Below are 252,624 nucleotides of genomic sequence, written 5' to 3'. Positions count from 1 at the left end.
CAACTCTCAGACTTGTGATAAAGAGTTAGCTTCTTCTAAAAATAATTAAATAATGAAACAAAAAGTACAGTGAACAACAAGAACAATTCAGAGAAGGAAAAATGGTGAGGGGATCTTGAAACCAAGCCTTCTTGTAACCAAAGTGTAACAGAATAACTGAGTTGAAAGGGATCATGGAGATTTTCCAGTCCAAACACAAGCAGGAGACTATATACCATTCCAGATAAGTGGTTGTCCAGCCTCTTTTGAAAGCCTCCAGTGATGTGGCACCCACAACTTCTGAAGGCAAGCCTTTCTACTCGTTAATTGTTCACACTATTCAGCAATTTCTCCTTAATTTCTAGGTCGCTTTTCTTCTTGATGATTTTCTTGTCTTGCTTTCTGATGCTTTGGAAAATAGGCTAGACCCCTTCTTTGGGCAGCCTCTTAAATATTGGAACACTGTTATACTGTCTCCCTAGTTCTTCTTTTCACTAAACTAGACGTACCCAATTCCTGCAACTGTTCTTCATATGTATTAGTCTCCAGCCCCCTAATCATATCTGACATTCTTCTCTGCACTTTTTCCAGATTCTCAACATGTTTTTTATAATACGGTGACCAAAACTGGATGCAGTATTCCAAGTGTAGCCTTACTAAGGCTTTATAAAGTGGTACTAATATTTCACATGATCTTCATTCTATCCTCTGTTATGGAACCCAAGATTGCATTGGCATTTTTGACTGCTGCCACACACCACTAACTCTTATTTAAATGATTGTCCACTAGGACTCCAAGATCCTTCTCTCTGTTACTGGTGTTGAACCAGGTTTCACCTTATCTGTAGCTATACATTTGGTTCTTCTTGCCTAAGTGTAAACCCTTACTTTTCTCTACATTGAATTTCATTTTGTTAAATAGGGCCCAGTGCTTATGTCTGTCAAGATCCATCTGGATCTTGAGCCTATCTTCTGGGGTGTTGGTTATTCTTGACAGTTTAGTGTCATCTGCAAATTTGATGAATTCCCCTTCTCTTCCCTTATCTAAATCCTTTATGAAAATATTTAACATTAAATATTTTTAATGTTACTGAACACCTTACTGAAATCCAGGTACAGTACAGTATGTCCACTACATTTCGCTGGTCCACTAATTTAGTCACTTTATTTATTTATTTATTTATTTATTTATTTATTTATTTATTTATTTATTTATTTATTTATTTATTTATTAATTATTTGGATTAATATACCGCCCATTTCCTGAAGGACTCAGGGCAGTTTACAGGGCAATTAAAACAATACAGTATACAAAGTTAAAATAGAATTAAATTAAATAGCCCCCAAAATTAAAAACTAAAAACCCAAACCCTCAGTCCAGACCGGCAAGCTCGAATAGCCAGGTTTTTAGGTCCTGGCGAAATAAGCGAAGGTCGGGGGCCATCCGGAGTTCCACAGGCAGCTGATTTCAAAGGGTAGGTGCGCCCACCGAGAATGCCCTCCCCCTGGGGGCCGCCAGCTGGCACTCCCTGACTGGCGGCACTCTGAGAAGGCCCTCCCTGTGGGAGCGCACAGGATGATGGGAAGTTGATGCTGGCAGCAGGTACTCCCGAAGATAATCCGGACCCATGCCATTAAGGGCTCTATAGGTCATCACCAACACCTTGAATCTCACCCAGAGGGCAACTGGAAGCCAATGCAGCTCGCGGAGAAGAGGTGTTACATGGGAGTATCGGGAAACCCCCATCACAACTCGCGTGGCCGCATTCTGCACCAGTTGAAGCCTCCAAGTGGTCTTCAAGGGCAGCCCCATGTAGAGAGCATTGCAGTAGTCTAACCGGGAGGTCACAAGCGCATGAGTGACTGTATGTAGGGTGTCTCGGTCCAGGTAGCGCCGCAACTGGTGCACCAGGCGAACCTGGGCAAAAGCCCCCCTGGCCACGGCTCCTATATGATCTTCCAAACTGAGCCGTGAGTCCAGGAGGATGCCCAAATTGCAGGCCCTATCTACGGGGGGGTAACACCTTACCCCCCATAATTAACTTTGTAAGAGAGTCCAACTATTTTAACTAAAGTGTTGTCCCATAGAAAACACAGAATCTTATTTTGTATTCTGCAGAAAGCAGGACCAAAACCAGTAAGTTAAATTACCAAGGTCAGATATTAGGCAGAATTTCCCAACTGTATGACATGCAAAGCAATGGAACATACTGCCACATGTAGTGATGAGTTCTCTTTTGCTCTTTTGAAAAACAGAAGCTAGATAATCCTGTTAGAAAGGGCTTAGTGGATACTACTGCTACTAATAATTGCTTACATCTCAGAATATGATTTATATATGTCCCTAGAGAGCAGACAAGTTATAAACATCTTTAAGTGGCACCAATGATAGATTAATGGTTCTTTTTGAATGAATATTTGAGTCTGTTTTGGTATATTTCACTCACAATGTTCTTTTATTCAAAAGATACTAGTAATCACTTCTATATAGGTTCTCCTGCTTGTGCAGGGGGCTGGACTAGAAGATGTCCAAGGTACCATTCTATTCTATTCTATTCTATTCTATTCTATTCTATTCTATTCTATTCTATTCTATTCTATTCTATTCTATTCTATTCTATTCTATTCTATTCTATTCTATTCTATTCTATTCTATTCTATTCTACTCTACTCTACTCTACTCTATTCTATTCTATTCTATTCTATTCTATTCTATTCTATTCTATTCTATTCTATTCTATTCTATTCTATTCTTTACTAATCAGAACCATCTGCTGAAAAGTGCAAACTATGTCTAAGCTGGCAGACAGTGGGGTTATTTTTTTATATAATGGATTCCAAGGTTTGGATGCTTCCTTTATACCCCCGGCAATATCCAGGCTTGAAAATGTTCAGATTTAGCCAAGTTTTAAGAACTGAGTATATTTTAAAACAGATTTTAATAATGATTCAATTTGTTTTTAGATTATTATCTAGTCCTAAATGTTAAAATTTCACATATATTTACCCCTGAGCAAGAAGTGTAAAGTTAAATAAATTTTAATTGTAACTAATAGCAAGCATGGAAAACTGCTGGATTAGGATTGAGCAACCAATGAACTCAAATATAAAATTTACTAGAAAATTGTAGGCAGACACATTTCTCAACCTTTAGGCTTGTAATGCAGAAAATATCATGGGATGTTCATGCTGGCATAAATACTTTGGATGAAAACTATACATTCATTTAAAACCAAATCAGATTTACAGAAATTCCAGTATCTATACGTTGTCCTAATCTTAAAACTTTGCCAGATTAACCCTGTCCAAGGTCAGTAGCCATCTTTCAATTTCTTACCTTTAACTGTACATTTTCTTCCTAACATTTCCTAACTTTGGACAAATAATGCCTTACTGTATTTTTCCTCTTGCTGAAATGTTCTCTTGCAATACACACAAAGTATCTTCTCAGATATCTTCAGTCCATTAAAATATCTAAAACATCACAAATTGTGAGTTTGGGCATGAAGCCAGATCGATGACTTTGGATCAGTCCCTCCTGCTCAACCCTAAAAAGAAGAAGGCAAGGACAACCCATTTCTGAAATTCTTGCTAAGGACAGAAGTCAACACTCACTTGAAGACATAAATAAGCCTACCCATCCCTCACCATGAATGGATTATACTTTTGATTTTTTGGCAAAGGTTTGATGGGTTAGTTTGTTTTACATATGAATTGTACCAAGGGATAGAATTTTACAATTCACTGAATCCCTGATACTAAGATTTGGAATATAACAGATTATAATTGTCATTTTATCTAACAATTTCTTACCCCAAACATTTTTCGGTGAATGTGTTGTTCCTTTTTTATGATAGCAGTAGACAAAATGAAGTATTTTCATAAGCTTCATCACTCTCCTCTGAAGTTTATGGAAACTTTATAGAAATTTCAATGTAGGTTGCTTCTAATTTGCTATATAATTCACATTTGGTTTTCCTCCCCCAGTTCACAGAATTAAGCAAGCCATAAAGTTTTGAAGAAAGGGACATTAGGGTAGTATTGCTATACTAGACTGCTGAAAAGGAAAAAAAATAATATGTTTTTAAAAGGAAAACTTCAGAAAAGACTTCTTGTCATTTTTGGCTGTTTAATATCTTCATACTATTTTGTGATTAGTTCAGAATCTTTCCTCTGCATTTTGATTTTTACTACATTAAGCATGGGTGAGAAAACATGAAACAGTACTGCCTCTACCTAAGGCTTGGGATAATTAAATGTTAGTTTTAAAGAATTTTACCATACAAAATGCATCTTGTTGTCATAAAAATGTTTTTGCTATATATTTTGTTTTCATTTTGTTACCAAGCCTTAAAAATATACTGGCTAAAAGAGTCACGATTAAGGAAACAATTCCTGTTCTTTCTGAACCATACTACTGATATGACTGTGGAATTTTTTTCCCCTCTGAAAAAGTAAATATAGCCTTTTGCTTGTTTAGAGGAATTACAGAACTTTAGCAACAAATTATTTTTAGAAGGAAACATAAAAGAAACTGCTAGGAGAAGAATGGAATAAATAAAGTGACAAGTTATTGAGTGAAGGAAAACAGAGTGTAGTATTAGTAATAGCAACAAAACTTTATCAGGATTTCTCAGCAAAGGTATTGAAATAGGTAGCCAGTATGAACAGGAAAGAATCGGGATATTCTGCAAGTTTCTGTGTATCTGTTGGATTTGTGTATGTTTAAATTCCCAGTCCCATTGTACAACTAGAGGAAAACAAAAAAAAGGGGGGGGGGATATCCTGCCCATAGAGTCAAACCAGTGAAAAAACAATGAACCAAGAAACATTATAGCAGCAAAAGCAAAAGAATCAGCATGTATGGACAGAAGCAAAAGACATAAAAATCTTCTCTTTTGCATAGAATTGTTTTTCTTTCAATTTTTTCAATTTTTCATTCCCTGCCTGATTAATTTTTATATTATCTTAACAAGATGAAGTGGCAAATCACTTTTGGGAGATGTTGGATGTTTTGGGGCAAAAGGCCTTAACAGGTTGGGTTGTCTCCACAGATTCTGAATTTGTGCTGTGCTTTATTGAACACAGGGTTTTGTCAGTGAGCACAATGAGATTCAAGCAGTACAGATAATGCATTCCTTATTTACATGATGAGGTGAGCCTGTTTCAACCACTAGCATAATAAAGATGTAGAATGGGCTTATATACAAGAGGAATTGCCTTCACATTACACACATCATCTTTCTACAAAGCAGTAATTCCCCCCCGATAAATAATAAAATATTAAATAATTGATCATTTTTTTGCATTTCCTGCATAGTCCATTCCAATGGAATCTATATGACTAACATTGTTTTTTGTATAATATCATCGCATAAATCCCCATTTCAGTTCCTAATTGTAACTATAACTCTGCTTTACAATGCAATCTTTAACTGGAATTCAAAACAACCAGGGTCCAACATAGAAATTCTTTGGCAAATGTAATGCACACATTCGCAGATGGCTCTTGAGAAAAGCTAGTAGATAGACGAAGGTACAACCTGGGCCTTTGCATAGGATGTTCCAAATTCATCTGCTTACTCTTCTAGTGATCATGGCAGGCCAAATCAAAGGTTGTGTAATGTTATCTGTGTCAATGGCCTGAAATTAAGCCAAAGGTTATGAACAAGTACACATTCACCTTTTTTCTATCAATATTTTTTTTAAATATGAATATCAGATCAGATTATTCCAGTTACTAATTTTCTAACGATTTCCTGGGTTAGAGGTTTTAAAAAGATGAGATTATCCTTTCATTTTGGCATAATCAAGTTGAGGGAATACATGAATAATCTTCAGAGATATGTTGGAACCTAACTGGTTTTTAGAATGGCTCAAATAGCTATTCCCAATTGTTTGGGAATCTATATTTTATGCTATTGTATGGGTAATTTAAAATATTACAATAACCAGTGTATTAACTATGTATGGTAATGATAATTGATTTTTGTTGCCATAAATCTTAAAATTAATTTGGGATAAGATGCTTAAAGGTGTAATTGAAATGATTTTTGATTGCACATTTTAGTAGGCTGTAGAAAATATAAAAGAACAAGTGCATTTCCAGATCTTTTAATTTGGGGCCATCAATAAAAATTCTTTTATTATTTTTTTAAAAAAAAACACAGCCTAAAATGTAGATGATTTTTGTGGTCCAACAATATCAACACATTTCAATGGTATTATGGAGAACAACAAAGAGTTTCTGGCTCATGGCAATGGTCATTTTTGATAATCTTACGAAAAGGCTCTATAAAGCAAAATACAACCATTTGTTATATCCACCCAATATTGACAATTCGTTGATTTGTAAAACCTCCTGCTTTAAGTTTGCTTGAAAGTGGATCAAGTGCCTCTTGATCTTCATCAAGATGTACCAAATGGGAGGCAGCAAGTATATCTAGCTCTCTATGAACACTTGTTCCTCTTTTATCTCAAAAGCTCCTAAGGAGAAGACCTTGCTTCTCTACAGAGGGTTAACATTAGATGTACACGATACATATGAGCATCTTATGCTCCCTACAATCTTTTATGTAAATTATATCTCCTTTCTTCTCCAGATCCGACAGAACATCTCTACTAGTAGAAAAGAGAAGTAATAATTTTTCTCTCTCTTTGCTTAGAGGAGGGAGGGAAAATGTTTTTGAATATTTTGGGAGATAGTGCTCAAGGATGTAGGGAAGAAGGACATTGACAAAGATTACTTCTTCCCCCTTCCCTGTATAGATTAGGACATTCTAGACTGGATTATATTGAGACACTACACTAACCTGCTGAAGGAAAAGCTAGATTTTAATAAGTCTGAAATTCACCATGAGCATGCATAATGTTCCATTCATGTTTTTATATGATTTACAATATTCTTACATTATGACATGAAACTTGCATAAATAAGGTATTTTAATAATGGAATATTTTATATTGTTAAGGCAAGAAGAGGTAAGATAGTTATGGAACTTAAGTGGATACCATCATCAGGAGATGGGGAATAAACACATTTATTCCTCCAAGTTAGCAACCTTTTCTAGAATATTAATTGAATGAATTAAGCTAAATTCTCAAGATTCCAAATGCAACAAGGGAATTGCTGTGGTAACTCAGGAAAAAAAACCTGATTAAAAAGTCCACTTTATTTGCATGCCATTCGCTAAGGGAGAATTATATGGGAATTAGAACACATAAGAAGAGACTTTGGAAATGAATCCTTTTGCTATAGAAGGCATTCTATGCTGTCACTTTTGTGGATGGGAATGAATTTCTTCATGATTCTCACTCTGGTAAAAGGGGAGTAGGTTTTTCTTCTCCCTCCTCTGAGGACAAGACCCTGCTAGACGTAGTCAAGTTTTCACAAATCTGAGTTTTAAAATTTCTTTTATTATGTATCTTATAACTTTTTATTTCAATAAAAGGGAAGGAAGGCAAGAAGCAGAGCAGAAGGAAGGTCATGATATTAGCACTTGAGATGCAATGGGCCCAAGCGAAGCCCTCAACAGATTTGGGCAACTGCAAGGAATCAGACAACATATGGTCAATAGGATGGGGGTGGGGAATCTTCAAATTATTTCACACAGAATAGCAGGCTTAAGAATTGGTGAGAGTATTATGACATAGCAAAAAACAAAAACAAAAACCCAACCCAACAAGATAGGTAATAAGATTGACCAAGATAGGTGATAGGCCTTGTGTGTGATTTTTACATAACAAATATATTGTCTTGCATTAGATGGCAAGTTTAAAAGTGATTTTGAAATTTTAGACTTGGCATGAATTGGCAATGGCACGATCGCTTATCTGTCCATTCTCAAATCAAGTTGTGACCACATTGTAAACCTGCTGGTAGTGTGTGCCCTTTCTTTCATCACTGTAAATAAGAAAAGAAGGCATAACATTCTGGAAGTGAAATCTATTTTTCTGTATTTCAACATTTCTTTTGCACTGTATCACTTCTCATACATTTATTCCATCCTGATGTTTCTATATGAGTGGCAGAAACTAAAAGGTAGAGAACCAAAAAAATAATCTCTGTTCTAAATGGAATTATTTGGATTCATTGTCAGTTGCCCAAACTGTTATATCCCCCAGCAAAAAGCAATACATTTTGGCTGGCAACTAAACAAATGCATGTTACACATAAAGAATGGAACTTTAAACTGTTTTCTGAATTGTTGCCAAATTTGTGCATTGTGCAGACAGCTGCACAAAAAGTATGCAGGTAGTCCTCAACTTGCAACCACAACTGAGCCCAAATTGATGTTGCTAAGTGAGAAATTTGTTAAGTGAGTTTTGCCCCATTTTATGACTTTTCTTGCTGTGTTTGTTAAGTGAATCACTGCAGTTGTCAAATTAGTAACATGGTTCTAGTTCTAGTTCAAGTGAATCTGGCTTTTCCATTGGGTTTGCTTGTCAGAGGTCGCAAAAGGGAATTGCATAAACCTGGGACACTGAAACCATCATAAATATGAACCAGTTGCCGAGCATCTGAATGTAAATCACATGACCATAGGAATGCTGCACAGGTCATAAGTGTGAAAAATGGGCATAAGTCTTTTTTCAGTGCTGTTGTAACTTCAAACAGTCACTAAGCAAATTGTTGTAAATCGAGGACTACCTGTACTTTATCGTTTTTTTCCTTTTTTTCGGGTCAAGTTTTTGACACCTTGCTGGGCAACTGGTGGTACTTGGATAGTGCCTTATCCTAAAAGTGGTACAATGGGTGAAAAGGTTGAAAAGCCCTACTATAGCAGATCTCCCTCTCTTACTGAAGAGAATCAGCAATTGGCAGATGATCCAAATGTGTTCTACTATAGGATTGAGAGATTACTGTCACTGTTTTCTCTCTATACCAATGGCTGCATCTGTAAACCATCATAAATATGAACCAGTTGCCGAGCATCTGAATGTAAATCACATGACCATAGGAATGCTGCACAGGTCATAAGTGTGAAAAATGGGCATAAGTCACTTTTTTCAGTGCCATTGTAACTTTGAATGGTCGATAAATGAACTATTGTAAGTCGAGGACTACCTGTACTCACTCTCCTTTCTGCCATACATGAATATTCCTGTGTGCATAATAGGAAGAGAATGAAACCCAGGAAAATGTGTTGGGTGGTATTTCAGCTTATTCTGTCATAACTTTACTTAAAAAAAAACTGGGGTTTTATTTATTTCCCTCATCTATGTATAGACTTTCAGGGCAAAGCATTAAAAGCAGTTATATTTATATATCCACTTGTATCATTCATTTTGATGATTGGTTGACATCACTCCATCCTTCTTTCTGACTTGACTCTGAATATTTTTTTACTTGTGTGATTACTTGTTCACCTTCAGCTTGTAAGATTTTGACAAATACGATGGAAATGGTCAATCTTCAAATGAGAAGAAAGCAAGACCTAATTATTTCAACCAATCTATATAGGAATGAGAGGGAACATATCACACGAGGAAACTTTTGTGAAATACAGTGAATGATGCACAGTCTTTCCCCCTTCATTAGGCTGAGCCGCATGGTTCTCTCAGGCTTCTGGAAATTTAACTGTTGGTCATTCTGAGTCCTTTTTCATAGATGATCATTTTAGCGGGCAACAATTAATTTATAAGCAGCATTCTCCTCTGCTACTGACTGCCCATACCCCTCTCCATTCTTCTTTCAGTTAGAGAAGACTCATGTGGAAGAAACTGAAGAATTCACCAAGGAGGAGTCTGAAATATTGCAGTGGTATTAGCAACAGAGACAGCAGAACCACTGGCCACAAACTTGATTTTGCCACTACCCAATGGAGTAGCTTGGCTAGATTGCAAGGGATATGGCATTTTCAATCTTGTGATGTCAGTAAATTCTGCAATCTGAAAGAACACTGAGGAATAGAAGGTGGAGGGAAGAGATGTTGTTTTCTTCCAGGTGGTGCAGAATGTCCATCAGACAGGTACAATATGGAGGCCTAGGCTGTCACCCTGCAGTTTCATGTGGTTTCCATGGTAGCTAGTGGCGGTCATAGGCAGCGGCAGCAGTGGGAGGTGCGGAGCCCCGGGATGTGGCACTATAATAATAAGGGGAACCTGAAAGTTAACACAGGAGAAGAATGGACTGATTGAAAGGACATACAGTAAAATAAAATAAGAAAAAAGAAAGGAAGAAAAGAAAGAAAGCATATTAAAAGGAACTGGAAATGAGGATCTCTTTATGGCCTAGATATAAAATAGGAAAACATATGTAGTATATCATGCACAGCTAAATTACTTGGATTATCTAGTCTAGTGCTTGTCTTCAGAGTCCCAGAAGAGGGAAACAAGAACCTGGCAGGTGTACTTAGATTCATCTGTGGTCCTATTAACTACCAGCAACAATTGAATATATCTAATTTGTTCTTGCCAGCTTGGCTGTTTTTTAAATATTGGAAATTTCTTTTTACTTTGTCATCCCTCTATAAGCCTGTAAGAGTTGTTAATAAATGGGTGGTCTTAAAAACTCAGTAAATAAAAATTATTCTTTTCATTTCCAGTAAAATCTCCAAAACCATTCTGGACGATACTCAGTCCTCATGTAGAAATTTAGAAACTTGGAAAGGAAGAAGGGAATCTAACAATACTACTCTTTTTCTAATTCCAGTTGCAGAAATGCCCACCTTAGCATAAGCATGCAGGAAATATAAGCAACTTTATTATTTGGAATACTTTCCATTCTGAGGAAGTATATGAAACACTAAAGTACTTTTTTATATAAAAAATCTGCCAGATCTGTGCAAAGTAGTCTCTCAGTGTATAATATTAAATATTTAGCAAAATCAGGCTTAGAACAGATCTGAAAATCAAGCTTAAAAACTGGTGATAGAATTGTTGATTGAGCTGAAGGTATCTCTGAATAAAGTGTAAGATGTATAAGAATAAATGTATGAGTCAAGATGAGACAGATTTATTCAAAGAACTTTAGTAGCTGATCTTAAGAACTGAATTTTATGAAGCTTTAATTTGTTAAATAAATAGAAGGCACACGATATACAAAATTACACATATGTAATAACAAGATTGCACTAAATGCAATAGCAGATCATATGACACATAATATATTTTATTAGTAGGTGTACACAGTCCCAATAATTTTCAAGAGATCTATGCTTTGTGGCTTCTACTCTTCAGGTATGCACATAATGGTCATATATTAGCAATTACTACAGAAATATGATTAACAAAAATATTTGTATATAATTTTAAATATTTATCTATTTAAAACATATACAATTGCCCATTTTAAATCTGAACAGCTCCCACTCAGAAATATGTAATTCTTAATTCATTACGTTAATGAATTAAGTTGGAAGTGGTCATTTAAACTATCAAGCCCAACCTCCTGTTCACTGCGAGTGTACTGTGAGGGAGCTCATTAACATTAGTGTTTTAAAGATGGGCAAACTGGGAAATAAAAGTATATCCCAGAAGGAAAACTTTGTTAGATTCTTGTAGCAAAAACAAGAATTGATTTTGTGATATCTTAAAAAATGAAAGAAGCGGGTGGACTGGTAAAAGAGTAGATGGGATGGATAGGATGGACCATAAACAAAACAGTAATTAAATGTGACATTTTGCACCAATGAGCTAGTTATTACATGCAATATCATATGATATCCTGGTCTCTGTTTAATCTGGGAGAAATAAAGTTAAATCTCATTGCTTTGAGGTGAAATATTTCTTTAGGATGGCCACTTTGAGGTAAGAAATAGTGTATCATGTCTAGATGTTTTTGTTTTGGTATGTATTTAAATAAATCAGGCAAATGCTGCCATTTTCCTTTTTATAGGAGACTGTGGCTCTAGCTTCCTTGACATTTCTTTTATCGTTTGCTCTATGTAGGTTTTTTTCAGCTTTTTTGTAATTTTTTAAAGAAAAATATTGCAAATGCTCAATGGTTTTATATAAATGTGTTAAAATGTTAGCAGTTTTATTTCGCAACAATTAAGATAAGATTATTTTCCCTCAGTATCCATTACTTTATATGGGAATTATCCAACTTGGTGTGAAACTCAAATTCAGAATAAATCAGAAGAATTCAGAATAGACTCTTGTCTGAAGTAGAGACGACAGCTCCAGTATGCCCTGTCCTAATTCAAAATTATAGGAAACAGCTACCACCCTCTAACACCCACCACCACCACACATAAAAATTGTGGGCAAAATGTAAATGTAAACACTTTGCCTAGATAAAACATCTTGATGAAAAGGGGAATACTGGATTCAGTGACAGGACTAGCCCAAAGTTAGTTCATTTTCAGTTTTTTGGGTTGGTGGCAAAATCATAATATATTTTAGAGTCCCCAGTAAGATAGAAATAAATAGGAAAAAGAAAGCAAAGAAACAAGTAGAAGGGCAACAGAAAAGGATGGAAAAGGGTAGAGAAAACCTGAGGGAATACTCACTTAGTAATGCAGGATTGCTGAACCTCCAGGCCTCATTGTAGGTTGTGTATTGAGGGTGGCTGTAAGGATTGCCTGAGAATTCACTCCCTGGAAAGAACACAGGAGGATGTCATTCATACCATAATTCAGACAGAGAGGAAAAAACAAAAACAAAATTGCATTAGTACCTGACAAAAGAAGAAGAAAGTCATTAGAAGAAACATTGTGGCAAACAGGAAAGTCTTAAGAGTGGATTGGCAAAGGAGACAAAATGGGAAACTGGGAAAAATGAAGTTTAGTCTAATACATAAACGTAATAAAGAGTTTTCAGGTGCAATTTCATCTGGAATTTCTGTTGAGAATCCTCTAAGAAAGACCAGAGCATGTCAAGGGACAAATTGTAGCCAGCAGAGTGGGAAGTTGTAAAAGCTTTCTCACTTTCAGATGGCTGAATCTAAGCAGAACTTCCAATAAGAAGGCAACAGGCATTTTTCCAATAAAAGTCAGGTGGAAGGTTCTTGACAAGGCCCATTTATGTAAAAAAGGGGCTTAAATGCATCCTTTATTTTTCTATATTGTCACTCAATTTGTTTCTACCTTTATTCTGAAGTGCAGGTTAAGTAAAGAACTTCTCACTCACTCTTCCTCTCTCTCCAGATCAGTCAAGGGAAGGCAGAAGCACCATATGTGCACAATGTTTATTGACAAGGAGTTAAAGGAAATGGGCTGCAGGATAATGAGCTTTTGAGCTCAATTGCGACCAAGAGGAACCAGTTATCTCCTTTTGTGATCACTAATGAAACATGTAATTTTCTCATCAATGCTAGATTCTGTTTAACTCATCTCTTTGGAGAAGGCCAGGGCTGTGACTTGTTCACGGCAGTCCTAGAGCTTTTCTATTGAAGCAGAAAATGCTCCAGAAAAAAAGCTTTAGAGGAAGAAATTAGGAAAGGCCAGTTACTAGTAGGATAACTGAAAAAGCAAATGCTCCCAGAACATTACAAGTCTGCTCACTTAGTCACTTATCTCATTAGCAATAATGCAAAAACAGGTTTTGTATAGTATAAGAGTTCCAGTATCTATAAACCAAGAGACATTACAATCATAGGTCTGGAAGGAATCTCGGAGGTCTTCTAGTTCAGCCTCCTGTTCAAGGAGACTTTATAGCAGAGGTCTTCAAACTTGGTCCTTTTATCACTTGTGGACTTCAACTTCCAGAATTCCTCAGCCAGCGTGCTTGACTGACACTGCTTTATAGCAATGTTTCCCAACCTTTTGGGCACCAGGGACTGGTTCCGTAGAGAGTGTTTTTTCTGCGGACTAGGGGAGGGCTGGTTCCACATACTTCCTGGATCCTGCATGTGTGGGATGGGGCTTTGCTTGCTTGCATGACGTAGTTCCTGGCGGGCTGCAGACTGATGCTGGTCCGTGGCCCAGGGATTGAAGACCTCTGCCTTATACCAACCCAATTAAATGGCTGTTGAGTCTGCATGATTATGGAGCACCCACGACCCCAGGAAGCAAGCTATTCCATTCATTAATTGCTCTCATTGTCAGAAAATTTCTCCTTCTAGGTTGAATCTCTCTTTAACAAGCTCCCACCCATTACTTCTTGACCTGCCCTCTGGTGCTCTAGAGAATAGGTCAATCTCCTCTTCTTTGTGTCAGCCTCTTAGGTACTGGAAGATAGCTATCATGACCCCTCCAGTCCTTCTCTTTGATAGGCTATACATACCTAGCTTCCTCATTTGTCATATGATTTAGCTACCAGACCCTTTATCATCTTCTCTGAAAACTTTCTAGGGTCTCAATATCTTTTCTATATTGTGATGACCAGAACTGAGTGCAATATTGCAAGTGTGGTCTCAGTAGTGCAGTGTAAAGCAGTACTATTACTTCTTGGTTTTTTTTTTTGTTTTTTAACTCTATCCTTCTGATGATACAGCCTAGGACTGCACTGGCTTTTTTGGCAGCTGCAGGACATTGCTGGCTCTTACTTAAGTAGTGGGCCACTAGAACACCTAGAGCCCTCTCAGTTTCTACTGTTAAGCCAGTTACGACTGTTGAGCCATTTGGTTTTTCCTGCCTAAGTGCAGGACCTTACTTTTCTCACCACTGAATTGCATCTTTTTGGATAGGCCCAATGCTCAAGTCTATCAAGATGCTTCTGAATCTTGACCCTATCTTGGTGTCATTCAAAAATTTGATAAATTTTGATAAATTTGATAAATTTTCCTTCTATCCCTTCATTTAATTTATGAAGATTTTGAAGAGTACTAGGCCCAAGACTGAAACTTGAGGTACCCCACTGCATGCTTCCCTCCATGTCGATGTAAGTTATATTGAGAAGTACTAGCTGAGTGCAGTTTGTCAGCCAATTGCAAATCCCCCTGGTGGTGATACTGTCTATTCCACATTGTTTTATCTCACCAAGAATTACGTTGTGGTCTACCTTGTCCAATGCAGCAAGTTTATTATGTCCACAGCACTTCACTGATCCACTAATTTATACCGGTAGGTACTTTATCAAAAAAAGCAATAAGGTTTGTTTGGCATCATCTGTTTTTAACAAACCTATGCAGTCTTCTAATAATCATATTTTTTTTCTAGGTGCTCACAAATCTTCTGCTTGATTTCCAAGATTTTCCCAGGTACTGCTTGGACTATAATTTCCTGGATCCATTTTTCCCCTTTTTGTAGATTGGAATCACATCAGCTCTTTTCTAGTCTTCTGGTATTTCCCTGGCACTACGGGAGCTTTGAAAGATTACATTCAATGGCTCCAAATTGCATCTGCCAGCTCCTTCAGAAGCCTGGGATGTAAACCATCTGATCCAGATGATTTCTACTCATCCAGGATGGATAGATATTCTTTTACTAATTCCTTGCCTATTTTGACTTATATACTTATTCCATCTCCCTCAGTGCTGCTTTAAATAGATTGGGCTGTTTCTTCATTTTGCATAAAAACAGATACAAAGAAGTAATCAGTTCTGCTTTCTCCCTGCTGCCTTTCATCTTCTTGCCATCTGCTCCCATTAGTGGACCTATTGTTTCCTAGACTTACTTCCTTACATATTGAATGAACTGTTTTATTTATCAGTTTTGATATTGGTTGCTAGTTTTAACTCATTCTGGCCCTTAGCCTTCCTGGCTCCCTCCTTGCACATTTGGGCTATTCGTTGGTATTCTGCTTTAGTTATATGCTTCTCTTTCCTTTTTTTTACATTTAAACTTTTTGTCCCTCAATTTGTCAAAAAACTCTTCATGCAACCATGCTGGTCTCATCTGGTCTTTTGTTAGGGGATTGCTCTATCAGCTTTTAGTGTTTTTGAGTGAAGGAGTATTGGACACATAATAATTTTTAATAACAATACATATAGAACTTAAGCAACAATAAACAATAAATTTTTTCATGCAATAGACTACCACAAATCACTGGAAACAGGGTCTGAACTTCACAGTGTCTTTAGACAATCCTCTTCACTTTATTTACTCTCTCTCTCTCTTCCAAATTATAAATTTCTAGTTATTTAGTTTCATCCTTGCTGCTTGAAGCTCTCATGGATGTTTGATTCAAATACACAGTGATCTGCCAGCTATCTACCAACCACCAACAGCTATCAAGCAGTCATTTCTCCACTAACCTTTGGTGATTCCTAAGTTATCCAACTATAGTTGTGTTGCTATGGCCTCCATGATATCTGGGTGATGTCAGAAGCTAGCAGTGTCTATGTCTGTGTCCAGAAATATATTTGTTCATGATCAAACAATGAGCAAATAGTGAAGTCAGAGCTGCTTTGGAAGGCTATTTCAAATCTTGCATGCCACTTAAAAAATTTGCCACATTACACATTTTATGGCAGAGGGCTTGAAGAAATTATTTTGTAGTGATTGGCAAGTTCATAACAAGGGTTCTCTCTGTGTGTATTGGTAGGGGGAAAAGATACAGTTGAAATATTTTAGATTCAGGGCATTTAGGATTTCAGTTATTTAACCTACTGATTTATATACCCCATCCCTATTATCTCTGCTACTCTTATACATCATACTAATTGCCACTAGAATTTTTAATTACCCCATCCAGTGAAATGTTGAAAATATTGGAAGCAGAAGTCCTTGCAATACACTATATATTAAAGACCCAAGGCAGTATGTTACCCATTAGCCCTGTCTTTGCCAAATATCATGTTATTGGTGTCCATGATATTGAAAACCATGAAAGGCGGATCCACCAAAAAGAAAGAATTTTGCAACTTAGCCATCCACTTGGCAGCTTTTCTAGAAAGGGGTGTAAATGCATCACAGCAGCAAAATGATTCCTCCCACTCAACAGCCCATGTTACTATTATTGGATATAAGTGAACATGAGAGTGAGGTCTAGTGGTTAAGGCACCAGACTAAAATGCAGGAGACCATGGTTTCTAGTTCTGCCCTAGCCATGAAAGCTGCCTGAATTGGACCAGTCTCTTTCACCCAACTCACCTCACTCTATTGTTGTGGGGAAAATAGGAGGATGTGTTGGATATGTTTGCCACCTTGAGTTATTTGTAAAAATAACAAAGGCAGGATACAAATAAATAAATAAAACATCCACTCCCAATTTTTCTTGCTTCAGGCTGAGACATGCGCATGTAGTCAATCTTGCTATAGGAGCACAAGGCAGTCCTGGGAAGTCATCTCACTCTATTGATAGAATTATATTTCCATATATTGCTTGGTTGCAAACAAAACTGATTTCCCTAATACAGTGGAAATCAGAACTGAAAATAAATAGCATTAGGAAAAAAAACCACACAACCCTCTGGAATTGGAGTTGATCAAACTTATTGAAATGCCCTTCCAAGTAAGGCATTTTAAAAAAACAAAACAAAACCCTATTCACTTATGTAAATAAAACTGATGGGAAGCAAGGAACCTTACCAGGCACCATTCCTGCAAGAGTTGAGGTTGGGTAACTGCCTTGTCCAGTTGGTGGAACATGTGGTGGGTAGCCAGGCAAGGTTGTGCTGGTCATATCACGACCTAAGAAGAAAAAAGGAGGAAGAACTGATTTCATTGTGGTAGCTGGAGATGATGAGCATGAAGCAGGGAAATCCTACTTTGTTACCTCTACCCTAAAACCAGGGCTTTTCAACCAGTGGTATCGGTACCACCTGTGGTACATTGGCACTTGGCAGGTGGTATGCGACCTTCCTAGAAAAGTGGTAGCGGGGGAGGGGAATGAACTGAACCGGTGGCAGCACCGCACAAGCCTGAGCGAGAGATGGCTGGAGCTGCAGGGCTGTCAGGGCTCAGTGGACGTGCCAGGATCAGCGCCAGGCTGCAACTGGAGCTCAGCACTGATCCTGGTGCTTCTGCTGAGCCCAGAAGCGCCGATCAGCTGGAATGTTGCAGCATCTCCAGGGTCTTGTGATTTACATTCAGATGCTTGGCAACTGATTCATATTTATGACAGTCACAGTGTCCCAGGGTCATGTGAAGTGACCAAAACCTGCTGCAACCACCCAGCAGACGGGGGGAGGGGAATAAAACCCAAATACCCCCCACCCCACCCCGACTGCCAATCCTCAACAGAAATGCTCACAACAATGAAAACCTCGGACAGGAGGAAGAGCGCAGCCGGGCAGGCAGGCAGCTGTCTTGCTTGGCTGTGGCTTGGGGGGCACCTTTTTCAGTGCCATTGTAACTTCAAACAGTCACTAAGCAAACTGTTGTAAGTCAAGGACTACCTGTACTTCATCCCTTTTTTTTGGTCATCAAGTTTTTGACACCTTCCTAGGCGACTGGTGGTACTCAGATGTTACCATATCCTAAAAGTGGTACAATGGATGAAAAGGTTGAAAAGCCCTGCTCTAGACCATGTTAAAATATATCTCAATGAAAAGTTGTAGCCACAGAGCATCTGCTATTCAAAGCACCTATCTATTCTTGACCAACCCCATTCCACCCAATCACTGTGATTGTTTTTCCATGAGAGAGGAAGCAGCACTAGAATCTAGTAATCATTCCCCTTGACTTTCTTACATGAAAACGTTAAGAAATATATTATTTTCTAGCCTCATTTTTCTAGGTAGAATAGAGTTTGGCCCTCAGACCAAATTTGCTGGCCAGCAAATTTTATGTCAACATATTTTTTTAAGTTAAGGAGTGGACAGCTGTAGTTCAATGAGGTTGTCTGGCTGTATCCTCAGTTGTGCAGATGTAGTAGAATAATAGCAGATCACATTGTGAGTCATTCTAGACAAGAAGGTGCCTTTTAATTCCTTTGTTTATTTATGTCTATCGTGTGTATCTCCACAGAGACCAAGACAATTTAGGATACATATCCATCAAGAAAAAAGGGGGGATTTTATTTTGACCAGCAAATCCTCAATTCTGAGATTTCATTGTAAATAGATGGCTGTAAATCTAATATTGTTGTTGTTGTTAGCTGCGAAGTCGTGTCTGACCCATCGCGACCCTATGGACAACGTTCCTCCATGCCTTCCTGTCCTCTACCATCTTCTGGAGTCCATTTAAGCTCACGCCTACTGCTTCAGTGACTCCATCCAGCCACCTCATTCTCTGTCGTCCCCTTCTTCTATTGCCCTCAATCTTTCCCAGCATTAGGCTCTTCTCCAGTGAGTCCTTTCTTCTAATCAGGTGGCCAAAGTATTCGAGTTTTAGCTTCAGGATCTGGCCTTCTAAAGAGCAGTCAGGGTTGATCTCCTCTAGGACTGACCGGTTTGATCGCTTTGCAGTCCAAGGGACTCGCAGGAGTCTTCTCCAGCACCATAGTTCAAAGGCCTCGATTCTTTGACGCTCAGCCTTTTTTATGGTCCAACTTTCACTGCCATACATTGCAACTGGGAAGACCATAGCCTTGACTATACGCACTTTTGTTGACAGGGTGATATCTCTGCTTTTTAGTGTGCTGTCTATGTTTGCCATGGCTTTCCTCCCCGGGAGCAAGCATCTTTTAATTTCTTGGCTACAGTCCCCATCTGCAGTGATCTTGGAGCCCAGGAAAATAAAATCTGTCAGTACCTCCATTTCTTCTCCATCTATTTTCCAGGAAATCAGAGGGCCGGAGTCCATGATCTTGGTTTTCTTAATGTTAAGTTTCAACCCAACTTTTGCACTCTCCTTCTTCACCTGCAACAAGAGGCTCTTTAGTTCTTCTTCACTTTCTGCCATTAGAGTGGTATCATCTGCATATCTTAGGTTGTTGATATTTCTCCCGGCAATCTTAATTCCAAGTTTTGATTCATCTTTCTCATGATGTGCTCTGCATATAAGTTAAATAGGCAGGGCAACAGTATACAGCCTTGCCAGACTCCTTTCCCAATTTTGAACCAATCAGTGGTTCCGTGTCCAGTTCTCACTGTTGCTTCTTGGCCCACATATAGGTTTCTCAAGAGACAAATAAGATGGTCTGGTATGCCCATCTCTTTAAGAACTTGCCACAGTTTGTTATGATCCACACAATCAAAGGCTTTAGCATAGTCAATGAAGCAGAAGTAGATGTTTTTCTGGAACTCTCTAGCTTTCTCCATGATCCTGCATATGTTGGCAATTTGATCTCTAGTTCCTCTGCCTCTTTGAAATCCTGTCTGTACTTCTGGTAGTTCTCGATCCACATACTGCTGGAGTCTAGCTTGTAGGATTTTAAGCATAACTTTACTAGCATGAGAAATGAGTGCAATGGTGCACTCATTCTTTGGCACTGCCTTTCTTTGGAATTGGAATGTAAACTGATCTTTTCCAATCCTGTGGCCACTGTTGAGTTTTCCAAATTTGCTGGCAAATTGAGTGTAGCACTTTTACTGCATCGTCGTTTAAGATTTTGAATAGCTCAGCTGGAATACTGTCACCTCCACTAGCTTTGTTGTTGCTCAGCTTTTCTAAGGCCCACTTCACTTCACATTCTAGGATGTCTGACTCGAGGTCAGTGGCCACCTCATTGTGATTATCAGGGACGTTAAGCTCATTCTTGTATAGTTCTTCTGTGTAATTTTGCCACCTCTTCTTAATCTGTTTTGCCTCTGTTAGGTCCCTGCCATTTTGGTCCTTTATCATGCCCATTTTTGCATTAAACATTCCCTTCATCTCTCCAATTTTCTTGAAAAGATCTCTTGTCCTCCCTATTCTATTGTTTTCTTCTATTTCTTTGCACTGTTCATTTAAGAAGGCATTCTTATCTCTTCTAACTATTCTCTGGAATTCTGCATTCAATTGAGCGTATCTTTCTTTTTCTCCCTTGCCTTTTGCTTCCCTCCTTTCCTCAGCTATTTGCAAAGCTTCCTCAGACAGCCATTTTGCTTTTTTGCATTTCTTTTTCTTTGGGATGGTTTTGGTTGCTACCTGTTGTACAATGTTGCGAACCTCTGTCCATAGTTCTTCAGGCACTCTGTCTATCAGATCTAATTCCTTAAATCTATTTGTGAACTCTACTGTATATTCAACAGGGATATGATTTAATTCATACCTGAGTGGCCTAGTGCTTTTCCCTACTTTCTTCAGTTTAAGCCTAAACTTTGCAAGGAGAAGCTCATGGTCTGAGCCACAGTCAGCTCCTGGTCTTGTTTTTACTGACTGTATAGAGCTTCTCCATCTTTGGTTGCAGAGCACATAGTCAATCTGATTTTTGTGTTGACTGTCTGGTGATGTCCATGTGTAGAGCCGTCTCTTGGGTTGTTGGAAAAAAGTGTAGTATACCTGGTGGTCATCTGAATTAAATTCACCCATTCCTGTCCATTTTAGCTCGCTGATACCTAAGATGTCGATGTTCAGTCTTGTCATCTCTTGTTTGACCACGTCCAGTTTGCCTTGATTCATGGATCTTACATTCCAGGTTCCTATGGAGAAAAAACTTTACAGCATTGGACTTTCCTTTCACCACCAGACACATCCACAGCTGAGCGTCCTTTCGGCTTTGGCCCAGTCGTTTCATTCTTTCTGGCCCTACTAGTACTAGCCCTCTGCTCTTCCCCATTAGCATGTTGGACGCCTTCTGACCTGAGGGGCTCAGTGTCATATCTTTTTGCCTTTTGGAACTGTCCATAGGGTTTTCATGGCAAAGATACTGGAGTGGGTTGCCATTTTCTTCTCCAGTGGATCACGTTTTGTCAGAAGTCTCTGCTATGACCTGTCCATCTTGGGTGGCCCTGCACGGCATAGTTCATAGCTTCATTGAATTATGCAAGCCCCTTCGCCATGACAAGGCAGTAATCCATGAAGGGGAAATCAAATATTAAAAATACTCAAAAACAAGCAGAAACTATCCAGTATAATTCAAGTTAAATAATATTTTGAAAATCTATTTTAAATCTATTTTATTTTTGTATTTTTAAAATTGGATCAAGTCAGACTTTTCCAACTCCACAGTTCTTTGCTTTACAGAAACTTGGCTAAATGAAACAACAGAAGATAGTAGTCTGCAGCTCCCAGGATTTCAGTTTCAAAGGGCAGACCGAGTTGTAGAAACATCCAGGGAAAAAGAGAGGAGGTAACTGCTTCTATATTAATAACCACTGATGCAATGATGTTACTTAGAAGTGGACATGTGGACTTAAAACACAATTCATCAATTGCAAATCCTTTTATGCCCCATGAGGGCTCTTTTCATTCACCTTAGTTGGGGTTTATATACCACCTCATGCTTGCATAAACAGTGCATTGCAAACCCTAGCTGACCAAATCTTGTGTATAGAATAGAGATATCCAAACTCACAACTCGCTTTAGGGGATTTTAACAGTGGTAATCTAAGTCAGTGGTTGCCCAGATACGCTCAGAATGTCACCTGTCTCACTAGAGACAAAAATATTTTAGAACAGGGCTTTTCAACCCGTGGTACGTGTACCACTAGTGGTACGTGAGCACATGGCTGGTGGTTCACGTAGGACCAGTTGAACAGCACTGTAAAAAAAAAAGTAAAAATAAAAAATAAAACGTTTTTTTTACTAACCTGCTTTCAGCTGCATTCTGTTTCTCCATTCGCTTCTTTTTGCGTGTTTGTGGGGGGAAAAAAGTTCCATGAGACTTCTAACTTCTCACGAGATCTTGCGAGAAGTTAAAAAGTCTCATGGAACTTTTTTTGTCCCACAAACACGTGAAAAGAAGCGAATGGAATAACGGAATGAAGCTGAAAGCAGGTTAGTAAAAAAAAAAGCTTGGGGGTGGTGAGGGGATCTGGGTGGGGGTGGGGGCTGGCAGAATCTGGCGAGGCTTGTTCCATCCAGATGTCTTTTATGCTCGCTGAAAGGGAGGGAGCCCCACTTTTCCTCCCATACTCTCAAGCAGGGTTTCTGCGGGGTCTCCACTGCAGGGAAGTCCATGCCTGCAGCCACGAGGACACCACTGGGATTCCCCTCCCCACAGTGTGATGCCAGATCGGCCCTCTGCAGAAAGCTCCCAGTGGTCTCCTGGCTCCCCGCTGGCGACCTCAGCCAGTGAGGAGAACAAGGGAAAGGTGGCGAGTCTGGAACTGGCCCCGACCGCTCTGGAGGGCTCCTGGCATTCCACTGGCCTCCTGGAGTGGTCAGGGCTGGTTCCAGGCTTGCTGCCCTCCTCCTGCTCTCTTTGCTGGCTGAAGCCACTGCTGGGAGGCCAGTGGAACGCCAGGAGCCTTTCCCCCATTCTCTTCACCAGTGACCCCCTGTAGAGCTCTGACAGCGACATGGCCGAGCAGGCGGGGTGCACCGCCGAAGGTGCGCAAAGTGGTGGAGGTTAGTCTGCGGGCAGCCCAGAGCTGGGGGGAGGCACAGGCGGAGCAATTTCGACAGCTGGTGGGCCCCATGAACTGCCCATGACCTTTGCCTGGCCTTTGCCTGACTTCTCTACCCGGTGGCCGGCAAAGGGTGGCGGGTGGGAAGGGAGGGAGCTGCTCCCTCGTGGCCAGGTAGGTGAGGCGCCGGGCCCAGCGGGGGAAGGTGGCCACCTGGCTCCGCTTCCCTGCACTCGCCTGGTTGGCACACTGCTTGCCCTCTGCCAGCCAAGCCCAGAAAGCCAGAGCACGCTGCCCCCGATGGGACCTCACAGGAACAGTAAGCAGCTCTGACAAGACCAGGAGGTCCTCCAGGTCACCCAATTCCCACAATTCTTCTTGACAAGAGAGGACACCAAGTCCCCCACCCGCTGGAGGGTGCCCGGTTGAGAAAGCTGCCTTGTCTCTCCTTTTTTTCTTTTTCTTTTAACTACCCTGGAGGGATCTGTCAGACAATTTTACTGGCTGACCAAATGGGGAGGGAGGGAAAGTGAAAGTACATGGATGGGGAAGGGAAGGAAAAGAAAAAAATGGATGAAAAAGGGAAGGAAAGGAAAGGGAAGGGAAGAGAAATGTGAGAGAAAGCAAGGAAGAAGAGCGAGTAGGGAAAAGAGAGGGAGAAAGGTGAAGAAAGAAGAAAAGAGAAAGGAAAAGATGAAAGGAAGGAAAAGGAAGGAAGAAAGAAAGGAAGGGACAATGGGAGAGAGGGAGGGACAGAAGACACCCACCTCAGTCCCACCCCCTCTACCAGAGACCCACGGATTTCCTCCCCACAGGCACCCTGCAACCTGAGTTATGAGCTGGCCATGCCCCGCCCCCCCAGCCATTGACTTTGCTTGTCAAAAGGTTGCAAAACGTGATCACATGACCCTGGGACACTGAACGTCATAAGTATGAATCAGTTGCCAAGCATCCAAATGTAAATCACATGACCCTGGGGATGCTGCAACAGTCATAAGTGTGAAAAATGGTCATAAGTCTTTTTTCAGTGCTGTTGTAACTTCAAACAGTCACTAAGCAAATTGTTGTAAATCGAGGACTACCTGTACTTTATCGTTTTTTTCCTTTTTTTCGGGTCAAGTTTTTGACACCTTGCTGGGCAACTGGTGGTACTTGGATAGTGCCTTATCCTAAAAGTGGTACAATGGGTGAAAAGGTTGAAAAGCCCTACTATAGCAGATCTCCCTCTCTTACTGAAGAGAATCGGCAATTGGCAGATGATCCAAATGTGTTCTACTATAGGATTGAGAGATTACTGTCACTGTTTTCTCTCTATACCAATGGCTGCATCTGTAAAGATCCCTCTGTTAAAGTATTGAAGTTTGCAGGTGATGCAACAGTCATTGGCCTCATTCAAGATGGTGATGAGCCTGCATATAGGTGGGAGGTTAAACAACTGGCCCTGTGGTTCAGCCAGAGAAAACTGTAGGGATGAGAGTGGATTTTAGGAGGAGATTTCCTATTCTACCATCTCTTCCTATATTAGACAACACAGTATCAACAGTAGAGTCTTCAAGTTTTGGAGTTCTATAATCTTCCAGGATTTGAAATAGACACCTAACATCAGAACCACCATTAAAAAGGCACAACAAAGAATATTCCTCCTGCATCAACTCAGAAAGTTCAGACTGTCTCAGGAGCTGTTGACACAGTTCTCCAGTGTAATTATTGAATCTATCATTTGTTCTTCTATAACTGTCTGGTTTGGTATAGCAACCAGACAGGACACTTATACAGTACAGAGTTCAACAGATAGTTAGTACTGCAGAAAAAAAACACCAATTGCAACCAGCCTACCTTCCACTGAGAACCTGTATATTGCACAAATCAGAAGGAGGGCTGAGAAAGTATCTACAGATCCCTCCCATCCTGGACCTAAACTGTTTCAACTCCTCCCCTCAGGACACTGCTACTGAGCATTGCATGTCGAAATAACCAGACTTAGAGACAATTTTTTTTCCTCATGCCTTCACTCTGCTGAACACCTAATTCCCACAGTACTGTCTTATGTCTAAGCATATTTACCAATGTAGTATGGCTGTAGTACTATTTTCCTTCTCATCTTTTCTACTACCTTTTCTTATTGGTATCATTATTATGATTATTATCTGTTGTTTTGCATATACACTGAGCATTTATACACCAGAGACAAATTTCTTGTGTGTCTAATCACACTTGGCCTATTCTAGTCTAGTCTAGTCTAGTCTACACTTTTTCTTATACAATAAAGTACAATGTTCCGGTAGGCCCACACCAAAGTCTATTTGAGGAATAGCGTCCACTGGACTGGAACTCAGGGCCGCTTGCTGGACCTGCTCAGAGGGTGCAGCCTCAGTGTCCAGAGAAAATCCACATATAGCCAACCCTCCATCTCCTCGGCTGAGAGTTCTGTCAGAGCATGCAGACTACATCATCGGCCCACTGTCGCAATGACCCTGTGATTGGCCCTCATGAGGGTCTTGAGCCAGTGACTGGTTTGCTAGCCTCCAATGCAGTTGGTCGATGTGCTGTCGAATGACTCAACCATCTTCCAGGACCACTTCATACAAAAATGCCCCTTGACCATCATTCCAGGCCCAAACCCGGTCACCAACTGTCAGCCCCATCTAAGTAGCGTTGGGCTTCTGCCCATGAAGTGCAGGGAGTTGTGCATTGGCAAAGTAAGACGTCTGCCAGCCTGTGGTGCCAGTCCCCTGTGATGATCCTCTTTAAGGATTCTTTGGTCGTTCAGACAATGCCATTTGTCACCTTGGCCATTCGTGTCCAGGTGAAAATGGGCTGAAGTGGCATGCCTTATTAAGTTAGCCCTGAGAAAGGACTGAAATTCTGCAGCGGTAAACTGAGCCCCATTGTCTGAGACCAGCAAGTCTGACAACCCGTGCATTGCAAAGATTCTGCACAATTCCTGGATGGTCCTGGCAGTAGTCATAGTTGAGACTGGTGCGATCTCTAACCATTTGGAGTGACTGTCCACAATAATGAGGAACAGCTGTCTCTGAAATGGCCCTGCAAAGTCAATGTGGATTCTTGACCATGGTGAATGTGTGGCTTCCCATCAGTGGACAGGAGCTTGAGGCATCTCGGGCCTGGATTGTTGGCAAGTGTAACAGCCATGTACTTGGGCCTCAATATTTTTATCTAGTCCAGGCCACCATAGGTAGCTCCTTGCCAGTGGCGTAGCGTGGGGGGTGCAGGGGGGGCAGGCTGCACCGGGCGCAACATCTGGGGGGGGCGCGCTCGCACTGAGCTGCTCAGGGAGCCCCAAGGGCTGCACAGAGTTGGCTTGGCTCTGCTCTCGAGCTGCTCTTTCTTGCAAAGCGAAATGAGTCCGACAGGTGAGATGGGCGGCCACATAAACTGAATAAAATAAATAGAAGTGCCCAACTCTCCGCCCAGGCTCAGGCCAACCGCAAGCGCCCCGCAGGCGCCCTGGCAGGTTTGGCCGAGCGAAGACGGACCTGCTGGCCGGCTGGCCTAGCTTCGTGCGCATGCGTGGCTTTATTTAGCGGGGCTCACGTGCGAGCTTGAATGCAGCAGCTCTTGCAGGTCGGAGCCCCGCCCAGCCGCCCTCGAGAGGGACCCGGAAGCATCCCGCATGCGCGCGACTCTTCTTGGAAAGTCTACGCCGCTGCGGGGCGCGTCTTTTCAGCAGTGCCGTGACGTCACCGCCCACCCGCCCCTCTATTTCCGCTTCCGGTTGCCTTGTCCCGGGTGCTGACAACCCACGCTACGCCATTGCTCCTTGCGAGTCCCTTCATCTGGACTATTCCTGGATGTCCATCATGCAGAGACTCTAAGACCCTGGGCCTCAATGAGCTTGGGACTATGACCCAACTCCCCCAAAGAATGCACCCCTTATAAGCTGAGAGCTCATCTTTCCTCATGTGGAAATTCTGGAATTCTGCCTCTGGACATTTTTCTGGCCATCCTGTGTGTACCCAATTCAACATGCGGCTAAGCGTCTTGTCAGTGGCTGTCTCAGCAGCCATGTCCCCAGCATGAAGGGGTGACTCTGGCAAATCCTGGATAGCCAGGATGCATGCAGCCAGAGTGGGATCTGGCTCTACATGTGGCAGGGGCAACCGGCTAAGGCCATCTCCCTGCCCAGTTTGTGAATCAGTCTGTAGCTGTAGGCTGAAAGGAAGATAGACCACCTCAGCATTCGTGGAGGTAGAATCTGAGGTGTCTGCTTGTTTATGGTGAACAAGCCCAGAAGTGGCTTGTGGTCTGTGAAGACCATGAACTGGCAGCCATACAAGTAGTCATGAAATTTTTTTATGCTGGCCACAATGGCTAGTGCCTCATCTATTTGTGCATAATTACGTTCTGCTGAAGTCCTAGAGTAGTAAGCGATGGGAGTCTGTCTCCTGTCAGCCATCAAGTGGCTCAACACGGCCCCAACCCCATACAGAGATGCATCACATGCGATGCAGACAGGCAAATTTTCATTAAAATGGGTGAGGACTGAGTTCAAAGACAGCAGTGATTTGACTGCCGTGAAGCTTTTCTCATGGATACTCGTCCACTGCCCCTGTGCCATTTTGTCCAAGAGTTGGTGTAACAGCTCTGCTACTGCGGCCTTGCATGGAAGAAAGGCCCCCAAAAGGCCTGAAGCTCCCCCTTAGATTTCGGACTGGCAGCCTGTTGAATTGCTTTGAGCTTGGAGTCCACTGGATGAATGCCTGTGGCATCGATGCGGAAACTAAGGAACTCTGTTGAATCTACCCCAATCTTGTATTTCTCCCTTTTTAGTTTCAGCTCCACTTCACAAAAATGCTGAAGGATGGCTTTGAGCCATTCTGCCAAAATCTCCGCTGATTCCCCTGCTATGAGGACATCATCAAAATAGGGGACACCCCTGGAATGCCCTTGAGCATGTGCTCCATCACTCCCTGAAAAAGCCCTGGGGCTACAGTAACCCCGAACTGTAGGTGCTTAATCCTGAAAGCCCCCCTGTGGGTGACAATGGTCTGAGCTTCTGCTCTGGCCTCTGCCCATGGGCAGCTGATGATAGGCTTGCGCCAAATCTAATTTGGCAAATACGTGACCTCCCTGTAGTGACTCCAAGATATAGCTGACTACAGGCACTGGATATGCATGTTGCTGAAGTGCCCTGTTGATAGTGAACTTATAATCCACACATATGCACACCTCACCATTGGCCTTAAGTGGTGTGACTATGGGTGTCTCCCACACCCCACTGTCTATGGGCTGCAATACCCCTTGTTGCACCAGCTTGTCCAGCTCTACATCGATTTTGGGTTTGAGGGCGAAAGGCACTCTATGAGGCTTGATCCATATTGGGGTTGCTGTAGGATCAAGGTGAAGGGCAATAGGAGGACCTTTGTACTTCCCTAAACCTGAACTGAAGACATCAGCAAACTCTTGGCAGACTGCAGACAGGTCTGCCACTACTGTCCTGTGAATGCCAGCTACTTGGATGCCCAAGGCATCAAACCAGTCGAGGCCGATGAGATTTATGTGTTGGCCCTTCACTATAATGTCTAGTGGACCCTCAAACCCCTTGGAGCATGGCTTCTCCTTTGACCGCTATGCGGGAGTTTTGGAAGTCCATCAGCAAAAGGTTAGATGGCCTGAGTTTAGCTCATCTTCCACTGTGATTGCAAACATGCTTGGATGTCCCTTGGAAAATTATGGATAGGGCTGATCCTGTGTCCAGTTACCTGTTGCATGGAACTCCATGAAGCTTGACCTTGATTCTAAGCTTCTCTTTAAGAGGGTGATGGGCACCAGTTCTGAACACACTTCTCCGGCTGGAGCAAAAGCCTATTCTGTGTTGCTCCAGGGCCCTGGTACCTCTCCTGAATGTGTCTTCTTGTGGTCCATTCCTCTGGTGACCTCTGCAGATGGTGGCAATGTGGCCTGGTTTGCCACATGCCTGGCACGCTGCTGCTTGGAACTGGCACTCCGAGTATCTATGGCAGCCTCTGCAGCCCATGCATCGAGGGAAGGAAACTGCCTTGTCAGCTGGCCTCTGTCCCCTCTCTGGTTGCTTCTGCAGCTGATCGACCTCAAAGTCCAAGTCGGAATCTTCTGTTCATTCAGTGTCCTCGTGGTGAATGGTTTCTGGGCTGGGCATGTTCTTGGAGGGCCACAACACTTTAACGGCCCCTCCAGTGGCTTCAGTGGCCATCACCTCTTTCAAAGCATCTTGTAATGAGAGGGTCTCCTCTATGAACAACTTCTGCTAGAGCTCTCGGCTTCTCAGTCCACAGACTAAAAGGTCCCTCAGTCTTTCTTCCAAGTCTGCAAAGTTGCAAAGCCAAGATGCCTGTCAGAGGGCAGCTATGAACTCGGTTGCAGACTTGCCTGGCTATTGCTCCTGCTGCTCAAATGTGTGTCTGCTGCTGCTGCTCAAATGCTATGATGGAGAGCTTCGGCTCGAAGTGGTCCTTGAGCTTCTTTTTGAGATCTGCATAGGAGACTGACTCGAGCAGAGCACCCCAGGTTCTCGGCTATGTCGAAAGTAGCTGGTCCACACATGCACAGAAACGTCGCGGCCTTCAAACCATCTTCGCTAACCTGGTTAGTGCACAGATAGTTCTCGACACAAGAGATGTAAGAACTCCAGCTCTCGGGATGTGCCATGTCAAATTCTTCCACTTTGCCGACCTTGGCCTTGGTGAGTTGCTTTCATGCTCACAATGCCTTGTGCTGCAAGGCTTCTGTGCTGGCCCTAGGACAGATCCTTAGGGCGAGGTGGTCTCCAGCGTGGCTTGCTGGCAGACTGAGGGGGGGAATGTAGTTCCTGTCAGGCTCTGGTGCTGGCCTCACCCCCTAGTGACTTCTGGCTCTCTTCGTTAAGCAGCACATTCCACCCTTGTTGCCACTGTTATGTTCTTGGTTTGGTTAGGCATTGACGAGGCAGAGCGGTGAAACAGCAAGCATGTTTATTCAGTAACAACAGAAGCAGCCCTAACAGCTGCTGAACAGCTATCTATACGGATCACCTCTAGACAGCAACCAATAGATTTAAAGTAACAATTCCCGCCCAAGACACAGTTAGCAGTCCTGGAGACAAGCAGTCTGCGTTTCAAACAATACAGCTGTTAAAGCAATCATTCAACTGATTGCAGCAATTAAGGCCAATATATTACAGGTGATTAAAGCCTCATGCATAGAAGTAGCAGGGTAGGTCTTACCTTTTCATGTTAGGTTAGGTTTAAAAGACCCAAAATCATTTGTTCCAGCAAGTCTGATCTTTCCTGTCAGTTTTCAGGAAAGATCAACCTGTGCCACCTGTTTTCTTCTTCTAGCATTCATCAGATTTCACATTCCCCAAAGGCTTAAAATGGGGAAGGAGTAAGAAACAGAAATAAAAACTAATAATAAAACAGGGAAAAGGAATATCACAATATGTCGCAGACAACTATCATGATACATGCCTATTTTGGTCAGACAAATACTGGGGGAAAATCTATTTGCAGTCCTTTGTTAGAAATGTTAACCAGGTGATCCAAATGTTTCACAAATAACTGCTTTTTATAACTTCTTTAGAGATATTTTTACCTTTACTGTATAAATTGAGGAGAAGGGGAGTGAAAAATCAGAAAGTCCCGGAGGCTCATATTCCAGTATAGTATTCTAATTAAGAAATGCAGACTTCAGAAGTGAGGAGAAATGAAAGGATGAACATTTTGCTATTTTTCTTCAAATGTTTCATGTGAGCATTAAACCAAAACTTAACATCCTTTCATTTGTCAATTATACTATTTTCATTTTAGTTGAGCACTGTATTTACATCCATATCTACTATCTATATATGATAGTATATTCCTACAGATTGATTCCTGGTGCCAGGCAAAGTTGCCAAAGTACTACTTTATGGCTTTTCATGGGAAGCCAACATCCTGATAAGTTGTGAATGTGCACTAGTTAATGTCAAGCAGTGGGTTATTGATTTAGAGCTGCAACCAGATTTACCAGTTCTACCTAGAAATATCTTTCTGAGCCACTCTGCGCATCTTCTCCAACCTTAGTTGCATAATGATTCCAGACTTTAGAAGGGCTTTATTTTTGGCCAGATTCAATGCCCTCCCAATAGCCATTACTGAAGCGAGATACTAAAAGACCTCTTTGAACAAAGACCGTGTCCATGCAGTGGAGGAATAATCTATGGAACATGTTATTTTGTATTGTCTTCTCTGTATAGTACTTGCCAAGAAATATTATCTCCATTCTTTACCAAACATTCTCATTTGTTGGTATACAATACCTGGGGCTGAGAGCAATGAGGCAAAAGGTGGAATACAAATGAAGGAAATTTACACTGTATTTGATGGAACATAAGAATTACAGAATGGAGGGAAGGAATTTGGAGTTCATCTAGCCCAACTTTTTTATTTTTTTATTTTAATTCCATTTATATCCCAACTTCATGCCCATTGATAAAAACAAATACTTTGATGCTTTGGGCAATAAAGAAGTAGTCCTTTTTCTCCTCTATTTCATTTTTGTAGCAATGGGAATTTAAAGTTAGGTTTGGATTTTGAAAGAGATCAGATTATATCCCCAACAGCCTTTAGTGATAAATTTGCATGATACTTTGAAGATAATATTATGTCTATTTGGCATAACTTTGATTACATGATTATCATAGTTACACGCAGATCATTGTTTCATCCAGTTGTATTGGGGAGTTCTAGTTGTTGAGACTGTGGATGCAAAGAAAGTCCTTAAATAAGATTGACAAACCTATGGAGTTCAATCCTACCTAGTAAAGAGAAGATGGCTAGTGGGGTCCAGGAGATGGTTAATTCTTCCTTAATTAGAAAGCTACTGATATCAACCTCTTTGAAAGTCTGTCATCAAGACTTCTCTTGAAGAAGTTTTCCTTGGCCCTAAAACTAGTGAATAATTATGGGCCCCATTGCTAATATTCTGTTCTTCAACAGGGTGTTGAAGCAAATGGTTGCTGTCAAAATTCAAACACCTTGGGTGAAAACTAATTAATTAAAATTAATTCAATCTTAATTTGGGTTCAGTTTGGAAGAGAAAACACCTTTGTCATTTGGAGGGATGACCTTTCCAATGAGAAATATTAGAGAAATGGACCTTGAATCCCCCATCATGAATAATCGAGTTTTTCAGCACCAACTTGAAAAAAGTAATCCAGAAAATTATTTCATAAATAGAACTGAAAATGAATTTGGCCACCCTGCTTAAAATTCTTCTTTGCTTTGGACTTCCGGTGGCGACGCGACGCTGAAGACAGCCATCTCCGGGCTGTCCGCTCCGCAGCTTTGTTTATTCACCGAAAACAGCGCCGATCAGCTGTTTAGGTGGATCGGAAGCCCCCTCCTCGGGAGAAGAGGAGGGGGTGAGGCCCCAGGTAGGGGTTGAGCTCTCCGGGGCCGCCTGAGCTTAAAGTTTGGGCGGTTGAAGGATTGAGCCCCCCCGAAGCCTGGGTTAGCTCCGGGCTGCGCAGCGTCTCTGCTCCGTGATTTTTGGAGCAGAGCCAAGTGTTAGCAACCACCCCTGCCAGAAGGAAAGACTCTTGAGTAACAAGGTGCAGGCAGAGTGGTACAGGAGGTCAAGGTGAAGTGGACTTTTATCTCTACTCTCTAGTTCAATGGATTTTATAGTTTTAAAGTGAAAGTGCGCAACAAGTGAAAGTGGGGGAAGATGGCGACTAAAACTTCCAAAACTCTCCGGAGTGCGGGGGCTTCCCCGGTGCAACAGACCTCATTGCAAGCTTTGCTCCCTCCTGCACCTGCTCCGGCATTGACGCTTAAGGATTTATAGGATGCCTTTGAAAAGCATTCACAATTAATGTCAGATATGATGGATGAAAAGATGGAAAAGCTGGAGGAGAAACTGGAGGAGAAGATGGAAGAGAAGTTTAGAGCAATGAGGGCAGACATTTTGTCTACAATTGAAAGTGTGGCTGTATGTGTGCAACGTTTGGATGAAAAAGTGGAGGATCTTAGTCAAAAGAACTCTATATTAGAAGTAAAGGTATTAGAGAATGAAAATATAAGGGATAAGATGGATGGAGACTTGAGCCTTGTTCAGTACCATCAGATGGAGTTTGCTATCAGAATCAGGGGCTTAAAAGAGAATCCTAAAGAAGATTTAAAGCAGCTGGTCTCCAAGGCTTTGGAAGTGGTACTGGGCCAGTCAGCATCTGAAATTGAGGGAAGTATAGATAAAATCTTTCGTGTGAACTCATGGATTGCAAGGCAGAGGAAGCTACCTAGAGATGTGGTGGTTTATTTTACAAAGAGAGCAATTAGGGATGAAGTTATTCAAGTTGCTTATGATACTAAGTTTGTGGTTGCTGAGCAAGAAGTTCTGGTCTTAAAAGAGATTCCTCCAAAGATTTTAAGAAGAAGGAAAGATTTTGCCTTTCTTGCACAGGAACTTAAGAAATGTGATATCAAGTTTAGATGGGAGATTCCAGTCGGCATGGTGGTGATGCACGAAGGTAAAAGACATCGTCTGGTTACAGTGACTCAGGCACGTGATTTTTACAGTAAAGTTTTAAAAGCAACCCCCCTACCACTTCTGGAAGCTGTAAAGGGATACGGCGAGGGAAAGCCACAAGATGCTGAAGGAATACAGACAGAGGAGAATGGTGCTGGAGGGGATCAAACTACAGTTTCATCGACAGCAGCTGGAGAGCAGAGGATGACGCGTGCCGCCTTAAGACGAGTGAGACAAGAGCAAGAGCAAGATCAGCAGAAAGTTATGGAACCTCCAAAGCGTACGTACAGTGAAGCTGTGGGAGGGGCGCGGCCTAAGGAAGTTACAGGGGTCCTGGCAGACGTGCTCCAGAAGCTTCGGGACGCCAAGAATGGCGACTAAGTTTCTAACCTGGAATGTTAATGGATTAAATTCACCACAGAAGAGAAAGAATGTTTTTCAATATTTAAAACAATTTAAGACTGATGTTATTTGTTTGCAAGAAACGCATATTAGGGTTATGGACCAAAAGTATTTGTTGAACTCAAGGCTGGGCACCCAATTTATTTCTTCTGCAATGAATAAGAAAAATGGAGTGGTTATCTATGTTAAGAATACTTTTACAGCGGAACTAATCGAAGCAGATAAGCAAGGAAGATATGTTATGATAGATCTACTGTTAGAAGCAATGGCGTAGCGTGGGTTGTCAGCACCCGGGGCAAGGCAACCGGAAGTGGAAATAGAGGGGCGGGCGGGCGGTGACATCACGGCACTGCTGAAAAGACGCGCCCCGCAGCGGCGTAGACTTTCCAAGAAGAGTCGCGTGCATGCGGGATGCTTCCGGGTCCCTCTCGAGGGCGGCTGGGCGGGGCTCCGACCTGCAAGAGCTGCTGCATTCAAGCTCGCACGTGAGCCCCGCTAAATAAAGCCACGCATGCGCACGAAGCTAGGCCAGCCAGCCAGCGGGTCCGTCTTCGCTCGGCCAAACCTGCCAGGGCGCCTGCGGGGCGCTTGCGGTTGGCCTGAGCCTGGGCGGAGAGTTGGGCACTTCTATTTATTTTATTCAGTTTATGTGGCCACCCATCTCACCTGTCGGACTCATTTCGCTTTGCAAGAAAGAGCAGCTCGAGAGCGGAGCCAAGCCAACTCTGTGCAGCCCTTGGGGCTCCCTGAGCAGCTCAGTGCGAGCGCACCCCCCCCAGATGTTGCGCCCGGTGCGGCCTGCCCCCCCTGCACCCCCCACGCTACGCCACTGGTTAGAAGGCAAAAAAATGCTTTTAGTTGGATTGTATGCTCCTAATCAACAACAAGCTGATTTTTTTAATTTACTACATACAAAGATTACCCAGATGGATTATAAATCTTTTATTTTTATGGGAGATTGGAATGGTGTCCTAGATGTACAGCTGGACAAAGCTGGTTTTTTTAAGCGTGCCCCGAGTCATGCTAGATTGCCTAAATCTTTTTTTGAAATGAAGGATGATCTGGAATTGCGAGGTATTTGGCGAGATACACATCTACATGAAAAGGATTATACTTTTTTTTCTGATAGACATCAATCTTTTTCTAGGATTGACTTTATATTACTGACTAATGACTTTTTTCTAGGGTTAAGAAGGTAAAGATTTGTGCAAGAACTATATCTGACCATAGTCCAGTTTGGTTAGAGATTAACAAGGACAATAGAGATAGGCGCTCCTGGCGCGTAAATGAGAATTTGTTTAGAAACCAGAGAAATGTGGAAGAATGTAAAAAGCAAATGAAGGATTTTTTTGAAATTAATATGAATAAGTATACCTCTATGGATATGGTTTGGGATGCTAGCAAAGCCTATATGAGAGGGGTGTTGATATATATGAACAATAAATACAGACGTAATTTGGAAGTTAGAAGGAAAGAACTGGAGAATGAAATTAGGGAAAAAGAAAAGGCCCTAATTTTGAACCCATCGGATGTGAAGATTAAGGAGATCATTAACCTGCTAAGAGGACAATTTGATAAGTTGATGGCTGATCAGGTGGCAACTAATCTACGGTTTGCTAGGCATAATACTTTTTGCAATGCCAATAAACCAGGTAGGCGGTTAGCCTACAGGTTAAGGAAAAAAACAAAGGGCTTCTAATATAGATAAAATTGAATACAAAGGAAAGGTTGTGTTTCAACAGGATCTTATTAAGGAAGCCTTTGTGGATTTTTATTCTAAACTATATGCTAAGGAGAAGATTAATGAAACAGATATTGATGTATATTTGAAGAATGCTAGCATCCCGGTTCTCACACAAGAACAGAAGGAGGAGATTAATCAATTGATAACAGAAGAAGAAATTCTTATAGCAATTAAGGAACTGAAGGTGGATAAAGCGCCAGGCACGGATGGCTTGACTGCGGTCTACTACAAAAATTTACAATTGGAGCTGATAAAGCCATTAAGGGAATTGTTTCAGACAATTCAGAGGGGGGGAAGGGTGCCCCCGTCTTGGAGAACTGCTTTTATTTCTTTGATTCCGAAGGAAGATCAAGATGCTACTCAAGTTAAAAATTACAGACCAATATCACTTTTAAATACGGATTACAAGATATTTGTTAAGGTGTTAGCTAACAGATTGATGAGGGTTTTGCAACAGATGATTCATGGGGATCAAACTGGGTTTATTAGTGGTAGACAAATGAAAAATAATGTGAGGCATATAGTTGATGTGGTGGAGTTTTTGGAAAGGAACAACCAGATCCCTGCGGCGTTAATCTTCCTAGATGCTGAAAAAGCTTTTGATCAACTGGACTGGCAATTTCTGATGAAAGTTTTAGATAAAATGAATTTTGGGGATAAATTCTTACAACCAATTAGGGCATTATATCAAAAACAAACTGCCCGAATAATAGTAAATAATAGCCTGACGGAAGTATGTAATATTGAGAAGGGCACAAGACAAGGGTGTCCGTTATCACCTTTATTATTTGTTTTAACATTGGAGATATTATTGATAAAAATACGGAACTCAGAAAAAATTAAGGGTATTCAAATTAGAGATCAGGATTATAGATTGAGGGCGTTTGCAGACGATCTGGTTGTTACGGTGACTCAGCCAGAAAACTCTGTTGTGGACCTGATGGAGATAATAATGCAATATGGGAAGGTTTCTGGATTTAAGGTTAATGTGCAAAAAACAAAAATTTTAGCCAAAAACATGACAGCATCACAAAAGGCCCTTTTAGAAGGATTAACTGGATTTGAGATTGTTAAAAGGGTCAAATATTTGGGGGTGTATTTGTCACCCTCAAATACAAAGTTATATAAAAATAATTATGAAAAGTTATGGGGAAAAATTCAAAAAGAATTAGAGAGTTGGGAAAAATTGCAATTGTCTTTACTGGGAAGAATTGCAGCAGTGAAAATGAATGTCCTGCCTAAATTTTTATTTTTATTCCAAATGATACCGATTCTTAAAAAAGACTCTAACTTGGAAGATTGGCAACGGGGTATCAATAAATTTGTGTGGGCAGGGAAAAGGCCACGAGTTAAACTTAAGATTATGCAGGATACTCGTGAAAGAGGTGGTCTTAAAATGCCTAATCTTAAATTATATTATGAAGCTGCTGCGTTGTCAGGAATAAGTGATTGGATTAATTTGACACAAGGGAGATTATTAAATCTTGAGGGCCACGACTTGTTATTTGGCTGGCATGCATATTTGTTGTATGATAAGAAGGTAGATAATGTGTTTAAAGTGCATATTTTAAGACAGGCATTGTTGAGAGTCTGGAAGAAGTATAGACATAAGTTAGACCATAAGATGCCGTTGTGGGCAATCCCGAAACATGCAATAGAAAACATAAATGTTGGCTTCAAACATGATGTGACTACGTATAAGGAGATCCTAAGCTTGGAAAGGAACGTCTGGTGTTTGAAGCCGTACAATTTCTTGCGAGATGAGAAGATCGTTCAAACTTGGTTCCAATATACTCAATTACGTGCCAGGTGGAAAGAAGATCAGAAAATTGGTTTCTCAATGACTGATGAAAATTTGATAAAGCAAATTAGAAATCAGGGTCCAGCTCATATCAAACGGATATATCTTGCATTGATAGAAATTGACTCAGAAACAGAACTTGTTAAAGATTGTATGATAAAATGGGCCCAGAATATTCAAGAAGTTATTACAATGGACACGTGGGAAAAGATCTGGGTGAGGAACGTAAAATTCACGCAAGCCCAAAACCTAAGAGAGAACTTTTATAAAATGTTTTATAGATGGCATTTAGATCCTAAAAAGCTCGCAAGTATGTATCCGAACTATCAGCCAAAATATTGGAGATGTGGTGGCGAAGATGCAACGTATTTTCATATATGGTGGACCTGCAAAAAGGTTAAGGCTTTTTGGATAAAAATTTGGTGGAATATGCAGAAGATCTTCAAGCAAAGGATAAAGTTTTGTCCGCAATTGTTTTTGCTGGGCATAATTACAGATGCTACTGTTGTGGACACTAAGCTGATGTTGAACTTAACTACAGCAGCAAGACTCTTAATAGGTCAATATTGGAAAAAGGAGGAACTGCCAACTATAGAAGAATGGACTCTAAAGGTTTCTGACCTGGCAGAAATGGCAAAGATCTCGGCTTACTTGAAAGATCATTCGCAAGAACGTTATATTATGGAGTGGAAAAAGTGGATTGATTATATCCAGAACAAATATGGGACTAAAAAGTTTCATTTAGCATTTGAATAAGTTTTCTTTTCTTTCTTCTTTTCTTTTTCTTTTTATATATAATATTAATATTGCTTGTAGTCATTTTATATGAGCTAGAGGGCGATAGAATTAATAGTTTATTGTTGTTAGCATATGGATGTTTATGATTGTTCTTTGTTTCTATACCTTGAACTTAGCTCTGGGAAGTCAGGGGGGAGGGGGGAATGGGGGGGAGGGATAGGGAGGGTTACGTAGGGGTGGGGGGAGGGGGGATTGTTAAGGATAAAATGTACTGTAAAACTTTTCAATAAAAAAAATTCTTCTTTGCTTCCTCTTTAAAATGAAAAGAATAATAGAATAAAATAGAGCTGGAAGGGACCTTGGAGGTCTTCTAGTCCAGCCCCCTGCTCAAGCAGGAGAACCTATACCATCTCAGACAGGTGATTGTCTAGTCTCTTCTTAAAAATTTCCAGTAATGGGGCACCCACAATTTCTGGGGGTAAGCTGTTCCACTGGTTGATGGTCCTTACTGTCAGGAAGTTTCTCCTTAATTCCAGGTTGCTTCTCTATTTCCAACCATTGTCGTCCTTTCCTCTGGTGTTCTGGTGAACAACCTTATCCCCTCTGCCTTGTGGCAGCCCCTCAGATACTGGAACACTGCTAATCTGCTATAATGTCTCCCCTATTTCTTCTTTTCTTTAGACTAGCCAAACCCAAGTCCCGCAGCCATTCTTTGTATGTTTTAGCCTCCAGGCCTTTGATCATCTTAGTTGACTCTTCTCTGAATTTTTTCCAAACTCTCAACATCTTTTTTGTGATATGGTGAGCAAAATTGGCTGCAGTATTCCAGATGTGGTCTTACTAGGGCTTTGTAAAGCAGTACTAGTACTTCACATGATCTTGAATCTATGCCTCTGTTTATATAACCCAGGATTTTAATCCTGGGTTATATAAACAGAGGCATAGATTCAAGATTTGGTTGCTGCTGCACACTGCTGGCTCATAGTCAAGTGATCATCCACTAGGAATCCAAAGTCCCTCTCACAGTTACTGTTTATCACCCAATCTGTACTTGTACCTCTGATTTTTCCTGCCTAAATGTAAGACTTTGCTTTTCTCCACATTGAAACTCATTTTGTTGGACAGGGCCCATTGTTCATTTGTCAAGATCTTTTTGGATCCTGAGTTTGTCTTCTGAGGTGTTGGCTACTCCTGCTAGTTTGGTGTCATCTGCAAATTTGATAGGTTGACTATGTAGTCACATCAACAATCAAGTGTAGATGTCACCTTCATTGCCCCCATTGTCTTCAATAAATTATGCGGATTGTAAGTTCATAAAATCAATAGTAACCTGTAACAAATATGATTTTAAATATAAACAACAAATTTGGTTTTTTTAATAAACATTACCTGCCACCTTGCTTTGAGCAATGGTGTGGAATAGTTGTATTTGTAATATTTTTCAAATACCAATATTAGATTCCCATTCAAATCCAGTAATTATCCTCTTATCTTTTCTCTTCCACCATACCTCACATCTCTCCGTAAACATTCTTGATATCGCTCTGCCTGCCTTTCCTCTCTTTCCTGCTGGCATGCAACTTTGAATGTTAATGATTTCTTTTTTATTGTTGTTGCTGTTGTTGTTGCTCTGATTGAATGAGTCACACTCTGATTGAGATGTTAGTGTTAAACTGCCACTTGGGAGCATCAAACTGAGCCTGAAATGAACTTAAGTGGGGGGGAAATCCTTGTGAAACCAGATGGATCAGCTAGGGCAGTGAAGTGGGAGGTATAAGAGAAGAATTTCAGTGTCAGTTTTTGAGGGAAAACTAGATCTCATTCCCATGAGGTTTTAATCTGTATTTCACCTACTGCTACTCATCATTCAGCACCTTTTCCAGGACTCTCATGGCCCTATAACTCCTGAGATTAACATGAAGTTAGGAGGATTAGAATATGTAACTGCATGTATGCATCATACCTACACAGCTTTCAGACATAGGAATGCAATGGCTCACAAGTTTAGAATGTTGGGCTACTGACTGGCAGGCTTGCATTTGAGACCCATTGCTGCCACAGGGTGGGATGAGTTCCCATCACATGCTCCAGCTCTTTCCAATCCAGCAGTTCGAAAGCTGGAAACTGCAAGTAGATTAATGGATACCACTTCAGTGGGCAACTTCATGGAAACATGAAAGGAGCCCCCAACTGGGCATTCCCCAGGCAACGATGAAATTTCACTGGTAAATCCTTTCACCATGGATGTACTGAAGTGCTTCCGACACAGGAAAATTAAAACATTCAGACATAAATCTGATTTCTGAAAACATTTTGTTATTGATAATCCAAAGCATATGAAAAACTAATATAAATTTAGATACATTTACATCTTGTCTAGGTAAGAAAGAAGGGGATAAATTTTATGTGATTCTCTCCTGCTTTCTACTGCCTTGCGAAGCTTTTCCTGAAAGAGAAGCCAGTGAGATGCCTCTTTTTCAAGCCTACAGGCAAAATCAGTTTTGTATCTTAGTGCTGCTCTGCAAAAAGATTTTGTAGCACTTTGAATTAGCCCTGGAAATGTATGGGTAACTAGTGCCAACAGAAATCTTAGAATTGTTGTTGTCTTGCAATGGTAGCAAATCATTGCATTCTGAAGCAATTGCAAGATTGTGTTGCAGTAATTCAGCCATATGGTGATCAAGGCATTAGTTACCATTGCCATGACGCCTGTTCCAGGTAAAGTCACAATTGATTTACTTTCTCATTTTCTAAGACCTTCTAAGAAGCCACTACCTGATTTTTAAGCAGGAACTATGAAGTCAAGAAGATTGGCAAGTCTTGAGCCAATCCCTTTGCCTATAAAAAAAACCCTGTTTTGTAACTACCACAATCAACACTGATCTGGGTAGATTTTAATATGAACTGGTTTTGCCCCAAGAATCTCCAGTTCAACCTTTCCACAGCATTTGTAGCTTTTCCTTGGAAGGTAATAAAATTGGATATTGTCAGCAAGTTCAATGCAAATAATGGTTGACCTCTATGAAGTGGCTTCATATGGATGTTAAATAACATAGGGGAAAGCACTGGATCAATTATGGAGTCAAGCACTGGAACAAGTCCAATGGAACTCATATAAAACAGTGACCCTGACTTCCAATTCTTGCAGATGGTCCAGCAATATACCATACTAACAAAGACAATACATGAAAGAGGGGTACATTTAAACCTGACAAAGGTAATCCACCAATTACCTAATTATTACTGCTTCTGTCCCACAACCTTACCTAAATTCTGACTGGCAGGGATCCAAATAGTCTGTTTCACCTTGGATTCTCTGTAGCTGAATTGCCAAGAAAGAGAGATTGGAGATGGGTGCAAGTTGTAGAAAAACTGTATGGAACAAGGGAGGGGTATTTTTTAGGAGAGGTTGCACTACTGCCTCCTTAAGACATGCAACCCATATCTCAACCTTCCAGATTTAGCTGTTCATACCCTATCAAGAAGGTATGCCAAGAGGGACATGAATCCAGCTGATTGGTGGCAGGATTCCTATGACACAGCATCCTATCCACTTCCTTGGGCTCTATAAAATCAAATGAATCCCAGATAATAGGATTCACAACCATGTCTTGCTCATCACTGCAGACTCTGCCCAACTGATGTTGAAATCAGAATAGACATGTCTGACAAATTAATCTGGAATGCTTGCAGACACCTTGTCACACCCATTTTTCTGAATGGATGTGACTTCTACCTCCTGAGACCTACAACTAGACATAATGAAAAGAATAAATTCTTCCCCTGAGAATTGAAAGGTGTCTTCAGAAAACTTAACAATGTTGACTAGGGATGAATAGACAACTGTAATAATGCAAAACACAGTACAGGATGTACAAGTCACTACAGAGCAGTAGTGGAAGAAGACCCTGAATTTCTACAAGATATCAAAATGACCCTGGGAAAAAGCAGATTTCTTTACATGGCTGGAGAAAAAAATGTCTTATGACTGTGGACTGTTTTTCCAATTTGGGGAAAATACATTCACTTCCTGAAAACAAATCTAGAGAAGTCATAAGAAAGCTAATAGTTGATACACCATTCTTCAGCCACATTTTGCATCAGAAGGCAGGGACTTTTTTAAAAAAAAGGTGAACCTGAAAAAAGTGAGAAAATGGAATCTCCTATAACAGGAGTGTCAAACTGCCGCCCTGCAGGCTGGACACGTCACCAGTTTGACATGCCTGTCCTATATGATGACCAAGCAGATATTGGAAAAAGTCAAGAAAGATGGATCTGGACTTCCGGGTGGCAAGGCTCCGTCGATGGCGGCTGTTTCAACCGTCAGCCCCGTTGTTCTCCGTTGAACTGCGAAAACAGCGACAACCAGCTGTTTTGCGGTTTGGAAACCCCCCTTGGGAAAAGAGGGGAGGGGGAGCATTCAGGTAGGGGTAGAGCTCCCCTAGACCCCTAGAATTGTTATTCTGGGGGTTGAAGGGTGAGAGCCCCCCCGTAGCCTGAATTAGCTCCGGACTCGGGGACTCCTCTGTTCCAAGGCTTTGGAACCGAGCAGGATGCTGCAACCATCCCTGCAATCAACATTGTATTTTGGATTACTTGGATGCAGGCAGAGCTGTGCAGGAGAATTTTGAAACAGCAAGTATATGATCTTTAACTCCGGTTTATACTAAAAGAAAGGAAGAAAGATGGTGCAGGAGTGAAGTTAGTGAAAAATAAAAGGACAAGGAATATATTATAAAATATAAAGACTGAGAAGGAAGAAATCATTTTTTTTAAAGTCACTCTGTGGAAAATATTTGAAATTGGTTTAAAAGTGAACTTAAGGATTTGTATATTTAATAGGGGAGAAACAAAGTTGCAAGCTGAGTGGAAAAGTGAAAGTGCGCAACAAAGATTAATTGGGTGTTAAAATGGCCTCTAAATCAGCTAAAGCTTCTGCTCCTAGAAGTACTGGTGCATCACCAGTTCAACATTCTTCATTACAGGCACTGATGCCACCCCCTGCGGTACCTGCACCAGCATTAACATTAAAAGATTTACAAGATGCTTTAAAAAATCAATCTCAGCAAATATCTGAACTTATTAATGAGAAGAATAAAGAAATATGAGAGGACATTTTAGTGGCCTTTCAGGGGCTGGCAGTTTGCATTGAGCATTTGGATGAACGTGTGGAAGAGGTGTATCAAAATAATTTGAGATTGGATGCTAAAATATCAGAAGCTGAGAATAAAATAGATAAGACTGAGGACGAGGTGGTTATGATACAATATAGAGATATGGAGTTTGTTTTGAGGATAAGAGGATTGTAAGAGGATCCAAAGGAAAACTTGAAAGTGTTGCTGGCAGAAGTCCTGGAACCGATTTTGGGCTGTCAAGCGGAAGAAATTATAAGGGATATAGATAAAATATTTTGTGTTAACTCTTGGATTGCCAGGCAAAGGAAACTACCTAGAGATGTGGTTGTTTATTTTACAAAGAGATCGATCAGAAATGTGATTATTCAAGCTTTTTATCACAATAGATTTAAAGTTGGTGATCAAGAAGTTTTAATTTTGAGACAAATTCCACCGAGAATTTTAAGGAGAAGGAAAGAATTTACTTTTTTGGCAGATGAATTAAAGAAACGTCAGCTTCAGTTCAGATGGGAGATCCCATTAGGTTTGGTGGTGAATTATTCAGGCATAAGATACTGTCTCAACACAGTTTTGAAGGCACAAGACTTTTATTCTAATATATTGAAAGCAGGTTCTCTGCCATCCCCAGAATTTAAAGGAAGGAAGGAAGATGGAGGGTGACAGACACAAATGGAGAGTATACAGGGAAATGAAGAAGTCATCTCGTGGATGGTTAAAGAACTTCAGCAAACTTCGGAAACTGTGCAGCCCCAGGCATCGTTAGAAGAGGTTAAGGAACAAAGAATGATGCGGGCTGGAACCAGATGAATAAGACAAGAACAAGAACAGAAATCCACAATTATATCTCAAGAATCTACTTATAGTGAAGCAGTGGGAGAACGAGACCGAAGAGGCAGGTGCTTGTGGTTTTGCAAGACGTGCTCCGAAAGCTTCAGGTCACAAAAGATGGTGACACAGTTTCTAACCTGGAATGTTAATGGCTTAAACTCCCCACAAAAGAGAAGTAAAGTATTTCAGTATTTGAAACAATTTAAAAATGATGTTGTATGCTTACAGGAAACACACATTCGTGTATCAGACCAAAAATATTTGATAAATTCCAGACTGGGTGTACAGTTTAGTGCGTCTCCTTTTGATAAGAAAAATGGAGTAGTTATTTATGTAAAGAAGAATTTAACAGCCAATTTAATTGAAGCTGATAAACAAGGAAGATATGTTATAATTGAACTTTTAATAGAAGGCAAGAAAATACTTTGAGTTGGACTATATGCACCTAATCAACAACAAGGAGAATTTTATAAATTTTTACACATTAAAATAATTCAATGGGATTATAAATTGTGTATTTTGATGGGAGATTGGAATGGAGTCCTGGATGCACAGAAAGACAAAAAAGGTCTTTTTAACAGTACTCTGAATTATGCCAGATTGCCTAAATCTTTTTTTTTTTTGAGATGAAAGATGATTTGGAATTGAGAGATGTTTGGAGAGAATGAAATCTAGAAGAAAAAGATTTTACCTTTTTTTCTGATCGACATCAATCCTTTTCTAGGATTGATTTTGTATTAACTACTAATGATTTTTTTCTAGGGTTAAGAAGATCAAGATATGTCCAAGAACTTTATCAGATCATAGTCCAGTATGGTTGGAATTGGATAAGGAGAGGAAAGATAGAAGATCTTGGAGATTAAATGAAAATTTGTTTAGATATCAAGAGAATGTGGATGAATGTAAAAAACAGATGACAGAATTTTTTAATATAAATATGCATAAGGGAACTCCTATTGAAATGGTTTGGGATGCAAGTAAAGCCTATATGACAGGAGTGTTAATATATTCGAACAATAAATATAGACGTAGATTGGAATACAAGCGTAAAGAGTTAGAGGAGGAAATCAAGAGGAAAGAGAAGGCTCTAATTTTGAACCCATCTGATAAGAGGGTGAAGGAAGCAATTACTTTGATAAGAGGTCAGTTTAATATGTTGATGGCAGATCAAGTGGCATCTAACCTGCGGTATGTTAAACACAATACTTTTTGTAATGCTAATAAGCCGGGTAGGTGGCTAGCTTATTTGTTAAGGTAAAAACAAAGGTCATGTAACATAGATAAGATAGAATATAAGGGTAAAGAGATGTTTCAGCAAAATTATATTAAAAAGGCTTTTGTTGAATTTTATTCTAAGTTATATGCCGGGGATAGAATTCAAAGTTTAGATATAGATAGATATTTACAAGAAGTGAATATCCCTGTACTTACACAAGAGCAAAGGGACGGGATGAATCAATTGATAAATGCTGAAGAAATTATTTTGGCAATTAAACAATTAAAAGTGGGTAAAGCACCAGGAACAGATGACTGCCATTTATTATAAACATTTACAGTTAGAAATGGTGGAACCTCTAAAAGAGTTATTTAGAACAATTCAATCTAGAGGAGAAGTGCCTCCATCGTGGAAAACAGCTTTTATATCGTTGTTTCCAAAAGAAGATCAAGATCTTACCCAAACCCAAAATTATAGACCAATATCGCTTTTAAATACTGATTATAAGATATTTGCAAAAATTTTAGCGAATAGATTAATGAAGGTTATGCAGCAAATGATTCATAGTGATCAAATAGGATTTATAAGTGGTAGACAAATGAAAAATAATGTGAGACATATTGTAGATTTATTGGAATTTTTGGAGAGAAATAACCAGGTCTCTGCAGCGCTGATCTTTTTGGATGCTGAAAAGGCTTTTGATCAATTGAATTGGCAATTTTTATTTAAAGTATTAGAGAAGATGGAGTTTGGGGATGAGTTTTTACAACCTATTACAGCAATATATCAGAAGCAAACAGCTCAAATAATAGTTAATGGTAGTTTGACAGAAGCATGTAATATTGAAAAGGGTACACGACAGGGGTGCCCGTTGTCACCTTTGTTGTTTGTTTTAACACTGGAAATATTATTGATTAAGATACGTGATTCAAATAAAATTAAGGGAATTAATATAAGAGATCAAGATTATAGATTGAGAACGTTTGCGGATGACCTGGTTATTACATTAAGTCAGCCGACTCAGTCGGTTGTAGACCTGAAGGAGATATTGTTATATGGAAAAGTTTTTGGATTTAAGATAAATACGCAAAAAACTAAAATATTGCCTAAAAATATGACCACAGAACAAAAGGTAGTCTTAGAAAAATTAACAGGATTTGAAATAGTTAAAAAGATTAAATATTTAGGGGTATATCTTTCAGTTTCAAATATGAAATTATATAAAAATAATTATGAATTGTTATGGTTAAAAATACAAAAAGAGTTAGATAGTTGGAAAAAATTACATTTGTCTTTATTGGGAAGAATCGCAGCAGTGAAAATGAAGGTTTTACCAAAAAAATTATTTTTGTTTCAAATGATACCTATACTCAAAAAAGATTCAAATTTGGAAGAATGGCAGAAAGGTATTAATAAATTTGTTTGGGCAGGGAAAAGACCGAGAGTAAAATTTAAGATAATGCAAGATGTACGTGAAAGAGGTGGTCTTAAAATGCCCAATTTTAAACTATATTATGAGGCTGCGGCTTTATCATCAATTAGTGATTGGTTTAATCTAACACAAGGGAGATTACTGAATATTGAGGGATCTGATTTATTATTTGGTTGGTACGCATATTTATTGTATGATAAGAAGGTGGGATAATATCTTTAAGACAAATATATTAAGGTATGCCCTGTTGCGAGTTTGGAAAAAATATCGACATAAGCTAAATTATAAAATACCAATTTGGGCAATACCTAAACATGCAATAGAAAATATAAGTCTGGGATTCAAACATGATGTGACTACATATAAAGAAATTCTCAGAATGGAAAGGAATGTATGGCAATTAAAGCCATTCAATATTTTAAAAGAAGAAAGAATAGTGTGGACTTGGTTTCAGTATGGTCAGTTACAAGCTAGATGGAAGGAGGATCAGAAAGTTGGTATTTCGACAACCGATGAAAATGATATATAATGCATCAATAGAATTAGATTCAGAAACGGAACTAGTTAAAGATTGTATGATAAAATGGGCCCAGAATTTTCAGGAGCCCATAGCGATGGATATCTGGGAAAAGATATGGGTCAGAAATGTGAAATTTACACAAGTACAAAATTTAAGAGAAAATTTTTATAAGTTGTTTTATAGATGGCATTTAGATCCAAAAAAATTAGCATGTATGTATCTGAATTATCAGCCTAAATGTTGGAGGTGTGGTTGTGATGATGCAACCTATTATCATATATGGTGGACTTGTAAAAAAGTTAAAGCTTTTTGGATTAAAATTTGGTGGAATATGCAGAAGATATTTAAGAAAAAGATAAGGTTTTCTCCACAGATATTTCTGTTGGGTATTATTACAGATTGTACTGTTATAGATACTAAATTGATGTTAAATTTAATTACAGCAGCAAGACTCTTGGTAGCGCAATATTGGAAGAAGGAGGAACTGCCTACTATAGAAGAGTGGACTTTGAAAGTTTCAAACCTGGCAGAAATGGCAAAGATTTCAGCATATTTGAAAGAACACTCACAACAGAGATATATTTTGGAATGGAGAAGATGGATCGATTATATTCAGAATAAATATGGGACTAGAAAGTTTCATTTAGTATATGAATAAGTATTAGTATTATATGATGTATTATTAATTAGTTATTATTATTTAGTTATTTAGTTATGTTAAGAGGAGTTAAAGTGCGATAGAATCTAAAGTGTCTTCTTTTAGTTGGTTAGCATATTTTAGCTTAAGTTGGTTAAAGTTTATACCCTATATTCAGCTCTGGGAAGTCGGGGGGGAGGGGAAGGGAGGGGAAGTGGGGGGAGGGGGAGGGAGGGAGTTTATGTTTTTAAAAATGTATTTTAAAACTTTTCAATAAAAAAGAAAAGAAAGAAAGATGGATCTGATCCATATCTCATCACTGGAGATGGATTATTGAAGCACCCCTTAGGCTTTGGTTTGGAGTTCAAGGCCTAGTCCCAACTGATGGAAAAACATATTATTACCCATAAAATATTGTTTATTATTGCCTGAAAGCCACAGCTGCACTAATGACAAAGAATAAAAAGAATACATATTCTAGATTAAATAAAGAATTAAAAACTTCAGAATACATTTCTATCAGTATGCTGATGATAACCAGCTTTATATGATACTCTATGACATTGGACCCCAACCTTTGCAGCTTGGTGGCTCAGCTGGGAGTGGAGGAGAGGAACCAGGCTGCATGAGTGGTGGGCCAACGTGCACACACACATATGCAGCTTGACTCACATGAAAGGCGGGCCAGTGCGCACAAGCATGCACTCGCAGCTTGGCTGTGCTGGCCCTCCACTCATGCAAGTCGAGCTGTGCACATACAAGTGGCAGCCCGCGTCCTGGTTGCTTATTTACTGTGGGTGACTAAATGAGTGCTTCCTGCAGAATAAGCAGACTGCCAGAAAAAAAATAAGGCAGCCAGATTCTAGGGAGAAAGCTTATGGTACTGAAAAGGTGATCCGAGAGTATTGGTGGGGAATTTGCTAGATAGTTTGGTGCGATAATGTCTAACAAATTTTCACTATAAAAGTTTGTTCTTGGCTAGCCTGGGAGCCTGAGAAGGGAAAAAGAGGAAATATAGGCATTTTTTGCTGCTATTGCCCTAAGAAACAAAAGTGAAAATAATGGACAAGAGTTCACAACTGTGACCTGAATTATTATGTCTATGTTTATGTTCCTGCCTGAAATATACATAGCATATATTTATAAGATATGTTACAGGGAGTGCCTGCTTGTAACATTCATTTAAAAAAAATCAAGGTACTTTTATTTTTTTCAGGATGATGGTTTTCACAGCAGACAGACTGATCCTCTACAAATAATATAAGGAATACTATTTGGCTAATAAATGCCAAAGGTTTCTATTTTCTCAGCTTGGTGGCCAAGCTGAGTGGTGACCCAGTGAAAAGGTGGCCCAGCAACCCATCTAAGAGAAAGAGAGACAGCCAAGCTTTGAGATGGAGAGGCAGCCTGGTGACCCAGCCTGACACCTTAGCAGAGCCAGTGCAGTGCAAACGGAGGTCATTGAGCAGTGGTGAAAAGGAGCTAGGTGGCAGCATGGCAGACCTTGAGCAGAAGAGGTGCAGAGCTATGTGGCAGAGGAGTGAAGTGCCCCAAGCAGTGACTAAGAGCAGTGTTGTGGACTAGCAGTGGCTGAGAGCAGCACAGAGGAGCAACTGAGCAATGGCACCCACAGCAGCAGCTGAGAGCAGCATGGCAGACCAGCAGGAGCTGAGAACAGCACGGTGGACCAGCAGTGGCTGAGAGCAGTGCAGAGGACCAGCTGAGCAGCAGTGCCCACAGCAGTGGCTGAGAGTAGCGTAACAGACCAGCAGCAGCTGAGAGAAGTGTGGTGGACCAGCTAAGCAGAGTGCCCACATTAGCACATTGTACCTGAAAACTCCGGCAGTGGCCAGGCAACCAAACAGCAAGAAAGCAAAGAAAAGAGGATAAGTACAGAAAACTTGTGGACAGGGAAGAAAGGGATAAACTTGCAAGTCAGAGGGTTAAGAGCAAAGCATCTCTTTAAAAATAGCCTGAGACTTCCAACAACAACAAAAACAGCATATTACTTCATAAAGGGCTGAAAACTCACAAATTTTTAAGATCTCTGAATTCCCTTTCTTAAGAAAAATTCCTTTTCAATTTTTTTCAATTCCTTTTTTCAACTAAACATCTAAAAAAACAGTTTACTTATTTTAATTCTTTACAAATTTAAAAATTCTAAATGATCTAAAAGAAAAAAAATAGAAAAAAGACAGAAAAAGAGACAGACACTTAAAAGAGGGTAAACTGACAATTGTAAAGTTATTACTAGAAGCCCACACAGGTTTGTTAAAAACAGATTGCCAAGCCAAACTTATTTCATTCTTTGACAAAGTGACTAAATTAGTAGACCAGCGAAATGCTGTGGACATATTATGTTTAGATTTCAGCAAGACATTTGACAAAGTAGACCACAACCTACTGCTTGGTAAACTAGAAAAAGGTGAAATAGACAGTATCATCACCAGATGGATTTGTAACTGGCTGACAAACCGTACTCAATCAGTAGTCTTTAATGGTACTATATCTACATGGAGCGAAGTAAGCAGTGGGGTACCACAAGGCTCTGTCTTAGGCCCAGTACTCTTCAATATCTTCATAAATGACTTAGATGAGGGAATAGAAGGGAAACTCGTCAAATTTGCAGATGACACTAAACTGGCAGGAATATCTAACACACCAGAAGACAAGCTCAGAATCCAAACAGACTTGAACAATGGGCCCTATCCAACAAAATGATATTTATACCTGGGCAGGAAAAACCAAAGGTATAAGTATAGATTAGGTGAAACCTGACTCAAAAACAATAACTATGAGAGGGACCTTGGAGTCCTAGTGGATGATCACTTAAACATGAGTCAACACTCTGCAGCATCAGCCAAAAAAGCTAATGCAATCCTTGTTTGTATAAATAGAGGCATAGAATTAAAATCATTAGTACTGCTTTATAAAGTCTTAGTAAGACCATCCCTGGAGTACTCCATCCAGTTTTGGTCACCACATCACAAATAAGATATTGAGACTTTGAAAAAAGTACAAAGAAGAGCAATAAGAGATTATTAAAGGCCTGGAGACTAAAACATATGAAGAACGGTTGCAGGATTTGGGTTTGGCTAGTCTAGAGAAAAGAAGGACTAGGGGGACATGATAGCAGTATTCAAGTATTTGAGAGGCTGCCACAAGGAGGAGGGGGTCAATTTATTTTCCAAAGCACCAGAGGGCAGGACAAGAAACAATGGTTGGAAACTGACCAAAGAGAGAAGCAACCTGGAATTAAGGAGAAACTTCCTAACAGTGAGCAGAATTAACCAGTGGAACAGCTTGCCTTTAGACATTGTGGGTGCTTTATCACTGGAGATTTTTAAGAAGAGACTGGATAGTACCTTTTCTGAAATGATATAGTATCTCCTGCTTGACCAGCGGGCTGGACTAGAAGACCTTCAAGGTCCCTTCCAGGTCTATTCTGATTCTGATTCCTTTGAGGGATGCTCCCAAGTGGTGAATTCAGAGGATTATAATTCTTCAGGAGATTTATATTCATCAGAGCAATCTGACATAGAATTGAGCTGAACATAAAACTACCGTATTTTACAGCGTATAAGACGACTGGGCGTATAAGACGACCCCCCAACTTTTGAGATGATTTTCAAGATTTTTCATCTTATACACCGGAAAATCAGCGAGCCCGGGAAGGCACGCCCTCCCCTCTCACTGTGGAGGAAGCAGGGCAGGCTGGCATCTGGCGGGAGCCAGCAGGGCAGTCCTGTGCACACGCGCGCTCCCCGGCTGTTAAGGAGCACTCCTTAGCAGCTGGGGAGTGCGCGCGTGTGCAGGACTGCCCTGCCAGCTCCTGCCCGACGCTCTTCCCTCTTGAGGCAGCATCGCTCCCCGGCTCCTAAGGAGTCCTCGGGGATGCTGCCTCAAGAGGGAAGAGCATCGGGCGGGAGCCGGCAGGGCAGTCCTGCATCCGCGCGCACTCCCCGGCTGCTAAGGAGTGCTCCTTAACAGCCGGGGAGCACGCGTGTGCGCAGGACTGCCCTGCCGGCTCCCGCCAGATGCCAGCCTGCCCTGCTTCCTCCACAGTGAGAGGGGAGGGCGTGCCTTCCCGGGCTCACTGATTTTCCAGCGTATAAGATGACTGGGCGTATAAGACGACCCCCCAAATTTTGAGATGATTTTCATGGGTTAAAAAGTCGTCTTATACGCCGGAAAATACGGTATACCTAAACTACGACTTAGTACATGGATTTGTACCATATCCCAAATTTCCATTTCTCTATGCATGGAACACATTTTTTTCAACCTCAAACATATCAAAACATAAATGGCTTAAAAAGAACAAAAATTGACAAGAAGCAGTTTATATCTTTTAAGTATCTTGATAAAGGCTGTTTATAATAGAATAGAATAGAATAATAGAATAATAACTTTATTGTCACTTTGAATGTACACTAATTGGCATAGATTAAAATGAAATTTTGTTGCATTCAGCTCTCAAAGAGTATAACTCCGATATACACTACATAAATATGAATGAATGAATAAATAAATAAACAAATACAGAATTATGCATATACTCACATATATGACACAGAGAAACATCACAGTCTAGTTCAGATTATGTATGTATGTGCATTGCAAGAAAAATGAATCTTGCAAGTTTACCAGACGGATCACATAGGGAACAAAGCTATCACAGAATCAGGTAATCCTGCTACAAATACTTTGAAATCTCCTCCCAGAGGGGAGCAACAGAAACAGACTGTAAAGTGGGTGTGTGGGGTCTCTAACAATGCTTTGAGCTCTAAGCACATAGCGCTTATAAGCAGCATCCTGAATACCAGGGAGCAAGCTTCCTATGATCTTCTCAACTGTCCTTACCACTCTCTGTATGGATTTTCTATCTGAGGCACAGCTGCTACCAAACCCAACAGTGATGCAGTTTGTTAAAATGCTCTCAATCGTGCCTCTGTAAAAAGTGGCCAGGACAGAAGGAGAGAGATGTGCTCTCCTCATCCGACACAGGAAATGCAAATGCTGGTTTGCACGCTTCACTAAGGATGACACGTGGAGAGACCAATTGAGATTGTTAGTTATCTCCACCCCCAAATACTTAATACTGTTGCCACCTCTACAGCTGCATCCTTGATACTGAGTGGAGAATGACTATGCCAGCTCTTTCTAAAATCTACAGTGATCTCCTTTGTTTTATCAACATTTAGAACCAGGTTACTTTTATTGCACCAGTCCACCAGAACCTTTGCCTCTTCCCTATAAACATCTTCATAGTCATCCCAGAAAGACCCACCACTGCCATGTCATCCGCATACTTCACAATATGATTCGTAGCAGATTTGCACAGCAGTTGTGAGTCATCAAGGTGAACTGTAGTGGATTCAGGACACAGCCCTGTGGAGAACCTGTACTCAAGGAGATGGAATTGGAAACTTTCTTTCCAACTCCAACCTGGGGCCTATCTCTAAGGAAATCAAATATTCAGTTACATAAAGGAGTATTAAAACTTAATAGGCCCAGGTTGTTCACCAGATGCTGAGGGATGATTGTGTTGAATGCTGAATGAAAATCCACAAACAGCATTCACACTTTTATATATTATATATTTAGTTTAATGTAAAAATTATGACAAAAGGCAGGGTATCTTTAAAAATCTCTAGCTACATCTCAGAGATGTTTGAGTAGATACTGCACTTGCTAATATAGATCAGGGCTTTTCAACCAGTGGTACGGGTAGCACCTGTGGTACATTGGCACCTGGCAGGTGGTAAGTGACCATCCTAGAAAAGTGGTAGCGGAGGAGGGGAATGAGCTGAACTGGTGGCAGCACCGCACAAGCCTGAGCGAGAGACGGCTGAAGCTACAGGGCTGTCAGGGCTCAGTGGAAGCACCAGGATTAGCTGGAGCTTGGCGCTGATCCTGGTGCTTCTGCTGAGCCCAGAAGAAGCACTGATCAGCTGGAATGTTGCAGCATCTCCAGGGTCTTGTGATTTACATTCAGATATTTGGCAACTGATTCATATTTATGACGGTCACAGTGTCCCAGGGTCATGTGAAGTAACCAAAACCTGCTGCAACCACCCAGCAGACGGGGGGAATAAAAACCAAACACCCCCACCCCCGCTGCCAATCCTCAACAGAAATGCTCACAACAATGAAAACCTTGGACAGGAGGAAGAGTGCCACCGGGTGGGCAGGCAGGTGTCTTGCTGTGGCTTGGGGGCACTTTTTTCAGTGCCACTGTAACTTTGAACAGTCACTAAGAAAACTGCTGTAAGTCGAGGACCACCTGTACTTTATCACTTTTTTCCTTTTTTTTTTTTTGGCCATCAAGTTTTTGACACCTTGCTAGGTGACTGGTGGTACTTGGATGTTGCCATATCCTAAAAGTGGTACCATGGGTGAAAAGGTTGAAAAGTCCTGATATAGATGACCATGCATCCATTTAGGAAATATGAGAATATGTAACTCCTAGCTAAAATCCAATACTTTTTCTATATACTTGAATGCATTGTAGGGGGGGAAAGGGGGGGAGAATCATACTATGCTTGCATAAATATTGTTCCTCACATACCTTTTAGTGCATTCTCTCTTTCTCTCTCTCCATCCACACACTCTCTGTGTGTGTTTGTGTGATGCCTATTCCTTTTCATATCTGATTGTCCTTAATCAATATGAAACCATATGGAGATACTGTCAGTGTATTTATGATGATGTACTCTAAATATGCTGGTGACAGTCAGGCATAAACCAAGTATGCTTCTTCTAACTCACAAAACCTTTAAACAAACTGGAGCACTCATTCTATTCTCTAACTAAATTGAGAATATATGAAAGTTTAAAATATGTTACTCAAATGCTAAATTATTAGTAGCCATTAAATAATACGTCATAGTTTTAATAAAAGAATGCATAGTGGTAATACATGTTTTGGCCAGAATTGATGTAAAGTCATGTAAATTCCATTGAAAAGTTAGACAAATACTTTTGGGACCATGTATCCCAGTGAAGCCCCTCCCATTAATATTATATAGATCAGACTAGGCAGGGATCCAAGTACTCTACCATCTGAAACAAAGCTAGTCACTCTACAGAATGTGGCTTTTTCAGTTATAATCCCTGGACCTTTTTCCTAGGGAATTGTTTTAGGTCCATGGATTATCATATTTTGATGCACATTAAGACTTTGCTTTGTATAAGTTATGCCTTGAATAAGTTGTGCTAACATATGATTTAAGGTTGATTTCATTGATGGTTCATTATGGTATCAAACAATATTTAAAATATTCAAATATTTTAATAAAACATTTCTCAGGAGATTCATCTTTTCGGTTCAGAACAAACCAAGGTGCTGTACTCCCAGTTTGCCAAATGTTTTAAAACAGGAAATTATTGATTATAATTTTGCCTACCTCCTCCCTACTCCTTCCCTTCCCTTCCCTTCCCTTCCCTTCCCTTCCCTTCCCTTCTTTTGTGTTTGGGTAACATGCTTATCAAGCAACTGGGAATAATGATAAAGCAAAAGTACAGGCTCTCATCAGTGGGCACATCACTTACCAGTCACTACAGGATATGTCTGGGGTCCTGACACGTTGTTCCCCAGGTCTGGATTAGCAGAGGTGGATAGACTTGACTTGACTTCATCAAGACCAGGGGTCAGAGCAGGGAGGGAATACTCATTACCCTAGGGAGGAGAGAAAAGAAAGCTTTCTAACTGATGGGTTGGAAGAAAGGGAAGAGCAGGCAGATGGAGGGGAGTGAAGGTTGGGAAGAGGCACAATGCAGTCCCTGCGCAGATGGAAGCAAAGATGAGATAAATAAAGCAAATGAAGAGCAAGATTTGGCCAGAGATGGCAACTTCCCAATGAATACAAGTTCTCTCCCTCAGGAGCCAGATTCATCCTGAGGGAGGGTGGCTTCCTAGGGCGGCTTCCTTTATTCCTAGCAGGCAGCCACCCTAGATAAAACCAGAGCAAAACATGGGAGATCAGATTCAAAGACTGTATTTTAAAGAAGATGTGAAAATCATGATCCTTTTCTCCACAGAATGAAAGATGATTTCATATGGTGGGTTAAAGTTCTTGTCTGAACAGAAATGATTATCTGTTTGCATTGTGAAAAGCATTGTCCAATCCACTCTTGGGATTCTTTTTAAAAACCCTCTCCTCTTTTCTCCCCAACCCTTGTGCATTGGGGTATGAAATTGGGGTGGGGGCAGGCCACATGGCTAACAGAAGGATGGGAGGGGGAAAATTCATTGCATCTGAAAGGATGTCCTGTCCAAGAGGCATTGGGTAATTGCCTTTTTATTGTGGTAGCCTCCAAACCAGACGCAAGAAGCACAGAGACAATTTAAAAAAGCAGGAAAAGTTGTTCTGATTAATATTACATTAAATTAAAACTGATTTTCTGCTCTTTCTCTCTCTCTCTTTGCTTTGTGGTGGCTTCCCCCCCCCCCGTGTGCCCCTACTCCTCACGCTATTTCCTTATGATCTACTTTCCTCCTGCTTCCCTCCTCCTTGGCCAGCCACGACTGCCTAGTCGTTTCCAATTCCTTTTTGTATTGATCTTTCTGTAGAAATCAGTTTTGTAATTAGCTGCAAATTAGGCTTTCTGTTGGGGGTAAGGCTAGCCTCTGATTTATCACTGGAGTAATTCTCTGTGATTGGAGAGAAATTAAAATGAACTCAATTAGGCTTTGGATTTGTTTTATGGGCCCCATTCAAAGTTTCTGGGGGAAGAATGACTGGGCTGGTGTTTAATAGTCTAATGAAAGTAAATAAAGGTTATTCATTGTAATAAACTCAGACACTCAGGGATAGCAGAAACCCAAAGCTGGCTTCAACTTTAGTAGTTGGTTTACTGCTTGAGGTAGGATTTAAAGCTTTTTATTTTTGTGTAAAGACAAATCACTTTGGATATAAATTGCAAGTCAGGGAGATAGGAAATGCAGGCGTCCTTTTCAGAGCAAAGCTTGTGTTTGATATCTAGCAATAGGAAAAGACCTGATTCCTTCTGGATGAGGCTTCCATGGCTTGGGCTGACCAGAAAAAAGGTAAAATGCATAACAATAGTATATAGTGCATTATAATAATTATAGTACATAATAGTGTATTATGATTAGTTTCTCCCTGTATTCCTTTCTGTTATGAGGGAAGGTATGTCATGCAACTGCTTGGCACAACACAAAATATATTTCAGTAGAAAAATTAGATTTGTTTTTAGTAAACTTCAGGGTTTGTTAAAATAATGTATGCAGTTCAGCTTCAGGATCCTTTCTGTTCAAAGTTCAAACTTTGTTTCTTCTTTTATTGTACGTTTTATTTCAAATAAATCATACATATTTTTTATTGTTGTATACAGGAACAATAAGAGAAGTAAGACTCATAGCTGCTTGATGTGCAATTCTAAGGTAAATTTTAAATTTTAAAAAGGCTAAATTATAGAATATAGGAAATATTAAAATAGTAATGTATTAAATATTGTTTTACTATAACATTTTATACAAATGCTCTTTGAATAGCACTACATAAATATATGAACTTTTTTTAAGGACCAATTTTCAAACTTTTCCTTCCCTTCCATATGTACACTGCCTATTCTCATGATTTTAGGAGGTTTACAATAAATAAAGCTAAGACTATCCATAAAATAATGAAAACAGTTAGCAATTACAGTGTTTAAATATAGTTAGCAGAAACTACTGCTACCATTAAGAGGATCTCCTACTACATGAATGGACTCTTTTAGTAGACTTTGGGGCAAGTTGCTCCAGGGAGAGGAGACTGTCACTGAGAAAGTATTTCTTTTTGAAGTTCTGTGAAACTGTGAAACCTACTGTATTTTGGGAAACCATATAATAACAAGTACATTGTCTTGTAGGTGTAGCAATGTAATTTAATCCACTTCATCACATACTTATGTCAGTGTCTTTTGTAAATAATTGTTTACAGTAAAATACAGACTACTGGGGCATATTTCTATGGATATATATTAGGTAAATATTTTCAAATTCTTAAAGAATGACATAGATGTTGTGTCTGTATAGAAATATTAGTAGCATATGACAGTTGGTGTATTTGCCTACAGTGGTTTAAATCTGTATATGTGATCTGTATCTGTATATAGTGTACTGTTATATGTGTGGATGTGGATTGTAGTCAACTGTTGATGTATTCTGCAAAAGTTTTTAAGGTTTAAAACTGGGCTGAGCCAAACATTTTTTCCACCTTTTTTTCAATAATGCTTATTCAACTGGATAGAAAACAAACTCCATTCAAAAGGCTTTTGATTGGAGTTCAGTGTTACCAGCATTTATCTACCGGTAGGTAATAAAGTGCTAAAAAGCTCTATGAGTGTCCTGCCTTTCATTATGAAATCCTCTCTCCAAAGATCTGCAGCCTCCCTGCCTAAATGATGTTACTCTGAGTGAGCTCCTCTTAGGAAAGCCAGCTAGGAAGGCTACAGAATGACAAGAAACTGAAAAAAATCTTATAGCAGCACCTTCTGGTCAATAACTTTCAACAACAACAAAATGAAATAAGAAAGAAATGCATTCTAAAATACTCTCATGGTATATGGTCCACGTGCAGATGTGTTTTACACAAATGTGTGGAAAGAATCAAGAAAACAATGATATATAAAAACAGCAAATTTGGCAAATATTCATGTTATGAATTATCTTTGTCTTACAGTGATTGGTAAGTGCTGAAGATACTGATTTCTATATGATTTTCCAAAATATGTCAAAATTACAAATAAAAATGTGCTGTATGCCATATAAAAGTGGGCAACCTTTTGCAGTACAACAGAGAACACATTTACATTACAAATTAGTTCTCTGGCAATTTGATCACCATAGTTGTCACCCCAGTTCTTGGAATGGTAATTTCATTTTAAGAATTATTTTAAGAATTTGCCCCATCAAGTGCTGTGGCCCTGGAAGGCATGATCATTAAAATTTGTAAGAGAAGTAAATCAACCATTATCTGTTGCACTTGTCAGGATCCCATCAACTTTGTTTTTCCAAGCAGGTCCCACCTGCTCAGATTTGATGTGCTCTGATGCCTGAAAGACGTCAGGGTAAGAAGGCCGCTCAAAGACACGATCTAATGCTTCCAGTTGCTGTTGTGTGAAAGTATCAGCACGAAGATGCTTCCGCAAACTATCCACACTGTTCTGAGAATCACCATTGGGGACCGAGCCCTCCGTTACTTCTGTGAGACAGAGGAAGAGATAAGGACATTAGTGTGGCTTTTATTTGCTAAAGCATCATAGAATCATAGGGCTGGAAGACACCTTGGAGGTCCTCTAGTCCTCCATAGCAGGAGACCTTAATCCATAACAGACAAATGGTAGTCCAATCTTTTCTTGAACACCTCCAGCGATGAAGCACCCACAACTCCAGGAGGCAAACTCTTCTATTGGTTAATCATTCTCACTGTCAGGAAATTTCTCCTTAGTTCCAAGTTAGATCACTCTTTCACAATCTTCCACCCATTGCTTCTTGTCCTGCCCTCAGGTGGTTTGGAGAATAGGTTGACCCCCTCATCTCTGTGACTACTCCTCAAGTACTGCTCAGCCAGGTACCACCTATTCTATAGATATGCATTTGGGTTTCCTTGCCTAGGTGCAGGACCTTACTTTTCTCACCACTGAACTGCATCTTATGGATAGGACGCAATGCTCAAGTCTGAATGTTGATTTTATTTTCCAGAGTATTAGCAATTCCCACCAGCTTGGTGTCATTTGCAAATCTGATGGGTACTCCTTCAATCCCCTCATCTAGGTTATTTATAAAGATGTTAAAGAGCACTGGTCCCAAGACAAAACCTTTAGGTACCCCACTGCATGCTTCTCTCCATTTGGAATAGAATAGAATAGAATAGAATAGAATAGAATAGAATAGAATAGAATAGAATAGAATAGAATAGAATAGAATAGAATAGAATAGAATAGAATAGAATAGAATAGAATAGAATTAGAAGGGGCCTTTGAGGTCTTCTAATCCAGCCCCCTGCTCAAGCAGGAGAACCTGTACCATTTCAGACAAGTGACTGTCTAGCTTCTTCTTAAAAATCTCCAGTGATGGAGCACCCACAATTTCTAAAGGCAAGCTGTTTCCTCAGTTAGGAAGTTTCTCCTTAATTCCAGGTTGCTTCTCTCTTTGGTCAGTTTCCAACCATTGTTTCTTGTCCTGCCCTCTGGTGCTTTGGAGAACAATTCGACCCCCTCTTCTTTGTGGCAGCCCCTCAAATACTGGAATACTGCTATCATGTCACCCCTGTTTCTTCTTTTCTTTAGACTAGCCAAACCCAAGTCCTGCAGCCATTCTTCAGATGTTTTAGTCTCCAGGCCTTTGATCACTTTAGTTCCTCTTCTCTGAACTTTTTCCAAAGTCTCAACATGTTTTTTGTAGTATGGTAACCAAAATTGGTTGCAGTATTCCAGGTATGGTCTTACTAGGGTTTTATACAGCGATACTAATACCTCCCACGATCTTGATTCTATGTCTCTGTTTATACAACCCAGGATTGTATTAGCTTTTTTGGCTGCTGCTCCACATTGTTGGCTCATACTCAAGTGATCGTCTACTAGGACTCCAAGGTCTCTCTCACAGTTACTGTTTTTGAGCCAGGTCTCACCTAATCCATACCTTTGATTTTTCCTGCTAAATGTAAAACTTTGCTTTTCTCCACATTAAAACTCATTTTGTTCAATAGGGCCCATTGTTCCAGTTTGTCAAGATCTTTTTGGATCCTGAGCTTGTCCTCTGGGGTGTTGGCTATTCCTGCCAGTTTAGTGTCATCATACATGTAGATGTAGTTCCATTGAGAATTACACACTGAGTGCAGTTGGTCAGCCAAATCCATCTTGTGTTGGTACTCACTGTTCCACATTGTTCTATTTTACCACATCCCATGACCTCTTTTAATCCCTGCAAGTCTAGAAATTAACTGAACCTTTCTTCCATCTCAGACTCTTACCATATTTTCTGGCGTATAAGACGACCCCCTACTTTTTCTGTTAAATTATAGGGTTTGGGCTAATAACTCAATATTTCACTTCCTGGCACAAAATCTGCATATTAACAACTCATTTAGTGTTATTACCCTTTTTTTATAAGTGCCACAATGTTGCTAAAATAAAAGAGGTAAACTTCGTGACCCTCCCAGCCCGTGCATAAAACAGAAATGAAAAGTCTTAAGCCTTTCCATTCCCAAATACCAAGGTTTCCCCTGAGTTTTGTGCAGTTAAACAAATGGCATTTGCGTATTAATGTTTCTCCACGGAGCACAAAATTTGCCCGAATTAAGGAAAGTGGGGAGCTAAAGAATCTGGGGCTACAGGGAATACCTCTGGCAGGACAGGCAACCCTGGGAAACATGAGGACTGTAGCGGCACCCTCAGTTCGCACAATCCGATCCAGAAAGTGCCCGGAGGCTCCTTCGTTACTTCTAACAGAACATCTCCAGGCCCACGTCCCGCCCGCCTCACCTTTTAAACCCCACCCACTTTTCCCCTGTAACATTTCCCTGCTCCGCCTGCTCTCTGATTTGCCCAGCTTTGCTCCTTCCCTGCCAAAGGGAGGCCTCGCCTTCTTTCCTCTGAGCTCTCTCGCTTGGTGCACTGCTGCTCTCAGTTCCGCACTCCGTGACCGGGCAAGCGATTCTTCTGGTCGGCGCGGGTCAGGCGGTGCCTCGGCGGGAGCAAAGGTGCTCCCTTCCTACTGTTGAGCGGCGCGCCGCTGGAGACCGCCTGCCCCTCCTCTCGTCGGGGACCTGAAAGCCAGTATTGGAAGCGCCAGCATGGCCAGTCCTAGAGAGAGCAATGGCGGCGGCTGCAGCAGCCGCCCCATGATCTGACAAGAGTTTGCCCTCCATCACCCGTTCGCTGTTGGCCGCTTAACCACGGGTCGCCATCGCCTACCTCCATTCACCCAGCGATCCCGCCATCCAGCAGAAAAGATCAGAGAGGTGAATAGTATTTTCCGGCGTATAAGACGACTTGGTGTATAAGACGACCCCCAACTTTTGAGAAGATTTTCATGGGTTAAAAAGTCATCTTATACGCCGGAAAATACGGTATTTATTTATTTAGCCTGTATGCCACACATCTCACTTTGAGGTGGCTTAAAATTGTTAAAGATTGTATTCTATAATATTTATGCAACATTTCTCTGTTAGAGAAAATATGCCAGCTTTAAAACCATACTTAACCCTTGGCAGAGATATTTAGCTTAGAGTTTGTCCTCTACATCAGTTGGTATATCTTGGCTGCATGGAATTATAATCTAATGGTGAATATTTGAAAGTTTGCCAATGTTAAAAAAAACAAATCTACTATTGGCAACATAAGCAAGTGTAGAAAGAAACTTTTATGTGAATTGCAAACAATTTGTTCATTTTAAAAGAAACCATCTTGACAGTGCTCACACTATCCCCATGCCATTGCTTTCATTACTCTTTGAAAGAAAAAAAATATCTCCATCTTTCAACAGGAGCAGCTCTTATGCAACAGTTGCAAAACCGTACCACCTAAGATAAGATATACTCAAAGTGATTCAAAAAAATTATTTGAGTTAACTCAAAATGTGATCCTTCTTATATGCCATACAAGTACATGTGCAGCCTCACTAGGTAAAATGATCTGTGTATGCAACACCATAGTACCTTTTGTTACAGACTTCAAGTATAAGACTTCTTGATAACATTTTTAGCAACACAAAGAAAAACTTTTCCAGGGCAGAAATTATTTAGCATACATCCCACCTAATTTGCCCTATTCTTGCCTTGAGCTAAAAGTATTGCAGTCTCTCACTTTTATCAGAAAAATATGGCACATCTGTAAAAGAGAAGAGACTTCCATATTCTCTTAATAGTGAATATGAAAATAAATTTAGAATAACAGTGTTGGCAGGAACCTAGTAGGTCATCTAGTCCAACCCCTCCGCCCAAGCAGGAGACGCTACACCATTTCTGACAGATGGCAATCCAGTGTCTTCTTGAAAGCTTCCAGTGATGAAATTCCCACAACATCTGAAGGCAGTCTGTTCCATTGGTTGATTGTTCTCACTGTCAGAAAATTTCTCCTTATTTCCAGGTTGAATCTCTCCTTGATCAGTTTCCATCCATTATTCCTTTGTCTGGACTTCAGGTCCTTTGGAAAATAGGTTGATCCCCTCCTCTCTGTGACAGGCCCTCAAATATTGAAACACTGCTATCTTGTCTCCCCTAGTCCTTCTCCTTACTAGACTAGCCATGCCCAGTTCCTGTAGCCATTCTTCATATGTTTTAGCTTCCAGTCCCCTAATCATCTTTGTGGCTCTTCTCCACACTTTTTCTAGAGTCTCAACTTCTTTTTTACAGCGTGGAGACCAAAACTAGATGCAGTATTCTAGGTGTAGTCTTACTGAGGCTTTATAGAATGGCATTAGCACCTCAAGCGATCTTGATCAAATCCCTCTGTTAATGCAGGCTTTCGGTTTGCGCGCGCAGTGCCAGCGGACTTACGGGAAGAACACTCTTACCGCCGTCCGATCTTTCTTCCTCGGAAGACCCTGAAAAGGGTCAAAAGTCGCCCTGGAGGGGCGACCACCATGAGGAGGCCCTGCCTGTGATCGTGGAATGATGGCAGCCCTCCGCTTGATCCGGAGCATCTCCTCTGGCCTGAAGAAGAAGAGATCAGCCATTAACATGGCCGATCATAAAGCCGTTCCCTGCTGAAAGCCAAAAGCACCGTCAAGCACAACGAAGCAATCTGGAGGATCTGGGTGAGATCTTACCTTTCTTACTCCCCTAATTACTTTCCTGTGGGACTTTCCTGAAAATTGTCTCCTCCCCCCTTTTGAAAGAACGGTGACTACTTACTTGGGGAATTAAAATCTTAAAGCCTTAAAAGAAACAGAAATTATTAACTGAATAATTACGCAATTGTATTTGTACTTTTGGAACTCTTGGGCTATTAAAAAATCCTTACTTTTACAGGAACCTACTATCTTATCTACCTTTTAAGCTGTGAAAGAAGGGCAGAAAGGAAAAAAACCTGGATTTTTTAAAAGTTTGGAAAAGATTTTACAGGCTAGTGAGAACATCTTGTGGTGAAACATGATACAGCAAGTAAACCTCCTCTCTGTCCTGAGATTTGGCACAATTTCAGATTTGACCTTGACATTATCTTTAAAAATAAGAATTGGCAACACCTGGCAAAACAACTTTTAGGAATAATGGAGGTGGACATTTATTGGCTTTTATTAAAAAACATCCTCCACGAAACACCTATCTGTAAACACCAAAGAAATGGAAGAATTTTATCCACCACTTGACTATAAACTCATACTTGAAACAATCCTGGCAGTGGCTAAGCAAATGAAAGCCAGACTACAAAATAAATCTGACAGCTTAAATCTACCAAACCAAAATGTGACTTCAATTGATGAATTGACAATTCAAAAACCAAATGAAGAAGAGGAAATTAACATTAAAACAGGGAATGCTAAAAAACAGCAAATACAATCTACTGAGGACCTTGATGCCCAAATCTTGATTCCAACTACAAAATCTACAATCCAAAAAACAACAGAAGCCAAAGAAAGCAACACTAAGATGGAGGATGCCAAAGGCCTTCAAATACAGCACATTGAGAATCTAGCCAACCAAACAACAACCAAAACACCAGACATGACTTCTTACCTGAGCCAGATGGAACTGGAAAAAGAAGATCAGACTGAACTAATGACAGCTATAATACATCAAACATCGAGAATTTAATGATTATAAAGGGGATATTTCTTTTGAAAAACTGGCAATTAGATGGTCTCTCTGGACTCAAACAATATGTGTAGGAAGAAAGGGAGACACACTTGAGAATTTAAAGGCACTGATATGGAAGCCTGTCTGGCACAAAAGAAGGCTAGACTTAGATTTTAAAAATGGGGTCTTTTTTTCTTTTTTCTTTTTTTTCTATTTGCTGGGATTTCTAATGACAGAGCTTAAAAGTTTCTTTAAATGGACCAAGGGAAATCTTCAAAAGATATAAACTGATTTTATATTTAGATTTTATATTTCTAAGGGAAGGAAAACTAGCTATTAGAACATAACTCTGAATTATATCGTAGAATTTGGAATGATATAACAAAAGATATTTTTTCCAATAAGTGATGAACTATTAAGATGATAAACAGAATATATTTGTATAAAATAAGAATGCACTGAAATGAACAGTGTTTGTATTTTAGACAATGATAATTACTATATAATCAAATAGGGGAAATGTGGGTTACCAGAAAATTAAGTTTTCTAGATACTATAGGCTATTTTGGAACACTGTATTGCAATTAGGTAAAATTTTAAAACAGGACTTGGATATGTATAAGTGAAAATATATTGAATATTGTTCTAATTGCTTGTGTCACAATTAGAAATGTATTAATTTGATTATGTTATTATAATTAAGGGAACTGGAGAGGGAACTCTTGTTGATGTAACCTTAGCTGATCACAAAAGATTATACAGTATTTGTTATTGTTAAATTTTGATCACCCAACCACCACATTGCTTCATAAAAATTTGGATGTAAAATTAGAAAATTAATAAAACTTGTTGTTTTAAAAATTCCTCTGTTAATGCAACTTAGGATTGCATTGGCTTTCTTGGCTGCTGCTGCACACTTTGGCCTCATATTTAATTGATTGTCCACTAAGACTCCAAGATCCCTCTCACAGTTACTGCTATTAAGCCTGGTTTCACCCAATCTATATCTGTACTTTTGGTTTTTCTTGCCTAAGTGTAAGACTTTACTTTTCTCTACATTGAATTTCATTTTGTTAGGCAGGGCCCAGTGTTCAAGTTTGTCAAGATCCATCTGGATCTTGAGCCTATCATCTAGGGTGTTGGCTATTCCTGCCAGCTTAGTATTAAATTTGATATGTTCCCCTTCTATTCCCTCATCTAGGTTGTTTATGAAGATCTTGAAGGATACTGGGCCTAAAATGGAACCTTGGGGTACCCCACTGCTTACTTCCCTCCATGTAGACATAGTACTACTTGTTGAGTATGGTTTGTCAACCAGTTACAGCTATTCCACTTTTTCTAGCTTTCCAAGAAGTACAGTAGGTTGTGGTCTCCTTTGTCAAATGCCTTGCTGAAGTCTAAATATACCATGTCCACAGCATTTCGCTGCTCTACTAATTTAGTCACTTTCTCAAAGAATGAAGTAAGATTGGTTTGGCATGATCTAGTTATAACTTTATTTGTTTCTATATGTTTGCATATCTGCTTTTTGATCATCTTTTCCAGTATCTTCCCAGGTGTTGATGTTAGACTGTTTGGTCTATAGTTTCCTGGGTCTGTTTTTTTCTCCTTTTTTGAAGATGGGAACCACATCGGCATTTTTCCAATCCTCTGGTAGTTCCCCAGTGCTCTTGGATTTTTGAAAGACATAGTACAGTGGTTCTGAGATGACATCTGCCAGCTCCTTCAGTACTCTGGGATGTGATCCATCAGGTCCCGGTGATTTATGTTTATCAAGATCAGACAGGTGTTCTCTTATCATTTTTTTTCATTTATTTTAACTTTTATTTCTAGTCTGTCTTTTTCAGTTATGTTTTTGGTAGGTTGTGCTATAATTTCTTTTTCCGTAAAGATCAATGCAAAAAATGAGTTAAGCAGCTCTGCTTTCTCTCTGCTGCCTGTTACTTCCTTGCCATCTTCTCTCTTTAGTTGATGTTGAAAGAAACTTTTTAAAAATTATCTTTGACTTTTGTTGCAAGTCTATGTTCATTCTGAGTCTTTGCTTTCCTGACTTCATCTTTGCAGATTCTGGCTAACTGCTGACATTCTGCCTTAGTTATGTGTCCCTCTTTCCATTTTTTGTACTTGTCCTTTTTGTCTTTGAATTTGTCAGAGAGATAAATTGTGCAGCCATGCTGGTTTCTTCTAGGTTTTTTGTTTTTCAGTGGTATTGTGCTGGATTGGGGTTTTATGATCACATTTCAGAGTTTCCCAAGCTTCTTGAAGTTTTCCCCTTTAGGATTTTCCTTCAAGGAATCTTTCCCAAGCTCTCTCAAAGTTTGTTAAAATCACCTCCTTTAAAATCTAAGGCTCTGGTATCATTGTTTTCTATTGCTTCTATTTGCATTATATTGAATTCCAGTGTGACATAGTCACTCTCACTCAAGGTTCCTGCAGTTTCAACTTCCTCTATCACTTCTCTGTTTGTGAGAATTAAGTCCAGTATGGCTGTCTTTCTAGTTCCCTCCTCTACCTTTTGGACAACAAAGTTGTCATCTAGGTTGGTCAGGAATCTGTTTGATTTATCATTTGGTGCAGAATTAGTTTTCCAGTTGATGTCAGGGTAATTGAAGTCCCCCATTACTATTGTAGTGTGTTTCTTACATATATTTTTAATTGTTTAACAAAAAGCACTTTTTTCTGCTTCATTGGGTGGTCTGTAGTATATATACCTATGGCAATATCATTTTGTTAAATTGACCCATATTCATTCTAGGAGGTTTTCTTCTTTGATCTTATGCATTTCTGTAGCAATATAGTAGTCTTTTACATACAGTAGTGGCCAAAATTGTGGAAACCTTTTGGGAAAAGTGTACAGTAGAAATGCCACCTTTGGTTAAGTTTCCACCAATTTTTCTTCTAATTTCTTTATAACTGTAGCTTTGTTCACTTAATAATACTATTTTACATCACTTTCTGGGCAACCAGTTAACTCTATGCACTATTACTTAAATTTTATTACATTTTACAAGCTCACTAAATGAAAGAAAAAAACACCAACCAACTTGATAGCGATCACATAACATACTGACAAATGTCATCCTCTCCGCTTCAATACATGACATCAACAACTGAATCCTACTGTGATCTGATTGGCTCATTGCCAAAACAAGATGACACCTGATTGGCTCTCTAAACTCATGCTCATTGGCTATAATCAGATGAAGGAAAGTTACCTGATATCAACTTAAGCAAGTTGTGCTTTCTTTTTCTGGTTATTTGGCTATAGCTTTTCATAGAATACAGTACAGATAATTGAACAAACTTTGTTGCATTACATTCTTGATTAAATTATCTTTCCATTGATATATAATTTTATGGTATTACTTCCAAAAAAACTGCTATTAACCATCAAACTTCAAAAATAAACTTTTCCCAAAAGGTTTCCACAATTTTGGCTACTAGTGTATAGTGCAATTCCACCTCCTCTTTCTGGGGGTCTATTTTTTTTAACAGTTTGTATCCTTCTATCTGTATGTTCCAGTCATGGGTTTCATCCCACCAAGTTTCAGTAATTTCAATTGTGTCATATATACCTCCATGTATTAATAATTCTAGTTCATCCTGTTTGTTCCCCAAACTTTGAACATTTGTATATAGGCATTTGAGATCTTTATGTCTGACTGTGGGTATGCTTTCTATGTCTCCTATTTGGTGTTTGATTTTGTCTTCCATCCCATCCCTCCTTACCTCATTAATTGATTTGTTTTCTAGAGGTTTTGCTTGTAATTTTGGTCCTGGAGATCCTAAAGATTGCTCACCCTCCCCTCTCAGTTTTAGTTTAAAGCCCTTCTGTTAGGCATATGGTGTTAGCCTACAATGTTGGGTTGAAAATATATTAACCATAATGCTATGTCTTTAAGAAGTTAATTGGCCAATGGGTGTGTAAGTGTTCTCATGGCCATAAGAGGAAGCTAGGAACATAGCTTCTCTCTCTCTCTCTCTGAATTCACTGATCTCTACTGTTACTGTTTTTGCTCTGCTGTTGGTTTACTACTGTTGTAAACCTAAACTGTGTATTGACCTCTGGACCGGTAAGAAGACTTTGTAGTTTTGGATTACTCTTTGGACTGTTGCTATTGTTTATGACCTGGACTGTTTATTTTTTGACTGTGCATTTTTGTTCTTACACCACCTCAAAAGTAAACTACTTTTTGTTTTTATAACTCAGTGTATTCTTGTGTGACTTTACTGCTCTCAGTACCCTTCCTTGTCTGTGCAACTCTTTGGTAGCACAAGGAGACCTCTGCACACTAAATTCCTTAACACTGGTTATGGGCCCAGGCCTGTACTGAGAGTTAGTACACATAGCATTCCTAGCTGAGTTTGTGTTAGCTATTTGGTGTAAAATGGCACAGGAACTGTTGTCAGGCATCTCCTGGATAACCCGGTTGGATGGGACAAACTATGTTTCCTGGTCCACGAAATGCTGCTTGCTTTTGCGCAAGGAAGGACTATGGACTGTTGTAAATAGCCCACCAGATACTACTGCTTGGGATCCAGATAATGAAGAGGATGCAAAGAAGTTAGACAACTTTAAACGTAGCAATGAGAAAGCTCTTTGCATTATTGGACTAACACTGAATGACCAGCAGCTTGTCCATATTCGTGGTGAGGAGTCTGCTGCTAGGTGTTGGGATGTTTTGCGAAGGCTTTATGTTCGAGACAGTGTGGGTGCACATATACACCTTAAACGTAAGCTGTTTAGGGCTCGTCTGCAGAAGAATGGAGATATGCTGACCCATTTAAATTACATGAAGGCAGCTTTTCAAGAGCTTCATGAAAAGGAGCTGATTTTTTCAGAGTTGCATCAGGTCTACATTATTCTGTCATCTTTGGATGAGAGTTATGATGGGTATGTTTCTTCTTTGGAAGTCCTGACCAGAGAGGAACTGACATTGACTAACATTACTGGGAGACTGCTGGAAGAGTCCAGAAGAAGGCATGACAGAGACCAGCTGAGAGAGACACAGCTACAAGAGGAGCAGCCATTCACCACTGCTTACAATGTCAAAAAATGTTATTCTTGTGGGGCTAGAGGGCATATAGCCAAATTCTGTAGGAAGGGTAAAAAACAGAATGTAAATAGCAGTGGGAAGGCTAAGAAGAGCATTGGTTTAGCTATTTCAGGTGAATCAACATCCAGAAATAATGAATTGTGGGTTGTTGATAGTGGGGCTTCACAATGCATTACTAAAGTGAAAAAGAGGTTTGTTAATATGAAAAACAGCAACCAATATGTTTCACTAGCCAACGGTTGGAGGATGAAGGCCTCTGGTGAAGGTAATTCCTATTGTCCATGCATTGATGAACAGTTACCTATGTTATATATACCTAAACTAAGATTCAACCTGTTATCTGTAAGGGAATTGGTTAAGGTTGGGTTTGTGGTAACATTCAGAGGGGAGCAATGCACTATTGAGAGGAATGGAACCTGTGTAACTGCTAATTTGAAAAATGGTTTATTCGTTCTCACAAGTAACCAGGTTAGTACAGTTAAAGCTAACTCAATATGTGAGAATAAGAAGCCACATGATGAATGTATACATTTATTGCATAGGCGGTTAGGGCATGTAAACTTTAACTCACTATGTAAAACAGTTGAATTAGTAGACGGAATTAAACTGAAGCCATGTAGTAAGTATTTGAATTGCAATGCCTGTAATCAGGAAAAGAGTAAGGAAAGTCCGGCAAACAGGATAAACAGCTTCAAAACAACTGTTCCTTTGGAAGTTGTGTTTGCTGACTTAATTGGACCCATGAAGCCAAGTTTAGGAGGGTCATGTTATTTTTTAAGTATATTGGACCACTACTCTCGTTATGGTTTTTGTTATCTGCTTAAGTCAAAGGCAGACACTTTCCAACAATTTGCAAACTGGCTGAAGTTCGTGGAGAGAAAAACAAAGAGAAAAGTTCAGTGCATAATTACTGATAATGGTACTGAATTTACAAATAAGCGTTTTGTTGATATGTTAGAATCTGCTGGCATTGAGCATAAACGTTCAGCCCCTTATAGGCCTCAACATAATGCATTTGTTGAGAGACGTGGGCAAACGTTACAAGCCATGATGAGAACTATGTTAAGAGATTCAGGCTTAACAGATAGACTGTGGGGGGAGGCAGCAAAATGTGCAAACCATGTTCTGAATTTAGTTGTTAATACTTCTACTGGTAAAATACCATATACAATATGGCATGGTAGAAGACCAAACCTTGATTATCTGCACACGTTTGGCACCCCAGCTTGGGTCCACATTCCTGCACAACTCAGGAGTAAAGGCCAACATAGGGCTAGGCAATTATACTTTGTAGGTTATGAAGCTAACCATAGATCCTATCGTTTCTGGGAACGAGGCACAACTAATGTATATAACAGTGCGTGTGCAAAATTCCTTGAGCACGTTGGTTGGGATAGGCTAGAGCAAGAAACTGTTAATACTGATCCTCTAGTATTTGAGGACTCCCATGATAACGTAACTAGTAATGATAATACATCTCCTGTAAATATAAAAGATGAAGAGGAGATAGGGGAGATAATAGATGAATCAGAGGAAGGAGAGGAGTCAGAAACTCAAAGCCCTGTAATTCCTTGGCGTTCAACGCGCATCAGACGTCCACCTGATCGCTATGTACAGAACTGCTAGTGTACAAACAATTATTGTTAGATAATGGGTTTAAATGTAAATGATCCATTCATTGTGTATGAGGACAATCAAGCTGCGATAAAGATGGCTAATAGTGCTGCAGTAAGAACAAGATCTAAACATACTGATCTTCGTTATTTAAATGTCAGACAATGTGTCAAGGATAAATTAATACAGCTAGAGTATTGTTCATCTGATGTAAATATTGCAGACCATTTTACAAAGGTACAAAGTGCTGTGAAACACAATGCTAATTGTGAAAGAATGTGCATAAGATTGTAAGAGTTATATATTATTCTACCCAAAGGGGAGAATGTTAGGCATATGGTGTTAGCCTACAATGTTGGGTTGAAAATATATTAACCATAATGCTATGTCTTTAAGAAGTTAATTGGCCAATGGGTGTGTAAGTGTTCTCATGGCCATAAGAGGAAGCTAGGAACATAGCTTCTCTCTCTCTCTGAATTCACTGATCTCTACTGTTACTGTTTTTGCTCTGCTGTTGGTTTACTACTGTTGTAAACCTAAACTGTGTATTGACCTCTGGACCGGTAAGACTTTGTAGTTTTGGATTACTCTTTGGACTGTTGCTATTGTTTATGACCTGGACTGTTTATTTTTTGACTGTGCATTTTTGTTCTTACACCACCTCAAAAGTAAACTACTTTTTGTTTTTATAACTCAGTGTATTCTTGTGTGACTTTACTGCTCTCAGTACCATTCCTTGTCTGTGCAACTCTTTGGTAGCACAAGGAGACCTCTGCACACTAAATTCCTTAACATAGGTTGAGCTAGGCATTTTCCAAAAACATACTTCCCAGTCTTTGTGAGGTGCAGCTCGTCCCTTGCCAAATGTCCTTCATGGAGGAGGTGCAGGAATCCAAAGTTCTTTTGGTGACACAAACCCTTTAGCCAATGGTTCACTTCTAGAATCCTTTGTTCTCTTACTGCATGTTGACCTTTTGTTGGCAGTACAGATGAAAAAACTATATGTGCATCTAACTCCTTGATCTTCTTGCCTAGCTGTTCATAACCACTCAATATTGTTTTCAGGTCCATTTTTGTCTCATCAGTCCCTACGTGTAGTATAGAAAAGTGTAGTAATCTGTGGGTTTTATTATTTTGATTAGATTCTCAGCCACATCTTTGATTTTTGCTCCAGGGAGACAACATACCTCTCTGGATTGACTGGTCTATACTGTAGATGGCTGATTCTATTCCCTTGAGAATTGAATCTCCTATCACCAACACTCGCCTTTTTTTCCTAGGGAGTTTTGGAGTATTTTTCTCTCTATCATATAAGCACTTGATGTTGCTACTATTTTAAGGATGCTTGATGATACTTCTTTTCTAGGTGTATGTTTTCTTCCATGGACAGTCTATGAAATCAATTGCTCAGCACTAGTAGGGCTGCATCAGAGTGGGTTGGGTTGGACAGGGGTTTTGTTTTAGGTTTGTGTTTTTTTCTATGAGTGACATGTTTCCATCTCTTTTCTTCTTTTAAGGCAGGGGTGTCGAGCTGCTGGCCTGTTGCATCATGCAGAAGCCGCACCCACCCCAGCTCCAGAAATGCAAAAAAAGTTGTGATATGTCACAACACGTCACATGACATGGCGAGCTTGACACCTATGTTCTAAGGGATCAATTTTTTTAGAAGTTGTTTGATTATTATTATGTTCAATTTGGGCACATTCTTCTTGCAAGGTTTGGGGATTCTCATTTAAAATATTAAGTGTCTACAGCATATTCTTGCTGTGCCCATTATGTAGCTGGAATCCAGAGATTTAAAAGTTAAGTCCTGACTTTAACCTGAGAGGTAGAAGAAGCTAATTGCATTATGAAGGTAATATCCATCTTCTCCTATAAAGAGCAGATTGTTTTTTTCTATTATAACCAAAGGAAATTCTTGGGATGGAGATTATATATCCCTCAACTATACTACTCTGTCTTGATCTTCCTGGCTATTCTACATTACTGTTTATATGTGGTTATGCAATATGATATAATCAATACTGCATTATATACAGTAACCTAATACCATAAGACCATAGACAATATTACATATTGATTAGTACAAGCCTGCAGTCTTCTCTTTTTTTTCCTTTTCCAACACTCATATGGAAGGGGAGAGAGGGAGGGGGAAGCTGTTTGCTGTGATCACTGATTCAAAATGTTCAAAATCCAAGAGTTCTACTAAATCTAAAGCTCAAGGATACAAACTTCAGCTCACTGGATAAATGAAACCTTTATCCCAGGGACAAATCCTGTGAGAACCACTGAACAGTTTTTCTGCCATAATTGCTGAATCATATATTTCTGTAGGATTTTTTTCTGAACAGTGCCCCAGGTTGCTCTTCCAGCATCCAGATACTTTCTTTTTACAAGATGGAAAAATTGGACCAAGGATCAGAGTGGAAATAGCTGACCTCTACCAAAATTTCATTTTGGGGAACTTTTCCTGTGTCTTCCTGTCTTGCTATTCTTCCCTTTGGTGGTGCTGCCTGATTTCCTGCTCTGAGCCTTTCCCTGCTTGCATTGAACAACAGTATGTATATGCCCCATTATCAATTTTTCTGCTTTACTTCCATACAGTTGTTTTCATCTACTCTTCAGCCCATCATTGAAACAAGCATAAATTGTGCTTAATTGTTTAAAGTTGCATTTCTCCCTTAGCTCATAGTAGTTTTAGGATGTGGGCTGCTTTGATTGATATTCTACTGGCAGCTTAGTCCAGTGTCCCTTAACTGATGGAAACAGTCCAGCACCCATTGGGCACCTCATCCAATTTACCTGGGTCCCATTACTGTATCAATTTCCTGGACAGTGGATGAAAATACTTGCTTGTAATTTTAACTTCTTTGTTCTAGGACAATCAAGAATGAGTCCATTCTGTTTTCTATGTAACAATCCTTCAGATATTAAAAAAAACTTATGTAATATCTCAGTTGCCTCTTTGTTAGGCTAAACATACTTAAATAGTTTACCCATCCTTTAGAAATATAGGTTTCCAGATCCCTCACCATCCTGTCCCCTTTTTTAAAATTTGCCCAAATTTGTCACTGTCCTTTTTGAACTGTGGTGCAAGAATTTGGTATTTAAAGTAGAATTGATATTTCTGAAGAGAGTGGAACAATTTATTTCTGTCACCTGGCTGTTATGCACTTGTTAATGTACCCTAAAATATAATTTACTTTTTTTGCATATCACACTCCTGGCTCATACAGTATTTAACTTGTTCTTTCCAAGACACCTGGCTCCTTTACATATACATTTCAGCCAAGCCATGGCCAGCCTACACTTGTGTTTTCCAGTTTTCCTACCCAGGTATAGAACTCTATAATTCTTTTGGTTAAATTCCATCATATTAATTTCAAGCCTGCCTAAAAGTAAAGGTAAAGGTTCCCCCGCACATGTTTGCTAGTCGTTTCCAACTCTAGGGGCCGGTGCTCATCTCTGTTTCAAAGCCAAAGAGCCAGCACTTGTCTGAGGACATCTCCGTGGTCATGTGGCCGGCATGACTAGACGCCAAAGGCACATGGAACGTGTACCTATCCACATGATTCCTACAATCCTTACAACCCTCAAAAAAGTTAGGCCCAAAATACATAGGACCTTTCCCCATAAAATGAATTATAATTCAGTTACAGTGGGATTAGAATTGCCAAAGTTGCTGCAAAAAGTCCACACCATTTTCCACTGCAGTCTCCTAAATCAGAGGTGGTTTCACCACTATGGGCAGCACCCCCTCCAATTCCCAAACCACTTATGGTAGAAGGGAACAACACTTTGAACTCAAAGATATCCTTGACACATGCAAGCAGAGGGGCCACTCAATATTTAGTGGCCTGGGAAAAAAAATCCACTGGGGTTCAGAATGAATGGGTACAAAAGTAACATGTTAAAGCCCCTAGACTGCTTAAATGCATCCATGACCACTACCAAGATAAACCTAATTAAATATGTAATCATTATTTTCTTGTTCCCTCTTCTTTTAAGGGGGCAGCATGTCAGGTCCCTACCAGAATGCTGCCATTCTGGAAGGAGGGGGGAGTACGATTTGGGGATTGAGGATGTTTCTACTTTCACTTTGATGTATCTACATGGTAATTGGAGAAGAGGGAATGAACCCTCAGGGCCATCTGGTTTGACTCCTTTCCGGCTAACTCCTGCCTACTAGCAAGGTCGTGGCACCAGAAAATAACTCGTTATCACCTTTTCGACTCAGAGTTCTCACAACATCTTCACACCAGTGGATTGGCTACTGATGAACTGGGGCATAGGAGTGGGTTTTGAATAGTGGAAAATTTAGCTTAACATTTCACATGGGAACTTCAGATTCCACTTGACCTCTCTGCAATCACTTTCCTTCAGTAAAAGATCCTTTTGAAATAACGCTTGTTTCAAGAGTCATGCTTTCCTGAGGAGACAGCTGAGACAGGACTTTACATGACGTTTCCCTTTCTCCACTGGTAGTAACAATTCTGAAAATCAGATTTATTCCTGAATTTAGTAGTGAGATAATTCAGCATTATGATGGATTGCCTACACAAACTGCCAAAGTGCCTTAGCTATCTGACAAAATGTTCATGTGCCAATCAACACCTCATGTGCAAGCTTTTCTCACATAAAATCATCTTATATTTAAAATTCAACATGTTATGAAAAAGTTAAACTAGCGTTTTAGACTTTAAGAGAGCTAACGTCAACAAACTAAGAGAGAGATTAGAAAACATTCCATGTGGAAATCCTAAAAGAAAAAAATAATGTTGGAAACTCTAAAACATAAGATACCACAGAGAAAGGAGGGTGGGGGAAGACACCTCAGATGAAACCAGCATGGCTGCATAAAGAACCCTCTGAGAGAAAAAAAAAGAACAAGAATACAACTGGACAAAAAGACGTCCTGTTTTCCAGCGAGCAGTCTGAAGATTCGGAATGCTGAACTCTTCGGCTGGAATTTCTTTTTGTTGGGGACCTTAAGAGGCCAGAACCCACCCTGAAGGGGTGGAATGAAGGAAGGAAATCCCAGGGACTTAGGAGAGATGGCGGTCTCTCCGAATGGTCCAGGAGAAGCCTCCCAGAAACCAACAGGCTGACTAACTGCATGTTCAGCCATAGTTGGAGACAATAGAAGTCATAAGCTTTTAAATTAAGCAGATTTAAAACAGCATGCTTGAATCTGAGTAAGAATATTGATTTTCTCTATCCTTTCTGAAGAAGAAAGTCTCCAAAATAAGAGATCACCGAAGAAGGAAAGGGGGAGGGGGATGCTGCTCCCTCCTTTTGGTTATCGGAAGCGGTAAAACTTACCCTTTAGAGAGAGAAGAAAAGACTAGAAAGACCTGAAAAATGAGCAAACACTGACACCTGCTGGTGAGTGAAGATTCTTTTTTCTCTGACCCTCAAAGTTTTTAGAAAATGCAGCTGTGTAAACAAAGTGAGAGTAACAAAGCTGAAGCAATGAATACTTCACAAAAGGAAACATACAATAAGCAGCAACAATTTAAAAGGACAATGACTTTAAACTACAAAGAAATGCAGAATAACCTTGAGAGCATGAATCAATTTATTTCCAACTTAATTTCACTCCAAGAAATTTCCCAGGAAAATACAGTAGAGATGACTGAACATAATTCTGAGGATAGAGACTTAAAGATGGAACCGTATAAAATAAAAAAATCATGATTTAATCCAAATGGGAAATATTTCAACATGTCTAAACAGCTTTGAAGATAAGGAAAAGAATGAGAAAAAAATCTTTACAGGGAAACAAATGATGCAGCAAAACATACTGATTAAGAAAGGCAATGGTCAGATTAAAAAGACTAAAAAGGAAATCAAGAAAATAGATGATAGAACTTACCAGAGAGAATACTGAAACATTTGTTTGAATATGGCTAAAGAAATGGAAAAACTCTGAAGTATATTACTCTTAGAGGAATGATTTTTTTCTTTTTTTTCTTAATTAATATGTTTTTTTCTTCTTTCTGTTTAAAAAAAGTTGAAATGATTTAAACAAAGCAAATGTTTTAGTTATTTAAATGTGACGATAAGAAAAGCATTAAATGTGTTTGAATGAAAGTTAAAGGATTAGATGATTAGAACTATTGAATGGAATGCTTAAAGTTTAAATAGATTAAATACTTTCCTAGCTATGGTAAAAAAGTATAAGAAATTGAGGGAATAAATACATATTAAATTAGGAGAGATACATATTTTAAGTTGTATGTTATTTTTGTGTTTTTTTTCTTTTTTCCCTTTTCTTTCTTCTTTTTCTTTTCTTTTTCTTTTTTTGTCTCTCTCCTGTTTTCTTTTCTCTTTCTACTTTTTTACTTATTTATTAAGAAATATAAAATTATGAGAGGGCTTATATGGAAAAAACATATGTCAATCTGTCTGTCAATCTCACCTCACACTTCTGCATAAAATGCTGCTAGCTTTTCCCACTGGAGTGGTACCTATTTATCTACTTGCATTTTACATGCTTTTGAACTACTAGGTAGGCAAATGACAAGAGATCACTCCACCATATAATGTAATGGGCTGGAACTACCACAGCGCTGACCATCTCTGGCTGAAAAATCCAGTGTCTTTAAGTCACTGCACCACCCTGCCCCCATCTTGACATCAATAACTGAGAAAATCCTGGAAAAGAAAATCAAGCAGATTTGAGAGCATCTAGAAATGAACAAAGCAATTACCAGAAGCCAGCATGGTTTTGTTAAAAACTGACCATGTCATACAAACCTCTACTAACTTTTGATAAAGTGATTAAATTTACATGGGGCTGCCCTTGAGAACCACTCGGAAGCTTCAGCTGGTGCAGAGTGCAGCTGCACGAGTGCTTTTGGGGGTCTCCCGATACTCCCATATTACACCTCTGCTCCGTGAGCTGCACTGGCTCCAGTTGCCTTCCGGGTGAAATTCAAGGTGCTAGTGATGACATACAAAGCCCTACATGGCATGGGTCCGGATTACCTACGGGAGCACCTACTGCCAGCGTCAACATCCCTCCGTCCTGTGCGCTCCCACAGAGAGGGCCTCCTCAGGGTGCCACCGGTCAGAGAATGTCGGCTGGTGACCCCCAGGGGGAGAACATTCTCGGGGGGTGCGCCAATCCTTTGGAACCACTTACCAGCTGAAATCCGGATGGCCCCCGACCTTCGCTCCTTCCTGCGTGATCTAAAAACTTATCTATTCCAACAAGCCGGCCTGGCCTGATGGATTTGGGTTTTAAAATTTTCTCACTTTATTGCTTTATTGTATTCTTACTTTATTGCTCTGTACACCGCCCTGAGTCCTCCGGGAGAAGGGCGGTATATAAAACAAACAAACAAACAAATAAATAAATAAATAAATAAATAAATAAATAAATAAATAAATAAATTTGTTGATCAGGGAAACACTGTGGATACTGTATACTTAAGTTTCTTTAAGTAATTTAGCAAAATAGGCCACAGCCTACTTCTTGATAAGACAGAATAATATGGGATAAACAGTACCACTACCAGATGGATTTGCAGTTAGCTGACCAATCGTACTCAATCTGTAGTTCTCAATGGAATCTTAAAGTTCTATCTTGGGCCCAGTGCTCTTCAACATCTTCATAAATTTTCTAGATGAGGGAATAGAAGGAAAGCTCATCAGATTTGCAGATGACATCAAGTTGGGGGGAATTGCCAACACTTTGGAGGATAGACTCAAGATTTAAAAGGATCTTGACAGAGCCCTATCCAATAAGTGTCATGGTTCCGACAAATGAAACTCTTCAAAGAACTTCAAGGCATTGTTTACCTTAAAGAATCTTTAATAGAAAAGCACAGCTACAGCACATACATGGTTGAAGCTGCAATCTGAATTCCCCTCCCCTAAACACATAGTATCAAGCACAATTCACTCCCCTAATTTACAGTCATAAATCACATTCTCCAATTAATTTGAAATGCAAGCTTTCCCTCCTGTTTCCAACCCATTTCTTATCATCTCTTTATTTCAAAAGCTCCAGAATTGTTATGTCTAATTAACTCCCATCACATTCTAAGAGTAAAGCATAGAAAGAAAAAAGGTTGCATCTCCCTATGTTGTCAAAGCAAGAACATCCGATCTTAGCAGCATTGACAATAAGATACAATTCAGTGGTGGGAAAAGTAAGGTCCTGCAACCACAGCAAGAAAAATCAAATGCACAGATATAGAATAAATTATACCTGGCTCAACTGTCAGAGGGATTTAGGTGTCCTAGTGGACCACCACTTAAGTATGAGCCAGCAGTGTGCTATAGCAATCACAAAGGTCGATACAGACGTAGGCTACATCAACAGAGGCATAGCATAAAAATCCTGAGAAGTGAAGTACTTGGAATATTGCATACAACTGTATCACCATGATACAAAAAAAGATGTTTGAGATCCTAGAAAGACTGCAGAAATATCAGCTAAGATGCTCAGGAAACTGCAGGATAAATCATATGAGGAATGGTTAAGGGAACTAGATATGTCTAGCCTAACGAAGAGAAGAATTAGGGGTGACATGATAGCAGTCTTACGGTATATGAAGGACTGCCAAAGAGAGGTGGATGGCAACTTAATCTCCAAAGGTTCTGAAGGCAGAACAAGAACCAATGGGTGGAAAGTCATGAAAGTAAGCTCCAACATGGAACTAAGAAGGAATTTCCTGACAGTGAGAATGATTTACCAATAGAACAGCTTCCCTCCTAAGAGTGTCTCCGTCACTGGAGGTTTTCAAGAAAAGATAGAACTACCATTTGTTTGTGATAGAATAATGTCTCCTGCTAAGGGTAGAGGGTTGGGCTAGAAGACTTCCAAAGTTCCTCCCAGCCTTATGATTCTATGACAGTGCCAGTCTTTTGGGAAGAGTGAAAACAGTTTCTGCCTGATCTTCAAATCCATCAAAATTTAAATGGCACTGGAGATAATGCAATAATGGAAATTTAGCTTCTCAATTTTTTGTACTAAAATCTAAATGATCTTCACTTTAGGTACTGCAAACTGAACTGTGAATTAATTAACACACATTTTCCAGTAACTACCTTACTATTTATAACACTGATATCTGTGCATAAATATCCATTTATACAGAGTGATTCAATTTGTAAGAGAAATCTGAGCTTTCTCAAGCCAGTGCAAGCTCCCTTTTCCTTCATTTATTCTGGTTCCTGCAGATCTTGACAAGACTGTCACTCTAAATTTGCAAGAGATTATGGTGCTCTCCCTAGGATGGAGAGAAGTGATATATGATAACTGCTCCCCTATTGATTGCCTGATCTTGTGGCAGAAGACTAGCAAGATGAACTTGAAATAAACATCAAGTCTCAACTCATTGTATGTATAATACGCTATTTAATCCCACATTTTTCAGCTGTTAGGGAATTCAATCATATCCCACTGATAGTTCTGCTCAAGGATTATGGCTGGCATGTGCACAAACTCTGGATTTCAAAGATGACAGGCCTCACAGAGAGAAAGATGGCAAACCAATGAAAGAAGAAGCAAGGAAAAGATAAGCCTGCATATGACATACTTGCACAGGTTTACCTCTGGGTCAATATATACAGGACAGCAATATAAATAAATCAAAAGAAGGGTCAAACATAAGACCATGAGACTAAGGTATAAGAGCAAATGTATTCAGATTCTTTATCAAGTAACATTCTGTGTTAGGATGCTACTGTTTTAATTCTGCAATAAAATTAATGGCAATGACTAGTACATGGATTTTTCTGCTTAGCAAATGATGCACAATTTTCCATTTCAAGGCTATAGCCATCATTCAGAAAGTGGCTTGAGTTAATTTATGGCAATCAGGAATAACTAATTTTGTCTCCTTCCTAAATCTTATTCAGGAAACATGGGGCTTTGCTGCTATCATTTAAGATATATACCCTAAAGGGTGTGAATGGGGCTAAAACCTCAGGGTGGGGTGATAGAAGTGTATTTATAGTTGTTAGATATCCAAAAGCAAAGCAGTGAGTGGTGGCTATATACTGTACATTTGTGTATTATTTTTATATAATAAATAATAGTGTTGAGACACACATCTGTCAGTAGAGCTCTTTTGATTGGGGAGAGGGGTGTTGCTTAAAAAGACAAAAGGTAAAATGCTAATATACAATGATATACAACATATGTAATATTATTGACACTGTGAAAAGTAGATGTGAGTACAAAGAACAGTTCATTGATATCAGTAGATTAAAAAATAGAGAAATGGAAAGAATGATATAGGGAGAAAAAAACTGTGTCATTGCATTGGCCCACTATTTTTGTTTCTGTGACAGTGGTGTTAGTGTATGTAAGTAAATAAGATAAACTAAGAAAGAGAAAGGAGTTGATAAAAATGCACAATAAATCTGTCCAGTTACTTAACAAAGCTCATGCAAGAGATTTTGACCAATAGGGGTTTGGTTTACAGATCTGTCTGTCTACCCATCTAGCTGATATTCAGGTAGAAAGCAAGCAAATGGAAAGAGCAAGGATTTGTTCATGCAAACCTGGACTACTAAATTACCTCATTTGCTAGTTCATGAAATGAACCTACCAACTAATCATGCTGATTTGGAAAGCATGTTGAACCATAAAGTAGTTAACTCTCTCTTAGCCTAGCATGTTATCAGCTAAAATCTTCACTAATGAATGAATCTTCTAAGTTGGCATCCACTTTTTTGGGGGAATATAAGGGTACCCTTTATTTCAGTGATCACATCAAATCATCTTCTATTTTTGAAATTGCCTGATCTTTCAGTCTGCCTCAGCTCTTGCCTTCTTCCTTTTGCCCTCTCCTCCTTGGATATGTTCCTGTGTGTGTCCCCAGGCAGAAGCCAGTCACCTGCTTTTCACAATATCTCCCTCAGGGAGCTTTCACATCACTGTCAGTTGTTCCCATTTCAAACTCAATTGTTCTTGTTGATACAGAGGCAAATGGAGTCATTAATTACCTTCTATCGGCTGGGCCGAGTTTGGAAAATAATCAATACGTTGTGCTTGTCATTCATAGTAGCTCCTCCAGCTTGCCTAGATACTGTAGACCATTGTACCCCCTGCAGACTCAGCACACCTTAGGCCAAGCAAGAGGCTGAACAATTCTAGCCATGCAAACTTCAGGCAGCTTGCAAATTGACCTCAGGAGAAAGAGACCTTTGTCACCATTATCTCAGAAGCTTTCCCAAAAAGAATAAGTAAGAAACACCAGTGCATAGCACTTGCTTTCTGAACAGAGCCCCCCTCAGACTATGTGGGGCACAGTCAAATGACAGATGTGTCTTATCTTGGGCCATAAAAATGAGCTTTATCATGCTGGGGTCATACAACATTCTAGCTAAGATATACTTGGCTCAGTACAGTAAACTCAGCTTGACTGTTTGGTGAATGTTATTTGAAGCCAGGCAGTATATATAAAAATTAATACAGATTAATACAAATTGATATGCTAAGTTAAATTAAACTATACAAATTATCTTCCTGAATCTTATTTTAAAAGGCTGCAAATCAGAGCTATCCAGAGAAAATACAGAGAATTTAAGAAGTATAACTGAGTGGCAACCCATCCATTTCAGGTCCCTAGAGAAAAGATAGATAGAAGAAGTTCTTGCTTTTTTATATTCAGGTTTTATTTCAGTTAGTGTGATGTACTGGAATAGAAGTGGGGAACCCTAGATTTAAATTTATATATCATTGGTTGACTTTGGACTTCTTAGCCTAAATACTTCAGATAACTGCGGGAAGAAGAATGCTATTTATGTTGCCTTTTGCTTCTAGAAGAAAAGCTGAATATAAATCTAGCAAATAAATATGTAGAAAAATGCCAGCCCAGTCAATTTCTAATGACATACTATTAAGAAGGTGGCTTAGAGGATGTTTTTGCAATTTACTTGTTCTTTAGCATTCAGTTTAGAAATGGGATTAGCATATGTTTCAATTTCCAGGGAAAAACCTTCTAATTCAAACTGCGGCAAAACTCAATCCACATAAATTCTCTTGAATCTTTCCATGACAAAATCAGAATTACAACTGATGTAAGACATGGCCAACTAAGAACTGCTGAATATTGTGTGTTTGTTCAGATGTTTTCCGTATATTTTAATAACAAAAAACAACAACAATTAGCCTGTAAAATTAAGGTCTCTCTGATATTTACTGAAAATACCACAATGATGAAAAAGTTACAAATGCAAGCCTGATCCTGTTTTCCTCATTTTAAGAAAAAAATAAAGTGTGAAAAGACACTCCCTATTATTCTTTTAAATTGACCTTATTTATATCATTTGCTGTTTGGATTATTCTTTAAAAAAGGTAAAGGTTCCCCCACACATGCGTGCTAGTTGTTTCCAACTCTAGGGGCTGGTGCTCATCTCCGTTTCAAACCGAAGAGCCAGTGCTTGTCCAAGGACGTCTCCGTGGTCATGTGGCCGGCATGACTAGATGCCAAAGGCGCATGGAATGCTGTCATTTTTAATTGGAAAAAATACATCCCATGTTGAATTTATAACAACAATGATGGTTAGCCCAGGAGGTACAAATCTCCTGGATAACCAAAGTAACAAATTTTGTAAGAAGCTGTGGCCTTCCTGTTTCTTGCATAACAGGAGAACAACCCAAAAAAAGAGTTGCCCAAAGAATTAAGGATATAGAAGCACAAAATGATATAGCTATCCTTGGTAAGGTGGGCAACTTGAAATGGCTGAGTAAATTCAAATGTACTTTTCAAGTAGAGAGTTATTTGAAGTTACAACTGCCAAAACATCTTAGGGAGATATTTATGTGATCGAGATTCGAACAACTTGACACAATGGTCAGATATGGGAGATTTTATGCTATACCCTACAATGAGCATCTCTGCATTTGCAGAGCGGCAGAGGTAGAAGACCTGGCTCACATCCTGTTTGACTGTTGCCTGTATAAGAGGTGAGAGACAGGTATCTTGGTCTATATACAAAACGAATGACCCATTGGGATCCCCATATCAAAACAATTTATCTTATGTCCGGCCAGAACTTGAAAATAACAGTACTTAAACAAAATGATTCAGTTGAGATCTGCATATGTGGGACTGATTGGGATAGATTGCAAGGGTGACTCCAAAATATAATTTTATCATATTTTATCTATATCTTATTGTACACTATTACAATTTCATTTTAGATTGTATTTTATTCCCATTTCATTTTAAATCATATTTTATTCTAATTCCATTTTAAATTGTATTTTATCAAATTCCATTTTAAATTGCTTTTATCAAATTTTAGTAACAATTTGTTGCTGGAACTTTGCATTTTGATATGGCCCAAGGGCTAATCAATAAAGATTTATTATTATTAGCCCAGGAGGACTACTGTAAGATGTAGGCTTTATGACTGAAGTTACTGTGTCTACCAGCCAATAGGAATGATAGAATTCCGATTCATTTTGAGGTACCCTCCCATATTTCTTTTTGAAATGCATTATTTGCAATTATAAGAATAAATATTACAGTGAGAAAAATAGCTAAATATGTAACAAATATGTCAGTAAGCACATTAGCATCTGTGTATCAGACAATGGATTGATCATGCCACAAAGTAGTGTAAAGATTAGTGAGCAAATGTCTATAATTAGGCTGATACTAATGATAGGGTTACTTACATAAATTTAGTATAGCTTGGTAATTATAATCCCTGACCTATAATTGATAAATATTATTAGTTGGATTAGGCTAATTATGGAGGGGTTTTGTATGGCTGCTTTTATGCTTCTTAGGTTTCATTTGGTATTGTTATCTTGAAATCAGCATAGTTAAAATTAAGAATAGAAATGCAATTATATTTTATTTTTATGTTTGCATTGAAACTGATACATATTTTGAAAACTATGTTGTTTTCATTCAGAAATTTTACCTAAACTGATCATCTAATGGTTGCTCTCCAGGATCTTTCTGTTATGATTGTAGTGGTTTTATTTTTTTCCCAATTTCCACCAATGCTATTAGGCTTAAAGCATTTGTTTCTTTTCATGTGTTGGAATGAAATACTTCTATGTAATCAATGTGAGTCCAACTTAAAAGCTATTATTTGGTATGCTTGAAATCTTAGCAAGTTCTTTGTTACAGTAGAAATTGGTTGCTTTTCCATCATTGAAGACAGTTACCTAATTTGGTAATGCACAAAAACAACTGAGCTCAGAGAGCAGCAAGAACGCCCCCGCACCAAAAAAAAAAAAAAAAAAAATTGGGCAGAAAATTTTGATTTTTTTTTCTATGAACCAATTCTATTTTTAAATTACTGGTAATAAATTTTTAAAAGTTAGGTTTGGTTCATAAATCATTACTTTTCATCATCTTTTAAATTATTATATTTTAAACCTTTAAGATTGTACAAAAGGGATCGTTTATATAAAGAGTTGAACACAGTACTTACATTTAAAACACAATAGGAAAAATAACTAAAAATAACTATTTAAGAATATTTTAAAAATTGAATTAAAAATATTTTTAAAATAACTATTGTTTGACCCCAATGGCCTCCTTGCCTCTGAAACTCAGTGAGTGTGATAGAGAAGGACTTTATTAGAAAAAAAATAAATAGAATATTTTGGAATATTACCCAATCAAAAGTTTCAGGAATATTAAATATGTTTCTTGTGATAAAAAACCCTTCATTTAGTTCAGCAAAAACACTGGTTTATTTAATCAAGGTTAAGATAGATATATTGTTATCTGATAATCTTTGGTAGACTTTTCTAAAACTATGAGTTTTTAAGGATTTTTTTATAGATAAGGGATTGGATATGGGAAGAGATCATGTGTTGCATTTTAATAGAATGTGATAAGTTACTAAAATCGTTCATCACTTTTTATGATGAAGGGGAAAGTCATTCCTTTATATATTTTTACTATATTCTTATTTCTTTTCTATTTTATTCTGTTTTATTTTTCGTTCCTGTACCTTCTATTGGTTATTTTCATATTTTTAGTTTGCATAAGATTTTATCATTGTAGTATTTTTAAAAAAAAATAGAGGTGAAACTCAAAAAATTAGAATATCGTGCAAAAGTTCATTTATTTCAGTAATGCAACTTAAAAGGGGAAACTACTATATGAGATAGACTCATTACATGCAAAGCAAGATAGTTCAAGCCGTGATTTGTCATAATTGTGATGATTATGGCTTACAGCTCATGAAAACCCCAAATCCACAATCTCAGAAAATTAGAATATTGTGAAAATATTCTAGGCTCAAAGTGTCCCACTCTAATCAGCTAATTAAGACATAACACCTGCAAAGGGTTCCTGAGCCTTTTAGCCTTTTAGCCATTTAGTCTCTCAGTCTGGTTCAGTAGGAATCACAATCATGGGGAAGACTGCTGACCTGACAGTTGTGCAGAAAACCATCATTGACACCCTCCGTAAGGAGGGAAAGCCTCAAAAGGTAATTGCAAAAGAAGTTGGATGTTCCCAAAGTGCTGTATCAAAGCACATTAATAGAAAGTTATGTAGAAGGGAAAAGTGTGGAAGAAAAAGGTGCACAAGCAGCAGGGATGACCGCAGCCTGGAGAGGATTGTCAGGAAAAGGCCATTCAAAAGTGTTGGGGACTTTCACAAGGAGTGGACTGAGGCTGGAGTCAATGCATCAAGAGCCACCACACACAACAAACGTCAGAAGCGTCTTACCTGGCTTAAAGAAAAACAGACCTGGTCTGTTGCTCAGTGGTCCAAAGTCCTCTTTTCTGATGAGAGCAACTTTTGCATCTCATTTGGAAACCAAGGACCCAGAGTCTAGAGGAAGAATGGAGAGGCACACACTGCAAGATGCTTGAAGTCCAGTGTGAAGTTTCCACAGTCTGTGTTGATTTGGGGAACCATGTCATCTGCTGGTGTTGGTCCACTGTGCTTCATTAAGTCCAGGGTCAACACAGCTGTCTACCAGGAGATTTTGGAGCACTTCATGCTTCCTTCTGCAGACAAGCTTTATGGGGATGCTGACTTCATTTTCCAGCAGGACTTGGCACCTGCTCACACTGCCAAAAGCACCAAAACCTGGTTCAATGACCGTGGGATTACTGTGCTTGATTGGCCAGCAAACTCGCCTGACCTGAACCCCATAGAGAATCTGTGGGGCATTGCCAAGAGAAAGATGAGAGACATGAGACCGAACAATGCAGAAGAGCTGAAGGCCGCTATTGAAGCATCCTGGTCTTCCATAACACCTCAGCAGTGCCACAGGCTGATAGCTTCCATGCCATGCCACATTGAGGCAGTAATTGCTACAAAAGGGGCCCAAACCAAGTACTGAGTACATACACATGCTTATACTTTTCAGAGGTCCGATATTGTTCTATGTACACTCCTTGTTTTATTGATTGCATGTAATATTCTAATTTTCTGAGATTGTGGATTTGGGGTTTTCATGAGCTGTAAGCCATAATCATCACAATTGTGACAAATCACAGCTTGAACTATCTTGCTTTGCATGTAATGAGTCTATCTCATATATTAGTTTCCCCTTTTAAGTTGCATTACTGAAATAAATGAACTTTTGCATGATATTCTAATTTTTCGAGTTTCACCTGTATTTAACATGACAGTTGTTCCTTTGTATTGTTTTGAATTGATGACTGCCCTCTGCATTTTTTAGAAATGGCTTGCCACCTACTTCTTCTTAGGATTGAGGGAAACATCTAGCTCAAAGTCACTCAGCTCATGGTTTTCTGGATTCTAACCTGGTGCCTACCCTTGCAGTCTTCAAACTGTGTTCCTTGAAACCCCAGGGTTCTCTCAGAATCACCCAGAAGTTCCACATGATAGTTTCTGTTTATATTGTATGAAATTTATTATTGCAACATTAATTGTAATATTTTGTTAAAATAAAATATATTAAACAAAACTTACTTATGAATGGGTTCTGCTCTGATATTTTACCCTCAAATTTAAAGACCTCTGCTCTGCACCAAACTGGATGTATACATATGTGATAGCTGAAAATTACTATCAATATTTTGTAAGCATTTAAAATTGTTTCTTTCTTTTGGATGGGGTTGAGTTTGAAAATGTTATGAAACTGGGGGGGAAATGAAAATTGAAAAGAATTGACCAATCTGGAAGGCTATAGCTGAACAATTACAAAACAGGAGAAGGAGCAAACAAAAGTAACGCTCTCAGCCAGAAAATTTCTACAAACTATGATAAATAAAAGTTGTCAAGGATTCTCTGTAGAGAAAACAATGAACAAATACATAGCTCAAGGAATCCATTATGCCATCTCCACAAGCATAGACACGTTAAGGAAAGGGAATCTTTTTGTAGCACTCCAGCAGTGAAGCTAACAGAATAACTGATAAAAACAGTCCCTTCAATCAAACAGCACCATCTATTGGAGCCCAGGAAACATGCCTGCTCTTTGAATGATATCCCAGATACTCTGCAAGCCTACAATTTGGCTTGTTCTCCCAGACCTTGGAGAACCATACCTGTGGAGCCATGTTGGTGATATATGGACATTTAGATGCAACAGATTTTCTTTTGTTTTTCTATTTTAAACCATATGCCAGAGTCATTTTGGAATTGGAGGCCACAAAATCTAAATAATAATAATCTGTCTTTTGGCAGGACCCAATACATGGATAAAAATGCCAAATTCAGTTCGAACATCTGGCTGACTATGCAACAAACCAAGATAATAATAATGGGATTGGCAACTCAGCATAAGTAAACAGATGATTAGGGACCATTGGGATACTAGGAATGAATTTAAATTTCAATGGATAGTTCAATACCACTAAAAAAGAAAAACAAGAAAACCAAGAAAAAACCAGCATGGTTGCACAAAGAACTCTCAGACCACATGAGAGAAAAAAAGGACAAGTACAAAAAATGGAAAGAGGGACACATAACTAAGGCAAACGCCAACAAATAGCTTGAACCTGCACAGATGAAGTTACAAAATGAAGTAAATTTGAATGAAGTAAAATTGGCAACAAATGTCAAAAATAATTTTAAAAAGTTTCTTTCAACACATAAAAAACAAGAGAAAAGTTGAAGAAACAATTGGTCCACTAATGGGAGAAGACAGCAAAGCAGTAAGAGATAGTAGAGAGAAAGCAGAACTGCTTAATTCATGCTTCACATTTGTCTTCACGAAAAAGAAAACACTACTCTAATTACCAAAAACAGAACAATTAATGACAGGTTAGGAATCCAAATTAAAATATGCAAAAATAATGTAAGAGAACACCTGTCACCTCTGGATAGATTCAAATCACCCAGGCCTGATAGACTACATCCCAGAGTTCTGAAGGAACTGGCAGTCTTGATTTCAGAACCATTGAAACATACTTTCAAACTTCTTGGATCAACGAGGAAGTACTTGCGGACTGGAAAAGAGCTGTTGTGGTCCCCATCTTCAAAAAAGGGGGAAAAACAGATCCAGGAAGTTACAGAACAATCAGCCTGATATCAATACCTGGAAAGATCTTGAAAAAGACAATCAAGCAACAAACATGTGAACACCTAGAAGCAAACAAGGTTATAACCAGTAGCCAACATGGCTTCATGAAAAACAGATCATGTCAAACAAATCTTATTTCATTTTTTGATGACGTGACCATATTAGTAGATCAGCAAAATACTGTGGACATAGTATACTTAGATGTCAGTAAAGCATTTGATAAAGTAGACCACAACCTATTTCTTGGCAAGCTAGTAAAATGTGGGATAGACAGCACCACCACCAGGTGGGTGTGCAACTGGCTGACAAATTGTACTCAACATGTAGTCCTCAACAGAACTATATCCACAAGGAAGGAAGGAAGCAGTGGGATACCCCAAGGTTCCATTTTAGGCCCAGTACTCTTCAATATCTTCATAAACAATCTAGACGAGGGAATTGAAGAGGAACTCATCAAATTTGTGGACGATATTAAGCTGGCATGAATAGCTAACATCTTGGCAGACATACACTGGGCCCTATCTAACAAAATGAAATTCAATGTAGATAAAACTAAGGTTTTACATTTAGGCAAGAAAAAAACAACTTTATAAGTATACAGTAGGTGAAACTTGGCTTAATGCCAGTAACTGTGAGAAGGATCTTAGAGTCCTAGTGGATAATCATTTAAATATGAGCCAATACACTATGGGTGTAAACACACTGGAGACATTCCAATATCTAATGCATAACTTCATTGGGCTAAGCATTCCAGCACTTATTGAGAAGAAAAAATGCTGTGGCGTTTTGGTTCCAGAACAGTAAATTAAAAGTATAGAAACCTACCTTCCCCCTGACAGTGGAAGTCACATTCCCCAATTAAGCACCAGATAATTCTTATGAGAAAACTCCTTCATTTACTAATAACCTTCTAGCATGATCTTGGTCTCCATACTAATTACTCTAAACAAATTCCAGTCATACCTCTCCCATCTGTGTCTGCTGGCAAGCAAATAAATAATACCTGCTAAAACCAAATAAGAAATTTTGAAGCAGTGGGACAGCAGCCAAAACAGCCAATGGCAGTCCTAGGCTACATTAATAGAGGGATAGAATCAAGATCACATGAAGTTCTAGTACCACTTCACAATGTCTTATTAAGACAACACTTGGAATATTGCATCCAGTTCTGTCACCATAATACAAAAAAGATGTTGAGATTTTGGAAAGAGTGCAGAGAAGAGCAATAAAAATGATTAGGGGGCTGGAAGCAAAAATATATGAAGAATGGTTACAAGAATTCAGTATGAAAAGAAGGATTGGGATGGCAAGATAGCAATATTCCAATATTTGAGGTGCTTCTACAAAGACGAGGGGATGAAATTGATTTCCAAAGCACCAAAAGGCAAGATAAGAAACAATGGTTGAAAACTAACCAAGGAGAAAAGCAACCTAGAAATTTTGTAATGGTGAGAGCAATCAACCAATGGAATAGCTTGCCTTCAGAAGTTGTGGGTGCTCCATCACTGGAAGCTTTCAAAAAGAGATAGACAACCATTTATCTGAAATGATATAGGGTCTCCTGCTGGAGCAGGCAATTGGACTAGAAGATCTCCAAGGTCCCTTCCAACTCTATTATTCTATGTGCAATGCCTCTAGGTAATATTTGTCCTATAAGAGCGGCCTCCTGCAACATTAATGTTGACTATAAAATTTTATAGTTTATTTTATATTGTCTCAAAAAATCTACAAAATATTTTGTTTACTCAAAGGACATACAGAAGGAAATTACTTTGCTTTCAGTTCTTAACTATACTTGTTTAAAGAAACTGCTTCCATTGATGAAGTCTTCAGTGAGAAAAGCTGGGTTGCAAATGACTGCATCAAAATGACAGCAGAAGCCATTAATTTTCTGTTATGTTTTCTGGTGTTAAGAGCTTTATTAATTTAATTGACAACACTGCATTCAGTTTTCCCCCATTTCATACCAAGACTTGTCTCATATGCAGACCAAAGCTATCATCCATTGAACAATAGGCAAAACCTGGCAAATTGGAAAGACCATTCCTTGAATTCCATCTCTTATTTAGACAGCAATAATGTGGGCAAATCCCCTCTGTTTTTCACAATATCACTTCCCCTTTATTTGTTGCTCCATCTTCCCATAACCACAATGAGTTACTGTCACTTGTCGCAGCTCTGCCACCCTAGCAGTTTGAAAGCATGGAAATGCAAGTAGATGAATAGGTACCCCATATAAGCAGACCTTCATGGATTACTGCCTTGTCGTGGCTTGCGTAATTCAATGAAGCTATGAGCTATGCCGTGCAGGGCCACCCAAGACGGAAAGGTCATAGCAGAGAGTTCTGACAAAACGTGATCCACTGGAGAAGGAAATGGCAACCCACTCCAGTATCTTTGCCATGAAAACTCTATGGACAGTACCAAAAGGCAAAACAATATGATGCTGGAAGATGAGCCCCTCAGGTCAGAAGGCGTCCAATATGCTACTGGGGAAGAGCAGAGGGCTAGTACTAGTAGTGCCAGAAAGAATGAAGCGACTGGGCCAAAGCCGAAAGGACGCTCAGCTGTGGATGTGTGTGGTGGTGAAAGGAAACTCCAATGCTGTAAAGATTTTTTCTCCATAGGAACCTGGAATGTAAGATCCATGAATCAAGGAAAGCTGGACGTGGTCAAACAAGAGATGACAAGACTGAACATCGACATCTTAGGTATCAGCGAACTAAAATGGACAGGAATGGGTGAATTTAATTCAGATGACCATCAGGTATACTACTGTGGGCAAGAATCCCTCAGAAGAAATGGAGTAGCCTTCATGGTCAATAAAAGAGTAGGAAAAGCAATACTGGGATACAATCCTCAAAATGACAGAATGATCTCAGTTCGAATCCAAGGCAAACCATTCAATATCACAGTAGTCCAAGTCTATGCCCCAACCACCAGTGCTGAAGAGGATGAAATTGACCAGTTCTATGAAGCCCTACAGCAGCTTATAGAACTAACACCAAAAAATGATGTCCTTATCGTCATGGGGGATTGGAATGCTAAAGTAGGAAGCCAAAAGATAACCGGAATAACAGGCAAGTTTGGCCTTGGAGTAAAAAATGAGTAAAAAATGAAGCAGGGCACAGGCTGATAGAATTTTGTCAAGAGAATACGATGGTCATAGCAAACACTCTTTTCCAACAACCTAAGAGACGGCTCTACACATGGACATCACCAGACGGTCAACACAGAAATCAGATTGACTATATGCTCTGCAGCCAAAGATGGAGAAGCTCTATACAGTCAGTAAAAACAAGACCAGGAGCTGACTGTGGCTCAGACCATGAGCTTCTCATTGCAAAGTTTAGGCTTAAACTGAAGAAAGTAGGGAAAAGCACTAGGCCACTCAGGTATGAATTAAATCATATCCCTGTTGAATATACAGTAGAGGTGACAAATAGATTTAAGGAATTATATCTGATAGACAGAGTGCCAGAAGAACTATGGACAGAGGTTCGCGACATTGTACAAGAGGTAGCAACTAAAACCATCCCAAAGAAAAAGAAATGCAAGAAAGCAAAATGGCTGTCTGAGGAAGCTTTGCAAATAGCTGAGGAAAGAAGGGAAGCAAAAGGCAAGGGAGAAAAAGAAAGATATGCCCAATTGAATGCAGAATTCCAGAGAATAGCTAGAAGAGATAAGAATGCCTTCTTAAATGAACAGTGCAAAGAAATAGAAGAAAACAATAGAATAGGGAGGACCAGAGATGTTTTCAAGAAAATTGGAGAGATGAAGGGAACGTTTCATGCAAAAATGGGCATGATAAAGGACCAAAATGGCAGGGACCTAACAGAGGCAGAAGAGATTAAGAAGAAATGGCAAAATTACACAGAGGAACTATACAAGAATGAGCTTAACGTCCCTGATAATCACAATGAGGTGGTCACTGACCTCGAGCCAGACATCCTAGAATGTGAAGTGAAGTGGGCCTTAGAAAAACTGACAACAACAAAGCTAGTGGAGGTGACAGTATTCCAGCTGAGCTATTCAAAATCTTAAAAGATGATGCAGTAAAAGTGCTACACTCAATTTGCCAGCAAATTTGGAAAACTCAACAGTGGCCACAGGATTGGAAAAGGTCAGTTTACATTCCAATTCCAAAGAAAGGCAGTGCCAAAGAATGTTCAAACTATTGCACCATTGCACTCATTTCACATGCTAGTAAAGTTATGCTTAAAATCCTACAAGCTAGACTTCAGCAGTATGTGGATCGAGAACTACCAGAAGTGCAGGCAGGATTTCGAAGAGGCAGAGGAACTAGAGATCAAATTGCCAATATACGCTGGATCATGGAGAAAGCTAGAGAGTTCCAGAAAAACATCTACTTTTGCTTCATTGACTATGCTAAAGCCTTTGATTGTGTGGATCATAACAAACTGTGGCAAGTTCTTAAAGAGATGGGAGTACCAGACCATCTTATTTGTCTCTTGAGAAACCTATATGTGGGCCAAGAAGCAACAGTGAGAACTGGACACGGAACCACTGCTTGGTTCAAAATTGGGAAAGGAGTCCGGCAAGGCTGTATACTGTCGCCCTGCCTATTTAACTTATATGCAGAGCATATCATGAGAAAGGCAGGGCTAGATGAATCAAAAGTTGGAATTAAGATTGCCGGAAGAAATATCAACAGCCTAAGATATGCAGATGATACTACTCTAATGGCAGAAAGTGAAGAAGAACTAAAGAGCCTTGTGTTACATGTGAAGAAGGAGAGTGCAAAAGTTGGGTTGAAACTTAACATTAAGAAAACCAAGATCATGGCATCCGGCCCTTTCAATTCCTGGCAAATAGATGGGGAAGAAATGGAGGTAGTGACAGATTTTATTTTCCTGGGCTCCAAGATCACTGCAGATGGGGACTGTAGCCAAGAAATTAAAATACGCTTGCTCCTTGGGAGGAAAGCCATGGCAAATCTAGACAGCACACTAAAAAGCAGAGACATCACTCTGTCAACAAAAGTGCGTATAGTCAAGGCTATGGTCTTCCCAGTTGCAATGTATGGCAGTGAAAGTTGGACCATAAAAAAGGCTGAGCGTCAAAGAATGGAGGCCTTTGAACTATGGTGCTGGAGAAGACTCCTGCGAGTCCCTTGGACTGCAAGGCGATCAAACCGGTCAGTCCTAGAGGAGATCAACCCTTACTGCTCTTTAGAAGGCCAGATCCTGAAGCTAAAACTCGAATACTTTGGCCACCTGATTAGAAGGAAGGACTCACTGGAGAAGAGCCTAATGCTGGGAAAGATTGAGGGCAATAGAAGAAGGGGACGACAGAGAATGAGGTGGCTGGATGGAGTCACTGAAGCAGTAGGCGTGAGCTTAAATGGACTTCAGAAGATGGTAGAGGACAGGAAGGCCTGGAGGAACATTGTCCATAGGGTCGCGATGGGTCGGACACGACTTTGCAGCTAACAACAAATAAGCAGACACGAAAGTAAAAGTGATCCATGTTTCTTTCTTTTTCCCCCACTTCCCTTAGTCCACTTTTTGTACTTCATGTTTGCATTGTTCTGACAATGTCTGACAAGTTTTCAGACATTTTTACATTATTTCTTCTTTTACTTCCTGAGCTTTCTGAACAGTGTGAAGATGAGTCATGATCATCTTTCTCTCTCTGCTCTTAAAATGCACATCAAAGAGCACTGCATGATTATTTATTCTAAAAAAGTCTATAATGAGCAGAACAGAGCATCAGCACTCATGGATGGATACCAGAATCTAAATTCTCCTCCCCTTGACACACCACATCATACATAATTTCCCTCCCTTATTTACACATCATGAATCACATTTACCAATTAATTTAACACATAAAGTTTCACTTCCCTTCTGAAGCGGCTATCCCTTATCTTGTCAAAACATCTGGGTTGCATTCCACCCACGCTTTAGTGATTCAAAACCAGTTAAAGCAAAAGGCTGCCTCTTATATTGTCAGTGCAAAAACATGTCAATGTTTGCAGCATTGACATAGAGAATGCTACTGCACTGCCATCATGGACTAAAACCAATAAAGGGCTCTCAGGATTTACTGGATGACACCTGCACCACCCCCAAGTGCTAAGTAGTCAGTGGAGAAACTCATAGTGCACTTCCTTTCTAATGGCTGGGATTTCTAAGCAAGGAGTTGTAGAGTGCTGTCAAGGTCAGCAGATTTGGGTTCACTGAAAGGTCAGGATGATTTGAATTACTAGTGCTGTCTGCTGTTTCTCCTACTGATTGATCTCTGCTCTAGAGCACCAGCAGGACATGATGTTGTTCTTGTTGTGTGCTTAAGCAGCATTGTGTCCCTAGAAGCACTTTTTTTGTGTGCATGTGGCCCTTATGTGATGGGGTCTTGAATGCTCTAAAGAAAAGCAGGGTAGGTAGTAAACATATAAAATGGCAACCAGTGAAATATACTTGTCCCTTGATTTGCCCTGTGAATAGGAAAATGTGCCAACATGCTATAGCTTCTACAAATAGAAAGCATATCTGCTTTTACTAATTACAATGCTGCTATCCTATATTCATGCCAACTTGACTCTAAGTTGGTTTAAGAAAATCCTGTCCAGGATTTTGGAACAGCTTCAGTCCAACTACTGCACTCTCCAATTGGACAATTGCCTGATTTTGTGCCATTCTACCTTTCTCTCCCATGTTGGTGGCTCTTCCTGGATATATACTATATAACTTTACATGCAGTAAGTATACCACAAACATACATACAGTAAGTATACCACAAACTTTACATACAGTAAGTATACCACAAACATAAACTGATATCAAAATATCTTTAAAACTCTTTTCACCATGAGTGCTATAGCATTACAGTGATGACTACTCTTGCCCTGTAATTAAAATTTGCAGGTTCAAAATTGGTAGGTGTGTTTATTTTTTTCTTTCCTTGAGTTTCCACTTTTTCCTGTATGTTTTTTTTAAAAAAAAAACTCCTGTGGTACACTGTTTTATCTTTTTTTTTAGTCACCAGAATTAGAACAGTTTCACCTGCTGTACTGCAATAACCTGTAAGTTGGTGACCGAACTTTTATTGGTCAAGCTGGCTGAAACTGGTGGAAACTGTAGTTCAGCTACATTCAAGGGCTTTACATTGCCCACCACAGTTTTACATGTATTTCAACAATCTTCTCTCTTCTACAGGAAATCCTCTGTAAACTTGGAGAAGGTTTGTGCACTAAAGCTGAATAGTGTTTGGCCTATGACTATAATCTTATATTTTAATAAACTTAAAATTTCAATGTAGAATTTTCATTAAATCTGAATTGTCATTTAATCTGGCATTGGAGCAAATCTGAACTGGAGCAAAAGGGCAAATGGGATTTAATTGTGTATAAAAAGATAAGAAGATAATGGGATTTTATGCATGTGCAAATGATCTACTGCTTTACTTAACATTTGTTAGAATGGATTTTCTGGAAATTTTGAAGGAAGTAATAAAAATCATTTCTGCTGTGGAGAAGCATTGAGAAAAAGGAAGATTTATGGGGAAAAATGAAATATATTCACTACTTATTTTAGTACTTTAGTATTTATAAAGATTAAAAGTATAGTTTGTTTAATCATAATTATTTATTTCTTCATTGACTTTACTTTTAATTTTTTTAATTTATGTTGCAGTGGAGCTAAATCCTAATGAACACAAAAGGAATGGAGCATCTCTTATTTTTTGCCTTTTAAAAGCAGGCACTTTTAACCATCAATGCTGTATTGAAGTTCAACAACAATAGTAGTTTATGTATTTTGGAATTTATCTCCCTAGATGGTAATAATTTTCAGAAAAAAAGCTAAGAAAAAAGGGGAACCAAAGCTAAGATTAGACATGTTACCATATGAAACAGTCTTTAAAGCCTCATTTTATTAATCTGAACTTCTAGAAGTAGTTTCTATTTCTCCTGCTTCTTGTCATTTATCATTTATAATTTTCATGAACTCATTCATGCTTTCATATATTAATTATTTATGGTTTAAAATGCCTATTGCTAAATGTAGATGCACTTATTTCAGATTATAAACATTTAAGCATGATTTACAGTATTTGCATAACAACAGATGGAATAGGATATAAAAGAAAAAGAAAAGGGAATCCTGGTTTTGAAAATATTAATGGTTTACAAATAATGTTCAAATTTAACTATTTTTCATTTGAAAAAGAAATCAATGCAAAACAAAACCCAATCTCCTTAAAAATACTTGTTGTGTCTCCTATTCCCCCAACCCTATCTCTTCCCATTATTTTCTGTGTCTCTATTGCCTTAAATTTGTAAGAAGTGATGCTATCAAACTTCAGCAACAGTGATTCTGGGTGGTGCAAAAACAGGTTTGGTGGGATGAGCTTCAAGTTGCCCATCTTCCATGTTAAAAGAAAAGATGGTTGCAAAACCATCATATTTTTTGTCATGTCTAAAAATAAAAACAGCACAAGACCAAACTCTGTACAATATCTTGAAACAGCTTAAGGAAAAATGTTCCTTCCTTCCAATGGTTTTGCTATCTTTGGCATTTTCCCAGTGGTGGGATTCAAATATGTGAACAACTGGTTGTCTGTATGGATGCCTCTTCCGCATGTCCATTCTGGGCTTGGGCAACAAAAAATTAGCTATTGCTTCTGCCAAACTGGTGCAAACTGGCTGAATCCCACCACTGCATTTTCTTGATTTCTTTGCTCTCACCCTGCCACCATGATCACTGTTGTGCTATTCTTGTGGGAAAATGGGGGGAGAAAAGCAGCTATGGATTAAAATGTTGGTGATTTTTTGATCATAAAATTGATGTGTCTCTCTGAAGGCATTTTCCAGAGAAACCAGTCTTCGCTGTAATTCTTTCGCATTTTTTTCTTACCTTGAAAAATGTGCAGGACAGAAGGAGCACAGAATCCTATTTTTGACATCTCCCTCAAGTAACAACTGTCAAAGTCATGGGCTGGTTTAGCTAGTAAATATATGTGGCCAGATTAGTTCCCTTCTATGTAAATGAAATATAATTTTTAGTAGGTTTTGATGCACCTCAGGTTCTGCACGCTTGCATCACACCCAGTAGTAATACCCCAAAGCAAGAGGATTCCAACTTCAGCCATATTCTTTACCATTCCCTCTCTTTCTCCCATTTAGCCTTCTTGAAAAACACACTGGATGAGGGGGCCTGGTCAGTTCCTTACCAGCATACATTAATGAGATACATAAAGATTAATCCAGCCATGGTCCAAGCAGTTCTACAAAAGAAGGCAATAGCAGTCTGCCATGAGCAGTCGCTCAGGTAATTGGTTTAGCTACCTGGAAGCAATCTCTACCCAGACAGACAAGTAGTAAAGTCTCTTCCTTGAGGCTATTTCCTTTGTCTTTTCAATTGCTTTGCACATCCACGTAAGAGGGAGAAAAAGAGAAGGGGGGGATGTTAATTTGTGAATTAATAGCTTTTCTCACCAGAATTGTAAATTCAAATGTCATCTCACATGATGATACAGCGCATGGGCTTCTGAGAAAGAAATGATAAATCCTCCTTCTTCCCCCTCCCCAACATACACGCTGACATACATTTGGCTTCTCTGCTCAAGAGACAGTCATGTAGGACAAAACATGCTCCTTTTAATTTGTAGTAACAGTACAACAGAGACTATAGTGATGGCTGCTATCCACTCATCCTCCCTAACAGAACATGGATCACTTTAAAGTTGTACCTTTGTTTGTTCATTTCATATATCCCTGAGAATGCAAAAGCTTCTCTTTCAGTTCAATTCTTTCTATGTTCACCTACAATAACGGTATATTTGAGGAATGGAAAGAGAAGGTCTCTTTCAAAATGGTACTACTGCATCTGGTAATCAGGTGAATTAATGATCCTGAATTTGAAGTGAATGCTGATGTCCTGGACTTCTAGTCTGTCTTGCAAACGGGAGAGAGCCTTTATTGTTTCTGAGAAGGAGGTGGGCAACCTTAGGAAAGATTCATGGATGGAGACTGAATATGCAATTTTCTTTCACCAAGAGCTGTGCCTGGCCTAAATTTTCTCCTGTTTCCCCATCTCTGTCTTATCTAGCCGTCCTACCATCCTTCCAATTCTTTCCAGAAAATTACCTTCAAAATTGAATTATACTTTTACAAACAAATATAATGGGAACATGAAAAGAAAAAGGTAAGCCAGCACAATGATGAATTAAGGTTGTCAGAAGCTCTTCTAGTCATCTTTGTTTTCTTTTACATACCAATCAGGCCTTTGCTGCTGTTGTGGTGCTTATAGTTCACTTGTTTGAATCCCTGTATTGAGAACATATTACCACTGGGTTATGAATCTAAAATACCACCGACTTTTCTTCACAATCTCATAATGGAATTTAGGATGCAAGTTTTCATTCTGAATTTTAGTAACCTGCGGCATCCCTTTCTACCTTGTTTATATTACCTGGATGGCAATTTTGCTTCCTTGATAAGATGTGCTCTATATATGTGCTCTAGAGAGCAAAGGGTAACGCGTGCTGCTTTAAAACGATCAAAGAAAATAAAAGAACAAGACCAGCAAAAGTCTTTGGAACTTCCACAACGTACGTACAGCCAAGCAGTGGGAGGAGCATGGCCTAAAGAAGATAGTCCTATCAAAGCAGTGCTCCAAGAGCTTTGGGAGGATATGCATGGCAACTAAATTTTTAACTTGGAACGTTAATGGACTAAATTCACCACAGAAGAGGAAGAAAATTTTTCAATATTTAAAACAATTCAAGATAGATGTTATATGTTTGCAAGAAACGCATATTAGAGTTGTGGATCAAAAGTATTTATCGAACTCAAGGTTGGGTACGCAATTTGTTGCTTCTGCAATGAATAAGAAAAATGGAGTGGTTGTTTATGTTAAAAGTGCCTTAACAGCAGACTTAATTGAAGCAGATAAGCATGGAAGATACGTTATGATAGAGCTGCTGCTAGAAGGTAAAAAGACGCTTTTAGTTGGATTATATGCACCTAATCAACAACAAGCTGACTTTTTTAGTTTACTTCACACAAAGCTTACCCAGTTGGATTATAAATCTTTTATTTTTATGGGGGACTGGAATGGTGTTTTGGATGTACAGATGGACAAGGCTGGAGCTTTTAAGCGCATTCCAAGTCATGCTAGACTGCCTAAATCTTTTTTTGAAATGAAGGATGACTTGGAATTGCGAGATATTTGGCGTGAGAGACATTTGCAGGAAAAGGATTACACTTTTTATTCTGACAGACATCAATCTTTTTCTAGGATTGATTTTATTTTGTTGACTAATGATTTTTTTTTGAGGACTAAAAAGGTGAAGATTTGTGCAAGAACTATCTCTGATCATAGTCCAGTTTGGTTAGAGATTGATAAGGAGAAAAGAGACAGGCGCTCGTGGTGCGTAAATGAGAATTTGTTTAGAAATCAGAGAAATGTGGAAGAATGCAAACAGTGGATGAAGGATTTTTTTGAAATTAATATGAACAAGGGTACCTCTATGGATATGGTTTGGGATGCTAGCAAGGCCTACATGAGAGGGGTGTTGATATATATGAATAATAAACATAGATGTGCTGTGGAAGCTAGGAGGAAAGAACTGGAGAATGAAATAAAGGAAAAAGAAAAGGCTTTGATTTTGAACTCAGAGGATGTGAAGACTAAGGAGGCTATTAAACTGTTAAGAGGACAATTTGATAAATTAATGGCTGACCAAGTGGCAACCAATCTGCGGTTTGCCAGGCATAATACCTTTTGCAACGCTAATAAACCAGGTAGATGGTTAGCTTATAGATTGAGGAAAAAACAAAGGGCTTCTAATATAGATAAAATTGAGCATAAAGGAAGGGTTGTGTTTCAACAGGACCTTATCAAGGATGCTTTTGTGGATTTTTATTCTAAATTATATGCTAAGGAGAAGATTAATGAAAAAGACATTGATATATATTTGGAGAATGCTAGCATCCCGGTTCTTACGCAAGTACAAAAAGAGGGGATTAATCAATTGATTACAGAAGAAGAAATTTTTACAGCAATTAAGGAATTGAAGGTGGATAAAGCACCAGGTACGGATGGTTTGACTGCGGCCTATTACAAAAATTTACAATTAGAGATGATAAAACCGTTAAAGGAACTGTTCCAGACAATCCAGAGGGGGGGAAAGGTGCCACCGTCTTGGAGAACAGCTTTTATTTCCTTGATTCCGAAGGAAGACCAAGATGCTACTCAAGTTAAAAATTATAGACCGATATCGCTTTTAAATACAGATTACAAGATATTTGCTAAGGTTTTGGCTAATAGACTGATGAGGGTTCTGCAACAGGTGATTCATGGGGATCAAATGGGGTTTATTAGTGGTAGGCAAATGAAAAATAATGTGAGGCATATAGTTGATGTGTTAGAGTTTTTGGAAAGGAACAACCAGATCTCTGCGGCGCTAATTTTTCTAGATGCTGGAAAAGCTTTTGATCAATTGAATTGGCAATTTTTGTTGAAAGTTTTAGACAAAATGGATTTTGGGGAAAAATTTTTGCAACCGATTAGGGCATTATATCAAAAACAAACTGCCCGAATTATAGTTAATAATAGCCTGACAGAAGCATGTAATATTGAGAAGGGCACAAGGCAAGGGTGTCCGTTATCGCCCTTGTTATTTGTGTTAACATTAGAGATATTATTGGTTAAAATACGGAATTCGGAAAAAATTAAGGGGATACAAATTAGAGATCAGGATTATAGATTGAGAGCATTCGCAGATGATCTGGTTGTTACAGTGACCCAGCCAGAGAACTCTGTTGTGGACCTGATGGAGATAATAACACAATATGGGAAGGTTTCTGGGTTTAAAGTTAATACACAGAAAACCAAAATTTTGGCCAGAAATATGACAGTTTCGCAAAAGGCTCTCTTAGAAGGACTAACTGGATTTGAGATTGTTAAAAGGGTTAAATATTTGGGGGTGCTTTTGTCGCCCTCTAATACAAAGTTATATAAAAATAATTATGAAAAACTATGGGGGAAAATTCAAAAAGAATTGGAGAGTTGGGAAAAATTGCAATTGTCTTTGTTGGGACGGATTGCAGCAGTGAAAATGAATGTCCTGCCTAAATTTTTATTTTTATTTCAAATGATACCGATTCTTAAGAAAGATTCTAATTTGGAGGAATGGCAGCGAGGTATCAATAAATTTGTGTGGGCAGGGAAAAAGCCACGAGTTAAACTTAAGATTATGCAGGATACTCGTGAGAGAGGTGGTCTTAAAATGCCCAATTTTAAACTATATTATGAAGCTGCTGCATTAGTAGGAATAAGTGATTGGATTAATTTGACACAAGAGAGATTATTAAATCTTGAGGGCCATGATTTGTTGTTTGGCTGGCATGCATATTTGTTGTATGACAAGAAGGTAGACAATGTGTTTAGAGTGCATATTTTAAGACAGGCATTGCTGAGAGTTTGGAAGAAGTATAGACATAAGTTAGATTGCAAGATACCACTGTGGGCAATTCCAAAACACGCAATAGAAAATATACATGCTGGTTTCAAACATGATGTGACTACGTACAAGGAGATCCTAAGCTTGGAAAGAAATGTCTGGTGTTTGAAATCATATAGCCTCTTGCGAGAAGAGAAGGTTGTTCAAAACTGGTTTCAATATACTCAGTTACGGGCCAGGTGGAAAGAAGACCAGAAAAATGGTTTTACAATGACTGATGAAAATTTGATAAAGCAAATTAGAAATCAGGGACCAGCACATATTAAACGGATATATCTTGCGTTGATAGAGATTGATTCAGAAACAGAACTTGTTAAGGATTGTATGATAAAATGGGCCCAAAACATCCAGGAAGTTATCACAATGGACACGTGGGAAAAGATTTGGGTGAGGAACGTAAAATTTACACAAGCTCAAAATCTAAGAGAGAATTTTTACAAAATGTTTTATAGATGGCATTTAGATCCTAAAAAGCTTGCAAGTATGTATCCGAATTATCAGCCTAAATGTTGGAGGTGCGGTGATGAAGATGCAACATATTTTCACATATGGTGGACATGTAAAAAGGTTAAGGCTTTTTGGATAAAAGTCTGGTGGAACATGCAGAAGATTTTTAAACAGAGGATAAAGTTTTGTCCGCAACTTTTTTTGTTGGGAATAATTACAGATGCTACAGTTGTGGACACCAAGTTGATGTTGAATTTAATTACGGCAGCAAGACTTTTGATAGGTCAGTATTGGAAGAAAGAGGAACTGCCGACCATAGAAGAGTGGACTTTAAAGGTTTCCGACCTGGCAGAGATGGCGAAGATTTCGGCCTATTTGAAAGATCACTCACAAGAACGCTATATTATGGAATGGAGAAAATGGATTGAGTTTATCCAGAACAAGTATAGGGTTAAGAAGTTTTATGTAGCATTTGAATAAGTCTTCTTTCTTTTTTTTTCTTTTTTTCTTTTAGTTTTTTTTATATATATTTAATATTACTAAGGCTTGTTTTATCCTATATAAGCTAGAGAGTGATGGATTTTAGAGTTTATAGTTGTTAGTATATGATTGTTTATGATTGTTTTTTTATATATACCTTGTATTTAGCTCTGGGAAGTCGGGGGGGAGGGGGGGAGGGGGGAGAGGTAGGGGGGAGGGAGAAGGGAGGGGGAGGGGGGATTTTTAAAGAAAAATTGTATGTTAAAACTTTTCAATAAAAAAAAAAGATGTGCTCTATATAGATTCTTATAACTTAAATAATCTTCCTTATCCTGGGGTCTTCCAAATGAGTTGGGGCTGCAGTTCCAATATTACCTGGCAATTCTGGGAGTTGGATGAGATCAAATTGGGAGGGAAAATCAAAAACCTTCCCTCCTTCAAATACAACAGGATCAAATCAAAGGAAATTGTTGACAGCAGTTTTTAAAAGATTGCCTGAGAACATCTTCATTTAAATGGTTCAGTCATTTGAGTTTATTCATCAAATTTGATTATTGGTAATCAATTCCAGGGCTTGAGAATTATCACCCAAAATACAAATATGGAGTGTGATAAAGCTGTTACAGGATAGATCTACTTCAATCTCAAAAAGAAGGAAGAAAAAGAAGATGTGTTTTCAAGAAGACACAGTGTTGGTAAAATACAGAGATTGCTGGGGTATGCACTGCGGTGTTTAGATCTATTTCTTTCCCTAGGGGACAGTGTAACCGGCAAATCAGCCAAAACTGATAACATATATTTCTAATCTCAGCTCTAATGGCCATTCAAGAGGATATTAGTATTCATAAGTATCTGAAAATAATAAATATAAGCCCCCTCCAAGATACTTTTCCTTCACTCACCTGAAATTAGGATTACGTACTATAGACTGAATTTTAGTTTAGTTACATTCTTCCAGATACATTACCCAGAATTGGGTGTCATCTGAGTAGTAGCATCAACAGTAGTAAAAAGTGAGGGCAGGTTCACCTAGATTTGATCCTATCAATCAGAATAGAGCTGGAAGGGACCTTGGAGGTCTTCTAGTTCAGCTCTCTGCTCAAGACCCTACATCATTTCAGACAAGTGACTGTTCAGCCTCTTCTTAAAACCTCCAGTGAGGAAGCACCCACAATTTATGACAGCAAGCTGTTCCACTGGTTAATTCCACTGTTAGGAAGTCTCTCCTTAATTCCAGGTTGCTTCCCTCCTTGATTAGTTTCCATCCATTGTTTCTTGTCCTTGCCCTCTGGCACTTTGGAAAATAAATTGACCCCCTCCTCTTTGTGGCAGCCTCTCAAATATTGGAATACTGCTATCATGTCCCCCTAGTCCTTCTTTTTTCTAGACTAGACAAACCCAAACTCTACAACCGTTCTCCATATGTTTTTAGTCTTCCAGACCTTTAATCATCTTAATTGCTCTTCTTTGCACTTTTTCCAAAGTCTCAACATCTTTTTGTTATGTGGTGGCCAAAATAGTAAGTGTGGTCTTACTAAGGATTTATAAAGTGATACTAATAATTCATGTGATTTTGATTATATGTCTCTGTTTAAACAACCAAGGATTGTATTAACTTTTTTTGTCTGCCACTGCATATTGCTAGCTGATATTTAAGTGATCGTCCATTAGAACGCCAAGGTCCCTCTCACAGTTATTGTTTTTGAGCCAGGTTTTGGCTAATCTTTACTTGTACCTTTGGTTTTTCCTGCCTAAATGTAAAACCTTGCTTTTCTACACATTAAATTTCATTTTGTTGGATAGGGCCCATTGTTCAAGTATGTCGAGATCTTTTTGGATTCTGAGCTTGTTGGCTATTCCTGCCAGGTTAGTGTCATCTGCAAATTGGATGAGTCCCCCTTCTATTGCCTAAGATGGAACTTTGTGGTACCCACTGCTGACTTCCCTCCATGTAGATGTAGAACCATTAAGGACTACTCGCCAGTTACAAATCCATCTGGTGGTGATGCTGTCTATCCCACATTTTTCTAGCTTAGTAGGTTGTGGTCTACTTTGTCCAATGCCTTGCTGAAATCTAAATATACTATGTTCACAGCATTTTGCTGGTCTACTAATTTAGTCACTTTGTCAAAGAATGAAATAAGATTGGTTTGGCATGATCTGTTTTTAACAAACATGTGCTGGCTACTAGTTATAACTTTGTTTGTTTCTAGATGTTCACAGATCTGTTTTTTGATTATCTTTTCCAATATATTCCCAGTAATGTTAGGCTGATTGGTGTGTAGCTTCCTGGGTCTGTTTTTTTTCTTTTTTCCTGTTTTGAAGATGGGAACCACATCAGCTCTTTTCCAATCTTCAGGTAATTGCCCAGTGTTCCAGGATTGTTGAAAGATATTTGTACAATGGTTTTGAAATAACATCTGTCAGCTCCTTCAGAACTCTAGGATATAATCTGTCAGGTCCTGGTGATTTATATTCATGAAGGCCAGATAAGTGTTATCTAGCCAGTTATCTGTATATGTATAGGCATTTTCTTGCTTATTTTATTTTTTTCTTTCTAGTCTGTCTTTTACATTTAGGCTTTTTGTAGGTTTGGCTATAGTTTCTTTTTGCGTGAAGATTGATGCAAAGAATGAGTTATGCTGCTTTGTTTTCTTTCCTTGCCATCTTCTCTCTTTAGTAGACCTACTGTTTCCTTGATTTTTTTCTTGTTATTTATAACTTTTTGGTATTATCTTTGACTTTTGTTGCAAGTCTTTATTCATTCTGAGCCTTTGCTTTCCTGACCTCATCTTTGAAGTTTCAGGCTCCCTGCTGATACTCTACCGTAGTTTTGTGTCCCTCTTTCCATTTTTCTGTACTTGTCCATTTGTCTTTCAGTTTATCAGATCTTTGTGCAACCATGCTGGTTTCTTCTTGGATTTCTTGTTTTTCTTTTTCAGTGTATTGTGCTGGACTGGACTTTTAGAATCTTCTTGAGTTGTTTTACCCTTTAGGATTTTCATCCATGGAATGTTTCTTAGGCTCTTTCTGAGTTTGTTAAAATCAGCTCTTTTAAAGTTTAAGACTGGCTGGATTATGTTCTATTGCTTGTGTTTGCATTATATTGAATTCCAATATGATGTAGTCACTCTCACCCAAAGTTCCAGCAACTTCAGCTCCCTCTTATATCTTTTTCTCTAGTTCCTTTCTCTACCTTTTGGATGACAAAGTTGTTAACTAGGATGGTTAGGAATCTGTTTGATTTCCCACTTGCTGCAAATTTTGTCTCCCAGCTGATATCAGGATAGTTAAAGTCTCCCATTACTACTGTGGTATGTTTCCTTCATACATTTGTAGTTGTTAGCAAAACATTCATCTTTTTCTTCTGCTTGGTTGGGTGGTCTGTAGTATAACCTATAGCAATGTCATTCTTTTTTCCTTTTATATTGACCCGCATAGATTCTAGGAGGTTTTCATCCTTGAATTTCTGTAAAGATGTAGTGATCTTTTATATATAATGCAACTCCATCCCCTCTTTTGTTAGGTCTGTTTATTTTGAACAGTTTGTATCCTTCCATCAGTACATTCCAATCATGAATTTCATCCCACCGTGTTTCTGTAATGGCAGCTATATCATATCTACCTTCATCTACTAGTACTTCAAGTTCACCCTGTTAGTTCCCTAAACATTGAGCATTAGTGTATAGGCATTTGAATCCTTTATGGGTTTTGAGTATGTTTTTTATATCTGCTACTTTGTAATTGGGTTTTCCATCCTTTCCATCTCTCTTCTTCCTCCTCCTCCTCCTCCTCCTCCTCTTCTTCTTCTTCTTCTTCTTCTTCTTCTTCTTCTTCTTCTTCTTCTTCTTCTTCTTCTTCTTCTTCTTCTTCTTCTTCTTCTTCTTCTTCTTCTTCTTCTTCTTCTTCTTCTTCCTGAATCCTACTGAATCCTAATCGTAATGCTAATGAACAAGGAAGATAAGGCTGAAGAGATAAAACTCCTGGAAATTTTGGGAAGAAGTGGACTCATCAGTTTGGGGATTCGAGATAATATAGGTAGAAATGTTAGCACAGTGGAGAAATTGGAGCATAATGGAATAATGGGCAGAAATCCTCAGGTCAAGGAAGTCTAAGAATTTCTCAGTGTGCAAGCAATCATCATTATGCTGACAAAAAAGATGGAAAGCAGTTTAAAAAACATTTTCAGGTGCACAGGAAGCTTTTGACTGAGTTAAGAGCAAACTGTGACTATATCAGAAATAAAAGATTCACCAAAGAGGTACCCCACCAAGGAGCTAATATTTTGTGAAGAAGCTAGAAAGGTCCAAAAGGAAATTATACTTATAAATAAATCTAAAAGCAAAAAAAACAACTGCTACTGGTTAAAGGGAAAGGGCAGTCCTGAGACACTGAGAACATAGTAGTATATTAACATCATGAAGACTGATGTTTTTAACTTTGCTTGACAGTACTACCATTAGATGGATTCAGAGTTGGTTGGACAGTTATATACTAAACTATATGCTAACAAGTACATGTCAGTGGCTCCTGATCAAGGGGTATACACAGTACTTCATTATCTGCCTTTGTGCTATTTAGAAATGACTTGGCTATTTTAAAAAGTATAGTTATCATATCTGGGGTCAGCACACCTTGCAGAACAATATCAAGAAAATCCTGATAGGCTGGAGCAGTGGTCAGCAAGATTAATTTTACTAAGGGTAAATGTAAACTTCTACATAGAAAAAAAAATCAAATATGATGGTGGATCACAGACTAAATATGAGCTAACTACACAAAGCTGCTGAATACACACACACACACACATATATATATATGGAAGACATATGTATTCTCTTAATTTTAAAAACAATGATGCTATGATAATTTTATTGAATTTTAATCCTTTATTGTCCTGTTAATGCATTGCATATTTCAAATAATATTTTATTATATGATTATATTACTGTTTAATTAAACAATTTAATTGAAAATTTAATGTACAGTGCTTTGGGATTTTTAAAGATAATCACAATGGAAATGCCCTTGTACATCATCTAATCAAACACCCCATCCAGTGAAGGAATTTATTAGAACAGCAGTGCATTTATATCAGTGGGAATGAACACAATTATTTCATTTTAATGTACACAACTAACAGTGTAAAAGAGTTTCTGACTGAAATAATGATCCAGTACATGCATTTATTTATAGTAAATAAATTATATAAATATAGTAGATATTTATAAATATATTTATACATATATGTTTATAAATATATTTACTATATAAATATAGTAAACAAATTAGTTGAAGATACGACATTCAATTCTTAGGAGAACAGAAACTATAGTCTGCAGACTGGAGAGTCAATCTAAGCAAGTATGTCATCTCCCTGGAGCAAAAATCAAAGATGTAATTGAAAACCTTATTAAAATAATCAGTGCTGTCTATTTCTACCCCTTTCTTTTCCTACATGTGAGGACAAATGACATAACAATGTATCTGGAAACAATATCAAGAGATTATGAATAGTTAGGGAAGAATGTTAAAGAATTAGGACCATAGTGGTGTTTTCATCTATACTTCCAACAAAAGGCCAACATCCAATGAGGGAGCCAAGGATTTTAGAAACAAACCACTGGCTTAAAAACTAATGTCATCAAGAGAAGTTCAGTTTCCTAGACTATGGTCTGCATTACCTACATAAGGGGTTTCCCTGGCAAGGACTAGACTGCACTTCAGAAAAACTGGAAAGAATATATTCAGAACATGACTGGCTCATCTTATCACAAGGGCTTTAAACTAAAACTGAAGTGGGAGTGTGGCCAATCTTCACAACCTTTAGAACCTAGGCAAAACCCACTAGATAACCAATCATGTAAGGATGTAGGAAATAAAGAGAAAGAAGAAAAACTCTGGTGCAAAGTAGAGATATAGGAAATATACCCAGGGTCAGCCATAAAGAACTTAAATGCCTCTACATTAACTCTCAACGTCTAGTGAAAAAATAGGGTGAACTTGCAATACTAGTACACAAGGGCAAGTGTGATATAATTGCCATTACAGAAACTTGGCAGGATGCAACTCATGACTGGAATGTACTGATAGAAGGATACAAACTATTTAAAAAACACCAGACCTAACTAAACAGGAGGTGGAGTTGCATTATATGTTAGAGATCATTTCCTCTCTACAGAGATGCACACAACAAAAGTCAAAAATCTTCTAGAATGCATATGTGTCAACATACAAGGAAAAAAGAATGACGTTGCCATAGGTATACACTAGAGTCATCCAACCAAGCAGAAGAAATACATGAACTTTTTGCTAACCAATTAACCAACATATGTGGGAAACACACCACAATAGCAATGGGAGCCTTTAACTACCCTGACATGGGAGACTGGGAGACAACTGGGAAACAAACTCTGCAATAAATGGGAGATCAAACACATTCCTGACTAAGTCAGCTGACAACTTCATCACCCAAAATGTAGAGATGGCAACTAGAGGGACATCGATACTGGACCTTATTCTTACCAACACAGAAGAAATGATAGAGGGAATTGAAGTTGCAAGAACTTTAGGGGAGAGTGACTATGTCACACAAAATTCAACATAAAACAGACACAAGCAATAGTACATAAGCAAACCAGTTTTAGACTTTAAAAGAGCTGATTTTAACAAATTCAGAGAGAGATTGGGAAGGATCCCGTGGATGAAAAACTTAAAAGGGGAAATCAACTCAAGAATCATGGGAAACTCTGAAAAAAAGGTTATAAAAACCCAGTCCATTCAAAAAGCACTAAAAAAGAAAAACAGGAAAACCAAGAAGAAACCAGCATGGTTGAACAAAGAACTCTCAAACCACTAAGAGAGAAAAAGGACAAGTACAAAAAATGAAAAGAGGGATGTGTAACTAAGGCAGAATACCAACAAACAGCTCGAACCTGCAAAGATGAAGTTAGGCTTTGAGCAAAGTAAAACTTGCAACAAATGTCCAAAACAACAAAAAAAAGTTTCTTTCAACACATAAAAAACAAGAAAAAAATTAAAAGAAAAGGTTCAATAAGGGGAGATGATGGCAAAGCAATAACTGACAGTAGAGAGAAAGCATAACTCTTTAATTCATTCATCGCATCTATCTTCACATAAAAAGAAAACACTACTCAACTTACTAAAAACAGAACCATAAATGAAAGGATAGGAATGCAAATTAAAATATGCAAAAAATAAGGTAACAGAACACCTGTCAGCTCTAGATGGATTAAAATCACCAGGTCCTGATGAACTATATCCCAGAGTTCTGAAGGAATTGACAGATATGATTTCAGAACCATTGAAACATATCTTTTAAAGTTCTTGGATCCAGTTCTGAGGACGGGAAAAGAGCTGATGTGGTCCACATCTTCAAAAAAGGAAAAAAGGGGCGGGGGAACAGATCCAAGAAATTACAGACCAATTAGCCTGACATCAATATCTGGGAAGATCTTGGAAAATATAATCAAGCAACAAATCTGCAAACACCTAAAAGCAAACAAGGTTATAACCAGTAGCCAACATGGGTTCATCAAAAATAAATCATGCCAAACAAATCATATTTCATTCTTTGATAAAGTGACCAATTTAACAGATCAGTGAAATCCTGTGGACATAGTATACTTTGATTTCAGTAAAGCATTTGATAAAGTAGACCACAATCTAGTTCTTGGCGAGCTAGTAAAATGTGGGATAGACAGCACCACCACCAGGTGGGTTTGTAACTGGCTAACAAATCATATTCAACATGTAGTCCTTAATGGAACTACATCCACATGGAAGGAAATAAGCTGACAGGAATAGCCAACACCTCAGAAGACAAGCTCAAGATCCAAAAAGATCTTGGCAGACTTGAACAATGGGCCCTGTCTAACAAAATGAGATTCAACATAGATAAAAGTAAGGTTCTACACTTGTTACCTTCTGGGAGGAGGCTCCATTGGTATCCAAAGCAGAACATCCAGATTCAGTCACAGTTTTGTTCCATAAAGTATTAACTCTGTGAACTCTAAAGCTTCCTCCTTCTGTTATGTATTTAAGATGGACAGTGAATAATTTTTAGATGTTACTTATATGTAAAGGTGTAGGTCTATATATATGTTGTATATAGTATGTTTTAAATGTGTATTATGTATGTCTACACTTTGAGAGGAAGCAACTAAATTTCATTTTTAATGTATGCCATTGTGCCCAGAGGAAAAAAATGACAATAAATTTTATCTAATCTAAAATCTAATCTAATCTAATCTTAGGCAAAAAGCCAACTGTATAGGTATAGGCTAGGTGAAACTTGGCTTAATGCCAGTAACTATGAGAGGGATGTTGGAGTCCTAGTGAACAATCACTTAAATATGAACCAACAGTGTGGGTAAGCAGCCACAAAAGCCAATGCAATCCTAGGCTGCATTAATAGAGAGGTAGAATCAAGATCACATGAAATTCTAATAGTACTTAGTAAGACCACACTTGGAATACTGCAGCCAGTTCTGGTCACTACAATATAAAAAAAGATGTAGAGGCTCTGGAAAGAGTGCAAGAAGAACACCAAAATTGATTAGGGGACTGGAGGCTAAAACATATGAAGAATGGTGGGCAGGAATTGGATATGTCTACTCTAGAGAAAAGGAGGAGTACGGGTGACATTATAGCACTGTTCCAATATTTGAGGGGGTCAAACTATTTTCCAAAGCACCAAAAGGCAAGACAACAAACAATAAATGGAAACTAATCAAGGAGAGAAGGACCTAGAACTTAGGAGAAATTTCCTGAACGTATGAACAAATAACCAGTGGAATGGCTTGCTGTCAGAAGTTGTAGATGCTCCATCACTGGAGGCTTTCAAAAGAGACTGGACAACCATTTGTCTGAAATGGTATAGAGTCTCCTGCTTGAGCAGGGGGTTGGACTAGAAGACCTCCAAGGTGCCTTCCAACTCTAGTATTCTAGGTTCTATTTCTGAAGGTAAATTGCCCCTACTATTCAGTCTATTCAGTTTCATTTATAAGATTGCCAGGAGAAAAAAATTCCAAAATGTATCCTTGTAGAACTTGTCCTCCCCATAATCTCACTAACAACTCCCTCTATCTTTTGCATATGCTTTCTAAGATGGGTTTTCAAATATTTTCAAATCACAGAATCTGTTAGTTTAAAAGAAATAAAAAAATGGAACCTGATCACGAAGCAACCTTTTAAGAATAAAAACTTGGCTGCATCCAGATACTGTTTGTGCCCAGAACTCCATTGACTTCCCACTGAAGTGAAGAGTGTTGTTTGAAAACCCCATACTGAGCAACCCAGAGGCTGAGTCTGCACAATTTGTTGGAATAGGGAAGGTTGTTTCTGATACAGCAGCTGAGGTGAATCAAGCCCTTGGGTCAGCAGGTTATATCAGGCTATTGGGTTTAGCTGAATAGACTTATTTGCTTGGGCACAACATGTGCACAACAAGCACACAAAAGTCATGTTTTGTTAACTTGGATTTAGAGTATTTTACATAATGTGAATTGAACCAGGGAATATCAAAGACATACATAATTAAGAATAGAGCTGCATTGGAGGTAGAATAGAATGGAAGTCACTGAAATAATGAGGCCATTTAGAATCCTACTAAATTTCTCCTTTTCACACTATTTTTTTGCTCTTTTTTGGATTCTTTTTCACACTTACATCTTTTGCTGCTACCAAGATTCTGGTCTTCTATGATTACAGGTAGTCCTCAACTTACAACCAATTGTTAAGTGACCCCTCAAAATTACAGTGGCACTAAAAAGGGTCTTATGACCATTTTTCATACTTCCAACAGTTGCAGCATCCCCATGGTCATGTGATCAAAATCCAGTTGCTTGGCAACTGGCATGCACTTAGGACAGCTGCAGTGTCCTGGGCTCATGTGATCACCTTTTGAGACCTTCTGACAAACCAAGTCAATGAGGAAGTCAGATTCACTTAACAATTGTGTTATTGATTTAACAACTGCAGTGATTCACTTAACAACTGTGGCAAGAAAGGTCATAAAATGGGGTAAAACTCACTTAACAAATGTCTTGCTTAGCAATGGAAATTTGGGCTCAGTTGTGGTCATAGTCCAGGGCTACCTGTAGTTCCAGCAGAATTAAAATTGCTTCAGTACAGCATTTAACAAAATGTACGGTCATCCTGCTATGGCATATACTGTAGGTGAACTCTATCTGCTCAATTTAGTGAGAGTTGCTTTCAAAAGGTATTCTGGATTATAATATTCAACTGCTTTCCTACCTTATTTTAAATAGTTTCTCAGCTTATTAGGGTTCCAACTAGTTTCCCAAAGGAGTGAAGTGAACCAATAAAGGAGAAAAAGCTTTCCCCTACCTTCATCACGTTTCCTCTTCTCACCATTTGATCGAGGAATCCCCAGAATCCCATTAATGGAGTAGGAGCCCACTGGATCATTGGAGGCACTGGAGACAGGAGGGGAAGCTGTACTGGGAACTGGACAAAATGAGAAAGGAAGAGGGCTCAGAAGAACAGGACCCAGCAGCTAGGAAGTGGCATATACCCCCAGACTTATTTGAAGACCTTGCCAAGAGACCAGTTCCAGGTAACCAAGATCCCAAAATATGTGTTTAAGAGTGTCACCAATTGTGAATCACTTTAAAAAATGTCTTACATTTCCTATCTTAATATATCCAAGTCTAACTAGATTTTGGTAATGGGAAACTCCATTACCAAACTTGGGTATCTGATGTGGGTGCAGCAGCGGGAGCAGAAATCTGGTAGCTGGTGGAATGGTGCTCCTTCCAGCTATATGTTCCAGCTATTATATTTGGCATTGGGGGTGGAGGAGAGAGATACAAAAAGGCATAGGGCTATTTGAGGCCCAAAATTGTGGGAGAGCATGGGTAAACATGTACTTACTCTGTATTCCTAATTGGCTTTTTATTGTAGCTTCCACTGTAATATTATAGTCCATTTATTGTAATGGAGTTCTTTTTCAAGCAAATCATAGAATCACAGAATCATATGGCTTGAAGGACCCTTGAAGTTCTTCTAATCCAACCCCCTGCCCAGGGCAGGATATCTTATTCCATGTGTGGGCAAACATTGTCCTATGTTTTCTTGAAAACCTCCAGCAAGAAAAGATTGGACAGCCATTTGCCTGGAATGGAATTAAATCTTTTGCCTTGGGCAAGGGGTTGGACTATAAGAGATCCAATGTCTTCATTAGAAATGAAATTCTGTTTAAGGAATCCTAAATTAGTCTATCAAATCTTCAGAGGTTTTTTGCAGAAACCAAATCATATATATCAGAGATGAATATTAGATATTTCTTTCTCTCTCTCTCTCTCTCAATTTTTGTTTTGTTTTAAGAACTGCATAAAGGGGTTCCCTGATAATCCACTCCTTCTCTCAAGCAGTTTTGGTGATGGGATATAGAGTTCTTTTTACCAGAGGTCTCTCTAGCACAGGGTTGCACAAAATTAGCTTGAGAACTGCAGTTTGTTCAATCCAATATTGACCAGCCATTTTGGGGGAATTGGAGATTTTTCCACAAAAATTTGAATCTCATTTAACCAGCACATTATAAGTCAAGTGTGTATATATATTATGGTTCAAGGCTATAAATATAAGCACTTTAAATTTTATTAGTGTCATACTAATAAAAGTTGTGAGTTGTGAGCCCTGCATTGGTTGCCAAAAGATTCCCAATTAGTGCTTAAAGTGCTACTTTGACCTACTAAGCCTTTGGGACAATATTCTCCAACTGAAATTGATGTAAGTGAACATCCCAGGGAAAATTAATGGTTATCACTCATTATGTTTCCCTAGTCAGACTTCTCTACCATCTCTACCCTATGAGGTTTATCACCTATTGGAAGTTGGTGACAGAATTCCTCCAGAGGGCCTTTAGTTTGGCTTAATTAGGACAATGACATTGTATGATTGCTTTTGGATATTGCGCTAGGTATTTTAATGTATATTTATGCATGTTATTTATTATTACTATTTATTTTATTATATATACATTAAATGCTCTTTACTGTATATGTTTCAGGTTGAAATGTATTGTGTACAACCAAGAATCTTTTGACTGTGGCAGCACTAAAACAGAATGAATGAATAAATAAAATTAACCAATCCAGAACTTACAACTTGTTCTTGCTTTTTTAGAATTACATTTGGGCAGGATCTCAGAATAAATTAAACTTAATAACTAGTTCAGTGGAGAATTGCAAGCATTGTGGATACATATCCAACTGCCTGATGAGGCAATCCATGCCATTGGCTAACAGCTTTGACTGTCAGGAAATTCCTCTTCATAGCTATTTCTTTACAATATCTACTCCTTAGTTCAGAGCCTACTATCTGGGAAAATAATGAACAAATCCAGTCCTTTTTTATACAGTGTGACCTTTTTTAATACAAGTTGTATTAATGTTTTAAATTTTACATCCAGGTATTTATGAAGCAATACGGTGGTTGGGTAGTTAGAAGTAGACAATAGCAAATAACAAAATCATTGGTAGATAGCTCAACTTACATCAACAAGAATTCCCTCTCCGATTCCCTTAGTTATGATAACATAATCAAATTAATCAAATTAATACATTTCTAATTGTGACACAATCAATTAGAACAATTTTCAATATATTTTCACTTATACATATCCATGTCCTGTTTTTGAATTTTACCTAACTGCAATAGAATATTTCAAAGTAGCCTGTAATATATAGAAGAAAAACTTAATTTTAGGGTAACCCACATTTCCCACTTTCATTATACAGTAATTATCTTGTCTAAAATACATAAATTGTTCATTTCAGTGCATTCTTATTTTATACAAGTATATTCTGCTTGTCATTTTAATAGTTCACCAATTATTGAAAAAATATATTTTGTTGTATCCTTCCAGATTTTATAATATAAATCAATTTTAATAGCTAACATTCCTTTCCCTTAGAAGTCTAGAAGTTAAATATAAAATCAGTTTATACCTTTTAAAAGTTCCCCTTAGCCCATTAAGAGAATTTTTAATCTCTATTATTACAACAAATATGTTCTATTTATCATCTTAATAGTTCATCAATTATTAAAATAATGTTTTTATTATATCATTCCAAATTCTATAATAAAATTCAAAGTTATGTCCTGATAGCTAATTTTGCTTTCCCTTAAAGATCTAAAACCTAAGTATAGAATAAGTTTATATCTTTTAAAGATTCCCCTTAGCCCATTAAAAGAAATTTTAAGCTCTATCATTACAAGTCCCAACAAAAAGACAAATCCAATCTTTTAAATCTAACTCTCGCCTTCTTTTTGTGCCAATCAGGCTTCCATATTGGTGCCTTTAGATTCTTAAATGTGTCCCCCTTTCTTCCAACACACATTGTTTGAATCCAGGGAGACCATCCAATTGTCAGTTTTGCAAAGAAAGTGTCCCCTTTGTAATCATTGATATTGGTTTAATAGATCAATTCTCGATGTTTGGTATGGTGTACTTGTCATTAGTTCAGTCTGGTCTTCTTCTTCTTCCAATTCCATCTGGCTTAGATAAGAGGGGATGACTGATGTTGTAGTTATTATTTGGTTGACTAGGTTCTCAACATACTGTATTCGAAAGCCTTTGGTATCTTCCGGCTTAGTGTTGCTTTCTTCGGCTTCTATAATTTTTTGAATTGTAGGTTTTATAGTTAAAATCAAGCTTTGGGCATCAAGGTTCTCAATAGATTGTATTTGTTGTTCTTTAGGGTCTCCTATTTTGATGTTAATTTCCTCTTCTTCTGTTTGTTTTTGGATTGCCAATTCATCATTTAAAGCCAAAGTTTCATTTGACAGATTTAAGCTGTCAGATTTATCTTGCAGTCAGGCTTTCATTTGCTCAGCCAGTGCCAGAATTGTTTCAAGTATCAGTTTATAGTTAAGTGGTGGAATATAATCCTCCATTTCTTTGATGTTTACAGATAGGTCTTTCGTGGAGGTTATTTTAATAAGAGTCAGTGACTGTCCACCTCCACTATTCCTAGAGATTGTTTTCAGTGCCAGGTGTTCCCAATTCTTATCTTTAAAGATAGTGTCAAGGACATATCTGTGTTTCAGCCAGCTCTCACAATAAAGAAAAGGTTTAGTTGCTATATCAGGTTTCACCACAAGATGTCATCAATACCATATAAAATAAGATGTTTCATACTAATATGAGGCTTTTATCCAATTAATCAGTATTTTTCTTTTCCTCTTCTTTCACAGCTTAAGTAGAAAATAGGGTAGTAGGTCCCCGCAGAAATAAAAGCTTTTTAATAGCCCAAGAATTTCAAAGGTACAAATAAGGTTGCTTAACTTTTTAGCTTAGTTATTTGGTTTCTTTTAAAATTTTTTCCCAAGTAAGCAGTCGCCAATCTTTCAAAAGAGGGGGAGGAGATTTTCAAAAGGGGGAAGGATAGTTAGGGGAATAAGAAAGGTAAGGTGTCACCCAGATTCTCCAGATTCCTCCGTTGTGCTTGATGGTGCTTTTGGTTAATGATTGGCCATTAAGCCTTTGGGCCAAAGGAGCTGCTCTGGATCAAATGGAAGGATGCCACCCTTTTGTGATCACAAGGAGGGCCTCCTCACGGTGTTTGCCCCTCCAGGGTGACTTTCAACCCTTTTCAGGGTTTTCCAAGGAAGATAGATTGGATGGCGGGGAGACGCTTCTTCCCACACATCCGCAAGCGCCGCATGCGCAAACCGGAAGCCCAGTGTGACCCCTTTTTTAGGATGTGCAGTTGGCTGACCAATCACACTTCCCCAATGGAACTACATCTACATGGAAGAAAGCATGCAGTGACAGATGCAAGTGACCAGGAACAGGAATTGAGTTCAAAACACTAAAAATTTATTACATGCTAACTATACCCATGATATGGTCTACTAACAATCAAGCTACGTTGGCACCAGATTCACCAGAACTACCAGAACTACAGGCAGGATTTCGAAGAGGCAGAGAAACTAGAAATCAAATTGCCAGCATACGCTGGATCATGGAGAAAGCTAGGGAGTTCCAGAAAAACATCTACTTCTGCTTCATTGACTATGCTAAAGCCTTTGATTGTGTGGATCACAACAAACTGTGGCAAGTTCTTAAAGAGATGGGAGTACCAGACCATCTTATTTGTCTCTTGAGAAACCTATATGCGGGTCAAGAAGCAACAGTGAGAACTGGACACGGAACCACTGACTGGTTCAAAATTGGGAAAGGAGTCCGGCAAGGCTGTATACTGTCACCCTGCCTGTTTAACTTATATGCAGAGTACATCATGAGAAAGGCAGGGCTAGATGAATCAAAAGTTGGAATTAAGATTGCCAGGAGAAATATCAACAACCTAAGATATGCAGATGATACCACTCTAATGGCAGAAAGTGAAGAGGAACTAAAGAGGCTCTTGTTGCGGATGAAGAAGGAGAGTGCAAAAGTTGGGTTGAAACTTAACATTAAGAAAACCAAGATTATGGCATCCGGCCCTCTCAATTCCTGGAAAATAGATGGAGGGTAGTAACAGATTTTATTTTCCTGGGTTCCAAGATAGATGGGGACTGTAGCCAAGAAATTAAAAGATGCTTGCTCTTGGGGAGGAAAGCAATGGCAAATCTAGACAGCACACTAAAAAGCAGAGATATCACCCTGTCAACAAAAGTGCGTATAGTCAAGACTATGGTCTTCCCAGTTGCAATGTATGGCAGTGAAAGTTGGACCATAAGAAAGGCTGAGTGCCAAAGAATTGAGGCCTTTAAACTATGGTGCTGGAGAAGACTCCTGCAAGTCCCTTGGACTGCAAGGTGATCAAACCGGTCAGTCCCAGAGGAGATCAACACTGACTGCTCTTTAGAAGGCCAGATCCTGAAGTTGAAACTCAAATACTTTGGCCACCTAATGAGAAGGAAGGACTCACTGGAGAAGAGCCTAATGCTGGGAAAGATTGAGGGCAATAGAAGAAGGGGACAACAGAGAATGAGGTGGCTGGATGGAGTCACTGAAGCAGTAGGCGTGAGCTTAAATGGACTCCAGAAGATGGTAGAGGACAGGAAGGCCTGGAGGAACGTTGTATATAGGGTTGTGATGGCTCGGACACGACTTCGCAGCTAACAACAACAAAGATCCACCCAAATTCACAGGGGACTGGACTTGGGTTTCTTGTGGCTGCACAACAATTCCAAACAGATGACACATTTACCCCCACCCTTGGGCTTAGCTTAGTCACCTCTTTCAAGTACCTCAAAGTTTTCTCTTGGGCCCAGTGCTCTTCCACATCTTCATAAATGACCTAGGTAAAGTGAATTTGCAGATACCAAGCTAGGGGTAATTGCTAACACCTTGGAAGATAGACCTAAGATTTAGAAGGATGTTGACAGACTTGAGCATTGGGCCCTATCCAACTAGATGCAGTTCAGTGATGAGAAGAGTAAGACCCTACACCTAGCTAGGAAAACCATATGCACAGATACAGAATGGAGAGTACATGGCTCAACAATAGTACTGTGAGAGGCATCTAGATGTCCTGGTGGACCACTAGAAAGCATGCAGAGAAGAGCAACAAAGATGATAAGGGTCTGGAGGCTAAATCGTACAATGAACAGCTAAGTGAGCTAGGTATGTTTAGCCTAACAAAGAGAAAGGTTAGGGGTGATATGATAATAGTCTTCCAATACTTGAAAGGCTGTCAACAGGGAAGAGGGCAGTCAATTTATTCTTCAGAGCACCTGAGGGCAGGACAAGAAGCAATGGTTAGAAATTTGTCAGAGGTAGAACTGGAACTAAGGATGAATTTCCTAACAGTGTCAATAATTAATAAATGGAACAGCTTGCCCCCCAGAGATGTGAATGATCCATTGCTGGAGATTTTCAAGAAAAGATTGGACAACCACTTGTCTGGGTTGCTATAAGGACACCTGCCTTAAGCAGAGGGTTGGACTGGAAGACCTCCAATGTTCCTTCCAGCCCTATTATTTTTTGATACTGGACCTAGTATTCCAAGAATAGCCTGAAGAAGGCAGAAGCAGGGACAATTATTTCCCACAATTTGGACTAGAATTATAATAGCATTTGCCTTATGAACACATCACACCTGTTAACTACTAAGATACCTAGAACTTTTTCTGATATACTGTACACGTCTGCTCTGACAGGAGGAAGGAACTGTCAGATTTTGAACATAAACCTTATGCAACTTTCTAGGGGGGAAACCTGGTCTTTCCTGCTGAGATAACTTTTAGGCACAAAATTCAGTTAATTTATGAGAGGTTTAAAACACACTGTAGTTGGATTATTTTAGTTTTAATAGATTGAAGAAAATGGTCTCTTTTTGAGCATATTCACTGTACACTCTTCATGAATATTCCCACCCCTTGGGCAATACATTGAAGTTACGTATGCACATTGTGACCACTTCTATGTCCTACTACTACACACTTACAAATATCACCAATACTGTAATAACAAATTGGGGTATCATGACCTAGGAAATTAGCAAAATATCAATGCCTAGACAGCAAATAACATGTGTAAATTTAAACATATAGATCAAGATGCATGCATAAATCCAGTAAGATTACAAACTACCAATTCAGTTCCTACAGTGATGACTGGCCATTCCAGATTACAGCAAATGAAATCCCATAACTTCTGATGGCAATTGCAATAGAACAGAACTTAGCAAATTTCTTAAAGGTTTCTGCAGAAATCTTCTCTAGTAGGAACTATACAATTCGATTCAGTCCAACCACTGCATCTAGCAAAGAGAGATGCAGCCTATTTTGTTAGCTACTATTATCAGAACTTGTGCTGATAAGAGGGGTTAGTAGAGTAGAGTAGAGTAGAGTAGAGTAGAGTAGAGTAGAGTAGAGTAGAGTAGAGTAGAAAGGGACCTTGGAGGTCTTTTAGTCCAGACCCCTGCTCAAGCAGAAGGACCTATACTGTCCAAGCCTCTTCTTAAAAATATCCAGTGATGGAGTGCCCATGATTTCTTGAGGCAAGCTGTTCCACTAGTTAATTGGATGTGGACTATTGTTCTGATATGCATCTGAGCAGAAGCAATGGCAGTCTACATAAGGAATATCTATGAGGTCTGAAGTAGATCGTTTAACCTAGATAATGTAAAACATTTCTGTTTGAGGGGGAACTTGTTTTAAAAATCTGGTTTGGAATAATGAAAGAAATGTGATAAAAGTTCAATAAAACTTAAGCTTTGTCAGTCAAGGTCAAGGAGTTGTTTTGCCTCAAAACTATCTTTCTCCTGTCCCCTCGTTGTTAGTTAACTATCTGCTCTTAACTTTGTCATCAGGTCATCCTTGTTCAAATGTGTACTAAATGGTTTAGCAAAGGTTTTGAAGCAATTTCATTGAAGTGTAACTGCATTACCAGCAAGAATTTTTTAACAGTTTTGTCTAGCAGTGTGTCAGATTAGCCAATTTCAGCTTAATATTGAATAGAATAGAGCTGAAAGAGACCTTGGAGGTCTTCTAGTGTAGGGCTTTTCAACCTTTTCACAGATTGTACCACTTTTAGGACATGACAATATTCGAGGTCCACCAGTGCAAGGTGTCAAAAACTTGATGATTAGAAAAAGGGGGGATGATTTTGGGTTTTACTGATTAGATTCATTTGTTGTTATAGAAATGGCTACTTTATAATATTATGGAAAAGTAAAAAGTTGAGGTTCAATGTTAATGCTTCCTTCTACTGCAACAGAGGAAATCTGTTCTTTTTCCCTTCTCCCCCTCACTTTCCCCCCCTTTTTCCTCCTCACTCTGTCCTACTATTTGCTTTTGTATTTTTGTATTTATTCTATAATCTAAAATATTACAAACTGTAGGAAAAAAGGGAAAAAGTACCAGTTTTAATTTCTTTGGTGGCTGTTCTTTTGCTGAATCACTTTCCACTTGCACTGACAAATGTATGATGAATTTATCCATTGTTTATTAATATGCACCACTACCAGCTAGCTCAGGGGTCTTCAAATCTGGCACTTTTAAGACTTGTGGACTTCAACTCCCAGAATTCCTCAGCCCTCATGGCTGGTTGAGGAATTCTGGGAGTTGAAGTCGACAGGTCTTAAAGTTCCTAAGTTTGTAGACCCCTGAGCTAGCTGATCGGCCCTACTCCAGTTTTTTTTTTCCTTTAAGCTACTTCAGACATGTCACTTTCACAATGTTGCAATCCCAGACTAAAAAGCTCCGGCAATTGTGAAAAGATTTAGCTTTAAAATTAAGCCTGTTTACCTTCAAAGAAAACTTTCTAAAAGCCATAAACAGAGTCAAGATAAGGGGGTAAAACCAGGGCTTTTTCTCATAGAACGCTCAGAATGGCATTCCGGAACCTTTTTTTGCAAAAAAAACCCAAAAACAACCTAGCTCCCTTATTGGTTTTCCTAAGCCTATTGCAGGGCTAGCAATCTTGGCTCTTTTTTTATGACTCGTGGACTTCAACTCCCAGAAATCCTGAGCCAGCCATGCTGAGGGGAAAGGGAGAAGTTTCCAAGCTGAGCCATGCTGGGAGTTGAAGTCCTTGAGTCATAAAAGAGCCTGCACTACAGGAGGACATTAAAATTATTTACAGGATTACTTCTTTAGGAACTAAACTTTTAGAATCTAAAACAGCTAATTCAGAAAAGCCAACAGGAAAGAACCTCACATTTTTCATCTGCGTCTGTCTTTTGGAAGGTAAAATTAGATAACAAAATAATCTATTTCTTATGTTAACATCTCTGCAATGAAATCAAAGGTAACAGGAAAGAAATGAGAAACATTTTTCTCAATGTAATATGTCTAATTTAGCTGATTCTAGAAAAAATAGTATCTTTTGTACACTCTTGAAAACTATTTTGAATCTAAACAATTCTTAACAATGAAATATTCTCAATTTGGACTTTACTTTTACTGTTTGGACTGTTGTGTGTTTTGAAAAATAGATTATTTAGAATCTAGTTATGTTGCACTTCAGTCTTTAAATAATTAACCTAGTATATACATAACAATATATGATGTTTTCCCTGGTGAGATTAACATCAGTAACAACATTTATTAAAAAGGCTAAAATAATTTCTGGGGGTATTATCTGTATAGTAAAATTTTGGACAAGCAGTGATCATGTTACATATGTGCATAAGCGTAGTCAGTAGCATATGCCTTTTTAAAAATATCAAACATGCAAAGAAACAAAAATAAGTCCAAAATATCTGTATTACATCCAGAAATGCTACCTTTGCAACCAATATTTCTCATCCATAACTATGGCACCCTAAGGATACCTGCATACATGAAAATGTTTCTCTGGGATCAGTAACGCAACAGGGATTGCTTTTTCCTTCCAGTAACATATACCTAAAACAAGTTTATTGCATTTGGCAATTGTACTAAAAAAAATCTCATTCATTTAATTTGAAATCAAGTGAAAAATTGATTTAAATTATTTTATTAAAACAAATTAATGGCAATTCTTTTATAAAAAGTTGCCTCAAACAAAATGAGTTTGACATGCCTGCTCTAGATAGTTGAATGCTCCAAAATAAATTCTAGACCACGCCTGTACATGCAGCCTACCAAGCACCCTTGGACAGAGCACAAACCTTTTTTTTAAGTAATAAAATCACCACCACTGCCCTGAAAGTCATGTTGCCTAGTGCCTCCATGGCTTACCATGACCACAAGTTCCAACACTGTAGATGCTCCTCTATTCACCAAATCATTGATTAGCCCACCAGCATTCCTTTTTAGACCACAAAGATTTTTAATTTATCAGTGTGGGCCTTTCCTTTCTACAAGATAATAATAATAATAATAATAATAATAATAATAATAATAATAATAATAATAATAATAATAATAATAATAATAATAATAGTAATAGTAATAATAATAGTAATAATAATAATAATAATAATAATAATAATAATAATAAGAAGAAGAAGAAGAAGAAGAAGAAGAAGAAGAAGAAGAAGAAGAAGAAGAAGAAGAAGAAGAAGAAGAAGAAGTAGTAGTAGTAGTTGGAAGGGACCTTGGAGGTCATCGAGTCCAACCCCCTGCTCTGGCAGCAAACCCTATACCATTTCAGACAAATGCCTGGCCAGTCTCTTTTTAAAAACTTCCAGTGTTGGAGCATTCACCACTTCTGGAGGCAGGTTGTTCCACTGGTTAGTTGTTCTAACTGTCAGGAAATTTCTCCTTAGTTCTAGGTTGCTTCTCTCCTTGACTAGTTTCCATCTGTTGCTTCTTGTCCTGCTTTCAGGTGCTTTGGAGAATAGCTTGACTCCCTCTTCTTTGTGGCAGCCCCTGAGATATTGGAACACTGCTATCATTTCACCCCTCACCCTTCTCATTGCACTTGTTGTTGTTAGCTGCGAAGTCGTGTCCGACCCATCGCAACCCTATGGACAACATTCCTCCAGGCCTTCCTATCCTCTACCATCATCTGGAGTCCATTTAAGCTCACGCCTACTGCTTCAGTGACTCCATCCAGCCACCTCATTCTCTGTCGTCCCCTTCTTCTATTGCCCTCGATCTTTCCCAGCATTAGGCTCTTCTCCAGTGAGTCCTTCCTTCTCATTAGATGGCCAAAGTATTTGAGTTTTAGCTTCAGGATCTGGCCTTCTAAAGAGCAGTCAGGATTGATCTCCTCTAGGACTGACCAGTTTGATCGCCTTGCAGTCCAAGGGACTCGCAGGAGTCTTCTCCAGCACCATAGTTCAAAGGCCTCGATTCTTTGCTGCTCAGCCTTTCTTATGGTCCAACTTTCACTGCCATACATTGCAACTGGGAAGCCCATAGCCTTGACTATACGCACTTTTGTTAACAGGGTGATGTCTCTGCTTTTTAGTGTGCTGTCTAGATTTGCCATTGCTTTCCTCCCCAGGAGCAAGCGTCTTTTAATTTCTTGGCTACAGTCCCCATCTGCAGTGATCTTGGAGCCCAGAAAAATAAAATCTGTAACTACCTCCATTTCTTCCCCATCTATTTGCCAGGAATTGAGAGGGCCGGATGCCATGATCTTGGTTTTCTTAATGTTAAGTTTCAACCCAAGTTTTGCACTCTCCTTCTTCACCCGCAACAAGAGGCTCTTTAGTTCTTCACTTTCTGCCATTAGTGTGGTATCATCTGCGTATCTTAGGTTGTTGATATTTCTTCCGGCAATCTTAATTCCAACTTTTGATTCATCTAGCCCTGCCTTTCTCATGATGTGCTCTGCATATAAGTTAAATAGGCAGGGCGACAGTATACAGCCTTGCCGGACTCCTTTCCCAATTTTGAACCAATCAGTGGTTCCGTGTCCAGTTCTCACTGTTGCTTCTTGACCCGCATATAGGTTTCTCAAGAGACAAATAAGATGGTCTGGTACTCCCATCTCTTTAAGAACTTGCCACAGTTTGTTATGATCCACACAATCAAAGGCTTTAGCATAGTCAATGAAGCAGAAGTAGATGTTTTTCTGGAACTCCCTAGCTTTCTCCATGATCCAGCGAATGTTGGCAATTTGATCTCTAGTTCCTCTGCCTCTTCGAAATCCTGCCTGTACTTCTGGTAGTTCTCGATCCACATACTGCTGAAGTCTAGCTTGTAGGATTTTAAGCATAACTTTACTAGCATGAGAAATGAGTGCAATGGTGCGATAGTTTGAACATTCTTTGGCACTGCCTTTCTTTGGAATTGGAATGTAAACTGATCTTTTCCAATCCTGTGGCCACTGTTGAGTTTTCCAAATTGCTGGCAAATTGAGTGTAGCACTTTTACTGCACTGTCTTTTAAGATTTTGAATAGCTCAGCTGGAATACTGTCACCTCCACTAGCTTTGTTGTTGCTCAGCTTTTCTAAGGCCCACTTCACTTCACATTCTAGGATGTCTGGCTCGAGGTCAGTGACCACCTCATTGTGATTATCTGGGACATTAAGCTCATTCTTGTATAGTTCTTCTGTGTAATTTTGCCACCTCTTCTTAATCTCTTCTGCCTCTGTTAGGTCCCTGCCATTTTGGTCCTTTATCATGCCCATTTTTGCATGAAACGTTCCCTTCATCTCTCTAATTTTCTTGAAAAGATCTCTGGTCCTCCCTATTCTATTGTTTTCTTCTATTTCTTTGCACTGATCATTTAAGAAGGCATTCTTATCTCTTCTAGCTATTCTCTGGAATTCTGCATTCAATTGGGCATATCTATGTTTTTCTCCCTTGCCTTTCACTTCCCTCCTTTCCTCAGCTATTTGCAAAGCTTCCTCAGACAGCCATTTTGCTTTCTTGCATTTCTTTTTCTTTGGGATGGTTTTGGTTGCTACCTGTTGTACAATGTCGCGAACCTCTGTCCATAGTTCTTCTGGCACTCTGTCTATCAGATCTAATTCCTTAAATCTATTTGTCACCTCTACTGTATATTCAACAGGGATATGATTTAATTCATACCTGAGTGGCCTAGTGCTTTTCCCTACTTTCTTCAGTTTAAGCCTAAACTTTGCAAGGAGAAGCTCATGGTCTGAGCCACAGTCAGCTCCTGGTCTTGTTTTTACTGACTGTATAGAGCTTCTCCATCTTTGGCTGCAGAGCATATAGTCAATCTGATTTCTGTGTTGACCGTCGGGTGATGTCCATGTGTAGAGCCGTCTCTTGGGTTGTTGGAAAAGAGTGTTTGCTATGACCATCGTATTCTCTTGACAAAATTCTATCAGCCTGTGCCCTGCTTCATTTTGTACTCCAAGGCCAAACTTGCCTGTTATTCCGGTTATCTTTTGGCTTCCTACTTTAGCATTCCAATCCCCCATGATGATAAGGACATCATTTTTTGGTGTTAGTTCTATAAGGTGCTGTAGGGCTTCATAGAACCGGTCAATTTCATCCTCTTCAGCACTGGTGGTTGGGGCATAGACTTGGACTACTGTGATATTGAATGGTTTGCCTTGGATTCGAACTGAGATCATTCTGTCATTTTGGGGATTGTATCCCAGTATTGCTTTTCCTACTCGTTACACTACACATACCCAATTCCAGCAACCGTTCCCTATGTTTTAGCCTCCAGTCCCCCAATCATCTTTGTTGCTCTTCTCTGTAATCTTTCTAGAGTCTTGACATCTTTTTTACATCGTGGTGACCAAAACTGGATGCAATATTCCAGGTGTGGCCTTACCAAGGCATTGTAAAGTGGTATTAGTACTTCATGTGATCTTGATTCTATCCCTCTGTTAATGCAGCCTAGCACTGTGTTGGCTTTTTTGGCAGCTGCAGCACACTGCTGGCTCATATTTAAGTGATTGTCCACTAGGACTCCGAGATCTCTCTCACAGTTACTACTATTGAGCAAGGTACCACCTATACTATACCTGTGCATTTGATTTTTCCTGCCTAAATGTAGAACCTTACTTTTTTCACAATTGAATTTCATTTTGTTAGATAGTGCCCAGTGTTAGAGTCTGTCCAGATCCTGTATCTTAAGCCTATCTTCTGGAGTATTGGCTATTCCTGCCAGCTTGGTGTTGTCTGCAAATTTGATGAGTTCCCCATCTATCCCCTCATCCAAATCGTTGATGAAGATGTTGAAGAGCTGCACAGACCTCTTCTAGATTTTCCTCTTGCCTTTCTGAGTTAACTCCTTGGTCTGTCATTGAGCAAGAATTGACTTTGTAGGGAAGCATATTATCATTTGATGTATATTTAACATATGTTCTACCTTTATTTACCAATTATATATTTGTATGCAATCCACATGGCGAGGTTTGGGGAAACTTACAATAGAAAAAATATATTTTTAAAATCATAAGATTAAAACATCGCCTGGCCCGCACCGCCTCCGCTGCCCACATTGCGCAGCCTCACCATATAGAGTGGGCTCTGCTGCTCCCACAGCACCAGTCATGCCGGCTCCAGCCCCAGGGAGGGGAGCCCGGTGCCAACACCCTTTGCACCTGTGACTGCAGCAGCACCCCCCACCTCCTGCACCCGCCAAGATGAGAGTTCTGGCACTTTTTTTTTTTTTAGAAAAAAAGCACTGGGTAAAACTAATTACATTTGTTTAAAGGGATTAAACTTATGGAAGTCAACACTTTGGACTCATTGCTAAAATACAGACTAAAATATTCCAATAACCAAAGCACACAAAGGAGCCTCTGGATTACAAAACACTGTAAAAACTGTACAAAAATCCTTATGGTAACTCAGTCAAGCTGACAGATGATCTAGAACTAAATAAATCCACCTCCTTTCCGACATGCCAGCTTTTCATTTCATCAGCACTGATTGCATTCTCCTGGCTGGAGAAAACAAACCAGGGCACCTTTTCTTCCAGCAATAGCTGCTGCTTCTCTGTCCCTGTTTCCTGCCTGTCAGCTGACCTTTCCTTCTCTTTCCCTGTTGTCTTTTTCCCCCTTTCCTGCCCAAACCACCTCCTTTTATAGCCTCTCCTCTCCTCCCCCACTTTTTCTTCAGTTCACCTGAAGAAGCTCTGAGCTGCTTCTGGAAGCGCCAATCAGCTGGAGCCAATCAGCTGGAGCCCTGCTGGCTCCTGGAGCTTCTGCTGAGCCCAGTCCTGCAGCTGCAGCTGCCTCTCCTTCAGGCTTGGCTTGTTTTGACTAATTCCCCTCCCCTGCTACACTTGGCTAGCAGTCACATACAACCTGCTGTCAATGCTGCAAACATTGACATGTTTTTGCACTGACAATATAAGAGACAGGCTGTTACTTTAATTGCTTTGCTGGGGGGGAGGAAAGCTACCCGGATGTTCTGAGAAGATAAGAAAGCCTACGTACAGAACGGGAAGTGAAACTTCATATGTAAAACTAATTGGATAATGTGATTTATGGTGTGTAGATAAGGGCGGGGATTGTGTGTGTGTTACGATGGGTTTGGGGGGAGGAGATTTCAGATTCTGGCATCCAACCATGAGTGCCAATGTTTTGTTTAATTGTTAAGTCTTTTTAGATAAACAATGTTTGAATTTTGTTTGAATTGTCTCATTTATCAGAACCATGACAACATGCCAGAATCTACATTCTTTCAAACAACCTGCTGTTGTATATGGCTTTGAGAGAAGTTGGCAAAGATTCAGAGGAGAATGTTTATCATGGAAACAGAGAATTGGCTGAGAACTGGAGACTTGGCAGCTGCCAACAGTGCAGAGCAGGATTTAACAGACAGTATGCTGTGGGAAGATGAATTTTTGCAGAACTCCCATCTGGGGGTAGAATCCGAGCAGTTAGCAGAGGTCAGCTGGTCGTCAGGCTGGAATCACTCCAGTGGAGACTGCACACGGCTTGAGACTGTACTGTTGGAGCCCCGAAAAGCAGAATCTACCAGCTGCCAAATAGTCTACCACTGAGAATCTGGGTGAGTGGAAAATCCTGTCTGCAGATCAGACTGCCCGCTAGCCCCAGGAGTCCCCTGCCAAGCCCTCCAGACCCATAGAGACAGAGGACCCCAGCCTCGGGCCTATGCAGCAATGGGAGGTGGGAAACCCCCACAGGTGAAAGGCCAACAACCTCTGAGCTTGCCCCAGCTAATAGAAGCCTTGCAACAGCTGGGGGTGGTGCAGAAGCCTGGAGATCAGGACAACAGCAAGGGTGGCAGCAGCAGGACCCAAATGTGCAACCCCTGAACATACAGCAGGACCAGTGGAGCCAGCAGCATTGGGGGGCCTGGAAGCCATTAAATCAGCAACCAGAGTGGGGCCAGCAGCAACTGGAGACACAACAGCAGAGGGGCCCCCAGCAACCATTTAACCAACAACCAGGGTGGAGCCAGCAGCAATGGGGGCCCCAGCAACCAATGATGACCCCACCCTTCAGAGCAACCTTCGATGGGGACCCAGAAAAACTGATTTTCTTCCTCAACCAAGTAGCTCTCATTTAAATCGTTGATGTCATCTCTACCCAGACCCAAGTGCTATGGTAGATGCGATTGTGTCCAGCCTAGAGGGAGAAGCATCCGAATGCTTGAACAATTTATATAACGAGCAGGCCCCTGAGTTGGAGGACCCCCACTTTTTCCTCCTGGGGCTGAGGGAAAGATTGGAGGACCCATCCATTGCCCTCAAAGCGAAAGAACAAATCCATAAGATAAAGCAAGCTGGCCGGCCTGCCCTAGAGTATGTGCGGGAGTTTAGAAAGGTGGCTGGTTGGTTAGAAAGATGGCCTGAATCCATAATTCATCTTTTTAGAGAAGGGTTAGATGACCACCTTTCTAAGGCATGTATCTACCAAGCTGTGTCTGACCAGCTGCATGAATGGTACCAGGCAGTGGTGAAATTAGATGTTCAGCTCGCCTGCTATAAGAAGCCTCTCCTCCCTGAAGCCGAGACGAGGTCAGAACAACCTGAATGGCAATCACCCTCACAAAAATCTCCAGCTACTGTGATGGCTGAAAGACCCAGGCCACCTGTAATCCCGGCATTTAAGTGTTTTCTATGCGGACAGCAGGGTCATCGAGCAGTGAAATGCCCAGTCCTCTTCCCCTGACAGCAAAACAGACCAGGACCAGTAGTGAGAAAGAAACCTGCACAGCGGCTAATGGGAGAGAAATCCAACTTGCCCAGGTCACATCCCCAACACAGGAAGACACCGGAACTCAGGCTGAACCCACGCCCATTCTACCTTCTTTCGACAGTGACAACGAAGGAGAGAATGACCCAATGGTAAGCTGACACATCCCACCTTTCTCGCTACCTGCCAAGCTCATAATCCCTAAGTCAGGTATGCAGGTAGATTTAAAGGTGCTAATTGATTCTGGATGCTCCTGATGCATCATTAGCTTGCCATTTGCCATGAAACTGGGGATATGAGCAAAACTGATCCCCAAACCTGTGAGATTCGAGCAAGCTGATGGCTCCCTGATGGGAGGGACTTTAGTCACACAATTAACAGAGCCCCTATGCCTAGAAATAGGTGAGCACTGGGAATTTATTTGCTTCCTGGTGGCTCCAAAAATGACTGAGGCCATGATTCTAGGATTAGCCTGGTTGGACAAATGGAAACCGTTTATCTGGTTGGAGAAAGGATTCAGAACTGTGAAACTACCCATAGGGCCTGATCCCCCCATAGATTCAACAGATGTTACAGGGGATTTTAGCCCACCTAATGAGTGAGTGCACATGGCTACCTCCCGGCCACCAGGCAAACCGCTCATTCCCAGTGCGGAGTGAGAATGAATGCGATACCTTGCCTCCTCACCAGTCCAATGATTGTTCCATTGAACTGTTGCCAGGGGCCAAACATCCATGACCAAGAATGTACGCTATGTCCCCCCTTGAAATGGAGGAGATGCAGCGATATGTGGATACAAACCTAGCAAGGGGATTCATTGAATGGGCCAAGTCTACTGTGGGAGCCCCTGTGTTGAAATGGACCCAGCCAAAGTGAAACAATACTTGAATGGCAGCCCCCCCCCCCCAAAGTTGCAAACAGCTCCAGAGCTTCCTAGGGTTTGCCAATTTCCACCATCAATTCATTCCCTCTTTTGCTGAAATTGCTCTACCCCTTACAGAACTACTCAAAATGGGCAAGGGAGGGGGAAAACCTGGCCAACCACTAGCATGGACTATGAGTTGTCAGAAAGCTTTTGAGAATTTAAAAAGACTATTTGCAGCTGAACCAGTCCTTAAGAACCCCTGCCTTGGGGAGTCCTTGTAATTCAAGCAGATGCCAGCAACGTGGCAGTTGGAGCTGTTTTACTACAAAAGAATAAAAGTGGAGTCCTACAATCTTGTGCCTACACCTCTAAGAAATTCACGGAAGGTGAGAGGAGATGGATAGCCTGGAAGAAGGAGGCCTTCACAATTAGGTGGGGGCTATTAAACTGGCAACACTATTTAGAAGGGAGCAAGGTGCCTTTTGGAGTATGGACAGATCACAAAAATTTAGAGGCACTAAAAACTCCCCGCAAATTGTCCCCAAAGCAAGTGCGATGGGCACAGTACTTTAACCATTTTAACTTTACTTGAAAGTACATACCGGGAAGGAAAAACTTCCTAGCTGATGTGGTATCCCGACTGCCACAGTACAAAAGTGAATGCAAAGAGGTCTACGAGGCAATTATCCCCAGTTCACAACCTGCAGCACAACTCTCACCTCGCAGAACCCCTAATCCTGATGACCCAGGAGTGAAGAAGATAAAACGAGAGCTCCTTACCAATCAATGGTTCAAAGATAATCAAACCTCCCTAGCATGCATGGATGGTTTGGCATACATGGGGGGGGGAATTGTATCTACCTGAAACCCTCTGTCTCAATGCTCTCAGACACAGCCATGATGTAAAACAGGCTGGACACTTCAGATATTTAAAAACTCTACAACTCATTCACCAGCAATTTTGGTGGCCGGGGCTAAAACGAGATGTGGAAAACTATGTCAAGAGTTGTACCGTATCCACCACCATGAAAAGAATTCCAGGGAAAACCCCTGGGCTACACAGTCGGTAGCCAAGCCTTCTCAACCATGGGAAGAAACAGCTATGGACTTTATTGTAGACCTACCCAACAGTAGAGGAAATACTGTCATATGGACTATGATAGATCTGTTTTCAAAGCAGGCTCACTTTATTGCCTGTAAAGGACTCCCATCTGCACAATGACTGACTAAATTGTTCTTGAAACATATCTACTGACTGCATGGCGCCCCTAAGCAAATAATTTCAGAGAGAGGAGTGCAGTTCACAACGAAATTTTGGAGGAATTTCCTTAAATTAATTGGATCATCCTAAGGCTTAACATCTGCTTTTCATCCAGCTACCAATGGTGGAGCAATACCTCAGATGCTATGTTTCCTATCTAGGCCAGAGATTCAGACAAATTGGACTGACCTCCTCCCTTTCGCCAAGGTGGCCTACAATAATTCTGTTCACAGCAGCACTGGCTACGCGCCTTTCAGAGTAGCCACAGGAAAAGAGTTCAGCCCGATGCCTGACTATACTCAGGTGCCCTCTTCTTCCCAGACACCTGATCAATGGGTGAGGGGATGGGAAGAGGTTTGGAGAAACACAAAAACAGCATTAAAAAAGACTTCTGAGACTTATAAAAAACAAGCTGATAAAAAGAGGGCTCCCCAAAGAACATTCCAAGTGGGGGAAAAGGTTTATCTGTCAACTAAATATTTACGTCTCAAATTACCCAGCAAGAAATTGGGACCGAAATTCTTGGGGCCTTTCCCCATTGTGAAAATCATCAACCCGGTCACAGTAAAATTGAAACTCCCCAGACTTTGGGGGGAAATTCACCCGGTGTTCCATTGTAGCTTACTGAAACCTTTTCGAGCCGCCATTTTAAGACCTCCCCCTAAGAAAGCACCTGGACCCCTCATAGTAGCAGGTCAGATCTATTATGAAGTGAAACATATTCTTGACTCTAGAATCTTTAAGGGAAAATTGCAGTACCTAGTACAATGGAAGGGATACCCATTGTCTGAAGCCATTTGGGTGAAATCTAGCGATGTGAAAGCTGACAGACTTATCAAAACGATTTATGAGAAACACCCCAACAAACCAAAAGCCAGCTCCTAACTTATGTTTGTTTACATTACAGGATCTGTTCTTTTGTAAGGGGGGCCGGATGTCAATGCTGCAAACATTGACATGTTTTTGCACTGACAATATAAGAGACAGCCTGTTACTTTAAGTGTTTCGCTTGTGGGGGAGGAAAGCTGCCTGGATGTTCTGAGAAGATAAGAAAGCCTGCTTACAGAATGGGAAGTGAAACTTCATATGTAAAACTAATTGGATAATGTGATTTATGATGTGTAGATAAGGGCGGGGATTGTGTGTGTGTTACGATGGGTTTGTGGGGAGGAGATTTCAGATTCTGGCATCCCTCAATGAGTGCCGATGTTTCATTTCATTATTAAGACTTTTTAGATAAACAATGTTTGCATTTTGTTTGAATTGTCTCATTTATCGGAACCATGATACCTGCCATGTGGCAAACTACCACAGGTGGTACATGTACCACTGGTTGAAAAGCCCTGTTCTAGTGAATCCCCCTGCTCGAGTAGTAGAACCTATACCATTTCAGACAAGTGACCGTCCAGACTCTTCTTAAAAACCTCCAGTGATGGAGCACCCACGATTTCTGAAGGCAAGGTGTTCCACTCGTTAATTGTCCTCATTGTTAGGAAGTTTCTCCTTAATTCCAGGTTGCTTCTCTCTTTGATTAGTTTCCAACCATTGTTTCTTGTCTTGCCCTCTGGTCCTTTGGAGAATACTGGAATACTGCTATCATGTCACCCCTGTTTCTTCTTTTCTTTAGACTAGCCAAACCCAAGTCCTGCAGCCATTCTTCATACGTTGTAGTCTTCAGGCCATTGATCATTTTAGTTGCTCTTTTCAGAACTTTTTTCAAGGTTTCAACATCTTTTTTGTAGTATGGTGATCAAAATTGGTTGCAGTATTCCAGGTGTGGTGTTACTAGGGTTTTATAAAGTGGTACTAATATTTTGCATGATCTTGATTCTTGCCTCTGTTTATACAACCCAGTATATTAGCTTTTTTGGCGGCTGCTGCTGCACACTGTTGGCTCATAGTCAAGTGATCATCCACTAGGACTCCAAGGTCCCTCTCACAGTTACTGTTTTTGAGCCAGGTCTTGCCTAATCTGTACTTGTACCTTTGATTTTTCCTGCTAAATGTAAAACTTTGCTCTTCTCCACATTAAAATTCATTTTGTTGGATAGGGCCCATTGTTTAAGTTTGTCAAGATCTTTTTGGATCTGGAGCTTGTCTTCTGGGGTTTTGGCTATTCCTGCCAGTTTAGTGTCATCTGCAAATTTGATGAGTTCCCCTTCTATTGCCTCATCTAAGTGATTGTTGAATATATTGAAGAGTACTGGGCCTAAAATGGATTATTTTGGATTATTTTCTATTGCTTATGTTTGCATTATATTGAGTTTCAGCAACTTCAACTCCTTCTATTGCTTCTTCTTGATTAGTAATAATTATGTCCAGTATAGCTTTACTTCTAGTTCCCTTAATATGAGTTTCCTGAAGGCATAATACATCAGTTCCACATTTCCTTAATCTAGTTAAGATATTTTTTCTCTTAACAGGAGCATTGAGACCATTAACATTGAGTGTCAAAAAATTCACCCCTTGACACATCCTTACTTACATGGGGCCTTAGATTTGGTAGTCTGTCTAGTTACCCTCTTATATTCTTCTCCCTTTCCCTCTCCCCCCCCTCCCCCCCTCCCCCCTCCGCTCCCCCCAGATTCCTCTCCTCCCTCTGACTTCTACTCTCCACTTCTCCATCACTCTCCTGATCACTAGTCCCACAAAACTTTTTATAGAAATCTTGTGCATCGTGTAGACTCTCAATCTTTATCTTTCGGTCTTCCCACATCACCAGGAGCCCCTCTGGAAGCAGCCATTTATATGTCACACCTTTTTTCCTCAATTGCGAAGTAACAAATTGATAGCGTTGACGTTGCTCTTGGACCCTTCTTGGCAGTTGCTTAAGAATTGTAACCGGATGGCCTTTATACTGAATTGGTTGATCTCTAGCTCTATGAAGCACTTCATCTATAAGCGCTTTTTTGGTAAACCTAACATGCACTTCCCTAGGAAGGCTGTATCGCCTGGCATAATTGGTATAAACTCGAAAAGCCTCATCAATATCGCACCGAACCTCTTTTTTCTCTTTCCTCCACCTTTTCGATGATAAAGTTGTTGGCTAGGTTGGTTAAGAATCTGTTTGATCTCCCACTCACTGCAGAGTTTGTCTCCCAGTTGATATCTGAATAGTTGAAGTCTCCTATTACTACATATGTTTCCTACATACATTTGTTAACTGGTTGGCAAAGAGTTAATCTATTTCTTCTGATTGGTTAGGTGGCCTGTAGTATACACCTATGTCAATGTCACTTTTTTTGCTTTTATATTTATTTATTTATTTATTTTTATTTTAATTGCATTTATATCCCGCCCTTCTCCGAAGACTCAGGGCGGCTTACATATACATTCTGGAGGGATTTTATCTTTGATCATGTGCATTTCTGTAAATACAGTATGTAGTGTTCTCTTACATATAGTGCAACTCCCCCTCCTCTTTTTGTAGTTCTGTTTCTTTTGAACAATTTGTATCCATCCATCAGTACATTCCAGTCATGGGTTTTTTCCCACCAGGTTTCTGTAATGCCAACTATGTCATACCCACCCTTATGTATTATTGCTTCTAGTTCACTCTGTTTGTGCCCCAAGCTTTGAGCATTTGTATATAAACATTTCAGACCTTTATGCCTGTCCATGGGTATGTTTCCTGTGTCTCCTGATTGTTGAGTTTTTCTTTTTTTTCTCATCACTCCCTACCTCATTGCTTGATTTGTCTTCTTGGGATTTATGATTGGCTTTGTGTTCTAGAGATTCTAAAGAATGGCCCCCTTCTCCCTCAATTTTAGTTTAAAGCCCTCCTGATGAGTTGGGCCAGTCTTTTTCAGAGTACATTTTTCCCTGTTTTATAGTGAAGTGCAGGCCATCCCTTGCCAAGAGTCCTTCACATAGGAAATGCAGTCCATGATCCAAACCTTTAGCTGGTGGTTTATTTCTAGAATACTTTTTTCCCCTCAATGGGTATTGGCCTTTCATTGGGAGTACTGATGAGAACACTACTTGTGTTCCTAGCTTCTTAACTTTATTGCCTAGTTGCTTATAATCTCTCAATACTGTACTTAGGTTCTTTGTTGTGTCATTCATCCCAATGTGAAGGAGGAGGAAAGGGTAGTAATCTGTGGGCCTAATTATTTTGGTTATGTTCTCTGCCACATCTTTGATTTTTTGTTTCAGGGAGACAACATACCTCCCTGGTTTGTATGTCCAGTCTGCAGATGGCTGATTCTGTTCTTTTAAGGATAGAATCTCCTATTACCAACACTCACCTTCCTTTTGGGTGGGGGTGCAGTCTGGGATGCTTTTCTGTTTATCTCAGGTGTGTTTGTTGATGTGACTCTTTTAGGGACGTTTAGGGTTGTTTCTTTGCTTGATGTCTGCATGTTTTCTTTGAGGGGGAGGTTGTGGGTCTGCGTATTTCCATCTAGGGGGAGATATCGATTGCTCAGTTTTAATGGGGCTGCTTCTGGTTGGTTAGATTGGGCAGTAGGGGTTTGTTAGATGTATGCTGCTGCTTCCTTTGATTGTTGCCTTTCCTTCTATGTGTGACATACCTTGATTTGTCTTCCTCCAAGGGTTTATCACTAGGGTCAAATCTTCTGGGAGTTATTTGTTCATTATTTGGTTTGGTTTGGGTAGAGCTTTCTTTTGTACATTGGGGTTTGGCTAGAGTTTCCTCTAAGTCTCTTGCTTTTTCCTCCAGTAGTTCACATAGTTTACATCTAATGCATGTATAATTTGGGTGTTCTTTGGGCATAAACACATGCATGGAACATGTATTGTGTATAATAGGATCATGAGAAATATTACCATTATCTAAATTAGCTAAATGATTTTGAAGTTTTAAATGGTTTGTCATTTAGTTTATTATCTATAAAGAGACAAATTTCCCTTCCCTGTAAAAGAAAACTAGCAAACAAAGGTACTATTAATCCATAAAAGATTTTATATTATATATATATATATATATATAGTATATGGATCCTTGGTTTTTCGGGTTTTTCCCCGCGTAGAATTAAAGGTGTAGGCGCAACGTTTCGACGGAATCCCATCCGTCATCATCAGGCTTCTGCTTCCTTCTTCTGGGAGAAGCATGTGGCTCTTGCTCTTTGTTCCTCTTTTTTAAACTGCCAGAGGGGGTGTGTTCTGTGGAGGTGTGCTCTGATTGGGTAGGGGACCAAGTGTGTTCTGATTGGGTGGGAGTGTGTTTTGAATGGTGGGTGTGTTCTGATTGGGTGGGGGTGTGTTCTGAGTGGATGGGCTGGTCTCAGCTGCCAGCTCCAGAACTGAGCTGGTGAGTTGTGCTGCTTTTGTTCGGCTTCGTGTTTGTGGTGGTGCCATGTTTTTGTAGTGGGTGTCAGTTTGCTTATTGTGTGGTTTGGAGGGGTTTAAAGTGGCTGATGTTGCAGCTGTAGTTAGGTTTCTGTTTTGTGGTTGTGTGTCTTTATCGTTGTGGGTTCGGATTTGCTTTTTGAATGGTTGTGTGGTGGTGATGTCATGTGATGTTATCATGAGTTTGGGTCTGGTATCATTCTTGGTGGTTGGGCTTCGTCTGTCAATCAAGGCGGGTTTCCAAATGGCTGGTAGACGAGAGGTATCATCTCGTTTATTCATGCTGTGGGGGCGTTTTTCTATCTCAATGGCTTCTCTGATTATTCTGTTGTTAAAATGTTCAATTTTGGCGATAGTTTTGGTTTTTTTAAAATCAATTTCATGTCCCGTGGCTTCAAAGTGTTGGACCAGGGATGAAGTTTGTTCTCCCTTTCTGAGTGAGTTTTTGTGCTCTTCAATGCGTGCACTTATTCTTCTGTTGGTCTGTCCGATGTATGTGGTGGGGCAGGTGGTGCATGGGATTTCGTATACTCCTTGGTTTTCTAACCCAATTATGTCCTTGGGGTTTCTTAGGATGGTGGATATTTTTCTGTCTGTGTAGAATGCTGTTTTGATGTTGTGTTTTTGGAGGACCTTGCTGATTCTGTCTGTGGTCCCTTTTAAGTATGGGAGGAGGGCTTTGCCATTTTCTTGTTCTCTGTCTTGGGTTTTTGTGGGTGTCTCTCTTTGGATTAAGTTGGTAATCGTGTTTCTTTGGAATCCATTGGCTGTTAGTACATTAGTGAGAGTGTGTAGTTCGGTTTTTAGGTGTTGTTCGTCAGCTAGGTGTTTTGTTCTGGAGATGAGTGTCTTGGCTACGGAGTTGATCTGTGCTGGGTGGTGGTGTGAGAGTGCGTTCAGATAGCGGTTTGTGTGTGTTTTTTTATGGTAGATAGTGTGTCCTAGGGAGCCGTTGGATTTCTTGTAGACTAAGACATCAAGGAAGGGAAGTTGATTGTTAGCTTCTGTTTCCATGGTGAATTGTATTTTGGGGTGTAGGCTATTGAGGTGTATGAGGAAGTCATCCAGTTTTTCTTTGCCGTGTGGCCAGATTACGAAGGTGTCATCTACGTATCTGAGCCAGAGTTTGGGTTTGTGGTTGGATTTTTCCAGAGCGAGGGTTTCAAAGTGTTCCATGTAGAGGTTTGCGATGACAGCTCCTGTCATCGCAAACCTCTACATGGAACACTTTGAAACCCTCGCTCTGGAAAAATCCAACCACAAACCCAAACTCTGGCTCAGATACGTAGATGACACCTTCGTAATCTGGCCACACGGCAAAGAAAAACTGGATGACTTCCTCATACACCTCAATAGCCTACACCCCAAAATACAATTCACCATGGAAACAGAAGCTAACAATCAACTTCCCTTCCTTGATGTCTTAGTCTACAAGAAATCCAACGGCTCCCTAGGACACACTATCTACCATAAAAAAACACACACAAACCGCTATCTGAACGCACTCTCACACCACCACCCAGCACAGATCAACTCCGTAGCCAAGACACTCATCTCCAGAACAAAACACCTAGCTGACGAACAACACCTAAAAACCGAACTACACACTCTCACTAATGTACTAACAGCCAATGGATTCCAAAGAAACACGATTACCAACTTAATCCAAAGAGAGACACCCACAAAAACCCAAGACAGAGAACAAGAAAATGGCAAAGCCCTCCTCCCATACTTAAAAGGGACCACAGACAGAATCAGCAAGGTCCTCCAAAAACACAACATCAAAACAGCATTCTACACAGACAGAAAAATATCCACCATCCTAAGAAACCCCAAGGACATAATTGGGTTAGAAAACCAAGGAGTATACGAAATCCCATGCACCACCTGCCCCACCACATACATCGGACAGACCAACAGAAGAATAAGTGCACGCATTGAAGAGCACAAAAACTCACTCAGAAAGGGAGAACAAACTTCATCCCTGGTCCAACACTTTGAAGCCACGGGACATGAAATTGATTTTAAAAAAACCAAAACTATCGCCAAAATTGAACATTTTAACAACAGAATAATCAGAGAAGCCATTGAGATAGAAAAACGCCCCCACAGCATGAATAAACGAGATGATACCTCTCGTCTACCAGCCATTTGGAAACCCGCCTTGATTGACAGACGAAGCCCAACCACCAAGAATGATACCAGACCCAAACTCATGATAACATCACATGACATCACCACCACACAACCATTCAAAAAGCAAATCCGAACCCACAACGATAAAGACACACAACCACAAAACAGAAACCTAACTACAGCTGCAACATCAGCCACTTTAAACCCCTCCAAACCACACAATAAGCAAACTGACACCCACTACAAAAACATGGCACCACCACAAACACGAAGCCGAACAAAAGCAGCACAACTCACCAGCTCAGTTCTGGAGCTGGCAGCTGAGACCAGCCCATCCACTCAGAACACACCCCCACCCAATCAGAACACACCCACCATTCAAAACACACTCCCACCCAATCAGAACACACTTGGTCCCCTACCCAATCAGAGCACACCTCCACAGAACACACCCCCTCTGGCAGTTTAAAAAAGAGGAACAAAGAGCAAGAGCCACATGCTTCTCCCAGAAGAAGGAAGCAGAAGCCTGATGATGACGGATGGGATTCCGTCGAAACGTTGCGCCTACACCTTTAATTCTACGCGGGGAAAAACCCGAAAAACCAAGGATCCACATACAGGCACCCGCGAAAACCTCAGAAAACATATATAGTATATATATATATATATATATATAGTCAAGTTGAGAATTAGAATTCTTTACTTTTACACAAAAAATATATAATTACAATTGATATAAAAATGCTAAAAATATTAGTGGCTATCAATATTGTAAAGAGCTAGATTAAAATCTTACATATGGTTAGAACATTATTTGCACACACACAGTTTTCAGTTCTTTGAGATACAAAAGTTGCAAACTCCACATGAAAGAGCTTAGGGAAATAATGATGTGCAAAAAAAATCAATTTTAAAGGTGTTGGGGTGAGGGGAGAGACAATGGAAGCCGAACATTGCCAAGTAACAATTTTTTTAGGCCAAATGATATAAAGGAAGTCTTTCAAGAAATTTGCTTTTCATCAAAGGATTGCCAGGAAAAAAATTGGCCACATCAGTTACAATTTCTTAGATGACCATCTCTAAATTGAGTGACTGACCTACTGGCTTCTACAGTGGTAGCTAAACTTACAATAAATGTGAGATAACTTTTTTCTGTCAGTTTCCTGGTGAAGAGCTAATTGCTTAAAATCTATTGGGATTTATATCACTTACTTGAGCTAATAATTTTGTTTCTACAACGTGTTAGGTTTCTGTTGCATTGTGCAGTCAGCACAGACGTGTTTCAAAAATAATAGTTGATAGACATGCTGCGATAATAGATTGTGCTATTCAAGTTAAAAATATTATTCTTCAAAGCACTGGAAAAAAATGCAGATAGCCAGAACAATTTTAACTTCTACAGAATGATAGAACAAAAGGATCCAGGAACTAAAGTAGCCCTTTGCTATGGAGAGAGGCTCTGTCTACATTATAGTATATTTATCTGGCCCAGCTTCAGAAATATTTCTGGTCTAGATCTGTAGACTTGGAGCAAGCCAATGAGATCTTTAAATTCAATCTGCTGCTCTGTGCAGGAATCTACATTTCAGACCATGGGCTATCTAGCCTTCACTTTCATATAGCCTAACAAGATTAGCTTTCCCCTCTTGAACTGCAGTTATGGAAAAGAACTATTTTTCTTGTGGTAGAACCATGTTAGTCTATGGTGGCAAAAGAAATCTGGTGGCACCTTTTTTCAAGCAACATTGTTTATTAAGAGGCATAAGCTTTATTAAAAGGCAGAGGCATCAGAGGAAGTGAGGTACAGTTCCCAAAAGCTTATGCCTCTTAATAAAAGGTGTTAGACTTTTTCTAAACTGTTTTCTAAATATAATTGGAATTTGTTTTTCAGAAACATGAATCTGTCTTAGCCTTTTGATATCCTTTACAGGAGGGGTCCCCAACCCCTGGTCTGTGGACCAATACCAGGCCACGGAATGCCAGCACCAACAAGGAAAGCCCTGTCTGCAGGATGCAGGCAGCACACAAAACCATGCCTCCTCTGGTCTATGGAAAAACCTCTCTTCATGTAATCAGTCCCTGGTGCCCAAAAGGTTGGGGGCCTCATTTAAAGAGTGTCATCAGATCATTTATCAGTCTTTTCAGATCTAACTATTCCTGGTTTCCTCCAACTCTCTTCCAGACTAGTTCCTATTCATCCATCTTATCTATCTGAATTCCATTTTTTCTTTATTTCTTCACAGAGTGGTGTCCAAGATTTAACACAAAAATCAGATGAAGTGCAAAAATAACTTCCTGTGTTTGAGATGTGTTTGAATATTAGTAGCTCGTGTTGGGAGTTGGTTTGATCTCCGAGCTTGGCGATTTGGCTGCAAACTTCCTGTGTTTTAGGAAATGTCTTTTTGTTGATATAAAACTCTATTTGCTTTTTTTGCAATCACATTATCCAAGCCTGCTAAAAAAAGGAACATTCCCAGGATTGAATTTTGTGATATCCCACTTGATATCTATTCTTAATTTTGATGATGACCATTGATGAATACTTTTTGAGGTTGACTATTGGTGATTAGGGGGCTGGAAGCTAAAACATACAATAAATGGTTGTAGGAAGTAGGTATGTTTAGTTTAATGAAGAGGAGAACTAGGGAAGATGTGATAGCAGTCTTCCAAAATTTGAGGGGCTGTCACAGAGAAGAAGGGGTCAATTTATTCTCCAAAGCACCTGAGTATGGGACAAGAAGTAATGGATGGAATCTTATCAAGGAGAGATCCAACCCAGAACTAAGAAGAAATTTCCTGACAGTGAGAACAATCAATCAGTGGAAAGGCTTGCCTCTGGAAATTGTGGGTGCTTCATAACTAGAGGCTTTAAAGAAGAGATTGGACATCCATTTGTCTAGTAGGGTCTCCTCCTTGACTAGGGGTTTGGACTAGAAGACCTCCGAGATCCCTTCCAACTCTGTTATTCTGTTATTCTTTTTGAGCCAGGTGTATATCTATTTCAACTGCCTTAGGCAGTACTGAGGATTGTCACATAATCTGTTTGAAATAATTCCATCTTTTTGTTAATGCACCCAGAGACAAAAAAATACTAAAAATATACCAGTTTTAGAGCATGACACACTTCCTTTTTGGAATTACAGAATTTCAAAGGAGAAATAGAATATTCAAGTCATTGAGCCTACAATCCTTCCTTTTTAAAGGATTTCAAACAGAGGTTAATCTCTATAATATTAATTTCACTGACAAACTGCTCTGTTTGGAAGTTTTCTAGCAATCAGGTGGAATCTGCCTTCCTGTGACTCAAAGCCATTAGTCTCATGATTTTCACAAAAGAAAACAAGTCTTGGCCATCTTCTTGTGACATCCTTTAAGATTTTTTTTAAGATCTGTCCTTCAGTCATATTTCTCTCAGTGCTAAACATATCCAGCTCTTTCAATCTTCCTTCATATAACAATCTTCTTATTATCCTCATCATCTTTCTTTGTTCCAGTTTGGCTGAATTGTTTTTAAATATGTCCCCAAAATGGACTCAGTACTTGAGGTAGGATGAGACTGAAGCAGACATGGAAATCACATTTTTGTTGATGTATCTTAACATTGAATTTAAGTTATTATTAAGGTAATTGGCTATATTGCACCCTTTTGTAACTTTTTTGAACCATTATTGTTTGCTCATATTCAGTTTGCAGTCTATGTTTTTGAATACATGCAGAGAAGAGCAACAAGGACTGTAGGCTAAAACATGAAGAATGGTTGTAGGAATTGAGTATGTCTATTATAGTGAAAAGAAGGACTAAGGGTGACATGATAGCATGACATTTCAGGGGCTCTTACAATGACAAGAAGGTCAAACTATTTTCCAAAGCACTAGAAAATAAGACAAGAAACAATGGTTGGAAACTAACTAAGGAGAGAAGCAACCTAGAACTAAGGAGAAATTTCCTAACAGTGAGAGCAATCAACCAATGAAATAGCTTGTCTTCAGAAGCTGTGGGTACTCCATCACTGGAAGCTTTCAAAAAGAGACTGAAATGGTATAGGGTCTCCTGCTCAAGCAGGGGGTTGGACTAGAGGACTTCCAAGGTCCCTTCCAACAGTGTTATTCTATGTTTTATATTCTTTGTTTTTAATAAGCACATCACTAAGCAATTCATACATAATCTTTTATTCAAGATGAGATCTCCTTAAATATGATACATTTAATATCAATAATGTCCTATATTAATTTCCAGGCCTACTTTCCCACATGATTTCTCTTTTTAAAAGATTTAAAAATCCAAATGTGTTGAATATTTAGTTGAAACAAATAACAATTTACTTTAGTTATTTCCTTGATATAATCTGTGTACTAGGAAACTCTGAGTTGGATCTCATGCACTAAATTGTGAATTTGGTTGTAGTGTTCCTCATGCTTGTATGGTATTTCATTTTCAAATGGCTGTATTGCTGTTCATGTTGGCTCTTCTGCAAAGAATGGCTATAAGACCTTTTCTTCTTTCTGGCATTACCTAAGCAAGTGGTGGCGAACCTATGGCGCAAGTGCCAGAGGTGGCACTCAGAGACCTCTCTGTGGGCATGCATGCCATTGCCCCAGACTCACCTCCCCCCACAGCCCCCTCCTCACCAGTAGCCCCCCCAGAGGAGAGTCACCCTGGGTGTGGCCCATGTGGAGCAGCGCAGCCAAACACATGGCAGCTGGGCAGCAGATGATGCTGCAGGGTGCGGGCGGAGAGCATGGCCACCATGGCGCTGCAGGGCCGCCTGGGCGATCTGCGGCGGGCCATGGATGGCCCTGAGGGCAGGTGGGGTGAGCGCGGGGGTGGGTGGGTGGAGCGGAGCGGGGGTGGGCAGGTGGAGCGGAGCGGAGCGGGGGTGGGGCGGGGGCAGGACAGTTTTTGGGCACTCGGTCTCTAAAAGCTTCGTCATCACTGACCTAAGCTTTATTTACATAAGAATCCCACTGTTATGGCATTTTAAAAAAGAGCCTTGGTGGAGCAGTGGGCTAATGCCTCCTTAAGTAACACCAGCTGCCTGCAATTAGTGCAGGTTCGCATCCCACCAGGCTCAAGGTTGACTCAGCCTTCCATCCTTCCGAGGTAGGTAAAATGAGGACCCAGATTGTTGGGGGCCATTAAGCTGACTTTGTAATAATGCCGCTTGGGGTGTGTGTGAAAGCCCTAATAAGCAGGCATATACATAGAATGAAGGCTACTGCTAAGCTTGTAAGCCGCCCTGAGTCTTCAGAGAAGGGCGGGATATAAATGGAATTAAAATAAAAAAATTAAAAAATGCCATAAAATATGACTTTTAGGAAAAGCATGTAGAGATAGCCCTCAACTTACAACCATTCAAAATTATAACAGCACTGGAAAAAAAAGACTTATGATCATTTTTCATGCTTATGACCATTGCACCCTCCCCATGACCAAGTGATCAAAATTCCTGACATAAATTTATGACAGTTGCACCATCTCAGATCATGTGATTACTATTTGTAATCTTCTCAGCCAAATTCCAACAAGGCTGGGGATTTCTTGTGGCTGAAGGCTACATCAGATAGGACTATTGACTGACATGGGCTGCAATTCTCTCATGTTTGGGAAGTTAAAACTGATTGTTTTAAAGTTTCTAATACATTTTTATATATTTTACAAACTATGCTACAAATTCCTAGCAATCACAGCTGCAAATGGCTCCAGGGCCTCAAAAATAAGCCATCTGTTACCCACCATTATTTAAGATATTGTACATGTTTTCTCATACACCAGCCCCAAAAATATAATACTAAGAGATGCAGTTGAAGAAGGAAAATTTGGGGTAGAAATGCAACTGGCAAAAACTCTTATCCTTTGATGAAAATAAATATTTTCTTAAGAGGAACAACTATGGGGTTTCATTACATACAAATATACTTTATTTCAATCCTTGGAATAGTAACTGTCTGAGCCTGCATTGATTCCTGTCACACACTCTTATTCAGAAAGTAGTAAGAGTTATTTTTCAGCTTTAAAAACTATAAAGAATTGTGGGCAACAATTTTATGGGTAAAATAAGACATCATTAATACAGAAGAGCTCTTTTATTCAGAGAAATAAACTTTCATATTATTATGGAATAGCACATCAATTGTTGTTCAAGGGGATGTCCTGCATGATGTATAATATTTAAGCATTTCATCAAAAGGTTAAATGAAACATTCATTCATAAATTTTAAGTGGTTTGGGATCTGAATTCCAATTCAGCTAACATCAATCCAACTAGATTCCATACACTAGGTAAATAAAGTCCAACTAGAGGCTTCTTTAGTATTAATGATGCTTTCATGATATTTTTTAATGTTACCTAAACAGCTTCCCTCTTACCTATAGTATGTCCAGGTGCAGTTACCCCTGTTCCACTCCCATCCGGTGTTGGGTGGAAAGGCTGTTGTACTTTGGTTCTGATGATCCTGTCACCATAACACAACAACACAACACATTAGTCTGAGATATAGGCACTACAAATAAAATATTTGATTTTATGAGTGGGTAGATTCATGCACAGCAGCCTATATATATATATATATACTGATAAAATAATAATGATAACAATAATAACACAATCATTTATTATAAGACCAAGAAATTGCAGAGTATGAAAAGACCCTCTGGTCATCTGAAACATTTTATCATTATTTTTAGTTATAAATAAATTATTATTTATAAATAAATTAAATCATTTTATTTTTTAACAACTGATTAATGCTGGACATCCATATTCATTGCTGGTTCACCTAGGAGAGAACTATGGAACTGTGCAGCTCCTCTGCACAAATTATTTCCAAAACAAATTATAAAGCGAATTGCAAAAAGGGCCAACCTGACATCATCTAAGGAAATAAGATTCATAGATACCCAGATACAAAAGTGTGGAACAGTTTTTAAGCAGTTGGTTTGTATGCACTTAGTAAAGGATGCATAGCTTGGCAGGGTCCTGCATGAGTTTATCAAGAACAATTCATACCAAAGCAGCCTAATCTTCTTTGATAGAATGATCAGCTTATGTGATCTCAGTGGATATTGTATATTTTAGCTTCAGCAAAGCATTTGACAAAATATTTGTCAAGGCTGGGGTGAGTTATAGATTGTGTAAAACAAGTATATAAATAAATGAGAGTCTACAAGAGAAGATAGTAAAATGTAGGTTGAATATAGATCTGGATGAGCAAGTACTCAAGGAATGTACAGTATGTTAATGCTCAGCATCAGATTAGAAGGTATCAAGTGGTATACCACTGGGCTGTACTATTCAATATATTTATAAAGGTAGTAGACTCCCCTCTGCTAGATGTAAGAATTGGGTGGCCATTTGTCATACACGCTGCAATAGAGTTTCTTGTACTGGGTAAGAGATTGTACTAAATGATCTCCTTCAATCCTTACATTGTATGATAAATGAGGAAAAGTATATAAAAATATTAATAAATTTTGTGAAGATTTTAGAAACCACATCGGAGACACTCATGAGAAAAAAACAATTTAAGATTGGAAATGCAAGGCAATAACAACTGAACACTTACAGCTAGGTGAATGCATATGCACCCACAGATGCTATAACTAAATTTACCTTGCAACATCATTATTGCTGATAAATTCCAAAAACTAGAAAATGAATAGGAATTTGCTACTCAAACCCTAACCCTAATTGCTGGTTTTGTTCAATCTGACAAGAGCAGCACCTGGCCACTTGACCTAACTTGAAAGTGTATTTGCAAGTTATGAAAAAGCTTTCTGCTCATTTTGTATGATCTGAAAAACTCTTTTTCTATTTGAAAATGCAACTGAAAATATTATTTGGAGGACTATTTAGAAATGTAAACTTCATGTACTATCTTATGCTCAACCTCCCATTTTTCTTTATCTTAAGCAAACTGGTTTAAGAATTTAATTATAGGAGTCAGTGTGACATAATTGTTAAAGTAGTATACTAGGGCCAAGAAGATCCAGGTTTTAGTCTTCCCTTAGGCACAGAAGCCAACTGAAATGACTTTAGGCCAGTCCCTCAGCCTCCCTGATAGTAAGCTAAAAATTCTCTATTTATTAACCCACCTTGGTCCTCCATAATAGATGAACCTTCAACAAAGGGCTTTCATCCTGTGGTGGAATGTATAATGTTATTACATAATATGTCAATATATCTAGGAATGCTTTTGTTTGACACATGAACTGCATTTTTTTCTAGGTCCCTTCCTTCCTTCCTTCCTTCCTTCCTTCCTTCCTTCCTTCCTTCCCTCCCTCCTTCCTTCCTTCCTTCCTTCCTTCCTTCCTTCCTTCCTTCCTTCCTTTCTTTCTTTCTTTCTTTCTTTCTTTCTTTCTTTCTTTCTTTCTTTCTTTCTTTCTTTCTTTCTTTCTTCCTTTCCTTCCTTCTACATTCAGTAATTTAAGAAGTTAAAGAAAACAACCAGTTACCTTAAAGGTAAAGGTAAAGGTTCCCCCGCACATGAGTGCTAGTCATTTCCAACTCTAGGGGCACCTCATCTCTGTTTCAAAGCCGAAGAGCCAGCGCTTGTCTGAGGACGTCTCTGTGGTCATGTGGCCGGCATGACTAGAGACGCCAAAGGTGCACAGAACGCTGTTACCTTCCCACCGTAGTGGTCCCTATTTTTCTTATACAGTTTCAAAAGTAACATGAGCCTGAACATCAGACACAAGCAGGATGTTGCTGCTTAAAAGGTAAACACTATTTTGGGATGAATAACAAGAGCATGGGATTCAGATGACGAGAAGGAATGGTTTCATTCTACTTAGTTTTAGTCAGCTGCCACTTGTCTAGTTCTGATCAACTCAGTCTACAAAGAATAGCAACAACCTGGTGCAACTTAAGAGGAGGGCTACAAAAATGGTGAGGGACTGTTGAAATTAGTTGGTGCACTTAGCCTGTAAAAGCAAGAGAAAGGGGAGATAGGAAAGCAGTTTTCTAAAGATATCTGAAGGGATGTCAAATGAAAGAGGAGGTGGTATTGTTCTCTCTTGCTTCAGTTGGCAGGACCAAAAATTCCAGGAAAGTAACTTCAGGTTACATACTAGAAGGAATTTTCTGAAAGTAAAAGTGCCAATTTATTTATTGATAAATTTATTTGATTTCTACAGCCATCCTTCTCAACAAGTGACTCTGATATAATGAAATAGGTATTTCGTGAAATAGTATATTCACCTTAACTGCAAACCTTCAACCATAGACATCTGTCTAAAGTATTTTGCAGTCTTACATAGAGCAGTTGGGTGGACCTCTGAGTCATCTTCCAATTCTTTGACTCTACAATATGTAGAACCCCTGTTTGCCCCTGAGCTCAATCAGATCAGAAATCTGTTCCTTAAAAGGAGATTGTTATTTGGAAGGTGCTGATCTACTAATCGACCATGTCATTTCAGAATTTGTGCATAAATGTGTGCACTGATGAAAAAAAGATGGAGGCTCTAGCTGCAATGTCTCCATGCTTATTGCCACATGCTTGAAAAATATCATTTCAATGACAATTGAATGTGTGGACATAGTGTCTCTCTGTCCCTTTATGCTTAGTAACAGTTTCTCCATTAAATCCTCTCACACTGTTTGATTTTCTCCAAATGGATACTCATGCTCTGATAGATTTTAATTGTAATTGTCTTTTTCTTTTTAATGGATACAAATTATTGTTTTTAAATCTCTTATTGTATAGGGTTTTGTAAGCCACTGGGTCTTTGTTGATTAAAATGACATAGAAGCCTTAGAAAATAAATACAGTAAATACATTTAAAAACTCATATTTGGCACTCTCATCTGAGTGTCAATTTCTTTTTCCTCTCAGTCTGCAAAGATGTCCATCACTCAAAAAAAGAAAATCATAATCATTGACATCATTACTATTACAATTTATATGCCCTTTCACCATGTCAAACTTTTCTGGTGATATACAACCTGCATTACAGCTCACTGCCATGTAACACCTGTAGGTTAGGCAGAGGCATCGGGCCTTGTCTTTCTCTGTTTCCATTCTTTGCAGAAAGAGAAAAACATACTGTATGGAAAACCAAAAGTTCCAAAATTCATAAGTGCCTGGAAAATTGGCGAAAGTGAAGATGTTCTTCAAGGTAACGTCCCTGGTTGTGGGCCCTACAGATGGGTAGACTTCAACTCCTACCTAACTCAGCAGATTTGTATACTGCTTTTCTCTCCAAAATAATATTCAGGTCAGTTAGGAATTCTTTTATCTGATTTTTTACTGTTTCACTTGGATTTAAAATAAATCATTACCCTTTAGCCAGTTTGTAAACAACCTTCTTGAACTTCAATTCTTGAGCATTTTAACCATTAGCAGGAATATTTTGTGTGGACCTCAAGATTACTCATTGAAGAAGTGCATCAAATTCTTAACATCTGGCCTAGTTATTTGACAGACCACCTATACAGCCTGCTCAGTGATAGTTACCAAAAAATGGTAGACTTTTTCTCTAATAGTATCAGTTTTTCTTATTAAGTGTGTGGCCAGATATAACAATTTCATTTCCAAGAAAAACAATGTATTTCTAAGAGCAGGTGTCCAGCATAAAGTGTTGCTAATGCAAAAATTGTATCATGTAAACCGACTACAAAGGCTGACTAAAAATGTAAATATGAAGTCCTCTCAAACTTTGATCCTGAATATTTACTTCTCTGACTATCAAATACAACCGACATTCTGTACACAATTCTGTATTCTATAGCAAAATTTCTGGCTGGGGACTTCTGCGAGTTGGTCCATATAGCTTAAAGTTGCTGAGCTTAAAATACTCTGTTCTAAAGGATGCTTGATGACATTTCCCAGATGAAGAAACAAGCACATTGCTCAAAGAAGTTTCCAGATTTCACCCTAGAGAGTTGCAACCAGCTGGGCAGACAATGCTGAGGAAGACTGATTATCTCACTTAATAGAACGCTGTGTTCTACATCATGGAACTTCTTCCCTGGCAAATCGTATGATTTATTTTTTTTTAAAAATGTGACATTCCTAAAAATGTTGCATCTATTTCATGACTGGCATATAATCAGCACACTGGGTGCCAGACAAAAAGCTTTGGATGACACTTAGAACATCTGTGTATTGACAACATTTCTATATTTCAATTACAAAAGGCCACGTTGCTTGGATTCTACATATACTACTTGGATTCACATATACTATTGCAATACATTACAACATCTTAAGTTCTTGGAAGAACTTAATTCATATGATGGCCAACCAGTGCTAAGAACTAGCAGCTGTGATTTCATGTTGTTGTGTGCATCTTCATCATCATGATATATATTCAACTTGTATGCTGCCTGCCAATGACTCCGAAGAAACTAGCAACACAAAAGGGAAACAGGTGTGTTGTAGCTTGTACACTGCAGTTTTGCCTCTCCCTGGAAAAATTCTCACAGACATCTATAAATCTATAGAATAGATAAGCATAATGATGCACTACACTGGTAAGATAAAAGTTTAGCACTAATAAAGCAATTCATTTAAGTACATGGCTAATAAATAAGTAATTACATTTTAAATAACTATACAGTTAATATTTATTCCCCAGAAGATATCACAGGACATACCAGCTAACCTGGTATTCTCACACTAATCTAAACAGACTGAAAGACCTGGAAAGAAAGCAAAGGAAGATCACAAACTGGCTAATGTAATGGCCTGAACTTAAAGAAAGATAATTGTTCCAAAACACAACTAATCAAAGAATTGATAAGAAAGGGTTTAATCCCAAGAGAAACTCAAGATCCATTCTGGGAATCACCAAGCCACTTGGAAGCAAGGTTCTTCAGAGCAACTGTCCAAAACAGTCAGCCAAAAGATACTTTTCTCACTTCAAAATAAATGGTGGAATTAGATAGAAGAATGAAGAGACCCCCCCCCCCTATATCACTTCAGGCTCCCTGAAAGGCTTTAAAGGTAAAGGTAAAAGTTCCCCCGCACAGGCGTGCTAGTCGTTTCCAACTCTAGGGGCCGGTGCTCATCTCCATTTCTAAGCCGAAGAGACGTGGTGGCTCAGTGGGTTAGGATGCTGCGCTTGTCGATCAGAAGGTCGGCAGTTTGGCGGGTCCAATCCCGAGTGCCGCGTAACAGAGTGAGCGCCTGTTACTCGTCTCAGCTTCTGCCAACCTAGCAGTTCGAAAGCATGTAAAAATGCAAGTAGAAAAATAAGGACCACTCTGGTGGGAAGGTAACAGCATTCCGTGTGCCTTTGGCATCTCATCATGCCGGCCACATGACCACGGAGACGTCCTCGGACAAGCACTGGCTCTTCGGCTTTGAAAGGCTTTAAGACCAGCTAAATAAACTTTCTGATGAATTTAATATATTTTGGAATATTAAAAGATAAAAATGAGCAATGCTGGTATTGTTAGCAATGTTATGGTAAAAAAGAAAAGTTGCTGAATAGCATTGCAGGAAATAATGCTACAAAACACGTTAACAGAAATAAAACTAAATGTAAAATGCACAACAAACAGATAAAAACAGAAAACTAACAAATTATTGTATTACAGCTTCAAAACAAGACAACCCGAGGAGGCCAGCTACCATATTAGATTGTAAAGACGTCAGAAAATGTGAAAAGGTAAATTGCCCAAAAGATAAAGGAATACTTCTGTATTTGAGAGGATTCCCCAAAGCCACACCAGGCAGAAAAGAGAGCTAAAACGGGAATGACTCAGGCAGGTCTAGAGATGACATTAGCAGAATGAACAGGATTCAAATGTGATTTTGTTGTTATTTAATAACACAAAGAATTTATTTAAATTAGGCTAGAGGGCAATAGAGGGCAAAAGTAATACACTTTTTTTTAAAAAAGGATCAAATGAAAATCTAGACCAGGGGTGTCCAACTCACAACGTCATGTGACGTGTCGTGACGTATCGTGACTTTTTTGCCATTGCCAGCAATGAGGTGGGCATGGTTTTGCTATGATGCATCCGGCCCGCAGGCTGGCAGTTTGACACCCCTGATCTAGACATTTAACACTTGTTACAAATATATTTAAAAACTGCATGATTAAAACTAGAATTATTAGCTAACAAACTTTGCTATTTCATTAGCCTTCTGAAAGTTCTTAAGCAGGTAAACATGGAGAAAGAACCAATATGGTAAGAACAACATCTCCAACCCATGAAAAAAGGCTGCTTCTGCCTATTTATTCTCAGCTCTATGTGCCATTGCTTACAAAGGGATGCTCCTCTTTAACACAAATGCTGAATGCTGTGTGCATAAAGCCATTTTTAAGTAATTCATAACCGGAGAATTTTCCCCATTTCTTTCCCTCAGAACATCTAGTGATTAGGATTACAGCTACTGTTCTATTTAAGAATACTGGCTCTGCAAATGCAGAAAATAATGGGACCTTATAATAAACCTTCTCCAGACTCTAGCACAGGGGTCTTCAAACTTAGCCCTTTTATGACTTGTGGACTTCAACTCCCAGAATTCCTCAGCCAGGCAAAAGGCCAAGTTTGAAGACCCCAGCTGTAGGAACTGAAATGGTAGTTTCTAATCTTATTGTATTTATGCATGCATCTTGATCTATATGTTTGAAGACCCCTGTTCTAGCAACAGTATCATCATATCCTGCTCATCATAGCACAAAGATAGCCTCACTAACAACTTTAGAGGATATATCTAGCAGTCTTAGACCTTTAATAATGATGAATTTGAATCAAGAAAGGGACCCAGGTTCTGACAGATTTCACATAGTTGAGACAGTATTTTCTCTTGGTTTTATTACTTGTAGGTGGGGGGGAAGTTTATTTTCACATTTCCGTGCCATTTTCATATTCCATGTACACTTCTGGGCTCTGCCAGCAACACAACACAGCATCACAAATCTGCAGGGTTCTTGACACTGCTACAGAGCTGTTGCTAGCAATTCCTTTGTAACTTTGCTGATTTGTGATAAGTGGGAGCTATACTGCAATTGAAAAGAGTCCTGCTTACTGTCATTTCCCTCTTTAGCCTGAGTATCACTCAAAGGCCCAGTCAAAGGGCACTAGCTGGTTCAAGTGTTGCTGGCCATGGCTGCTGGGTGCTAATACTACTTTGCATCAGTTAGTCGCATCTACTGGCTCCTCCTGACATCTAGAACTTCCATCCCAGGGGCCCTTCTATACTCTTCAAACTCATACCAACACACTTTAAGGTCAATGATTAATTATTGTTTTTCCCACTGGCAAAAGAGGCTTGGTAGGAGGGGAAAAGCAGCTGGACAAGCCACCAATCATTGCTTTTAAAGGGTCAGAGATTATAAGTTTAAGAGGAATGCCTGTCCTTGAGTCAGAATAGAGTTCTGCCATTATGTCAGCATGCTTTTCTGCTGATTCGGGGACTGGAGGAATGCTTGCTAATTTAACTCTTTACTTCAAATTACTGGAAGTACTTTTGGAGCTGATTAACCCATTTTGCAGCATTTCTCCCATCTGCTTTGACCTCAAACAAGAGGAAATAAGCCAGGATTACTTTTCCCAAAATAGTTTCTCTATGTACCTACACAATTACTGTGTGTACCTTTGAATAATCAATATATCCTTATTTTTGATCTTAAATAAGATCATTTATAGAAGCATGCATTCAATAATTAATCTTTTAAAAAGAAAGGGAATCTGAAACATGAATTAAATTCTTTGTGAATCTCACCCAGAAATGAAACATTTCTTTACAGAAAGCATAGTTACTATTATATTTGTTAGCAGCACAAGATATACAAATGGCCAACATTTGACTGTTTGCAAGGAAAAATCTGTCTCCAGTAATACAATTTAAAACATCTGTTCAGCATAATGCAATGAATGTCTACACTCAGAGGAAGTTTGTTTCAAAAGAGCAGACTACAGTGAGAAGCCATGGCCAATTATGTCCATATGACTTCTTCAGGAGTACCTGGTTTTTGCATCCTTCTGGACACCCTCAACCAAAGCACCTTAGGGCAGAGCACAGGGGAAATGTCCCCTCCACTGTAGCATTGAGATAACACAAAGCTTGTACTGAAGGAGGTATGTTCTAGAGCTATTCTGCACTCAAACTAGGAAAGGACAAATTTCACCATTGTTCTGCTGCCAGGCTGCACTATAAAGTTCTGCATGTGTGAGCATATTGATCCCGCATCTCTGCTCATGCCTCCCCCTGCAGCAGCCCCAGGAAGCAGTGATGGGGTGCAGGAAAAGGAATGGAAATAGAAAGCTATAAATTATTTGTGACAGGAAAGCAATAGTGCCGGAGAGATACGCACAAGTCCTGTGTCACTATTAGATTCCTTTTAGCCTGATGACACTCTAAAAGAGGTTAAGTGTCTGATGGAATCCTATATGTGGGGGGCTGGAGCAGCCTGGGAGCCAAGCAATCCATGGAGAGGGCTTATATCAATTCTGCAGGCCAATAATATTCCTTTCATTGATCACAGCCCAAAGTTCGAAAATCTCATTACAGCTTGTCAGACCTGGAACTTTTCAAAAATCAATACAACAATATAATGTATGTATACTTAGTATAAATGTATCTATTCATCAGTCTGTGCATCCAAAATCTGCCTGAGGTGTTCTGAATTAAACCTATCATTTATAGAATATTCTGTTATATAATAATATGCTCATGGCAATGAATGAGTTCTGAAGCCTCTTGACAAGCTTAGTTAACACACAATTAAAAGTGTTTCCTGCTATTGAGGCCATTGTAGATAACAGCCAAGCTATGGACACTGAACTAAGCTCTGATCAACAGACACAACACCATGTAACTTAATTGCAACTCAGTTAATCTTGAGAATACTGCTTGTTTTCTGAAGAGACAGCTAAAACCTTTTCCAGTGAAGTTGCCCAAGCCTTCCAAAGGATCCAGCTGGTTTCGCAATTCAAAATGGGCCTTGGTATGTACTTCTGGGCATTGTGAAACATCTCTTCCAAAAGCTTTGCATATACTTGCTACTCAACTTTTGCAAGCCTCCTGACAATATAGCATGTTATGAGCTACTTTCCCAACTTCTGACCTCATAGTCTTAATTTTGATCTCTCACTGGGCAGTAATCTGTATCTACTTCTACTTTTAAACAAACACAATGCATCTTTTTTTTTTGCCATCCTCTTCCATTCTGTGGCTCTAGCATCTAAAATTCAGTCAAGTAAACCCATAAAAAATAAAATCTTCTAAACTAAAAAACCTGATTGGAAATGTTTTGGGCAGTCTCCTGAACAAGGAGAAAGCCAGCCTCATCCACAAATGCATGCTAATTTTTATTATATTGAAAAAGCAGTGTAAACTGTTGGTATTAAACAAATTTGTGTCAGGACCTACAGAGAGTGCCCTATTGAAAGTCTTAAGAAAGCAGGGCATGTGGGATAGAAGCAAATACTTCGCAGTTAATTTTGGACTGTGAATCATGCTAGGTTTATTATACCACAGTGAGAACTTTGAATTCAGCCTAGAAAACAAACAGTAACAAGATATCAGTAGCAAGATTCATCCATATGGCTGCATTCTGAGGCAATTGTAATCAGTAGACCATCTTCAAGAGTCAACCCCCCAAAAATGGTTTATAGTGCATTTTGAATGAAATCCAAGTGCACGTCACCAACGTCAGGTCTCTCTCTCCTCCATTAAATAGGCACACCTGGCTTTTTAGCTAAAGATTATTAAAACCTCATTGTAAATGATTCAGTGAAGCTGACCAGAATCAGTGCCTAATCCAAGGAAACTCCAAAATTGCAACATTGATCCCAAGAGGGAAATACAACATTTGGAGCTGAAGCACATGCCCCAGATTCAGCTCCTGGAATCAGTGACAACTTTCTGAAGTCCACATTCAATTTCAGCTTGCTCTGGCAATCCAATATTTTACAGCCAAAAGACACATACAGTCTCTGAGACAGCCAACTCTGAAGCTTGTAGGAAAAAAAGTATAGCTAACAGTGTATAGATGAGGCATGTCAAACTCGTGACATCAAGTGATGTTGCATGACATATCAGGACTTTTTCCCCATTTCCGGCAATGGGATGGGTGTGGTTTCAGTGTGACACATCCAGCCTGTGGGCCGGCAGTTTGACATGTCTGGTATAGATGATAATCTGCTCAAAACCTACCTATGATCTTTCTTAGCACTTCACAAAGATGTTACATATCAATGGATATAAGTTTGGGTTTGGAGAATCCTAAAGTTAAATGGGACCATTTTGATCAGGGGTGTCAAACTACTGGCCTGCGGGCTGGATGCATCATGCTGTAACCGTGCCCACCCCATTGCCAGCAATTGGGGAAAAAGTCGCGATATGTCACAACACGTCATGTGACATTGCGAGTTTGACACCCCTGATTTACATTATCTAAATGTTCAACAGAGTATGAAATGAAAGCATTCCAACAGAAAGCTGTCTGGCCCCTAATTGCAGCTATCAAATGAATGGAAACTGAATTACCTTCTGAGTAATAAATTTTATTGTCAAACCATTAGGAAGTTTTTTTTTTCTCACATAGTACACTATTAGAATCTGCTTTCCTGTAACCCAGATCATGTATTTTGTGTTTTGTACTCTGGACATGAAGGAATCTGCCTTTCTGGATTTGAAAGGCAGTAACACATCCTCCCCAGTCATCTATATCCCAACTCCTTCAATCTTGTTTATTATATTGTCCCTTGGTCATTTTCTCTGAATCTTTTCCCAGATCTCTGAATTTTTCTTAAAGCATTGTCCCCAGATGTGGACTCAGTACTTAAGACAGGATCTGAGCAAAGCAGGTTTAAGTGATGGGCATTAATTTTCCCAAGGAAAATTCCCAAGCCATATGCAAACTTGCAACTATTGTAGAGGGCTGAACCAATAGGCCATGATTGCTGAAGCCTCCACTGCAGATCAAACAAGGATAGCAAAAGAGCTGGATTGGCCCACAGGCCATAAAATGCCCAGATCTGAACTATACTTTTCATGGTTTGGAAATTATACTTCTGTTCATCCAGACCAAAATTATATTTAACTTTTTTATAGGTACCGTATTTTTCCCTCTATAAGATGCACCTTTGTATAAGACGCTCTCTGTGCCAATCAGCTGTTCAGTGGAGCACTGAACAGCTAAGCCAGCAAATCCATAAGTTCAGCCGGCTGAAGATCTTGCCCCCTCCCCCCTCCCATTAGTGGCAAGCCCACAGGGGCTTGACACCTTTCACCAGGCAGCATGGCAACCCACACAGGCATGCCCTGGGCTGCGGAGGTTACCATTATTTTTCCATGTATAAGATGCACCTGATTTTTGAAGAGGGTGTTTGCAGGAAAAAATAGCATCTTATACACAGAAAAATACAGTACATCACATCATTAGCTCATGAATTTGCAATTAATTGCTATCTCAAAATCTTTTTTCACAGGTACTCTTACTAAACATAGACACATTTACTTCCCTCTACCCACTTCCACTAGTAAATTTTGTAAATCATGCTCAGTCACTGTGTGGCATCAGTTTTTACTCATGATGCCATTTAATCTAGAAATTTGAAGAAACTTGGTGTATCTAAGTTTCTTTTCTGTGATGAGACACATATAACTCAGCTGGAATAGAAGGCATAGCTCAGGGGTCTTCAAACATGGCCCTTTTGTGACTTGTGGACTTCAACTCCCAGAATTCCTCAGCCAACATGCCTGGGAGTTAAAGTCCACAAGTCATAAAAGGTCCAGGTTTGAGGACCCCTAGCATAGCTTATCTCTACATTTTGGTTAAACTAATTTTTCAGCCACAAACATTGACCCTTATAACTTTGATCTACCACCATCTTGAAACTGAAGATAAAGGGAAGCAAGGTGATCTGATTCATAAGCAGGATAAGGCGCTGCCCAAACTGAATTTTCTAACTATGAAATCCCAGACTGAACCTAATGTGTGGCATTAGGAAAGCAACTGAATGGGCTCAGAGGAGTTGTGAGCAATGTTGTTGTTGTTAGTTGCGGTCATGTCTGTCCAATCGCAACCCCACGGACAACGTTCCTCCAGGCACTCAGGGTTGATCTCCTCTAGGACTGACCGGTTTCATCGACTTGCAGTCCAAGAAACTCGTAGGAGTCACACCGTTATTGCTATTGAGCCAGGTTTCACCTAATCTATACCTGTACATTTGGTATAGATTAGGTGAAGTGTAAGTGTAAGATTTTACTTTATGTTAAATTTCAATTTGTTAGATAGGGCCCAGTGTTCAAATCTCTCAAGATCCATCTGGATCTTGGGCCTTTCTTCCTGGATGTTGGCAATTCCTGCCAGCTTAGTGTTATCTGCAAATTTGATTACTTCCCCTTCTATTCCCTCATCTAAATCATTTATGAAAATATTAAAGAGTATTGGGCCTAAAGCAGAACACTGGGACACCCCACTGCTTACTTCCCTCCATGTAGATGTAGTTCCATTAAGGACTACATGTTGAATATGGTTTGTCAGTCAGTTACAAATCCATTTGGTGGTGATGTTGTCTATGTCACATTTTTTCTAGCTTGCCAAACTATAGGTTGTGGTCTTACTTAAATCCAAGTATACTATGTTCACAGCATTTCAGTGGTCCATTAATTTAGTCACTTTCTCAAAGAATGAAATAAACTTTGTTAGGCATAATCTGTTTTTGGCAAACCAATGTTGGCTTCTGGTTATAACTTTGCTCGCTTATAAGTGTTCACAGATCTGTTGCTTGATTATCTTTTCCAGGATCTTCCCAGGTGTTGATGTCAGGCTGGTTGGTCTGTAGTTTCCTGGATTTTTCCCCCTTTTGAAAATGGGAAACACATCAGTTCTTTTCTAGTCCTCTGGTAATTCCTTGGTACTCCAGGATATCTGAAACATATGATTCAATGGTTCCGAAATCACATCTGTCAGCTCCTTCAGAAATCTGGGATGTAGTCCATCAGGTGATTTGAATTTGCCTAAGCAAATTCTCTTACAATTTTCTTGCTTATTTTAATTTGTGCATGCCTGCCTCGTGCTCACCTCGTGTCAGCCAGGCTGACCACAAGTCAGAAGAAGAAAACGCAATTGCGAAGAAACCCCTTCCTCAGATAACTTGCATTTGTCAAGTCCACCCTGCCCTCTGCAAGCCCCTTGGCCCAATGGGGAGGAGAAGCTTGGCAGACACGATTTCCTCTCCACCTCTTTTTAAGTCCTGAAGATACCTGGAAGAGACAGGAGCAGCGATGCCACGGTGCTGTGTGAACCTCAGGGCCCACTCTACATGGCAGAGCTGCACGGGGTGGGCGGCAGGGTGGAGGCAGCACTGGCGGGGTGACTGTGGACAGGGGCGTGGGGGGTGGCAGTGGTGGGCTGCCCAAGGCTGGGGTCAGTGCCAGAGCAGCTGGTGCTGTGGGAGCCATGGGGCCCACTCTACACGGAAGGGTGGGTGGTGTTGGCGGGGTGGCTGAGGGCGCTGGGCACAGAGGTAGTGCACTTGGGGCATGGTGGGCAGCTGATCTTCTATGGGCCGGGCCATCTGGTGGCCTACCTGGTGCTGGACCTGCACCGCCGCCTTGCCCTGCACCCCTACGTGGCCGCCCTGGAGCACCTGGCCCATGACACTTGCCGCCTCCTCCACCGCCCACCCCATGCAGCCCCACCATGTATAACGGGCCCCACGGCTCCCACAGCACCAGTTGCTCTGGCACCAGGTCCGGCCCCGAGGGGCAGCCTGCCACCATCACCCTTCTTGCCCCCACCCGCAGCAGCTCCCCCAGTGACGTTGCTCCACCAGCGACAATGCCTGCCCCATGCAACCCCATGTAGAGTGGGCCCTGTGGCTCCCACAGCACCAGCTGCTCCGGTTCCAGCCCCAGGGGACTTCGCCAGTGACGCCCGGCCCAGCCGCAGCAGCCGGTTCATCCGACATGAGAAAGCAAGATAAAAAAGCCCCCGAAGTCGACCAGGGACAGGTGAAATGATCTGGAAGCAGCCGGGAAAAGCCGAACATACACTGCTTTCTCTGAGAGAGGCCACTTCTCAGGCCTCCCCGAATATGGAGTTCCTGCCTAACTCTGGCTGCAAATGAGACAGGTCTTCATCAGGTTGGTCCCTTGTATTTATCCTGGACCCCTAAGGAGGTGGCTGAATGGATCGGAGACTTGGGCTTTCCTCAGTACAAGATCAGGTTTCCTTGCAAGCAGAAGGGGAGGATAGTCTATATAAGTTCAGACATATTGTTAGGCCATAGTTTCCTGAGTATGCCCCAAACTGACTTATTTAGGACATACACTGTGTCATAAATGTTGCTATGCAATGACTGGATTCTAACATCACTTTAAGCAGCAAATGATTGATCCACTTTAGCATGTTTGGCAAATCCAGATTAGATGCATAATTTATGGTATATATAAAGTATGAATAAATATAGAATACCTAGAGCAGACATGTCAAACACAAGGCCCGGGGGCCAGATCCGGCCCGCAAAGTGGTTTCATATGGCCCGCGAAGCCATCCTGGAAACAGTGAGGGAACGGCCCCCATTGCCTTGGCCCTGGCCCAGAGACCCTCCTTCCACCAGAGACCCTCAGATCTGTCCCACTCCTGCCCAGGCCCCCATAGGCACCTTGATGCGAATGATGTAGAGCTGGCCATGCTCACCCAGTAGGCCATACGCACTCTAGCCACGCCCACCCAGTAGGCCACGCCCACCCTGGCCATACCCACCCGGCCCCCTGAGGGTAACCGCAATGCTGATGTGGCCCTCAATGAAATTGAGTTTGACACCCCTGACCTAGACTGTGGGTCCATATGTATGAATCCTGCCAATGGTGATTTATTACAGTTAAACAAGCATAAACAAGCTCAGCATAATGTGTGAATCCATAAAAAACCAGACAAGGATTTGCCTATTTTCAAAAATAATCTACAGTACTCAGTTCCAGAATACAGTAATAATACAATAAAACTACCACAATACAAGCTTCCCCCTTTTGTACTGGTGTTGTGATATAAGGGGTGGAATTTGTGTTATATTTTAATACATCCCGCTTCCCAGTGATTGTGCAGCTAAGGCTGAGTGACAAAAATCCAAATAATCAGTAAATATATATTTTTTAAATTATATAAATAAAATTATATAAATAAAAGATTAACAAGGTGAGTTCCGGCACCTTTTTTTTTTAGAAAAAAAGCACTGCTTAAAACAGATGGGTCTATTTAAGCCTTTGCATTTGTTTTTATTGTTCTGTTGTACTATCTTTTAATAACTGTTTGTATAGCTATTTTAATAGATTTTTGCAAGCCATCCAAAACTATGAATTTTAAATTGATAAATCAGTCAACAAAATATAATACATATTAACAATGAAGCTTTTTACATGTACATTTCCTTCCTGATTTTTTTCTACATTATTTTATAAAATCAGATAATATAATTCCTTTTATTTTATTAATTAACATGTTCAAATCAATTAATGTAGTATATAGCTAGGAACAATTAGTCACTACTGATGTCTATATGTTTTATGTAAATGACAAATTTAAATATTAGCTTACATAGAATACATGCCAAGGTGGAAAGCAATGTTATTCATACAAATAAAACTTGAAACAGAATAGTATATTTTTATTAAAAATCATCATAGAAGTATTTTTAGTTCTCCTGTTTTCAATCTTTTTTTAAACTTAATGAGGCTTGTTAAATGATGGCATGTGTGTTTTGTGTTCCTAAGAAGTGCATGTTACTAGTGATAAGTTACAATTCAATCTTGACCCCTTGCTTTTTCTATTTTCTGTATCTCCCTCAGTGAACATGGGTTTACATAAGTACACCCCATGTTCTATATCCTTTGTTTTCCAGATACATCTAGAAGATTTGGGGCCAACTTGTATTGGGAGCAATGTGACAATAACCAGTGCAGAAACATCCTCAGGCCACAGAAGTTGAATAAAAAACCATTCTAATACAGAGAATTATTTCTAGTAGATGTTGTTCAAAATATTATCCAACATCTATTTGCTGAGAACAGTTTGCATGCATATATTTACTCTGAATTAATTCCAGAATTATATCACAGTATTGCACAACACAATGGATATATAGTACAAAAATAGCATCTAAACCCAGTGCTTTTTTTGTAAAAGAAAAAGGTGCTGGAACTCACATATGTCATACAACCCGCCTTGCCTACCCTATAAGGTTCCATCCAAAAAAGGTGCCAGAACTCCGTTCTGAGCGTTCTATGACAAAAAAGCCCTGTCTAAACCAAATATCACTGAACCATGATTTATTGGATTAACTCAATTGCTCAGGTTCACATAACACTTTGATCCCTAGACTAAATAGCCATGCTGGGTTTGCACAATATATTGAGTCATAAAGTAGCTAACTCTAGTTCAGCTTTGAAAATTATGTGAAACAAGCATATCTCAAGAGACCAGGCCTATGTTTTCTTAGCCAAATAATCTCAAAATGTAAATCTCTATTTCTGTGTCTATACAGAAGGTCGAAAGTGAACAATTCAGATAACCCATTGATTTTTAAACCCTAACTTGTCTTGTATCACTTTTCCTTTGTTATCCTGGAGGCATGGTAGCATGCTCCTGTTTTAAATACCTTTGCTTCCTTCCATCTCCTCCTCCCACTCTTCTAAAAAGTGTCAATATTTTATTTGGATTTTCAACTTCACTCCATAACAGTTGCTTGACCTCCTGACTTGTACAAGTCATATAAATTCTGAGACTTTATTCAGGAGCCATGTTCATGCTATTGAATAAGCAATTTGGGAGGATGAATTAATGACTTGTGCTGTTGCTGGAAAGTCCCTGAAGAAATATTAAAATTGCTTGCAGACTGAATCAATACTCACTGAACACCAAAGCATGAGGTCTTGGAGAAACAAGCATTTGGAAAAGGAAGGGGAATTCCTGCATAAACCATCCACTTCACCACTACTGCATTTTTTAAAGAATCAGCTGATTCCTCTTACTTCAGTTTTTAAAGGGGGCTGCCTTCAGACTTGGGAACAAGAGAAAGGTAATTCCTCTTATTTTGTGTTTCTGCAGGAATAGCAGCTGGGAATACCACATATCTGAGATCATCATAACCTGACAACCTTTACAGGATGGAGAGACCAAGTCCTGATGCTGCATGTCAGCCATTCATTTCAACTAAAATCAAGGGACTTGGTAGATTTATTTTAAATACTTTATATTGTTTTAAATATGTGCACATTTTGAAATTGCTTACCACAAGAATATAAAAATAATGCCATGAAAGGAAACTTATCCACTAGAAAGAAAAATATTCATGGATTAGAGACAATGCCAAAAATATGCCAACATTTAATTCAGTTGAAAAGTGTGTGGCACAACAGCAGCATGGAGAAATAATAACCCCTTAATGCTTAACAACTTAGGGGAAAAGGAAATATCCACAGTGGACCACTGAGACTCTTTTCAACAGAAGAAGGTTTTTCTGAAGAGGTTTTTCTGAAATGTGCACAAGAACAAGGGAGAATGAATAAATGTTGAAATATTTACACAAGCCTATTCTATCATACGAGAATAAGTAACTTATACTAGGCTAAGCCAGGAAAAACATTTAGCTTTTGAAAGCTCTCAAAGATCTGTAGTACTTTTCTGATATTCTGACAGACAAGAAGAATGAAGTTGAGTAGAAGCACTTTGGCTAAGGTTAAAGCTACCTGGTCAAAATCCTAAACTGCTTTGGCTAACAGATTTCTCAGAAACATCAATCCCTCATGAGGAGGACCATGTTAGGATGCAAGTGCACAGCATATTACGGAGCAATTCTGACAACTACAGTTGTCAGAAAAGTGTGCTAGCATTAAATTTGTTATCTTAGGCTAAATCTTCTACTGCCTGAAGTAATGAGGCTTGTGAATGTTCCATCCTTTAAAGTGGGACAATTTAAGAAAAGCTGTTAGTGAATGTCCCTGGTTTCATTTTCCCCTCATGGAGTACTACCAGTAGGGGAAAAAATACTAGTCTTATAGCAGGGTTAAATCAGGGGTCTTCAAACTTGGCCAGGCACACTGGCTGAGGAATTCTGGGAGTTGAAGTCCAGAAGTCATAAAAGGGCCAGGTTTGAAGACCCTGGGTTAAGTAATATGGAGTGTAGGCAGGTCCTTTGAATGGTGGGTTTATGCTGGTCTATGACCATAATAAAGATTTGGTTGTCAGTCATCTGTCAAGTTGCCAAGTTAAGAGATCATCACTGCAAAGAAAAGAGTTCTCTCCTATTTCATCCTGTGGCCCTCCACTAAGACCTATTGGAGCTCTTTTTGGACACACATTTAGCACTTTTTCAAAAGCAAGCTACACCATGTTCAGAAATAGCCAGATTGGAAGGTGACAATGCAGAGAAAACATTGTAAGGAATATCAGGAGCATTCTGTCCTGCTTCACCCAGCACCCACCTCCATGCCTGTGACCTGTTACTCAAGTGAATAGGTGTGGAAGAGATTGTGGGAGTGATGGGATCAATAATGAATGAATTCTGTCCTTTTCTAATGTTGCAAAAGAATGGTACTATTGACAATGAGCAGGTATGGCTAAACAGCATATGGAAGTTGTTCAAGAAGTAGCATCCCTTAAATAATAAACAGAAATGATATGGATATCTGAAACCTTAGTCAGCCAAAGCAGTGGAAAACCTACAATGCAGTCTTTGATAATAGAAGCAACAGCACAGAACTGTCAGAATCAGGTTATCCCCAGCTTTAAATTGACCTCCTGTGCAGCTTGGCATTAGTGCCTTCTGAAGAGAGTTCTAGTCCTATTCTTTAAAAAAATAATTCTAATATTCTTTCTAAATAATGCTAAGCTCCTGTTTAAAATTCAGATCACTCTTTTTCAAGAGTGGTACACTCATTATTGTGTATAAGGATCCTGTCAAGCAATTTAGCAAGGATTGACCAGACATTTTACAGGCAGCTGTTTCTGTAGAGGGCAGTCTTCAGTGTCTGGATGGGAGAAAACATGTTTGTAGTAGCCTCAACTGGCCAACGGGCTGGGCAGATCCCAGTCTCCAACTATATCATTAGTCTCTTCATTAATGAAACATCATAGATTGGACTCATCACAAAATGTGTAGGGAGAAAAGGGAATAGAATTGTTTTAAAACTAGAACAAAGGATGAGCCAAAGGTATTGTCATGAACACATAATACAATAAAACAAAGACATTTTTTGGCCACAACTAGGGGGATATAAAGACAACCCTTAGACAGTTGGTGATATTTAATGTACAGGCAAACTGTTTGTATTTCATTCAACAATATTTTTAACCCCAAAATGACTGTCTTATAACAAGCAAAATTATGAGGAACTAAGGAAATTAAACGATTTGGCAGCTTTGAGAAACTAGCCATAGATTGTCACCAACCCTAAAGAAAGGAATGGAGGGCTTGGAACAGATTTGTTCTATGAGCCAGCTACAAAGATTGTGTTTCAAGGCCTTAATTATATTCAACAAGAACAAGCATAGATATTTAAGGAATCAATCTCTTGGCATTCAACTATTTTACATCCAGTTCTAATAGCAGCATTTTTCTTTCTTAAAGGTCTCTCACAGAGGCATAAGCATATTCTTTTAATCTACCTATAGTAGATTACCAAATCTACCAAGAAAATATAGTGCTCTTATCCCACCCATTTATATAGTTCTTTTTTAGAATTTTTTAATGAAGAAATAAACCTACATACTCTAATAGATCTGATAAATGTTAAATATGTACTATCCCATATACTAAAACTAAGGTTATTTTTTTAGATTCTTCTGTTGTAAATAACTATGATTGCATTACAATGCTTAAATATTGAATTTTCACTGATCCTACCAATATTATTTTGTAATTTTTCAATATTAATTTAGCAGGGAGTCTCAGGTTTCTCCGTTATTAAATAATAACATCAAAAGTCATAATTCTGTCAATATTAAGCATGATTTTGCTTTTTTATTTCTATAGTTACAATAATTTCTCATATTCAGGTAACTACAATACAACTATTTTATTTTTGTCCACCCCCCTGAAGCTTTGCACCAGCACACCACAGGGCTATGTGCTTAGCCCCTACCTGTACTCTTTATACACTTATGATTGTGTATCATCTGACCCATCCACTGCGATAATCAAGTTCGCAGATGATCCAACTGTGGTGGGTCTTATTACAGGTGGGGATGAGACAGCATATAGGGCGGAGGTACAAAAACTATCCATATGGTGTAGTAACAACAACTTTCACCTAAACATCGGCAAGACGAAAGAGATGGTGTTAGACTTCAGGAGAAAAAAGGAGGAACCTGCCCCACTTCACATCAGAGAGAACTGTGTAGAGAGAGTTTCCTCCTTTAAATTTCTGGGAGTCTACCTCTGTGAAGATCTGACCTGGAAAGTTAACAGAACTCAGGTGGCTAGAAAGGCCCAACAGAGGCTTCACTTTCTTAGGGTCTTGCGGAAGAACAGGGTAGAACAACAGCTAATGACCCTCTTTTACCAGTCTACTATAGAGAGCGTCCTCTCGTATGGTATTGTGGTTTGGTATGCTGGTCTGACAGCCACGGATAGGAAAGTATTACAGAGGGTAGTGAGCACAGCACAAGACATTGTGGGCTGTTCCCTGACACCACTGGATGACATCGCCAGGGCTCGTTGCCTTGGAAGAGTGAGGAAGATTCTCAGGGATGACTCACACCCTGGATGGTATCTCTTTACTCTCCTACCATCCGGTAGGAGATATAGGAATATAGCCAGCCGTACCAACAGGCTGAAAAATAGCTTTTATCTGTGGGCTGTTAGGCTTTTAAATGGGACATAATCTTATGCAGAATTGACTTGGGAGGCCAGTGTGTGGTGTAGTTGATTCACATAGTGTGGTGGGATGGAGGGTTTGTTGTCACTGTGTGTTGGGGGGAGACAGCACGGGGGGGGGGAGGCTGAGCTAATCTCAATGTACACATGTTGTACTTTGACAATAAAGGATTATTATTATTATTATTATTATTATTATTATTATTATTATTATTATTTTATTTATTTTTAAAATACACACTACATTTGAGTGAGGAACTATATTGAAAATTCAGGTAATTAAAACATTGCAGTTCTCTTTTTCTACAACTGTTGCACTTGGGAAGTATTATTTTGAAAGCCTGCTTATACTGCCTATCAATCAGTCATAGGTATCATTAATAATTTCATTCAAATAAGTTAACAAAATGTGGGGCAATGAATTGCAAGCATATATATTTTTACTTATTTACTGTAGGTTTGTAGGTTTATGAGGCCTGCTGTTTGAAAAATGCCATCATGACAGACCTAATCAGATAACAGCTAACTCTAGTGAATGAGGGTAATGAGGAAAACTTTAGTCCAGAAATCTACAGCTTCTGTGATACATTTAGTTTGCTTTTTCATCCTTTCAGTTTGGTGTGATGGTGTATAATCAAAAGTATTCCTGATGATGCTATGGAATAGTTATCCACCAAGTTCTGGCATTTCATGCTGATCTATATTTATTTTACTTCTGGGGGAAAAAAACATGTATTTACAATATGTCTGGACCAATCCATACAAGAGGTTAACTTTGAAAATTCTACCTGTATAGAAAACCAGCATAGTATTAACTGTATTTATAAGCTTTCATCTTCTATCTAGAGCAGGGGTGTTAAAGTGGCGGCCCACAGGCCAGATGCATCCCATGCAGGTCATGCCCACCCCTGCTCCGCAAAGGCAAAAAACATCAGGATACGTCACATGACATGATTGAGTTGGACACCTGTGATCTAGAACATATGACAAAATTTACAGCCAAACTTATGGCTCATCAGCTAAAATCTATTTGACACATAGAAAATACAAAATGTTTAAAATCAGGCATTTCTCAAGCTACACAATGAAGTTAATTAAAAGTTAAGTTTAAAAAACAGGTCCTTGAATCTGCCTTGGGTTCCAGAAATTATTTTTGCAAGTAAAATGACATCTGTTATCACTTAGTGCAGGCAGCCACTTACCCCCAACAACTGCTAACTAACAAGATGTGACCAAGCTGCAATGGCACATAGAACCTTATATACCAAGTGATGATCCAAAATGATTATTCGACCTCCACATCTAATCTGTAAACACTGTCACAAGTATTAACATTACCTGCAGCATCACAGGGGGCCTATATTGTAGTTGCTTATCTTTCAAAGTGACAAATCTGTCTGCAATGTTCTGCTATGGTTTTATGACAGATAACTGACCAAGAATAAATGGATAACCTGGAATGAAAGAATCCTAAATTTTTAAGGATCCATTTAGGATCATCAAGTTGAATTGCTGTTTGGTGCAGGAATCCAGATTTATAAATATCTGACCTCAGTCACAAAACATTTCAACTCTGTCTCTGATCTCAAGTTGACTTTGGTAAAATTTATTGGAAGATTTAACATATTTTCTCATAGATTAAGCAGAGACCAAAGTTTCTTACTTTTTATATAATACAAATATGTTAACCAACTCAGCAAGGCAAGGATATTCGAGATATAAAAGCCAATTTGCTCTAATGGTTAAGGGACCAGGCTAGAAAGCTGAAGCCCATGAGTTTTATTCTCACCTTAGCCATGAAAGTTAGCTGGATGACCTTCGGCCGGCCACTGGTTTTTGTTTTTGGGAAAATAGGAGGAGGAAGGTATGTTGGATATGTTCTCTATCTTGAATTATTTGTAAAAATAACTAAGGTAGGATGCAAATAAATAAACTCAACAACTTAACAACTTTGTTAATACCCATTATTTTATCTATCTCTTGTTTCCCCTTCTCTTTCATCCCCTACCCTGGTTCACCAATAGCTGAATCTATACAACACTTCTTTCGAACTATATTCAGCTTGCCTGATGACAGGAACTGAGATCCATGGAAGTTTAGATGATAATAAATATGTAACTTGATTAACCTGATGAAATATTCCTGCTGTTTCAATCCATAGCGGGAGTGCCACATTTGTGGCTTTTGTTAAAAACTTATGAGGATTATGCAGTGGATGAAGATGACCATTTTCATTGCAAATAAGTAAACAAGACAGGATATACATTATAAAAGTCAGAGCCAATGCATGGATTTTTGTATGCATGTAGGTGATAGCTTTTTTTCCTCTCCTGTGCCATGAGCATGTACCTATCTTCTGCTAATGGAGAAATTCTACCACTCTGTCCCTCTTGAGAATTCTACAGATAAAGGGAACAACATAAAGAGGCTTCACAAACCTCTTTGCTATTTATGTTTCTTCTCACACATCCACAGAAAGAAAGAAAAATATGGCTATCTTAGTACCTAGCCAGCCTACTTACTATTATGTCTTTTGAAGAATGACTAACACATTTTAGTACATCTTCTTTCCCCCTCAATCCTTGCCAATCAGCTCTGCTTCCTTCTAAAAGAGATACTCATTCCTTTTCATTTTCTTTCATTTGCATATAGCTACATTAGCTTAATTGGCTTGACATTTCCAAATATTTCCCACTTTCCCTTTCTTTTTGTGTTTAATCATATTATTTAATCATATTATTTTAAAAATATAATGTTATAAGCACTTTTTACAGGTAAAGAATTTAAATGAGTTTTAGAACTCCTGCATCAGTTTCTACGAAACTAGTACATTTAATAGCAACATTATTTCTTTAAATTTTGTTTCGTTTTCATGAAAAATAGAGCAAATGATGTTTGTTTTACAGTATGCCTATAAAATCTGGCGTGCTTATTTGGTTCAGACAGGCCTGAAAATTTAATACTAAAAAAATACAAGATCAAATAAACATTACTGAAGTTTCTTTATATTTTTATGCAACATAATTGAAAGGGATACTTTTATATTATTTTTTCTGAAGTTAATTCCAGGTCAAAGTGATCAGGCTGGGCTGACTCTGCACTGATATAAAGCAAGTTGGATTGTTTCAGAGCTAAGGGTAGAGCTGGATTTCTACCCTAATTCCTAGTGTTCATCTGGATAAGAATTCCCAGATTAAGTCTTAGGCTTCCCTCTGTCTGAGAACTGGATCAAGCTTTGCATGGCATTATCAAGGGTTATATGAGAGGAGGCATATGCTATGGGCCACCAAAAAGAAGTTGGTGGCTAATGACAGACACTTTTTGCACTGTGTTGTAGATCAGGGGTCCCCAATACCTGGGCTGCATGAGTGATGGCCAAGTTCATGCGTGTGACAAGCTCCACTTGCACAAGTGGCAGGCAAGCGTGCCCATGCACAAAGCTCCACTCGCACAAACAGAGGGTGCTTGAGCAGAGCAAAACTCCACCTCCATGAATGGAGGCCACTTGCATGCAAAGCTCCATTTGCACAAATGGAGTTTTGTGCTCAAGCCCTCTCTGCTCACATGAATGGAGCTTTGCACATGAGCACAAGCACCCTCCATTCAATTGCCCTCCACTCACACAAGTGCAGCTTCGTGCATGAGGGCAAGTGCCCACCGCTCACATGAGTGGAGCTTTGCACATGACTGACTGTAAGCACCCTCCACTTTCACACGAAGCTCCATTTGGCAAATAAGAGGTGCATGCATCCCCTGCTTGCACCAATGGAGCTGTGTGCACTTGTGTGCATCTGCCACTCACACACACACCCATGCCCGCAAAGACAGAAAAGTTGGGGACCGCTGTTGTAGATAGTATTTTGACAGCAAAACTGAATGTAATAGCATACAATTACCTTTATTTGCCCACTTAGCCTCTTCTCTTCCTTTTCAATATGATGCATTTTTTCTAGTTTTAATCTTGAATATGCACAATTTTACCAGGAAAACCCCATTTTCTCCACCAATCAGTACTCTTTGTCAACATGGCCAATGTCTAACACAGAAAACTTGGCAGGAAATGCAGATGGACCTACTAACAGAAGGAAATTCTGCTGAATCTTACTTTTATTTTGCACATTAAACATCTCATTGTGCGGTTTCTTCAAGAAAATTGGCAATGAAAATGAACAAGAATAAAAAATGTATGAGGTTCTCTTTAATATGAATAGTGTACAGTTATCATTTATCAGATACACAGACTAGCTTGGCCTTTTCAAATAGCTTAATCCTTTGAATGAATTGCTTTTACACTTTTCCTCCAAAATTTGTGAGTGAGGGTGCTCACATTTTGGGCTGGCACTTCAAAGCCAACTGTCCCATCTTGGCATGCTACAGAAGCCCTGCAAAACTAAAAACTCCCACAACTGCATAGAAGCTTACATTTCCAGAATACAGAATAACAGTGTTGGAAGGGACTCCTGTTATTGAACCACCACCACCACCCCTGTTCAGGCAGAAGAGATAGATAACTAACACTATCAGCAAGACCTTCAATGTCTGGAATCATCCACAATTAAGACATGGTTCATCCAACAATTACAGTCTCAGTATGCCAAAGCTAATCATTTTGCATGGCATAATAAGTCATAAACCCAAATAACAAAACCTGGTTCTCGAGATTGGTGTGAACCCCCTGAAAATATTGGGGAGTTGATACCAGCACTCCTGAAATATTTGTCACTTGGTAGTAATTATTAGATGTCCAAATGGGAAGTAGGTTTAATAATTGTATTTAACATTTAAGTCATGTATACAAACTAATCTTAATATAGATTTACGTGAAATAAATAAAATTTGAATTTTTGTTCCAATACAACTTACATTTATAGTCCAATGAATAGGGCAATTTTCATTGGACTATAAATCCCATCTATTATACAAATATGTCATGGCTCACAAAGAACTTTGTTTGGTTGCTAGAAAACATTTGCTTTTTCATGCAAAGGAGAAAGTATTTTCCAATAGAAATTTTCTTTCTGGAATTAAAATAATCCAGAAATACCCACAAATTAAAGAATTCAAATGTAATGTTTGCAGTAAAACTTTCACAGAATGCAACTTACACTACAGATATCAAGCATATTCATATTCAGTTCCATATTCAAGGAATTCTCATTAAAATTGGCCAGCTGATAGTTCCCTATGTCCCCATATAGAAGGGGTCTGTTCTGTTCCAATCTTTTTCTTCCTTTCAACTCTATCAGTATTTGTGGCAGAACTATTCACATTCTCCATCTGCAGGTATTTCCACTTGGCGTGGTGGTTTAGGCATGGGTGATGGTACATATACCCCAGGTGCAAGACTTTCCTTAAGCCTGACCTTCCCTCTTGGGGCTCTTTCTTTCCTTCTGAATCTCCTTAAAGTTCACTTTCATAACAGACCCACCACTTTGCATTACTACCCCTTCATGACTCTGATCTTACTGCTCCCAGTCACCTGCCATAGTACATATATTTCTTGCAATTACAAGAAAACTCAGTTGTGCAAGGAGACCAAACAAGGTTATCTATAACTACACAATATCTATAATATATGAATTATAGATTAGAAGCCATCTTGTTGTATTAGAATGATAAAAACAGTAGTTTTATAATAAGAATATATTGGCAAATAGTATTGTGCATCCTTTTACTTTCTTGCTTTCCTTGTCTCTTATTAATATATATATGACTTTTAGTATTACATGTAATTTGGACTTGTTATTATTGGCCTCTCTACACCTAAACATACTCTTTTCTAGAAGCCTATTAAGAATGTAAATTTGAAAAGTGAGGGTGATTAGAGGGTACAAAAGCTTCATATGAAATAGTGATACACATTCAAATTTTTAGATGTAGCCTCCGTACAGCAAAGAATTCATCGCTAGGTAAATGTCTTTCTTTTTAGCTTCCTTGCAACTGGAGCATCTCATTCTTAGGATTTAGGTCAATAGAGTTTTTAATAATTATTATTAATTATTATTAGGAATCAGTTTCTTGGAAATTTGAGACAGAAAACACAAGAAATATAGTGGCTAATAAGTGTGGTAGTCTTAACAAAGATAAAAAAGAGAAACAAAACCCCTTAGCCTGGCCTAACTCTCCTCAAAGGAAAAATCTATTCCCATCAATGAACTTGCTTCCACTTCACAAAATTGTTTTGCCATTTTTGTCCTCTCTCACCTAAAGAAAACATTAAGTGTAACCCTTCCAGACACCAAAGTGTTGCCCACTCTATGATATGTGAAAAAAATAATATGACTATTTCTAAAAGTAACAGACTGATGATTATGGCATATTGCATTGTTTACTATTGAATTGTTAACCAATAAATAAAGATACACTGAAGCACATTATTATTAATATTAGCATTCTGAATCATCTGGTTCGTGTACAACACTTTTATGAAGTCCCATTATATCAAAAACCCCGTTTGCTGTCTATCTATTCATTGTCCAAAAATATGTCTCTGAAAACTGTATCATGCATGTTTCCTCTGCCTTCTAATTTATACTGCTTGGTTTTCTTCCTCATGTCTTTCTAACACACTCACATCACTCAGGGTGGCTTTATTCTTTTCAAAAGGTTGATAAAAGCCAATTTCAGACAATGATTCATAGCATCTTACAGCCTCACCCGGTGATTGTTGAGGCAATAGAAAAGCCATCTTCATTACAAAATAGGGCCCCACAGTGATGTCTATGTGATACTAGAAGGTTTGGATTTGGACAAGGACAAGGTAAGCAAACCTTTTTGTATATTCACCTTGTATTCTTACTTAAAAATTGGGGAAAAATACTTTGACCAACTGGAGAAGAAGAAATAGAGTATTTTAGTTTGTAAGGTAAAGTTATTCAGAAAGAAAATTATATGTGTTCATTAAAATGGGAGGTTGGTGGAGAAAGAAGCATGCTCCACAACATTCAATGTGAAAGAATTACATATTAATTATTTTTAGGGAAAATTTGCAGCTACAGTATCCATTTACAAGAAAGCAAATTCTGAAAAGCAAAAAACTGACAATTTTGATCTTACCCAGTTCACAGAACAGCAACCTTTCCAGCCTGTCCTTGTGTGAGTTTAATTATTTTTAATGTGGATTACCTGGAAATCGAAGTGCAGCTAATACACATTTATGAGAAAGAAAAGTAGCTGTTTAAATTGGGGAAAGTCTTGGTAAAAACTAAGTTCTGGGGAGGCAGAGACTGGTAGAGTTTACCCATAAAACAGCCCAGGTATGATTAGAGGTGGACAACTTTGAAAAAGGTGGAGACAGAAGCATTTGCAGGATCAAAAGCAACACTGCACCACTGTTCTCCCTCTTGCCTCGCCTGGAGATGACTTCTGAGGAAGGCATAGTTACTTTATTAGGCCTCTGTGATATCATTATGTGATATTGTCCTTGGGGGGTGAAGGGAGAAGAAGTGAAAGGGTTTAGAACAGAGGTCCCCAACCTTTTGGGCACCAGGGACCAGTGTCGTGAAGAAAAGATTTTCCGTGGACCAGAGGGGGTGTGGTTTCGCATACTGCCTGCATCCTGTGCATGGGGCTTTGCTTGTTTGTGCGGCCCAGTTGCTGGCATGCTGCGAACCGGTGCTGGTCCATGGACTGGGGGTTGGGGACCCCTGGTTTAGAAGAAATCTGCTCTCTTGCCTGCTTTCCAATTTGCAGCAATATTCCCATATTTGAAATGAAGAGTCAAGCTTGCATTCTACTTAGCTAAATTCTAGATAAGAAGATGGAAACTGAAACCAGAAAATCACCTCTGTTCCTATCTCTAATGCTACTTTGAAATTGTTCATATTGATTTGTGGTATGTCAGACTCTTTCTTTATCAGTGTAAATTTTCATAGTTTCCTAGCAAAAAGCAGGAAGTGTTGTACGTACATCATTGTGAAATAAACCCAGTTATGATGGAGAATCAATTATTTATTTATTTAATTTGTTTGCTCCCTATCTCACTGTGAAGTGCCTATTATGATGTGTCTGATTTTGTTCTGAAGTCAGAAAAGGAAGTATACTTATCCTAAACTGCAACATGCAAAATTATCCTCCATATTGTCTGTAAATCTCAGTTTAAGAGCAGAGTTTCTCTTTAGGGTACTCTTTGCAGACAGGTGAAAAAAATCACTGGTTGGGCTCTGATTGCCTTGCATAGAACTCTTGTAGCATGACTTTCCTACTTAGAAAAGGACTGACTTTACTTAGTTGCACAGATTGTTCATTCAAGAATTCTGAAGACTTCTGAAGGAATGATCAGATAAAAACTGAATAATAGGGAGAGAAAGAAACTTAGAAAGGATCCACCTTAACTAATCAGTCAATAAAAAGAGACGGTGAGAAATTGTTATTTTTAGACTTTCATGATTCTGTTAATGTAATTTTATAACAAGGTAGAATTAGCTTATGTTGCCATGTTTCCTGTTTAATTTACTTAGGAGGCTGACAAGACATATATGGTCCTCACTAAGAGGTTACAGGACATCAGTCTCTGCATGTTTGAGCATTGGGAGCAACAGAAATAGCCATCTTGCTTGCAACCATGGCCAGCACCCTTTAAAAGACACTAACTTTGCTAACCCGGAAATCAACAGGAAAAATAAACTAGATCTTAGAAAGTTATTAACAGATTAGGGTCCAGATAAAATTGAATACTGAAATTTTTACAATGAGATTTTGGAATCAAGTATAAAGAATAGCTTCCTAATCAAATAGACTACGTTTTAGTTTTTGCAAGACATAACAAAAATAAATATCTGCATAATTTGAAAAACTGGGCACTAGAGGGGAATAAAGGTATTAAGTAAACGTAAAATATGCAAACCTCCAAAATGATGCAAAAGGTTATAATACTAAAAGACTTTTGAAAAATGGAGTCAGAAATTAGTAGTCACAATATCAACAATGTCAGTAATTATGCTTGCTTTTACAGATAGACTTTCTATAAGATGTTATTGAAGAAATGACAGATATAGAACAAATTTTAGCTGACAAGATACAGAGGGTATTGAAAGTGAATTCTCAACTTTCAAGCCAAAAGAATGACTTGGAAAATGATGTTTCACTGGATCTACAAAAGAAACTGGCCAGGGTTTTAAAATTTAAAAGGAAATACAAAGAAATGAAGAGAAATCAAGTCCTACAACAACATTTGAATGAACTAAGATTAAGACTATTAGAAGTATAAGGAAGGGAGATAAATTTGGTTTATTTGATCAAGGTTAAAACAAGAAATAATGTTACTTCTGGCAACCCTTTATAGGATTTCTGCTGACACCAGGACTGAAAAGATGATGTGTTATAGATTTGCCTAAAGATGGGAAATGGGATGAAGAGATCATTGTTGGTAATGTTAGAAGGGGTGAAGAGTCACTAAATTTGTATTCCTTTTCTTTTTATTATATTTGTACTTTCTCTTTCTTCTCCTCTCCTTCTTTTTTCTTTGTCCTTGCATCTTTTACTCTATTAATTTTAGTTATATTAGATTTACTATTATTATCAATGTGTGGGTGTGCATGTAATATGTATATGTATATATGAGTATAGGGACATGGTGGCTCAGTGGGTTAGGATGCTGAGCTTGTCAATCAGAAGGTTGGCAGTTTGGCAGGTCGAATCCCGAGTGAGCACCTGTTACTTGTCCCAGCTTCTGCCAACCTAGCAGTTCGAAAGCACGTAAAAATGCAAGTAGAAAAATAGGGACCACTACGGTGGGAAGGTAACAGCATTCCATGTGCCTTTGGCGTCTAGTCATGCCGGCCCCATGACCACGGAGACATCCTTGGACAAGCGCTGGCTCTTCAGCTTTGAAACGGAGATGAGCACTGGCCCCTAGAGTCGAAAACGACTAGCACACATGTGCGGGGGAACCTTTACCTTTATATATGAGTATATATGTGTGTGTACATTTCATTCATTTCTATGTTTGATTCAAACTCTTGATTATGAATTGTGGAGTATTAAGCAGTTGCTTTAGGATTATTTGCTCACATAAAAAAGGAAAATAATGCTGTTTGTGTCCTTTCTATGGACAATATATTGTCTGTAGAGTTGAAATAGATTCTTCTATTGCTGAAGAACAAGCACATGACATCTGCATAGTTTAAGGTCATATTATGGTCTTAACCTTTTTTTAATGTAGCAATAATTTTATGCATATTTTCTTCTTTTAACTTGTTACAACTTGTGCATTTGTCAATAGAAAAATAAACAATTAATTTAGCAAATGCTGGTGTACATCAGAGAACATATGCTACTCTGGAGGATTATTCTCCTGTAGCCACCTTTTGCCTGCACTTGAAGTTGCAATGGCAGTCATGTGAAGACCTTTGAGAATTTCCAGAAGCTGAGTGTGCTGTCACCTTTTTCAGGAGAAAAAACATTATTTCATTTGTGTAGGCTAACTTGCTAAGGTAGTGTTTCTTAACTGTTTCATAAAAAGCTTCCCCTCTTTCCACCCTATTTTGGAAAATGAATATAACAGGATAAAACAGGAGAATGTCTTTTTTTAGACATATAAGGACAAAAAATATATAATCAATAAAGTTTTTGAAAGACACAGATAAAATAATGAAAATGTGGAAGGAGAAATGCTCTGGATTTTGTGCCAGAGTGACAGCATACCTTATAGCTTTTAGCTTTGTTAGATAGTAGTGCAATCACACCTTTCTTATTCATATCATTCACAGTCACAGCTAATTCCCCCACTTGCTGAGATTGTATTTTCCACTGATAAAATGATTCAGATTTGTCCACAAAAAAGCAACTGCAACAGCTGAAGAGCATCTGTACTATTACTGAAGTAGTAGTCTGAGAAAAAATGCCCTGAGGCTCAGCTAAAAAAATATATCACTAAATTGTTTCTCAAACAAATTGTACTCGACTCAAGGAGAAGGGCTCTGGGTACAATTCACAAAGGCAAATTCAACACTGTGCTCACATGAATCTAAGGACACAGAGCAATAGCTGTTTCTTGAGCCCATGTTCCAAGTTAGAAGACACATATCCAACCACACAAACAGGTAGCCAGACTAAAGTCTATCTCTTAATCTGGCAGGTGTCTTCGAAATGATGGCATTTCATATATTTTCTAACATCTGCACAAACAAGACACCAAACAACTTGAGGACGAATGGCTTCCCTGATGAAATGCAGCTTTTTAAAGGTGCAAATGAGTGCTGTATCCCCACTAAGTCCCCTGTGTCTATGTGCAAATAGACACTGTTCTTCAGTGCACAGAGCCTCTGGTCCATTCTCCATTATAGTTTCCAGCAATGACTCCCTTCCATGGTCCACCAGCATCCAACTCTCTTGTTGTCCTTTTCACAGCAACAAGAGCTCTTGTTACAAAGTTATTGATTGGTTTTCCTGCAGACAGATGGGCTTGTCAACGTCTGCTCCCCCCTCCTGTGGAATCTGCCTGTGTATGGGCTGATTGTGCCTCTCCAGGGGATAAGGTTGCAATGGGAGACCACCCTCTATGCAGCATCCTTCACACAGGCCACCGACTGTAATAAATAGAGCTGGACTGAGTGATAATAAAAGCAATTGAGGGGGTTACCTTTGCAGGCCTAAGATTTATATCTTCTCATATTTGAAGTGATTGTTTTATTGAGTTCTCCATTTGGTTAGGATGCTATATATTTATTTATTTTGTTATGGATTTTTGTTGTGCTGCCTAGCCTTGTTTCATTTCTCTGATGGGATTGTGAAAAGAAGTGGTATCCTTTGGAAATGAGCTCTTTAAGGAGGGCTGTTTATATACTGAACATCCTTTCCCCCTCTCTTACCTACAGTGACTCTAGCTGAGGTCCTGGCAGAAATAGTGTGATCATTAAAGAAACATAAACTGTGTGAACACACAGGAGCGGGAGATGCCTTACAGCAGAAAGGAGAAGTATTCTGTTTACTTGGAGGGAAAAAAATAAAGCAAAGCAAAAGATGCATGTTCAAGTGCTTGGAAAGAAATATCCATCCTAGGCAAGAAATACTGCAATTAATGAAAAAATATCATTCAGTAAAGGGCTAAAAATGGTCAGGAAAGCTTTCTTAACATTTTCCTCTGACACCCATATAAAGAGAGGTATGATGAAACACAAATATTCCATGTGCTACAAAGACATTACTAGAAAACAACCAGGGATCTTCTTACTTGCTTAGGAATCTTTATGTCACTGATTATGTCAACACTGTTTAGCTAAAGCAACCTCTGTATCAAACCACTGACCATACTTGTGGATACATCTTGTGGACATATGGAATCAAAACTGGTCATATCATTAAGACTTCAGTTTGAAGAACAGTGCATTAGCTATTAACATTGCAAACTTTTCTTACATGCATAATATTGATTAAACATTTCTTTTCCAAGAAATTTTTTTCCAATCTGTAGTAGTTCAAGAATAATTTCCTTAATTTTTGCTCCTTGTTTAAAATGTAATACCTTTATTACTGATGCTGAAACAATGTATTTAACAATGTATTTAACAATGTATAAACAGTTAACTTTACTATTGTACCATTATATGCAAAGGTGAATGAGATTCCATTTCATCACTGTTATGGCAGAGAACATAGATACTGCCTGTTCAATCTTGTCAGAGACTACTTATATAGCAGTGAGAGAGACTGTCAAGTGTTAACCTCCTATCTCTGGGACAGCACAAAACAATGCCGGCATAGCATTTGCAACTCCACTGCCAATCCATATCCTGTTTCTATTGTGTCCATTCTGAATCAGATGATGAGATCTGATTTGCAACCCTGCATTTGTGGGAGACAAGATTGTTGGTTTTCTTCTCTGACTTTGCTACCTCCTGTTTCAGCAGGTGATCAGTCTGCTGGGAAAACATCCACCAGTCAAGGGCATTGCAGCAGGAATGGGGAAAGTTAAATTTCTGGATTCTGCATGGATGATTGGTCTCCTTTTCCTCATAGAACCCATTTGGCCACATCCCAAGTAAAAATGAAACAATGGGTACTAAAGAAACCAGTGAGAAAACACCAAGGCTGAAATAATTCCAGAAACTGACAATAAGTACAAATACACTATATATTCTTACTCAGATGAAATAATGAAGCTTTGCTCTGTTCTGCTCTGCTCTCAGTTGTTGGTGTTGGAAAGAAGATGGAATCAAACTAGAAAGTTCTGGAGACCTTGGAGTCCTAGTGGACGATCACTTGACTATGAGCCAGCACTGTGCAGCAGCAACCAAAAAAGCTAAGAAAATCTTGGGTTGTATAAACAGAGGCATAGAATCAAGATCACAAGAAGTACTATTACCGTTTTATAAAGCCCTAGTAAGACCACACCTAGAATACTGCAGCCAATTTTGGTCATCATATCACAAAAAAGATGTTGAGAGTTTGAAAAAAAAAATCAAAGAAGAGCAACTAAGATGATCAGGGGCCTGGAGAATAAAACTTACCAAGAACGGCTACGGGATTTGGGTCTGGCCAGTTTAAGGCAAAGAAGAAATAGGGGAGACATGATAGCAGTGTTCCAGTACCTGAGGGGCTGTCACAAGGCAGAGGGGGACAGGTTGTTCACCAAAGCACCAGAGGGAAGAACAAGAAACAATGGTTGGAAACTGACCAAAGAAAGAAGCAACCTAGAACTAAGAAGAAATTTCCTGACAGTGAGGAGAATCAACCAGTGGAACAGCTTGCCTCCGGAGATTGTGGTCTCCCCATCACTAGAGATTTTTAAGAAGAGACTAGACATCCACCTGTTTGAGATGATATAGGTTCTCCTGCTTGAGCAGGGGGCTGGACTAGAAGACCTCCAAGCTCCTTTCCAGCTCTATTCTATTCTCTATTCTCTTCTCTAAAGTGTCAAAGCAACTCCAGAAACAACGAGCTAATGGAGAAGATAAAGGCTGGAAGAAAAATAGTGAAGGCTGGAAGAGTGTGGTATATACCACACTCTGTATACAACACACCAGAATTTATACATCCTAAGGTTGCCATTGAATGATATTGGAAGTGAGAAAATGTTTGTACTGACATAACTAATGAAAATTTATGGTTGATTTATTCATGGATTAGGGATGAGACAAGAGAAAGATTAGAGTTTGATTGTCCCATGGTTACTTCCAAGTATGGACCTGGCCCCAAAATATGACCCTATGCACTGAAACATCTTTTTGCCTTTGAATCCTAAGTGTTGCCTTCACAGTCCTATTAATTATGGTTTACATGCAAAACCACTTGTTCTTGTTACTCTCTATCTCCTGGCCAATGAATGAACTTAGGAGATAGGGCAATTATATTCCCCCTGTTCTCTATCTTCAATACTATCTATAATGTTTAAACCTTCTTGATGTCCCTTCCATTTTTCTTTAAACTAAAAATACTCAGGCTTCTCTTTGCTCTCATTATTGGGAAGGAGTTCTAAGTCCCTGATAATATTGTTCTTATGCACATCTTTTCTAGTTTTATTGGTGTTTTTTTTAGCAATGTATTGTATTGACATTAAAGATAACATTATAATTCTATTTTTATTTCCATTTCTTCCTAATTTGAAATGGATTTAGAAAAAAAGTATCAAGAGCTAAGCAATTGATTTTAAATTACTGAAGACTAGAGAAAAATCTCAAGAGAATATCTCGGCCAATTGCTCAAAATATATAACACTTTACAAACTGGCATTGCTTTTGGCTGATGGACATGGGGCAGGAAAAAATATGCAGGGAAGTTGCTATGAATACTTTGCAAAAAAAACAGAATTTAAGGACAAGTGAAAAAATGCTGAAATGAAGAGAACTTCAGAGGAACAGAGTTTAGTAACCAGGAAATTCTGGGAAAAGGGAGAACTGAGGAAGAGATGAAAGCATACAAATCCTCTGTAAGTCCTATCAATTACATATTTGCAATACTAGAAGAAACACAAGCAAGCTCAAGATGCAGGTAGACATCAAACTACACCTAGTTCATCATGCTTGCTCCTGCCCTCTGCTACTGACTACTTCATAGTGGTACATTTCTACAAAGATGTGTAACTGGCCTTTTTACAACTGATTCAAAACCACTGTGGTTAAAATAACTACATAACAGCAGATTTTAATTCTGGATTGTGGCGGTATAAGAAATATGAAAAATAAATGAATAAACTTCCAGCATAATTTCCTATTCTCTTTAAAGGTAAATAAAATACAGAAAGTTTTTTAAGTTTTTTAAAAGAGATAACTCCGTTTTCCCACTGTTAGTTTTTCAACATCTGTCAATACTGTATTCATGAATCAGTGATGCCACTTTCTAATCCCCAACACTATTTAAGCAATATTTTGATGCACATCAGGAACTCTTGGCTTTGAAACCTATTAGAATTAATCATTAGGTCAAACCTTTACACTCTTTTCTTTAAATACATGAGGTATTAAAAAAAGAACTCACATTATTCCTCAACGAACCCTTTTTAAATATAAACCCAAATCATTCAAACTTTCTTCATACTTTTCCCCTAAGCAGCCCTTTTCTAAAAATATTTATCAGATTGAATTAATGCAAAAGCCCCAAAACTTTTGGTAAGTAAAATTTATTGTAGGAAAGCTAAAAGGGCTATTGTGAAAAAATTTCAATGACTGCCACATATCTCAAGCTATCTCTGTTTATGGCGGAAGTAGTGTTCAAATTCCTCCTCCTCTTTCTCCCACTTACAAAAAACTAGAAGCAACTCCACCTGCTTCTTGTTTTGGAAACCACCTCTGAAAGCCTGAATTGACTGTCAGACCTATTTTCCCCTGCCTAAAATGCAGTATCCAATTATGCACAATATTTGGGTGCCAGCAGAAGGTGTCTTCCTAGGCACATTTGCTTTGTGTGTGCTGTGGGAATTTTCATAGGGAAAACAGAAAAAGCACTTCCTGCCATCCTATCCATGTATAAAATATTACTCAACCAATGGAAAGTATTTCATTTAGTCCAATAAAAATCATGTTTTTTTTCAAGTGTTGTACCAGCGTCTATTAACATGGCAATTAAGATTATTGGGTAGGAGGTGGGGAGACTGCTTAGAGCCAGGTATAAGGGAAGCTGACTTTGATTACAAAATTTCTTTAGTTTTCTAAAGCTAAAGGCAAATAACTGATGAGAAATAGTTTATGTTGAAAAACCTTGGAGAAAAAGTGTTTGAACATGTTCAGACCCAAGTCTTTGTTTCTTCTTATGATTTTATTTTTCTTTTCTTTTCTTTAACTTTTCTTGTAAATCTATAGACAAGAGTTGCTTTATTACTGAATTTTTAATTCCACATTACTTGCTGATTTTTCTTCACTTTTGTATATGTATTTTTATTATTTAGATGGGAAAGTTCTTATTTAAAATTAGTGAGAAATTTAGCAAGGAGAATAGTTCAATTATGTTTTCTAATTGACTTTAAGAACTGTACCTATAAGATACCATGAAAAAGTTATTTAGTGGGGATTTTAAGTACTGGAGCACATAACACCAGAAATGTTACTAGAAGGAAAAATCATGAAACTGCATCTCACTTGCTTTGGCCTTGTTATGCTGGAAAAAGCAATTATGTTTGGAAGAATCAGTGGTAAAAGGAAACCAGGCCACCAAAGAACACCATCACAGGACATTATCAAAGCTGACACCAACCAGAGCGTAGAACAGGAGTCTTCAAACTTGGCCCTTTTATGACTTGTGGACTTCAACTCCCAGAATTCCCAGCCAACGTGCTTGGCTGAGGAATTCTGGGAGTTGAAGTCCATAAGTCATAAAAGGGCCATGTTTGAAGACATCTGGCATAGAAAAACTCAAAAAAGTAATGCAAGATCAGAAGATGTGGAGAGACCTGGCCCATGAAACAGCCAAGACTCTGACTCGACTGAATAGATAACATCATCATCAGAGGGGATTTTAAAGTGACTGTAGTTTGTTGGATCCAGTATGTATTACTGTTGTGAGATATTGTTGTCACATAAAACAAGAATAACCTAAATGGAATTCCTTAGGAAAATCTGCATACCTTTATCTTAGAACTTGCTCTTGTGGATCTGGAATTCTTCACTTCCAGGAATGAAGGAGGAATGCCAAAAAAAATTCAGAACAAGCCCCCTGCTGGGTGAAACTGAGTAAAGCACTTTATCTGGAATAGTTAATTGATGCCTTCATAATTTAGGTCCTGCTTAAAACAGTCATACCTATAAATAGAAAATTCTTCCAAAACTTCACATATTTTGCAACTCAATATGTTTAAAACCTAAACCTGTGCTTGTTGGCAAATAATGACATAGAATTTTTTAAAAAGTTCTTTAGCTGTTAAAAACGTATCTGGCACTGTTTTCCCTTGTTCTATTCTCGGAAGATTATTTTTATTGTTAAGGAGATTATTTTTATTGTCTTGTGTTTGATTTTCAGATATCAGCTAGATCCTTTATTCCAAAATTCATGTCCACTGTCTGCAATCGCTTTGAGAAGAAATATTTGGAGATAAAATAGCACAGAATAACTTTTGCAAAAGCTCCCAGATATTCTTAGTATTTGTGAAACTTTTCTCCTGAACCTGTTTGTACTTATTTTTCTCACAGCTTTCACTTTCAGTCCTGATTCTAAGACTACTGTAAATGCTTTGCCAATAATGTATAATTGGCAAGAACAGACTAAAAAGAATGCCTCCTGAATTAGGAGTTCTGCTTGCAAATTACTTTGACCTGTACTGAGTAGTCAGGACAAGCATCACCAAACTTCAAGCCTGGATCTTTTTAAAACTGTCAGTAATTTTATGTAAAGAAAAATAAAGATATTAATTTATTGAGTAAAAATTATATTCCACCTGACAACTGTCATAATTTTCAAGACAAAATATCCACAGAAAAAAGAGGAGAAAAGAACTTTTAAAAATTAAAATAGAAAAACACAAAATCAATGAATACCATAAAAAACTACTGTTAAAAGCAACCTAGTGGTGGACTTCCTTCTCTATTAAGATACAGCCCCCAATGAACTCTATAAACTCAGCACGAGGCCATTTAACAGTGCTGTGTGGTACTGCATTGTCCTCATACAGCCAAAAAGGTAAGAGTTTAAAATATCAGCTTTTAAAGTTTTTATGGAATTTTGCAAGTGTGCTTTTGAATTATGTCTCATTAGTTAAATGTTTTCAGTTGGAATGTATATGTATCTGCCTGGAAGCATTATTTAAAAGAAAATGAAAATATATAAAGTATATTTTAATACATTAGTAAATAAAACCAAGGGCAATAAGCAATTAGCAGCATTTCTTCCAAGGGAAAAAAGCAGTAAAAGACTGGCAGATAGAATATACCAAGTGCCAGGGGAAGCCTCTAAGATGTGAGCCTTCCCAGAAAAGTTAGCCTTCTTTGCACTTTAGATTTTGAACATTATATGAACTGGAAGCATATAGGGAATAAACTAGGAAATACAAAAAGAATTTTTTCTCTCGGGTTTTCAAATATTTGTAACTAGCTCTCGGATGCCCTCAAAAGCTAACAGTTAAGGGATAGTTCTTCACTCCTCAAGCTATTTCAACCAATTGCACACAACAACAGGCCTAACAACTAGCTGTCCAGATTCTCCTTAAATAGCTTGGATGAAAGTGAAACTACATTTCATCTTAAGATTGTTTACCTAATGTTAAGCTGAAACGACCTGCTTACCATAAAGAACACTAGGCAGCCATTTTCTGTATCACAACCTTTAGAGTTTATTTATTTTGTTCTTTTCAATAATTCATCATAAAGCATTTTTTCCATGCCATAGCATGCTGGTTTCTCATTTTTGAAAGTGCTTAGTTAGTTTCCTCCCTAAGCTATATTGCCGAATTGGACATATATGATGGGGCTAATGCCAGATTCACATTATACTGCTATACATGCAATCTAAGATTTTATTAGCATGTTGCTGCAATTGTTATTTTCAGCCTTGAACCCCAAGTGATGGCTTGGATTTTCTGCTTTGATCCAGTAGGATGCCTTGAGCCTTTCATAAGCATCTATTCCAAGGTTTTGTTTAATAGCTAATTTGAAGAAGAGGTTTGTAAATTATGAAAGCTACATCACTAATTATAATTTTAGCTGATTTTACAAAATGAATTATTCTATTGCTGTTTGGATTCTTCATTAATAAAGGCTACATAATGAAGACATGTATGAGTAAAATTGCAATTTATGATTACTTAATAAGAAGTCCCATTGAATTCAGTGGAATTTACTTCTGAGGCAACAGAGATAAAAACTGCTGTGGAAGCCTCTTAGTTGCTAGTAAAATGTAAATCATTTTCTAAAGTCACTAACCATTTCTAGTAATAGACCTATGTAAGTAAATTTGCAGATATATTATTTTATAATCTATCGCACCAAATCAATAGCATTATCTACCCATGAATTTAGCCTTCAAGTTACATCTGTGCATCTGTGTCAAAGTCTGAAGAGTTTTTGGCCACCCTGGGGTGCTTCACAGACAACAAATGGTGGTTTTGACATAATGGGATTTAACATAAAAGTGTTGTACATGAACAGGATGATTGAGAACGCTAATATTAATAATAATGTGCTTCAGTGTATCTTTACTTATTAGTTAACAATTAAATAGTAAATAATGCAATATGCCATAATCATCAGTCTGTTACTTTTAGAAATAGTCATATTATTTTTTTCATATAGTCAAACTATCATAGAGTGGGCAACATTTTGGTGTCTGGAAGGGTTACACTTAATGTTTTCTTTTAAGTGAGAGAGGACAAAAATGGCAAAACAATTTTGTGAAGTGGAAGCAAGTTCACTGATGGGAATAGATTTTTCCTTTGAGGAGAATTAGGGCCAGGCTAAGGGGTTTTGTTTCTCTTTTTTATCTTTGTTAAGCCTACCACACTTATTAGCCACTATATTTTTTCTGTCTATATTTTTGTCTCAAATTTCCAAGAAACTGACTCATAATAATTTTCAGTAACTGCACAGCTAAAATGCAATTTCAACTTCAGCAATATGATTCAAAAGAGCTCCTGGAGCTAAGAAAAGAAGGAAGGGAAGGGAAGGGAAGGGAAGGGAAGGGAAGGGAAGGGAAGGGAAGGAAAGGAAAGGAAAGGAAAGGAAAGGAAAGGAAAGGAAAGGAAAGGAAAGGAAAGGAAAGGAAAGGAAAGGAAAGGAAAGGAAAGGAAAGGAAAGGAGAGGAAAGGAAAATCTTGCACAGATTGCCCACCTCTAACTTAAGAAATACCATTTTAGAAGAAAAAAAAGAATTTCTTTCTTGCACCAAACCAAAAATCTTCCATATTACTTTTGTATGGATCGCATACAATTGCCACATAGGTTTCATTCTAAGTCAGAAATGTTCCAAAGAAGATAAAAAGAAAATGAGTATTTTGGCTAGTTTTTAGGCAAATGTGTATCTCCCCACTATAGGAAAGTTCTTTACAATGTTTTGGCGATTGTGAAACAGCTGTGTTGGATTCTATCAAGCAACAAATGTTGAATGATACAGATGCACATAAAAATAAACACAAATTTCAAAGTAGTTACATGAATATTATTATTATGCCTACTCCCGTGCTTTTAATAATGTAATCTGCAAAAAAAGAGAGATAAGGTTCCACTTTCAACTACAAATTAAACTGCTGTTAAAAGCCAAATTACAATGTATAGTTCCAAAGCATGTAACTCTACTTGAATCAGGGCTAGTCATGCAAAATTTTCTGCAGGAAGAATAGCAATCACTTCCACCTCTGCAGTCTAGAGAGATCATGTCCAGCCCAAATACTTTCATTCTTAAAGGGGAAAAATTGCATAAAGACTTTTTCTCCTTCCTAGTAGTTCACAAGAATACATAAAGGTTGAATTAAAGCACGGTTTCTTAACTTTCATGCTCCTGAAAATCAGCCACCTGTGATACCACCTGGGTCATTCTGCCCTACCCTTGCTTAAGGAATCCTTATACTTTTGAAAATTCCCAAACAAATCTAGTGTTTAGAAGCTCAGAAAAAGACATTGTGGATAGATCTTAAGATTCATATAAACAGCTGCAGTGAAACAAGATGAAAGACACCCAAGTGAGAGAAATTCATCCACTCATAAAAATTATACAGATATTGAAAATCTACACATAACTTCTATAAATTAGTGTTCCAGCTATTTAAAGGACTGAAATGACATTCTTGCTATTTTCAATCTATAGGGGTGAAATTCTTTTGTATCATATTGTTTGTATCATATTGCCTGTGTAACCATAAAATCTGCCTTCTTTTGCTATACTGTAATTTTCCACCTAGTTTTTGACAAATAAGTAATCACCAGTAGCTGCCCTTTTCAGCAAACTGATTCTTCCTCCAAGTATCCGGACACATCATTTGATAACTCACACATTCAACTACATTTTTGTATCATCAGAAAATTCCCCCAAGTTTCTCTTAATATAAAAAATCATGACATGGAAAGGTCTGAATGCTGTTAACTTCTTTCTAGAAAGACACTTCCATGTTTCAGAAGATTTTGCTTTGTGATATTCCTATGTCAGTGCCTCCAGTTGGACTAATTTTACCTGAGCTGACACATTTTCCATATATATCTCATTAATGCATTTATTCAACTCTCTTTTTATTCATCCACTGCCTGAAAAATAAGGAACAAAGTTGGCAAAGAAACTGTCAACCATGCAGCAAAGAGAATAAAGTGGCCAGAGGTACTTGGAGTACTTATTGTCAAAGAATTTATATTGTATCTAGACAAATAGGAATGAGATGAAAGGAAGCATCTTAGCCAGTTTTGCATTCTTTTTCTTTGAAAAAAGGAAGGAGGGAAGGGGAAATAAAAGTACTAAATGAGCAAAACCAAATAATAGCTGTTTTAAAGGTATGGGGCAATGTTGGAAAGTTTCCCTTAACATATCCTATTGTAATGTAGCCATATTAGTGGCAGCTTGGAGTAGTAGTACTATTCAAAATTCAGTATTTAATGTTTAATTTAAATTTCTGTGCCATTTAAACCATTGAATCTAACAGTCTACTTAGTGAAGGAATCCACATTAAAGCATAGCAGATTCTGAGCTTTAAAACATCTAGCAAATAGCAGACTACCACTTCTCTGGATCACCAGATCTATTCACGTGACTTTTAAATCCAGAAGGTCTGTAAAAATAAGATTACACTGAAGCTGGAGGTAAACATTAAGAGTAATAATTCAGAATGTCATACCATTTATGAGATTCAAGACATTGAATGCAAAACTTAGTACTGACATATCACTTCCCATTATTGTTTATATAACTTTATTTGACTATTTGACAATTAGAAAAAGAGAAAGAGAAAATTAAGAAATGTCCAAATATAAATTTTCAGGCAAGATGGAAAAAATAAAGTTTTTTTCTATAATTTTTTTTTTGTTTATAAGTCTATATGGTATATATAGGTATGAATCAATTATTGGCCCTAATCCCAATATTTATCAATTTAGAGAGAGAACTATTTACTTCTTTTTAATTTCCAACAACATAATTTCAAGAGTTCTGTTTTCTGTCATGACAAATTGAGCAACTTCTTTCATTGATTTTAGAGATCAAAGAAATGCACACACACATGCCACACAATACATGTATGTATGTATTCACCAAATCAGCTTTATAATTATCTATATAAAGACTATCTTCTTTCTAGTTTAATTTTAGAAACTTCAAATATTGATTCTAGTATCCCTCAGAAATACTGGCTTAGATTTAATGACAAAATACTGCCCAATGCATCATATTTACCTTATTTCAGGAATAGATTAGGTAATGGGTAGAAAAGTCAAGGCTTCCCAGTTAACTGAGACCAATTGAATCCTGATTCTTGATGGCTGCCTTGGGCTTATAGGAACAATTTGTGGCATTTACTTTTTATGTTTCCACATGCCTGGTGTTGGCTGCTGCACTTTATCTAAAAAAATTTTGCTACTCCAGTGAATTGCCATCTAGTCAACATTTAAAGGTAGCTAGCATCGTTCTAGAGATAAACATACAATGACCAAGTCATGAAATATTACAGTACAGATCCATGCAAGGCTACCTGACACAGATAAAGGTCTATCCTTTGATAAAATTATCTGTTATAGCAAAGGATCCTCCCACTATACTGAATGTGGTCTTTATTACACTACGGTATAATGCTAAGGTATCTCTCTGAGAAAAACTCTTGGAGAGAGGTTAAATTACCTACTTCTCCCCTTCCCTCCCCCCCCAACCCAGGACAGCTTTCCCACTTGAGCAAATGCCTGAAGTGGCTCTTCACCTTTTCTGCAGTAGCCCAAGAAAATATTTGAGGAGTGGCATCTCCCTTTTCCCAGAAACCTGGTTCTGAGGTCTAAGCCCCCCCCCCACAGTTCTTTTTTGAGGACCAACTGCTTCTCAAGAGGCTCCAATGTTACTTCTATTATTTCCATCCCTGAGACAGGTAGAGCCTCCCTTTCTTTAAAGAAGGTTCATAATTAGTCAGCCAGTCTGAACGCACTCTGTTCATAACCTAATGACCATTTTAATATTGATAGCACACACTGGGGTAATTTGGTGGGATAACATAGCCATATATTACAAAGAAACACCACATTGAAGAGGCACCTCTTTGCACCAAGGGAGGCTCCCTTCTTAATTTAACCTGTTATTTTCAGATGATATGGAATTATTCCACATTGTTTTCTAAACTATAAAAAGCCACTGAGATTTCCAGTTTACAAATGTCTATTTGTAAGAACAAAGAACAACCTTTTTAAATAAATTAAGACCCCATTATTTCTATACTTTTGATGCACATTGCTTCATTCCTTAAAATAAATTTCCTATTTATTATGTAACTAATGGGCTAAACAGCTGTTGAAGTGGATAGATCAGCTGTTGTGTCTGTCTGAATCAAAGTATCTTTATAGGGCCACTATTTTGACACCGACATTTATAATATAGCATACTTGCAGCAGCTGCTCATTCTACAATTCACTGCCGATAATACCTAAATCTCAGTTTTTGCATTCAAAAAAATATCCATGTAGATTGTTACAGAAATCCCTTCCTAAAGGATCATGAAGCTTAAAGTTTGGAAGTGTTTAATATCTATGAAAAGTGCTAAATTTAAAAGTCAAACAAATATGCAGCCTGCATTTGTTCAGTAACAGCTCAGCATTTGTGAGAATGGGTGACATCTCCCACTTTTCAAGCATTGCTAATTATGTGTCTGTCCAAAGGACCATTCTGTGGATCCCCCCCCCCCCATTTGTTTCTCTTCCAGGCCAGTCAGTGCACAGAATAGAGTAGACTACAGCACTACTCTGTTCTTTCTATGGGGCATTTTTGTACATCTGCCTGGCACAGGTGACACAATTCCTTTCTCAACATCACCTTGTAAAGCGCATGGAAGTCTAAATTACTGCCATTGTCTCGATCAGTCCCAAGCATGTGATTTCAGTCCCAGTGAAGGTGGGGAAGCTGTGGATGCAGGTCTGGCCAAATACTGTAGAGCAGCAGACCCACCCCAAGGCTTTGGTCAATAGGGCTTTTGCTATGGCGGGAGAGAGTGAATGCTCAGACAGCCAAAGCAGCAAGCAACCAGCAACGATTCTGTTCTCTTCCAGATCTGGACCAACAATCACAGCACAAGGGCTTCAAACACGCGCTATGCTGGTAGCCACCCCAATTCTTTGTCCCCCTTGCCTGGCCCCAAGCCCCACAGAGGCTCTCCCTATTCTGGCCGGAGGAGGAAGTCGCTCAGGCAAATCACCAGCAGGGATTCATCCTACCTCCTTGGTCTTTCTTTCGGGCAGACCTGCGGTTCCAAGGAGGCGAAGAACCGGGCGGCTTTGACCCAGGGTTCCCCTGCCCGCCCTTCGCCTTCGGTGGCAAGACCTCCGCCGATTCGATCCAAAGGCCGCGCTCCAGTGGAACGGGCATGGGGCAGCCGTCCGGAGGGTCCTGCGGGAGGGCAAAACGTAGTGACTTACCGGTTGATGGAGGAGACGCTAGGGACCGTGTCGTTGTCGCAGATGCCCTCGGCCAGGAGCCGGTCGCGAATCTCCCAGGCGAACATGGTGGGGTTCTGCCTTTTGTATTCTGCGATTTTATCCACCACTTTCGGAGTAGCGACCTTCGGCTTGGAGCCCCCGATCACGCCGGGCTTGATGCTCCCGGTCTCGTAATACCTGCGGGGGGCAGAGCCTGGCTCAGCGGCGCTCCCACAGCCGCATCTCGGTCCCCGCCGCAGCCCCGCCAGCACCTCGCGACACCCCCCCCCCCGCTCTCCTGCCCGGGCCACGATTCGAAGGCCCGGCTCCCCCGCCTTCACTCTCGGCCACTCTCGCCTTGCCCGGGCCGACCAGGCCCCAGTTGGGCCCAAGAGGCTGAGGCCGGAAAGGGACCGAGGTCAGAGAGTGCCGCCTGGCCTTCGGGGACTCTTCTTCTCCGGCCTCGGGCCCGGCTCTGCCCCCCGGCCGTCGGTCTCTTTGGCGGCCCCGGCTGGCCGGCTGGCGTGCAGTGGCCCGGTGGCCTCTGCGCCCCACTCCCATCCTAGCTGAGCTCTGCCGAAGGTGGCGGCGGCGGCGGCGCGCGGCCGGGTTCCTGCTGACCTGCGGCTGGAGAGAAAGCAGGGCCCGGCCTGGCTTAGCTGGGAAGCGGGGAGGGGATGCTTGCCGGCTGGTCTCACCGCAAGCGGGGCGGCGCTCGGTTTGTTCCCGGGCTCGTCGGGCTTTTCCCCCTCTTTGCGAACCCACCGCAGGTCCCTGTGTCGAGACAGGCCAGACAAAAGAAACGGCAGGAAGGAGCGGGGTGGGGGCTCGCCGGGCCCGGGCAGGGCGAGGGGCCCCGAGGGGCAGCCGAGTAGCAGACCTCCCCCTCCCGCCGCCGCCGCCGCGTGCCCGCCCGCCCGCTCATACCTGCCCAGGATCTTGCTGACACAGCCGTGGCTGACCCGTAGCTGCCGGGAGATGTCGCAAGGCCGCACGCCCTGGTGAGCCAGCTCCACGATCCTCTGCCGCACCACGTCCGGTAGGGGCCTGCCGTTCACAAACACCCCCCCGAGCTGGTTGACACCCCCGTGCCCTGCTGGGGAGAGAGAACGGAAAGACAGAAAAGCAGGCGAGCGGGGCGGGGAGGGGGGGAAAAACGAGAGAAAGGCATTAGTCGGGGCAGTTCGGCGGAGTTGGAAGCCGGATTGGGGGGGGTGGTGTCACTCTGCCAGTACTTCTGGACCCAAGAGTGGGGCAACGTCCCTTTGCCGCGAAGCAGAAAGAGGGTCGCTTAAGGCAGACCCTCTTTCCAGTCTGGGGGCGCTTCTCCTTCTCCTCGGCCTTCCTGCTTTGCCCTCAGTGTCGTGCAGCCGGGCGAGAGTCAGGCTGCCAGGTGGGAGCCGCGAGCTGGTCGAGAGAATCAACTCTTTGGAAAACGAAACCCAAAGACTCATTTTCCCGTTAATGAAATGTTTCTCCTTTATTTCCTAAATGCTTTTCTATCAGCCACTACTACTGTCGTTGCTGTTAATATAACTCTTATTACATTACCTCTCGTCGTTGTTAATATTACTCTTATTATATTACCTCTCGTTTTCCGGAAATTTTTTTCCAGATATTAAACCAACCGGCGGCGATGGTTTGATTTCATTTGATTTTAAGCCTTTTTGGAACATTCTAAAACATTCTCTTCAGACAGCCCTCAACATCTTTTGATTATCTAGTTATAATCTAATAGGATTGAGATGGAGAAGCAAGAATTTCAGGAAGGCCATTTGAATCCGACTTTACTGGTGCCCAGTACTGAGAAGCGGAGCCCCTTCTCTTCCCCGTTTCTTTTCTTTTGATTATTCAACTCAGTTAACCCCACGACCTCCATTTCAGCTGATCTCCTCCGAATGAAATCTGCCGCTCTGCTTCTCTGGAAGGGTAGCGGATCCCAAGGCGGTTTCGGTCTCCAGCGATCTTAGTGGCGAGGAGAGAGGGCCAAGCAGGTGGATCAAAAAGAAACCTCGTCTCTCTCTCTCCCCCCCCCCCCCTTTGTGATACTGACTTCTGGACTCTGAACTTAGTGGAAACTCTTCTTGCGCTCTATCGATCCCAATCCTTTGGTAAATTAAGGTTTTTCATCTCCTTTTTTAGCGGCAGCCGTTCAAGGATGCTGAACCGTCATCCTTGCGTCCGGTTAGTGCTATTTTATTAGCATATACTGGAACACGAATGTGCTTCGCCCCTCATCAACTGCCACGGTTTTGTGCTAAGTGTCAGTGAAGTGGAAGTCGGTGGGAATTTTGGATCGCTTTCCTTGCCTCCTTCCCTCCTTCTCCTCCCCTCTCCTCTTGAAGTATCTGCTTATTTCCTTCATTTATCTGATTTGCCTTTTGCAGATGTTGCCTCTAAAGTTACAAGCTGGCAAGCAATTTCTCCAAGACCTCAATTCTGAATAATTCAAAGCACCTTTGATAACTCACATTACAGAGTATTAAAAGGCAACAGATGCAAAAAGATCACGGAATTAATAATTCAGAATATTGCACCTGTTTTTTCCTAACCAGAGCATTGCACCTTGCAGTTCACTTTCTTGGTTTCTAACCATATTTCTGTCCTTGACCTTTCTTTGTATTGAATGCAAGATATACTTCATAGGAAGCAAATTTCCTCCATTAGAAAAAAAATGTAGAATGTGCTAAAGATAATGAATCACTTTGTTTTAGTTTTAGTTTAGTTCCAACCTGAAAATAGGTCTGCAAATCTGATCTAATTTCCAACTGAATTAAAGCTAGAACTAGTCAGTTTTGTTCCTTAAGTGATGGACAAGACATGAGGTGAGGTAAGTCATTGTATATAATCTGTTTTTTAAAAACTCATGGAAAATTTCAGAAAAAATAAAGTTTCCCAACCTTAAAAAATGCGTTCTGTTGGTATAAAATGTCCTCTCAGATTCTCCAACCTCAAAATATTTTTAAATCTTAACAGATCAATTTTCGTTTCTTTTTAAAGTCTCTTGTTAGCTAAGGCATACTAAAAGCCAAGGATGTAGAAAGTTAGCTTGTTATATACTGCTTAAGCCTTGTTGCAATCGCCTGTTCTATTTTTATTTGAAAGCTCAAAATCTGAAACTGATTCTCCCTTTGGTTTTTGTTTTTTAAATACAGTAATGCGGGGGGGGGGGAGCAAGGGAAATGGCGTGACGGAGATTTTGGATTCCCCCCCCCCTTTGCCTCGCACCTTTATTTCTTACGAATCAACATAATTCCTGCATTCTATGAGTTCTAAGCTGCAGGGCAAGGTTGGAAAAAAAAATCTGAACCAAAAACAAAATCGGTCACGCACCCAGATTTCCATAAATGCGGCATACTTTAATATTTTCGACCTTGAAATATGGTTCCCCCCCCCCCCCAAGAAATAAACGCATATAAATCGCCGTTTGTTCCTCCGCCGGGGCGGCCTTCGGAGTAGCGAAGGAAAGGTCGAGGAGGCAGCAAGTCTGCCACTTCGACTCCCCGCACGCCGGAGCCTTGCCGCGGGCATTCCGGGAGACCTCTTCGGAACCAAGACTTCCCGGGGGAAATTGTAAAGGAGCCGCGCCGGCTTCAGGACCGGGAGTTCCCCGAGTCCTCACTGCCTTTTTGGCATATCCAAGCGGCGAGCGGTTTTCACCTCGGCGGGGCGGACGGGCCCCAGCAGGAATACCGTGGAAAACAGAAACCCGAACTTTCTACTGGGCAGCGGGATTCAGGAGAGGATAGCCGGGCGGGGAAAGGAAGGCTGCGGCCGGTACTCACGGTGCATCGCGGAGAAGGGGTCTGCTTTGCAGTGCATATCCATGGGGAGGCACAGGAAAGGGAAGAAATCGGCTGAAGCCGCCGTTTCGCTCGAAGGTTCGATTTCAGGACTTGGGGGAGAATCAGAAGAACAAGCCGTGGAAGCCCGGCCGGCGGGCCGCGGGGAGCCTCCTTGCCCTCAGCCCGCTGCTGGCCGAGCGAACTGGAGAGCAAGAGGAAGTTGTGCCCGCTGCAGCGTTCACACGATCTCTGCCTGGCTGCTTAAGGGGGACCCGAAGCAAGGCATGGCGGGGTCCCTGTAAGGTGGGGGCGTCGGCGGCTCTCCTTCCCGGGCCGGGTCGGCTCTGCTGAAGTTGGCGCGCTGCGGCCAGCCCCGGCACGCGGGCGCTCCCTCCCCAGGCAGCCTTCTCCGCCTCCGTAGCTCCAGGTTCCTTGGTGACGGCGGAGGACTCCTTCTGCTCTGGCCAGACTTTTGGCCTCCTCCTCCCCCTCTTGCCTTCCTGGCGGGTTTGCGCCAAGGTGGGGATGTGCTTGCCACGAGCTTTGCCTGGAGAATGGAGCCGCCGCCGCCAGTGCCCGTCTCTCTAAAAGCGGCAAAGCCCCCTCCAGATCGCACCCGTCTCCCCCCTCGTCCTCAGACACACACACCCCTCCACCCCTCCCTCCCTCCCCTCCCTCCCCCGCGCGCCGGGCCGGGAGATGGATGACTTGTCAGACAAAGGCAGTAGATTCCAACACTCGCGGATTCGCCAAAGCGCAGCGCCACATCTCCGGCCAGTGGTTCCCTGGCTCGGCCCCGGCGATCCTCCAGCCACCCCCGCGAGGGATGCCCGGGTTTCGGCTGGCGGGGGCCGTGCCATCTGCCCATCCGCGGCAGACCCGCTTCTAGGTAGCCCGAAAATACCTGGTTGTTCCGAGATCCCTGCCCTCGCCTCACTACTTGGTTGGCCGTGATGGGAATGGGCGGCTTCCATCTTTCAGACTCCGCGGCGGTGGCGGCGGGACCTTTCCCCCCAACCTTGGTGTGTGGCGGTAAACTCAGATCCTCCGCCGCCATCATCACGCCTTCCCATACGCCAGGCCTTTTGCCGTCAGAAGGTCGCGTCCGAAGGAAGCCCTGGCCTTGCGGCGTAGTCACAGGCGGGCCGGTCGCTCCGCTCCGGAGGCGCGTCTTACACACTCCGCGCGAAGAACCGCCACGACATCCACAAACGGCACCGTTTGAAATCAGACCCGCTTGGAAGTCCCATAAACTCACCTTGGAGGAAGGAGGCGGCTGCGGATCGCTACAGGCCGAATTTCCTTGCGAGAAAGGGAGCAACCGGCTTCAAGGTCCGGCCTAGGGTCTGCCGGTTGTGGCGCCGAGCTGATCTGAAGGGACAGGAAGGAGGGGAAGGAAAACCGCTCTCGGGGACTTTCTTTTGTAGTACCAAGCCCAAGTAAGTCCCATTTAGCTGGACGCTCCATAAAAGGGGGTAGGAGAGTCTATCCGCCAATTCGTATTTCGACCACCCCAGATTTTCCTAAGAAAATGCATTAAAACGTACGCATGCCTGTATTCTATTTCCTTCTGCCAAAGACAGAACCCCACTTATTCTGCGATATATTTGCGATTTTAACTGTCTCCAGGAATAACTTTGTATGGGTGTTTTTACGTTTACGGTTACGTTTACTGTGCATAAAAGATTTCCTATGGATTGTAAAACGAAGTAAAGTGTTTTTCACTTCCGAGAAACATTCAGGTAACGAAAGCGGGTGAGGAGCCTGCAGCAAATCAATAAACTCCCTGCCATTTGCTCCTCAACGTGGTTTTTCGCCCTTTCCCAGGTAACGGGTAGTGGCAGGAGGCAAAATGGAACTCAGGTTCTCCCCCACCTCCACCCCCACCCCGCCCCCTTTGCTTAGATCCATCCTTCCTGCCTCTCCACTTCACCAGTAGAAGGTCTCTGGTTCACAAGCAGCAGCGCCTCTTCGCGTGGAATATTTCTCGGGATGACATCAATCAGAGTGGCACTTCCTTCTGTCTCTCGCCTGCCCACTTCGGGGGGCCTGCAGGCTCCGACAGCTAGGCGGGCTGCCTTTCAGCAGAACCTGCGTGGCGAAATGCCGCCGCCGCCGCCAATGATCCTTTTGCCCCTGCGCCTCGGCAGGTTGTTATGTTATCCTTTCCTACGGAGGGGTCACTGGGCCGGCGTCAATGCCCAACGCAATGGCCCTTGCGGATCAAGTGGGCCATTTACAGGGCTGGGAGATGAAGAGGCGGGTGGTGAGAAAGGTCCTCCTGTTTTGACATTGGCTAGAAAGCCTTTCACGGAAATCGTATCTTGGGAACGCAGAGTACACCAATTTTCACAGAGACACGTTTTTCTGGCCTCCACAGCCACCCTTTCAAACCGTATTGCTCGGCTCCTGCGCAGTTGCGGTAGCGGCAGCCGAAGTGGTAGGTCGGTGAAAGAATTCTGTCTCCTCCGGGTCGGGGCGGAGCTGGAGTCCGGAGGGAGCAGAGGCGTGCGGGGCGGGGGACCCTATTCCGGACGCAGGTGAACGGCAGGTTTCCTCCACTCCAAGTTCTGGGGCAACAGAGATTGTTCCAAGCAGCACCTACAGAGGGCGTTAAGCGGTTAGCTCGTCTCGTCAAATTTCGGGAAAAGTTTCAAACTAAACCAGGTTCTAAATGAACCTTCAGTCCAGGATCTTTAATAATCCCCTCTTCCGAAGCAGAGTCATCCTTTTTTTAAAAAAAAAAAACTTTTTAGGCGTTTGTATTTGAGCCAGTGTGATACTCTTTCTCTGCCCAACCCGAGATCTTTTCGCAATCTGTTTCAAGCATCCTGCTCTCGTCTGAATTGTGCCAGAAAATGAAATTAGTCGGTCACTACAGTTCATCCCTACTTTTTCCACCGGGCAGAGCCTTTGAAGTTTACCCCGAAATACCTGGGCCGCTAGGACCTATCTGGCCAAACCCCCCAAGCTTAACGCCCGCCACTGAACTCCGGCAACTGCTTCTGGCCTCAGCCGATCAACCTCAACCCAAGCCCTAGCTCGGTCTCTGCCTCCTGTCTCGGCTGCCCCACATCGGTCCTGTTGCTCCATTCGATTCCCGAGTCAACCCGCTTAGCCCTAGGCGCCACCCAATGTATGTCGATGGCAGTCGCTCTGAAAGAGCCTCTCGGGCGGGTCTTCCTAGTCCAGCGAGGAGTGGGTCGAAACGCGCGCCGCGGTACGGTATAGGCAAGTGAGGGCCCGCTTCTTTTAAAGAAGGTTGGATTTTGAAGAGTGAATCAAAGCAAGCGGGTGGACTGCTTCGCTAAAACTGCTGAAATCCTCTGGAAGTATTTCATAAAATTAAATTCGGTTACACCTTTATCAAAAGCAATTCATCTTGAGATTAAAAAACAAAACAAAACCAAAAAGACGGCTTTGAAAGCAGCTTAGTAGGGACACCATCTCTATTGATGGAAAAGTATAGAAGTCGCTGTGTAAACAGTCAACCCCTGTTAGGAGCCTCTAATCTCGGCTCACCTCCCCAAATTGTCACCTCTTCCTGAGCAGGACTTCCTGGAGGAATTGCTTTGTCAACAGTCAAATCTACCCAACAATTTCTATCAGCCCGAGGGCGGGGTATGTATATGTCGGGGGGGGGGAGCGACGCCGCCACTAATTCCTCAAGCAGGATCCCTGAACTCGCTTCTCCTGGCTCTCCCCTTCCTCCCGCCCAAAGAGATGGAACGGCGGGATTTCAATCACTATAAAGAATTCTCTCCCCGCCCCCTCCCCTCCTTCCTCTGTTATCTTTCGGGAAACTCCTCGAGCCCAACTCGCGGTTGGTCAAGCTTGGCTGCTCCCGCTAGTTTTACTTTAAATGAATCTTCTTTCTCCTTTTTCAAAGAGGGTCTCTTGCCCCCGCTTATTCAATCCCCCCCCCCCGACCTTCCAACTCGGAGCATTTACACTTCAAAAGCGGCACCCGCGTCTCTGCGGAAATTTGGAGAGGGGGAAAAATAAACTTTTGGGAGGTTGGGAAGATAGCAATCTGTGCATTTATTTCATTACCTCCACTCCCCAACTGATCAAGCAAAGCGAACTCACTGATCTCATTCCCCTCGCCCCAACTAATATGAACTCAGCCCTCCCTGGATTCTTCGGACAATGTGAATTCTCTTTCTTTGCTGAGAATCTTGCATTTCCTCTTCGACCTGGGACAGAGAACAAGCAGTTCATTGCGGCTTCTGGGTGCCTCAGCTTTTCTGAATCCCTCCTCCTCTAAGTTAAGTTAGGGACCCATATAGGTCTGCTAATTCAGCAGACTCCATTGCTGCTGATTAATTGCTCTAACCTAATAAGGGAGCGGGAACACAGATTGCCGCATTTTACACAGCCAAGAATGCTTCCAGACCAAAGGAAATAAATGCAGGGCGGTGCCTTTACCTCCCATGTTATTAAATCGGCTTTCTCTCTTTCTCTGTTCTCCATTACTACCACTCAACCTTCTTGGGAAGACGCCTAAGGGTAGGAGACCTTCACTATAGCTGTGACAACACTATGACTGTGCTCTAATTTGAGGGCAGAGAGAATCCGACTGAGATATAAGCAATACCGTCACGGGTAGGCCGAGGTGCCACTAGGAGTAAAGAGCAAGAGGGCAGAGATTTTTCCGGGGAAATGGCGAAGGGAGCCGACGATCAAGAGACGAGCATCTATCCCGGCCAGCTCGTGCCGCAGCCTAAAGCGTGCCAGAGGGCAACAGCCCGAGAAAGTTGCTGAGGAATCCACGCGGACCTCTCTATGCAAGGGTCCAAGTGACGCCCACGCGCGGCCCTCCGATACTTCCGCTTTCAAGCGTGAAGAAATAGTTCCGGCTCAAGTGCTCAAACTTAATGGATAGGGCGTCCCTTGCGCGTCTTTTCCACGTCGCTCAGGCAGTTTAGACCAAGGGCGTTGTAGTCGGCCTAAACCCAGATCCGCCCCCTCCTTCTCTGCTCTCTTCTCCCCCCCCGTCACCTTGGGGGAACGAGGCTTCTGGTAGAACGCGGACCCCTTCGGGCTGCAATTTCATACTACTCCTTCTCCTTCCTCCTTCCTAGGAAGGCGATGTTTCCTCTGGCACTTGGAAAGCCGAGAGAAAAAGAATAGCAGGCGGGTGGGCCGGGCTGATGGCCTCCTGCAGTTGTTGGCTTTTTCCTGCGCTGCATTTGTTTGCCTGCCACACTAAGAAGCCACGTGTGCTGCTCTTTATTCAGGAACCGGCACTTTAACCTCTTCTCTTGACAAGAGCGCGTTTGCTAGAAAACCCAGACAAGTTGGAGACCTTTTACAGCCTCGTTTGAGTTAAGGGGAAGCCAACAATAGGTCGGAGACTAAGGAGAGGAGCTGCAGAGCGAGCGAGCGAGACCAGCCTGCCTGCTCAAGGGCCAAATGCGCTCCTGCCAGAAAATGGGAGGTCTGCCCCACGCGGTGGTGCCTGCCTATCTCCTCCCGCCGCGCCTCGGTTTTTGCCCCAGAAAAGCCAGCGGGCTTACGGGAAAAGCCACAACTTCAACCAAAGTTCAGAAATGGCTAGATGTCTGTAGGATAGTGCCGGCGGCTGTAAGTGCGCACTTTGTGGAACGAAACAGCATCTGAAAGAGAGAGGCTACGGTCTTGCTTGTGGAAAGGCACTCATCACATTGGCTTGACCAGATTCGATTAGCTGTGGGAATGAGATCTTTTTATGGTTAGGAAGCTGTCGGAATTAGCAGAAACGGAGGTATAATAGGCCCTAAATCTTTGGATCCAACAAATAACCGGTGTCCTAGCACCCATAATATGTTTCTCCGGGTTTGGAGCAGCGCACTGGTATCTGGTTGGAAACAGGCCTTCTGTGCAATTTCCTCCTACTGGATACAGTATGGGCTTCTCTAATTTCTTCATAAAATTTTCAATTAATGAATTAAAAGCTTAGTAAAGCCTCCTTTTAATCAGCACTAATGTAGGATTCCCCCACCCCCTCTATCATACCCCCCCACATCCTTTCATCTAAGGCTGGCGTTCCGTGGCCTGGGGGCTTTTTGCAAACATTTGGCTTTACAGACGTCGCAAGCAAACCGTTCCTGACAGCCTCTCGCTGCAAGGTCCTCATAAAATTCCAAGACCAATCTGTGTGGAAAGTGCTGTGGATCAGCAAAACGCCTCGAGTTTGCCTGTTGTGGAAAATTCTCTGGAAAATTCAGGAATTAAATGGGCTAAAGGGAGGGATGAGGGTGTTGAAATAACACATCCTTAAAAGAAAGATTTCAAAAGACAGGAAGCTTCTCCGAATCCTAAACCCAAGCAGCCCCCGGAAATCAAAGTGGACAAAAGTTTCTCTACGAACTTCGTATCTTAGTAGAGCCTCCTGAGAAACTAGCATAATTAATCTAATAATTTCTTTTTCTTTTCCTCTCTTTCTCTTTTCTGAATCATCCGTACTTCATCTGGACAATTTCCTGGAATGAGAATATTTGCCAGAATAGGGAAAAAAAACTCCTACTAGTCTATCTTTGATTTCTTTTCATGACTAGGGTTTCTTTGTTTTAAATGTAACCTGCACATTCTCAAAATATGAATATTTCATTACTTTAAATTACATTGGTAATGTATTTCAACAGAATGAAGTAACTTCTTTACTAAAAAATAAATGAAGGTGATAAAAGTTATAAACGAAGTTCATCACTGCGAAGAATGATCAGGACTACCTTTATTTATTGCTTTGTCTAAGCAGTTAACTGCCAAAGCCTTACTCGTGGTAGAGACCTCCCTTCCAGATCAAAAACGGAAAATCACTTTCTGTTTTACAAGTTAACCCGCCCAATCTGTAATGTGCTTACATTGGCCAGGAGACCAAAGAGCCAGATAAAGTTTATTTTCCTTCTTAAATGACAATTACCATTGTGTTACAAATTGTTCTTGCTTTGTATAAAATCTGGAAACCACTACATCTCAGAATTAAATCTGTTATGGTCCAAGTCACTTGACTTTGGGAAGAACTATTATAGGGGAGAAGGGAGGGAGGGGAGGAGGGGAGAGGGAGAGAGGGAATAGAATATGGGGAACCAGAGAATATCAGGAGTCAATGGGACACGTGAAACACTAAAATCCAGCTCAAGGAAACGAGTCTGCTATCTGGTGCTGCCAAGAACTAATCCGCCAAGCAAAACTTTCTTCAGTTAAGTGAACTTCAGAAATGTCCATAAATTGGATTATAAGGGTATCCCAAACAATTATATAATAAAACGCTTATGGATTAGCGGATTCAGGATTTTGAGTTATCATTTATGCCTGTGTCAGGCAACTCCCCAGTCGAGCCATGCATAATAATAAAACGGTAAAGGAGAATTCCCTAGTTAAAGCTAGGGTAGAGCCAATCTAATTGCAAGTCGCAATTGCTCCAGGTGGACCAAAAATGGAACTTGTGGACAAACGCAAGGCCTGGCACCTCCACCTCTGTTAGGGATCAAAAGAGAGCCAGGAGCGATCCCACCGAAGCTCCGAGAGTTTCTTGGGGATCAAGCGAGTGCGGAAGAAGGACGGGGATGCGGGCGGCGGCACCAGGACCTTCTCAGCGCACCGGCCGCTTCTCTCTCGACTAGAAGCGAGAGAAAACGGAAGACCGCGGTGCTGGGAGAGGGCGATCTGACTAGCCCGGCACTCCCCTCCTTCACCAGCCCGCCGGGATCTTCGGGTCCTGTTTGGTTTCCCGGCTTCGTTCAGACTTCGCTCCGTGCCGCCGCCGCTGCCGCCGCCGCCGCCGGGGGCCTAGCACGCCTCCAATAGGGACGTCGGCAAGCAGGAGCCGACTTCCCCGCCTTGAAACCAGCTCTGCTCTCCCGGCTCGAGAAGTTCACGATTGCCGGCCTGAGCAAACTTTGCTCAGCAATTCGTTCAAGCGGGTTCAGGGTAAGCTGCTTGCTCGGAGAAACACTTCACTGGGGAACCTCTTTTATCTCAAAGAGAAAGAAAGTTGAGTTCTTTAAAAATGACAGGATTTGCTTAGAATGAGTTGGTTCAGCCGGCAGGATTCGTTGTTAATATTTGTAGAGAGAGGAAAGGTTTGCTTTCGGACTTCTGACAATTGGAAAACTTTCCGTGCAGTACCCGCTCCGAGTGGTGATTTGCGCTCTTTTCACGGCTGGCCCTTGTGAAGGAAGGAGAGAATTGGCTGCATATTTTTGCCCAGCCAAATTTGTGAGCGATGTTCAAAATGAAAATAAATGCTTGCAAGCTCTTTTGGAATCGGTCTGAGCAGTCAGTTTAATCAAGTGGACTAGTTTTTAAAACACCTTTTTAAAAAGGTGGGAGGAAATGTATTGTTGAATATCTATAGAAGTTTTATTTTGCTCCTACACCACAACATCGTAATGCTCCCATTAACAGCCATAGGAAAGCTGTACAGTCACAGTCAAGGCCAAGGAAAATTTCTCGTGGGGGCTGGAAATACAGGTTTTCTTCAGGCAGAATATGTGCAGAAAAGCTAGAGGGAAGGGAAGGGAAGGGAAAGAGTTAGAAACAGCATCCTAAGATGTACAGTTACAAAGAAGGCAAATCGGTCTAAAGTCGCTTTAGTTCTCTGCGCAACGAAATCCCTCTCTCGCTCTCACAACGCCCCTCATCTCGTTAACTTCCATCCCCCCTTTACATATCAGAGGGCTAGTGTGGAGCACCCTAAAGAGTCTCCCTGGTTCGCCTTTCCACTTTGGTCAATAGCTTCCCCCCCATCTGACTTGGCTGCCTGCCCACCCCTATGTGCGGGATTCTATCCGAGGGAATAAACAGCATTTCTGCTCTACTAATTTCATAATGGTCTGCAGCCCCCGTTTCTTTTTTTTATCCCTAAAAGAGGGGAGGAGAAGACCCCTAACAGTTGCCTGCTTTTGGGTCCTTCCTGTGGCCGACAGTCAAAGCAAAAGCCGCAGGGGAAAGGACTGGGCGGCAAGATAAAGCGTCTGCTGGAGTAGTAGGGCTAAAACGGTGGCTGGGGGAGGGGGAAGGAGGCTGCTGTTATGAGCAGTACCATTACTTTTTAGCCTATGGTGCTGTTTTTTTTAAAGAAACACCCCCTCCCCTTTTCTCGCTTGGAAGGTCACCAGGCACCTGCTGGGTGGTTCGCTGGCAGAAAAGCCCTTTCCTGGAGGAAAGGGTGAGTGCCGTGGGTGAGCCAGGTGTACGTGTGGTTACCACAGCCCCTCCCCAGAGACTGCCACCCTCCTCAGCAATTAGCTTTACCAAATTCAAGGGCAAAAATATTTAGGCAGGACAGTCATTCTTGCCTTTCTCAGGGCTCCCTCGATTGCCTTCAATCTTCATCTTCCCCCAGGCAGGGTACTTGAAGCTAATATTTGCGTATGGGCGAACAGTACCTTTGTATTTAATGACATAACATTCAATCGAATCTTGTCCAATCATTACTCAGAGGTTTTTGTGTTTTCCTTTTGTATCAGTGATCTTTGTTTCCGATTAAGAGCGGTACAAATTTATTAATACTTTTAAACCGTCCCCCCCCAAAAGACGCATCCATTGTATTGCAGAGCCAAGTGTTCAACTCTCAGGAGCACCCCAAGCTGAACTGGGCGTTTCAATCTGCATCTCCAGAGTACTGGAAAGAGCCGTCAGGAAAGTGGACATAGGATTGGGGAGTGAAAGCAACAATTTTATGTTTTGCTTAGTCTATTTCTCATCAGTGATGAGGCCTGTTTTAAAATGTGTGCAATACTGGAGAACCGGCAACATTTTTTTGCAATATGAAGTGGCTAATCCAATCTTCAAAAACAGGGAAGAAAAAATAAAACCAGACCTGTAAATATTTATCCAGTTGTACTGGCGGGGATTTTCAGGCAGTCACAGCTGGTGAGTGTTTCGACTAAGAAAAAGACAGAGAAGGAAGGAAGGAAGGAAGGAAGGAAGGAAGGAAGGAAGGAAGGAAGGAAGGAGGGAGGGAGGGAGGGGGAGGGAAAAAGAGAGGGAGAGAGAAGTGCTGGGACTTGAAGAAAAAAATGCAAGTTTGGGAAGAAGCAACGGAAAGGATCTGATTTTGCAAGTTTGAACTCAAGAATGAATGGAGTTGGGGTGGGAGTGGAGGGTGAAACAGGAAGAGATTCCTGGCAGCTTGATCCCATTAGCTCCGTCCTTGGGTTGCAAATTTATACGGTCTAGGAGGTGAACAGATGGACTATCAATTTAATTCCGTCTTCAACACCATCAGAGATTGATTTTCTACTCGCTTTTAATTTTGCTATAATTAATTAGATCATTACAACTGTTTTCTATTGATCTTCCTATTTAAACCTCAGATGCAAAGGGACTTGGGCAGGTCTTTTAGAGACACAGAAGGGAAATAGAACAGAGGGGACTGCAAACGGGACAGTGCATATGTTCTATTTTTTTATCTAAAATGCTGAATAAAAGAGTGGGAAAGACCTCTTTCATGTAGTAAGCATGAAGACCACATAAAAACATACTTATTTGAATTAACTATTATTTTCTTCTCTGTGCAGCGGAGTGATCCTGTGGTTAAAACAAATCAGGAAACTTCTTAAAATTCTCTTCTTTTCAAGGACTTCTTTCTGCATCAGCTGACAGTAGTCTAAAATCCCCAAATATGCCATACTTACATATTTAATATACTCACATTATAATGGTATTTGGTGGGGTTTGGTTTTCCAGGTTCATATACATTTTTTATATACTAAGACCATAGTAAGTGGTGAAATAGACATTAGCACCATGCTAATGATTAAAACTGACTTTTTAGAATGCCTCTATAGTAATTAATCCACAGTCACCAGGCTAAGCAACCAATTTTCCAAGTCCTTTTACTTCATGCTAGAAAATTTTCTACCTCTAGTCTGAAAAAGAAAAGTTTCTGCGGGGGCTCTATGCAGGACCAAGAAGCCTAGCTGGACAACCTTGATCAGACAGCCCTCCTTTAGGGCGAATTGAAAAGCTCAATGAGACTCCCTGTCTTCTCCCAATCTCTCAAAGGCTTCCAAAGTCTGCCAATGCAATGGTGTCATCATGTCACCAAACCACTAGCATTTTCTCTGCCTTGCTCCATGGAAGATCCAGCACTGTGGCCCCAGACAGAACTACCCTTCTAGATCTGCACCCAGAGGAAAAAAAAAACTTTCCCTGGGGGCTTCATGAAATGACTTGTTCCCCATTTTGAAAACTGAAGCTTTTTGCTTCTTAATTTCCCCACCAATATCTTCTTTCCAGGCAGATGTGTACACTTGGTTCACATGAAGCTAAATGTAGCCTATGGAAATTGGAAAGGTGCCTTGTTCCACACCATGCCATCCCAAAGCCAGCTGAGTCAAAGCATTTTGAGTGGATGAAGATTCCTGAACCCAGACATCTGCCCACTACTCAGGCTGAACTTCTGACCCTGCTCCAGCCACTAAAAGATTGACTCAGAGAACCAGAGTTTGGGACAGGCTGGACTCACTTGGACTGCCTTTTTGTTTCAGAAAGCAGCAGCTATTCTGGCAATGGATGTGCCCCTTTCTAACTCCATAAATAATAATTGGAGCTGCTCACCCACTCCTTTTTCTGCATTCCTGATACAGCTGTGAACCAGGCCCAGAGCATCTGTCCACTGGACTGCCCATCTCAGCCTGGCAGATCAGCTGCAGCTTTTCATTCTCCTTGCTTGGCCATTTCACTGGCTCCCCGCTTGGCTGACTTGGGAGATCCAGGTGCAACCACCCCAGACTAAATTGTTGAGCTAAGACAAGAGAAAGGGAAGAGAGAGAAAGAGAAGAGGCATCTTCCCAACTATAGCAGACAGCTACTGTTGTTCCACTGAGTTGAGAGGGTAAAGCCAAGTAGAGTTGGGTACCAAAAGTGACATTCCCCAGCTTGTGTATAGCCAATGGCCAGAAAACGTCATTGCCTGGTTGGCTTCCTGTCTGTCAGAACTCAGGACTTCATCTGAGAAGACTCTCTGGCTAGCAAAACCCACCCTCTGCTCTATGGCGTCCAATAGACTCTTAGGCTAGCCGAAGCTTGGAGGACGTCTTGAGGGACCCAGAGCAGGACCCGAATAGGAAAGCATCAAAAATGGACCATCAGGGGCATTTCTTTGACTGGGAACATTGCCGCCGGGCCGGAGCATTTCCAGGAGAAGCCTCTTCCTAGGTGATGTAAAATCATTCCTCCCCCTTACCATTCAAACAGGGGTATCAAACTGGAGGCCCTAGGGCCGGATGCGTCAAGCGCTGGCCACCCCCACCCCGGCTCCGCAAAGGCAAAAAAACAAAAAACAAAACCAATCGTAGCGATACGTCATGATACGTCACGTGACGCGATCGAGTTTGACACCCGTGCGTTAAAGGTTAACACAGGAGCGCAGAATCTGTGCTGAGCTTCCCTGTTGTTGTTTTGTTTTGTTTTGTTTTTCCTCCTGGAGGCCACGACAGTAGCCGTATGGCTGATGGAAAAGATGTTTGTACACGACCTCTTATTTATACCCACGCACCTTTTGCAATATCTAGCAAGATTACAAGCCGGTCACTGATGCTAAGATATTTCCTGCTCCTTTGCTGCATCTCTCCAAGAGGTAGTTGTCTAACGCTTGCCTTAACTAAGAATGGCAAAAATAGGATACTCAAAAGGAGTATCCTCCCCTCATCCCATTTTCTTGATTGAAAGTGTCTCTATTCCAACTAGATACCCCAGGAAAAATGAACCATTGTTCCATCGATTCGTCCATTAAAGTTGCATTTTGCTAACTCGCTTTTACCCTGCTTTTCATGCTATTATTGTCTCATCAAACCCAACTTGCTACTGGACAAGCAAAATTGTAAAAGCGGTCGGGGGTGAGGAGCATTCTTTCTAGACTCACTATACTTTATAGAAAAGAGAAAACCAGGCGAGGTTCAAACGGTCAGTCTGGAGGGGAAGCCCGTGTAGGTCACCCAAAGTGTCTGAGATCTGCCTGACTTTGCTACGAGTCTCAGCCAAAGAAAGAGGACGAGCTGCTGCTGCTGCTGCTGCTAAAGGAAGAGGACCCTTGCTTGCTGGCGAGACCCATTTCATTTGAGCGCGGAGCAGAAGGGCTTTGTAGATGTAGCTTCGTCCAATATCGTTTGAAAAAGTCGGGACTTTTGAAATAGTTAATCATTGTAGGAATGGACATTTGTGTAACTATCCCCAAAGTAACTTTTAAACAAGCACGTCCGTGAATTGGATTCGGAAGAGAATCTCTTTCCCCTTCCACCTCCCCCCCTCCCCCCAAGCTTTGTAAGAACAATTTTCCGCCCTCCGGCCAAGCTTTGCTGCCCATTATTGCCATGGGAACCGTGACAATTTAAACACCTCAGTCGCCTGCCTCTAAACCCAGTTAAGCCCTTCTTGCTCCCAAATACACCGCCCGCTCCCTCCTTCCAGCCGCCCCACAGCGTTGGCTCCGCGTCCTCCTTCCCTCCGCCGCTGTTTGGATGGCGCGGGGGCGCGAAGGTGCGGAGAATGGAAGCCGCGGCAGAAGAGCCGGGCGAAGCCGTCGATTCTGACGAAGAACAGAGGAGCTGCGACGTCTTCTGGAGATGTTTATCCCCTAATCAGTTCATTAGTTATAAACAACATGACATTAGAAGTTAGGAAGCCGTTGATATTAATTTTTATTTAACTAGTCGATGTTTAATCCGTCACGCCAGGCTGGCTAAGAAGGAGAGAGCTAGAGCGAGTGAGGGATTCCTGACACCAGCCAGTTAGACTTGGAACTTCATAGACCACGATCTTGCTCTGGGCAGCGGAAGGAAGGAAGGAAGGAAGGAAGGAAGGAAGGAAGGAAGGAAGGAAGGAAAAGGGAAAGAGATGCGGAGGGAAAAGTGGGGCCACGATAGGCGCCAGATCTCTTGGCCAGAGAAGGAATGGGGGAGAGTCCTCCATTCTGCCAAGACAGCTCTCCATTCCCAGCCAACTAGATTTCTCATTGCAAGAAAGGAGGGGGTTGCTGAGGCTGGGCAGCTCATTACCCAGGCCCACTTACAAAGTGGCTTCCTTTAAAGTCTTCTGGATTTCCTGGATGTTGTCTCTTTGGGCCACAGGCAGGGACCTGAGGGAAACAAAAGGCCGAGAGCTTCAATCCAAGATAATTGCGAACCCGAGCAATTTTCTGTCCTCCGCCCCATTTCAGGGAGCAGGCCAGAGATCCCAGCAAGCCGGAACTCTGAGACAGCTGAGGCACGCAAAGTGTCCCTACTCCCAGAGGCAATAGGTTTTTTTTGGGGGGGTGGTGGAGACTGCCCTTCTGCTCCAAAGGGATGGGCAGATGACGTGGAGGAGCTTTGCGCAGGCTCCTCCTCTCAAGAGTTGACCCTGGATCTGTCTCTCCCAAGCAGAAAACGTGGACAATCGGGACCCCCTTTTAATCACCCACCTGCTCTTTCTTTCTTTACCAGAAAGGAAATAGTTCACATTCCCAAGAAAATGCCCTCTTCTGCACCGGTTAATCATTAACCTGACATGAGGAAAGTTCCCAGGGCAAACGCGGCCGTGAGAGAGGCTGTGGCCAGCTTGCAAAAGACAGGCTGCCTTTCCCCTCATGCCCGCTTCGAGACACTTTCTTGCCAGAAGGCCTGGCCCACAAGTTCTGAAAGAACCAGATTCCTGCCCAGGCAGCAACCAGTGGCTCCAGGAAATCCCAGGAGTGTCAAAGAGTTGCAAGCAGGCTGGGAAAGGCACCGCTCAGCCGCCCCTTCTTGACTTTGGTGCTGCTGCTGTGCCAAAGTAGACAAGGGCCTTTTCTGCTGAGGCACCAGGCACCAGGCCTTCACGAAGCTTCCTAATGCGGAGTTTTGGTACACTAGACTAGGTACACTAGACTAGACTAGCTATGCTGGCTGAAGAATTCTGAGAGCTGAAGTCCACAAGTCTTAAAGTTGTCAAGGTTGCAGACCCCTGGACTAGACCTTTTCACAAGTGAATGAAAAGCACTTCAAAGACTGCATCTGCTGATGCCAGCTGCATACTGCATAGTATTGATTGTATACTCACATGTACATACAACACACTATTATTGCTAGTATTTCTCTACCACCACACTGTATATATACACACCTCCTCCAACTCACCTTCCCCAGTTCAACTCCCCCCTCCAATGCAAAATCTTCAAAACCCATAACTGGGCAATATTATTAATACCAAATGAAATGCCACAAGAGCATTTCAGTTGCAGAACCTGTATGCTAAACATTTAGGACATCTGTAGGTCTTTCTGTATGATATATTTTTTATTATTTGTTATTTGGCAGAAACTGCAGCAACTTGTTTTAATGACTTGTGGGGAAAAGTAGATGAAAAGAGAAGTTGGATACAGTAAAACTCAAATCTGTCAGAAAGTAATGTTAAGCAGAAGGTGTGTTTGTGTGTGTGGTTCAGCATTAAGTGTTACTCATCCATAGCTGAAATAGCACAAAGCAGCCCTGTTGGAGATTCCTATCTTGCCTCATTATTACATCACTTCCAAGCATAATAGAATAGCAGTATAGCAGAGTTGTAAGGAACAGAATAACAGAGTTGGAAGGGACCTTAAAGGTCATCTATTCCACCCAAGCAGGAAACCCTATACCATTTCTGACAGATGGCAGTCCAATCTGTTCTTGAAAGCTTCCAGTGATGAAACTCCCACAACATCTAAAGGCAAACTGTTCCATTGATTATGGTTATGGTTGGGGGCCTTGGAGGTCTTCTAGTCCAACCTCCTGCTTGAGCAGGAGACCTTATAACATTCTAGACAAATGATTGTTCAATCTCTGCTTGAAAACCTCCAGGTTGAGCACCCACAACTTGTGGAGGAAAGCCTTTCCACTGATTGATTGTTCTCACTGAAGGACATTTCTCATTAATTCTACATTAGACCTCTCTTTGATAACTTTCTATCCATTACTGGCATTGATGTCAGGCTGATTGGTCTGTAGTTTCCTGGATCCATTTTCTTTCCTTTTTTTGGAGATTGGAACCACATCAAGTCTTTTCTAGTCCTCTAGTAGTTCCCTTTTTCTGCTTGGTGGGGTGAAGAGATGCCTAAGTGATTTTCAAGACCAAAGATGCATGTCATCCATGTCACTATTGCATCTTTTCTTTGCTTGTGCTGATTCAAAAATTGTCTTTCTCAAATTCTTCTAGCACAAACTGTCCTGCTGTCCAGTTTGTCTGAAAAGCATTATACAAAGATAAGGTAGAGGCTAGAGCGGTGGGGGTGAACCTATGGCACACAGAGCCCTCTCTGTGGGCACGCGCACTGTTGCCCCAGTCCTAGGCCTTCACTGGGTTTTATAAAACCTTTTCGCTTCAGGCCTCCACCGCCTAAAGTGTACAAAGTGTACAAAAAAAACGGTTCAATCAATCAATCAATTTAAACTCGCAGGAAAAAAAAATCTCGCAAAGTTGGAATTGATTGAACTTTTTAGTCCCACCCAGTCTGCCGTTACCACCACAGCCACGCCCACCCAATGGGCCACGCCCACCCAATGGGCCACGCCCACCCAATGGGCCATGCCTACCCAGCACCCAATGATACACAAGTGGGTTCTGGGTTGCAGTTTGGGCACTCGGTCTCCAAAAGGTTCACCACCCCTGGGCTAGAGGGAAGGCCAGTAACTACAGTGCAAGTTTGCACTGTAGTTACTGGCCTTCTGAGGCTGCTGTAACCAGGAACACATCTCCCATTACTTTGGAAGGGCCCATTACTTTGGCAGTGAGAGAATCAAGGCTCATACCCTTTCTTAACAACCATTGGCAGGAGAAGTGGGTCTTTCAGGTGCTTGTTATTCTGGCATTCAAAACCCCACTTTCCTTCTCTCCCTGTTTTTTTTTTTTGCCATCCATAGAAGAAAAGCAGGGAGAACAGCTTCTTTGAAGCCAGTTCTTTGCCCCACAGAATTACAACAGAAAACCCACTCACCTTTCCCTTTTGCCCTGGGAGGCAGGAGAAGAGAAACAACTGAGAACTATTCCTTTGATCCTTTCTCCCTTGGAGGCACCACTCCCAATGACTAAGAAATTGACAGCAGAATTCCTGCAGGTCTTCTAATACAATTTACTGACACCAGATTTTCCACCCCACCTATTCTCTCTTCCTACTAAGTAGGGATGCAGAATAGGAACTCTGTCTACCAAAGAAGTAGGGCCTACTTCTTTGGTAGACAGAGTCCTTATTCTGCATCTTTGTCAAGACAGAACAGGAGTTTGAAGTTCAGTCAGCGTTTTTTCAACCCAGCATACTTTTCTGCCACCTCCTGCCCACAGGATGGAAACACTATTGCTTGTAGAAGAGCCCTAACTCTATAATGCTGTCCTGTGTGAGTGTGTCAAACTCAGGTGATTGATATTCTCCCATTCTCTCTTTGCTCTCTTCCCTGACAATCAGAGTCCTTCAGGCTGGTGAAGATAGTCTGGCTTTAGTATGGTCTGGTTTCCTGAGGCTAGTTAGTCAGCTCTTTTTCCTGAGGCTAGTCAGTCAGCTCTTTCTCCCAGAATCCACTAGGGCATCTTAAAAAATGGGAAGAAACGTAAGACACAAGAGCAGAAACAGCACTAGGGAGAAGGGAGAGATTGTATGATTAGATGCTTTTACATCAGATGCTATGATTGTATGATTAGATTCTTTTACACCTCCTTTTACACTTTCCTTCAGGGAGAAGGAAAAGGAAATACTTTAATCAACAAATATAGGGAAATTGGCAAACCGAAATTTAACATCCCTCATAATTTCAAGTCACTGCAATGAAGAAAAATGGAGCAGCTGCAAGTAAATCTAAACATATATTTCAGAATATTTTTGCACTGTATGAAAAGATTCCTTTAGAAGTTAGAATCCTGCTTATTTCAGGATAGAATTCCTATGGTTGCCTTCTTCTCCCAAATAAAACAATGTAGGTATGATTTCCTATATTGCTGGGAACCTGAAGAGAACTTCATGGCAGAAACAAAAAGGAATGTGTGTGGAATTGACAACTGTAAAAGAATTCAAGAAACAGTATACCAGGGAAGACAAGGCCAGGAATGAAACGGCTGTACCAAAGGCTGGCTGAAGAACAGAGGAAATGGACTGTAGCCATGCCTCGCAACACATCACTGGACCTATCTACTGTTGATCACCTGACTTCACTTCCAAGGTGGCAAAGTGGTGCAGATTTTACACACACACACACACATTTGTGATGGAAATGCTACTTTTATGCTTGTTACAACTAATCATGATTGTGTTTCACTCAATGCCTGGGGATGAACTAGAAGTAATGTCATGGGAACAGTGCAGAAAACTGGCAATGTTGACACATTGTTATTGTGCAGTGTTAATATGTAATGGGGAAAGGACCTTAGACTCATAAGGACCAGGATGCCATTGGGGCATTGCCCCAAAACAACATTAGGGACTATAGATATAGGTTTTCAACACTGAAAACTATAGTTGTTGATGCAACCACATAAAACTTATGATTAACCAAAGTTCCAAGTACCTTTTCATATCCATCATTTTAAAGCTATAAGTTGCCTGTAAACTTGATTTTTTTAACTGATGTTTACATTTCACAAACACCAGTACGTTATTTGCAGAGCAGTTCTCTAGGTTAACAAGATCATTCCGAATTTTTATTGTCTTCTAGTATACAATATTAACTATGCCATTTAACTTTTCATCACCTGTGAATTTGATAACTATTTCCTTATCTTTTACTTCTTTATGAAAGCTAATAATGAAAATGTTGAGTTGAATTTTGTAGCATTCCAGTTTTATAGGGAACCTTTGATGAGCAGACATTTAGTACCATTGTTCACACCAGATTTTATCTACCTACTATCTTGCCCATTATAAACTAGTTTGCTAATCATAATGTCAAGGAAAACTATCAAATTATATCTTTGTAGGTAAGATACAATATGTCCATTGCATTCCCACAGTCTATTAAGGATTGTATCAAAATGAATAAAAGTGAATTAAATAAAGTTAAATAGGTTTATTCTGACAACCTTAGTTTTTTTATCCTCATTCTAGGGGCTTTATGATCTCTTTATGATCTGCTTTAGAATCCTCCCTAGTATTGATGCCTGATTTATCTTTAATTCTCCAAATCCTCCCTTTCCAACATTTTCCTCATGCAAGGATCTGTGCTTTATGTTCCATGGGATTACTCAGATATAGGTTCAGCCATTCGTCACTAAACTTCAGTAAATTAGGATACAGTCACTGTGAACCAGATCAATGTCAACAGACATTCCCTGATTGTTTTTTCAAACTTAAGCTGAAATTGTCCTTCTACCAGCTCTTCATAATCACCTGATAGCCTCTTCATAGAGAAGGTTTAGTCAAAATGAGAGCCAAGTAATTTTCTTTTCTTTATCTAGTCTTCATTTATTATACTCACTTAGCAGCTGGTTTCTTTTTCTTTTCTTTTCAATTTGAAAATATCTGTAGAAAGTATTTGCAGAAGTAACACTTTGCCTAGGATGAGTGCAAGGCAGAAAGGCACAAGTTTATAATTAATGCACCTGAGTAGGTGTTTTGTTGCCGAATGGTCAAAATATCTGTAGCCAATTTTTATTTTGTTTTGTTGGCTTGTTTGAGAACAATGTTGTGAGAAATATATTTGTTGGTCACAGTAGGGTCACAGGACAGGTAAGGAAACTGAGTAATTTTTAAAGTGAAATTTGTCTTAGGACAGCACTGAATCTTGGGATGGAGAAAGGATCTCTTTGGATGTTGAATGGACAAGACTCTGGGAGATGGGGTGGTCTAGGCCTAGGAAGGTACTTTAAGACATGCCATAGATCAGAAATATAATAACACAGCCTGGACCATTTGCTAATAGGAGTGTTGCTTCCTCAGGGACCTGCCTGGCTTATTTTCACTCATTTTAACTGTATCCCCAGATCATCTAATATTTTGCTTATAGCCTCATTTCCCATCTGTCTGCAGTGGGCTTGTCTTGGGAAGAGCTGCTTGAATGGTGTCCATTTAGAGCAGGGGTCTTCAAACTTGGCCCTTTTATGACTTGTGAACTTCAACTCCCAGAATTCCTCAGCCAGCGTGTCTGGCTGAGGAATTCTGGGAGTTGAAGTCCACAAGTCATAAAAGGGCCAAGTTTGAAGACCCCTGATATAGACATAGATCTATTTAGGACCATGCATTACTCATCCAACTGTGTATCCATCTGATAGTGGGACCATCAATTTGACATTGCTTCAGTTTCTCAAGGAGGAGGATTCGGTCTATTTTATCTAATGTTTTAGTTATAAGGGTCAATGTTTGTGGCTGAAAAATTAGTTTAACCAAAATGTAGAGATAAGCTATGCCAGGGGTCCTCAAACTTGGCCCTTTTATGACTTGTGGACTTCAACTCCCAGGCATGCTGGCTGAGGAATTCTGGGAGTTGAAGTCCACAAGTCATAAAAGGGCCAAGTTTGAAAACTGTTTTAGAGGAGACCTAGGCCTGCTTTTATGAGGCCACCTGTGGCCTCTTTTCTTTGGGATGCTTGGAAAGATGCTTGAAAATGGGGGGGGGGAATCCCAGAAAATTTTTCTAGTCAATATCTCAATCAGGAGAGTTCCTGGATTTAGAGGATCTGGGTTTTAGAGTTGAGCATTGGCAGGGGTCTTATCAAAATTAGGGAAAAATTGTTAGCTCTTCAGAAAAAGAAATACCAAGTGGCAGAATCTATGAACATGTTTAACATGGATAATTGAATCAACTGCATTTGGCTGGGTTCACAGAAAATATGAAGCCATACTATGGTCTGTTTGTGTGAATTTAAAATTAAAATCCATTGTTTCCCTCTAAAAAAGTCCCAATAACTTAGCTAGCCTTACTGTGTCTATATTTTCATCTCCACCTCTTTCTAACTCTGGGCCTCGTGGTTTAACACCAGTTAGCTGTTCTTGCTCTTCTTTTTCCATTAAATTAGTCAGCCTGCATGGATTTGTCCTGTAAGGAATTAGAGTAGTCTTGCTCCCAAATTACAGCAGTGAGCATACTGTTAGGGATAAAAGCTGTAGAGAATTGAGCCAGGCACCATAAATATGCAGATAAGCAAATCATACCTACTTATTCTTTGAGGAAGAGTAAGAAATTAACAGCAGGATACATAGATTGAATTGGGTATATCACACTCTGGAGTGTCAGCACCAGCCTGAATAGAAAGAAATGCCTTGTGTTTAATAGCAACCTTCCCCCTCTTCAAGACGAAAGAGGGGGTGGGGGAGAGGAAGATGCAAAATCAAGGTGAGACATACAGTATTTGTCAAGACCATAGAACATACAATAATGGAGTTGGAAGGGACCTTGCAGGTCTTCTAATCCAACCCACTGCTGGAGCCAAGACCCTATACCATTTCAGATAAATGGATGTCCCGTCTCTTTCTAAAAGCCCCCAACTTCTGAAGGCAAGCCATTCCATTGGTTGTTCTCACAGTTAAGAAATTTCTCCTTAGTTCTGGGTTGCTTCTCTCCTTGATTAGTTTCCATCCTTTGTTTCTTGTCTTGCTTTCTAGTGCCTTGAAAAATAGTTTGACCCCCTCATCTTTGTGGCAGCCCCTCAAATATTAGAACATTGCTATCATGTCTCCCCTAGACATGTCTTCTTTTCACTAGACTAGACATACCCAATTCCTGCAACCGTTCTTCATGTGTTTTAGCCTCCAGCCCCCTAATATCCTTGTTGCTCTTTTCTGCATTCTTTCCAAAATCTCAACATCTTTTTTATATTGTGGTGAATCAAAACTGGATACAGTATTCCAAGTGTGGTCTTACTAAGGCTTTGTAAAATGGTACTAGAACTTTATGTGATCTTGATTTTCTCCCTCTTTTAAGGAAGCCTTGGATTTCATTGGTTTTTTTGGCTGCTGCCATACACTGTTGGTTCATATTTAAGTTGTTGTCTACTAGGACTTCAACATTCCCCTCACAGTTACTGCTACTCAGCCAAGTTTCACCTAGTCTATATCTGTACAATTGTTTTTTCTTGCCTAAATGTAAAGCTTTATTTTTGTCTACATTGAATTTCATTTTTTTAGATAGGGTCCAGTGTCCATCTGGATCTTGAGCCTGTCTTCTGGTGTGTTGTCTATTCCTGCCAACTTAGTGTTGTATGTGTATTTGATGAGTTCCATTTTTATTTCCTCATCTAGATCACTTATGAAGATGATTGAAGAGCACTGGGCCAAGAACAGAAGCTTGCGGTACCCCACTGCTTAATTCCCTCCATATGGATATAGTTCTATTATGGACTACACATTGAGTATGGTTTGTCAGCCAGTTACAAATCCATCAGGTGCTTGTGCTGTTAATCCCACATTTTTTTAGCTTACCAAGAAGGAGGTTGTAGTCTAATTTGTCAAATGCCTTACTGAAGTCTGCTATGTCCACAGCATTTTACTAATCAACTAATTTAGTCACTTTATCAAAGAATGAAATAAGATTGGTTTGGCACAATCTGTTTTTGATGACCCCAGTTGGCTTCTGGTTACAACTTTGATTGCTTCTAAGTGTTCACAAATTCGTTGCTTAATTATCTTTTCCAGGATCTTCCCAGGTTTAGATGTCAGACTGATTGGTCTGTAATTTCCTTGATCTGTTTTCCCACACTTTTTTTGAAGATGGAAACCACATCAGTTCTTTTCCAGTCCTCAAGTACTTCCTCAGTGCTCCAAGTGTACCTATCACTGGAAATGAGGAAAGGAGGATGAGAGGTTTAGATTGAAGGAGGAATCCCAAAGAATACCATATTCTGGAATAGGAAATAATACCATGCATCTTACTAGCTTATTTTCTGGGTAAGCTAATGAAGATCACCCCATACTGCTTTTGTCATATAAGTGATGAGGAAAACCACAGCCCTCCCAGTATCTGGACAGCAATTCACTGGCCACTATTGGCACTGACATTTCCTCACCAATGATTTATAAATAGTTTGCCGTTATTGATTTAAAGTACCATCTACCCCTCCTTGGTTCAGTATTAAAAAAGGGCAATCATCAGTTCAGCTGTCCACATTGCCAGCCTTTAGCTTGCCTCTGAGAATCCCCAGGAAACCCTGTTGTCTGGATTTGTGTGTGTGGGTAGTTACAGCCAAGGTAGTTGTTTTTGTTTCCCCTTCAGGGTTTGCTGTGCTGAGCATAACATGTTGCCAGACAATGTGGAAATATTTATCAAATCAGGATACCATTGCACTTATGAGGTAGGTCTGGATTGCTATAGATTTCTCCTGTTTCCAACTCTCTTCCTCTGTACTTTTTGACTATCTCAAATTTTTAAAACAAAGTAAAATGAAGAAAGATATATGAACATGGCCGTCAAACATAAATGTCTGTAGAAAATAAGCATTCAGTTACGTGCTTGAGCAGCACCAGATTCTAACCAGGATGATAATCAGAGAGGGAAGAACTAGAGCAATGACTGTCTCAGAGATTATGTAGGGCAGTTACAGATTCCTGGATGATAGTCAGTTACTTCACCAGAGAAAGTGATGGAGAACAATGAAATGTGGAACTCACTTATACAAAATGCAGTGGGTCAACTATGATCATAGTATATAAATGTATTAAAAATAAATATATGCTTGATATTTACATTAAATTAGTATATAATTGTAACTTGTAAGGATATATTATGGTTTTTTTCTTTTGTATATTTTCTTTTTTCATTTTTAAAGCACTTTTATGCATTGATTCCTTCTTGGGAATGTATGTATAGTATCTTTATTATAATTATTTTTGTTTTATTTTTTATTTGTCATTATTTTAAAGCCAATAAATAACCAAAGGATTGAGACAATTACAGAAATTGGCATCATATTTATCAAAAAACCAGTTTGATCATAATTGTACTCTGTTTTCTTGACATCTCAAGAAGACAAAGTCTCTTTGTGTGTCTCAGTGTGTTTGTCCTGGAAGGGGACTCAAGGAATGGAACTATTGGAGAGGCAAGTCCTGGCATAAACAGGCAGCAGTGGAGGATGGCTGCATACCACATGGGAGGAGGCAGCTTATGTGGTTTGAAGATGGGTGAGGACACTCTTGGACTAAGAGAAAAAAGCCCCATTAAAAAAGAGCCATTAGACCAAACTGATACACACACACACATACATATACACATACATACATAAGTATGTGTGTGTGTGTGTGTGTGTGTGTGAATCAGGGTGGGAGAATGGGAAATAAACCACAACATCTATTTTAAATCCATCATTGCCTTCTGGATACTGCTACAGGAAAAGGCAGGAGTACTTCACTGAAATATACACTTTGTAGTCTTGCAAAAAAGATGTTATGCAAACATAACTCCTCTTCCTCAGTTAAAAGAATGGCTATCAGCTGTTCTTTCCTATTTTATTTTTTTAAAAAAAATCTAGAGAGAAGGGGATGTAAATAGTGGGAGGGGACATGTGATTGGTAAAGATAAATGGCTGGCTGGCCAATGGATACTAAGGAAGAACACACTTCCATCTCCAAACATTTCCCAAAGTGCTAAATCCCCATATCTGGTACATTGCCAACATGCCTCATTATCATCACCTGAAAGTAATGAGAGACAAAGCATGATGGAACAGAATTTGCTTGAGTGAAAAAATACTGATTTGGTTCTGTAACCCACAGTCTTAACAGAATAATAGAATAACAGAGTTGAAAGGGACCTTGGAAGTCTTCTAGTCCAACCTCCTGTTCAAGCAGGAAACCCTATACCATTTGAGACAAGCGGCTGTTTAATCTCTTCTTAAAAGCCTCCAGTGATGGAGCAAGCTGAAGGCAAGCTGTTCTACTGGTTAATTGTCCTGTTAGGAAGTTTCACCTTAATTCCAAGTTGCTTCTCTCCTTGATTAGCTTCCCTCCCTTGTTTCTTATTTTGTCTTCTGTGCTTTGGAAAATAGGTTGACCCCCCCCCTTTCTTCTTAGTGGCAGCCCCTCAAACATTTGAAACCTGCAATCATATCACCCCAGTCCTTCTTTTCACTGGACTAGACATACTTGAAGAATCAGTCATTCTTTGGAGAGGAAAAAAAGGCAATGTTATACAAAGGTGCTTTTTTCAGGAGGCAACTAGACTTTCTTGTTTTTCTTTGAAGACTTTTCACTTCTCATCCAAGAAGCTTCTTCAGCTCTGACTGGATGGTGATGAATGGAAGGATCCACCATCCAGTCAGAGCTGAAGAAGCTTCTTGGATGAAAAGCAAAACGTCTTCAAAGAAAAACAGGAAAGTCCAGTTGCCTCCTGAAAAAAGCACCTTTGGGACAACCATGACCTGGATGACTGAGAACCTCCATAGACTTTTAACAATGTTGTATAGTTTTTGAGAAGGGACAATTGTGGCTGTAAAGTACCCAATTGTGCTGTGTGTAAAGTGAAAGGATGGAAAAGGCTATGAAACACTAAGAAGAAAAGGACCTAGTTGAATTTTCCAAGAATCTTAGGTAGAATTTTAAAAAGCAACCTGGTTTATAAATAAATATACCTGTGCACTGGTCTGAAAAGTTGAAAACCTTAAGAGTTAAGTTTGAATGAAATAAAGTATAGCTAAATTCTATTCTTTAAAACTTTTTCAACTTCTATATATGACAGAATGCCTGAAACTGGCAGGTACATTAACTGCAAAATATCCAGGATATAAGTCTCTTGATTGGAGTGACATGAATAGGACTTGTTTTCTTGAAACATTTTGATATGGAAAATATAATTCGCAAGGAGACACACAACCTAGATCTTTGAATTGGTTGCTGTACGCCTGCTTCCAATTAATAGCTTTCTTCAAAAGCAACTTCTGGTTTAAGTCTCTTGTAAGTTGGTTATAAATAAGTACAAATAACCTGCTGCCTTCACTGTTCTCACTTACAATCCTCTGGACTAAAACCCCTTTGCCTGCCCTGTGCCTGATAGTAGGTCGAACTGTATTCAAGGAGTAACACAAGTTGTCTGCTGTAAAATTCAAATCGTAATTTCATGTTAACTGCTATCTCAGTGAGCTGGATTCCCGGGGGCAGGTGACAGAGATTATACTAAACTGAGCCTAATTATCAGCGCCTGAGTTCTCAGGACACTTCCAGGTAGAGGGAGGCACACAGGACTTGGCCCAGAGCCAGAGAGTGCCTGTCCCGTCGGGAGCCAGGCGGACATGTTGAGAGGCGCTGGAGACCGGCCCTCCTTCCCGCCGAGAACCGGATGGATGCCAGGTGAAAATGGTTAGGGTTTGGCAAGGGCCTTATCCGCCGGGCGGCCGAACTGTTAGCAGCATCTTTTTCTGGTGGCCGCCGGTCGCCTCATTAGGAGCGCTTCCGATGGGGCTGCAGTTACTTTCTTCCCCTCGGACAGCAGCCAAAGATCGGATCGCGTCCTCGGACTCACCCAGCTGGCCGCTTTCTGTCCTCCCTCTCCTATTCTCTGGATGTTGCTCTAACTTTCCCGGGCACGGCGTAAGATTGGCTTTCGAGATCAGAGAAGGGCCCTGGACGCGTTGGTCCAGCAACCGTTTCCCATCCTCCTGATTCGCTTCGGAATTCTTCCTATGAGAGACCGTTAACAGTCGCTCCAGGAGCCGGAGTGGAAAGGATTCATCCAGCTAACTTCGTGTGCCTTTTTACTGGCAGTCGTAGCCAGGAAAGAGACTAAACGGCTCTTTTTTTTCTTTTGACACATTTTTTCTCCTTTGCGCTTCTCCCAATGAAAAAGAAATAGAGGTGTACGCGCCTCAAACGTAACTAGTGGCGAAAGTGGATTTTCCAGGTGCCCGAAGGGGCCAGGCATGCGTACCTTTTCTTTGCCAATTCTGGGTCGGCGTCCGACCCTGAAAAGACGTTTTTCCCAAGCTCGGCCTTGGTGCCTCTTCAGCCAAACTTCAAACTTTTTCAGTAAAAGCGCCTTTCCACCCCAGGAAGTCAAAAGCACCTCCGATCCGCGTCACTCCGGAAATCGCAGGGACAAAGTCAGAAGACCTACAGCCAGTGCCTACTCTTCCTCCCGGTTCTTGTCCCTATTGACCTGAGCGACTGGGGAAAATCTTGGCCGTCTTTGGAAGTCGCAGGGCGGGGAGAGGGTGGGAAGAGTTCTTTTGGTCTGGTGTCCAAGCCAGAGGAGACTCCCCCAGAAAAGGCACTGGGTTCCTTCTCTCCCCCCCTTTGGTTAGCCAGAACGGGGAAGATTTTATAGGCATGATTTTAATTCGCTACACCACCTATTCACACCTGTGGAGGAGCAAAACCAGAAGCCGCCCTTGTGCCTCAGTCTCTCTGCTGGCCAACTGGGAGGGTTCCATCTTGCTGACAGTACCCTCCCCCCCCAACCCCTCAGCACTCCAAAGATATCCTTGTATTTGAAGCCCTGCTCCTTAGACCTGTTGGCTATGGCAGAGAGAGCCCGGGAGCTGCGTGGCCAGAGACGTTTCAAGCCGGCCACTGGTCGAAACATCTCTAAGTGCTTAATTCTGAACCTACTCAGCCTTCTCGCTGCGGTGACCGCGCAGCTCCCGGGCTCTCTGCCACAGCCAACAGATCTAAGGAGCAGGGCTTCAATTGGCCGCAAAAATGCACCCGCAGGCAAGCCTTGGAGGCGCCTTGCTTAGCGGTGGCTGAGTTTCTACTCCCCGTTTGTTCCTTTAGCATCCACAAACTATCTTGAGAGTCTCGGGGGTAGGGGGGGGGGAAATAACCTGCTGAGCTTCCTGTTGCCGGGAGCCAAGGATCGATACGGCTGTAGCGAATTAAAATTATGCCTGTAAAATCTGCCCCCGCGACTGTTGGAGAGTGCCACTACCAGGGGCGAGGAAGCAGCGCCGCTGCCCGCTGTTCTTGATTAGCGCGGCGTCCTTTCCCGACTGAGCCGACTCTGCTGTTAAGTCACGATAATCGGTAGACGGTCCTGAAATGCCTCTATAGTTTTCGTGGATTATACAGGTGGGGAGAGGTGAAACATCAGGTGGAGACGAACAAGTACTCAGATATTTCACAGGACTCCACGAGAGGCCACCTGGCTGGTCAGCGCTTTCCCCTTCCTTTTACTTTTTGGCGTGGGAAGTTGGGGTTGTTTCTATATTGTGCAGCGCCGAGAGCTGGAGCTTAATAACCGCAGCGGCTTTCTATTTTTTCCCCCAGCCCAGGAGCAAGGCCTCCTGGGCACCACCAGGTCGATCCCACGGGATATACGCTTAGGATGCGCCTCGTTTGGTCAGCCAATCTATATAGATAGCTCTAGCAGTTGGCGACCTGGGAGATCAAAAGCCTGGGCTCTTTTCGATGTAGCTCTGAGAGGCGAAATATGGTTTTGCAAGTCCCCACCAGTCAGGGTTTCAGGGGAAGGAGGGGAAGAAAACGTGACAAATTAAGGGTTTCTTCCGCAGAAGCTGCCTCCTTGCAAAGCGGCTTTCTAAAAGCAAGGAAGAAATTAACTCCGGACAGTGCGCGGCAACGGTCGACTAGGAGTTTTGCCAGCACCAGAGATAAAAATCGGCATCTCCCAGGCACCTTCCGTAGGGTGTGTGTGGCAAATAAGCCGCAAGACAAGTTGCTGTTGATCACGGCCAGTGTGCGGGACAATTGCCTTACAGGCTTCGGCGGGCGGCAGCGTGTGAAAAGAATGTGTGTGGGGGGGGGGGGGCGGAATCTTGAGGGTTTTACTAAGCCCTGAAGGGGAAGAGGCCTTTCTCTTCGTTTGGGCGCATTGGCCGGACTCTCGAGGCAGTTTCCGAAGCTGGGCTGAAGGTTGACGGCACTTTCTTCAGGCCCCGCCGGCAATCAGTTGAGCTATGCAGGGGTGGGAGAAGACCCAATCCTAGAATTAATCGGCAGTTTGAATTTCAGGGACAAGATGCACATTCTATTAATATCTATTAATAATGATAAAAATCCTGCTAACCCTCTTTTGAAAATTAATAACTCTGTAATTATAATAATTCTAAGCAAGCTTTTATATATATATATATATACGCATATAAAAGAAGGTTAATGTTGTCGCCGTGCGGGTGCAGGAAGCTGGGAAACCAATCACGATGTTGTTGCTTACACTGACATCTTATTTTATGCAGAGACATAATTATTATTAGACATCTGCAGGTAGAGAATTAAAATTAAAATCGCTTTGAACAACTCAATACACTTTTTATCAACCATCTATCTGAAAATCAGGAAGATTCATCATCGGAGGCATTCTCCCTGAAAACAAGAACCCATTCAAATTTTATACAAATTATCATATTTATCATAGTCTGAAACTCCGGAGTTACGTCTCCGCAAACTGTCTGGCGTCCCCCTAGGGAAGTGAATCACACTTCGGAGCAGCATAGATTGTCTCGCGTCCTCCCCCCCCCCACCTGTCTCTCCCAGGCTCTGAGCCCGCGAAGAGCAAGCTTGGAAGGAGGGACCTCAGACCAAACGCCCGACACGAGCAGTTCCCTCCCTCCTCCTCGCCACCGCCGCCGCCACCTCCGCGGAGGAAAAAGAGGAGGGCGAAGACGGACCCGTTAACGGAGGTTGTTTTCCAGGCTACAGGTTGAGTTCGTGGAGATCCCTTCAGATTCCCTTCCCCTCCTCCTGAATCTCTTCCTTCGTTGACTGGTAGTCGGCCCGGCAGATAGAGAGGGGATCCTTCAGGAGAGAGGCAGGGCAGGGCAGCTTCAGGCCCATGGCCCCGAAGATTGAGCCCTATCCCGCTTGGCCCCCTCCAGGCCTGATCCCTAGCGCTCCTCCGGAGGGTGGACGGGATACGAGCACCTCGCCCTCGAGCTCCCATGGCAGAGCCGCCATTCCCAGTGCGCGCAGGGAGTGAGGCGAGACTGGGAATCCCCCCTCCCGGGAAGGAAAGCACCGACCAGATCCCAGATTCCTGGCTGTTAAGTTCAAACTGCCTCCAGATCCGAGTCCCTTTTCACAACACGAGAGAAGCGCGGAGCGGAGTCCCCCTTGCAGGCGATGGAAACAACCCGAAGGCGGACTTAGCTTCTCTGCCTGTTGGCTGCAGCTGGGCTGACTCGTACGGTTCGTGCCGCAGAGTTAGGAGCGCAAATGGAGAAAGCCTCAGCTCCTCTTTTCAAAAGGCCGCGCAGAAAAAGAGAAACAGGCTCCATCCAGATAGGTGAGCCTGCTGGGCTGACCAGCGGGGGTGAGTCGCGGCCCTCGATTCTTTCAAGAAACTCTCTGAACGGGCTTTGAAGTGGATGCTGAAATGGGCTGAGATGCAGGGAAGCTTCAAGATTCGTAGTTTACGGTGGCATCAATCCACCTATATGCTGCTTTTTGAATATTGCCCTAAGCCTAAGGACACACATTAGCACTGTAGAATGAATGAAAGAGCCCAGGCGCTTACATTGCCGAAGGAAGGAAGGAAGGAAGGAAGGAAGGAAGGAAGGAAGGAAGGAAGGAAGGAAGGAAGGAAGGAAGGATTTCCCCCTAAACTTAGTTCCATCAAAATGAACAAGTAAGACTGTACATAAATGCAGTTTTGTTCCCAAAAGATATAAGCAGAACTTCTCAGACTACCTGAGGTATCAACCCCCTACATACAGAGGTGGATGCCCTCCCCTCCCCACCCCTCCGCTTCTCTTCCTTTCCCTTCCTTTGTATGCCTTCTCCTCCCCTCCCTTCCTCTTCTCCCACATACACTGAAGCCTTGGATTGTTTGCTCTTTGCCCTTGGTTCTTCATCCTGGCTGGGCTTCTGGCCTTTTTCGTAGGCATAACCAGCCTATGTCATCACAGAGAACTACTCTAAGAAATTCCTTAGTGGGGACAAAATGGTTTTGGTGTAACTGATACTAAGAAAGAAACCCAGCTGGAAGACAGGCATTTGGTAGAATCTTGCTGGCAGTGTCCTGGGTATGCTTATTCAGTCCTGGAAGGAACAGAGACAGTGGCTGTAACCTTGGTATAATTTAACCTTTATCAAGCTGTTTTCAAAGTGTTTTTTTTCTTTCCAAAATCGATCACTTTGGAAAACAGACAGAGAATCCCTGCCTTCAATCTACTGTATGACGTCATTTCTTTAACAAAAATATTCTAGGTGCACAACTACTCCTCTGGCTGGGTTGTAACCTCATGTAACCTTATGCCTCTACTTTCTATTTTTAAAGGACCATGACTGCAAACCCCGACTGCAAAGACCAAAGAGCAGACCCTCCTTTTAGGGCTCTCTATTCAAAAGCAAGTAAGTCTTTACAAGAAGATGGGAGGGGGCAGTGTCAGCTCCTTCAAGTTTCCTCACCCACCCAGGAGTGAGGTAGACTCAAAGCCAAGTGTGTCTCCTCCCTCACCCTGTGGCACCTTCTGACTCCCACACTTCAAGGGGCAACAGATTCCTACCTCTTCCCCACCCCCCACTTGGAAAAGAAGTTCCAATACAATGTTTGTTAACTAGGTTATCTAGGCTATAGAAGATTTTAATGTTGAATTTTATAGCTTTATCACGCTCTACCGTCCTTGTGAATATTGTAATATTGCATTTTTTACAAGTTACTCTTCTGTTAATGTTCCAGCTAGTAACTTTTATAATCCTCTTCAATGAATTTTTTTTGTATTCTTCCGCACCGTTAACCTCAATGGCGGCACCTCAGCCCCTGGCAGGAGGTAGAGATGAAATGTTCCTCTTTAATCAGAAATAATAATAATAATAACATACACAAGATTCTCTCCACTTTTTTCCCAGTGTCCCTTTTGGACTGGAAAATGGTTGTGGAAGGGATTGTGAAAGAGTCAATCACCCATCCAAGCCCTTCCCGCTTTGTCCCGGAGGCTTCCTTATGGGGATCTCTCTCTCTCTCTCTCTCTCTCTCTCTCTCTCTCTCTCTCTCTCTCTCTCTCTGTGTGTGTGTGTGTGTGTGTGTGTGTGTGTGTGGTGTGTGTCTTTCATTTTCTTCCTGCATCTATTTTGTCACCACAGGACTGTCACCACAGTAGGAAATAGTGAGGCTATACCCAGAAAATTGTGTGAACAACTGAGGGTCACTTACTCAACTGAATGTAGAACAAATAAACATCTGAAATGAAGACAGCAATTCTGCATTAACCACCCTGGAAGAGGAATGGTTGGTGAAATTGACAGAACTTGGTGAGATGGAGAATCTGATTAGAGAAAGGCCATTATTGACATTTCTTAATAACTGGAAATCCTTTATGGACTTTTTGTGTAAGAAAGAAAATAATTTTGTGACTTACAGTCTGGATTATTTTATAGAAAGAATTATGATGAAATCTTGGAGACAGAGGTTTGATTAGAAATGTATGTATAACTGCTAAGAGGAAGATCAAAAACCATATCTATATCTATTTCATGTTTTTTGTCTGTTCTTTTTCTTCTATTTATTTTCTCTTCATTTTTAATTCCTTTTTAATTTTTCATATTTATTTTACTGTACATTTCTTTCTTTCTTTGAATACATTTCTTATTACCTGTGTACAATCTTTTAATAAAAACTATTTAAAAATAATAAAACTAAAATGAAGACAACAGAGTCACAAGCAGAGCCTGAGGTCACTCTGAGGGAAAAAGCAGATGACTGGTCTCTGAGGACTTCTGGCTGGGCCTTCATGTTTGCCATTTGGGCCCCAAGGGCAGTCTCAGTTTAGCCCATTTTCCTGCTCCAAATCTCAAATTCCTGGAGAAACTGTAGCTTGCATCTTCAAAAGAGGGTCTAGCTAACTAAATTCTCCCTTCCCTTACTCACACTGCTGGTGACAACCCCTGCTGCTTTTAGGATATAAGTGGGTAAATGGGGAAAACAAAACATATGCAAACATCACCATTTGGCAAATAATTCCTATTCAGGTCAGTGGCTGATTTATGCATGACCAGTCATCAATCAATACAGGACAGGCTACAAAAATGACCAATTGGGAAGAGGTGGAACAAGACTGGCTTATTTAGTCCTTAGAGCAACAGTTCTGGATAAAGTTGACCTTAATGGTTCTACACTGAGTTGGACAGCAGTAATCAGTATGTTCTGCAGGCATCTGTATTGTTCAATGTTTTTATTAATGATCTGGATAATGAGATGGATGGTCTGCTGTTGCAAATGACATAAAATTGGAAGCTCTGGATAATATCCAGAATGATAGGGTAAGATTACCATCTGATCTGGTATGTCCTTCAACAGGGAAAATATAAGAAGATATTAAACTTAGGGAAGAAAAATGTAGACCACACATATGAAATTCATGGGTGTGAAGCACTGTATTGAATAAATCTTTAGGTATAGTCTCTAACAATAGCCTAAACCAGGGGTCTTCAAACTTGGCCCTTTTATGACTTGTGGACTTCAACTCCCAGAATTCCTCAGCCAGCGTGCCTAAACAGAATTCCTCAGCCAGACTCCTGTCCTAAACATTAGCCAACAGTTGGGCTAATCCAGTTCTGGACTGCATTAGAAAAAGCACTATGTTAGAAATACATTAAGTCCTTATTGTCCTCTGCAGACCAACCTGGAATATTGCTTATGGTTTTGAGCTCCATTTTTAAGAAGAATCTTGGCAGGCTAGAACAGATACCAAGATTGATGACAAAATTAGTATAGAAAGTTGAGGATAAGTCTCTTGCAGAAAGGTTGGAGGAACTCAGGAGAACAATGGGTAGTTCCATAAAAGGTGCCACAAGGAAAATGGTCAGGAACTATTACACACTGAAACAGAAATCAGGACCAGAAATAATGTGCAGAAGCTACAGCAACCCTTCATGTTGTGTAAAATATAAGGAAAAACGTAATGCAATGAGAGCTATACAGCAATGTAACATTCTACTTATGGAGATTGTGGGTTTTGCATTTTGGAAGTTTTAAAGAAAAGCTGGACTTCTTAAGGAACAATTAAGTGGCTTTCCTTCACTTTGCAAAGGGTTAGACTGGTATACCTTTGTGGTCTCTTTTAGCTGGACTATTTGCTTCTATACTTTCTTTCCCTATATATACAAGTTGTCATATCTTACTTCCTGAATAGCTAACTATGAATTTTTTTCTCCAGCTGGAATCTGCCTTCTTTTACATTATTTAACTATTAACTAACTTCAACTATTATTCCATGAACTGCACTGTGGAATGAGGATGACCTTGACCTTTTTCTGTGTGGCATCCTATGAGGCACTTAAAAAGGGATCTTAAAGAAAGATCGTGCTAGCTGGGAAACATACTTTTCATGCCTGAACATCTTGGTGTCAACCTGATTCAGCAATGGGCTGCCTACAAGGCAGTGGCTCCTTTGAGAAGACATAATCTGAGCGAAACTTCAGTGAGGCATCTTAGTAAGTAGATAACCAGACTGTGAGACAAAGTCTTGAAGATACTCCTTCTTATCAAGTACATTTACTCAGGAAGAAAGAAAAGAATACTGAATGTGAATAATTGGCTGTACAGATGGCACCAATGCAAGCAGCATTCCTTTGAAGGGTATAATTTTATATTTTCTCTGTCTTTGAAATTCTTTTGTTCTGCCATCTATTTTGCAGAATCTTTCCTTTCAGGGTTAGAGTTGGTTTCTTCTCAAGCATCTGAAAATTGTTCCAGAGGTGCAGAATATTGTTTACAATTCTCATTTCTTATAATTACTCTCATTTGAAGGTTGCTCCTCTTTTTGACTATTTTTTTGACAGGGATTTCTGTCAGTTTTCTGTGCAAAGCAGCCTTTGTTAAACTATTAAATCTTAATCATCTTTCATCAGCTGAAGTGGGACTCCTATTGCTACAATTCATTGAATTGTAGCTGTTATTTGTTACAGCACAAACCATATGGTATTCAGGCAGGTAAACAAATATGCCACAAGCCTTGCATCACAACTGTAGACTTCCCTCTGTCCATTTCCATTTTTATTTTTAAAAATCTAGAAGTTTAAGGCATTTGTTTCTTCTTTTTCCTTCTCAGACCCTCAGTTGAGCAGAATATAAGGCCAGCAGGAAGCAGGCATTCAGTCATCCACAACAGGCAAACAGGAGCTTTCTGGACACATTTCTTGCAATCAGCATCTTTCAGAAGACAACCTTTTTACTTCAGAATACAGAGTTTCTCTGAGTACTATTCTCTCTTTCTTGTCCTTTCCCCTTTTGAACTATGTAGGCAAACTCCTCTTAACTCTGTTTGCTTACTTAGTAATTTGCTCCTTGGAACATGGTTTTCTTATAGTCCTCTTACAGTCTGTGTTTACTCAGTAGGAAGGTGAGTAAGTATGACTAAGCCAACAGGCCCCAAGGTTTCCTTACCATTCCACTTTATGCAGTGCTTAATTTTGATTTAATCTGGAAAATGTTAAAAAGACACATTATGTACAAGTAGAGCTTAAAATGAAACTTAAAGCTTCATTTGTGACTTCATAATGTATACCACATAATTTATGCAGTTGAATCCTTTGTTGAAATACAAATACAAAAGCCTTTTGTACCAGTTGCCATTATCTGTCTGCATGAGATTCATCTGGTCATGACATCATCACATTATGGATGGCATCCAGTCTGCCACACATTTTGCTTTTCTGTATCCAGAATCCAAAGATTTTTTTCCTTTTCCCATGACCTACAGCATTAGATATATTCAGTATTTCTAATATTGTGACCATATATTATTTAAAAGCAGCTTCACTACAAACCAATTAATTACAGTATATACTAGGAAAATTACTTAAAAATTCCAAATAATATTTCAGGGCATGTGCAAAGAAATTTAAAGGTGAGCTTTGAGATTGTTGCTAACTGGTCAAGGTAAAGTAGATCAAAACATAGACACAGCACATTAAAGGGATTTTAGGAATGCCACTTTATCCTTGTAGGGTATAAATAGAATCTTGAAAGTTAGTCTACAGTAGGTTTCTTTCTGTCCCTTCTTATACTAAAATCAAGGTGGAGTAATTTTAAGTTTCCTTCTCACACCTCCTTCTACCTCTAGACTGTGTAATTTCCAATCTCCTGTCCAAATTCTTCCTTAGCTTCTGCCTCCTTGCTTTCTCGTTTTAGAGTTCTTCTCTCCCAAGGTCAGCTCTAAATTATTATACTCCACAAGAGCAAAATCATTTATATTCAATCCAAGAACCACTAAAAGTTCCAATGCAATTATCTCTTGTTGATGAAGAGTTTGAGTAAGGATAATGGCCAGTGGACAGCATAAACATCCACTCAATTCCCACTGGGCATGCCATTCCAGAGTGCATGTATTCTACTAGATGAGGCATTCAGCTGAGGTGCTTCCTCTATTTTTTGTGGGCCAGGGTATTCTAAGATTTATCAAATGGCCTTTCTGGTTAAAATCACAGGAGAAAGACTTTCTATTCCTCTTTGATTTTGTCAGCTAGAAGGTTGACAGTCTGGGTTCGAGACCCAAGCATCTCCTGTTACTTGTCCCCCTCTGCTGCCCATCTAGCAGTTCAAAAGCATGCAAATGTAGGTAGATAAATAGGTATCTCTTCAGTGGGAAGGTAACAGCATTCCGTGCACCTCAGCGTATAGTCATGCTGGCCACATAACCATGGAAATGTCTTTGGACAATGCTGGTGCCCTCAGCTAAGAAACAGAGATGAGCACCGCCTCATAGATTTGGAAATGACTGGAATAGGGAAATCCTTACCTATATCTTTACCTTGCCATCCAACTCTCTCTCTCTCTCTCTCTCTCTCTCTCTCTCTCTCTCTCTCTCTCTCTCTCTCTGTGTGTGTGTGTGTGTGTGTGTGTGTGATAGCAGACATGCTATCATAATAACAGCTTGTTTCTTTGAAAAACGTAGCAATGTCAGCTATCATTCAAAAGGGGCAGAGCTTGTATGATAATGCCACAATTGTCTCTTATGGCTCCTACCCCTACCCCTCCTGCAGATGCTCTTGATGCCTTCTGAACTTTGTTGGACAGCATATATTGTACATCTCATTTTCATCATTTCTAAATTTCAGGAGCAGTTTTGCATCCTTACAAAGGTTGAAATAGAAGTGCTTGCTGCACATTTTTCTGCCCAGTGTATAGGGCTATGTGATATGGGATTAGAAAGAAGGGAGAAGGGAATCTTTGGGGTTTTCATCAGAACCACAGCATAAATCTCTGGATGCCCTTTTTGCATGCTGCTTCCGCTTACTCAAGAGGCTTTTTGCTACTTAAAGCATTTTTTAAAAAAAATATGGGCAAGAGATGGGTGGTTATTAACAGCCTGTTAGAAATTAATTTGAAAACTCTACTCCATATTATCATATGCAGGATCTCTAATTATATTTCCAATAGCTCTAAACATAGGGAAGAAAGCACCTCATGGCTGAGTTTTCATGTTTTCACTCAAAACTCTATCACTTACCTCAATTACACTATACTTTTAAAAGCAAATTTAGATCTGTATTTGTTTGTGTGCACTTTGTCCAGAAAGCCAGCATAGTAGCAGCATTCACAGACCTTGCTGCTTTCATCCAAAGGACAAAAGCACTTTCACAGCATCTCACTGCAAGTTTCATACCTTTGGGCAGAGGTGTGACACTGTGACAGAAGTAGAAAAGTGGCTTGTGTCACAATGCCACAATGCTGCTTTGGATCACACCTCCTCCCTCATCATTGAGTGTACATATTTAAATAAAAATGACAAATCACTTTAGAACAGATCTGATAGGCCACATCTGGCCCTTTGGCCTCTGGTGGCAGTAGTAGGGGGTAGGTGGTGGGCATAGTCCAGTATTGGAGAGCAAGGGTGGACAGGCTGAGGGAAGGGTCAGGGTGTCCAGGGCATTGTTGTGGGGTGGGCTCTTGGCATTGCAGGCCATCCACAACAGTCCCATCTTCTCATATGGTTCCTAGGGAAAATTAATTGCCACCCCTGCTTTAGAAGTGTAAAGTAGCATGGGCGCACACAGAGACGGACACTCAGCTGGGTAGCAACTTCTTTATTGAGGTCAGGAACAAAGCTGGGGAGAGGGGGTTACCTGGCGTACCTTTATACCTGCCCAGGTGAGAACCAACCAATGGATTCAAACCTGGGCTTCCCGCTAGTGCAGATGGCCAATAGATTTAAACCCTGGCTTCCCGCCAGAGCTGGCCATAGCCCGGGGCTGTTAAACTCATTCAAACCAGGCTTTCCCGCCAAATGCGGTTATAGCCTGGAGCTGTCCAACCCCCTGCTGTGCTGACAGCCTGTGTATGCTTTAGCCCATACACTACACCTCTTTCCCCATAGTGAGGTTTTATTCCCCCCTACCATTCCTACCCTTGTAACTATATACACTATTTACATCCTATTATTTTTATTGACACTTCCACCTTCCTCCCCCCTTAGGACCGCATATAATCAGAGAGATAGCTTGGAGCCTTGTGGGCCCTGCTTGATCTCCTTAGGGCTGGTTTGCCCGGTGGTGTGTTGCTGTTTGCATTTTTGTTGTTTCCTGCCTTTCCTGGTTGTTGGGGTGGTGGTCCGTGGTGTATAGGTGTGGGTGCTGTGGTTCCAGGGGATTGTGTGAGGCTGGGGGTTGATGGGCTGTTTTGTTGGTATAGCAGTGACCTCCTTCCATCTGGGTCAGGTGTTGCCCTGTCCCCACTGCCAGTCTCCTGCCTGGAGCAGGGCTGCCCTTGTGACCCTCTGGTAGCCCTCCTGGATGGTTGTGTTAATGACTCCTCATCCTCCTCATCAGGCCCCAGAGTGTCCCCCAAGACCCTTTCAGGAGCCCTTTTCCTTAACTGGTCCGGATGCCTTTTCCACAGTAGTCCCCCCTCCACCCTTACATTGTAGGACAGGGGACCTGTTTGGTCCAGTATTTCCCCTGGCACCCATGGGTGATCGGAGCTATAGTTCCTTGCCCAGATGGTATCACCTGTGTTGAAACCTTTTTTGATATTTGGGGTCCCGATGTTCGCTGCTACTCTGTCTGGGTGGAGCCTGTCCAGTGTTGTTATCAGGCGTCTACCCCATCTGAGTTCTTCTGGGCTTTTGCGTGTTGCGGAGCAGGGCGTTGAGTGTTGGTGCAGAAGGAAGGTGGCCAGTCGTTGCTTCCATTCCCCTTGGACTATGCCCTTGAGGGCGTCTTTTGTGGTGCGTACAAATCATTCAGCCAACCCATTACTGGCCAGATGAAAGGGGGCTGAGATGGCGTGTCTAATCCCTAAGGTCCTCAGGAACACCTGAAAATCTGATGAGGTAAATTGCGTTCCATTATCTGACACAATTACATCCGGAAGTCTATGGGTTGCGAACAGACCCCTTAGTGCCTGAATGGTTCCTGCTGAGGTCATGTTGCCCACAGGCACCACCTCCAACCATTTAGAATGGCTGTCTACCACTACTAGGAATATGTGGCCCTGGAATGGACACGCATAGTCTATGTGCACCCTGGACCATGGGGTGTGTGTTTCCTCCCATTTGTGTACTGGTGCATGTGGTTGTTCGGGGCGTGACCTCTGGCACGTGTAGCACCCTGCTACTAACCCCTCTATTTCCTTGTCTAACCCTGGCCACCAGAGATAGCTCCTTGCCAGTGCCTTCATCCTTACTACCCCTGGGTGGCCCTTGTGCAGTGACTGAAGGCCTCTTAGGCCTTGTGGTATTATGACCCTACTTCCCCATAACAGGCACCCCTTGTGGGTTGACAGCTCATGTCTCCTGGAAAAATAAGCAATGAACTCTTGCCCTGGTGATTTGTCCTGCCACCCACTGCTTACCCATGATTGCACCCAGCTCAGGATTTTGTCCTTGGGGGTCTCTGTGGCCATGTCTTTGGCATTGAGGGGGCATTCTGGCAGCTCTTGGATTGCCAGTATCTGGGCAGCAGGTGCCGGGTCTGGCTCAGCATCCCTTAAGGGAAGTCTGCTGAGGCCATCTGCGTGCCCCATCTCTTTGCCTGGCCTGTGTACCAATTTGCAGGCATATGCTGACAGAAAAATAGACCAGCGTAGCATCCTGGGTGACAGAATTTGCGGTGTCTGTTTATCTGTGGTGAACAAACCTAATAGTGGTTTATGGTCTGTGTATATTAGGAAGTCCCTATCATATAGGTAATCATGGAACTTCTTTACTCCTGCGACCACTGCCAGTGCCTCCTTATCTATCTGGGCATAATTCCTCTCTGCAGCTGACAGGGTCCTGGAGTAGTATGCAATGGGGGCTTGAGTTCCATCCTCCTCTAAATGGCTGAGCATGGCCCCAATCCCATAAGGGGATGCATCGCAAGCAATGCAGATAGGCTTGTTTTCCCTGAAGTGTGTAACTGTGGCATTTGCTGCTAGCAAGTTTTTTAGTGCGTTGAATGTGTGTGGCAGACCAGTTCCAGGGTGATTGCTTGTCTAGCAGCCTGTGTAAGGGCTCTGCTATTGTTGCTTTGTGTGGCAGGAAAGTGTGGTAGAAGTTAAGCAGGCCCAGGAATGCCTGTAACTCTGCCTTATTTTGTGGAACTGGGGCTTCTTTGATTGCCCTGACCTTGGATGCTGAGGGATGGATGCCTTGAGCATCTATCCTGAACCCTAGGAACTCTGTTTCTGTCACCCCAATCCTGCACTTGTCCCTCTTGAGTTTTAATCCTGCAGCCCTACACCTTTCCAATGCAGCTTGCAGGTGGTCTGCCAAAATGTCCTCAGAGCTACCTGCAATTAGGACATCATCAAACCCCTGGTATCCCCTTGAGAGTTTTTTCCATGACCTCTTGGAATATTCCAGGAGCCACACTTACTCCGAACTGCAGCCAGTCTACCTAGAACGCCCCTTGTGTGACTATCGTTTGCGCTTTAGCAGCCTCCGGGTCGACCGGTAGCTGTTGATAAGCCTGAGCAAGATCCAGCTTTGCAAACACTGACCCGCCTTGCAGGGACGCAAGGATGCTGCTGACTGCTGGGACCGGGTAGGAGTGGGCACTCAGGGCTCGGTTGATTGTCCCCTTATAGTCCGCGCAGATACGGACCTCGCCATTTGCTTTGAGGGGTGTCACAATGGGAGTTTCCCATTCTGCTCCATCGACCGGAGTTAACACCCCCTGGTCTACCAGCTTGTCTAGTTCCTGCTCTATTTTGTGCTTTAAAGCAGACAGAACTCTCCTAGCCTTCATTCTGATGGGCTGGACCTGGGGGTTTAACTTAAAGGAAATTGGGGAACCTGTGTCTTTCCCTAACTGTTCATCAAAAACATCTGCAAACTCTTCACAGTTTCAAGTGAACGGCAGCTTCACGTCTGGTGAATCCCGGTGATTCCAATGCCCAGCGCTTTGAACCACCCCAACCCCACGAGGCTGGTTCGCTGCCCTACAACAGCCAACACGTTCAATTTGCCTGAGAACCTCTTGTACTGCACCATCACTGATGCCTCCCCCCGAACGTTTATCAGTGAATTTTGGAAGTCAGAGAGGGTCAGTCTGGATGACCTCAAGGGGACCCGCTGGCCGCTCCGCTCGCAATTTGCTTTAAAAGTTCTGGTGGAGATGATTGATACGGCCGACCCTGAGTCCAGTTCCATCGTGCAGGGGACCCCTTGCAGCTTCACCCTTAATTTTATTTTCAGGGTGAGTGTCTGTGGACCCCCCATTGTGCAAACAGCCGCCTGTCCCTTCATGTGGCTGACCATCAGTCTCTGCAACTGCTCCCCGGTACCTGTGGAAGACTGGAACTCCGCTTCCACTTCGTGCAGGCTGTCCTGTTGCTTGTTTCTGCAGACCAACGTGATGTGCCCAGTCTTTCCGCATGCTCGACACTTCGCTGATTTGAACTGGCAGGTCGACCGGGGATGCTGTCCTCCACAGCTTGCGCAGTGGGTAGACCGGGAGCCATTTGTGCTGCAGCCAGAACACTGGGTAGACAGGGGTTGACCACAGCTGCAGTGCTGGGTAGACCGGGACCCGCAGCCACAGTGCTGGGTAGACCGGGGCTGGTTCGCAGTGCAACCAGGGAGCTGGGTAGACCGGGGGGTGTTCGTTCTGCACCTGCACTCCTGGTACTTATGGTCCATTGTGGCCGGTCTTGCTTCCCTCGGGTTGTCTCGGTTAGTGGCAAAGGACCGAGGGGTTCAGTGTATGACATCCACTTTGGATACTGACCCTTCTTCCCTGCTGCAGCCGCTCAGCTGGTGAATGGTTCCGCTTGCCCTCGTGTCGGATTCCTCTGCCACGTCCCAGGCTAGGAACTCCTCCTGGACGTCTCTCAGGGTTAGTTTTTGTTTGGCGAACAGCTTCTGCCGCAGTTTCCGCTCCCTCAGGCCGCAGATGATGCGATCCCGTAGCCTGATTTCTAGGTTTTTGAAATTACAGAGATGGGCTACCTGCCTTAGGGCAGCCATGTACTGTTTGGCAGACTCACCCGGACGCTGGTCCCACTTCTCAAAACGATACCGCCACATGATCTTGGACGTCTCTGGTCGAAAATGTTCGGTCAGCTTGGCCAGCCGTTCATTGTAGCTGATGGTGTTGATATCGTCCGGTGAGCAGACACCAACCACCAGCTGGTAGGTCTCCATCCCGCAACTGCACAGCAGCGGCGCCGCTCTCTGGCAGTCATCCTTAACCAGCCCCGTTCGCCTGGAGGTAGCACTCGAGCTGTCCCACGAAGGCTTCCCACTCTTCGGGATGGTTACTGTTAAAAAGAGGATACTGACCTAGCTGTGCCATTTCACTGTCTCGGGTCGTCCTGTGTCCTGATCTGGTGCTGCCGATGGGGTTTCTTCTGTGGCTAGCAATGTCCAGGGCAGGATCCCACCTTCGTCACCAGTGTAAAGTAGCGTGGGCGCACACAGAGATGGACACTCAGCTGGGTAGCAACTTCTTTATTGAGGTCAGGAACAAAGCTGGGGAGAGGGGGTTACCTGGTGTACCTTTATACCTGCCCAGGTGAGAACCAACCAATGGATTCAAACCTGGGCTTCCCGCCAGTGCAGATGGCCAATAGATTTAAACATTGGCTTCCCGCCAGAGCTGGCCATAGCCCGGGGCTGTCAAACTCGTTCAAACCAGGCTTAGTTAACTGAGGTATAAATTTGTTTGTTTGTTTGTTTATTCAAATTAGGGTATACCAAAAGGTTTTGTTCAGAGTTTGAAAATTTGGCTGTTTTGGGATAATGCAAGGAACAAAACTGGATGTATTCTGAGTCTCAAAGGTGCTTTTTCAAAAGGCAACTGGACTGTTTTTTCTTAGGGAAGATGTTTCACTTCTCATCATGCACACACACACTTAGCCTGATCTTATAAAATTAGAATATTCCCCTCCTACAATAAACAGGCAGGCCTTCTTTGGACCCTAAACAATTTTGTGGAGGGAGAGGGATGAGGAAATGTAACTAAGTTAAGGGTGATAACTGATAAGCAAAGAGACAAGGGGCCTCTCTCTCTCTCTCACATACACACCATATTACTATTAACTTAAGAAAGTCCAAATGATTTGTTCTCCAGAAGGAGCAGCTAAGTCTAGAATGGACTCCCAGCCATGTGGACTCCCACTCCAGCTTCACCCCTCCTTATGCAGCCCAGCCAATGGGATTGGATCCACTCTGTCCTTCTACACCACAAATGATTTGGCTCATGTTGGATAAATGATAATGAATAATGATGGAGTAGTGTTTCATCAAAGGAAAAAAATAGAAACAAGTACACTGAATGTCCAAAACTATAAAAAATACTCCAATGTTGTCCTAAATTTAGGGTAAACTCTTGAGTTTTGTTCTAAGTCTGGAATAAAACTTTTAGGTTTTGATCTGGATTCTGGACAAAACTGAAATTTGGTATTGTTTTGAGTTCTGGATCTTTAGTACGGCTATTTTAATTCAGAATGTCTTGAGTTTGAAAATTTTTTTATGCCCACTTGAACGCATGAACAAAATGCCTCCATACAGTCATTCAGGAAACCCTCCGTGCTGCTGACTGTGCACAACTGGTGCAGAAGGACAGTGATCTGTAGTTGATGCTGAACAACTTCTCAAATTCCACTGTGCTTTTCATCTTGATTATTAGCCCGAACAAGATAGAAGTACTTTTCCAATGTGACCAATCTTTAGAATATCTAGAACACAAAACCAATCATAAATCCCAAGAAAATAAATCAAACAAAGAGGTAGGGAGTGATGAGAAAAAAAAATCAAACAACAATCAGGAGATCCAGGAAACATACCCACAGAGAGATATAAAAGTCTTTTTTTATTATTATTTGAGTTTTTATTGATTTTTTAATACAGTTCAACAGTGCTTATTCAACAAACGTGTTGTCTGAGTTCATCATTCATTAATACAAATTAAATTCCTAATCCCTAGTTCGTTTCTCCAACCGTTGGTAAAATAAGTCTCAAATTTGAAAATATTCTGTTTCTTCTTTTTCTTTCAATCTCAAAGTAAGTCTGTCCATTTCTGCACAGTCTTGTATTTTTTTTAATTATTTCTTCCTCTGTGGTCTTTCTTCATTTTTCTAATATTGTGCAAATATAAGTCTTGCTGCTGTTGTCACATGCAGAATCAAATATATACTTTGTTTATCAAATTTTTCTGGCATTTTACCTAATAAAAAAAGTTCAGGTTTAAAATCTACATGTTTAGCCAGCATCTTTTCTAGCCAAATATGTATTTTGGTCCAATATTTCTTTGCTTTAACATACGTCCACCATAACTGATAATAAGTACTAGGTTTATGATTACATTTCCAACATTTGTCCGACATATTTTTAAAGATTTTTGTTAATGTTGCTGGTGGCAAGTACCATCTATAAAACATTTTGTATGTTTTCTTTATAAGAGGTTGACACTGTCAACTTACAATTTCTTTCCCACAAGCTTTGCCATTTCTCTAAATCTATGTTATATCCAAAATTCTTAGAAAATTATACATTTTCTTAATTAGTTTTTCATCAGAGGTTAATAATATCTGATCAAACAAAGTCTGCTCTTTATAAAATCCGTACAATTTATCTTTATCGTATCTCACTTGCATCTATAATTGTGACCACCATGATAAATCAATAACCTGATTTTCCATTTCTTGACTAGATTTTAACTTCCCTTCAGCGTTTAGAACATCTTTATATGTCAATATTTTCTCAAGGCTAACTAGATTTGGGTGTACAAATGCTTCCATTGTTGAAAGCCATCCTGGAATTTTTAAATATGTTTTACATTTTATTTTTCCCCATGTTAGCAATAATGCATTTCTAATATAGTGGTTTTGAAAGTATTTATGAATTTTATTTTTTCCATACCATAAGAAGGCATGCCAACTAAGTTGTAAGTCCTGCCCCTCTAGATACAACAATCTTTTGTGCCTGAGGGTTATCTATTCTTTTACCTATGTTAACACAGATGCTTGATAATATAATATAATATAAAACCCAATCTGGCAAACCAAAACCTTAGTTTCCTTTAGCTTCTTGTAACATTTTCAATTTAATTCTAGCTTTCTTTCCTTGCCAAATAAATTTTAAAATTAAGGAATTCAGTTCTTCCAAAAAAAATTCTCTAATTTTGTGGGTATCATTTGAAATAAAAAAGTATTTTTTGTAATATATTCATTTTCACCATAGCAATTCTCCCTAACATCGACTATTGCAGATTTTTCCATTTTTCTAAGTCAAGTTTTATTTGGTTTAGTAATTTTATATAGTTATTTTCTTTTATTGTTGAACATCTTGCTATCAAATATATTCCCAAATATTTAACCTTTTTAACTATTTGTAAATCTATTTTTTCTGACAGTGTTTTTTTTTGCTTATCTGTAAGAGTTTCAACTATCGCTATCAACTATCATCGGCATGCTGGTGGAGGCATTCAAAAACCTCCAAGGAAAGGGCAATCCCTGCCATGGTTTGGTAGCCATGGTATGAGATGAGGAAGAAGAGATCCAGGAGAGTGAGCTCATGAACCCTGGCCCTTCTATGAGTGCTTCAGATGCTGCTGGATGCCAAGCCAGAAGGAGAAAAACTCATCCACCAGACTGCAAAGTTTCAACCCTGGGGGTAAAGTACGATGGATTGCCCCAGCAGTTGGGTTTCTTCCTAGCCCATGTCCTGAGTTACATGCACGAAGGGGGTGAGCAAGCCAAAACCCAGTCAGCCATTGAAATGGACTATGAAGTGCCTAGAAGCTTTTGAGACTTTTTTCTGCTGAGCTGGTATTTAAACATCCGGACCCAGAGAAGCCATTTGTCATTCAGGCAGATGCTAGTGATGTGGCGGTGGGAGCAGTACTGCTCCAAAAGAATCAGGAAGGGAAATTGCAACCCTGTGCATATACCTCCAAAAAGCTCAATGAAACAGAACAAAGGTGGGCAGTGTGGGAGAAGGAGGCATACACAGTATGCTGAGCCCTACTCACTTGGAGGCATTTTCTGGAGGGGAGCAAAATCCCCTTTCAGGTGTGGACAGATCACAAAAACCTTGAAGCCCTGAAAACCCCAAGGAATTTGTCCCCCAAATAAGTTCAGTGGTCCCAGAATTTCCATCGGTTTAATTTCTCCATTAAATACATTCCAGGGGGGGGGAAGACCTTTTTGGCCGATGTCTTACTGAGGATGCTGCAGTACATTACTGTAAAACTTGATGTAATCAAACCCTTGATGACTCCGAAACAATTAGCACCGCCTGTAACCACGAGAGCTCAGGCAAATAAGCCAATGCTGGCAAGCAGTAAAATGGAGACCCTGACCACCACAAAGGGAAACCCTAACAAAAAAAAACACCTTTGAACAGTGTATCAGGAACCAAGTTTAGACATATGTCAGAAAAGGACAAATGGTTCCTTAGCCATAAAAACTTTTGCTTGATGAGGGACGAACTGCCCCGGGTAGGAGAAAAATTATACATGCCAAAAACCCAGAGAGTAAAAATCATGCAACTTTGCCATGACTTGAGGATGTCTGGGCATTTCATGTTGGTGAAAATTCTCCATCTGACTAAAAGGCAGTTGTGGTGGCCATCTATAAAAAAGGACATTGAAAGCTATGTGGCTAGGTGCCCCATCTACACAGCAGCTAAGCAGAGACAGGGGAAAATGCCTGGATTATTACAAGTAGTTGCCAGCCCTTCAGCACCCTGGAGAGTGATCTCTATGAATTTTATAGCAGAACTGCCAGACAGTGGAGGAAACACTGTCATTTGGATAGTGATGGACCTATTTTCCAAACAGGTCCAATTCATACTCTGCCAGAAAATTCCCACCTAGAGCCTTGGCTACAGCCTTGGCCAAACTGTTTGTACTGCATATCTACTGGCTGCATGGGGCCCCATAATGCATTATATGAGACAGGGCATCCAGTTTACTTTGGTGTTCTGGACAGCTTTTTTGGACCTACTTGGTACCAGTCAAGGCCTGTCATCTAGTTATCATCTGCAAATGAATGGTGGGACAGAATGTACAAACTCAGTACTAGAACAATACCATAGGTGCTTCATAAACTACCAGCAAGACAACTGGACTGAACTGCTACCTTTCACCGAAGTGGCTTACAACAACACAGTGCATTTGAGTACTGGTTACACTCTGTTCCAAGTGGCAACAGGACAAAGTTTTAACCCAATGCCTGAGTTACCTGTCAATGAACCCACCATCCCCTCCTCAAAGGAGTGGATTAAACTGTTGCAAAACACCTGGCTTGTGGTTAGAAAAGCTTTGGATGAGGCGAGGGAGGCTTATAAAGCACAGGTAGATAAAAAAAATGAAAGGAACCTAAACTGTTCGAAGTAGGGGAAAAAGTATACCTCTCAACCAAATTCCTAAAATCTTTGGAGCCTTCAAAAGAGCTAGGGCCAAAATACATAGGATCCTTCCCCATAAAATGCATAATTAACCCAGTAACAGTGGAATTTGAACTCCCAAAACCATTAAAACAAGTACACCCTGTATTTCACTGCAGCCTGTTTAAATGGGAGTTAACCTCCCACTTAAGGCCAGATGAAGCTCCCCCCACAACCCATTACATTGGAAGGGGAGCAACATTTTGAAATTAAAGAGATACTAGATTTCAGAAAACATCATGGTCAACCCAATATTTGGTAGCGTGAAAAGACCTCCCGCCATCCCAAAATGAGTGGGTACATAAGAAACATGTCAGAGCCCCTAGATTACTGAAAAGGTTCCATGCCTGTTATCTAGATAAGCCTGACTAATGTTCTTGTTTCAGTTCTTTCCCCTTTTATTATTTTATCTGTCTAAAGGTGGGTCTTTCATTTTTCTAGGGGGGTAGCATGTCAGAACCCTCAATTATTAATCCCTTATATTCTCTATGTTTAGCAGTTCAGATTCTGCCATTCTCCTATGTGGGAGGGGGGAGACCAGGGGGCTTTGTAGTACATGTGGAATGCTTCCTGTATCTGCTTTGAGGTATTCTCTTCGGGGTATGAAAGGAATGCCTTGGGATCATCTGCCTTATCTCTGTGTGGAGGAAGGAAACAGTGAAGACCTAACAACCTTGAGAGAGGCACCTTATCAGTCCATTTCCCATATCTTGATGACACCTATAGATTGGCCTGTTTGAACTGAATGAATGGACAGCTGGGGTGGGGTTATGTTTTTGCAGGTTTTACCACTGCTTCTGGCGGGAAGCCCTCAGATCCTGCTTAGCTTTCCTTCTGTCTGTACCTGCCAATAAAAGTTCCTTTTGAAATGATGCAAGTTTCAAGAGTTCTGCTTTCTTGGTAGGGAAATGAAGGCAGGTCCTTACAGATGGGTCTTTGGACAAAGAAATTGACTCCAGAATCAGCAAGACCAGCTGTCTTTTACAGTGCTCAATCTTCCTATATAGATGTGAATCCTGGACTCAAAATCAAGGCATATCAAACAACTGGAGAAATTTCATATGTGCCCTCTCTACTCCAAACTTGGCATTTGTTGGCAAAATTCGTGTCTCCAACCTGGAGATCTTGGATCACACAGAGTCCACCAGCACTGAATTCCTGATTATCAAAGCCAAGATGAGATACTGTATATTCTTCACCAGTTGTTCTATAGTGTATTGGAGTCTGTGGAGAGACCTCTAGGCTGACCACAAAGATGCTGTGAAGAAAACCTCTGTAGTCATGGGAACTAGAAGCTGTAGCTACTGACAGAAGCCATGAAGAACCATTTACTATGAAACCTCCACCAGCTTTGAAGACAGGCATCACCAAAACTGATAGAAAACCATGAATGGCATCAGAGAATAAGACCCATAATTACTACAAGAATGGAGTTTCAGTGCCCCATTGTGCCAGATGCTTCCAGATTGAGACTGCAGCCACCTCTCTATCCACAGATGTCCTACCTACACAATAGTATGTCTTCTTTGAATCAAAAGAACTACCACATACTGTATATTTGTGAATGATCAAACCTTGATAAGTTTTCTAGGAGGAAGGCTACTTTGTATAAAACAATATGCCTCATTCAATAATTTTTGAAAGTAATTTTCTTGGAAAGGACGATCATTCCTTCTTTTTCTTTCTAAAGGGTGGGAAGTCATCTGCTCTTTGGATCCATTTAGAATGAGGACTGCTGACCTGGGAAGAGATTATCCGCAGTACTGATGCATTATCTACAGTAGGGACTGGGACAGATGGATAAAAACCTTGAGCAGCATGGATTTGAATTCTCACTCATACACAAAAAAACCACCACTCTGCCATTTATGTGTCATTAATGGCATTATAAAATTGGCTAATATATTATAAACAGCATTTACCTCTTGAAAATTCAGGAACTTTAGCTTTAGTGACTGTACATGGCCTCCTTGTTAAAATGTTGAGGAAAAAGTACATAAATGTGAAGGGAAAATGAGAACAGGCTTCACACTTCATTAAGTAAATACTCGTCATTGGATCAGGAAGGCTGTATGCAATGAGCATAATAAAAAATGAAGCCCGCAGATATGTGATCTGGGGATCTTTCCAATGATGACTCTATTTCAGATTGGCCCTGAGCAATGGTGGAAGGGGCTTTTATTCCTTGTTCATCAGTGTACAGCAATAAATACATATTTTTATCAAAGTAGAACTGAAGTATTACTCCACCACCTGAAAGATGCTCTTATTTCTGGCTACGATTTCAATGCATGGTTGACCTAGCCTCTGTTTACATAAACTGGCAGCAAGCAGCTTCTGAGCATAAAGCTGCTTTGGCCAGAAATTTCTGATAATTTAAAGAGATTTTATTATCATGGCCCAATTTTCACAAATCATACACACCATATAATATTTTGTTTTCTTTGTAGTCATTGTACTGTAAAAATAGAAGAACAGAACAAATATCATTAGAATACATTTAAAATCTCAAATTCACCTAAGCATTTCACTTTATCTGGTATGAAATGATTCTGATGCCATACTTGTTGTCATTTCCTGCCAATTTGCATTCTTGTTCAACAATATGCAGCATTTAATTTGAATTAGGCTGGTATTTAATACTGTAGTAATACCATATGGAGGTTTAGTTCTCCTGTTTTGATTTTAAGCAAAATCATTTCTTACTGTATACTGTAGACAATATACAGTATATTTTATATAAAATATAGTACAGTACTATACTTTCACTGTATTACTTGTCAATCCAATTAAATAATTTATAGCTGATTAAAGCTGAACATTTGCTTTTTAACCTACCTGTCTTTTCTATTTGGGGGGATGTGGGCAATTGTATGTTGACTTTCAAGGTAGGAAATCTCAGCCCACCATAAAATTAGAGATAGTAGCTTGCATTGAACAACATAGACATCTCTGGTTTAAAAGTATGCTTGGGGTATGAGCACTGGGGCAAAAATATGCCTAAATAGTGCTGCCCTTATCAAGAGCAGGAAATGCTGCATGTGGCATGAAACAGCTTGTCTGATCACCTATGCTTTTAACTTGCTAGAAAAGCATGACATGAAAACTTTGATGAGTGGCAGAGGTTAATAGCTGTAGTTTGAATTGATGATGACAATGGTATATGGAAGATTGTGACTTACTGTATAAATGGTAAACAGCTTCAATTAACAAAAGGAAAGGAAGAAGGTTCCCTATGGTTCCATGTGTGAAACCAAGAGAAAGGAAAAGCTTTGTAATGGATTTGGATGAAGGTGATCTGATATTATTGTGTGGAATTGATATGAATGAAAGGGTTAAAGGGTTAAAATGCCATGAGGCATGAATTAGTGTTATCTAGGTTGGTATTCATGCATATGAAAGTAGGAATCTATATTGATGTCAATGTATATTGTGCATCAATGATATTGAAAAACCAGAAATGAATTTTCAGAAAAATTGTGCGACATTTTGAATGTGATCCAAGGGGGAAAAAAGTGATTTGAGTTAGTTAAGTAGCATTATATGTAAAGAGTGACTATATCTGTAATAAAATTCATGACACCAAGGATGAAAACTTTTGACGAAAGTGTCTGGGTCACTATTAAGGGAAAAAGAAACAAAAATGACATTTTTCTGTATGTATTATATATAGCCCAACCCAATAAAAATATAGATAATATCTGCTAAAACCAAATGGCCAAAGCATCTAGGAAACACATCACTGTGATAATGGGGGATTACAACTATGATTAATTATTTGCCATCAAGTTGTTGTCCACTCTTAGTGATGACATAGATTTGATTCATAACAATCTGTTCTATCAAGTCTTTCAAGTCTTCCAATGGTGCACTCATTGCCAATGTAACAAGTCTATATATTTTGTTGCTAATCATCCTTTTCTCTTTCCACCTTTCCCAGCACAACAGTCTTCTCCAGAGATAGAGAGGTAGATTTTCGTATAGTGTGTCTGCAGAGAAATAATTTAAGCCTGGTCATTTGTGTGATGAGGAAAAATTCCAGGTTGATTTGTTCAGTGATTCCATTTTTTGTTTTCTTGGCTATCCATGAAACTCTCAGGAGTATTTTCTAACATCACAGTTCAGAAACATCAACACTCTTTCTATCTTGCTTCTTCAAAGTCCGACTTTTGCATCACCTACCCTGACATCAAATGGAAATCAAACTCTGCACCAAGCAGGAGATCCAACAGATTCTTGATGTGTTTTTCAAAGAACTTCATTGTCTAAAAGATAGAAAACCAGATAACTAGATAACCAGCTATCTCAGACTTAAGTAATGTTAGTAAATATTAACAGGAAAGAAGTGGTTGAAGAAATAGAAGTGGTAGGAATCATGGGAGAAGGATTATTATCTGATACAAGAATTCACCACATTGCAGGCAGGGAGAAGTAAATGTAGCCAGAAATCTAAAATGTAGCAAGGATTATGTGGATGAAAATCCTGAAGGGAAAAACAGTTCAGGAGAGCTGGGAAATTTTGAAAAATGTGATAATTAAGGCATAAGTAGAAACAATATCAAAGAGAAAGTAAAATGGAAGATAGCTGATGGGAGCAGTATTGAATAAGGAGCTCTCTGATAAAATTAGAAAAAAGGACAAGTTTGAAAAAAGGAAAGGGGGCACACAGCAAAAGTCAAATATTATGGTATAGCCAGAATCTTCAAGAATGGGGGCAGGAAGGCTGAGGCACAGCATGAGCTGAGGCTTGTTATGAATGCCAACAATAATAGGTTAGACAACATAAGGTGTTTCATGGAGTACAAAAGAATAATGCAGATCAAAATAGCTAAGAAATTGGTGAGAGAACCCAGCTGCTTTGAATGAATTTAAACCTCCTGGAGTGGATGGATTATATCCCACAATATTAAACAAAGTGGCAAATGTCTTTTCAGAGCCACTGACAGAAATCTTGGATAAATCCTGGAGCAAAGGAGAAGCTCCAGTGGGGAAAAGTGGATTAATCAGCTTGATATCAATACCTGGGAAAACTTTTTAGGAAAAACCATTAAAACAAGCAAGATGTTTAGACTTGTATTTTCCTGTCTTTGAATGACTAAATTAGTGGAATAAGGGAATGATGTGGATATAATATACTTAAACTAAAGCATTAGATAAAATAGACCATATCCTCCTTCTTGAGAAACTGAAACAATGTCAAATTGATGGTCCCACTACCAGATGGATACACAGTTGGATGAATAACACATGGTCCTAAATAGATCTACTGTATGTCTATATCAGGGGTCTTCAAACTTGACCCTTTTATGACTTGTGGACTTCAACTCCCAGAATTCCTCAGCCAAGCATGCTGGCTGAGGAATTTTGAGAGTTGAAGTCCACAAGTCATGAAGACTCCTGATCTATATGGAGAAGTTTATACAGTGGAAGGGACCTTGGAAGTCTCGTAGACCAACCCCCTGCTCAAGCAGGAGACCCGGTACCATTTCAGACAAGTAGCCGTCTAACATCATTTAAAAAACCTCCAATTTCTAAAGGCAAGCTGTTCCAATGTCATAGATTGTTCTGTCAGGAAACTTCTTATTTCTACATCGGATCTCTCCGTGATTAGCTTAGTGCCTATAAGGCAGACATGTCAAACACAAGGCCCGGGGGCCGGATCCGGCCCGCGAAGTGGTTTCATGTGGCCCGCGAAGCCATCCTGGAAACAGTGAGGGAACGGCCCCCGCTGCCTTGGCCCTGGCCCAGAGACCCTCAGATCTGTCCCACTCCTGCCCAGGCCCCCATAGGCACCCTTGATGCCAAGGATGTAGAGCTGGCCATGCCCACCCAGTAGGCCATACGCACTCCAGCCACACCCACCCAGTAGGCCACGCCCACCCTGGCCATACCCACCCGGCCCCCCGAGGGCAACCACAATGCTGATGTGGCCCTCAATGAAATTGAGTTTGACACCCCTGCTATAAGGTAAAAGGTAAAGGTTCCCCCGCATATGCGTGCTAGTTGTTTCCGACTCTAGGAGCTGGTGCTCATCTCTGTTTCAAAGCCGAAGAGCCAGCGCTTGTCCGAGGACATCTCCGTGGTCATGTGGCCAGCATGACTAGACACCAAAGGCGCACGGAACACTGTCACCTTCCCACTGTAGTGGTCCCTATTTTTCTACTTGCATTTTTATGTGCTTTCGAACTGCTAGGTTGGCAGAAGCTGGGATGAGTAACAGGCGCTCACTCTGTTACGCGGAACTTGGGATTCGACCCGCCAATGTACTATAGTGCCTATAGTACATCCTAATAGCTAAGTCATTTATTTTTCCTCTAAATATTTACCCAAATACTTTCAAAAAAGCTTTCATCCTTAGTATTGTGTATTTCTGTGGAGGTGTAGTAATTCCTTACATATAATTTATTTATTTATTTATTTATTTATTGATGGGATTTATATCCCGCCCTATCTCCTGAAGGACTCAGGGCGGCTCACAATAAAACATATAATAAGTACATAAATCAAGATAAAATGAAAATTGAGAACATCAGTGCAATAAAAAATTAGAGAATTTTAAAATGAATTAAAAATACTAAATATAAATTAATTAAAATGCCTGTCAGTCTAGGTCAGCTTGGTGGAACAGGTGTGTTTTGAGGCCGCGGCGAAAGGATTGGAGGTTTTGGGCTATCCGAAGCTCAGGGGGAAGCTGATTCCATAGGGTTGGTGCTCCCACAGAGAAGGCCCTCCCCCTGGGGGTCGCCAGCCGACATTGCCTAGCTGACGGTACCCTGAGGAGGCCTTCTCTGTGTGAGCGTACTGGACGATGGGAATTTGTTCCCGGCAGCAGATGGTCCTGCAAGTATCCCGGACCTAAGCCATGTAGGGCTTTAAAGGTAAGTACCAGCACCTTAAATCTCACCCGGAGGGCAACTGGTAGCCAATGCAGCTCACGCAGGAGGGGTGTAATATGGGAGTATCGGGAAGCTTCCATCACAACCCGTGCAGCTGCATTCTGCACCAGCTGAAGCCTCCGGGTGGTCTTCAAGGGCAGCCCCATGTAGAGAGCATTACAGTAATCAATACGGGAGGTAACGAGTGCGTGGGTGACTGTACGTAGGGCATCTCGGTCCAAAAAGGGGCGCAATTGGTATATAAG

The 252,624-nt window shown here is 40.5% G+C and overlaps 1 protein-coding gene across 2 annotated transcripts; it reads right to left on the bottom strand.

The window, feature by feature from the left end:
* Positions 1 to 9,658: 9,658 nt before the first annotated feature.
* Positions 9,659 to 197,970, bottom strand: PAX2 (paired box 2). Of its 2 annotated transcripts, none has more exons than XM_083364655.1 (10): positions 197,892 to 197,970; positions 195,034 to 195,202; positions 194,107 to 194,304; positions 147,751 to 147,836; positions 114,710 to 114,829; positions 59,098 to 59,273; positions 55,615 to 55,741; positions 17,337 to 17,438; positions 12,435 to 12,521; positions 9,659 to 10,083 (listed from the first exon to the last, which is right to left on the bottom strand). In XM_083364655.1, the coding sequence occupies exons 1-10, from the start codon at positions 197,932 to 197,934 to the stop codon at positions 10,007 to 10,009; spliced, it is 1,185 nt and encodes a 394-aa protein (XP_083220781.1). In that variant the 5' UTR covers positions 197,935 to 197,970; the 3' UTR covers positions 9,659 to 10,006. The 2 variants fall into 2 exon arrangements, with proteins under 2 accessions (XP_083220781.1, XP_083220780.1); XM_083364654.1 differs by having other exon boundaries at positions 9,659 to 10,064.
* Positions 197,971 to 252,624: the final 54,654 nt, after the last annotated feature.

Source organism: Vipera ursinii, assembly GCF_947247035.1.
Source record: "Vipera ursinii genome assembly, chromosome: 5".
NCBI lineage: Eukaryota > Metazoa > Chordata > Lepidosauria > Squamata > Viperidae > Vipera > Vipera ursinii.
This window is presented reverse-complemented; position numbering and strand designations above follow the sequence as displayed.

Excerpts from the sequence above, each read along its gene's own strand:
- PAX2 (XM_083364654.1), bottom strand. The coding sequence starts at position 197,934 with ATGGATATGCACTGCAAAGCAGACCCCTTCTCCGCGATGCACC. Across the intron at positions 195,203-197,891 it reads CCCCTTCTCCGCGATGCACC|CAGGGCACGGGGGTGTCAAC; the intron begins GTGAGTACCGGC and ends CTCTCTCCCCAG. Across the intron at positions 114,830-147,750 it reads TGCACCTGGACATACTATAG|TTCCCAGTACAGCTTCCCCT; the intron begins GTAAGAGGGAAG and ends CATTTTGTCCAG.